Consider the following 288358-nt stretch of genomic DNA (forward strand, 5'->3'; position numbering starts at 1 on the left):
CTTTTTAAAAATATTTTTAGACATTTTCTTACTATCTTCCATGTTATGCATTTTTTTCTTTCTCGGCATTGACATGGGTGCTTGTCAAATTGCTAGATGTGATCCGTTTTCTTGCTCCTTTGACTTTTTAAGTATATTAAACAAAGTAGAACTGCACATTTCAGTTGTGTTTAGTTTGATCAGAATTATTCGCTAACAGAATGTGTTTCAAATGACTATTATCTGTACTATGTACAATGACATTAATCACAAGTTAAGAGCAACTTTTTTTCATTTGAACTAAACACAATATTACTTAAAACAAATAAAATAATGTCCATTGTTTAAAAAATGTTAGATCATCAAACGAAATTAAATTTGGAGTCCTCACCCGGATCAAACCTTTCGTAACTGACGTAGGTCAAACCTCCCTTAATTGCCATTTTAGAAAATATAATAAGAAGCGTATAAAAATAAATTGTGTATTTTAAAAGTAAGTAGGGGAAAAGGGGCACATGTGATCATGGTATGTTTTTATGTTTTACTAGGATAACGTCAAGCAAAAAATCTCAAAAAAGTCTCAAGTAATAGCAGTACCAGCCCTACTATTTAACCAAACTTTCAGAGCAAGGAGCCAGTTTATGTTCCTGTGGTGACAGATTCTTTGTTTTAGCAAATGCTGATGTAACTTCATCACTGTCTTCTTCATATGAAAACACATTTTAAAATAACTAATAAGCTAAATTTAATTATTGCAAACTATTGTAAGAACATTCACGTAAATTTATGCCAGTGTTTAAATTTTGTAATTAAACTAAAATTCTTTAATTTTGAAAATTAGTTCTGAATTAGATGCCGGGGCACTTGTGAAGGCACATATAGGGGCGGGCACAAGTGAACAGCTCCCATATCCTCTCCTAAAATATAAATATTAGTGTAGGCTTATTATATAAGTGTTAAAAAAGATGTAGAAATTTATAACTTTGTTTTGCTGAAATCAGTAAATTTATTGTCACTTATTGTTACATAAATACTAATTACTTATTTTATTATTTTATTTTTTTAATTCGTTAATTACTAAATAGTTGGCTAAAAGTTTAGTGGAAAATAGTATTTGCACGGAAAATAAAGACAAAATATTTTCCTTTAACTAAAAAATTAAGTTTAGAATTTTTTTTTAAATTCATCATCATATTATATGTGAAATTTATAAACGTACTATGTAAAAAGAATACGTATTACATAATAAAATATTCTTTGCATTTTTAGTAGACTTACAATATTTCTTCCTGTCGATCTATTGATTAGAACATGCTATGAAACTTTAAAATTTAACAGTGAGCAAAGTTCTGTAATTTAGAAAAAACTATTTTCTTAATAACAGCTACTGCGCAATTCAAACTGACAGTATCGGTTACAAATCCTTGAATGTAACTACTATATACGTATATGCTTCATTATAACGAGTTTTTCGTAAAAATTTGATGCTCGTCCTCCATTTTTCAATCGTGTTCACATGTGCCCCAAGATTGTTCTCATCCCCCCCCTATAGGGGCAAATGTGAAAATTTGAATACTTTTTTTCAAAAATTCAATGAAGTATAGAAATATTTTCTTTTTTAAATCTGAAAAAAAAAAAAAAAACTCATGGCACAAAGAAAAGACTATTCAGTCATGAAAACTCTTTTTCTGTGACAAATTGAAATTATTTTCTGAGAAATTAAGAAATGAAAAAAAAAATAATAATACATGTGCCCCCCCCCCCTTTTTCCCTATATAGGCTTATAGCACGTTAATCACAATATATGAAAAATGCAACTTACTTCTCTAAAAGTGAGGAGATGAACTTGCAATGAAAAACTTTACTTTTTTGCATGAAAAAGCTATTACACGTGATTTCTTCTTTGTTGTACTTTAAATTGTTGTCATTTGTTGTACTTTAAATTGTCTAAAAAATGGAAACAGTTTTCTATTTAACCTAATATCATGCTGCCCTGCGGTGCTCATCAGTTAAAAATGTGTTTAAATATGAAAATATGATGGGGTGGGTCAAACCTCCTGTGTGGTTAAACCTCCGCAGTCTCCCCTACATGCGGGGCAAAGTGAAATAGTTTGTGTCATTTAATCATTCAATCATTTGATATAAAGCACTTACGTTTTAATTTATTAATTCATTTACATTCCTTCAATTAGTTATTCACTTATATATTTATTCTTTCATTCACTTATTTTCTTATTTATTCATTATTTGACTCGCTCATTCATTTGTCTTCATATATTAATTGTTCATTCCATTTAATTATCCGTTTAATATTTTATAATATTTTCATTTATTCTTTTAATCTTAAATTTACTGATTCTTTTGATCAAAAATCTGTTTTATAATCGAATAGAAAATAGTTCATTCGAAAAATATTTTATTTTTCACTTTGCCTCATAAAAAAAAGTTAACTTTTTCCACTTTTTTTTTTAAAGTCTCAAAAAGCTGCCAAAACTAAAAAAATACTGTTTTAACGTAAGTTTTATTATAAAATACAATGTTCTTTCTTTGTGTACTGTAATCTTCAAAACTAACTTCTGATTTGTTCATTTTGAAAAAAACTCAGTCATCTTAACCATTTCACTTCGCGCCACACTCCCTACACATTTTTAAAGCTTACTTTAACCAAAAGAAATATCTTTTTTTTTAACTTAACTCTTTCTTAACATTAACTACTTCATTTAATAGAGATATTCAATAAAAAAAATGGTGTTATCTTGTTGAAAAAGGGTACTTTTTAGCGAATTAACACCAGTACTGTTTCATTAACTGTCATTAGGTTGTGTTTCAAACAATCTTTTTTTATCATTATAAACAAGTTCTTTCAGCTTAAAATGTTTTTTTACGCAAAGAAAACTTGTAAAATTATTGTTAAAACCGAATGTATAGTAATTTAATTTCTTAAAGCAAATAATCTTGTGCACGATATTTATGTTTAACTCCAAATACAAAGTTAATGTTAAATAAAAAGGGTTGATTTTATTTACTTTTTAAGACATATAAAAATGAAAATAGTTTTTATTGATAAGTTTTTAAAAGCCACATTTCTCTCAACATTTTTATATTGTTTTTTACTTGTCAAGGAAGCAATGCAAATATTGTTTCACAGAAATCAACCAAAATTTATTTTTTTATTGAATAGATGCAAAACATTGAACGCGTCAGTTAGAAAGACATTTCGAGTACTAGTTTGACTCTGATTTATTTTGGAAAAAATAAATTCCTAAGGAAGTTTCAATTCACAATAACTATAAAAAAACTGGGCTTTAAAAATATGGTATTTGCATCCGTCGATAGTGGGGCCACATGATAGTGGTTACCCCTCTCAGGGGACCACACAAGAGCTGTAAATGGTTAGTAGCCAATAAGCAACCTCATTTTAAAAGATACAAGTAAATTCTGTTACAACGAACTCTATTAAAATGAAATATCCATTTCAACGAAATAAATTTTCAGCATATGTCCAATTCCCGGTATATTACTTGAATTCCATTACGACGAAAGTCTCGTTACAAGAACAAAGTTTGAGGTTCCTTGAAGTTATTAAGCACTAAGTTACCGCCCCTGAGCCAGGACTAAGGCCCCCCAGAACTACATGCAATATACCAGAGAACCTGTTTATCACATCCAGAGGCTGCAGCTTCGTTCTTATTAGAACTACAAAGTCAGGAATAGTGAACAACCGAGCTGGAGGCAAATGTCATCTCATTGAAGTGGAGAGTGACAAGAAATGGGTAGATATTTTTTTTAAGTAAATTTCAATGAATGAATTTATTCGAAGATGAAAATTATCAAATTCGTTTTTTGTCGGACATAATTTGTCATCATGCGCCATTAATTAATTTATCCATTTTAAAGTTTGAACGAAAGAAATGGGCGAAAAAGTATTTATGAGATGGAATGCTGAATATCCTGGTCAAGGTAAATTAAAAATACTCTTAGCATAGGATGCGTGCCGATATGACAGAAACGACTTTTCTGGTAGACAACTCGGTGCACAATTCTTCACGTTCAAGAATTACGCATTAATTAACCAGTGCACGAAACTATATTCCTTAGCATTTTTTCTTCTTCGACTTCTTTCCTTTTTATAAAAGTAATACAAAATATATAACTGAAATTATGTAAAATGTGCATACTGTTTGGCATTTTATATTTACGTAAAAACTGTGTAATTAAAAATGCAATTATTAACACATGCAAATTAATTCTTGGAACTTATCTTCCTTCTAATTACGTTATATATTATTTAGTTTCCTCGAACGATGATGTAGCCTAAAGCTGGGGAAATCTCTTAGAATCTGAATAAAAGATGCATATGGCGCCTAATTAGATTGCAGATTGTCCTTAACATGATGCCTCCTGAGATCAAATTCAAAATTTAAGACTTCGCTTTGGGATGAAACAAATGCCTAAGGATAAAATTAGAAAGTATCCATAAATTTCAGTAGAATATTTAATTAACATTAATTACTGATTTTATTATTTACTTTAACTATTTTTTATAAATAAAAATATAATTAATAGGATTTTGATTTTTAATCTAAGCTTTACTTCTATAGCGAAGTTTGCATTGCTTGATTTTAATGCATTGATTTTTATAATTGTTTAATTTGAAGGATGGTGAAATTAAATAAACTATTCATATGCTCAAAAAAAAAAAAAAAAAAAAAAAAAAAAAATGTGCATCTCATGGATTTCTCCAACTTGCTTGGCTGTGATGGATATGTAAAGTTTCAGCAAAATATGCTAATTCCTAAAATGTCCCAAATCCCTGCAAGTTACAAAATTTAAACAGTTAAGAGATTATAAACTTTAGAATTAAAAAAATACATATATGCTTTAACTAATTTTCGAACTAGTTATCGAGATTGGACACACGTCTGGATCTGTTTAAACATATTCGTTACAAAATAACTGTTCATTACAGAAAAAGCTACTTTCACATGATTGGATTGTTTAGTTTTAGTATAGTTGAACTCGCTTATAACTAGTTCAAAGGGGCCGAAAAATGTGATGTCTACGAACAAGTGTTAGTAAAAAACAAGTTCGTGTAAAAATCATAAACATTCATACATACGTACTTGTTTTTTTTTCAAACTCATGTACAGCACCAAAAAGTTGGTAAACTTTTTAATCTGAAAAACATCGTCATTCAGATCGTTGTCTACCTTGAAATTATTCGCGTTTGCGGTTATCGTCGCGTTTTCATTATTTTTTTTTCACCTGAACAAGCTTAATTTAAGATACAGTAACCCTTATAAAACAAACACATCGGGATATTATTGGTGACGTCAGATGAATAATTTTCAAACTGTAATGCTTTCCTACTCTACAAATTAGTAAAAAAAAGTTCCGATATTACTTGTTCTCATCACTAATTTTTGATTGACTTCAGAATTTTTAAATTAATTTTTCAAATAAAGGAAAAATATGAGAAAAATATCCTTGCTATGAAAAATGTCAGGGAGGAATTTTTTTTCAAACTCCAACAAAATTCCCAATGTAGTGTTTTTTTTATCTTTCTTATAGAAAGGAAATAAATACTGGAATCGTAAAAGTTATAATCTGTAGTATAATATATCTCTATTATTACACGTTAACAGTGTTCTAATTAGAAACAATTTCTTTAGATGTAACTAATTGCAATAAGCTTAAATAACATAAATTATTCATGAGCATTTAAGTATTTAAGTATGTTGTTAATAGGAAATCCATGTTACGTAGAAAGACAAAATAAACAAGACAAGAACATATTCTTATTAAAGGAAATGTTTACTGCAATAAATCTAATACTCTCAAACACTTTTTTAGCCATTGATTACTTGTTTGCACCATTTAGAAATTTTATCATTGAATCTACGGCTTAAGGGATTAAAGATGGGAACACGAATGCAAGTTAAACTATTACAAGTGATCTGATAATAAAATACTTAGCTTAGAAGTAGATTTTTAAAGACTTTGTTGGATTAAATAACTATTTTTCATAAGTATGTTTATCTTTTATTGATTTATTTTACAAGCACAGGTACATGATTTGTCTTTCTCGGTCTAAGTCGAATGCGCAATTAATGTTTCCGCATAAAAATATCTGTATGGGTATGTGAATGTGTTATAAGGTGGGCCGAAAAAATTTAAATTGAGTGGTGTAATTCATAAATTTGGCAGAAATACCCATTTTTTAACACATTTTCAGTGTTTTAAATGTTTTTTAAAAGCTTTGTCAAATACTGTTTAACCCTTGGTTTCATCGATTTTTTTCAGAAATAAGTTAATAGTTTGTCAATTAGTATGTATTTTAGATGACCGGTGTGTTATAAATCTATACCATTGAAAAAATAATAATAATGTCGAAAAAAAAATGAAGACAGAACTGTGACAAGTGGTTTGCACCTTTTTTAGGAAGCAACTCCCACTATGACATCTAATGAATAAACTAAACAAATAAATAGGAAACATTTAAACCTTCTGACCCAATCGTAACCAAACTGATTAGATACGAAAAACCTCTTACGGTGTTTTTCTAGCATGTATGATATATTTGGAGCTGTAGGCACTTATCCACGTGTGGTCGAGCCGGAAAAAAAAACAACATTTATTCGGGGGTGAGTAAAATGGAAATTAAAGTCGGTTTTGGAGTGATTTTTTTTTTTTTTCGAATACAATAATTCCTTTTTTTGTAAAAGGGAGTAGTAGAAGCTAAACCGCTCTTCCGTTTTGATGCAAGAGATAGTACTAGTATCCGTAGTAAGTGCTGCTACACGTCATGATTTGGGAAAAAAAAATCAATAAAAGCTTACCTTAAACAGGATTTTTAAACACGTTTTACTGAAAACTTGGAAATGTCCACTTATATCCATTTGCTTCTCACTGCTTCAATTGATCTCTCATAATTATATCTTTGGTGCAATTTCTTAAGAAACAAACGAGAGCTATGTAGAAACTACTAGAATCAATTTAGCACAGACAACGAAGGATAGAGGTCAACATGTTTTAAAAAGTTTTGCATGGGAAAAATAAGAGCACATGTAAACAAATGATTTTAAAAATGTTTGCGTGCGTATTCAAAAGTCAGATTTTAAAAAAAATTGGTGAGATTCAAACTAGATGCCATGTTTTAATTCGTTTAAAGAAGCAGTTCCTAGTTATATTGTGAGGTTTAGAGTTATTTTCTACTGTATGAATAAAACATTTTAAATTGTGTTACGAAGACTATTTTTTATAGCGACTTGCAAAGTTTTGGGCAATTTTTTTGTTATGTGATTTTTTATGCGGTCCACTGTACAGAAACAAGCTTTAGTGTATATATTATCCGTCAGTCTGAAAGTTCCCAGCATGATGGATTTTCTGGGACCTTAATTATGGTTATCTAACTAATAACATTTAACAGCTAGTGTTAAAGTTTTTTTTTTTGCATAAGATATTTAATTTGATTATGCTTTAAAATAGTTACTTTATACATGGTTGACAGTATTATATGCAACTAATTTACGATGGAAACTTTTTGTTATGTCAGTTGCGCCAAATGTAGGGGAAGGTTTCTGTTAATGAACCACATAACATTTTTCGATTATTTTAGAAAGGAAATCCAACTCAAATTTCACGTTAATTATAGGTAATTTCTCAGTATATTTCTCTTTAAAAAATAATAATTACCTTCATGATAAATACGCACAATAAAAAAAAAATTAAAAACAAATATTTTAGCATGTGGTCCATTCATGGCTACCGGTTGCTATGGGTGGACCATCGAGTTTCCATCGATGTACAACATTCTCAAATTAAAAAATAATGCATAACTTAAAAATATTTATGACATGTGATCAGTAAACAATATAAATATCAATAAGTTATAGCAAAATAGATTTTTTTTTCTAAAATTTTTTATTTTCGGATAAGAGGAACATAAAAAAAAAAGAAATTTAGCACTCATACAACACGTAGCTGTTGTCATCTCAATTCGATTTACCGTTTGATATTTTCCCAACCTGTGCAATACTGTTCTTAGCTAATATATTTTCAACCTCTTTTGAACTGTTAAGAAATTTGTTAGATCGATTTTAAAAATTTTCGTTTGCCGCAAGATTGCACTTGCTTTCTAAAATGTCAGAAAACATTTTTGACCGTTTTATTACTGAAATCAGAAACTTAAGTCTCAAACTATCAGACACTATAGTATTAGCAGACTTCTTAATTAAATCTGTGGAACATGTTATTTTTCTCAACCTCTTGAAAGTCAAATTCACCCAATTTTTCGGAAGTAATTCCAAAAACTTCTTCTCTAGTTTCAAAATGTGATTCACTAATGCTATTCCTATTTCGGAGGGCTTATCTCCTAATTTTTTAATTAGTGACTAAGGTAACAACGAACCGGTTTTTATATTCCATGTGACTGTTTAAAGTTGCTTTTTGGATTCTATATTGTCGGCAGACTTCGTTAAGGTCCATACCACCATTTCTGGAAGCTACTGTAGTACGTTACATGCTCTCACATGTCCACTGGCCATATGGATTCCTCACTTGCTAAATCGATTAACTCCATAAAACAAAAAAGTAGAGAAAAGTTATGAAGAAGATGGTGTTTTCCATACGAGTGAATTGGCCATCGTGTTACATTTTCATGTCATGGTCAGAAATATAAAATTCTCCTGATAAGCAATGATAAAGAACTATCGAAACAGAAATGAGGATTTTTTAAACAGCAAAAGTATTTGAAACTGTATTATTATGTTTTGAATTTTTAATCTATGTTATAAAAAAAATGTGCCTTGAAGTTATAATAAAGTATAAGAGTTTTCATGAATTATTGAGATTATTTTTTTCATTGTCATATTTATTTTAAAACAATTGAGCAATTTTCATAGGTAATTGAGCTGAAGTTACAGTAATAATTGAGATTTTTCATGAAAGAAACATTTTGTCAGGTGTTCCATGCATGAAAACATCTAGTGGTCCAATGATAGTAAGTGCGTCATTTTGAATATTCTTATAGGTGTTACTGCGGTGACGAATCATGATGAAACATGAATTATGGGGAATTATATTTGAAATGACAATATTTTAAGTCAATGTTCACGTTTAGATGATCAGTGATATTCAAAGCATGTTATAACAAAATAAAAATCTCAATAATTAGTAAGATAATGGTAGAAATCTTTTCTGACCGATAAAAAATATGCTTAAGTAATTTCAGCTAGTTGACGACTCTGCAGTAGACTGTTTTCAGACAAAGGAAGGTACTAGAACTGATTACGCGTCTGCACAAACTCTGGGCCGGGAAATATCTTCGCGGTCTAGTCATGGAACCGGTTCATTGACGGCAATCTGCCCCTATGTTTCGAAATAATAAGGAAAAATAGGATATTTCAGCTCTGATTGCTCTTTTATTTTAATGATTAGAAAAAAAAATAGAAAATCTTTATAATTCAGGGGTTTTTTTTTTCTCCATAAAACCCTCGAAGCATGTCTGGATTCATTTGTAACAGAAATAACGTAACCATCGCTTTTAACATTTAATGATAAAGTCATTCCATCGAATAAATACATCTATAACTATAATTTTTGAAACTAAACATTTGAACAACTAACATTTGAAAGCATTAATATCTTATAAGTAAGCGAGAAAACTAAGAATAATTAATTAATTTGTTAAAAATATCTCCATTCTATGTAATTTATTGAATAACATAAACTAAGATTACCGCTCAGGAATATTATCTAGATCCAACTTTAAAACATAATTAGTTCTACAATTTTCACATTAATTCCAACTTTAAACACTTCATATTTTACGTTTATTTTGCATACATGATAGCATTCCTTCTGTTTTATGTTCTTTGTATTTTTTGAAAAAAATATATATGTTACCGTTAAAGTATAGAATGCACTTATATTAGAGAATACCTAGTTATTCCATTAAATAACTGATCGTGTCCGTTAAAGTGTGCATTAGATTATTAATTTGACACTTTAACTGGTTATTCTATGAAACAACTAGTTATTCTATAAATTAACTAATGAGAGACAGTTTAAGTGCGAAATAAACAATTTATCTAAATAACTATATATAAACTATAACTATATATATATATATATATATATATATATATACATATATATATATATATATATATATATACATATATATATATATATATATATATATATATATATATATATATATATATATATATATATGTATATGTATTCTATAAATAAATTAATGATAGACAATTAAAATGAAAAAGAAGCAATATATCTAAATTATGCAGCGTATAAATGGTATTTATGGAAACGTACCATAAAATCATTTGTTACAACAAGGATTACTAAAATGACACTTGGAATTACAAGGAACATTATTTCTGAAACAAAAACATTTTTTGGTGACACACTGGGTTGAAAGTTATGACTTGGAATAGTTCATAAATGCAGTAGAGGTGGAAGGTAAATGTATTTGTCATGTAAGATATATGATGTAGATTGTTTTACACTTTAACGGACACGATCAGTTATTCTATGAACTAGGTATTCTATAAAATAACGGATTTCATACTTTAACGTAACATATATATTTGAAATCTTTTATCTATTTATAACAAAACTACTGTAAAATGGTTCCCCTTAAACTATTTTTGAGAAGAATAAGTGAGAAAGCAAATAACATTTCAAAAATACCGCTAAAGCCAAAATGTCGACCTTATCATCTTTAAGAATATAATTAAGGCCATGAGCGAGAAAAAACCTTGGATGTGCTAACGGCAGCAGATTAACTACTGCAGGACTGACTTGATTACTTAACAATTTAATTCCGTTTTTTTGATACACACCAATGTTACCTAGTTAATGAGTTCCTCGCTCTGATTAATACGATCCCAAACATTTAATTAAGCTGAATTTTAATATCTGCAATATGTTTCCGAATACTTGATTGATTTAAACTTCAAAAGCTGTGTTTCTTGCTGAAAAATACATGCTTTTGATACTACCTTGCATATTTTTGTGGAGTATTTGTAATTTTTAATAAATTTGAAACTCTCTCATGTCTTCTTGCTGGTAGTTGATAATTAATCGACACTGAATGAGAGGCGAGATTTTATGCTGATATTTGGTTTAATAACGTATTTGACTGACATTTTAAATTTGTTCGATGTTTTGGATCTGTTAAGGATATTTTTTCTTTTAAAAATGTAAAATGCATTTTATACTTCAAAATATATTGAAAATACATAATACAGTCAAGCCTGCATATTAGAATATCGGTTAAACGAATATCCCGATTAATATAACTTATTTTCAATGTACCAATGTAATGTGTTATTTTGATCTGGTTAATGGAGTATTAAGCTTATTAGAATATTTTTTAGGTAAAATGGCTATTCCACTAAGCGGGTTTGACTTAATTCAATAAACAAAACTTTTTTAAGACGTAAGGTGAACCAAACAGGAAACATTAAGATGTAATTTTATTTTCAAAAATATGTAAGCATTTAAAAGCTGCTGTTTTTAGTGCAGGGTAGTAAAAACATTTCAATTGATGTAGGATAAATGAGTAGTTACTTGCATTTAACCAGTAATGAGCAAGTTTGTTTTGTATTGTCAATATCACGTTTGTAATCGATCTTTCAGTGGCACAATTGGTTAATTCTCAAATGGTATCTTGCAAGTACTACCCCTTTTCGAAAACCTACCCGCTTTGGTCCACCTTCCCCTATACATTTTTTCATTTTAATGCTGCTCGATTTGGTAAGTTGAAATTTAATTATATTGTAAGAAAAAAAATTTTTAAAATTGTTCTATACTTTTTGAGGATTGTCATAAAATATTTAAAATCGGCTCACTAAACCTTTAGTAGTCTTTAGTATAACGAACAACTAAGCGGGTGCATTCAAAACTGATCACATCAGTATGCTCTAATTTATGTGAAAAAAATTATGAATCAAAGTTGAAAATCATTAGTTTTCCCAGAACTACAACTGTAACATCATAAGTGAGCAAGAATCCAAATTAAAAAAAAAAAAAAAAAAAACCGTAACCATGCCCGTAATTTATCGTTTACTAAATGGAATTTTTTTTTAATTGGGAGTATTTTTAACGATTTTCCTTGTTTTCTAATAGGGGATGGAGTTAAAATGGAAACAACTGCAGTAGCCTAGTGAACAAGCGTCCGAAAACAAGAAACAAATACCACGTTTTAAATCTGGAAATAACAGTATTTTTTTCTCATGAATTAATAAAATGAAAATTATTCTATAAAGAAAGTCACAGTATTTAAAATGAATTCTAGCAATAAATAAATAATTTCCATTCTTCATAAGAAAGTATATAGTTTTTAAAACAAGAAGTAAAAATTTTAGTTCATGCCTCTGAACATTAATTCGTACTTTTCCAAGATGTACTCCGAACGTATAAGACTTTCTTATGAATATTCATCATTTTCCACAACAGGCAGATTGACCTTATGGTATCCGATCAATCTATGCGAAATTGTACATATCAGGTTGCTACAACCCTATTGTCTGTGTCACGAAGGATAGTTACATTTCAACCGGAAGTGTCTCGGTATACAACTCAGGACCGAGTTGGCATAATGTCAGAGTTATCACACTATCTCTTATCGGTACGCAATGGACGTTGAAATTTAGAATACTAATACTACAGATAATCACACAACAAATTATGGCATAACACAGATTTTTTGCATTAAAACACAAACTGAAAGTAGTTTAATGTATAATTGGAACATTAAAAATGCTCATAGTAGTTAACCTTTGTTCATTTCTTTATATTTGGATCATTTTTTCTTTGCAGTCAGTGGTGTAAAAAATGACTTAAATAAATTATTTTTCAAGATGATACAGGTTAATAACTTAATTTGTTGAATTGAAAAATGTGTTCCTCACTGACATATTGAAAATGTATGTACAACATGAAAGAAATGTTAAAAAGCGTAAAGATTTTTGACCGGTTCATAACATAGCCTGCTTAAGACAACTTAATTTTGATCACAAGTAGTATGTGTTGGTTTGAAGCTTAAATAATTCTTAAATTGAATATATACTTTTGAAGTGCGACAAATTTCAACAGACATTGAATGTAGGAAGATCAATCAATTTAAAAATATAAAAATGCAAGCTCCGGCAAATGAGCCTCCCCTGTGGATTGTGGTGGGCTGGCTCTGCGTGGCCTGTGGCGTTGATACGGAGATAAAAGAAAGGGGTAAAGTAAAATAACTGAACTTTTTCAAAATGAACAAATTGGAAATTTATTTTGAAAACTACAGTACATAGAAAAAGAACATTGTGTTTAAAAATAACGCTGGATTTTTTTTTTTGACAATAAAATAGTCCTTTCAAAGAAAAAAAAAAAAGAGGGATTTTTTTTCCTTTTTGACATAGAGCAAAATGAAAACGAAATGTTTTTCGAATGTTATATTGTCTATTCGAGAGTAAAAAATATTTTTTAAGCAAATGAATGAGCAAAAAATGACAAATGAATAAATGGAAAATAATAAAACTATAAACTAACAAATAAATAAATAAAGTAATTAACACGTGAGGAAAAATAGAGGAGTGAATAAAATAGTGAATGAATAAGAAAAATAAAGGAATGAATGAATTTATAAGATAATTGTTAAATGAAGAAGGGTAAGTGAATTATTAAATAATATTTTACGTCAGAGATTCAGTAAGTGATTGAATGAGTAAGAGAAACGAACTAATTTAACTTTGCCCCTACAAATAAGCTGACCCTGCACCGAATATTAGAAGGTCCTAATTATTATTTTAAGTCTTACATTTAAATAAGACATTTATTATTTAAAATCATAAACTATTAGTTGACTTACAAAACAAATATTACAATTGCGTATAAATTTTTGAAAATTGCTTGTATTATCACAGACTTTGATTTTCAGAGGTAATATTTTCTTGACTGGAATAGACTACGTATGTTAGTACGTAGTTAAAGTACTACTTGGTAAGTGGCGTGAAAAGCGGGGTAAATATTTTATCACTTCACTTTGTCCCGCTAGTTTACTTTGCTCCACATTCCCCAACGTTTCATTTGCAGTAGCATCAGCGACATGGTTCTTTGATCAACGCTATGCAGTTGTGAAAGAGTATATATTTGCCACAGGGATTTTTCAATTACTACTCAGCAAGTGTTTCACTTTTGGTTCCAGTTTTACAAACTTGATTCTGTTCCAGATAGAAAAGAAAAAAAAATACAGAATTTAAAGGCACGAGCACTAAAAATAAAACTGGCTGGCTTTAGGTGCCTCAGACTGTTAGAATCTTGACTCATGGGGCACATATCTCTCAGTCCTTTCAAAAACGTCGTATCTCAAAAGTTAGCGATTTTGAGTTGTGCCTTTCTTTGAAATGCCATGAATGAGGCAGTTCAAAGAAAGGCATAACTTCCTTCAAACTAGATTTCTTAGTCTGTTTGTCTTTTTTGATTCTTATTCTGATTCTCAAACTGAAATTCAGGCCATCAACTCTTCAAGCCCCCCCCCCCCCCCCCGCTTCCTTTTCAATTGAAATCTACAAGTGTCAACATTATTTACGTCAGTGGACCTTAAAAATGAAACGCGTGGTTCTCCAGTGGGTACCTAATGGCCACTATGGCATTTTTGGGAACGAACAGGCAGACAGCCTTGCAAAAATGAGCGGTCTATTAAACCAATCAGTTTCTTTAGCACTCGCGTTCCATTCCGTCAAGCTAAAAGCATTACTCTGCGAGACCTGCCCTTCTATAACTTAATATTTTACCGTTATTGAGAGAAAGGGTCATATTTGCATTTGAAATACTTTGGGAATATTCTTTTAAAAAACGTCATTTCTTGGGTTGTATTTTATCCATTAGGCATATGTCTATCATGTCTGCGTCGTTTAGTAAAAGATGATATAATTTATTTCGAAAATAGTATTGCAAGCAATAAAGGAGTATTTTGCATTCCTATATTTTAATTGAGAAAGCACTATTAGGAATTATTATGGTATCGTCGGTACTGAAAGGGTAACAATTAGTAACAATATCGGTGTAACGACTAACTACGTTTGCTGAAAAGTAAATGAATCAATCAACCTACGTTTTGAAGCACAAACAAATTACGTGCTTCAAAACATCGTTTAATCTATTCATTAATAATGGTATATTTTGATCCATTATAAACATCATCTTCGACATTTAGTTCAAGAACGTCTGAAATGAAACCCAACATTTTAAAACTTAAAATTTTTGCACTGCGCTTATTATTTATGAAATAGAAGAATTAAAGTTGAAGAATTGAAGAAATCCCAGATTTTCTTGAAAAAGACCTGATGCGTAGAAACAAGTTCAATCAGTGGTTTGAAATCTAGTTTTATTCTTGATATCCTGCTTTTGATTTTTAAAATCACTCTCTTGAAAAAGCCACAGTTTTTGAGATATGACGTTGTTGAAAGGAGTGAGCGATATGAGATCATCCATTAGGACTTAAACATACAGTTCACAGCATGGGAATGTAAGAGGAATCCTGCTTAGTGATCATTACAACGGGAACAACTTTTATAGCTGAATAGATAGATCATAATTGTAAAATTAGAGCTTAACTAGAGCAAAATAAGAGCTAAATTTGAGTTAAATTTAGAGCATTTGGAAAAAATTTCAGCTAGATGCAAAATAACTGATCGATAGTAATCTGAAAAACATCATAACAAACATCTTCCTACACCGCACACCCAGCACCTCGTCTGCGCCATCATTGCTACTATTGCAAACGTCAATCATTATGACGTCAGAGTTTCATATGACTTCATGATGATGCAATACATGCATGCGGAGAGGCGAGGCATCAGCTTAAGTTTAGCCATTTTGTATCGGATTTTTCATTGTTGCACTGTTAAGGTTGCCACAGCTAAGTTTCGGATTTCGCAAAACTGGCCAAAAATACTATTTTATTTAATGAACAATTCACGTGCCGCTAAGAATTGTTCACACAGAACAATCACCAAACGCGATAACTCCCCAAAAAAGACAACTACTCAAACACGCGCTCCGATCCAAAATGCCTAATTTTAAGCTGATGCACCGGCTCGTATATATAGGGGCCTTAAGGAAGGCGATCGTAGCTCCTCAAAGTTGGACTAATTATACACGCAACCCGCAAATCTATCGCAAAAACCGGAAGGTTGCTATACCGCAACCTGTATTTTGCATTTAAAAAAAAAAGGAAAAATAATATATTAAGTAATTTTGAGCATTTAATCTATAAAAAGTATAAAATATTGAACGGTATAAATACAATATTTTGAAAGAACAAATAAATTGCTAAATTAATTTTTACACAGTGTCAAAAGCTAAGGGGTATTTTTTTTATATTGTTCAATAAAATAACACAAAATGCTTTTTAAGCATACTTTTTGTACTGTACAATAATATCACAAAAACACGCGTTCTGAACATGTGTTTAAAAGTATCAGAAATTTTAGTATTAGCTACTGAAATACACAGCTGTATTTCTATTTACTGAGTTGCTTCTGTGGAAATATCATCGGTCATTTTAAATAAATTAGATTTGGCGTAGCTAGGGGGTTTGATTTCTGCAAACTTGTGCAGTTTCACTTAACTCATTAATTGGATTTTTGAGAGGCGGAAACTCTTCACTAAACTAATCTTTGTCATTTTAGTAACTTAGTTATTCTTTAAGTATGTTAACTGATTGCCGCAGTAGGTTCTGAGAAGTTATTTGGTTATTGAAACGGAGCTCGAATATTTCAACTTAGATTAAGATTTAATAGCATCAATTCAATGCTGTTACTTAGTATATTAATATCGTGCTTGATAATATTGCAGTCAATAAAAATTTCAAATATTCGTAACATGTTAAAGTGCACATATCTTTTATAATATCGTTGAAAATAATGTAATGAAATTTTAACTGAGCCTTTTGCTGGCATCAAATCCGTATTGATGCCAAGCATTTCAACATTAAAATCTGATTTTTAAATTGATTGTTCTTCGGATAACAAAAATAAATAAATAAATAAATAAAAGATTACAAACTACTCAGGACTGATTTTTTTTTTAATTTTACTTTTAATAAAGATTAAATATTCAGGTTTTGACATTGGGTGACACCGTGCGAAAGGTGTTCATGCGTCTTAAGTTGCAAATAAGCTCTGCTGCTATTAAAAAAAAAAAAAAAAAACTTATGTAACACATTCATGTCGAAACTATGTTCTAGACACGTTCGAAATAAAAATGATGGGTAACAGAAAAAATATAGAGTTTCGCATGTTATTTTATACATTTTTTATCAATTGCAGATTTAAAATAGGGACACTTATAAGATAAATACCTATTTTGACTCGGGTATAGTATAGTTTGGATAGACGTAATAGGCCATGCACTGTCATGAAAATGCATGACGCTTTAAGTAATTTATCTCGTTACACAGAGAAAAAAAATAAGGTTCCAAATTTAAACAATAAATGGTTTAAAAAAATAAACTCTACACGTTTCTTCGCGGAACTTATATTGATAATTATTGCTGTAATGGTATGATTTTTTAAAGAAAAATGAATATTTATAAAAAGATGTTTTATTCTCCCTGTAACCAAAGAGGTAGATTTTAGATGAAAAAGAAGACAGTGCATTAACACTTAAAAAATGTTCATGCAGTGGATAGGTGGACCACAAAGAAATAAATGCATTTTTTTTTTCAATGCATAAAAAATCGCCTTACTCGTTCATTCGAATTTATTCGAAGAACGTTTGAAAATGGTACGGAAAAATTTAATAAACGAATAAACTACGTTTCTTTTTGAGATTAAAGAATTAAAATCTTAACATTCATTAATTCAGTAGAAATGCTTTAATGCACGAAAAAGGAAGAAAGAAAATAACATAAGAGAAAATCCAGTGGAAAGAATACAACAAATGGTTCAGAAACTGACAATATACGATATTTTACCTTGAAAGAATTTATGTTTTCCAATGAAAAATTTCATTACTAAACATATTAATATCATTCCTAAGTGTATTAGATTTATTTTAACCCTACTATATGTTAAAGAATAAAAGAACACGTGTACTAAATCTTTTTATATTCAATTGCTTAATAATTTATGAGGAATGAATGTAAATCAGCTTCTTTCCCAGCAAGGAAAATTATAAAAAAAATCACTATTTGTTAGGTAAACCGACATGAAAAGTGAAACATTCGAAGCAATTACTTTTAATTTCATTGCTGTGTTTCTTTATCTTTTTTTTTTTTTTGAAAATGAGCGAGCTAGGAGGCGTACCTCTTCCTTTCAAACTATTTTTGTTTCTGAATCCTACAAACTTTTATAATTTGTAAAAAGAACACAATTTTGGAGAACATAATTATTAATACTTCCTTTAATTTAACCTTGGGAGGTTTATTATCTGAAGAAATTGAAAATGAAAAATAACATATTCAAATATCTAGATAGAAGTATTGAATATTACTAACGAAGACTACATCGTTTTGTATTTTTACAAATGAATAGAGCAGGGAAAAATTTTTGCCCCAAAGGCAATTCGATTTGAAATTTCAAGATCTCAAAAAGATTTCAATTAATTTTAGAAATGCAGTTTTTTCGTTACACAGCAAAAGCATTATTCTCCAATGCAATGTTTCTAGATATAGTCATGCACACTTGCCGCGGTAGTTTTAAATAACCTTTTTTTTTAATTGTTAATTATTTTAGCCCGACTTTTTATTTTAATTATCTGATCACTCTGATATCAACAATGTGAGTATATTCCTTACTAGAAAACGTTTCAATTTGACTGTTAAATACACGTTAAAATCAGTTTACTAGCAGAAACCTATGTCATAGTCATTTTCATTGCAGGTTTTAACAAACAATTAAAATTGATTTAACTTTAAAGATTTTTGCATCTGCTATCTAAATTCAGAATAAACTATCACTAAGCGAACCCTTGCAGAACTTCTGCATCCAGTTACACATCTCTACATAGTATAAAATGAAATTGACAAAAAGCGTCTGTGTGTTTGAACTCGCAAAACTCGAGAACTACCCGGCCGATTTTGCTGAAATTTTCACAGTTTGTTCCTTTAAGTCCTGAAAAGGTTTGCAGACCACTTTGAAAATAATTCAATGAATAGTTCTTATTTTATTCCAATTTAGGCCCAATTTTCACATAAATTCCCGAATATGGGGGTGAAAAATTACTTGCACATATTAATATTACGTATCGTTAGAAAGGGTAGAATGTTCTGCGTTCTACGCAATTTGGTTCAATGCTCTAATTTTATTATGGCGGGAGTTATTTGAATTTTTAGCTCGAATTTTTTTAGGCTTAACTGAAATTTAGGTACTACTTTCTTCATTAAATAAACCAAAAAAAAAGTGAAGGAATTGTCTCACAGCTTTCTTTTATTTCTTTTTAGCCATTTTAAAAAGCGACCTTTTTTACTCCAGATCTAACTCGACCTATGGTCGAAAAAATAGGCTTTTATCTCGAAAGGAAAAAGAGTTACAAGCCTTTTAAATCAAGTTTTAAGAAATCTCGATTCCATTCAAATTGCGAACCATTTTCTTTCGCGTTTTAATTCCTTAAACTTATTTTGTGTTTCCATGGTTACACATTTTAAATCCATCTTTCTGGATTTAATTTCTTAAAAGTATTTTAATATCTGTCGTCTTTGTTTGGGCGGGAAATCATGATTTTTTTTACTTTTTGTTACACCTGATTGTTAAATATACGTCACTTGACACAATTTTTATTTTCAAGGTGGACCGAGCAAAGCCGGGCAACTCAGCTAGTTTTCGGAATAACGATAGTAATATTTCAATAGACAAGATTTTCAAATACACAGGGAGAAATATATTTACGTTTGTATTTTTTTTCTTTTATTTTATATGTGAAATGCATATTTGGAAAAAAAAAAAGTACTCTGATTGAAATAAAATGAATTGAAATACGTAGGCAGGGCTTGATTCACGCCCTCTGCCTCTTATCTGATACCTTATGCTTCATTTGCTCGATCGTATATTTTTAGAAAAACTTTAAGAAAAAACAAATGATGTTCTTTAAGTTGTGTAACATATATGTAATGTATATGGAATGTACATTCTTTAATTTTAAGCATGGCTTCGTAACGATTGCAATAATATTTCTACAAAAAGTGATTATATATATATATATATATATATATATATATATATATATATATATATATATATATATAAGAGCTTAGATATGCTAATTATGACCAAGTGCGGAATAAAAATAATCACGTGGTATTTTTATTTTCTGATAATTCTTCAATAAGCTTTAAGGATCCAATGACATTTGGATTAGTTATTATGGATTACTTTTATTGGTTATTATGGTTTGGATTAGCAAAAAACGAGAAATACATTTTTTGATGGTTTTGTACTAAAATACCTACTAGGCTTATAACGGATGGATTCAGTGCAGACAATTTACAGGAGTTGCTGAAAAACAAAAAAAGTGATTATCCAATCATCGGTAATGGATAATAAATTAATATTTAGCGTAGGGAATATATATGCTTCTGAAAGTTTGTTTAGATCTCTACTACTGAGTAAGAGAGTCACTACTCAGGTCAGTAAAAGACTGCATATATATGTTACTTTTATTTTAGAGCAAGGCAAAAATTATCTTTTTTTTTCTCTCTCTCTTCTTCTTACGCAAAAAGCACTCTTCTTCATTTTTCGAATTTTCAATCCCTATCGAAAACCCACACTGCGTTGAAAATGGTTTTAAAAACAGTTTTATAGCTTAAGAAAACGAATTCTCAAAAGTTCCATCATTTGGTCACACTGAATGGTGGGAAAGGGTTTATTTATTTTAGCATTACTATCGAAAACTGGGAAAGCAATTTAGGAGTGCCGTCTTACGATTAAGAAACCTCAAGGGTCATTAAACATAAAGTTTTCGAGTTCTTGGCTGTATCCTCTTTTGCTGAGAGAAGACGATTTGTTTTATTGATATTTCACACGTTTCAGTCATTTTACTTTCTGGTTTTCTTTATTGGTAAGAATTTCGAGAACAAGAACTGGTAACAACCTCAAGATCAGTTTTATGTAGCGTGTGCTAAGTATCAGGAAAGATACCTATTTGTGTGTGTGTGTGTTTTTAGATAAATCTCATGATTCTAGAAAATAATCGTTTTGCTATACCTGAACCTTTACCGGTCTTTATTACTAAGCTTCTTACATTGACATAACATAACACGAATTTTGTTCAGAACTAAAAAAGGTTTGTTTACTCATTTAGTTCATAAAACTAACTATCTCTCTATCTCTTTCTTGCTTAGATTCGGTTCTAAATAGCTTCACATATAAATTCCTAATCGTTAAACATATATTGTCATAGAGTAAACAATTTCTTAACTATAAACTCAAAAACAAACTATTAGTTATTATATCAACAAGTAATTTTTAACTTAACTTTAACTTTTTAAGTTATTGAAAAAGGAAGCTTCCAAATAAAAGATTTTAAACTGAAGAAATTCAGTTTTACAATTTTCTGTAATACCAGTCTTAGTTCTTGTCTAAAATAAGAAAAATTAGTTTTGACAAATTAACGTCAATTAGCTGTTAACGTTAAGTTGAAAATAGCAAAAAGTCTCTTATTCCGCTAAATTCTTAAATTAAAATATATATATATATATATATATATATATATATATATATATATATGAGCCGCTCAGAAGCCAATGCGGTTAAGTCCAAAACACAAAAATTGAGAAAATTAATGTTTTTTGATACATTAGTTTTTAAAATTCTTGGTTTATTAATTTAATTAGAAAAGTGTATAAAATCTTTTTTCGAAATGTAAACTCTGCAAAAAAACAAGGTATGTACAGGATGTGTAAATAAAAACGTAAGTATTTGTTGAAATAATGACAGCATCTTAAAACTTTTAGGACTTATACCTTTTGGCAGATGAAAAATATAAGAAATTTATGTAAAAATAATAAAATAACATTTATGGTCATAAGTTTTATGTTTATTCATTATAACAAACATCATCTTCTTCCGAGTTATTCAAATGTAAATCTTGATCTCCATGTGTTGTCCTTAATGTCCTGTAAAAGTCGTATTTAATTGGAGGTGTATACTTTAATAAACATATGATGTCTTTTTTTGTTTCTCTTGAAATTGTTCTGAATATAGGTTGAATTATATTTTTTAAATTTACTGGCCTACCTTTTTCTTTTCTTTTTTTTAATCAATTACATGGAAGGTATCATCCTAGTCAAAATTATGTTTGAACTTAATGCTGCTTGGATTTGATCTTTCCAATTTTATCCATCCCATATTAAGCCAATTGACTGTTAGTCCACTTGTTGATTTTTTTCTGTTGGTAACAGCTTCTTCCAATGGTTTTGTGGAAAGAAATTCTTGTGGATTCATTTCAACAACTCTGAAAGGGTTCTTTCTTTTACTATTTTGTATTATATGATACCAGTCACTAGGGTCATAAATATGCGGAATTTTTTTGCATAAGCTTCTATAACTGCTAAATCAGCATCATTGAGCAAATAACTGTGCCCACTTAATAAAAATTTAAGTTGAATTGATTCAGCTTTTATATCTTCACTCTGAGCCAATTTCAGTAAACTTAACACAGTTTTTATATTTCGATTCTGTCCTGAACATGAATCTGAATACATTATAATTTTTTGAAAATCCTTTGCTTACAATTTAATGTGTTTAGTTAAACACGATGACACTTCTTGTGAACCCCGCGATGCTTAGGTTATAGGCCAAACATACATGTAGCCCTCGTTAGTCTCTTAATCATGGCACCAAGATTGTATACAAATAAGTTTATCTTGTAATAAGCCACTGATGTGGATAGTTTCGGAAATGGTAATGCTTTTCCTAAATCAAAACTAAACACGTGTATTTCGTCTGATGCTCTTAGTCGATCATTAGCCATACTATTTACGAGCAACTTCTGCATTTCGCAAGTGTTCGTCATGTTCAACTTCAGCTGCATTTTTTTTCTTCATATATTGTAGATTATTTTTTTAACCAAATAATCAGTGTTTGCACAAGTATCTTTTGAAGGTTGCTTAAAATGTAAGTTAAATTTTGTCGAAAATATATGGTAATAAAACTTTTCCTTTACTTGTAAAATGTGCTCTTCATTACATTGTTCGAAATACAGGTTATACATTTTTCTAAATTCTAAGTATCTAAATTCAAGTATCTGCTACTGGGATTGGGATGACTATGACTTCTTGTAGTATGAATTTCTTGTTTTTCAGTGTTGTTAACAAACATCGAAAGAAGAAGAATAATTTAATTTTTATTTTAAAGTTTATGTAAAAAAATATTAATAAAAGGTGGACTTATTCACAATGGCTTCTGAAATTATTATACAATATATTCAGAAGCTATTAAAAAAGGGCTATCTAACCTAGAAAAAAAATAACCAACGAGTAAATCCTTTAATAACTAAGAAAATTATTATTTATTTCATCAAAATTTCCAAAAATCAGAAAATATCCAAAAATGGACTTAACCGCATTGGCTTCTGAGCGGCTCATATATATATATATATTGCTAAAAAATTAAAAAGAAACAAGCGAAGTAAATTTTAGCGCTAAAACGATAAGGACGTGATTATTTGATTAAATCAATATTTTAATCAAAAAACGAAAAATAAACAAAAACATCTTTTGAGTTTTTATTTTTCTTTTAATTTTTGTGTTTTTTAAAATGATTACGAGTAACCTCCCGATCAATCAATCTCTTTTGTGACAGAGTCTAGTCTTAAGTACTAAGTCCAAATACTTATTTATTTTGACAGTTTTTGCAGCAAAGAAAAATACTCTAACCTTAGAGCAAACAATAAAACCGATTCTGCTCAACAACAACTTACATTTAAAAAAAAATGTCAGAATTATATCTCTTCCATGAAGAAAAAGGCTCTCAATTTTCTTTTAACTATTTAATTTTCGGTAGTTGATTGTACGTTTATGCAGTCAGAATAAGAAAAATACTTAAAAATGCAGGCTGAGAGTTACTGCTATTTTAGCCAGTTAAGTAAATAGCCATTTTTTTTATTTTTTTTTTTTTATAATTAAAAACATAAGTTGTTATGCTCACCCATTGTCCAACCTATTATATTCATTAACATGTTAACTACTAATATTTTAAGCAGAAAAGCACTCTTCTTTACCAAAAATGAACTAAATTTTGAAGCATTAAAAATCGTTATTGTCAGGGTTATTTTTTCACTAGAAAGTTTTTAAATGCCGCATGTAAATTAACATTATTTAGAATGTTAAATGAGTATAATTTACAGGAATTTTCTCTACTTTCATTTTACTAAACGAAAATAAAAGTGGATAAAACCACTTTAAACACACATTTGACAACAGTATTAACTACTTTAGTTTCCCGTCAAAGTTCGAAAAAGAAAACTTCTATAACTAATGGAATGAAGTAACAATAAGCATTTGATTTATTGATTTGGCATCATGTGGAAAACCAACGATAAAGATCAAAAGTTGCCATGAACACATGATGCAGTTTTTCATTCACTTACTGAAATAACTGAATCGGTAAAAATATCCGATGTTTTTATCTTTTTATTGTTATCGTTATCATCTTATGAGTTTTCAACGAGCAGCGGAAAGGACATTAAGCAGCTTTTAATAGGATAGTTTGAATACGTGGCTGTGAACGTATGCTTAAATTTCCAATCTGAGTTCGCTATTTTATCAACCGATTTTTTATTTAATGCCAAAAACTTCCGATTGTACTAACTTAATAATAATGATTTTCGATAATGCATTAAAACAAGTAGAGGACGTTTTTAAAACATTGTTAGCTTTTAATTTTTTTTCTATTTTTAATTCTCTTTACATAGTAAAGGAAAATAAGTATTGTATTCGAGGAAAAAACTTACCTCAAATTTCGGCCTAACTATACATTTTACTCATCCCGGGTTGAATCATAAGTGGTTTTTTTCGACCCGACCGCATATGCCTAAGAACGTATGGATGCCCGAAATATCCATTTTGACGATCCCCAAGTTAATTACCATGAGTTTTCTCGTAACGTCTGTATGTACATATGTATCTCAGATAACTCAAAAACGGTGTGCCGTAGAAAGTTTAAATTTGGTAAGTAGATTCCTAGTGGAATCTAGCTGTGCACCTAATCTTTTGTTTGTAACCGGATGTTCCAAAACTGGAAAAATGATCTCTTACACCTTTTTGATAGAAAATCAATGTAAATATCAATGCAAACTCAAGTGATGATATAATTCAGCGAAGACTTGCCTTATATCACTAAGGTTTTATTTTCCAAGTTTTGGCGAAAATAAATATTTTTCGAATTTGGTTCCAATTTGGCGCTATAAGCGATAATTAGAGTTATCCTTTGAATCACATTAACACTAGAACGACTGACATTTTCTGTATACCTAGAATGACTGAAGGGGCCAGTGTGGCCCCTACCCATTTTTGGGGTGAGTTATTTTAAAAATTCTTCTTGAGTGTGTCCACATGCCCAATGCACCTTCTTTCATGACTAAATAAAAACTTAGTATGCAATTATTTGTAGTGTTTATCTCTTTACTGGCCAAAAGTTTGGATCAGTTTTTCTTTTCAAGAGCAATGGCTATCGTTAGGCTGGTAAGCAGTCAGTACTGTTTATAGCATTTGGATATCCAACTGGATGTATAAAGCGGAAGTTACAGGTTTAACTAGAGAGAATGGCCTTTTTTTATGCTATATCAATTAGGAGAAAGAAAGAAAAAAAAATTTTAATTGTAAAAAAGCTTAGGGGCCACGGTGGCCCCTCCCGTCTTTCTAGGTATAAGGATCAATATTTACAGTACTATGAGGCGTATGATAAAATGATTAAACAAGCATTCACATAGTGTCATATAATGAAAAGTCAGGAAGTTACATTACGTTCCGTTAGACATTATCCGAGTTATTAAACAACAAACTATGCGAGGGGCCACACAGGCCCCTCCGTCTTTCTAGTGTTAAAATTGTCGATATTGGGATAATTAATCTCTGTAAAGTCCCTTTTTGCATCGGATCTTGTCAAACTAGGGGTGAAAATATATAAAGTGTTTCCTTGCTTACGTCAAGGCACTGTTATCATTAAATGGGTGTAAAAAGAAGTCACGTGATGCACACATCAGCTCGTTTTTGAAACGTTCAAAAAATGGTGATCTGACTAAACATTCAGTAAAACTAGGACCCTAGTATTGCATTTATTTAAAATTTGAAATTAAATTGTTTTTTCCCTTTTCAAATATATCAGATATTATCAAAAGCTGTCTCTTTGATTCAAATTTGCAAGTTAGAGTTTGAAATTAAAGTAAAAATTAAAAAAAAAAATGCATCAGTAAAAGTAGCATTTAGCGTACGAAGAAATGGAATGTAATGTATCTTTAACTATATCTGAACTAAAGGATTTGTGCACATTCAAATCTGAAATACGTCACACGTTCTTACAAGTTCTGCTATTAAAGCTGTTTTGCTTTTTTTTTTTTTTTTTCAAATGTGCGAAACAAAATGCTGTGATAATATTATATCAATGACAAGCATTAAATCAATCCGCTTTCATTAGTAATATTAATGACATATTGTATTCTTTTTTTTTGACAAAAGACCATTAAAATGATTGATTAAATAGATAACTTTACTGAAAAACAATACATAAACTCTTATACAATACTTTTGCGAAACGACTGTTAGTAATAAGCAAAGGGCACAAAAACGTCAATTAAGATGTTACTGAAATAAAAATCACACAGAAGAAATTAATAAGAAATTTCTATGAGAGCAGCGTGTAAAAAAAAATGTTGGAGATAATTGCTGATAATGAATAATGTCACTTAAATTACGTCATACATATTCTCGTTCAATTACTTATATGGAAGAGGGAATCTATGAAATGTCATTTAATCGATTGACTGAATACCATAATTCATAGATAAATCGACGGTAATATTTAGAATAATAAATGATGCATTTTCCCTGAATAACTGAATGATAATTATTTATGGTTGTGTCTGTAAATCCTGTTCTTAAAGCTTCTTTTTTGGTATAAACTGAACAAGAAATTGTCAGTGATAGTTAAAATGCACAGCAAATGATATTTCTTTTTACTTTCTTAAATAGTTTTCTAAAAATGCAAAATCATATATACTTATAAAACTATTAAATTATTTACATACCTAAGAAATCAGTGCAATATGTTCAAATTCTTTAAGCACGTGATGGTAAAAGCGCACTCGCGGGTCTAACCCAGAGCGGTAACTTGTATTGTCACCCGTTCTCCCGACAAAAAATGACTTTAAATTTAAATATGTAAAAGTATGTAAAAAATCTTACGATTTTCAGAAAAAAAACTACCTTTTGTGTTTGTGGCATAGCGAAAGTTTAAATTAAAAGGGGAGTATAATTATGATGTACCTTAGACGAATGTACAACATCTCTACCTGCAATATTTTGCTCTATTTTTGCTTAAAGTTTTATCAACTAAATTTATTTAAAATATTTTCGGGAATTTTTTCAGAACAACTGTATTCTAAGTTTTTGAACTATTAAATGCGCTGTGGGTGTCCCCCTTTGTACAATACATCTATATTATACCTCAAAACTAAACGGAAATTCAATATATATATATATATATATATATATATATATATATATATATATATATAGCATTCGATGTAATACATCAGTTAGAAAAAAAAAAGTGTTGAACATGATGTGAACATCTATTTTCTCGAGACTGGGTGAAGGGGAAATTTAGTTCAAAAATTGAATAACAAAAATTGAGTAAATCTGTTAAGCTTTACTAGCAGCAACGCATTTATTGTTGTTGTCGTGTCATAGTCACCCTAAAGTTATGGGTTACCATATCCTTGAAGTATAAGACACCACAAGAAATATTTTTAGCCCAAAGAGAAGAAACAACATCCAAAGATCTGGTGGGAATCGAACCCACAACTTCCGGCAGTCGAATAAAAGCTTCCGCTTCAGAGCTATGGAAGCCCCAACGTAGCAATTTTTAACAGCTACTCCGTGCTAAGCGCAAAAGATGTACCTGCAGCTGAGTTCAAAATGAGAAATTCCCATTTAAGTTTTGTGCATCCATGTATTTGATTCAGATGAGACTTTTTCAGAATGTTTAAAAAATATTTTCCACCGAAAAAACCCTCATAAAACAATGTATACAGGTTACGTAAAATATGTCACAAGGAAACAGCTGGTGACAAAAACTCAATTTTGATTTTTAAAAAAAGTGTAGATACGACTTTTGTGCTTAGCATGGCAGTGTGTATTCGTTTTCCTTTAAAATGTATTTTTTGTCATAAATATGAACATAACAGATTTTTTTATATAGTAAGCACTTTGCATAATATACTCAAAAGGATAAAATAACTTTTCTGGGTAAGAAAGGCCAATTTAAGTATTCCTGTAGTGTTCAATAATTCTTAGAAACGACAAACGAAAAAAAGTGCGGCTTAAGTCATGAAGAGAATTGCTTATCATTACCTAGCTTTCAATCATAACTTTGAGTGTTGAAACATGCATCTTTTTCTTATTTGGACAGTTTAGTTTGAAATAACTAGAACCGCACTTTTTTTCGTTTGTGGAGTCATTTTCATGCAATTTTTGAAAACTACAGTAGTATTTTAATTGTTCTTACTAACCCAGATTTTTTTTTTTTTATGAATGCATTATGAAAAGTGCTTAGTATATTTTTAAAAAATCTGGCATTTTATTCTTTTGAGTGCACTTCAGAAATAGTATGATATTACGAAACTTAACCTTATTTTTTCATATAAATGCTCCATACTAAAATTTAGAAATAACTACATACATGACTAAAGCTTTAAACAGTTGGCATTAAAAATGAATTATTGTTCCTCTCTGAGATTTATTTGTGTGCTTATTTAATTAGAACATTAAAATATTAAATTTTTCACAAACTACTTTATGCTTCACATCATACAAGTTTCCCAAGATAAAGATCCTATGTCTCTCTACTTAGCCCCATAAGACATGGATTGGCATAGATGAGGATAAAAATTGTATGAGATCAATGGGTAGCGAATAAATTTCATGCTTGCTCAAAAGAATCCTTCATTCAAATTTTTCGTTATGATTACTTTGTAAGCCAACAATTTTTTGCAACAATGGATTTCATATTTAATCATTCAATGGGGGGTCATTCCATACAGATCCAACGGATGAGTTCACTCGACCATTTCTAATTTTTTTGAAACTCATATCATAAAAAGATGCATATGAATGATGTTTAAAACCACTTTTATTTTTTCTCTAACCTTAACTCTTGATTTTTTAGAGGTCGTCGAAAGTGATTTTCGCAGTCAAAAATGGGACTTTTAGACCTTTGCATTTTGGCCAAAATCTATTTGAATTAACATTTATGGCAGTTAATTTTACGCTTTGATGTTGAAGTGCATAAGATGATAGTCTCACGTGCTGAGTTACGTGGCTGTAGCTTAATAATTAAAATAATAGCAGCAGGCCAAAGTTCAAGGTCAAATGTAAAATTTTTACTCATTTTAAAGGGTCATAACTCGCTTAGGGGATAAAAACACAAAGTGAAATATGGCAAAAACTAATCACTGGACTCACACTAATGAGAAAATATAGCTGCAATTGTGTGTTTGTTTACCCTTTATAAATTACAGGCCCTCAAAGTTTAGAAAATTCAGAAAAATGACATTTTTAGACCCCTGTAAACCAAAAGGGGATGGAATAAAAAATAAAATTTCTTAGAAAATTGAATATTCCATTCAAGTACTATACATGTTATATATATTGTTTTGTGTATTTGGTTTTTAAAAAAGATATAGGTAGGCACGTGAGACTATCATCTTATGCACTTTAACATCAAAGCGTAAAATTAACTGCCATAAATGTAATTCAGATAGATTTTGGCCAAAATGCAAAGGTCTAAAAGTCCCATTTTTTACTGCAAAAATCACTTTCGACGACCTCTAAAAAATCAAGGGTTAAGGTTAGAGAAAAAATAAAAGTGGTTTTAAACATCATTCATATGCATCTTTTTGGGATATGAGTTTCAAAAAAAATTAAAAATGGTCGAGCGAACTCATCCGTTGGATCTGTATGGAATGACCCTGGGGAAATTACATGAAATTTACTGTTTATCATCCTGATCGATAATTTTCCGGCGTTAACTTGTACCTAAAGATTCAACTAATCATCTAGTGAAATCCCAAAATGTCTAAGTAGTCTCGTTGCTGATATACAAGCAAACGCAGGTCTCAGAATTTCCGTGACAAACACGCCACGTATATGAAAAGTGCTTAAAAGAAGAAAGTACGACACAAACTTGAAAAAAACATCGAAATGAATCTTTAATTTAAGTTAATATCATCATGCTCAAATGTATGCTTACATTGTATTTAGACGCTTTTATGAAAATCTGCATAGTTTGATGCTTTTGTAGTAATTCATTGCACAAAGCGACCTCTATTTGGACTGGCACTGATAAAAGCGTTTCCAAATAATTTTCAAAAACAACTACATAGATTCGACAAAGTTTAATTCTTCTCCAAACTTCTTCTTCGGGTTCACCTTTCAAACAATTCCCACTACTCTAGAAGACATAAAATATTACCAAACTATTCACAAATACAAAAAATCATATTTTTGGTAGATCAAATTTTAGGAAAATAATGACAAAATTATACGGTTTCTTTGTTATGATAAAATAAATCGCTGGCTTCGAGTGTTTTTCTGGTAAGAAATGGTTTTTGGATGGCAGAAGTAATATCAAAAGCATCCTCTTCCCATAAAATTAATATTTATTTTCCTTATATCTCTGATAACACGAACAAAACTCGCTAACGTAATATTGCTCATGCATTTATCACTTGGAAAAGGCTTTCGGTCAAACTAATTTTTTTTCAAGAGAAATAAAATTATTAAACATGAGAACAACGGAGAATCTATCGAATATTTTAATATGTTGTCCAATTTTAGAGTTGGCTATCAGTAATTCAAAACGTAATTCTAATTTGCTTGATATTTAGCGCGCGGTGCTTAATGTTTTATTCAGTGGTAGTATTCAAGATATGGTTTTGTTATAGTAAAAAATATAATCATCAGTCAAACTTTTAGCAGTATCTACATGACACTACAATATTGTAAATATCAACTATATTAATGTTGATTATTCAACAATGCCGACTTAATTTCGCCCGTTTAGTTAAACTCAGAATCATTAGTGACAATTTTTAAGCTCCTGGAAAAAACTTGGCAAGTAAATCCTCAGTGCAGGTTATCCCAAGCACTTGCGGTTTTTTGCCAGCCTTAGGAGACTTAGGATTTTCTCACAGCACTTTTTACTTATATATATATATATATATATATATATATATATATACCATGGACACTTCGCGGTCGAATTCTTCTCATCCTGTGACAAAGTTTATGAATCCCATCCTTAGTCACAACAAACTATAAAATTCACCGTCATGTTTCCTCCAGTTCAAGAGGTTACTACAATTTCCATTACAATTAAGGGGGTCCGGGACACAAAAATCCTCAAATTTTGCAATTTTTTTTTTATAATTTGAAAAATTGCTCCGTTTTTTCTGCTTAAGAGGACGTTTGAATCTTGTTTCTACCTTAAATAGAACGAAAGTTATAGTTATTTTTGTTGCATGCATCTAACGAATGTGTACATAACTTTAAAACTTTAAACGCGTTTTTCTCCATGATGCAATTTTTCCCGATTTCTTGCATTCAAACTCTTATAAGTCAGGAACCGATAGAGATAAAGTAATGAAACTTGGAGCATATCTTTTTCAAGCAATTTACTTTAATTTTTATTCGGCGAATTTGAAAAAAACGTTTACTGCAAAAATTATGATTTTTTTAAAAAAAAGTATCTTCGAATTTTTCGAAATTTTTCTTCAAATATTTTTAATTTTTTATTGAATCAATATTTTTAAAATCGCCGAATAAAAATTAAAGCTTAGATATTTGTGCATACTTTTTTGAAAAAAAATTGAAAATTGACCAACAATATTTTGAGTTATAGCAATTTAAAGCAACCCCATTTTTTTGAAAAAAACTAATTAAATTTAAATAAAAAAATATTTTTTTTTCATATTTATGTTATGATTTTGCTTGTTAAATAAATGATGAATCAGTTCAAAAAATTTCAAAACTCTAAAGTACATAATAAAAAAATTTTCAAAATGTGTCCCGGACCCCCTTAACTATGATTTTCCGTTAAAAATGTGTACCAGGCCTTTTAGGATATCGCAACGAAACCAAACAGGCAAATAAACAAGTAGAGTCCAACAGACTCGGTAGACCTTATTCTTCGATGTAACGCATTTCTATTGTATTAGCTTCGTGTTTACTGCATAATTATTTTAAAATTGAAAATTATCCGGCAAAAAACGTAACAGATTTTATAGACATTTGTATTTATGAGGCAATATACCGTTAACAATGATTAGCCGAATAGCTAAAAAAAAATACGGCTAACTTTGATGTAATTAAACTATCAGGGAATCTGTTAGTTGATATCCCCACTTTTAAAAACTCATTTTTGACAGAATATTCATATTTGGTGAATATATTTTTCATGTTTTTAAACAACTTATTGGAGCAAAACGTTTTTATGCAAATAATTTAAAAATAAATGTTCCAGAGAGAATAAAATGATCTTTAAATATTTTTTTTTTTACTGAACTCGCTTGTAAAAACAATGTTATCTACTGAAATCCAATCTATCTTCCAAAATCTTTCTTTCTAATCTGATTTCAACAAACAAACTTTCATTCTTTTCCAATGATGTAAGAAGATTCTTGGAATAAAATACCACAGTGATTTCGGAAATGTTTACTAGAAAACCAAACAAAATTACTTCATTTTAAATGTGAAAGACAAAATAGGAAAAGAGAAAAAAAAATGTTTTAAGCGGGGGAAATAAGATTTTTTGTTTCAAATGAATCAGATAAAACTCTTTCAGGAAACATCAATCGCTTTCGGCGCAACTCAACTGTTCTGATAACCAACTGAAAATAATGATATTTGAATAAATGATTTTATTTCATTTCGCAGACTGTAATAGATTTTTTACATTTCAAACACGCCCTACAGTTAGAAACTAAATTAAAAATAATTGAATGGATTTTCATCAGAAAATTGCATTACTCATTTCGTTAACTACTAAAACTTTCTTACATTTTGCGAAATCCTTTTAAACTGCCATGATTCAATAGCAATACATTTTCACTGCTTTTTGAAAAGGTAAAATGCATTCAAAATGCATGTTAGTAAACCAGCCTTTGAGAGAAAAATGCCTATAAAAAGGAAGTCATACTTTGTTTTTGTGTTTTTTTCTTTTCATTTAATAGTTTTAATTCTTTTAAAGTGATTTACGCATCAAGAAAATGTAATTTCTTGTTCATTATAGATTTAAACATTTTTAATTTAACTTCGGGAAATCTTGTTCTGCATCTTTTTTAAAAAGTTTTAAAAAAATACATGTATTTAATATATCGCGGTGCACTGGGAAATACATGATGTTTCAATAAAAGGAATTCGTTAAAAAAATGAAAAATTAGCCGATGCAGTAAAAGATTCTCCAAATTTAGCAATTTTCCTTTCACTGATGTTGAGGATTTTGAAAGGGCGAAATTCTCCCACAATTGAAAAAAAAAAAAAATGTGAATTTTATTTTTATCGTAAAGGATGTGGTCTTAAGGGGGAGGGGGTGCATTCGTATGTGAAAAAACCATCGCACATTGAATAAAAAAAAAGAGCACCAGAACACATTAGGAAACAGGTGTACATTGTGTTTCAGTAAACTGTTTCAAAATTTTAGGAAGGGGTAGCGCTAACCATATCTACTCGGAATCGTAAAGCAAGACAGGGTCGGAAATGCTGTGGTTTACACAAAAACATCAGAAATAAATGGGCGTAATAAGATTACGAATTAGTAATTATTGATTTTAATGATAAATTTACACAAACAATAGTATGGGTTAAGCTTAGTGATCGGAGTTTCTCCAACCGTATGTGGTATAACCGTTTGGATTGGCTCTGAAGACAGTTCTGTTTTTATATCCAGACTAGGAGCCAATCTTAAATTAACCACCAACAAATGTATTGATTTGAAATGGGAAGTAAAAAGGTCTTTGTGACCACTACACATCACCATTAATGAACACGCAGAATGTTCGGCAGGCTGGCATCAAAGCCTGGACCCTCCACTAACCAATACGTTGCTTTTCCGATCAGGTCACCACGATCCAGATATTCACTACAGAAATACGTAACGAAGCAACAAAATTAATAAGAATACATGCAACTATTGTTTTAAATATATTTTAAAAAGTTATACTGCGATTTAATATGCTTAAAGTCATATCCTGTTTTCTGATTTCAACAACAACAGAACTGTTGCTACGAATCCTACAATTAGCTCAGATTTTATTTGTATGGTAATTCTGACCAGAATTCCATTAAAACAATATTCTTATGCATATGTGGATTCAAACTCGAGACATTTGCATTATTAGTACGACTTTTCAACCAACTGAGCTAATGGGAGCAATTTGAGAAGTAATGCAAAGAAGCAATGTGTAATAAAGAACAGGAATCATTTATTGTATAGACATTTAACCAAAATGCCAATCATCTCCTTATTTTATGCCAAAAACGGTGAAAAGCCTCTTTAAAATGGTGTCTTAATCATGAAGTTTGGTAAAGTATTAAAGAATTAATGGCATCACACAAAAACTCCCTTCAAAAATAATATATGTAATTATATATCCTGTTGTTTCAAAAAGAACACCCACACTTTGAAATGTTATAACAGTAAAACATTGAAAGATAGAAATGTAAAAGAAGTGGTATGTTCGAAAGACAAGACTGAAATGTTTTAGACTCCAGGTTTTAAAAACAGTTCAAGATTTGGCATTAGAAGCCGCCACTATGCTGATGGGAAAAGTGGTCATATTTAACCCATTGCAATGAAATTTTTACCCTATTTAATAAATAATTTCAGACACTACTTAAATGGCACTTAGCACTACAGCGCCCAAAAGCGCCATGCCGGGAGATCACGGGATGTCACTGTGACTTTCCAAAAAATTATTTATTTGTCAAATTTTGTATGACGATTCTGAAACATTTGGAGTTTCATTCGGAAAATTAAGAATTTCCGTCCTCCCAACAGTTTAAGTTCGGGATGTTCCTGACAACGCCTTTTAATGTCAAATCTTTGAACTATATTTGAAAGCTGGTGAATAAAAAATGCCAGTCTTGTCCACCCAACATACCACTTACTTAAAATACACCACCAGCTCAGTTAGTTTTATCAATATTTCAGTTGAACCGCACCATTGCTACGGTCAAACATCTGGTGTGCTAATTCTACATTAGCTACCAGTTTGGCTCTCTTGGCTCCCTTAAGAGGTTTTTCGCCTCCAGCTCATGTGATTCCTATTCCGGGCTGATGAGTGCTAAAAAGCACGAAACTGCAGTCCTCGAATGAATAACTGAGCTGGTGGTGTATTTTAAGTAATTATGCCTTAGCATTGGCTTAGGGCGGTAACTTACTACAAAATAACATACCAATTGTTTGATAATTCTATAGCTCACAGTTTTGCTGTTATGTCATTTCAAAGTGGGGGCGTCCTTTTAGAAACACCCTGTTTATATACTTAACAAAACAAAAAAAAAGTTAACGCCCATGATAGTGAAAATAGATATAAAAATACAATTTACGAGACAAATTTACCTTTGAAACTGTATTCAACTCGTTTACATATGCGAATTTCAAATATAATGAGCAGGCTCACTGGAACATACTGAATTCACTGTTATAAAATGATGCTCTTTTGAATTGTTGAAATGATAATTCAAATTCATTTTCTGCAGACATTTTGAAAATACTTCGAATAAATAAAGTACTTGTCAACATATTGAACGAACTCCCAATCCACTACTCTTAAACATGCTTTGGGGAAATAATTCTAACCTGTAATGATGCTTTCAATCGAGGAAGAGGCATGGGATCTGTTTTTCTAAAATTCGAGAACAAGGGAAACAGATTATTTGAATAAAAATGTTTCTTATGTATTGAACTTAAGTGATACGATCAAAGAACTTATGAATGACACATACATTTGCATTTAAAGAATTTTATATTTATGCTTTGAAATCTTAAATTAGGCTAACAACTTAAATTTCGAAAAAAATCAGTATTGAGACTTTGAGAAATTTGGAGAGCAACAGTGTTTTCTTTCTAAATCAGCATTTTTTAAATCGACAAATTATTGAGAAAACTAGAAGAAATTTACTAAACTCAAATGCACTGCTTATAACTGAAATTAATTTTTTCTTTCTTGATAATCTCATAACCACGTTTTCAAAGTTTTTATTTACGCCAACAGATCTAGCAAAAAAAAGTATTATCTCTATAGATATGAAACTTTGCAAAAATGGTAATTGAACATATTACTGTGACATAAACCTCGAAAAATTATTTACATGCAATATGTGGTTTTGAAATAACGATCACACAAACTTAGAGGGATAAAAGCACGTTTTTCAGGGAAATTTTTCCATCAAAACTGGTTTTAGTTACTTACATACAAATTAGAGGCTTATATCACTCTTTGGTACATGACGAAGAGATGAACGAAATAAGTTTTAAAAATTATGAAAAAATGAAGGCACAGGAGGTGTTAAAGAAATGATGTTTTTTTGCTAAAAATATGACTTTTTAATTTAAAAAAAACGTACTTTTTTTTCTTCAAAAAATAAGTTGTCAATATGTGTTATTTATGTCATATATAATAATCGTTTACAGTTTTAGAAAGGTGCAATGAATATCGAAGGAAAAAATACTTAGGATGTTCGCCTTCCTTAAAACAGCCTATTTACATTAAGTACACTGGTGGACAAAATCAAGAGATGGAACGCATTTTTCTAAATATCTCGAAAACTAACGGATGAAAATAACTGAAATTGGGTATGGATATAACATATAGTAAGACAATAGTGTGTGCAGAGCAAAAATTAAAGTGTCATGCATTGGCAAGAGTTATTGCCAAATATCCAATGTGGACTGAACTTCATCATGAATGATGGCGATGAAACTGAGGCTTGTAATGGAGTATTGCCGCTCTAGTATGCTGCGTGGTCACCTCCGACAGATAGACAGTATGCACAACGGGTATACATGCTGTTAATAAGAGAGTTAAGGAGTGCTTGTGGAAGACCCCCCCAACTCATCCACCAGAGCGGTTTTTAACTCCGGAATGGTTCTGGGTGAGGATTGGCGTTTCGCAATAGCCCTCCCAAGAGCATCCCAAGCATGTTCATTAGGGTTAAGGTCAGGAGACTTGGCTCGCCAATCCGTTCGATGAATATCTTCGCTTTCCAGATATTCCTCGACCAGGACAGCGCTATATGGTAGGCATTGTCGTCCATAAAAATGAATTCAGGGCCAACAGCAGCCCTGAAAAGACGCACATAGGATTGTAGGATCTCCTGCCTTTACCTCTGGGCATTCACGGAACCAGTGTCAAACCCGTGGAGTGGTGTGCGGGCATCTTGCATGATCCCTGCCCAAAGCAACAATCCTTCAACAGCATAATGGTCCCTTTACATGATGTTATTGGGATGGTATCGGATCCCATATAACGGATCCCATATCAATATTCGCCGAGAATTAGGTTGTAGACAGAACTTGGACTCATTTGTGAAAGGAGCATTAGCTTACTGGATCTGTGTCCAGTATTGATGCTGCCTGCATCATTGTACACACTCTCTTTTGTGGGAGTGAGTGAGTAGGATGCAAATGGTGGTTTTCCTGGCATACAACCCTCTTTCACCGAGCCTCCTGGCAACTGTCTTGTTTGAAACTAATGTTCATGTGGCGCCAGAGAGGTCCCTAGACAGTGGTGCCAGCTATAGACGTCCTCTGGTACTTGGCTATAAGTAAAATATACTAGTTTTTATTGGGCGTTGTTGCTCTCAGACAACCTTGTCCTGGTCTTCTGTGTGTGTGTGTGCGTGGACACTGCCCCACTGTTTTTTAACTGACTCTACAAATTTGAAAAAACGCTTGGACTTTCACCCGATTCCCGAGCAACCTGAGCTTGGGACTGTTCTGCCTCAAGTCTACCCACAATTCTCCACCTCACACCTTTGCCTAAACGATGATATTCACTCATTTCACCCAAACGTCAACAGAAACAACAAGATTTTCAAGAAACACCATACAAATCGTTACTGTGTTGTAGAGTGGATTGAGTTGAGATGCTGGCTGCAGACTTTTATACATCATGCTACCTTAGCAACGCTCACAAGAATACGTAAACCCATCTGAACGACACCAGCGCCATAGTGCTATTATATGGCAACCAACTATCCAGGTTTTATATGATATTTTCCGAGAAATGTGAAAATGCCCTTCCATCTCCATATTTTGTCTACCAGTGTAGTTGTATCTAAATTTCATAAGTATTAACTTTAGGAATATTATCTCTATTTATACTCATTTCTCAAAATAAACTTATACTTTTATATGGCATATTAAATTATTACAGGCATAAGGCACACGTTTTGTGCATTAGGGTGAAACAAAAATGGCTTTTTAAAAATATTTTTTTAAAAAATGCTTACGGATAGTGGGAAAAAGCTGCTTTGTAATTCAATAATAAGAATAAGAAGAAATGGTTGCGATGCTACTATATCTTCAGGTGCTGCAAAGAGCTTGAAGTTAGTTTTAAAAAAATTAAAAATTTGGTTATAGTTTTCTATGGTTATATTGTATCATAGCAAAATGTGGTAGTAAATGGATAGGTAAGCATAATAATTGGAAAAATGTACTTACTGCAGAGTAACAATATTTTTGTGCTTTTAAAAATACATCAAGTACAATATTGAAAACATAGATTTCCTTTTTTACTATTTAACAAATCCTTTTATGATTACAAATGCGTGATTACAGCAGCATAATTTTGGTTTCTACTTCATAACAAAGAAAAGTTGAATGAAATTTACTTTAAGAACAGAAATTATCTTAAATTTTGGATTTTATTCTCGAGCTTAATCATTTAGAATCGTTGAACCAGCCTTGAAGTTTTTTTTTTTTTTAAACGATTCCTGTAGCTCTCCAAATGATCGTAGAAATTTCAAAGAAACTGCAACTAATGCTAAGAAATTTTAAGCTTTCAAATGACTTAAAGCTTAAAAAAGTGAGTGACACGTCCTAATTCAAATTAATCTGAAAAACAGGCTTAAAATTGGAATTTAAAAAAAAATCAAATTTTCGAAAAATCGCTTGGAAGTTCACACTCACCATGCTGCCAATTAATTTTGTGCCAAACTTCATGAAAATCAGCCGAGCGATCTAAGCGTATGCGCGCAACAGAGATCCAGACAGAGAGACTTAGCTTTGTTATTGGTAGAGAAGAGAAAACGATCAATTTGTGCCTTATTTAATAAAGAACAATGCTGATCTTCAAAATTAGGATCTTTTTTTTTGCTCTTCTATTTTCTCTTCAGTGCTGTCTTTGTCGTCAGCATTTAGACTAGTGATTTTTTGTCCCGTTATTGATTAATTTGAATGTTATTTCTATTTTTTTCTTTCACATTTTCTTGTGTCTATTGTCTTCAAAGCGCTAATGGTGGATTACCAATTTTCTGGCAGAGTGCTGATCCTTTAGAAGAACTTGTACTAATATGGTACTTCTTTTGTTTATTTTTTACGACTGCAAATACAAAGCTTTGACCCTTGCTGGCAATAATATTGACCGAATGTGTTTTTTTTTTTTTTTTTTTGAGTTTTTCGAAGATTTAGTCAAACTAATTTAATCATTTTCTATTTTTAGACTTTTTTAAATTCATGTATTTAGTAGGAAAAAAAATTATCATTAGAGCAATCCTAATGTTTTAAACAGAAGAAATAGAAGTTTTTTGGCTATTTTCCAGTAGTGATTTTGAGATTGTGTCTAATAAACAATAATATTCGGTGGGTTATGGAAAATCTCCATAATAATCCTTAAGTATACCTGTACGCAAGAGGGTGCTTTTCGATATGAAAATTTCAGACCTGTCGGTTCAATTTAGTTAGCTGTTTTTCTGTTAGTATATCGGGAAACGTGGCATTCGATTGCTTGGTTTTTGTTGATGTTGTTTGTCTCGTGTCAGTTCGGATTGAAAGGGCAATTTGGAAGCTCTTTCCTTTGTAGAGTACACATAAAGTTAATTTATGTTTTTAGATAGTTGCCTTAGCATTTTCTTTAAGGGTAAAGCAACTACACAAAATCACTAGACCTTCGTTAATTAGAACATTCCGACACTTGTCGCATCTTCCCTTTTTTAGATTGAGTCCTTTTAACTTACAAGAATAAAGTAGCAGACAACACTAGCAGATTACATACATAACTATATTATACGATGGACGTCATTTCAAAGAACACGGCAAGAGAGTAAAACCTGAACTAAACTTCACTGAGGCTTCCCGACCTGTCTTTCTCTTCAGCATCGACTACGGCAATCGCTTACTTTCCAAAGTGCCAACGTAATAACTAAACTGTTTTTATATTTACATGCAGATAAAAATGCCTATTTGAAACTGGTCCAAAGGAACTGGATCAATATTTTTTTTTTTGCTATATGACTGTTTGAAATATACCAGACAGCCCAGTTATCACATCCTGAGAGTGCAGTTTCGTTCTTAGAATTAGAACTCCTCAGTCGGGAATAGTGTATAACCGAGTTGCAAGCAGATGTCATCTCATTAAAGCTGAAAGTGCCAACAAACTCTGGTATATTGCATATAGTTCTGATTTAGCCCTGGCTTAGTGGCAGTAACTTACTGATAAATGACATGCTTTTCCTTCTATTCACGAGTTGAGCCGCACTATGCTGCGGAGACTCGTTGGTGAGATAAATTCACTTTGTCTACCTGTTGGTTGGTACTGTGAGCTTCAATGACATGACATCTACCTCCAGCTCCGTTATTCACTATTCCTGATTGAGGGGTCCTAAATGAAAACGAAACTTCAGTCTCATGACATGATAACCCTGCTGCCTATATAGTGCATGTAGTTCTGACTTAGCGCTTAGCCTTGGCTTAAGGGCGGTAACTTACTGATAAATGCCCATGATTTTCCTTCTATTCACGAGTTGAACCGTACCATGCTGCAGAAACTCGCTGGTGAGATAAATTCACTTTTTCTACCTGTTTGTTGGTACTATCAGCTTCAATAATATAACATCTACCTCCAGCTCCGTTATTCACTATTCCTGACTGAAGAGTTCTAAATAAAAACGAAACTTTAGTCTCAGGACATGATAACCCTGCTGCCTGTGTAGTACATGTACTTCGGTCTTAACCCTGGCTTAGGGGCGGTGATTTACTGCAAAATATGAGTTTTTTTTGCCCTAATTACAGATTCAATTTTTCACGTACATATCTTGAAATGTTTGTTTTTAAGCTACTTAACGTGCTTAATTTTTTGTCAATTTACAACCAATGAAAACAAAACTGAAAAATTACCTAAATTCTCAAACCATTCTGCACTGTTCAGTGCCGATAAATTGGCAATAGATTTCTTTTTATTTGAAGGTAAACATATGTGAAAATAAGAAACTTCTGCATTTACTGTTAAGATTTCTTTGATTTCTGAACTAACAAAAACATGGGTTGATCATTATTTAATTTTTGCAGTTATGCCTTTTGAACGTTAAAATATAAAGTTCCACAGACTTATACTATACTACTAACGCATAAAATTATAATTTTCTTAACTCTGCAGTAGGTTTAGTTTATTAACAACTAAACATTAATTATTAGTTAATATGATTAGATGATTAGTGTTTCTCAGCGACTAACTTACGGTGATGGCAAAAGGGAAAAGTAACACCTCGCGAAATAACGCACAGTTAATACTGCTACTTCCAAAAAAAAAATTTAGTTTTTTAATTGGTTTATTTGCCATTACTTACATAAGACTGGTTAAAAACAAAATATTTTATTTTTTTACTACAATTAAAAATTCAATGTGCTTTTAATAAATATTGTTCCGGGTGAGAACTTCGCCTTAAAATATTCATTAAAATGATGGACAGTGTTATAAAAATGCATATGCATTAAAGTAAACACACATTTATGTGATGGTAGGCCGATTTCGATAATAAATCGATCTTAAAAAATGTTCACCACTATAATTTTACGTGCTGTGGATTTAAATCTCAACGAATGGCTGGTGATAACTTGACGCACTATCCTAAAAATCAATTCCATGAAAACAAAAATATTTGACAGGTTATTTGCAGCTTGTTAAGCTGTGGGAGAAAATGTATTTATTTAAGCGGAAGGAGTGGCGAAACTGGAGCTATTTTGAGGCGCCTGTTGGGTCAACAGTTTTGGCGGTTTCTGGGTCATTGAACATTGTTATTTTTTGTTCACCGCTTAAATAAAAGCATAAAAATCTATTGTTGCAGCTTTTCTGTTCACTGAATAAGTACTGTTACAAATCCTGTAAATAGTAATTATTGTAGTAACGTAACCTGTAAATAGTTTCCCGTAATGAATATACAACCCCTTTTTCATATGGCTAAAATATACGACCCCTATTCCCTTTTTGTTCATTGATAAAATTTGATAACGGTCAACGCATTTCGAGAAGCGTGTGGAATATTTGAGAAAATTCTTTTCGGTGTATTTAAGCCGTTAGCGATGGATAAACAGTTAGTTTCGATTCAGATTTCGAACTGAGTGTGTGTATTAGCTCTGTTTATAGCGAGGCATTTCGCTGTGTTGTTTTCGTATTTGGAAGTAAATACGTGTGTAAACGTTGAGTTTACGGTGTTGCGTGATAATTGCTTAATTGCTGATGAATAATTTTGCAGTTGTTGACGATCTTTCCTGTACATAGTGTAAATAAATTTCCTGTGCTTTTATCAAGAACTGTGTCTTCATTTCAAGAAAGTGGAAGTCGCACCGAATCCGTAACAATTTGGCGCCCAACGTGGGGCTACTTCAGGACTTTCTTGCAGTAAGTGTGACTTTGGACATTTTTTCATAAAGACTTTTTAAATTTGGACTTTATTTTTATGGTGATTACTCGCGCAATGGATGAACAATTAAAACAACTTCTTGATGCAATCAACTCTGTTAAAAATGAATTGGCGGCTAATCAAGACCAATTAAAAAGTGATTTGACTGCAAGTTTTACTGCAAATCAAGAACAATTAAAAAATGATATGGCGGCTAATCAAGAACAATTAAAAAATGATATGGCGGCTAATCAAGAACAATTAAAAAATGATATGGCGGCTAATCAAGAACAATTAAAAAGTGATCTGACTGCAAGTATGTTGGCAAATCAAGACCAGTTAAAAAGCGATTTAACGGTGCTGAAAAAGGACTTAGCGTCTAACCAAGAGGAAATTAAAAACGACCTTATTTCGGTAAAGACTGTGATGGAAAATAAATTTAATGACATAGAGCATCGAGTTGATGCTATTGAAGAAAAATTTGATACCGTTGAAAGCCGATTCAATGCTGTAGAAAATAAATTAGAAGAAGAAGATAGAAAATTTCATCAACTTAAAGAAAATATCTTTAAAGACCTGGAAAGGAGATTGGCGACCGCGGAAAGCAGCTCTGTACAGTTTGGCGCTCCCACATCAGTTGCTCGACCGTCCATTAAACTTGCCACATATGATGGGAAAACTTCGTGGCAGGTTTACAAAACTCAATTCATGATAGTGGCGGAAGCGAACGGATGGGACTCTGCTACCAAGGCCTGCCACCTTGCAGCATCCCTGAGAGGTGACGCAGCGGACATTCTTCAGACCCTTCCGGACAGCCAGCGCCTGGATTTCGCCGCCCTCACATCTGCGTTGGAGCTTCGCTTCGGTGAGAAGTGCCAGAAAGATTTCAGCCGACTCCAGTTGAAGTCCCGTTTCCAGAAAACCGGGGAAACCCTGCAAGAGCTAGCGGCGGACGTCGAGAGACTGTCTCATCTTGCTTTTTGCGACTGTCCTGCGGATGTTCGAGACAACCTGGCACTCAACTACTACATCGACGGGGTTCGAGATCCGGAAATCCAGAAAGCTCTACGGATGGCGGATGTCAAAGACCTGAGTTCTGCTGTTGTGTATGCGATGAAGTTGGAGGCCGCCCGGCAAGCAACCCGCAAGGATCGCCATTCAATCCGCGGCGTGAAAACTGATGAGCCTGATCCGGTTTCGTCACGCGTTGCTGAACTGGAAAAGCAAATAAAAGAAATTGCAGGAATCCTCAAAAGGACTTCGGCTCCCAAGTACCAAAATGGACAATCACTGGAAATGTGGCGGCTGGCATGCTGGAAATGTGGCGGCGAGGGTCACTTACGAAGAAACTGTGAAGCTCGCCAAGAAACCAGAGGGAAGAGCACCTCTCCCTCCCAGGTCCAGGAAAACTAAGCCATGGCAATCTCGCGGGGCGGAGGTCGCCAAATTGGAATGAGCCCCATCTTAAAGTTTTCCAGATTTCATCGACGAGTGGCGGCAGTAATGGACTGTTTGTTTACGCATATGTAAACGGGTTTCCCTGCGAACTGATTATTGACACTGGAGCCAATGTTACAATCATTAGAACAGATGTGGCTCGTCAATTTGGACTCAACATTCTATGGACGCCGCCCTGCGTTACCCTCCAAACTGTGACAGGTGACAAGATCGAGATTGAAGGTAAAGTAAACTTAGAAATTGTGTTTGGAAATGCCACTTACCATCATACGGCATTCGTTGCTGCTATCACAGACCCCTTCATTCTCGGATTGGACTTTTTAAAGAAGTATGACTTCAACCTCGACTTCAAGACAAATGAGCTGCACTCGATGAGAGAAGACATAGCCGTTTTCCCCGCAGAAAGTGATGTAAAATCCGCTCATCAAATAATAGCCCAAACAGATTTATCGATTCCCTCAAGGTCAGAATCATTAATACCTGGCTCCATTGAAGAAAGCAATAGTTTTCGATTTGGACTCATTGAATCCCCCAACCTAAACAATAATCTAAAAGGAGTAATGATAGCATTTACGCTTGTGGACCTTTCTAAAGATGTAATTCCTGTAAGAGTCGCCAACGTGAGTGAAAGGCCAAGGAATATTCGGAAAGGTGAAGTGTTAGCAACTTGTACTCCAGTAAACTGCATCATTAGAAGAATCAATTCCCCCGAGACTGTGTCTTCTGAGTCCTTGACATCGAAGTTACTTGGGAGTGCGCCATTATCGAAAGATAAAAGAACTGCTGCGGAACAATTGGTGGAGGACTTCAAGCATCTGTTTTCATCTACATCGGAGGATGTGGGCAGGACGAATTTAACGCAGCATAGGATCTACACTGGAGAACACCTCCCTATTAAACAGCATCCAAGACGACTACCGTTCGCCAAGAAGGAAGAGGTTGAGACCCTCCTGAAGGAGATGAAGGAGAACGATGTAATCGAACCCTCATCCAGTCCTTGGGCGTCTCCCATCGTCTTGGTCCGAAAGAAAGATGGCTCCACCAGATTTTGTGTCGATTACCGGCGGCTGAATGAAATCACCAAGAAAGACAGTTACCCTCTTCCACGGATAGACGACACCTTGGACACTCTTTCCGGACACAAGTGGTTTTCGACCCTGGACTTGAAGAGCGGCTACTGGCAGGTTGAGATACACCCTGATGACCGAGAGAAGACAGCGTTTACAACTGGACAAGGCTTATGGCAGTTTAAAGTGATGCCCTTCGGCCTCTGCAATGCACCAGCTACGTTCGAGCGTCTTATGGAGACAGTGTTAAGAGGACTCTCCTACGAATCCTGTCTGGTCTACTTAGACGATATCATCATCGTGGGACGCAGTTTCGAAGAACATCTGGCAAATCTTAGGAAGGTGCTGCAAAGGCTTAAGGAAGCTAATCTGAAGTTAAGCCCGTCCAAATGTAATTTGTTCCGCCGGGAAGTGAACTACCTTGGTCACATCATCTCTTCTGAAGGTGTACAAACCGATCCAGAAAAGGTATCTGCGGTCAGGAGTTGGAGTCGTCCCGAAAACATCCATCAGCTGCGAAGTTTCCTGGGGCTCTGCACGTACTACAGGAAGTTTGTAAAGGGTTTTTCCAACATTGCACGACCTTTGCATAAGCTGACGGAGAGCAAGCAAAAGTTTGAATGGTCCAAAGAATGCGAAGATGCATTTATACGACTGAAGGAGGCTTTAACATCAACGCCTATCCTCGCCTATCCTCAGCCTGAAAAATCCTTCATCCTGGACACTGATGCGAGCAACGAGGGCATCGGAGCTGTTTTATCCCAAGAAATTGACGGAAATGAACATGTCATCGCTTATTGGAGCAAATGCTTATCAAAGTCGGAGCGAAATTACTGCGTCACCAGAAAGGAGTTACTGGCCATAGTGAAAGCTGTAGAACACTTCCATCATTACCTCTACGGCCGAAAATTTCTGCTTCGGACAGATCATGCCTCATTAACTTGGCTTTTGAACTTCAAAAAGCCGGAAGGTCAGATAGCCAGATGGATACAGCGGCTCCAGGAATATGACATGGAGATCAAGCATCGAAAAGGGTTATCTCACGGTAATGCTGACGCTTTATCCAGGAGACCCTGTCCTGAGAACTGCCACTATTGTTCCCGAATCGAGAAACAGTATGGAACGACTAGCCCTACCGCCTATCAGGTGACAGTGACTCCAATATCATCAGAACCTGATCCATGGAGTGACGACCAAGTTCGAAAAGATCAACTTGAAGACCCCGACATTAAACCAATTTTAGAGTTCATGGAAAGTGACAGTCGACGCCCTAGCTGGCAGGACGTTTCCATCTTCAGTCCTGCAACAAAAAGATACTGGGCTTTATGGAACTCACTCCATTTACGGAACGGCGTGCTACACCGGAAATGGGAATCTGACGACGGCAAAACATCTAGGTGGCAGTTACTACTTCCCCGATCAAGGATTTCAGATGTTCTGAAAGAAATACATAGTAGTGCGACTGGAGGACATTTTGGTGTCTTGAAAACCCTCAATAAAGTTCGGGAGCGCTTCTTCTGGAGCAAGGCGAAGGATGACGTGGAGAAGTGGTGCCATTCTTGTGACGCCTGTGCTGCTCGTAAAGGACCGAAGAAGAGAAGCAGAGGGAAGCTACATCTGTACAACGTTGGAGCTCCTTTCGAACGAATTGGGATCGACATCCTGGGTCCTCTTCCAAGAACTGCTGATGGGAACAAATACATTCTTGTTTCCATCGACTACTTCACCAAATGGCCGGAAGCATATCCCATTCCAGATCAAGAGGCTACCACCGTAGCAGAGACTCTAGTCCAACACTGGATCTCGAGATATGGAACACCTTTGCAGATTCATTCCGATCAAGGGAGGAATTTCATCTCTGCTGTGTTTAAGGGCCTATGTCAAATTCTCGGAATTGAGAAAACTAGGACAACACCACTACACCCACAATCGGACGGCATGGTGGAGAGATTTAACCGCACAATCCTGAACAATCTCTCACTTATGGTATCCAGAAATCAACAGGATTGGGACAAGAAGCTACCTTTGTTCCTGCTGGCCTACCGCAGTGCTGTCCACGAGACTACCGGATATGCCCCATCTCAGATGCTCTTTGGACGAGAGCTTCGTCTACCTTGTGATCTCGTCTTCGGTCGTCCTCCGGATGCGCCTTCATCGCCTGAGGAGTACATCCAGGATCTCCAGGCCCGGTTGGAAGACGTTCATAACTTCGCACGAGAGCGAATCAACATCGCGGCAGAGAAGATGAAGACCCGATACGACACAAGGTCTACTGGACATGAATTCAACGAAGGCGACAAGGTTTGGTTATGGAATCCCATCCGACGGAAAGGTCTGTCACCCAAATTGCAGTCGCATTGGGATGGACCCTACAAAGTCGTTAACCGACTAAATGACGTCGTAGTGAGGATCCAAAAATCACCTAATGCAAAACCTAGGGTTGTACATTATGATCGGTTAGCCCCATACTATGGCCATAGTTCATGAGTATTACGTAAACAACCATGGTTGATAACATAAAAGTTGTCGATAATTTTTGCTTTTAATGTTTAGTAATATTTCTTGTTATTATTGTGTTTTCTGTATCTGTTAGTTATTAATTAATGTGTATATTTGTGAACATGTGATAGAAGTTTGGCACCCTTTCTGGGGATTGTACTGCCCGGGACGTGCAGTCCTTAGGAAGGGGGCAATGTTACAAATCCTGTAAATAGTAATTATTGTAGTAACGTAACCTGTAAATAGTTTCCCGTAATGAATATACAACCCCTTTTTCATATGGCTAAAATATACGACCCCTATTCCCTTTTTGTTCATTGATAAAATTTGATAACGGTCAACGCATTTCGAGAAGCGTGTGGAATATTTGAGAAAATTCTTTTCGGTGTATTTAAGCCGTTAGCGATGGATAAACAGTTAGTTTCGATTCAGATTTCGAACTGAGTGTGTGTATTAGCTCTGTTTATAGCGAGGCATTTCGCTGTGTTGTTTTCGTATTTGGAAGTAAATACGTGTGTAAACGTTGAGTTTACGGTGTTGCGTGATAATTGCTTAATTGCTGATGAATAATTTTGCAGTTGTTGACGATCTTTCCTGTACATAGTGTAAATAAATTTCCTGTGCTTTTATCAAGAACTGTGTCTTCATTTCAAGAAAGTGGAAGTCGCACCGAATCCGTAACAGTACGTACGATACTTCAAATTTTAAATTCAATTACTCAAATTGCAATTGATTTTAAGGGTAAACGGGGTCAATTTTTTAAGACTGCACATACACATATAAATACATAATGTAGTACCTTCAAAATTGATTTCTAACTCAAAATAAGTAAGTCTATGATGCAATACTCAATATGATTTTCCTCCTAATCGCTAAATGTTAACATTTTGCGTCACATGATTCTGAACTAAATAAGGGCATATATATATATATATATATATATATATATATTAAATGGCCTTAAATTACAGTTACGTGTCACAGTTAAAAGCTCTACAAGCTTTTTAATTGCATAAAGCGGTAAATATTTTTTATAGGTATAAATATTAAAATTTTGTATTACATTCATAATTGTGATTTAAAGCCTGTCCTTAAAAAATGTTTTTGTACTAGTTTTTCTTAAATTGATGTATAAGTCCTAGAATAGGTCCCGCAAAATATGTTTACAAGATTTCGAAAAAATAGAACAATTATATATATTTTTTGTTAATATGATGCAAGCGTTAAGAAATTTTACGTTTTGTGAAAAAAGTTTTTATAGTAAAAACTCACTTGTGATCACACTGTAAATATCCCCTACTATACTTTTTAAAGAACATTGGAAATATCTTGACGATCTTTAAAAATTTGGCTACCAACTGTTTAGAAAAGTAGGAACGATAATCTGTATTTACTTCAAAAAATAGGATTTTTAAGGTAGTCCTGAGAACCAGGAGTGTGCACAAAAGATTTGGGGCCCGTCACAAATGACTTTTACTGATCCCTCTCCATATTGTTTACACTACATCTCTTCATATATGGTCAACCTTCATTTTAAAAATAGGCTTGGGCCCCCCTAGATCCCACATCGCAATCGTATACTAATATTGAGGCACCAAGAAACAAAGGGGTAAAAGTGGACTGTTTTAAATTTTACAAAAAACGCGTATTAAGTTTAAACTCTGCGTAGACCTTTATTGATAAGGTATAGAAGCACCTACCAGAGCTACCAGTTTTATCTCTTACGCTAAAAAGTACACTAGGTTATTCTACCATTTGTTCCGGTTGTCTTAAAATTTTTATTTTTGGCACTTATACCCCTTTGCTATTAGATGCTTTAAGAATGAAACTTTAAAGAACTGGAAAATAAGAAGAAATAAGTATAGTCGATTCCACTTAAACTAATAGTCGATTCCGCTTAAATTAATAGCCTATTTGCCAGTAAAAAATATTCTAATATGCGGGATATCCCATTACCCGGTATCAAAATGACTAATTACAACGGTTTGGTAATTTCAAAATTATTAAAATAAGTAGGATATTATTTCATCCGATATTAGAATGAGTGGTCTTGACTGATTGACTAAATGCACGTCTTTAAAAGTAGGTTTTAAAACTAAACCATTATTCCAGGTGCAAAATGTGCAAGATCTATATAAGGCAGAAACGAAAGGTAGAATTTCACATGAACTACTAGTTATTTATTGCAAAATGTCGGCTCTCCGAAAAATATTTTTCTTAACCATATTTTAACTTTAAGCATATTTAACCCTAGATAAGTTGCGCTTCGTTCGATTCCCTGCCCGTTGTCAGATATTTTGCTCTATCCCACCACCCCTTATTCTAATAATGGGGCCCATCTGTGTAGCTGAAGGTCAGACTTCTTAACCATATTTTTACTTTAAGCATATTTAACCCTAGATAAGTCGCGCTTCGTTCGATTCCCTGCCCGTTGTCAGATATTTCGCTCTATCCCACCACCCCTTATTCTAATAATGGGGCCCATCTGTGTAGCTGAAGGTCAGACTCTCCTCAGCCCACACACACTTAGTTCTTAGAATTTTCTTCGGTATTTCATTCTGTTGCATAGCTTTTGGAAATGTATGTTGGTCATTTAGACCGATAGCGCGCCATCCTAGTCAGGTGTCATTTTCTCCCCGGCTCTGCTCTTGTCTCACGGATCGCTACGGCGGCGAAAAGACCGAAGCGCGAGCGCTAGCGTAACAAAAGGAAACGCGACTTCTCTAGGGTTAACAGTATTCCCTAATTGAAAGTTAGTTAACAACCAATACAAAGACGAGGTTGAAAATATGATATTTTGTAACTTAAAGTTGTGACATAATACGTATGGAGTTATTCAGCACAAATTTTGAAATCGTCATTAATTTTTAAAGTTATGAGCAGTAAAATTATTTTTAAATGGATATACAATTATATGTTATTTCTGTTTCGTACAATGTCCACGATGAAAAAACATATGTAGTTCTTTAAAAACGAATTGTTTTCAATCCTAGTAAATTCATTTAAATATTTCGTCATTTCAAGACTATTACTTGATATTCCGAATATTTAATAAAAACTTTCTTCTTCAATGATCTTTTGAACCGATGATATACCAAAAACAGTTTCATTAATACAAATCTTTTGAAATCTGCGACATGAAAGGTAAAGATTATACACGCGAAATCTGAATGCAATTCTTTCCAAGAGAGACCAATTACAGCTGTGATTACTTCTGAAGTTCACTTAAATTTGTTTTTAATGAAGGTGTTATCTGTTTGCTAAAGCTATCTTAACGAGAAATGTTCTCTTGCAGTGGAACAATTCGTCGGTTTCTTTATTACTGATGACGTAAACAAAATGAAAGCAGGAGCTATTTCAAGTATTCAGTGCGTTATTGTGAAGAGCAATAATAGTTTCAAAACAAATTTACTATTTTTCAAAACTAAGGCGAAGAGGGGGGCCAAATGATTGCAGATAAATGTATGTTCTCTTTTAACAGCAAGTTATTCTAAAAATACTTGAAACTGAAATTAGGGTTTAACATTTGAACGATTTTGTGATCATAAATAATTGTGTTGTTTGACGTTTATTTTGCTTTTTAAGAAATGGCTTCGAAGTGCACTTAATGACTAATGAACAGAAAAATATTCATTACATATTTCGCCATTAACCTATTCTTATGCTTAAAGAAGCATCTGTGTTTATCGCTTACATCTTTAACATTTCTATAAACACAAGGTTAAAATAAAATATTTATTATAGCAGTTTCATTATTGTTGTTTTAGTTCTTTTGGCAAAACGAGAGGATCAATTTAAAATTAAACATCTGAAATGCAACTGATGTATCGGTATCGGTGGAATTACGTCATAAATGGAAACTTAAAATATTAGAATTTTATGCAAATGCATATTTGAAAAAGTAAAAGGGTAGCTTTTAAACAGTTTTCTGTTACACGTTCCAAAACGCTTCATTTCTTTGAAAACTGTTTCTACAATAAATATGGTTTCGAAGAGAGAATTCCTTGTGTGAATTCAAATCTGAATAGGGTTGTTTCCTTCAGTCAAAAGTACTACTTTTATTCACTGAAGTTGATAAAATGAGCAAAAAAAAAAAAGAAAATCGGGCGAGGGAAATCTTTTATTTTCAAAACGCTAAATTTTTAAATATTTTTTCTCATTGCCCAATTTTTAAAACAAGGCTTTGACTTTATGACGTCACTACTGATGAACTTTGGTGCATACTCCACTAACGCGCTGAATGCTTACGCTTGCTGTTTACCACAGTTAAAGCTTATGATAATTCAGAAGCGAATTAAACACTGCTCTCTGCGCTTGCTATCAATCATATCGTTGCCAGATCATGCGAGTAAAGAAGCGAATTAAATATTGCGCTCTGCGCTAATGGTATCAGTGAATAGCATTTCATCTCTTGCGATGTCATGAGTAAAAGCGTAGGAAATGAAATTGAATCTGAACAGCAATTAACGCATTTTAAAAAAAAAATATTTTTTTTTCAAATTATTTAAAAAATGGTCAAATCCTATATTTTTAAGCATGCTCTTTCAGGAAAAAATACTTTTAAATTTTCGGAAATGACTCCATTGCTTACACACTTTGCGAGATTTGTAATAGCAACACTATAAAAATATGCCAAACGACAAGACAATCTGACCTCTTTTTCCTTTAACTTCTTTTCTTTTTTCATTTTTTTTCCTTTATTTAAAACAATATCAATAAATGTATGTCTAAAATTTTTGGCTCGATACTTAACTTTCGATTTTCGTTAACTAGTTGGAAAAATCTAGAAAACATATAACTAAATGGTTTCATACACAGCACGGATTACAACAATTTTTTGAATACTACTTTTTTGGATACTCGAATGAGTTACTAAAACTCCCGTTAGATTTACTTTCTTGCAAACTTTTGTGCGCATAAAAAACCAACGTAATATTTGGCTGGTCAATAATGCCTATAATTTACTACTTGGTTTTCACAGTAATTTCCCTAAAATGGAAATAATTTTTTCGTCGCAGTAAATATCAGTTTACTAAATGACTAAAACAAAACGATAAGTTTCCCACTTCAGTTTTAAATCGGGATTGTGTTTGGATCACAGTCATGAACACAGTTCTTTCTAAAGGAAGCAGGTGAAATATTTCTTTAAGTCGCTAAAAATATCCAATTTTGGCACTTCTGTGAACTATTACCTCTCTCTAAGATTCTTTTTCGCAACAGCAAGTTTCAGCTCCTGATAATTTCCCTTAGGGGAAATAACAACACCCCTCATAATATAACGCAATCTAAGAAGTTTTTGACTGCAATGAAGAAAACATATTCTTAAAATGCCCATTAAAATAGAAAAAACTTTTTCTAAAAATCTTTTTATATTCATTACAATTAAAGAACAATGATCAAAAGTGCTTTCTGCTAAAAAAATTCCAAAATGAAAAAAAAAATGTATAAGCTGCATTTAAAGGAAACCTGGTCAGTGCGTTAAGTTATGCATCTTCTATCAGTAGAGAGACTGACGCATGCGCAAGTTGCACAGTGACAGTGTGATTTCCCACCGAAGAGAATGTGGAAACGCAAGTTATCGTTCACAGCGGAACATGTCCTTGTTTTTTGCCACAAGGGCCCACTTCTTGTCGAGTTCCTGGAGTGGGGATTTACCATCGATGCGTAGTATTATCAAGCCACTTTACATAACATTAGACAGCCAGGCATGTTGTCCAAAGGTGCCCACACACGGCCAATGTGGTGAAGACGACATTGCAGCAGTTTCGGTGAGAAACGCCGGTACATCCACAGTATAGTCCAAGCCTATCACCGTGTGACTTTCATGGGCCAGATGTTTCGGAGGTCCAATGTTTTTGGAAATCTGAAAGAATCCATTAGCGGACATCGATAAACAACGGATGACGAAGCATGTGACAGGGTCCAGGCATGGATCCGACAGCAGCCTACAAGCTCCATTAAATATGGCATAGATCGACTAATGTCGCAAAGGGATGAATGTGCCAAAAGTTTTGGTAACTATTTTTGAGTTAATAAAATTGTTACCGTTACTTTACACTAAGGACCGAGTTTCATTTGAATGCCCCTTATATATTTCACTTTAATACGCAAGAAATGGGAGATTTTTCTTCTTTTTTTATTTTTTGCTTGTTAATCAAAGTAGCTCCGAAGCATAAACAATCTAAAAATCTCAATGTCTTTCTTTTTGTATTGCACTCTACGAAACATAATTGAAATACTATATGCAAATCAATTATATGCACATTCAATTAAAGTTGAAACAGCAAAATTATTTTCTCGTACATTATATAAAAATACTACTGTTTTCGCAACAGCCTGTGCTACGGTATAAAAACAAATGTACTGTTCACATTATTTTTATCGCATTTCACATTGTTAGAATGTTTAAGTATTCGATAACTGTGCTCTCCATACTTAATATACGCAATATGTGTTACATAAATAACTTTTCTGCCTGTAAAATTTATGAATTATTTGTTAAGCATGTACCATAATATTACATCAAAATTTGAATATAGAACGACGTATTTCGTAACATGTCTGAAAGGAAAAAGAGTATATGTTATAGGAACTGTACTAAAATAACATCTCACCTCAATTGAATGAAAAAAAAAATCTAATATATATTAAAAGTCCTCTAGTACCAAAAATGAAGTTATTTCTTTCAACATTCACGATAAAAGAGCATTTTCAATGAATCGAAACAGATATTACTTTAAAGATTGGTTTTCTAATAAATATATAAATGAAGACGGTTTTCTGATAAATATATAAATGAAAACCTATTCCAAGTATTTTAATGTAACTTCAAATTTTATTAATAAAAACTTTCGTTAATGTTGGCATTTCCCTTCCAAGTTTAATATTGCGCTACAATAAAATTAACTAAGAAAATATGAAACAGCAAATGTTGAAGGAAAAATAAAAGATTGAATTGAATTGAATTGATACTAAAATGAAATGAAATATGTTTAAAGGAATTCTGGATATTACTTTTTGAATCGGATAATGTATAGAAACCAACTAGTATGTTTTAAATTGTCGGCCCACAACCGTATTAAAAATGAATTCTTAAAGAATGCCTCTGACGTTAAATTTTAAAGAAGAATATACAAAAAAAGTACAATTTAAAAAAACTCATTTTTAATTATTGCGCTAGAAAGTAACTTGGCAATAAATAATTGATTAACAAATGTTCCGCTTTATTCCAAGACACACAAACATTTTATTGTTCCATTTTCGTTATTTAAAGCAAACATTACCTTAAAAAAAGGAAAAAAAACTTCTTAATGGTAAGTTGTATCAAATATAAAAACATTAATAGTTATTTTTTTGTGTACAAAAGAACAATTTAATGTTTTAAATTGTTAAGATGAATCTGAATGTGTAAACGGACACACCAAATTCTGATTAGCTAATCGTAATAAAGTTTCCCATCTTATATTCATACCTAAATGCATATTGACAGCTTCAGTTTTAAAAAAAATGATGTGTAAAGGGAGTTTCTTAGAAGTGGGAGACTTTTAATTGAAATAAAACAGAAAAATGCTTTTAATATCAGTTTTGTTTGTTTTATCTTACCCGTAATCAGTTTGACAAATATTACAGTCAGTTTGGAAGCTTAAGAAAATTAAAACAAACAACACTCAAAGTCTGTCCCGAAGGTCGCATATGACCCGCTGAACCGGTTATGGGTAACCTAACATCATTTGAAAACAAAAAATCATTAAAAAGTTTAAATATGCGCTAAATTCATGTAAAACACAAAGAAAGGTGTAATTTACCTCAAAATGTAATCTTCCAAAAAATGTTGCGTATGAATAACTTGGCTGTTTTGATTTGCCCAAGAGTAATAGTATAAATGAAATTACTTAATACCAAGTTGTCTTAAAAATTATCTCGGTAAGTTATGACTAAATGTTTTTAAGGACTATAACAAGTAAAACTTGTAGAAAACAGTTACTAATAATTTGTAGACTTACTGGAGAGAAAGAAAGAATACTAAAATTTAAAAGCCAATTTTTTTCAGTGTCATCTTTAAACAGTTATGACGCTTAAACAACTGTTTAAAAACACGCGGAAAACCCGGAATCTCCTCTATATGGCACGTAGTCATCATATTCACACAGTTTGGATTCAAAAATTATCACAAGCGTGGCAATAGAGTTTGTTTACATTTACCCCCATGCTTCACTCCACCCCAATCTCCTCTACACGTTACCTAGTCATTATATAAATCCGCAGTTCCACTTCAAAAATTAGCACAAGTGTGGTAATAGTGTTTGTTGGTATTTACCCCATGGTTCCTTTCCCCCAATGTCTTCTACGTGTTACCTAGTCATTACTAATCCACAGTTTTGATTCCAAATTTACCTCAAATGTGGTAATAGAGTTGATTTTCGTCTATCTCATGCTTTCTTTAAACTGACTGTCTTTCAAAGGTCACCTAGTCATTACTAATCCATAGTTTTGCTTCAAAAATAGCCACAAGTGTGGCAATAGTGTGAGCAATAGCGTTCAGAGCGCAACTGAACTAACGTATTTTTTTTTAAAAATCAAATATTACTTTTGACAGTAACATTTTGAAGCAAACCCGCCTGTCACACTAAGAGTAAGCATTGACATTAATTTATCCACTGAGCATATGAAAATACTTCACTCAAAATAACTTTAGAAATTAAAATTTAAGAAAATGTCTCCAAGGTGATAATTGGAAAACTCGTTCAGCGTTCCTCGGTGGCTAGTGAATAAGTGCCTGTTCCTAAATCCATAATAAACATTTTTACATATGTTCATAATTGAGCAAATTCTAGGAATATTTCTTATAGGGTACTGAAGTCAAGCATTTTTTTTTTCTTCATTAGCATTGCGTTTTATAATAAGCTTGAAACAAGTACAACAAAACTTTGCAAATGCATGTCTTAATAACATTGATTTTCCAATTTAGTATTTTAGCAAAATAATTTATTTAAGCAAGAAAGATACATACTACTGAAAATATCAAGACTTAAATGTTTTATTTCTTATTTATCAGTTCCAATCATCCAGAGAAAAAGTGCAAAAATTAACTCCTTTTTCAAGATCGAGGACAAAAATAGTTTATTTTTACGCATTGAGTGATTTTTTTTTCATACATAATCTAAACTAAGTATGAACAAAATATATCTTTCTATTCCAAATCGAATAACGGAGTAGCAATTGCAATATTTATAAGATGAAAGTAACATTCAAAAGGCAGTACCCACTTCCAATAATTCGCTAAAACTTGCTTTTCCAATCGCATTAAGCCAGCTTGTGTAAGGATATATTTTTACCTCTAGGGATTTTTTTTACCCAGAAAAAGCTTATTATGCTTGAAGATATAAATAAAATATAATCATATTTCTTTTAATGTTTCGAAACGGAGCAAAAATCAGCGATGATTTTTAAGGTTTGTCTCCACGAATCAACAGAGCTATCCCCAAAAGTACATCTAATTAATTGCAAATTAATCATATAAATAATATTGTAACGGATTCGGTGCGACTTCCACTTTCTTGAAATGAAGACACAGTTCTTGATAAAAACACAGGAGATTTATTTACACTATATACAGGAAAGATCTTCAACAACTGCTAAATTATTCATCAGCAATTAAGCAATTATCACACAACACCGTAAACTCACCGTTTACACACGTATTTACTTCCAAATACGAAAATAACACAGCGAAATGCCTCGCTATAAACAGAGCAAAAATGCACTCAGTTCGAAAATCTCAATCGAAACTAACTGTTTATCCATCGCTAACGGCTTAAATACACCGAAAAGAATTTTCTCAAATATTCCACACGCTTCTCGAAATGCGTTGTCCGTTATCAACTTTTATCAATGAACAAAAAAAGGGAATAGGGGTCGTATATTTTAGCCATATGAAAAAGGGGTTGTATATTCATTACGGGAAACTATTTACAGGTTACGTTCCTACAATAATTACTATTTACAGAATTTGTAACATTGCCCCCTTCCTAAGGACTGCACGTCCCGGGCAGTACAATCCCCAGAAAGGGTGCCAAACTTCTATCACAAGTTTACAAATATACCCATTAATTAATAACTAACAGATACAGAAAACACAATAATAACAAGAAATATTACTAAACATTAAAAGCAAAAATTATCTACAACTTTTATGTTATCAACCATGGTTGTTTACGTAATACTCATGAACTATGGCCATAGTATGGGGCTAACCGATCATAATGTACAACCCTAGGTTTTGCATTAGGTGATTTTTGGATCCTCACTACGACGTCATTCAGTCGGTTAACGACTTTGTAGGGTCCATCCCAATGCGACTGCAATTTGGGTGAAAGACCTTTCCGTCGGATGGGATTCCATAACCAAACCTTGTCGCCTTCGTTGAATTCATGTCCAGTAGACCTTGTGTCGTATTGGGTCTTCATCTTCTCCGCCGCGATGTTGATTCGCTCTCGTGCGAAGTTATGAACGTCTTCCAACCGGGCCTGGAGATCCTGGATGTACTCCTCAGGCGATGAAGGCGCATCCGGAGGACGACCGAAGACGAGATCACAAGGTAGCCGAAGCTCTCGTCCGAAGAGCATCTGAGATGGGGCAAATCCGGTAGTCTCGTGGACAGCACTTCGGTAGGCCAGCAGGAACAAAGGTAGCTTCTTGTCCCAATCCTGTTGATTTCTGGATACCATAAGCGAGAGATTGTTCAGGATTGTGCGGTTAAATCTCTCCACCATGCCGTCCGATTGTGGGTGTAGTGGTGTTGTCCTAGTTTTCTCAATTCCGAAAATTTGACATAGGTCCTTAAACACAGCAGAGATGAAATTCCTCCCTTGATCGGAATGAATCTGCAAAGGTGTTCCATATCTCGAGATCCAGTGTTGGACCAGAGTCTCTGCTACGGTGGTAGCCTCTTGATCTGGAATGGGATATGCTTCCGGCCATTTGGTGAAGTAGTCGATGGAAACAAGAATGTATTTGTTCCCATCAGCAGTTCTTGGTAGAGGACCCAGGATGTCAATCCCAAGGAGCTCCAACGTTGTACAGATGTAGCTTCCCTCTGCTTCTCTTCTTCGGTCCTTTACGAGCAGCACAGGCGTCACAAGAATGGCACCACTTCTCCACGTCATCCTTCGCCTTGCTCCAGAAGAAGCGCTCCCGAACTTTATTGAGGGTTTTCAAGACACCAAAATGTCCTCCAGTCGCACTACTATGTATTTCTTTCAGAACATCTGAAATCCTTGATCGGGGAAGTAGTAACTGCCACCTAGATGTTTTGCCGTCGTCAGATTCCCATTTCCGGTACAGTACGCCGTTCCGTAAATGGAGTGAGTTCCATAAAGCCCAGTATCTTTTTGTTGCAGGACTGAAGATGGAAACGTCCTGCCAGCTAGGGCGTCGACTGTCACTTTCCATGAACTCTAAAATTGGTTTAATGTCGGGGTCTTCAAGTTGATCTTTTCGAACTTGGTCGTCACTCCATGGATCAGGTTCTGATGATATTGGAGTCACTGTCACCTGATAGGCGGTAGGGCTAGTCGTTCCATACTGTTTCTCGATTCGGGAACAATAATTGCAGTTCTCAGGACAGGGTCTCCTTGATAAAGCGTCAGCATTACCGTGAGATAACCCTTTTCGATGCTTGATCTCCATGTCATATTCCTGGAGCCGCTGTATCCATCTGGCTATCTGGCCTTCCGGATTTTTGAAGTTCAAAAGCCAAGTTAATGAGGCATGATCTGTCCGAAGCAGAAATTTTCGGCCGTAGAGGTAATGATGGAAGTGTTCTACAGCTTTCACTATGGCCAGTAACTCCTTTCTGGTGACGCAGTAATTTCGCTCCGACTTTGATAAGCATTTGCTCCAGTAAGCGATGACATGTTCATTTCCGTCAATTTCTTGGGATAAAACAGCTCCGATGCCCTCGTTGCTCGCATCAGTGTCCAGGATGAAGGATTTTTCAGGCTGAGGATAGGCGAGGATAGGCGTTGATGTTAAAGCCTCCTTCAGTCGTAGAAATGCATCTTCGCATTCTTTGGACCATTCGAACTTTTGCTTGCTCTCCGTCAGCTTATGCAAAGGTCGTGCAATGTTGGAAAAACCCTTTACAAACTTCCTGTAGTAGGTGCAGAGCCCCAGAAAACTTCGCAGCTGATGGATGTTTTCGGGACGACTCCAACTCCTGACCGCAGATACCTTCTCTGGATCGGTTTGTACACCCTCAGAAGAGATGATGTGACCAAGGTAGTTCACTTCCCGGCGGAACAAATTACATTTGGACGGGCTTAACTTCAGATTGGCTTCCTTAAGCTTTTGCAGCACCTTCCTAAGATTTGCCAGATGTTCTTCGAAGCTGCGTCCCACGATGATGATATCGTCTAAGTAGACCAGACAGGATTCGTAGGAAAGTCCTCTTAACACTGTCTCCATAAGACGTTCGAACGTAGCTGGTGCATTGCAGAGGCCGAAGGGCATCACTTTAAACTGCCATAAGCCTTGTCCAGTTGTAAACGCTGTCTTCTCTCGGTCATCAGGGTGTATCTCAACCTGCCAGTAGCCGCTCTTCAAGTCCAGGGTCGAAAACCACTTGTGTCCGGAAAGAGTGTCTAAGGTGTCGTCTATCCGTGGAAGAGGGTAACTGTCTTTCTTGGTGATTTCATTCAGTCGTCGGTAATCGACACAAAATCTGGTGGAGCCATCTTTCTTTCGGACCAAGACGATGGGAGAGGCCCAAGGACTGGATAACGGTTCGATTACATCATTCTCCTTCATCTCTTTCAGGAGGGTCTCAACCTCTTCCTTCTTGGCGAACGGTAGTCGTCTTGGATGCTGTTTAATAGGGGGGTGTTCTCCAGTGTAGATCCTATGCTGCGTTAAATTCGTCCGGCCCACATCCTCCGATGTAGATGAAAACAGATGCTTGAAGTCGTCCACCAATTGTTCCGCAGCAGTTCTTTGATCCTTCGATAAGGGTGCACTCCCAATTAACTTCGATGTCAAGGACTCAGAAGACACAGTCTCGGGGGAATTGATTCTTCTAATGATGCAGTTTACGGGAGTACAAGTTGCTAACACTTCGCCTTTCCGGATATTCCTTGGCCTTTCACTCATGTTGGCGACTCTCACAGGAATTACATCCTTGGAAAGGTCCACAAGCGTAGATGCTACCAGTACTCCTTTTAGGCTATTGCTTAGGTTAGGGTATTCAATGAGTCCAAATCGAAAACTATTGCTTTCTTCAAGGGAGCCAGGTATTAATGATTCTGACCTTGAGGGAATCGATAAATCTGTTCGGGCTATTATTTGATGAGCGGATTTTACATCACTTTCTGCGGGGAAAACAGCTATGTCTTCTCTCATCGAGTGCAGCTCATTAGTCTTGAAGTCGAGAGTGAAGTCATATTTCTTTAAAAAGTCCAATCCGAGAATGAAGGGGTCCGTGATATTAGCGACGAATGCCGTATGATGGTAGGTGGCATTCCCAAACACTATTTCCAAGTCCACTTTACCGTCAATCTCAATTTTGTCACCTGTCACAGTCTGGAGACTTACGCGTGGCGAGGTCCACAGCAGTTTCAATCCAAATTCACGAGCCACATCTGTCCTAATGATTGTCACATTGGCTCCAGTGTCGACAATCAGTCTGCAGGGGTTCCCATTTACATGTGCGTAAATGAAAAGTCCATCACTGCCACTACTAGAAGAGGAAATCTGCAGAGCTCTAGTGGTGGTGATTTCCTTCCCTCGCGTAGCTTGGCGAGCCGGACAACTCCTTCGCAGGTGTCCTTCACTACCGCATTTCCAGCACTTCTGCTCTTGTTTCTTTTGGGCTGTTATGCTGCTCAGATGTCTTGTCAAGTCACCGAGTTGTCTCTCAAGTTCAGCGAGGTGGGACGACCTGGAATCAGACTCATCAGCTTCCTGAGTCCGGATTAGATGGCGATCCACACGGGTTGCTTCTTGGGCGGCCTCGTATCTCATCGCATACATCAAAGCGGATTTCAAGTCGTTTACATTCGCCATCCGGAGGGCCTTCTGGATCTCAGGATTCCGAACTCCGTCGATGAAGTAGTTGAGTGCCAGGTTGTCCCGAACATCCGCAGGACAGTCGCAAAAAGCAAGATGAGACAGTCTCTCGACGTCCGCCGCTAGCTCTTGCAGGGTTTCCCCGGTTTTCTGGAAACGGGACTTCAACTGGAGTCGGCTGAACTCTTTCTGGCATTTCTCACCGAAGCGAAGCTCCAACGCAGATGTGAGGGCGGCGAAATCCAGGCGCTGGCTGTCCGGAAGGGTCTGAAGAATGTCCGCTGCGTCACCTCTCAGGGATGCTGCAAGATGACAGGCCTTGGTAGCAGAGTCCCATCCGTTCGCTTCCGCCACTATCATGAATTGAGTTTTGTAAACCTGCCACGAAGTTTTCCCATCAAATGTGGCAAGTTTAATGGACGGTCGAGCAACCGATGTGGGAGCGCCAAACTGTACAGAGCTGCTTTCCGCGGTCGCCAATCTCCTTTCCACGTCCTTAAAGATCTCTTCTTTAAGTAGATGAAATCTTCTATCTTCATCTTCAAATTTATTTTCTACAGCATTGAATCGGCTTTCAACGGTATCAAATTTTTCTTCAATTGCATCAACTCGATGCTCTATGTCATTAAATTTATTTTCCATCACAGTCTTTACCGAAATAAGGTCATTTTTAATTTCTTCTTGGTTAGACGTTAAGTCCTTTTTCAGCACCGTTAAGTCCTTTTTCAGCACCGTTAAATCGCTTTTTAACTGGTCTTGATTTGCCAACATACTTGCAGTCAGATCACTTTTTAATTGTTCTTGATTAGCCGCCATATCATTTTTTAATTGTTCTTGATTTGCAGTAAAACTTGCAGTCAAGTCACTTTTTAATTGTTCTTGATTAGCCGCCATATCACTCTTCACAGAGTTGATTGCATCAAGCAGTTGTTTTAATTGTTCATCCATTGCGCGAGTAATCACCATACAAATAAAGTCCAAATTTAAAAAGTCTTTATGAAAAAATGTCCAAAGTCACACTTACTGCAAGAAAGTCCTGAAGTAGCCCCACGTTGGGCGCCAAATTGTAACGGATTCGGTGCGACTTCCACTTTCTTGAAATGAAGACACAGTTCTTGATAAAAACACAGGAGATTTATTTACACTATATACAGGAAAGATCTTCAACAACTGCTAAATTATTCATCAGCAATTAAGCAATTATCACACAACACCGTAAACTCACCGTTTACACACGTATTTACTTCCAAATACGAAAATAACACAGCGAAATGCCTCGCTATAAACAGAGCAAAAATGCACTCAGTTCGAAAATCTCAATCGAAACTAACTGTTTATCCATCGCTAACGGCTTAAATACACCGAAAAGAATTTTCTCAAATATTCCACACGCTTCTCGAAATGCGTTGTCCGTTATCAACTTTTATCAATGAACAAAAAAAAGGGAATAGGGGTCGTATATTTTAGCCATATGAAAAAGGGGTTGTATATTCATTACGGGAAACTATTTACAGGTTACGTTCCTACAATAATTACTATTTACAGAATTTGTAACAATATTGTAAAGAAAAAGATTACGTTTATTTTTGCAGTGTTTTCACTTATGGAAGAAAGATTTTAACAGTGTAATGCAAGACTTATGCAACGAACCAAATGATTTTATTTTAGCTGCTAACATTAAAGAAATAACGAAGTGTAACGGTAATTTGAAAAACATTTTAATATTTTTCGCTTATGTTTTATCGTCTGTTGGGGAAATAAAAAAGTGATGCTTTTTCACTTAAAATGCAATTTAAAAAGATAAAAACTAAATTTCAAATTTAGTCCAAATTTTAGGATTTTTGTTAGAATTGCATTAACTGTACTAAAAACAAAACATACACAAGCTGTCCATGTTATTCTTAGTGATAACTACGCAGATATTTAAAAAAAAATGTGATGCAAACTTAAAAGAACTTCTTAAAAATGAACACTACAGCATTCGATACGCCTCAAGGATTACGGTAAGATGTTCTACAGTTTAACAGTTGACAAAATACTCATTGGTGAAATGTGTTATTAAACAATTTTATAGGTTACATATGATTTCGATGTAATTTTGTAACTAGTATAGTTTTTTTGACGCAAAGAAAGTTACTTTAAAATGTAAACACTGCATTTATATTTAAATTCTAACGAATTGAAGGGGATAAGTGCGATTTTTAGCAAAAATATTGATAAGTAATTTTATTTTGATGATAAATGATAAGTTTCGACCCCCCCCCCCCCCCCCGCCCCGTTTTTTTTCTTGAAAGCAAATTTCTTGTCTCACCATAAAATTTATTGCACATTTAACTGTGTTGTATATTTAGATTGGTATTTGGCAAGGAATTCAAATCGTGAAGTAAATAGTAGGGGAGCGGGTCCCAAAGCGGATTGGGCTTCGCATGCCCCTTCCATGGTGTGTAAGCGGCGATGCATACGTACTGCGGGTTTGCATCAACACCCCCGAATTTTTATCAGTTCCAGCGAAGCTGCAGTGATGTGGCACGGCTCAACCAGGTTGAAAATTAAAAAAATTATACATCTCTAAACAAAAAATGAAGTTTCGTAACTTGTAATTAGTCGAAGACCAGCTTATGTTTGTTAAACTGTGAATATGATTACGTTATTATGACACCATTCACCTAAAAACTACGATAGTCATTTCGTTTGTTTCTTTTTAAAATTTCAGATTATAGTTATTGAATTAAAAAACGTGCCTTTGGGCAAAGCGAGGATAGGATTTAATCATATATTTATTTATAATTTCTTGATTTGTGTGCTGACTTAGATTTTCTATTTCAATTGGATAAGTATAAACTTTAAAAACTTATTTTTTAGGGTGGTAGTTAATTAGTCTATTTTTTTAATCAGTTATTTCTTTACGTTTTAAAAAAAAATATGCTGACTTTAAATTGGATAAGTATAACTGTTTTTTTTTTAATTTTTTTATATGATAACTGGTAGCTAGTCAATTATTTAAATCTTTTATAACTTCATATTTGATTGGCAAATGTAGCAAACCACAATTAGTTAAGCTTACCTGCTTTGGGCTCCCTGGTAGAGTATAGCGGGTTTTTCACATGTTTGTAAAAATTGATAATAAATAAATATTGGGTTTGAATACAAAAATCACTTTTTATTTTAAAGATCAAGAACCCTGCTAGGAAAATAAAACCGAAATTGTTACGATAAAAATCCAAGAACTACAGTTTTCGAGCTTTCTTCAAAAACCAACCCGCTTTAGGCCACCCTCTCCTATTTGTGCATATCGTTTTGTAACTCTGACCTAAGTCATGATCATTACACTTTCCTTTATCACTAAAATGTGAATAAAAATAGACATAACTTCCTACTATTCGAAAGTCATAAATGCACTGCCACTGAGGAGTCAGAGTCGGAAGGATTCTGGAAAAGGCGTCTGAGTTCAGAGTGGAAGGTTAACAATGCCAAGAGTCGGATTGTGTCACTTTCCCTTGAGCTCCGTAACAGTGCCAGTACTTGCGGAATCAGGAAACCATGGCACACGAACGAGGTGCGGTGCGTAATATCGCATCTCATGGTGAGCAAGGTTCACACACTAAGGGGTAAGTTCCCAGCTGGGCTGACGCCCTGCTTAGGGACCTTCCCCGGCGCAATAAGTACCATACCGTTCGCGGCAACTAAATGACTTCTGACCGCTGATCCCAGCCGTGCGAGGTGCCCGCTAAGCAGACCCCGGACTATAAAACCTAAGAGGAGGGGGGGGGGGGTACTGTGAGAAACGTACTTGCGGAGTCGGAGTCGGACTGATTTCGGAACAAGTGATTTGGAGTCGGAGTTACAGGTTCTAAAATTCGTAGATTCAAAGCCGGAGCAAGTGTCGATTATATTCCATCCCAGTCCGCAGACATACATGAAGATGATTATATTATGATGAAAAGAAAAAAACAAAAAACAAAAACGATATAAAACATAATTAAACCCCTCTTTTGCGAACGAAAATTTTGTCCCATTAGGGTCCACTCCAGAGGATGTTAACTATATACACAGGGTGGTTATAAAATAACGTGATGTGTTTAGAGCCCTCTAACAAGTGAAGTATTGGACAAAACATTGCAAATTTCATGGGCGTACTTAGCATGCCATGGGGTTTTGATTTCTACAATTAAAGAAACAGTACCAAAGTCACCACCAGGGGGAAGTTTGGCGCTGCAAAAGTATGTTACTTGCGAATACTAAAGAAATAAATGCCAAAAAATACAGCTTTTATCAAGTTTGTTCTTCAAATGTTCATTGCTTATAAATAAGTTTTAAAAAAACCCATAAAAATTTAAATTTGTAACTAGAGAAGAATACCAAAAGTCGTCAAGAAGAAATTTTGGCGCGGCAGCAAGGATTTCTTTCTTGGATAATATTTATTAAAAAAGATGCACCAACCCACGTTGGGCTTTAGGTACTAAGTGTATGACGGCAGCAATTATTTGATAGCAGTTTTATTTGTCACTAGCCGCCTGCGGCGACCAGCTGGTCCGCCTTTTTACGCCATTCGCCTTTTTACGCCAGGGGTGCCGCCTTCGGCGGCTGCTTAAACAATTTAGCGACGACATTAATCAATGTTTTTCTCTATAAATCAGTATTATCATTCGTTTTTTACGCCAATATTGCCGCCTTCGGCGGCTGCTTAAATAAATTTCGTGGCGGTATCAATCAATCTATATCTATCTATATCATTAATAATTTGAATAAAATATTTTCTAGATCTGTCTCCAGTTTCGTCGTTTGGAATATTTTTAAAGGAGGGGGTGGGGAGACACAAACGACGTACTCTTCATGCAAATTTTGTCGAAAAATAACAAAAAACACTTCCACATGTGGGGGAGGGAGGGGGGCATTGACATCCAATGTGCAAGCAGCCACCTACGGCGGCTGTTTGGCTAACTTGTCATTTACCTTTTTACTTCAAGTTTGCCGCCTTCGGCGGTTGTTTAAATAAATTTGGCAGCAGTATTAATCAATCCATCTCTATCTTTTTTTTGTGCCATTCACATTTTTACGCCAAGATTGCCGCCTCGGCGGCTATCTACCTTTACAATCTATCTCTACATTTTCTTATCCATCTCTATTTATTTTGACCTCCTCACCCATTTCCTAATAAAAACAAAGAACACTCAAAAAACCGCTTTTTTTATTTAAGTAGAGCAAAAAAAAAAAAAAAAAAAAGCTCAAATTCCCCGTAGTGTGCAAAAAGTAGCGTTTAACAAAGATAAAAAAAATCTCGCTGTTTTTATTGAATTAATGCGCACAACTATGAAATGTAACGTAATATAGATACAGCGAAAGGTCCAGCTTGGGGGGGGGGGATGGAAAAAGAAATAAATGCAATCCCTAAATAAAACAAAAAAAAGGAAAGGAAAAAAGCAAGCGCTGCCGAAAAAAACACGTGGTCATCACGTCAGAAAATGTAGAAGTAAGCTATATAGTAAAAAAAAAAAAAAGATTAACATTGCTTGCGATTAAGATTCCATCGTAAATATCGAATCGAAACCCAAGTAGTGACGTCACAGGCATAAAAGATTGAAGAACGCTTTTTTCGACTGATGCGTGAAAGAACATGATGTGTTCAGCATTAAAAAAATTGTAAAAAAAAAACTATTGCGTATTTTTAAGAACTTTTTTTTTCTGAAGAGGGCGAAATGTTTTTACTATTACCAACTTAAATTTCAGAAATGAGGCTTTGATACTTCTCGCAAGATGATATTAGAAAAAAAATAAAACCCAGAAAAACATGAAAATTAAAGGTTTTTTCAGAAATTCATAAAAAATACAAAAATTGCTCTATCTTCAAAATTTTTTTATTCATCATATTTAAAATTAAATTTCCGACACTAGTACCAAAAATATTTGTCTGGCGCGATTGGTTCGGGGTCTGTGAGGTTAAAAGTACTAAAAAGTGCTAAAAATCACATAAAACATTAAATAACTTTTTTTCTAATTAAAATATCAAAAATCGAAGCCCGAGGTGCACAACTTCAGCAAAATCTACACCTGTATACCAAATTTCATCTTTCTAGGCCTTACCGTTTTCCCGGGATGCGCGCCACACACGCACACACAAACATCTTATTTTATTATATGTATAGATTCATTTCCAACATTATGGCCACAGTGGTCGCCCAATCTTTCACCTTGTGTCGTTTGGCCATGGGGATTCCTTTACGGTGTTGTGTGTATCTACGACATGCTTCCTATATCTCAAATTTGAAAACTTGAATAACGTTACATTTCGGAGAAATTAATCCCTCCCCCCCCTTTCCCCAGATGTGTAGAAATTATTGTGCATTGAATACATTAACTGGAAAATCTGGATATTGGTCATATTGAACTTCATTTGCTAATAAAAATCATATTTTGTGAACAAAATTGATGCATATTTTGTCAGTTAGCATTTAACCTCTCAATATTAATAGTAATACACGTTTTCCACGCCAAAATTTCCCCTGGGGGCGATTTTTGGTACTATTTTTCTCTTATTTCAAAAATCGAAACCCCATAGTCTACTATGAATGACCATGAAATTTGGCAATGTTTCTTCCAGTAAGTAGAGAACCAATTATCCGGGGAGTTCGGGACCATAGCTATCCCGGATAGCTGAATTTCCCGGTTTTCTGGATCGCTAAAAAGAGCTTTTGGCCAATTGTTTATAAAACTTAAATTTTTATTATAAATAGTAATATATATTAAAATAAGAAGAAAACAGTTCAGAAATGCTTATCAATATTGAAACATTAAAAACTACTAGTGGGAGAATAAAATAAACACCAAAAACCTTAAGTTCTTTAATATGACCTGAGACCCTCACATTCATTTTGAAAAGGAAAGAAAAACATGAATTTTCCATGTTTTAAAATAAAAGAATAAAGGGAAGGGCCAAAAACAGGTTTTTGAACGTAAATGTGCGATTCTTCGCACATTTACGCATTTTCTTACACATTTTCTCATACACTATAGTGTATGAGAAAATTTGTTTTCATGAACGTGTTTTTTTTTTTTTCACTTTTTATAAAAGTTTTTCGTTAGCGATTATTGATAACTATTGCTTTTGCATAACGTTAATAACAATTGAAATTTAATTTATGAGTTCCTGCAGCCTTATTACAGTCTTGCGTTAACCAATTTCTAGATTCCACCATCAACTATCCGGAAAGTTCGAGAATCGCGGCGTTTCACGCGCTTTTGAGACGTCACTTCCGCTCAAAACTGTTTTAATTAAAGGCCATTCAATAAAATATTGCATTATAATGTGACAATATTCATTTCTTTAGTTAGAAGAAAACACAAAAATTTCAGACTTACGTGTGTCCTTTTTAGTTCAAGAAAATACTCCGGAAATTTTTCCCTGCGTTAAAGACAACCCTTTGAAATGCATTTTTGGTAACATTTTCCCCGAGTTATAGATGAGTTAATATAGTATTTATTAAAGAACCGCTCATTTTTTTTAGGTATTTCAAAAAAATGCTTAGTTTTTGAAAAATTGTCAAAATGCATATTTTTGAAAAATGGCGGGAAAATCGGCAAAAGGTTGCCGGTTTTCTGGTTTCCCCGGTTTCTCGGCTCCCGGATAAAAGGTTCTGCACTGTACTTCACTCGCTAAAGGGCTCTGAACACCTCACGTTATTTTATAACCACCCTGTGTGTATATGTGTATATATATATATATATATATATATATATATATATATATATATATATATATATATATATATATATATATATATATATATATATATATATATATATATATATATATATATATATGTGTGTGTGTGTGTGTGTGTGTGTCCTTTCGCAATAAAAACACTTTTCTTCATCACTAAAATGCTGACAAAATTCTTCATAACTTTTCACTATTCGGAATAGAACGAGAAGTTATATAAACTGACTATTATTAATTTTTATTTTATTTCTAGCACACAGTATTACGGAAATTAAAATGCATAAAAATTTCGAGAGGAAAAAAAAAATATATATATATATATATAAAAGGGTTCTCTGTTTTGAACTTTGATCCTTTGATTTTTTTTTTTTTCGATTTTGTTTGTGGGAGTTAGGTTACATGATTAAAAAAAAAAGCACTTTATAAGTTGAGAAGACCGTTAACTAAGTATGGAGGCACTAAAAAAACCACATTCCAAGAGTCACCAGACGAGCTGATCGGCCAACAGGCCACTAGGTTTTGGACCGGTTTAAAAGAACAGCCAACCTCTAATGTGGGCATGCAGTCTTTTTTTCTTCGCCATATGAACTGATTATTTACTAAAAAAGTCAACGCATAAAATCGACCTTGTTAAGCTTTAACAACACGTGTATTATTTTTTTTTCTTTAATTTGAAGTTCGAGAGTTAAACATTCAACCTTTTTCAAGTACCCTTTTTCATATATATATATATATATATATATATATATATATATATATATATATATATATATATATATATATATATATATATTTAACGCAAATATTTGTGGGTAAGATAGTAGAAAAAAGTTTGAAAATTAATCCCGAAGTAAAATTTGGTTAGTTCAAACAAAAATCGTACATGTAGCTAATTTACACCCTAAGTGCATTTTTTCTTCTTTATGGTTTTATTGCAGTGCTAACGTACTGGAATGTATATGTATTGAGTTAATGTTAAAAATCTGCAAATTATATGTAATATCATAATTTTTTATTTTGCTAACTTTATATTTTAAACTCAAACTGTGCTCTGTTAGGCAGAATTATCTATTCATTACAATATTTACGTTTAAAAGTAGCTTTATTTTCTTTCTTTGTTAGTAGTTTCACGATTAATGCATATCAAAACAACCGTGTTTAATGGAAAATTATGAAAGTTCAAGTATGAACTTTAGAAAAGCTTAATTCGCTCAAGTCACGTTTAAACCTCTCTGAAACAGTCGACAGTATAAGAAAATATGACAATTGAGATGTGACTTAGATGTTAATATAGAAAATGACGGCGAGTACTTAGCTTTTAGACGAATCACAGGGGCCATTAGGTCAACTTGCGGATACAATAAATGGAAAGAACGAATACGGGATTTGAGACATTTCCCATAAGCACTGAGCTGAACAGCTGAACAAATCATAGATCAAAACATCACAAACAAATGAAAAACAAAACTTAAAAATCTGAAGCAAATATATATATATATATATATATATATATATATATATATATATATATATATATATATATATATATATATATATATATATATATATGTGTGTGTGTGTGTGTGTGTGTGTGTGTGTATCTTAAAGGCAGTCTAGCGTAAGTTCAAGAATTGCGATTTTCTGTTTATTAGTTCATTGTATGAAAAAGCGTAATCCGCAAGAGCGCGCTTCTCATCCTTTGCATGCTTCGAAAAACAGTTCTTTCTCCTGTAAAATTACCGTATGGTGATTTACGTCCTTCTGACTCTGTGGTACAGATATGTGTAATACTTGAGTTGGCAAATCCTTGATAGAAATTTCCATTTCCTTACATTGCGCAATTATTGTTATTATGACTTCAGACACAAAACTAGCTTCAAAGTCTGTAAATAAAACCACAGATTACAGTTTTTTTTTTTTTTTTTTTGCTGCTTTGAGTACTATTACCAGTATTGAACATATTCCCAAATATAAATACTCAATTCGTTGTTTACAGAAACTGGGGTTTATCTTTCGATAACATTTTCATATCTTCCTATGGTAGGTAATTTCTCGGAACTAACACAGTCCGGATGAGATATTTCTTGTTAAGACGAAATATCCTAAGAGCTTTGTATATTAATGGATGATTTACTTTCTCGTAAAAAAAGATGTATGCTGAAGTTTATTCTGAATGATTCTATACTAATAGTCGTAGGGATATATTTATATTCTTATGCTAAGAATAAGTTCTATATGTTGCACAATAATCCTGTCAGTTATTTCTGCTCAAATTTATGTTTTATTTATTTATTTATTTATTGCATTATTTAAAAAAAATGTTTCTATGACAGATATAATGTGGAATTAAATGTGTATTAATATGATCTGAAATCAATAATAACTTTATCGAGTACGTATATACAATAGAATCAATATCAACTTATTGATACTTCATATCCCTACACATATTGGATATTTTACGCAGCAACTTATATATGTATATAATAATTAAAGAAAGTATTGTGGCAATAAAAAATCTCTCTAATTAAATCTTTAATTTATATTTACATAAGCTGCAAATAATTCTAGAGTTTTTTTGTAAATGCCTATACGTATTTTAGTACCTATAAACGTACAATAATTCCATTTACCCATTACAAGTAAAACCCATTTACCATTTACCCACTGCAAATAATTTAAATGCAAATAAAGCTGGACAAATATTTTAGTGACCGGTGATTTCGAATCGCGAAGCTTTCCTTAGGCTGAAGAGCGTAAGCGAGCAGGGACAACAAATCAATTTAAGTACAGTTAGTATAGTTAAATTAATTAATTCTACAAAATAATTAAGCATTATAGGCTGTTGTTATTCAAAAAAAAAAAAAAAAAAACACATAGCTTCTGTCAGTCAGTCTCGCGACTGCCATTTTTTATTTATTTATTATTTTTTCTTTTTTTTTTTCAAATTTTTAAACAATTTTTTTAAACAAAAGTAAGCACCATTTTAAATTTTAATACAAAACATTCTCCCGGGTGGGTGTAAAGCACCAACGTTTCGGTTAGCAATCGAACGCGCTAGCCGAATATGACACAGATGATGCGATAATGGAGAATTGTTACACGAGTTTAGTATAAAGAAAGCTCTATGCATGCGTTTTGAAGTTAGTAGGAAAGACTTTTTTTTCTTTTTTTTTTTTTTTTTTTTTTTGAGCAATCACGATTGCTTATTGTTCTCACTTGACTGTTGTGAGGTCCTATCATTTTATTTTCCCGCCAGCACCCTCTGCAGCATCACCGTCGACCGGCTCCTCACGATGCTGCTCCTCTAGCAAAAACCTTCTCCAGATTGCGTCACTTACTTGCCTACACTTACACCTACACAGACACATACATCTACACACACATACATCTACACATACATACATCTACACACACATACATCTACACACACATACACCTATACACACATATACCTACACACACAAAGACATACACACACGCATACATACACACACCTACACATACACACAACCACCCACATACACACACATGTTTACACACACATACACAAACCGCCCACACACAAACAAACATACCCCCCCCCCCCCCACACACACACGCCTACATACACACTCGTGATCGCGAAAAACATAATTTGAATTCAAGATGTCAAAGTTCAAATTATTATTATTTTTTTTTCCAGTTCACTCTGGCCGCAAACCTCCCATAAGAAGCATAGCTTCCATAGAACTGCATGGTCAGGGGCAAAATGTCCGATTTTCCGTGCAGTGGTCTGAATCAGCTGATAATGCTTTATAGAATATCTAGTACTATTTTAAGGGGGCATACGACTGTTAATCTCGAAAACTTTCAATTTTTTGAAAAGAAAAAATATACCTTGTTTTGCGGTCCATCCTGGACAATTTAAAGCAAACCGCTTTGAAAAAATCGTATGGTTCAGAAAGTGATGAGAGGAAACATATTAGATTTTTTTTTTTTTTTTTTTTGACAATTTACCGAAAAAAATAAACTTCGAAAGCCATTTTTCTTAAAATGTCATTTTTTTAATATTATGCGCATGATATCTCAATATCTAAGAAATATTTTTGCAAGAATTTTTTACTTAACAAGTATAAACAAGGGCGACCATATGCAAAATTGTAAGGGATAGCTCAGATATTTTAACCATGGTTTAGCATTATATTTTACCCATGAAAACCAATTTCAGAACAGATTAGAGTCATTAAAATTGGACATTTTAAATAACATATTCATTAATGGCTGGAGAAGAAATATTTTTACATTTTTGCAAAGAAAAAAGTACTAAAAGCAAGGAAGTTCTAATTTCTAAGGGGGGGGAGGGGATCGAGCCCCCACTTGCCCCCCTATATGGGCGCCCTTGCGTATAAAGTCTTGTTTTCCAAAATGAGCCACAATTTGTGTACAATTTCTTATCTGAAAAATTACCAATAATTTGACCATTTTTCGCCACTTTAAATTACTATATAAATTAAAAATCAAACTTAAATGTTTTTTAAGAAATATGTGATTTAACTTCTTAAACTGACAGTTTGAATTATTGACAGAAAAAATATTCCGTTTTGGCATATATTTTTTTTTCTTTAATCATGCGTGTCAGGTCATTTACACATTGTTTATCAAAATTATTTATTTTTAAGGATTACGAATTGAAATGCTTACCAATAATTGGAATAAAAGAGAGGTAAAAGTTAAATGAAAACCGTTAAAGAAAAAACATAATTTTCTGGAAAAATATTTTTATCTCATATGTTTTTTTTTTCTCCCCGAGATATAGTGTATCGAATAAAACTGTTTTCCACCAATTTTGGCACGGTTAAAAATCGTGTTTCCCCCCTTAACTGTGTGACACTTATTTTTGAATCAAATCTAAGCATCCTCCGCCCCACAATTTAATCAAAGAAAATTGAAAAAATGTATGTGTATTCCTAAATCAACACATGCATGCATCATTAGATATAGATTGCCCTATAAGATTAGCACTCTGTCCATGTTTGTTTTGTTTTTAGTCTCTAAGTATTACTCACATCTTTAACAAACCGGTTGCGCGCTAACGATAAACCTAAAGCTTGTCCAGTAGATCAGCATTAAAAACCGGTCATATTCTTCCTTGTAGAAAAGCTATTATCTTTGCCGTTCTCATTTTGAAGTTGTTCCGAAGGATTAACTGTTACATTTTGTAGTGAATATTTCTTTTTTCTTGTCTTAGAAACGAATTGTAACTGAAGAAGACGCGTCTAACACTAGGTGAAGGATAATGCATTTATTTTTCTCCTCGTTAGGGTTGTATTAGCAGATGTTTGGGTTGCGTGCTTAAGGAGGAATCGCTTGTTTTGTTTGAATTCTTAGAGAACCGTTTCATTTACATGTATTTAAGTACTTGGTCAGTTTGTAATGGCTTACTGCTTTTTGTTTTACTTTTGTGGGCATAGAGGTGACCCTTGTAATCTTCACCGGAAGCTTTACAGCAAGTTCAAACTGAAGTGCATCCCATGTTTTCTTTGTAAAGGGTCAAAAATAAATAAATCAGAGATAAATATAGAAATATTTTTGGAAATGCTTTATGTATTTACACCAAAGTTATAACTTCTGAAGTTTTTACAATGAAAAACTTTTCACGAAAAAAAAAAAAAACAAAAAACACAAGAAATATTTAAAAATTAAGATTAAAATTCAAAAGGTGGGAAGGTAAAATTTCAACGGTAAACTTTGACCTACTATGCACAAGAGGAGGAAAGAAAATAAAATCCACGTGTGTGTGTTTGTATAAAAAGTTTTGAAAAAAGAAATAATCACCAAATTAATGCCTGGATTAAGCCGTCAACCATGGATCCCCAACCCTTTCTAGCAGTTTAACTTCAATGCTAATAATACCTCTCCTTTCAGTATACTCTCAAAGAGGAAATACTACTTCACTATCAAAAATGTCATTATATCTCCTAATTACGAAGCAATGGCCAATGTAATAACGAAAGTTATATTTAACTTACTTTGAGATTCATATTTATTTTTTAAAATATAGCTTCTAGATTTTGTATCTCGTTTATTAATCATTTATTTTACACAAGCATACTAAAAATAATTTTCACAGGTTAAATTATATTTAACAACTACAAATTCATCTTAGAAAGAAATTGGTGACCTCCGTCTGGCTGAATCTCTAGAATATGCATAAATTAATTATTACCTATTTTTTCTTGGGCGAGAATTAAGGAGAAGCATTTAAAATGCTTAATGGGGGAAAATTGTAAGAAGTTTCACTAAATGTGCTTTGAGAAATGTATGAAAAGCGAAACTTTAAAAATGGAGAATATCACAGAAAAAAATGCTCAACCAAGGAGGTAGGAAATTAATCGTCAAATCTTTTAATAATTTACCTTTTCCTTCCATACCTAACATTCGCTTTTACAGTAGTTTGCAAAGTTTAACTTGTAGCATTTTTATCCGTATTTCTTCACGTCTTTATTTTTTACTGTTCTTAGTTTTAATAAATGGTTTTCTATATTCAAGACTAGTTGACATTTAGCATGATCCGAGATTTTATTCAAAAATTTAAAACATGATATTCTTGATTAGAATATTTTACGAAATTTCTTACTGTGTTTTGGTAAAAAACATCTTTTTTGTTTCCGTCGCTAGCATCTGCTACAATTTCATTTATAATTTTGAGAAATTTTTAAATAAAAATGAGTAAGGAATAAGCATCTAAAGAAATAAACAGGGCTTTTATTTTTAAACATTTTGTTTTTAATTTGAGTTACATTATTCTGACAAATTAACAGAACTGCTAACGTTCATCTCTCAGTTTGTATTTACTATCTTTATAAGTTTTTATAGTGTACGTTTAGTTCAAGAAGAAACGTGAAATTCCAAAATATAATAATAACAAAAAATAAAATATTTTTCTTATCAATCTGAACCACAGTGTGCCTTTAAAAATTCAATATTTTTCAGCTAGAGCATCTAAGACATTATTATGAAATTAAAAAATTGTAAATGGGTCATTCCATGTCAAGTGATCCAAAATTTGGGAAATTTTTTCCCTCACCCTTTTGTATTTCTTTGAAATTTGGCTCATCGATTGTACCCTTCGAGGTAATCAAAAGTCCAAATTTTTAGATTTTTATTTATATTATTTCTTTATTTATGACACTTTGATTTTTCGAAAAACCCTCTTTTTTTCATGGATGTTTGAACATAAAATGGACGATAACTCAGCACCAAATATAGATAGAAAGATTTGGTAAAAAGCGTTTTAAAGTACATTAGTTGCTGTTTAATTGGATATGCAACATGACTAATTTCAAAAAAATTTTAATTTTTGAAAAATGAAATTTAAATTTTAAATTTAAATTTCTCAGAAAAGGTATAATGAATTTTTTTTAAAATTTCTCAAAAATTTGTGTGTATTTTATCTTTATTTGTGCAAAGTTTCAAGTTGGGATCTCAATGGGATCATATTTTTATGAATTTTTAAATAAAATTTGACTTATGAAATAATGACATTTTTCAGATTCTAACTAGTTAAATATGGGGTTTTCTTACTGGCGATGGTCTAGTAAGTAGTAATTGATCATGATTATGCTTGAAATGAGCTAACATGAATTTGTAGATTGGTAAGCCCTCCCCCCCCCACACCATTTTTAATTTTTTTTTCAAAACATTTCGAAAATTAAAATTAAATAAATAAATAAATAAAACAAAATAAATAGTAAACTTATTAAAAAGTGGTAAATAATCTTCTTTAAAGCAAGAAAAAGCCCCCTCCCCCCAGCACCACACTTATTATTTTTTTCAAAACTATTTTCAAAACGCAAAAAATAAATAAATTAATAAAATAAAACAAAATAAATAGAAAGCATATAAAAAGCTGGTAAATGTTCTTCTTTAAAGCAAGACGAAGTACATTCCCCCCCCCCCACCCACACATACGATTAACACTATAATAGTATCACGCCTCACCTGACGCTTTTTTTTTTCGGACCAAGTGTTTCTTTTTCAATCCGAACTTCACAAAATTTACTTGATTAATTCACTATCTGATAAGGAAAGTTATGATTCATTTCATCCCCTACCCCTGCGCCAACTTTCAATTTTGGAGGAAGGAAAGAAATAGTTTGCCTCAAGATCATAGCAAAATAGGAGTGTTTCCCCCCCCCCCCCCCCACCCCCATTTTATTTCATTCTTTTCACACTAAACTAAAAATCAATCTAAATATCAGATCATACGTCTGTCCGCATAAAACTAAACGTCTTTCCACACATTTAGAGTACAGCTGTTTTTTTTTTCTTTGCTTTAATGCTAGCTTTCTTTTAATTTCAGTTGTAAAAGAGAGCATATATGTATCTCCGCATAAAACTGTCTTTCTACAACATTTGGAGTGCGGCGGTCTTCTTTCCTTTAATGCTAGTTTTCTTTTTAGTTTCAGTTGTAAAGGAGAGCAATGCAGCGAAATCTATTTATGCATATATTAAAAGCAGTTATAGATCAAACAAATTTTGCTAGTTTAAGCATAACCTTCCATGTTGTTAAGCTTCATTCCAGATTGCTCTTCCCCCTCTCTTTCCCCCTCCCCCTATCGTCCCACTTTTCGAAAGGAAAAAAAAAAGCTGCAAATGAGTGGCTCTATTTGTCTGTTAAAGTTTTTTTGACTTTAAGTTTTTATGACCCCCCCCCCCCCCCCATTCATAAGCCTTAGTCACTGCTGATGTTTAGCAGCGTGCATCCCAGTTTATTATGATTATAACTCTTACGTGCCAGCTTTTTTTTTAAATGCAGTTTTGAAAAAAAAAAAAGATAAAAAGTGGTTGTGTGGCAGGGGGGGGGGGTACCAATCTACAAATTCATGTCAGCTCATTTCAAGCATAGTCATGATCAATTACTACTTACTAGACCATCCTTAGTAAGAGAACCCTATATTTAACTAGTTAGAATCTGAAAAATGTCATTATTTTATAAGTCAAATTTTATTTAAAAATGCATAAAAATATGATCCCATTGAGATCCCAACTTGAAACTTTGCACAAATAAAGATAAAATACACACAAACTTTTGAGAATTTTTTTAAAAAAATTCATTATACCTTTTCTGAAAAATTAAAATTTAAATTTCATTTTTTAAAAACTAAAAATTTTCTGAAATTAGTCATGTTGCATATCCAATTAAGCAGCAATTAATGTACTTTAAAATGCTTTTTACCAAATCTTTCTATCTATATTTGGTGCTGAGTTATCGTCCATTTTGTGTTCAAACATCCATGAAAAAAAGCGGGTTTTTCGAAAAATCAAAGTGTCATAAATAAAAAAATAATAGAAATAAAAATCTAAAAATTTGGACTTTTGATTACCTCAAAGGGTACAATTGATGAGCCAAATTTCAAAGAAATACAAAAAGGTGAGGGAAAAAACTTTGGATCACTTGATACGGAATGACCCAAATACGTTGCACCTCAGTATAAATTCAGTCACTAGTTTTTGAAAAAAAATCAAAAAGCAATTTTTTTTCCTTATAAAAATGTAGTTTTGAATCATAAAAAAGTTTAAGTCTTAGTATTTAACAACTATGTTTTATTGATTGGAAAAATGTAGTTTTTGCAACTTTTGATTGAACTCAGAAACGTTTTTCAAAGAACGTAATTGATCATAATCCTAAACTTCCAAATAGGGAAAAATTAAAAATAATTTTAAATAACAGTTCCATAATTAAGCTAATTATTTAAAGAAACAGGCTATTTTAGCTTTATGACCTTGCAGTAGTCTATCTTAACTGTATCATGGCTTTAAAATAAAATCAGCAACCGTTTAAATTCGCAACGAATTAGTTTCTGAATTTTTCAACAAAAAAATGTTATAATATGATTTTCTCGATTATATTATTTAATAATTAAAATATAAATAAGTTTTTTCAAAACTCAAATGAGTTATGGATTTATTTAATAACCGTGCTCTCTTTTTACAATCATTTTGTCCCTGGTCCTAGTTAAAACCGCTCATTTTATTGCATCTCTGTGAGATTAAAGTGGATGTAACATTTAATTGGCTTCAAATGTTAAATATATTTTCCGTCCAACTTCAAAGTATATTAGTACAAAATTACTATGTACTTAAACGTAGATTAGTTGGAGAGGGGGAAGGGGAGTAGCTATTCAATTTCCGGGGCCCTCTCTAAAAGTTTTTTTGTATCCGCCTCTGAATTGAAATTCATATAGAAAATAGTCCAGTACTTTGTATTGCTACTTCTAATCTGAAATAATTTTGGGATTACAATTTATTCTAGCCCAAAATGCTCCTTATTTTATTTATACGTTTCACAAATTATTATTTTACCCTGATTGAACCTAAAAAAATGAATCTATGACTGTTTTCAATTATAGATTATTATAAAACGTCTATAATTGAGAAGGAAAAATTGATGACATATCCTTCTATTATTTCAGTATGATGATTTGAATCTGATTTATTAGGGGTGTAATGCTGCATCATAAACCTTAGTATTAACCTCAGTGCTGTTGATACACATAACCTGCCTGACAACTTCGTACATTGGGTGATTTCGTTTTCTGTTACCATGCTTCTTATATTTATATTACCTGTAATAAATTTAAAAGGGAATGCAGGGCTTACAAGCAAACATGTCATGTTTAAACATTATTGTTGAGGGCAAGAAACGAAGGAAAAAACGAGGAAACTTGTCGGCGCCAGCATCAATAGGGAGACGCATCGATTTCGAAATAAAACTGTATAAAGAAAAGAACACACAGGGGAGCAACGCACCCTCTTTACCCCCTGCATAGGTTAGGAGGGCGAGCCAACTCTTAAATTCAATGTCTATCTGTCTCGATCCGCCTTAGAGAACACGTTCTGCCCTGCTGAACTGACACTGCGCATGCTCGGAAAGGGGGGAGGTCGGCGGCTGAACCCACCGAGCTTTGCCTTTTCCCGTTCTGTGCTCATTCGGTGACCGGTTACGGTCGCAGTGAGTTCCTTCACGTCGAACGGTCTTTAAATGGTCTTCTATTTGTACCACGCTGGTATGACAGGCACTAATATTGCCTATGGTGTTGAGTGAAATTCAAAGTACTTTTTTTCCTTTTATTTTATATTTTTTAAATGCTTGTCACACGGCTCTGGTGAGAATTTTTTTGTAGTTAACAATCAATCGGTGAAACAATTTAACCTATATATGTGTATGAAGACATTTTGTACTATCTGACACTAAAAAAAGGGATTATATACTTCACCTAATAGTCATACGTCATAACAACGATATTTTTCATTTGTGATCAAGATGGCCAAACATTTGAGGATACTGATCTTGCTTGGAATAGCTGGAGCCTTTGCATCAATAGATGGTAAGTTCTTCAGATGAAATATTTTATTTTTAACCCATGTTTTTCTACAAACATAACTTTCGATAACCGATTAAAATAGTATGCTAAATTTCTGAGCTCTAAACATATATTGTTATTATATTATAAAAAAAAAAAAAAAAAAAAAAAAAAAAATCAGACATCGCACTGCTTTTGTTGTATCCTATCACATTCAGATATGTCATTTGGATCTTTAATGACCATGAATCATTATTTTTTTTAGCGATTTATTACTGCAATTAAAATTTTAGTGTAAAATCTTGGAAGACGAAATAAAGAGCTAAAAGTATGAAACAACACAACTGGAACTAAGTTTTCAGATGCATTTTTCGGCTCACAAAATATTTTGTCGTTATGATAAAAATAATTTCAGACATCACAGTGCTTTTGTATCCAGACATTTAAATTTATAATTAAGATCTTTAAGAACCATGAATCATCGAATTTTTAGAGATTCAGTACTGGGATTAAAGTTTTAGTATAAAATCTTGGAAAAAGAAAATGCTAAAAGTATGAAGAAAATGCAACTGGAACTTGGTTTTCAAATACTTATACACATTGCACTTACTACACTATATACTACTATGAGACTTTTAAATAAAAGAAATAAAGTAAAAATGCACAGACTGTTGCAATAGAAATATAAATACGGTTCAAATATACAGGTGACATTTGATTGTGGGCTGTTCATAAATAAATAAATTAATGAAATTAATAAAGACATAAGTAAAAAATAGAAAAATATAAACAAAACCGAAATATTATTTAAAATATCAATAAAATACTAGTATTGATAAAATATCAAGAAAGTAAAGATATGTTTTTAAAATATTCATTATTTTCTAGCAGCAGTAAAATATCTATAAAATGAACAGAACGGTAATCAGTAGTAAAAAGTTATTGAATCGGTTAAAAAGCATGTATAAATCTTGTATCACGTTATTTTAACTTAAAATTTCATCACAACATCAATTTTATAGTAGTGTGTAAATCGCATAAAATAACCGATGAATGATTGATTTTTCTTGCAAAAGTTTAAAAAAACTGAGCCTCACTAAGCACGTAACTGCTGTAGTAACAATTTCATATAATGAACAATACTGCGTCTCTTACTGCGAGTATTATCTAGTGCTGTAGAGTCGAAGGAAAAATGACCGACTCATTTACTCCAAAATCAGTCCGCCTCCACATCCACAGCCCTGGTATTTCCCATAATAGTAATGGCTGTTGATTGAATAGCATTGAAAAAAATCCTTTATTAAGAAAAAAAAAAAAAAAACAATGAAATAATTTCCGAAAGAAAAAAAATGACGATACACTTATTCATGAATTGAAGCAATAATTATTTGTTTCAAAATGTGATAAGTCTTTTTGTATTGTTGCTAAAAATAATAAATAAATAAATAAATAAATAAAACTCAAATATAAATTGAATACTGCCCTTGACATATGCGTCTAAACTCTGAACAATCGTCTGCAAGGCGATTTCAAAAAGAAGGATGGGTTGGGCCACCTGTGTATTCAATCAGAGGTTGTACTTCCTCCTTTTAAAATGATTATGTCCTTGAGTGATAGAGGAAATGAAACTCCTAGAAAAGATACTTAATTTTATTCGAATGGAAACAAATCACCTGCACGGCCAACTTGTACGAGTTCTTTCAGAATTCGTGAGAGACGAATTACAGTTTCGATCGTTTATGATGCATCATTTTTATTTTGAAGTGTTTTAATTAAAGTTTATAATATGATCAAATAAAAGAGCTTATCACATTATGAATATCGTATGTTTAAAAGCATATCATTTTTTTTTTTTTTTGGTCACATTTATTTCTAATTATTTTTTTCTGCTTTTCTAAATATATTTTTTAAAAAAATCGAACTAGATTATTTTGTGTGTTGTCAACACAAAATACTTAAAACCAGCGTCGTAATCATGGATTGGGTTTTCAGATCTCAAACCCCTCCGAAATGTGTTAAATTCATTCTGAAAACTGCTTTTTTTGAACTTTTTTTTATTGAAGAAATTATTATTTTTATCTTATTATTAATATTTTTCTCAATTTAATTTGAAACAAGAAAACTGGATCCTTAAAAATTTGTACTGACTCAGCGCAGTATCTGCTGTATGTATTTGTTTTCTCAGTTATTGCCAACATCATTTCTTTTAAAATACTTCAGCGTTTACCTACAGTTTTCCAAAATCTAACGCTAACAAAAACATCGAGATTCCTTATATTTGAAAGGAAAAAATATCTTTCTTCAACATATCTTTACTATTGTAAGAAAAGTATGAATTAAAAATTATTACTTCGAATGCGCGTATATAAGTGCGCGCATCAATTCTTTTGAGTTATCGAAAATATAATAATTGTTTAATAAGGGTACGAAGAAGCTATGCAGTGTACACATATTGTCTCCATCATTGAACAGATACGTCATTTCTACTTGCTTTAAATAACGTATTGTAAAAAAAAATCAACAAATCTATGAATGAAATAAATTTAATGGATCATTTAGATTTCACGTGAAATGAGCTTGGTAAAACTCTCCCCGGAAGAAACGTCTCGTTACGGCCCTGATTGAAACATATATGAATTCTTTTCTTTGCAAACTGATATTTCTTTACTTTCTTGAACAAAAAAAGAGTGCCGACTACATTTTTTGCTGATTCTCGAATAGTTATTAAAAGTATACACATCTATCAGGAATTACAGGTGATAAGTGACACGCTCATAGACCACAAAATCTACCAATGGCTAGGTTTACGGTTTTAAATGCTCAGAAAATCTGAGCAAGTTAGTCTTTGTAGAATATTATTTAGTTTCAAAAAAATGCATGCACACGAAAACTTACAATTTCGCTTCGGTAACAACAAAAACAAAATGTTTTGACAATACGCCTTTTTCTTTCTTCCTTTCTTTTTTTTTTTTTTTTTTGAATTTTTTACGAAGACAATCTAGACTAATGTTTCGAACAAAGAAAAATTATTACAATAAAAAAGTATGTGCAACATAACTCGATAAACATGTTAAAAACAATCATGATGAAACTTAAAAAAAATATTATTTTGTTCTTGAAAGGGTATCCATGAGAAATATATGGGACATTTTTATTCATCTTTTTAATACTAATTTTTACCGATTAAGCCGCTAAAGTATTGTGAGTAGTAGTTTGAATTTTCCTAAAGGCAGACAAATCAGTAATGTTTAGGAAAACCTAGTTATCCGCATGAGCAAGCAGTTGGTGGAATTCAATGAGTTGAATCAGAAAGGATCGGAGAGAAATGGATGAAGTCAAAAAATATAACAGTCTCAGAGTGAGCAGTAGTTTTTTGAATAGTGACTTACTTTAAAGAAGAACTCAAATACCCAACGACCTACTGATTCCAATGTTGCTGCCAATCATTAAGAACCAGAATTTTGGTTTGTCAAATAAAGTTTAATTTTGGGATGGTCAGGAAGACAACTGGACATAAGTTTTTCGCCTTCGCCACTAAATGCCTCTTGACCGAAAAAGAGAAATCAACTTATTATTAAGCAATATTTTTGGAATTGATGCGTCTAGCGGGTCAGGTGGAAGATGATTACGTAATGAATTAAGGGCTGACTGACTAACAGAAAAAAAAATGTATTTGTGTGTAGCAACAACACAATAAACATCTATAAATACGCTCAGAGCAACCAAAGTACATATATTTTGTTTTATTGTTTGTTATAAAGTATTATGAAAATTGTTTGCGATGTACGCAATGTTTACATCTTCATCTACCAGTTAAAAGGGCATTTAAGAAATCGTAAAATGTTACCCAGTTTCACTCAAATTCAAACAACATAACAGTTCACCCAGACATACCAGGCCTCGAGGCCTCCAGCATGGAAAGATTTAACCATTTTTCTGGTAATACGTGATCCCGCCTATTAATTCTAAAACTTTATACTAAAAAATAGAAAACTTCTGGTGAAAATTCATCCAAATACCATTCTGGAAGAAATAACAACAAATTTTGAGCGCTGAAAGATATTAGAATTTTTTTTTCTCCTAAAAATGAATAAATGATTCACTAACTACACTCATAAAAACAGATACGAGAAGAAAATTTAAAAAAAATAAATAAAACTAGTTGAAAAACTATTTACCTCCAGCAAGGTCACTTCATTACTCTGATAGTCTATCTATCTCTTTTTTTTTTTCGACAACATAAGGACAAAATTGTTAAAATTTAGCATGACAAATAAATCTTTTAGATGGTAATTTCCCTAACAGACTAGCCAAAAAAAATTTAAAAAAAGTGTTTTAGCATTGAATATAAAAAGAAAATTACTACTGCAGTCTTTATTACACTGTGGACTTTCGCAACCTTTCTCTTATAGTTTCAGAAAATCTATTTTAATTTAAAAAGCTTATTAAAAACGTTCTGTTGCTGTGTGATAAAAATTGGTTGTCCTCTTTAAATGTTTTCTTTGGGAATTATTTTGAATGTAACCACTGTACGTCCGATTACGTCGTTAAAGGCAAAAAACATTCGTGTCGTGTTTATTTTAAGCCGTATATTGCTTTTGGATGAGAAAATATAAACACAAACTTAAGTTTATTTATACTCAAAAAATGTTTGAACAGGAGAAAATGAGCATATGAGCATTTCTTCAATTTGTTTTCCATATTTACATTTCTTGTTTGTTGTTGCACTACTTTTTATTAAGTGTACCATACGCAAATTGAATATAGAAAAGCTTTGTTTTTTATTTTTGCTCTCTACCGCGAGGATACAAGTTTGCTTTTCGCGAGCTAATGGCCCTATTTTATGCTTTACTGAGTTTTTGAGTTGTAACTTTTTTTCTCCTTTTTTAAAGAAAAGCCATTTAATATTAAAGCGATGGACCACTACTTTTAATTGAAGAACTTAGCTTATGCATATACGTAAAAATGGTATATTTGACATTCAACGCTGAACGTTAAACTTTAGTTTTGGACTTGTTTTTATCTTTTGTTAATAAATGTGTGAATGATCTTCACGCAGAAGAACTTTTTTTTTTGCTCGAGGGGTAGCTTAAATGACTTATTACAAATGTGTACTGAGTTTGAGAAATTTTTTAAGAGTAGTATTCGTATTTCTTGAAGAAATAACGATCTTAATTCATGGAATCTGAGGTTGTCATTGTATTCTTATTTCACTTGTCTTTTGTTTTTCCTTTCTAACATTTGGAAAGTTTCTTTTCATTTAATAAAAGGTTGAGAATGAGTTTTCTCAGGGTTGTTTTGATGCAATGGTAAAGTTGTTTATCAGTTTAGCCTCTTTTAGCTGAATGCTATCCATAATGGTATTAAATTCTGTTACAACGAGCTTCAATGAACCGACAATTTTGTTTGTTACAATGAGAGTTTCGTTAAATGAAATGGCACTTAGTTTGGACTTGGTTTTCATTGAAAATGATATTTTGTTGAACTGATATTCACTGTAAAGCCCTGTAAAGGCTCAGTGGTAGCGCTGGCATGGTCGACTCACTCGTTGATCTCTTCAGTGGGTCAATAAAATGAGTAGCAAGCGTGCTTGTTAACTAAACCCTGGGGTTTCCGCGTTAGGCAGACCACCTAACCTAGTTAGGCAGACCATTTGCCTAGCACCCAAGAGCCCTTGGTCAGGAAGACTGATATGGTCACAGTAGACATTGGCCCCCATGGACTGCGGTGCTACTGGGTTTGGTTTGGCTATTCACTGTTGTGGGATTTTATTGTGTTATTGTGTACAATTAAATTTTATGACATGTTATTTTGATGTGAATATTTATAATGTTGGTTCATCCGAACTGTATGCTAAGAAATTATCTGGATTTTTTTTTCTATTTTGGGAACTTTTTATAAGCTTTCTACTCAAGTTAAAATTACTGAAGAATTAGGTTCCTTCGCAACTAATTGCTTGTAAAGTTTGGTAATTGCTAATACTTGATTATTTAATTTATTTATTTCCGTTTTAGGCAGGAAATAAAACTTATTTCATGTTTTTTTGGTTTTAAGTTATTTAGATTGATTTTGTCACGTTGAAAACTAGCAATGATGAACTCAAGTAATACTTTATTATTGTTAAATAGCGATAGATCTTTGAAAACTAACGAAATGAAAACGACAGTTCATTCATTTTAAAGTTACCTCTCAACGAAGTAGAAACAGTTTCGCAAAAACCCATAGCTTTACCTTCCATCGTGCAAGTCGATTTTCCAAATTATGTTTTTCATTTTCAAAATTTATGCGTTGCAGTTGCTTAGTTGAAAATTGAAAGTTGGCTCAACTTGAACTTAATTAAATATTTCCCTAGATGGATTGCATTTTAAGTGGATCACTATCACTTAAAAGGTGGAAGGGAGCATTAATTTTGGGCTGTCCCCCGCCCCACCATTTGGTTAAAATATATTAGGAAATGGGTTCTTAATTTACAGTCTACACAAAGTTAATTCCGGACGAACTTTTTATCGTTTTATGTAAAATATAAAACCGTATAAGAAAATATAATAATTTTACATATAGCATTCCAGAATGTGTTGCTATAGTGTGTGCGTTTCAATGGGAGCGATGTCGAAACAATGTTGTCGTTGTATATTTTACAAAACTTCTCGCTTAACTGCAAGCATAGACATCCGGTAAAATGCTTTTACCAGATGTCTTTAAATACAATAGCATACAACTTTGAATTGAAAAAGGGGTTTCAGGAAGCTCCAAGACACGCGTATTTAGTAATCTTCATTTGAAAATCTTTTAAAGGAGGGGGGATCCCTCCTCCAACGTGCTGTACGTTTTTTTTTTTTTTTTTTTTTTTTTTGAGTGTGAGATGGTGCTCATACTCATTGATTCCTCATGTACACCGTCCAACAAGTTATGAAACCCAACTAGGGGCCCCAGTCCGTCCCTGACTATAGATACCTAAAATGTTAACTTACTGATTTGACGTCTCTTATTTTTGAAGGCATATCTGGCAGACGTCTGAGCGGTCATAAAAGATTTTCTTTGAAGCTTTATGAAAATCATTAATACAAGCTTGTTTATGATCATTAAGTGCGTGAAATTAATTAAAATTACGAATAATATATACATTACAAATGAGATAATGAGGCTGAGTGATACAAATATTATATTTACAAATATAATATTTGTATCACTCAGCCTGACTGAGGCTGAGTGATTCAAATATTATATTTTCAAACGTTCTTATCTTACGGCTCGGGTAATATGCTTCTAAAAATATAGTTTAAAATGCAAAATTAAAAATAAAGTTAGAGGAATTTTCACGATATCTATCGGTTTTCATGGTCATTAAAAGTCACTTATAGGGAAAGAAAATGAGAAGATTACACCCAGAGAAAATTTCCATGTATCCACAGCGCATTTCTCGTATTAAAAATTGGCAATACTCATCAAAAATTTTGCCAAGGGCATTTTTAAGCTTTGTGTTTTAAATATAAATTTATGAACACGAAAAATGGTAAATAAAATGGTAATTTTAATTCCTTACAGTTAGTTGAATGTATTTTTACTTCTTTTACCACTTAACGCATTTTCTCGTGTCTGACGCGAGTGAAAGTTGCCGGCAAATATGCCCCTGTCATACTCGGTATCGTCTCTTGTGCCTCGCATTATTTAATGTTTTTAATGCATGCCTGAGATTCGTTTTAGTGAAAATATACAGATTAGAATATAATCTAACTTACTTGCCATAAACGGCATTACTTATGCAGCACTTTTCTTGTGCAAGGCACGTCGAGCATTTTGAGGATTTGCTTGTTAAGAATTCTCTATTTTAAGCAACTGCTTGGAGTAAAAAAGGTAATATATCAATTTTTATTTAATTATCGGCAATTTTTATGCTTGTAAGTAGGGTAGTTGGTTTTATTTGATTTTAATGTTTTGAAAGCAAAAAGAAGAAATAATAATAAAACCTGTCATCGAATCGTTCACATTTTCTTTGTATATTTCATTTCTCAAAAATAACTCCTACTTTATCCCCAGCTCCCTAGTCACCCTCCTTTCCCTATTATCTGTATATTTATTTTCCGTCAAAAAAAACTTTTTTGCCAGTTTTTCTGAAAAAAATTCGTTTCCGAGGAGTTATATTCAAAGTGTGCTAAATTTTCAAAATCAAATTTTACACGTCTTCTTTTCTGTTGTCTTCACTTTTATCCTTTAAAAATCACTGTTTTAAATTAAATTGACCACTATTATACTGTTATAGTCTACGTAAGTTTTCGTAGTTTTGCGATTACTATTTTAAAACAAGTGTGCGGATAATATTCAAATTATATATATTCTTGTATATAAATATATACAAACTTTTTAAATACGTCATTGATTCCATTTATTTATTTTTTATATTTTCGTTTTTTAAATTCTTGAAAGATAACTTTATTTTTGGAATGATTCATACATTCTTGCTCATTGAAAACAAATCCCATGTATGGTCACACCTGATTTCATTTAGCAAAGAGTTACATTTTACACATTATTATACTTAATATTTAACACGAAAGCTCATGCTTTCCTCTATAACCTTAACGATGCGTATTTCAATGTCTGAACTCTACTAAATGTCGTAACTTCAGAGTAGTTTGCCTGGCCCTTCACGTGACCTTTAACAATCCAAGAGCACTTTCCCTTATAATCCGATCAATAAGTGTTCTGGTGCCTCAGTGCCACTTCGGCTGGACGTTTGATGGAAGATACAACCCCTTATGAGATTAAGGTCCGACGAAGCCAAACGTATGCTGTAGTACATGATAATTTGTTAAGTAAATGAGGGAAGTTAGGTTGCTATCACCGTGCGTGTGCATACCGAGGGTGATTATGGCCACTACTTAAGTGATTGATGCGCAGAGTAAACTACCTTTAATTCGACGAGATTGTGGGTATAAAGTATATGCAGCGCAATTTTATAGAAGCTGCTTTTAAAACAGTGCCATGATTTTTATTTTTAAAAATTAGCAAACTAAAAGTGAAAAAAAAATATTAAAAAATATCTGTCTGTGAAGTGTTTAGTTAGTTCAAACGTAAAGTGTTACACGTATTTTCTAAAAAAAAGGTTTCATCTTCTTTTTCCTACGATAGAGTATGATATTGTATTTAAAAGCATTTGTAATGAATAAAAGATATTATCATGTCTATGGGGCAGTTATCAAGTAAAAAAAAAAAATAAATGCACTACATGCTTAGTGCGTTTGTACAGAATGTTAAAACAAAAAGAAATATATAGTAGAATAAATATACTGTTATCTAAAAATATTTCTGTAGTTTTCCTATTTGGTGTCTTAAAACTTTAAGGTAGCAAAAGAAACACTTTGAGTCTGATGAATTTTGGCTTCAAAATATTCTCAGTAATACTACAGTATAAAAAGGGGATATATATATATATATATATATATATATATATATATATATATATATATATATATATATATATATATATATATATATATATATATATATGGGGCATTCCAAGGTATTTTTGACATTTATGTAGAGTCCGTAACGTGACCTTTTTTGCCATAACTTTTTAATTTACTGTTTGATTAGCATATTAATTCATTTTGATTTTTTCCTACCAACACAACAGCTCAAATTAAAATAATTTGCAAATCAAATGGTAAATTAAAACGTTATGGCAAAAAAAGGTCACGTTACGGACTCTACATAATTTCCAAAATACCGTGGAATGCCCCTCATATATATATATATATATATATATATATATATATATATATATATATATATAAAGTAAAAAGTAAAAATGTGTTTACTTTTTGATACCAAATATATAATTACGTAATGAAAAACTTCTAATTGTTAATGCACGTTACATGCTTGAAACATATGTTAATGCCAATAGTCTGATAATAATTACGTAATGCTAAAAACGTGTTAAGTATTTCTTTATTTTAAATAAAACTTTCTTTATTTTATTCTAAAATAACGATGTCACTAAAAATAGTCCTTTTGGGATCAATTAGAAATGTGGTTTTAAAAATATATACATATAGTAGTACGAAAAGATATGTCAGAGAGTAATGTTTGCAACAATGCAAAAAAATATTTTATCATCACTTAAGTCATCGTTAAATAAGTTGTTAAGTTATGCCAGTATGGAAATAATGAATTCTTATCCTAAAATCCTGAAAAAAAAAATAAATAAATAAAAATCAATTAATAAAAAAACCCCACGAGAACATAAATTAAATTTAAAAGAAGTATCGATTAACTTTTAAATAAAACGGTAACCGTCGCGCAAAATGTTGTATTCGCACGAATAGCAGTTTAACGTTGTACTCAATATCTGCACGTTTTTTTCACCCTGCAGAAACATAACGTTTTTAAAATTGCGTGTTATTAATTTGGAAAAAAACATAACTTTTACTTTAAAAAGCATGGTTAATCGCCTGTTAAAATACGTTGCGTAGAAACTGCTCAAACTATCCTTTTCAAATAACATGACTAATGAAATTTCGACCTGATTTAATGGAATTCCGCAATGATTACTCCTCAAGTAAAAGTTTCTTGATATAAAGATTTTTCCAGTCATAACGCAGTCCTTTCACCGGCGAGTAATTATTAATGACAGTCTTTCATTAAGACACCGGCATCCAAGATATATTCCTAAGACATCAGGGAACTCACTCTTTTTGAAGGAAAATGAGAAAGATTAATGGGGAAATACTTTAGAAAAATACCACTTTCCCAAAAATCGGACAATCCAGAGGCATATATTTATCGTCAGTCGGAAATTCTCTGCATATGTCAAGTCCTTATTTATTTTTTCAATAAATTATCTCCAGACTCTTCTGTCATTACTTATGTATGCAATCGCAAATCCTTAGCGAATTCTTGAGAATACTACGTAAACAAGAGCTCTTGCTGTCCATTAGTTAAACAGGCAAACTGTAATTATTCGGTTTCTACATTTCGTATTAACTTCATAAATCAGATGAGATTCTTGGAGCGTGACAGATATTGATTCCCCGGTTTGTGACGAAAACTTAATGAATTCTTCCGTCTGAAGGACCTGGTTTAATTTAAAACGTCTCATCTATGACAGCGTGGAACATCTTACAATCCATTGTCGCATCACCCGATGTGATTGTCTTAATACGGATACAACGTTCGGCTGTTGTCTAATCGATGGAGCCGTATCGATGTTATGGAAAATTCATTTTAAAATATGTTCAACATTTTGAAAATGAGCCTTAGGGCTTAAGTTGCAGATTGTTTCCGAATCGTCGGCCAGTTTTCCAATACATTATGAGTATGATTATTGAAAGACGGGAGTCAGCTGTGTATGCAATTAAAAGGTTTATCTCCGTATTATATTATTTGCAAAATATTAGATGTCTGAATGATTTGAAAATATTACATAATATTTATACATATTATACATTAATATTTATACATTTATACAATGTTACATATATTACTATATTCTACCATTGGCGGATAAAAAAGATAAAACTGCAAATTTTTCCATTTTCCCGTTTTTTTTTCCATTAAAAAAATCTTTTGTATTTTGACTTTGCTGAACAAACTTAATTATTTGGTTTTCGTCGAAAAAAAAATGTGATAAAAATGCTAAATTAAAAAAGTCTGATTGAAACTGTTCCACATTGTTAGTATCATATCCCAAACCCGTTTCTTGAAATGTATCGAAACCTCATTTCTGAAGATACTTCCGTTTATCAGCTCAATGCTGTATTTTTCTCAAGGTGTGAAAATACACCTCGAAAGTTTTAGAGGAGTGAAATATGCCAAAAAGTAAAGATCTTAATAGTGATCATTTCCACAAAAATCAACCGTATTAGCCTAATTAAAAATATCTGAGAAATAATACTACTAAGACTACTTTTGATTTTATTATTTTACTGTTTTATTATTTTACTGACTTATCATTTTGTTTTCAGTTCTCTCATTTACAGTGATTTACATTTCCACAATAAGTAAACAATTAAATGAATAAATAAGCATTCATTTCAAGTATATGCAATTTGAAAAACCCTATTTCTCCCTCCTTTTTCCACAAAGCTAATTTTATATTACAAATACAAAGCGTAAAAATACGCGTGACAAACGTCTTGAAACGTATTTCCAACTTTCAATGCGATAAATACTCTGTTAGATCTGTTTAAAATATGTCTGGTAAGACCGAAATATTTTAATACAATGAGTTTTCGGAAGTCGTAAAAATGTTATAAACTTGTATAGTTTATTACGTTGTAAGATGACATTGTCTCTCTATCGTCCTTTGCTCATTTGTCCTTGTCACCGAAATTATTCATACATTAGTTTAAGGATTTCTCTGACATCAACTTTAATATTATAACGACCCTATTTTGCAAATGAAAGTGTCTGCGGTTTTAGATTGTTTTCAAATTACGCATCGTGTCGTTAAATATGATGTTAATAAATTAGTTTTAAATGTTGAAAAAAGTTATATGTTTATTTTGTCAACAAAACGTATCAGTGGTCGTAACGTTAATTTCCCTGCGTTTTTCTCCTAAAATGCGTTTTGGTTTATAGGAAGTCATGTTGAGTGGGTGAACATACGTGTTTGTTTTGATGAATTAAGTATTTTTATTTCCTTTTACAAAAAAGGACGTATTGTATTAGCGAAAAAAAATTCACTCAAAAATCGACCTTAATTTCCAATTTTACTCACCCCCGCATGAATATTGAGGTTTTTTTTTTTCAACTCGACCACACGCGGATAAGTGCCTAAAAACGTACAGACACGCGAACTATCCATAATGACGATTCCCGAGTTAATTACAACGTATTTTCTCGTGACGTCTGTATGTACGATGGTATGCATGTGCGTTTGTGCTATGTGCGTATGTGCGTATGTATGTCGCATAACTCAAGAACGGTGTCCAAGAAAGTTGAAACTTGGTACGTAGACTCCTAGTGAGGTCTAGTTGGGCACCTCGCCTTTTTGGTTGCATTCGGGTGTTTCTAAAGGGGTCTTTTGCCCCTTTTGGGGGAATCATTGTAAATTTCGAAGTAAACTCAAGTGGTGTTATAATTTGGCGGACACTTGGTGATATATATCGCCAGTCTTTTGGTCGCCAAGTTTTGTCGCCAACTTGGCGACAAATTTGGCGATTGTTTTCGGAAACCGTTTCAATTTTGCCATTGTTGGTAATATTTAGAGAGTAAACTATTGAATCACATTAAAATTGCCAGTAATGGGGAAATGGCATTACATTGGAGTAAAAGGAATTCATGTGATGCACACATCAGCTCGTTTAATATCTTGCTGTGTTTCCAATTCTAATGAATTTATATTCACACGTACTAAAGATAAAAAGAGCTTTTAACGGAACGTTACCAAATTTTAATATTCATTTTCTTTTTCCAACCAACAGTTGAACAAGCAATACATGCAACATACCGACAGCCTTGTTATCTAATCCAGAGACTGCAGTTCTGTCCCTGTTATGATGTCGTTAGTCTGGTATAGTGACTGGAAGCAAATGTCATCTCATTGAAGCTGATAGAGCCGATTTTACTTTAACTTCCAGTTTGTTGGCTCTCACAGCTTCAATGAGATGACAGCTACCTTGAAGCTGAGAATGCCAACAAACAGGTAAAGTAAATTCAGCTCAACTGCGAGCCTAATGAGCCCATATCAAAGACGAAACTGCAGTCTCTGAATGAGATAGCCGGGGTTTCGGAATATTGCGTGCAATTCTGCCTTCGCCCTACTGTAAGGGCGGTATTTTATTGCTTAACACCCAAGTTTGACTACCATTTACTTAATGAATCACATCGTGGCTGCGGATTCTCGCTGGGGAGCTAATTTTAATTTAGCTACTATTTTGTCGGTACTCTCAGCTTCAATATTACATCTGCCTCCAGCACGGGCATTCACTATTCAAGATAAGTCGATAACAAGAACGAAACTATCGAAATTAGCCCTGGTTTAAAGGGGGTAGCTTAATGCTTATTAGTAAATAAGTTTTATTCGTCAAACGACATTATGCAGCAATTTTTTCCCACAAACTTTATATTAAAAGAGAGAGAGAGAGAGAAAGACTAACACTTTAAAAATCAGTTATTTTAGAACATTAACTCTTATTTCTTGAGTTACCTAGAGTTACCTAATGTTTTTATTTCAATTTAATTTCATCCCACTGCAATTGAATTATTTCCTCTTTAACGAGATCTTTCTCCTTTTGATTTGTAGGATTATAGTTATTATTTTGATGAACAACATTAGTTTTTGTTGTAGAGGTTTTTTTTATAATAAGTTTTTTTTTTTCTCTTAATACATTGAACCATTTTGCATAGTTTCAAATTACACTGTGGCCCTTGTCCAAGTTTCCTAAGGATAGTAATGTCAAGTTGATTTTGATTTACTGTCAATGCAATTATTTTGAATGCATATGTAACTTGTATTTGTTTTTTAAATTTCGTATCAGATCCGTTGCATTTTCTTTAATAGCATTTCAACAAAAACATATTATTTTGATAAAAACCTTTATTCGTCTTGCAAAAATCTTCAAAATGAAACAAACTTAAAAGTTTAATTTCATAATGTATTAAACAAAAAATTGTTATTTTATTGAATACTATACATAATTTTAGTGAAAGGAGAGAAAATCAACTTTCATTTTTATGCCTAATAGACAAATCCGTTTATATATAAAAGATGAAGTGGGCAGAAAAATGTATCATAAGCATGATGAAGATGCAGCTTTGGACGGCGTCCAATTTATTTAAATCTATTCTTTATTAAGATTGATTTTCTCTTCTAAATAACCTTTGGAAAGAATGGGACTCATGTATTACACAGAAGTTCATTGACATTTTGAAGGTTCTACTAAGGACTAAAATCTGTAGAAATAAAGCGTGTTAAAACTGCATTTTTAATATACTTATATCGGATAATCATTACAAAATGACTTTTATGTTAAAATTTTTTGTCGGCTTTGAAACTTCCAAACCATTGCAGTGAAAAGACACGTAAAAAATTAGTCTGCCACATCAATCTTTTTGGTAGATTTTTCTTTTGTTAAAATGAAAAGTAAAGTCCGTTTTCTTTTTCGCACCAGAGCCCCTACCTTTATCATTTTGCAATGGTCATTTGTTGGAGTTTAGTTGTTTCTTTTCTTCCTACTACGTTTTTTTTTACTGAGTAAGAAAAAAGCGGAAATGTTCAGTCGATAGCTCGGAATGAAAAATGGATAAAACAAAAGAGTTCCTTCTTCGCATGAATGAAAAAAAATATATCTGAGATTATAAGACTTTAAAATTTTTTCTATCGTAGAACTTCTGCCATTAAATCAGTTCAAACGGAAGATTTGGTTGTTACATTGTTTCATAAATGTTACTTTCTTAATTTAGAGAGAAAAAAGAAATGTTTGCCAACGAAAATAATCTTGTCTTCAATTTTTATTACGTTCCTCTGAAAAATATTTTTTAAATTATTTTTTTTAGACTTAGTTTTGCTTATTTTGAACACACATTTGATATCCTCAGAGTATAATGACTTTAGTTTTTACAATATGACTGCAAAGGTATGCGACATACATTGAAAAAACATAAGAAATGCATTTTATGCAACCAACATAAAGTAATATGGATAACTGAAGAAAAAGCTTCAATTATATAGTACAGCGTATGTTAAAAGACACTATTTAAACTTAGATATTTACTGCTATTAATGATCACTGCAAAGAGTTAATTCTTTACCCTCAATACAGGGATAGAAAATAAGTAAATTATAATGACTTTAAAGTTACAGGTAGTTATCAAAATAATGGAAGCACTCTGTGTCAAGTGTGTTGGGAATCGCTACTCTGCCAAAAATGTTCTGTTGATAAAGGTACCTTCTGACTCCAATCACTCACACTGGTGAATCCAGATGGTGATTGAGTTCTCTGGTAATTTTTGCTGATATTGTTTGCTTTTTAGACATTACAATCCTCTTCAATATCGTCGGTTTCTTTCACTAAGCTTCTCTTTACGTTGACTGTTTTGCTTTGCCGAGCTTCTCTTCCGCGTTGTGTGTATGCTGTCATGGCTTTAGATACTGTACCTCTAGAAACACCAAAAAGTTGAGATGTTTCAGTTACACTTGCTTCAGCTAGACGCGCTGCAAAAATTTGGCTTCTTTTAAAATTTGAGAGGTCCGACATTTCACGCGCTTGAAAAAAAAATTCAAGACGTCCGGAACTTCAGTTAATCCACCATATACTACCAGAATATGTACATCGATATTTGTAAAAAAAAAAAAAAAACATATCTAGTTTTATTCTTTATTAGGTACGAAGCACATTCAAATATGTCACTTTTATTCACAGGTGTTTCCATTATTTTGATAACTACGTGTATCTCGTCCGCTCATTGCACAGACTGTACCATCTTTAAACAAAGTTAACGTCCGCCAGGAATTAAATAAAAAAAAATAAAACTATGAAAAAAAATACAATCGAGTAAATAAAAAAGCAAATAAAAGAGTGATTGTAATAAAATTTAAAAACAACAACTTAAACTGTTTTTGTTATAAAAAAGTAATTATCGTTCACATAACATCAGAAACCCATTTAGTATCTTCGGGGTCAGATGCAATGTTTTTTTAGGGGGGGGGGTTGTCTACTACAGAACCATGTAAAGCGTTTTTTGTGTTTATTTTTGAATCTTCCTTGAGACCTTTATGGTTACGGACGTCCCTCGAAATGGTAACATTCGCGAGATGGTAATGCACAACACTAACCAGTTTTTATTTCTTCTTGCTCTTTTTTTTAATTACTATTGGTTTGCTTACTTCTGCATTTTGCAAGATAGATTCCTTGTTCAATCTAAGAATATTCAACACTGCAAAAAACTGATATGTTTTTCAAAAGTATCAATACGAGATGAAACACTATGTTGTTGCGAAAAGTATCACTCTATGCAAGTTCTTCCGAGTTACTAGAGCTAAAATATTTGCATTCAGGTAAAAACTATTTTTTTACTAAACAATGCGAAGCCAAAAGTATCAAAACAACTTCAAAAATGTTGCAAGACATTACATTCATCATGTCATTATTTAAACTATTTCTGTTTTCTTTTTCTGTTATTTGTATTTGATGTGAAAGCTCTATTTTTAACCAAACAAATTTAACCGGAAAATTACAAATAACACTGAACTAATATGTACCACTATTTACTTGGATATAAACTGTACATATACTTTTGCAAAATATGTCAAACTTAAAGTGCCAATTTTTCATGAAAACGTTGCTGTCAAATGATCTCGAGAAATTTAAATGTTAAGTTGAAATGAAGGAAGAAGTAGCAGAAAGAAAACATTCAAATCATAGATTATTATTATCGTCTGCTCCTTTGAAGTACAATTTAAATCGTCTGCACCAATGAAAAGATCCTCAATTTACCTTGCAAATCTTATCTTTTCCCCGCCTCTATAAATTTACTGGAGCAGTCGTATGTCTTTTTTTTTTTTTTTTTCATCCCTGGTTCCAACAGAGCGCTTTTTGAAAAGCGCTGAAAATTCGTTAGACTTTGTAACGGTAAATTCTCCCTGGAGTGAAGATTTACTCTTGAACCCTCGGGATAAGGAAACTGAAAGCGAAAAAAAAGGAAGAAGAATGGCGATCGCATAAAGCAGAATAAAAAGGAAAAGCGCAGTTAAAGTAAAGAATTTTCTGTGTTTGAAATAAAATCTAAACTTGTAGCAGTGCCTTATGCTGCAGCGAAAGTCACACAGGAATTTCAACGAGCATTAGATTGTTCGCAGTTTGGAAGCGAACGGTGTTCAACGCCTTTTAGCAATTGCTTTCAATTAAACAACGAGTTATAAATGGAATATTTGTCGCCTGGAAACGGTTGCGTGGAACAAAGAATGTCGTAATAGTTTTAGTTAATGTACTCAAAGAGACGTTTTTAAAAGACACTAAAACACTAATGTAAGTACAAGTGTTTTCGATTTTAGCTTTTATTGCTTAGGTTGAAGCTAAAAATAATCAATAGACGCATGTAATTTAGCTCTTCTTCATACTTATTTGTTTTAGTGGGTATTTAAACTGGGGATCATTAAGCGCAGTTTATTGGGATAAAATACCGTACTATTGTACGTTTGAAAATGATTGCGATGAAAAAAATAATTGGAAAAGGGGATACAAACTGTTATAAATTCATTAAAGTTTTTATGTTTTAAAACGGTCGATAAGTTGAAATAAAGTACATTTTTTTCAATATAGCTTAGGTAGGTGGCTAATAAATTAGTAGGTGGCGCAAAAAGTGGGATTTCGGCTGTTAAACCCAGCAGAACCCTTGGTTTTACATATAATGCCACTGATTAATAATTAGTTTTATGCACACGTAAGGACTGTATGTCCCTCCACCCCCAGAAGGTAAACTAGAGCTAAGATAGTTCATTCTTCCAATTATAAAATTTTGCCAAGTTTGGGGCGAAGAAAAGGATTTTCTTTTAATGGTTAAGAAAAATAATTTTGAGCAAACTATATTTAAATGAGAAAACAATTACTAGTTTTTATAAGGAAAAGAGGAAAAAAAAAAAAGAAAACAGGCATTAAGATTAACATAAAATAATTGTAACTTGTATCTTCACTTCAGTCTGATGAATGACCTGTAATTATGTTTGAAAACGTTTATAATGAGCTTTTTTAACCTGTTATTTTCTTCAAAATCTGCATTTGATATCACCATTAATGTGACATTGTCGCAAACAAATTAAACGCACTGATTTTTTGCAACTTGTATTTTTTAATCGTCTAATCCCAGGCTTTTAAATTCTTCTCAATCTACATGGAAAAGTAATTTATTGTTTTAATTTTGTAAATGTACCTATACTCCTTTTTGTAGTTTTTATATTTCCTAGAAACATATTGTAAAAATATAAATGGTGTGTAACTATTTTTTTAAACATCAATACGATTTTCCTTTAAGTACATTTTCGTTTGCTAGACATACAAATTAAAGAATACGTGTTTTGTATAACTCTTTTATTTCTTACACTAAGGATTTGCTAAGTACTTACTGCATTATAATATTACTAGTAGATAACGGTTTTTATTGCTTAAAACATCCCCCCCCCCTTTTTTTTTTGCTGAATAACAAAAGTATTAATCTAAATGACATGAAAGGAATTACACAATTAAACTTCTAAGTTTCAAAAATATTAATCAAATTTATTTTTTGGAGAAAATTGTGCACTTACGTACCAAAGACTATTTTTTAAAAATATATTTTATTAATTAATAAAACTAAAGTTATTTACTTTGTTTTTACTACCATTGTTTTTCAATCAATTTACAATTTAATTTTCTTCAAGCTTAGGTTGACACATTTGTGACATTGTTTACTTTCTAAATTCGCGTCAGAGGGAAGACGAATGTCATTTGTTATTTTTGTTATTTCTTTCTTTGATCTGAGCATTTAGTTTTCTAAAAATTGCTATAATTTAAAAAGAAAACTTGAACAATAGATATTGATGTAAATTTTCCAATTGCGGTAGCGAAGAAAAGGTATTCGTAAACTTTCTGCGCAAATAGTCGATACTACTTACTTATTTTACCCACCCAAATACTCTCGATCACTGACTGTCTCATTGGCAACTGTTATGTGTGCTGTCATTCTAAACCAACTACTTTCACTCACAAGTCTAGAACTCGTTGGTTGCGCTGTGACGTCATTCGTTACAGATAAACCTTCGTGTAGTATTAAATCAAGTTACATGTGTACTACGTTTTATAAACAAAGTAGGATCAAATGTCCTTTACTTTTTAGCGTGTTAGGATTACCAATATGGCTTGAAATTAAGGGTTAGGGGAAGGAATTAAGCCCCTAAACGTGCTCTGAGTATTGAAGTATTACTTGTGTTTCAAATTGAACTGGAAGAATTGATCTTGATTGAAACTGGGGCAAAGTTTTAACTATCCCATAACAAGGAAGTTCCGAATGATTCCTCATAAGAATTTGAAAAGAATTATGCGTAAAGAAGCAATTCTAATACTTATAGTTACAGATATAATAAATCGTATAGTAAATCGTAAACATAACCATTTTTCTAATTTTGTGTTCATGTTTTTACTTCTTTTTACAACAAAAGGAAGTGTTGTATTCGCGAAAAAATTTTCACTCAAAATTCGGCCTTAATTTCCATTTTGCTCACCCCCGAATTAATGTATAGTTTTATGTTTCGACTCGACCACACGTGGATAAGTGCCTAAGAACGTATAGACACGCGAAATATCCATAATGACGATTCCCGAGTTAATTACAACGAACTTTCTCGGGACGTCTGTGTGTATGTATGTGCGTATGTTCGGATGTGTGTATGTATGTCGCATAACTCAAGAACAGTATGTCCTAGAAAGTTGAAATTTGGTATGTAGACTCCTAGTGGGGTCTAATTGTGCACTTCCTTTTTGGTTGCATTCTGGTGTTTCTAAAGGGGTCTTAATTTCGCTGTATACTCAAGTGGTGTTATAACTTGGCGGACACTTGGCAATTTACCGCCAGTCTTTTGGTCGCCAAGTTAACGCAAATTTGGCTTTTTTTTAAAATCTGGTTTCAATTTGGTCACTGGTGGTAATATTTAGAGCGTAAACTATTGAATCACTTTAAAATTGCTAATAATGGGAAAATGACATTAAAGTTGGAGTAAAAGGAAGTCATGTGGTGCACACACCAACTCGTTTCTTAGGAGATACTAGAGATGACACGGTATGCCTGGTGAACCCGTTTTCACATTTTCATAAATATTTAAAGTGATTACTGAAGAGGACGTAAAAATGAATATTCATATCGCAAAAATGTTTAAACAATGCATCTGACAAAAAAAAAAAAAAAACCTTCAAAACATATTTTATTAAGGTTCATGCTTTTTAGCAATAATATAATACAGGTGTAACACAATTTTGATTTTAAGACACTTCACAAGTATTCATATGCTAACTACACATATTTTCCACGGAAAACTGCGGATGAAACTACACCAGCGTAAGCCGAGCTTTTCCAAATAAACCTTGTTGCCAAAATTTCGATGGAATAAATTAAATATTAAAATGGAGAAATATTAAACCCAGTAGAAATACATCTTCGCGCAGTTGGAGTTTTTATGTGAAACAAATGACACTGCATTCAGGGGAAAAAAATCGTTCGCCTTTCCAATCCCATTTCTCCTTTTTTAAAATTCTCCTTTTTATTTAAACGTCAGCTGGAAATAAGATGAAAGAGTATTTCCATTTTTGAAGCGTATTTCAGAAGCGGATATATATTTCTTCGATTACCCAGCATTCCCTTTGCTGAGCTGGTTGGTAAAAGCGTTTTCGTATGAAGTGCACATTTGATGACGTCAGCAGAGAGCAGCCGGAGCTTTGGCTGCTTTTTATTATTTCACGTGTTTTTATATTCATTTTGTGAAATACTTATTCCTTTGTTCTGCTTTTCTTCAGTTCGAAAAGAATCAGTTGAAGTGTTTTAAAAGTATGGATAAACATAACGCTGAAAAATTTCTTTTGAGTTCGCAACTATTAAAAGAATTTAAAAATTCCAATATTTTTTTTCTTTCGAGGGATTGTACATAAATATGCGTCTTGAGTATACAATATAATGAGTGCTATTATTCTAGTTAGTCAAATAACAACAAAACAGGGATTGTTCTTTTTCCAAAGTTTGCTAAATGCTATTTTTTAGCATTATTTGATGTTATTTGTATGCATACACCAACAGCTGTAAGTTGAAAAATACAAAAGCCTTCCTTGAATTGTTGAAAAAAAGTAATTATATGGAGACAACTAGTACATTTGGTAGAGGGAACTTTCATCTGTTTTTTGGGCAAGACAAGGTACTATTAACTCTAGAAGCGTAACTAAACTTCATTAAATTTGAGGTGGTGTTGTCTATGTGCGAAGCAGTTAGAAGCAAAATAGTGTTTGTGCAAAAACGAAAACTGTGGGGACAACTAGTACATATGGTAGAAAAACCTTTCATCAGTTTTTGATCAAGATATGGTACTAGTAGTCCTGGTAGTCGTTGCTAATTTTCAATCTGTTGCCGGGCAATATATGGTACTAGTAGCCCAGGTAGTCGTTGCTAAACTTCAATCTGTTGCCGAGCAATATATGATATTAGTAGCCCTACTAGGCGTTACGATACAAGGCGATTTAGAAAACCTTTTTCACGACACCTTGGGTTTAAACATTGAACTTGTTTCTCCTATAGATGTAAAAAATCCACTCACATTCTTCTGCTTTGAACTACCTCATGTGTGGTAAATAAAAATACAATTTTAAATTAGTTTGGCATTGATTTCAAAATAAAAATACAATTTTAAATTAGTTTGGCACTGATTTCAAAACAAAGATACCTATTTCCTTGGCATAAATGAAAGTCTTGGGAAGAAGCATATTTCTGGGATTATTGGAAAGAAGTGAGGGAAAACTTTCTGCTCGTTTATGTAGGAAACCCGAGTAAGCGAAGATGTATCACGACTAGAATTCCCTAGAGATGTGGAAGTAAATAAATAGTCCCTCGTTAGGACCTCGATAATCGAATGGATTGAGTCGCTCCCCTTTCCCAATTTCTGTCCTCGAGGGACACGACATTTGGGACTCACGCAAAAGAACTTTTGGGGAAAAAGTGAAAAAGAAACTTATTGGCTTAGGGATTAATGTATATAAATAAATAGAGATATATTAAAAAACTTGACAAATGGTCAAACATGAGTGTGGCCTTTTTTTTTTTTTTTTTAAGTTTCTGTATCTGTTACATTTTTTAAGGAAGGTAAAAGATATTATTAAGTTTTATCTAACGAAGTAACAAGGTTAAATTTGTATTTTTAGAATTTTCGAACATCAACAATAATTGATGTTCGTTTTTCTTAGCTTTTTGTTAATAAACTTCCTTTTAAAATTTCTGTATCTGTTAGTTACCCTTTTCAAGTAAGGCATAAGATATTATTAAATTGACGTAACGGTAAAACAAATTTAATTTTAATTTGTTTCTTTTCAAAATTTTCAAACACTGACCAAAATTGCTATTTATTTTCCGTAACTTTTAACTGACATTGTATAAACAAATATTGTTTTTTCCTAACATTTTTTACGTCTTTTTCCTAAATTTTAGATACTTTTTAAAAATAACTTAATTAAAACATCGTTTTAATTTATAAACAGTTACTGTTTTTTTTTTAAAAAGCCTTAACACAGCACTTGTTTATTCAATAAAACCGTCTTGTATTGATTATGATAAATGTATGTATTAATTAAATCAATTCGACCAAAGAAAACTGAATAAAAATATTATATTTAAATATAAACAAGTGCTGTTTTTTAAAAATATGTGCACACATTTTTTTTCTAGTTTTTAGACTAAAAAACTAAAGGAAAAGATTTTTTAGAAAAAAAAAACATTGTTTTGAACGTGTTCAATAAGCGACAAAAACATGGCATATCACCATTAATTCTAGTTATCAGTTTGTTAATTTTCGATCCAACCTCAGTAATACTACTAGAAAATCTCCAAGAAACTGGGCATTGATAAAATTTTCAAGTTACGATACAGCGACTTCTTAAGTAACGTTGTCAACATTATCCCAAGAATAAATTGTATGTTTGCTATACACTTTTATAGAAGAACAGTTTCCAAGATATTTTCTAGCAGTTGTTCAGCTCGGTTGCCCCAATAACAGGTCAGTGTGACCTTCCAAAGATTTTCTTGTTCCGCAAATGCTGTCTGACGATTTGAAAAAATTATCATCATTTGGCAAAATTTGGAGCTCCATTCGGCAAAATTTGGAGTTCCATTCGGCAAATAGACAACTTCTGCCCTCCCAGAAATTTAAGCTCGGGACGCCTCTGTCCAGGACGGATACAGAAATTCATTTTCGGGGGGGGGAGGGGGATCATGCTGAAGATGACCCCCCCCCTCCTGATACGAAACATTTCTGAAACTGCTTGGGAATCAATAAAAAGCACCAAGTCATGCAGGAACAAAGCACCTAATTGGGGATAAACGCTGTAAATTAATTTCATAAGTAATAAAACGAAGAATTAGTTCAAACATATTTTTACAAAAATAACTAAGGACTTGAAAAGATACTGTAATCGTTTACATTTTATGCAAAAAGTATTTGACCACAATATGGACGGACACTGTTGCCGACGGTTTAGGAGGGGTCATGACCCCCATGACCCTCCTCTTGTATCCGCAACTGCCTCTGTCTATAATTTTTATTTACAATGCAGGAAATACTTGCCATATTGTTGCATAATTTACTGTTTGAAGGCATTATACCTTCAGTTTGTACTGACAGGTGATACAGCGAATGTAAATGCATGTTCTCCACTTTAAATAGGAGTAACGGGGTTTAGATTAGTAATTTCGGAAAAATAAATTCTTTTCGGATTGTTGATTTTCTATTGAACGTATCGCTGCCCATTGAATAAAAAACAAACACTTGTACCAAGTGAAATGCAAAAAAAAAAAAAAAAATCACTTAGCTGTTTTCTCTCTTAGTGTTTCAATGTGGGAATTCGAAAGATTATTGTTTTAACAACAATATTTAGGAGTTTTATTATTGGTTCCAGGAATCTGTCAAAAAAGTCTGAAGACAACCCAAAAAATCAAAGTACTAAACTCACCAGATACAAATTTTGTATACACAGTAAAAAAAAACTGAAAATATTCTAGGTATTGGAAAAAAAAGATCTATGTACATTTTTGAGAAAAATGTTTAATAATGCGAAAACAAAGTGCATCCTTCAAACAGATATCGTTCTAAATTTTCGGTCAGTTATCGGTTATTCTGTATCATTTAGCAATCGATACCATTTGAGCACCATATCAAAATCGGCACTATACTTCATCGATTTATATATCCTGTTTTGACACTTTTCGTGTTTGCAACATCAGAAAAGCGGCATTTTCTCTTTCCCTTACTGGTGTACTACTGTTTTTCTTTCCCTTATCTCTGCTCTTAGACATTTGTCGATTTTTAGAATCTCCAAAAATAAATACGTAGCAAAGGTATCTTCAATGAAAAAAGGCAAAAAATAAGAAACAGTCGAGAACTGCAATTGTGCGTACGACTCCATTCGAAAGTGGTAGAAAAGTCTTCTGCTTGACAAGATGGAAAACATATTTTGTTTCTTGACTTTTTTTTTAACATTTCAAAAAAGCAAATCCATATGAAATTCTTCACGAAATGTTGTGTTATTGACAAAGATTGAGTTTTTTCGTTACCTAGACGTGAGAAAAATGAAATAAAGATTTAATGATAGCAGGAAACATTTTTAGTTGTTATTTATTTATTTTTTCATGTTTTCAAAACTGGAAAAAAAAATGTGCGTGTTTACTTTCTTTGAAGGTATTTGTTCCAAAAGTTCTTCTTTGACTTGTCTAACATATTTTTAGGAGTAAATGATATTTCACATTACAGATTTTTATTACTTACAGACGGTGAAAGGAAAGATTAGAAAAATGGATTTAAACTCGTCCTTACTAAGCGAGATAATGTAGGTGCTGTATGATAATTCTGTTGAAAAATTTAATTTACCAAAAAAGTAATCTGAGCTTGGTTATTAGAAATCTAAATGAGATATTTATGTTTTAGATGTTGCATTGATTTTGAGTGGTTAATAAATGCGGTTTTGAAGACTACAGTCCGCTTAAAATGATACCATATGAAGTTGTGAGTATTGGAAGTAATAACATCAGCTTCGACTTCAGAGGGATTAATAGTTCCCGGATTGGATAAAATTTCGGAAGGAATGCATTGATCATTCATTCAGTATAATGTCCCACGTGATGTTGTTATATAATTCTTTAACCTTTAAACACAGCAGATATATCATGTGTGCTGTGAGCTAATTTTACAGTACATTAATGTAAATTGTTAGAATCTATTTTAAGTTCACACCTAACCTGGTGGTCCCCAACTTAGGCGTGGATCCAGCGTAAAGGTCATGGGTGTCATAACCCCATTTAAGAGAAAATATTGCCTAAGGTTTCCTTTTAGGGACTTACCCCCGATTTTAGCCCAATTATGCAATAAATTATGCCTAAAGTTTCATTTTAGGGACATAATTGGATAAAAACTCCCTAGACATCTGTTTAAGTCCCAATATTGTATTTTGGATCATCTTTTTTTGATAGTGATCCCTCGAGAATCACAATCTGGAACCGCCCTTGCCTCAAATAGTGTAGTATTTACACATTTGAACCATACTGCTGCTTTAGTATTGCATCTCAACAAATTGTCTCACAAATGAAAACTAAATCCAAATTCACGTAATTTCAATGCTTCTGTACTAACATTGTTAATTAAAAACGTAATGACCAGACGTTAGTCAGCTTTTACTGCTTTCTATCTTTTCATTTTCATATTTCAAATTGCAGCTCTAAATTCTTGAGTTGTTGTTTTTTCCCCGTTTTCAATGTGTAGTAGAAAATGTGAACTCCCTTTGAAAAATTCAGAAAGAATTGCAAAAACATTTTTACAAAAAAGGCTTTTGGAAATACTCAAAAAGGAGCTGCGGTTGGGTTTACTATTACCGTTACTGGAAAGAAAAGGAAAAGATGACTGTTCGCAACCGATTCCTTAATATTGACAGAAAAGAAATCTTTTGTATTCTCTGTCAATTCTGAATATTTATAAAAGCTAACATCTATATATATATATATATATATATATATATATAGAGAGAGAGAGAGAGAATAGTTCTGACTCCTAATGTTGACATTCATGTAACATTGCATGTTCAAATATTTAGCTTTCAAAAAGAATGCTTACTGAACTGCTGTTAATATTTGAGATGCGTTTCCTTTGTTTGTAACGGCAGTAGTAAAGCATGAACGAAGTCTTATTTAAAATGTGCGTAGTTCATATGAGATTTGCAATTACTTTAATTTGTTTTGCGCTAATTAACGTAGATTCTTCTTTTTAACTTTCTTGCTCAACAAGCCGTGTTCATATCTAATTCACAAAATATTATAAGACGGTTTTCTATTGCCATCGTATGTGTTTGCATAGCATCTATTTTTACTGTACATAAACGGTTTGTAGATGCAATGAATTATATTTTGGTGCAAATAAAGTTAAAACACTGAATATATAATTATATATTCAGTGTTATTGCATTAATGCAATATTATGGCATTTTATAACACATTGTCCTGAATAGTTATTTATTTTTTTATTTTATTTTATTTTTATATTTTTTTGAAGCAAAAAGAAAAAGAAGGTTAAAGAATGCATTTTTATTGTCTCTGTATGTTACGCATTTTCACTATGCAGTGACGTCATCTAACGTCACTCGTAGACACTATGAGCCATGTTTTGGTCTGAATAACCTTGGATTCGTAAATGGTCAACATTGAAGAAAAAATTGAATTTTGACAAGCCTTATTAAAATGTTGGTGTGAATTACGTTAGAAATCATAAAGATATAACGCAATTCATCGAACATTCAAGCACAACGAATAAGCACAACAAAACTAAACAACACTTCATTATTTGTTATGGTTCAGATAGTAAATGGATAACGCTTTTCACCAAAATCCAAATTAAGCAAAAAAAAAAAAAAAAAATCAAACTAGTTCTCTCTCAATTATTATATTTTGACTTCCAAAAAATGCTCCTTATAAAACTTAGATTTAAAGTTGAAATATTTCTTGATAACACACTAGTAAGAAATTCCATCAAGGTTAAAAAATTCCTTACGTCTTTGAAACATTTAAAACTATATTCTTACTATCCGTTTATCACCCGTTTCATTCTAATTTATAAAAGGAAGGGGGTAGAGAGATATCACAGTAGTTTGGAAAAAAATGTCTTCTTAATTTACACGATATTTGTGTCGATTTTACCCATGTGCGAGGCCACTCAGGAATTCGAGGAAATGAAAGAGCTGATGCTTTAGCAAAAGAGGCTACTCGTTTACCTTTTTCCTTAGCTGTAGCTAATCCTCCCTCGTTCTGGAAACTGTTCTACTCTAAGAAAGCTACTAAGGATTGGAATTCAGAGTATCTGTCTTCAAAGAAGGGAAAATGGACCAAGCGCTTCCTTCCCACTATTTTCTTTAGATTGAAACGGCAACATCTCAAAACTGATTTTTTTGTCACTCAGTTTCTTACTGAGCATGGTAATTTCAAAGAGTACTTGTACAAATTTAATATTTCTACTAGTAACGTGTGTAATTGTGGACAGGATATTGAAAATCCAGAACACTTGTTGTTTCGTTGCAATCGTTTTAACCCCCAGAGAGAAATTCTTATGCGGGAGCTGAGGAAGTTGTCTGTTTCTTGGCCTCCTGTTCCTTCTGCTCTGGTTCAGAGCGTCGAGACTTTTTCTCTTTTTAAACGTTTTATTTATTCAGTTGTTTGACCTTCTTGTTTGTGTGTGTGTGTGTGTTTTTTTTCTTCTCTATTCGTTGTATGTTGTGCTCATTTTATTTTGTGTATTTTGTACTGTTGTGCCTCTTACCTTCGGGCCCTATGTGATACTATGTGGTGCATAGGGAGTTTCTTTTTGTGTCTAATTAAAAAAAAATAACGTGAAACCAATAAGAAAAATAATTAAATAAATTTTCAAAAACTAACTACATTAAAGTACGTTTTGTGATGTGAAAAGTCCTTTCCATCTAGTCGGTCTGACGGTCAGTTTATCTATTCTACCTTCATTATTTTTGTAGAATAGTCGTATACAAACAAATTTTTTTGTTCGAAATTTCTCGGCCGTACATTTCATTCCTATACATACTTCATTTTTTTATAAGTGTTTGTTCAGTTTTGAAGATTTCAGAAAAAAAAAAAAAAAGATAATCTCGGCGCAAATAAAAATTTCGATCCGTGTTAAAATTCCGAATTGCATACAACAAACTACGTTAGGAAACAAGCAACATATAAGAAATAAATACATTAAAACTAATTTTGTATTTTTAAAATGTTTTTTTGAATAGTAAAAAAAAATCATTTGTAGTTTTACTACAGAAATATTTTTCACAATATTTAGATAAGACAATTTGTGCTTTGTTATTTATTGAAAAATTTTCAAAAATCCTATATTTTTAAGCATCTAAAATTGTAAACAAACATTAGTGTTTTCTCCATCATACTTTTTTCGGTTTAAAATATACTTGAAATTTGACCCATAGTTCAAATACGTTAAAACAAAATTTAAAAATACGTTAGTAAAACAAGAAAAAAAAATAGAGAACTACATATACATTTAAAAAGAAATCTTTTTTTTTAACCTAAACAATCCTTAGCAGCTAAGTTATATCTTTGTTTTGTTTTCTAGATTAGCAACTAGAAATGGTAATGTTTAATTTTGCGTATAAATACATTGTTTTCGAACGCATACTTTTTAATGCATGTTATTATTTTCTACCATTTTTTTAGAGTAAAAGTTAAATATTTTTTTATAAAATAATATCCTCGAGTTTACCAAACTTTAAAATATATTTATAAAACCAAACTAATGGAGGATTTTTATTCCTGAAATTCAATTGTTGTATCAACGATGCAAAATAAAATTCAATAAAGCCTAGATATAGAATAAAAGAACGGCTATTATCCAATAACAGCTTGATATCCTGCAAGAAAATTTTCTTTAACGCCGTCATAAAGGGAAGAAATTCAGTTTTGGGATCTTTATGTGCGGAACTGAAACGTTTGCATCTCAAGATATTTAGTGTAATGTAAATTTAAGTTTTTGTATGGAATGTTGCCAGATGCTTCTACGTGAATAGTAAGGAAAAACTTCACCCGCATGCATCGTTGATGATATGCAGCTATCGATAAATTTAGGAAAAAGACGCACCGTAAAAAAATTTACACATATACGTATAGTAATTTACGGGCATCTCAAAATCTCCAGAGAAATGATGAGATGAATAACTAGTTACTATCCGCGGTTTTTGTTTAAAGGAATAAGCACAAAATAAAAATTCATTAGTATCCCCCCCCCCATGATGGTTTATGAATCTGCTCGGTCGACAGTAAATTATTTTAAACAGATCTTTAAGTGTTTCGACAGTTTCGCTGGTTTTAAGCGATGCATCAAATTCAAATGGCAGCGAAAGAAGATATGTATCTAAAAATCGTTTTATCTTTGACAGATAGTATTATTTTTTATCTCAGCAAAACTGTTTTAAGAAAGAAAATTCTATAAATGTAATTTCTTCAAAGTCGACTCACAATTGCTTGTTTTCTTTTCCCAAAATGATTAAGCAACGAAGTGTAATTTTGTCATCATTTAAATGCTTTTTCCCACATTTCCTTCCACTTTTCCATATTAGTAAAATTACTAATTTTCGATTTTCCTCAAGTGTTAAAAATCATTGTTTCAAGACTCTTTGCAACATCCTATAGAAACACGTTGGTAAACTAAGTGCAAATGAGAAAAACCACAAATTCCTATTTTGTTTATTTTCTAAAACCTTATATACACCATTTTAGCAGGTAATCTTTGAAACAGTTTTGCCACAGCACATTTGCACTGTATCTTGAATTGTCTAATTCTTGAAAACAGCCATGTAATTTTTTTTTCTTGGAGCAACTTAGCAATTTGTAACATCTGTTCTGCAGCCACGAAATAAAAATAATAATAAATCAGTCTCTAATTTTGCATATCTTAGCGCTGGTACAAATTTTCCTTAACGCTGGTAAAGATTCATAGATTTAAGCATTGTTAAGTTGAACTATTCAAATTAAATTTAATATAACTCACCTTTATTTTTTGAAAAAATATCGTACATTTGCCAATTTCTTACAAGTTATTTCATTAGCTTCTTTCAAACATATACTTTATTTTACGACTGGGTAATTCCGAAGCAAAATAAACGTGGAAAAAGCCTAATGTATAAGTTAATCAACACCAAAATAGGAGGACAGCTGTAATTATAGCGACGTGCCACCAATGGTAGTTATAGACTATAACGCAGCCTCCAAGCCAGGCTTGCAAAAATAAATGATGGACACATTATACATTATGATTGTTATGAAACTGATTGTACAAAGTAACATTTTTTTAGACTGCTAATCTATAGACGAAATGCAAGCAGAAACGTAAAAGGATGGTAATGGTCATCGTTTTCTCATTGTCTTTCAAAACGGCTAAGGTAAAAACGGGTTTAAGAACCCCAAAGCAATTATAAATCATTCACGAAGTAAATGGAACCAACTTAGAGAATGACATAATACAAAGTTAAAATTTTAAAAGTAAACGGCTTGACTAAATATCCCTTTGAAAAAAAAAACTTATCACCGAAAGCTAATATTATTACTGTATGCTTCATACTTCCTTACTTGTTAAATATTTTAACTTACCTATCTCGGAGATTTGAACATCTCATAGCGAATTCAATTGAGGCAACAAAAAGCAAAGGGTTAACTGCGAAATTAAATGGAACTAACTAGTACAAATGATAAGGCAAATCTATTTTGAGGCCTGTTGTGGTTCTATTTGCCTATGTAGGCAATACACTAGAATGCAGTATTCTCCAGGGTCCCCGTACTTATCATTACACGATGTTTAACACGTTGATGGAGCCCTGAAGACAGCTCTTTTGTTTTTTGACCTAAACCAGGAACTGAGCAAACCTTGGACCTGCACTCCCAGATATAATAATTTCGAATGGTAATTCGAAGGACTTTGTGATCACGACATATATTTAACCTACTCCAGTCACCTTTAGCGAACAAGAAGGATCTTCTGTAGGCTGGGATTGAACTCAAGACTCCCAGTTAGGAGTCAAATTCAATATTGATCAGGACACCCGCTGTAAAACAACATGATTTGAAATCAATTTTCAATGGAAGCCTACCTAGGGATTTGTTGTACTTATTTTCGTAAAAACTAAAATAAGTCCACTTAGACCCTATCGCATCTTACTGCCCCAATTATCACGTGGCATAGTAGTTGCCCATGCTAATCATTCCTTTGCTTACTTACGCCTTGAATCAACTTCTTGTGCGTTCACAGTTTCCAAATTATATAGTCTCATACAATTTTAATCTATTCAATACAATAACATTAAATTGCACTCTCCATTTTTGTTCATGCATTTGTTTTCTTTTATCAAAGCCAATTTTCCCTAAAAAATGACTTTCCACAAAAGTAAATACGAAATTGATAATCAATATTCAGTTTCACCTATCCAAAGCAGAAAAATATAGATTTTTTCCTCTATTTTTGAAATCTTGAAATCTGTGTTCCCCCAAAGGAATACGTTTACATTTTTCTGAATCATAATGAACTGGGAAATCAGCAGTGGATCATGTTGAATAAATATTTTCGTTTTGATACAACTCAGCTCGTCTCTGCTTATGAATCTTTCAGAAGACATTCGGATAGAGAAAGCTTTAAATATTGAAAATCCATCCATTTGCTATGCTCAACAACTAAAGAAAAACAAATATTTACCCTAGATGGCAAGCGATATCCATAGAGATTTGAGTTTTGCTAAAAACAGGGTTAATGTTTTTCTTCAGTTAAAACACATTTGGTATTTCGTAAAGTTTCAAAATTTATGAGTTTATGCATATTTTATGTTTCGGTGTGAATAACCACGTCTGCTTGTTAAAGTAGTAAATGTGTTGATTTTGTTTTCAATATCTAGAATTGCCTAGATTTTAAAATTAGAAAAAACGTTAAGTTATTTTTTATTTATTATTATTATTATTATTTGTTCAGCTGTAAATTTTTATATGAATAGGACCATTGAAATTTTACGAAATACCAAATGTGTTTAAAGAAAAACATTAAACCTGTTTTTAAAAAAACTCAAATCTCAATGGATATCGCCTGCCATTATAAATATTTGCTTTTCCTTAGTTGTTCAGCACTGCAATTCATACTTATATATTTTATTGACATTATTGGTTATGTCATAGCATTTTTTCTTTACCCTTAAAATTTTATTTTTCTGCATTATTCAACTCTGAATGAGCAGATTATGTATGTTTTTAGCATTGTGCTCAAAGCATTACTGATCTAGAAAATAAGAGTTTTAATTCATTCAGATAAATTTTAAAAACTAATTTACTCAAAAAAAAATTTCCCGCTTACTTAACGGTTCTGATATAAATTAGTGTTTATGTTAGAGTCTATGTTTTTAAAATACGAAATATTTGGAACGCAATAATTTTTTCATTGCACTTTTCTAAAGACTTCCAATGAATGTAAGGTTGCATACGTTCTTTTAAATAATGTGTGTGATGCAGATGGAATTACTAAATGTAAACTGTGAGAACCATGGGATGTAAGTAGCAAAATTTAAAATTGGGAGATAACCAGTACAAACGAATTTCTCCTCTGTTTTCCTGCAAGATATAGTACTTGTAGCCTTGTTAGGTGCTGCTATACAGCATGATTTTGATAATATCTTCAACGGAAGATTACCTAGGGCCTCAATTTGAAACGTGTTTTACTTAAAACTTAAAAATGCCCACTTACATCCATTTTCTTCTTACTACCTGAATTTAAAAGGCTGTTAAGTTATTTTATTTGGGCTGCGAGGTATCCTGGATAAATTAACTACCTCATGATTTTGAGATTTTGTTTAAATGTTGTAAATTATCCGTACTGGAAAACAGCAAAAGATTTAATTTAAAATAACGTATTGCTGCAGATGGTAAATTTACAGAACACATTGCGACGAAAGCGTAAAATTATCATCGCTTTATTGTGTAAATCAGTATCAGGCAGCATTCATCGACACAAAGATATTTATTCCTTATTTAATCATGTCCTGTCTCAATATTTAGTGTTTAAACTACGTCGTTTAATTTGGTCAATACGTCCGTTCAGTCTAATATGCTGAGAAGAAGCAAGACCGAAAAGCTAATATAAGAGGAAAAAGAAAAAGTTTTTTTTAATGGTAAGCACTTATACACATACAGTTGACCACACCCTTCCGGACCTCTCTACATGACAAAATGCATCAAAACAGGGTAATGAATGTATGAATGTTGGTGACATCGCTAGTTCATGTAGTCGTTACTCTTACTTCTATTATATTTTCCATGTGAATTAACTGGTTTATGCCGACATAAGTCCTATCTGCTCTACCAATTCAACTTACGTCTGGTTATATGATAATACATCATTTGTTTATGTTATTTTACTCAAGCGTTCTCAGAAAACAAGTTAAAAAACGCTGAAAAGCGAATCAACTTTTTATGCATCTTACTGTTTAAGTAATAAATAATAAATAAACGACATCAGAAACATGCATGTTCAGAAACGAAGAAATAAATAGGCCTATTGCAAAATATTGCAGAAAAAAAAACTTATTTCATAAATTTTGTAAAGAAGAGATCAAGAATATAATTTTAAATGATAATTAATAAACCTAGTGCAACATTTTAAGCCATCATCTGAGACAGTATTAATGCTAAAAACTGTATAATGAATTTTACACATTTATACGTATAAGCTTCAAATATGAAGATCTTGGAAGACGTTTTTTGTCATTTTAGTTAACTAAAGTATTTGAAAAGAGCACTGCAGATATGTGTGACAGTGGATATAATAGAAAGCCTAAAAAACATTTCAATTTCGAAAATATTATTATAAATTATATCTCAAATTATGATAAAGTAATACTGTGGATTCAAGGAGGAAAATAAGGTTGTTTTTAAAAACTAACAGAACTGAAAAATAGAAAATAATTAAAAATAAATACATTCTGTAAGATATTAACATTATTGAAACAATTTTTAGACAAAACACATTAAAATGAAGTAATGTAAAGGTAAATTTATATTACCTTATTTTTTATTATCTTTTACATTACGCTTATGAATCACAATAATTAGTTTTTTTTTTTTTTTTTTTTGAGAAAATAAATCAACCCAACTTCAGATCTGGCGTCCGGTATACCGAACATAGACTTTAAATAGCTGCGAATAGCTTAATAATTGATTAAATTACTTGATTTTTTTAAAACTCTTTACATTATGCTTGTTATTATATGTGAAATGATGTTTCGTTTTGGATTAACAACACTAACATATAGGTATTGGGAGGTAGAGAGTGGCTCATTTTTTTAACCATGGATTTTCGTCTCAAAGGCAAGGTTTTTTTTCTAATTTCCTTAAAAAATATATAATATTTTATTGATTACTTCAAGCGCTCATATTATGTTTCATTATTGTTTATAGTTATGTTATTGACATTTCACCATTTTTTAATCTGAAATATTAATTTCAAAAATATAAGTCCGGAGTATTGGACGCATCATAACGCTCTTTATTTTTTGCGTACAAAATTGAAATTTTGTCGATAAGATACCTTTTATTAGTAGTCCACTGCGTACAAAATCTAAACGTTTAAGGTCAATTAATTCATAACTCCGACTGAAGGAGTTAAAAAAATGGAATTAAAAAAAAAGACATTGCTTCCATCTTCCACGCAATGAACCTATTTTAGAATTACGTAACCCAAATAATAAAATAAATAAATACGTAGTTAAAATAAAATTAAAACAGTTCAAATAAAAATAGTTTGATGTAACGAAAAAAAATTATTAAAAATGTTTTATCTAAAAAAAAAGAAAACAGACAAAGAAGATAAATGAAGAGCAGTTAACAGACTGATTAATTAAAAAACTTTTGAAAACAGTTCTTCAAAAGCTCGTTAACCACTCTCTTCTATTTCAAATAAATCCGAAAGTATAAACGAGTAAGAAATCAAGATAAAAAAATCAATCAAAATAACCCAACCATTACATAATTTGTTTCTCTTATTTTGCACACGATGCTCTCCGTGAATTGCTAAAACATATCATCCAAGTTCCCTTTTAACATCCAAGAGCCCATTCCAGTTTGTTTCGGATTGACTGCTTCTAAATTATTCAAAACAAATCTACTGCCCTAAATTTGGTTTCGCTTTCTTCTAGCAGGATAACTGCAACCATGCCCCGGTGCTCACTCATGCCACCATCAGTTTAACTCCTTTGGTAGCAATTAAGCAGAGGAAATCATCTACACAAACATTATCTTTTTTTTATACCTTATCTTTAAACGCTCGATTAAGCACTGAATACAAATCAGCGAAACTTCACACCACATTACCTTAGTGGAAAGAACGGCGACGGCTTCATTTTCCATTATTATAATTATGATCTCGGCTGAAACCCGAAAACGGTTAAGGACAAAAACGATTCAACAAATGAGTTATTACTTCCCCATCCGCCCGAAAAGAGGCGCACGCGATTAAAGAAACGAGCGCCACTTCAACTTCACTGTCAGCTTTTCACAAATGAAATATATAAATAGGTATAAAAGTTCACTCACAGAAAGTGATGGATCTAGATGAAGACCATGGCATAGCCAAAAACCTTGTGAGTATTGGAATTTTTGTACGAAAAAAAAGAAAGAAAATAAACAAATTGAAGTAACAAAAAATAACAAAATAAAAATAACAAAAACGAGGGAGTTTTACTTAAAACGAAATTTTGGTTTTAATTGCGAGAGAAATTACATCGCTATCATTTTAACATTATTTTTTTTCTCTAAAATGTTTCTCCCTCATTTACATCATATATTAATGCCAACTTTAGACACTCAGGCGATCATTTATGTATGCTGATCTCCTCTGAAAACACCTATTTATTCACGAGACAAAAGAGAGCCTAAACTTACGTTTTATCAATGCAACACTAAATATATGTTATGGCGTAAGGGCCGTGTTTTCTCACAATGTACATTCAGCAACATGCCACTTTTCACCATAACAATTGAGTTTAGTTCGATTACCATTTTTTTTTCTTTTTAATTTTTAAGTCCTACCAACATGCAAACTGAAAATAAAGCGTTGTGCTAATCAAACAATAAACTAAATATTTATGGCAAAAAAAGTGTCATGTTGCGGACTCTACATTTGGACAAAATAATGTGAAATGGCCCGTACAGAAAAATATTTAAAAAAAAAATTATTAATGAACACTATTTTTCTTCAGCAACTCAAATTATGATTTTGAAAATAAATAACGGTAGGAAATATAGCTGCCAAGAGCACTGCTGTTGTGTTTTAATAATTTTGTTACTTTTAACCATAAAAAGACTAAAATAAAAATCTGAAAAAGCTTGTTTAAAAGCAAAACTTTTCAAGAAAAATTCTTTCATCGAAAGATATTTATTTTCCTGTCTCTTCAGGCTATTACCGAAAAAATTGTGCTCAGCATTGCTCTTATCCCTGGTACGACAAGTCTTGAAAGATGAAAAAGTCGACTTTCATAAAGCTCTGCGATAAAGCCCTGAATTTATTTGACTTTTTCTTTTCGATGGCGATCTAAATTAAATGATCAGGGTTGTGGAAGTTTATAATTCAAAAGCAAACCATTTTTCAAAGTCACTTACTAAATAGATAAATAAAAAACACCACAGTATAAAATGCTTAACTTTGAGAAGGATTTTTTTTCAGTTACTTCTGCATTTTGAAGAGCTTGATGCGAGTGATCATAGGGCGCTGAAAAGAAAAATAAAGATGTTTTGATGAATATTTTTGTGGGAGAAGTGCTTAAGGGTGTATGTGGGTCGTACATCATTGAGGAGACTGAAATGACAGCTAAATTTTGCTTTATAGTGCAGATATGTTTAATGTTTTTCTCAGGGCATGACAAGATAAGGCACATAAGATTTACGAAACACTCGAAACTATCTTTGTATTTATACTTTACACTTTATTTACACTGCAAAAATGAAGTTTTCAAAAATGAGTACGTTCACGCTTTCAAATTTTCTTGAAGCTTCGTTTTTCAAATATAAGTATCAATGTTTTCAAATAGTAAATTATTTTATACTCAAAAATGAGTACATAACTCGGTCAATACTAATTTTTGAAATTATATATATATATATATATATATATATATATATATATATATATATATATATATATATATATATATATATATATATATATTGGCATGCTTGGCAGTTTAGTATTTTTTGTCTTTGTTAGTAAAATGTTCTAAAAAAACTAGTGCATTAGTTTTTAATGAACATACACATTAATGCTATTAAAATGTAAATTTAAAACATTTTAAGGTTTTATTTTTTATTGTCAAGCAAATATTTGTCCCAGTTTTGTTTATTTTTGTCCTTTTTTTCTGTTTTATTTATTGTTATTTTTAGTAGTTATTTTGGAAAATCATTTTACTAAAATTTTTGATCAACAGAAAAATGATCATTCATTTATATTAGTAGGGTTACCTATCTCTATAGTCACACCACGGGAAAAATTTGACTTCAGTGTGAAATTGAAGTAGAACACTGTATATTAAATTTTTATATGTTAGGCATTTTAATATACTTTTGTAAACTACAAGCTGTTTTATTGCTACTTCAGCATTCACAGTTCAAACCGCTTTCAAATATAAAGGGGGCCTCTTTATAACTCGAAAAACTTCCAAGCAATATTTTTGTAGCCTTTGTTTTTACAACGTTGCATTGTGTATAAAAAACACTATGATTTCTAATATTTATTCAGCAATTGAGTGATTATTCATAAGATAATATATTACTCGAAGGTTTTTTCAATAATATAGCGATAGTCTTTTTTTTTTCTTTTTTTTTCTTGGAGCAGTTTTGATAGGTATTGAAACTGCATTGAAGAACATTTCTTTTTTGAACATTAGAACATGGCTAAAATTTGTCAATATGTGTATGATTAATAGTTCATATTTGCTATTACGTTTTTAAGTTTCAAATGCAATTTTCAAACGTTCCAATCATAATATACCTATTATGTCGAAAAGACTGGTTCATGTTGTGTACCACTATAATGTTTTCAAACTTGTTCGTAAAAATCAGTTGTGAAAAAATAAAGTTAGATATATTATAAAAACTTAATTTAATGAAATATGTGCCTATATTGGCGGTTAAAAAAAACTACACCTCATGTGAAAATGTGGCAAAAGGGAAAATAATGTTTTTCATGTAATTGCTTTATGCAATGATGGTATCGTCTCCATAAAATACAGTTGTGGAATTAATCTCGAACACATTTTGTTAAGAATAATAAATTATTTACTCTTAATAATTTCGAAAAATGAAAAAAATGTAACAGATAAAAGAATTAGGAAAACGTGGAACAAAGGAAAACATATACAATGTGTAGTTAATAAAATTAGATCCTTCAGAATTTGTTTTTGTCCGCCACTGTATTTATTAACAGTAAATAAAATTCAGAAAGAAGTACGGTGACATTTATGCCGACGTTTAAGCGATACGTAATACTATTGTTTTTTCAAGCGTAATATAAGTATTTTTCCATTGCGCATTAATAATGAACTTTGCATTTAACATTTTACAACGGAAGTTTAATACAATACATATTAAAAATACACAAAGTACCCATTAGTACACATTTTGGACACAGATCAAGGGAAGTATTAACCTAATTTTATTTTACAAGGCAGATTATCTCGCAATGATTTTTCCGTTATGATTATATTGCTTCACTCTCTACAAACCCCCATTTAGCCAGAAAATGCATATTTTTCATTAAAACAGCTAATGTTTTCAAAACACAACATTTGCATTCTGTTTACAGCTCGTGTATTAACTGTTATTTCCGTTCAGACGCGTAGAAAGCGTGTAACAATCACCCACACATTTTTACGAATAGTGGTTGATTGCTATCTCGTGTACCTAAGAAGTATTATTTGAGATAAAAGATTTCGCTACGTTGTAACCTTCAAATCCCAGGAAACAGAAAACGAAACATCTAGATCATATCCAATCCTAGAAGCATGTAATGGTCGCGAATAAACAAGACAGAAAAGAGAGAAAACGTTCTCGAAAGTGCATAGAAGCTCAAGAGCATCGCATGCTAAGGGTAAGGAAGATATGCCTCTTATCCTTCAACCGAGCGGATAAGAACGGAAAGGGGCGACAGTTATGAGACGAAAAGATCGTTGACTCAAATAACAGTCCGAGGTTCTGAGAATAGCACGTGGACATTTTGGTTCTCAACGTCGTTGAGCAGTATTTTTTCCCTGAAGCTTCCTCGCTTTAACTATTATTTGCAAAAAATCTTAGATGCTTCATAAGAGAGGAATATAGTTTACACCGTGCATCTGTATGGAAAAAAAAGCATATATTTAAGAAATACACTATTTAAAAACCGCTTTTACAACCCAAATACTAAATGTATCGCAATATAAATCTTTCCTAAGTTAGTATTTTGAAAATAGATTTAAGTAAAAGTTTTAAGTTTTAAGTTTTAAATAAAATAACTTTAAATAAAATTTCCGCTAAAATATACACTTTCACTTTATATTGAGATGAATGTATACATTTCAGTAGAAAAGATTTTGTACTCTTTTATAAGCGACGAAAGTTTACAAAGGAGCGGATAAGGGTGCTTTCCCGTTGTAGGTATTTTCTCGGCTTTTTTTCTATAATTTTTACCTTACAGGTAAACAAAATGCACTTAGTGGCGCACCAAACTCTGCCGAATTTCAATGCTGCTGAAATTTGATGTTAGTTATTTAATTTTTAATTAAATTATTACGTTAATTTTATTAGGGATAAATAGTTACATTAAAATTAAAAAAAAGGTTCAAAAAAAAAAAGCAATTAAATACGTAAAATTTGGATCTGTCAGAAGATGTATGCAACTGTTGGATCTAGTTTAGCTGTAATTGAAATTCATTTCCATTCGGACATGAACTATCCCTATGAGCTAAAAGCAAGACCATCATAACTAATAAGAATTAATCAGTAAAGCTCAAAAGTTCATTGTTTGGCATGTTCATATTTACACGTGCAAAAACAAAAAAAAAACTAAATTGTAATGATAGTTAAACATTAAAGAAACACTGCAAATTCCCAGTACGCATTGGAATCATTTCCGGGAAACTTTAGAAAAAAATAATTTAGCTACCTGAATGCACACTAAAATGTGCTTCGAATCTGTTACGTATGTGTCACGCTAAGAGCATTTGTTAAACCTAAACTTGGGAACACACAAAAACATTTCCAGGGGCACATTTGATAACATTTTCGAGGCACATTTGAGAACATATTCCAGAACAAATTTGGGAACGCCAGTGATATCATTGCTTTTGTTCGCACAAATAATTCTTCTGCAGCATCCTTTAACTAACAATCAATCTCTCAATATGATACTATTAGAGGTTTTGTTCATAGAATTGCTGTCGGGAAGTCAAGAAAGCCATAAAGGATAGTCTTCAATGGTCGAAGAACGTCCCTCTCTCCGAGTGTTATAAAAATAACAGAAAACTCTATTGGTGTAATAAAAAGGAGATTTGTATTAGTGCTGTAAAAAGTGAACAACAAAGTATTTTAAAAAAACGGACCAACGTCAGTATTCAAAAGGTGCTCTCAAATGGGATCCCTAAGGAGTTAAAACGTGGAAAGAATCAAATAAGTGTTCTCAGAAATGTTTCGAAAACTCTTTCAAAACGCGTGTTTAAAGTGTTTTAAAAGACGGGACATGCGTCAGTGTTCAAAAATTGTTCGCAAATGGATTCCCTAAACAGTTTTTAAAAAAAGACGAAACAAATACGCAGACATTCTCAGAAGTGTTTTGATAATTGTTTAAAAACGTTTTCTTCAAAGAATTCTAAAAAAAAGAAGGTAGGTGTATGTAAAAAAAACGTGTAGTTCGTTCTAAAAAGAATGCACTGTTTTATTGATTTATTTATTTTTTTCCAATCCGACATTTGGTAATATATTTTCTCATTTAAGAAACTAGTCTTACACTCATTTTCCTAAACAAAGAAAAAATTAATAATCAAGCTATTTTGATCCATTTTGTCAAGCTTTTATGCACTGATGAAGAGGCATGCTTCGTTAGCCTTGAGATTGATGTTTGCTAGTTTCAGCTTTTTATTTAATACTTTTACTTCATTTTACGTCTCCTACTTTTGTTTAAAGTTTTTGACGTTTAAAGTTTGACTGAAGTAAAAAAATAAATAAATAAATAAATAAAACCCTGTTGTTTTTAAAAGGCTTGTGCTCTTTTCTTTTTTTTTTTACCTTTGCGGTATCAGAATACTTTTATAAACATTAACAGTAGATTATTTAAACTTATACTAATTTTATTCTTATCGTTCATCGCAACAATAAAAAAATTGCACTGTCTCAGAAATAGGAAGTAAGTGCAGTGAGATCAGCATTGTGCCTGTGTGTGTTTTTTTAATAAGTAAGTTCTATCAGTAGCTCGTTAAAAAAAAAGGCAAAGAAATATAGCTTGAAGTTACATTCAAGTCCTTACATTTACAGTGCTTTAGGAACTAAGAAAACTACTATTATGAATATAAAACGTGCATACATCATGGTAAATTATAACTCATTTTATATTGGTCTTAGCAACGAAGGCGGGAAAATATTGCTATAAAAGTGTGGTTTTCTTTCACCTTCTCATTACAATTCCTCTCCCCCTCGTCTCAGGTTCATAAAAATCTACCCCTTCTCATAGCATCATGACATTTAAGAACGACCCCTAGTCATCTAGAAATCCAATTGCATTTAAGTAGATAAAATAAATGAAGAAAAATCAATAGACATCTAAATGCTGGGCAGTACGTTAATTAAACATAGCCTATGTAATTAAATATAGCCTAATAGTATAGCCTATGATCGTGCAGAAAGTCTTAAAAGATCTTTTTAAAAATTCCTAAAATGAATAGGAAGCTTACGATGTATATAACCTTCAAAAAAACGGAAGGCAAGGAAAATGAAGGAAAGAAAACAAAACCAGTGAAAAACTCAAATCATCTGCGTGCTTACTTCCAGCAAAAATACAGGAATCATGGCTAGCTAAGTTTTCCAATAGTCTTTCGAGTTTAAAAGTAAAGTATCAAGAAGTTTTATTTTCGTCACATAACCACAAACACCGCACGCAGTTCGCGACCTATAAGTCACGCATTATTTCAGCGATTCTGCACACGATTGGGTCAGGTCAAAAGAGGCTTCTGTGCATTGTCTGTAACCTTCTTAGAGATATTTACGACCAATCAAGAACTGAAGTGAAGAAACAATTCTTTTATTTTGTTGGCGTTGAACAATGTCTCGTTCAAAAAGTTGGAGATGGCGTTTGTTGCAAAGTTTTATACAAGTTTTTAAGTCTCTACAGAAAAAAATATTTTTAATAGCTATTCGTGCTAAAAAATAGTCTTGTTTTTTCTTCTAAAAAAGTCATTAATACAATTAGCAGGTTAGTTGGTGAGGAAGTTCATGACATAGAATTCGACGTAAAAGTATTGAGGCAAATGTTTGAAGGGGTATTTTGGTCTGTTGTTATTGTTTTTGAGGTGCGGCAACATACTGTGAAGAGGAGAGGGGGTGCCATCGTACTGAAACAAAGTATATACCTCCTAAACAAGTGGGAAAAGAAAAAGAAAGTGAGTAAACTGCTATATTGTATCTCTTGTAGGCTAAAAAAATGGGGGCGGGGAGTGTTCTTTTGCTTCAGAAAAGTAAATGTCTTAGAAGTGTTTTTGTGTGGTAAGACAACATAAATAAGTAGCTCAAACAAGCAAAACTAACTGTTCAAGATATCCAATAAGCCATTAGTTTTACAAATATTTGTTTTCCGGTGACAGTAATAGTTTAAGGCCCTAGGTAAAACTAAAATCATTGCAAGTTAAATCTTTTACAAATCGCAGTTTTATAATCATAAATATAACTAGTTTTCGAACATTGTACAATACATCCGTACTTATGTTCTTACGCTGCAAACGCAAAATAAATACTGTTTCACGAAATTAAGAGTACATACCTTTTTTCTTATTCTATTCACGATTCATTTTGTGTGTTTATGTCTTCTTTGATAAGGATGTCTTGTTTATCAATCTAACGTTTTGGCTGAACGGAAATAGCTTTAAAAATTGGAATACTCGATTAAAAAATTTCCTTGCAGAAATGCAACAAAAATGCCATCCTACCTACAGCAAAATGTTTATATTTCATCCGGTTCTTTTTAGATAGAGTGTATGTTTGTTCATTAAAATGATGTTTGAATTATAACCTCTGATGTTCATTTGTTTTATAAAATTCGTTTTTTCCCCTTCATCAGACTATTCTTACGTTTTTAATATCCTTTGTTATTATTTGCTCATATTTTCTTAATTATTATCATAATTATTGTTATTAATTTATTATTGTTATTATTATTATTATTATTATTATTTACAATCATTGCTTAAAAGATTAGAGAACAAAGTTTGCTTGGATTCAAAATGCATGGTTAAATCAAAATCAGTAATGGATTTCTTACTAAAATATTTCTTATAAATGCTAAGTTATCAACTAAAAGATTTTTTTTTTTTTTTTGAAATTTCAAAAGCCTTTCCCCCCTATTTACCAGACAAGGTCAAAATGATTTTTTTTAAATATAATTCAAACCTAATGCAACACAGCTCATAAAAACCAATGTTAATTAAATACTGTATTTTTCAAAGATTATTTGAAGTTTTATCAATTAAAGTTGTTACTTAATTTATTAGGTGCTTTCTAAAGCCTTAAACAGCGTAATGAAACTAAGATATCGCTTTATTCGTATTACTTCATGTGTTACATTAATTAATAATTTGCGCAAAGCTATTTTAACTTAAATCTGTAGTACATAGAAAATTGATTAGATTTATATGTTGTACATTTATTTCCGTAACGTAACTTACATTTGTTGTTCACTCGTAATTAAATGTAGATTAGTTGTAATGAGAACATGAGAAGATAATTAATACTTTTAACGAAATATTTACAAACACTAGACTTGGTTTTCACAAAAAAATGCTAATAATTACAAGATCAAAGGAATAAATGATTGTTCAATTATGCAACAGTACATATTGAATTGCGTGGGTTTTAATAAGCTTAAATTGAAAATTATTAGTTGTATTTTTGTTTTTTTGCTTTCTCAATTTTGTTTGGATGTATCAGAAGTAAAGGAACTAAATTATTTTCCGTTTAATGCAGAACAAAAAAAAATCGGGCATAGTAAATCGGGCCTATTAAAACAATAACCGAAGAAACAAAACTAACACAGTTCAAAGTAAATTAGCTAATTTCTTTAGTACTGAACGTAAAAACAAAAAATAAAAGGGAAGTAAGTATGAATTTTGATGATGTATTAAAAAGAGATCTTCTGAACATTATTATTTTTTTTAATTATTTAATTTGAAATCAAAATTAACGATTGAAACTAAGTAGTATCCATTCTCGTTAATAAATAACTCCTACTCCTATCAGCCTTTGAGAATCGTACATGCCTGAGTCACTTATACTTGCAAATTTCCAATGAAAATATGTAATAGTGCATCAAATTTTTAGATACGTAATTAGCAAAAACGTTACTTGTAGTGCTGAAAAATATTCATAAGTTTTTAAATCACTGTATTAGCACTTTATTGACGAAATTGACTGATGCTCGAAACAAAATATGGACAGCGAAGATACGCAATTTGATTATTAACTTTTGTCTGCAACGCATTATTATTATTATTATTGACTTATTCTATGCCTACAGGAAAACTAAATTTTGTTAAATATTTAATCTCATTGCTTAAAAAGAGAGAGCACTACATTTGCTGTTAAAAATTGTTTTAATTTTATTTAATTTCAAAATAGTTTTAGGAACTTTTTATGTGTATTGTGTTTATGTACATTTTGTAGATAATATTTATTGCTATAAAACAGTTCAGACCAATATTTGTGTAATTTCCAATTACTGATGTCCAATTACTGATACTTTGTTTCGTTGGGAGGGAGGGAGGAGCGAAACCCGAGAGCGAGTTTTTGCTTTGAGTTCAAGTGGTTTTTCTTTTTCCATGATTACCTCCATGACTTTTTCTTTCCTTTTTTAGTCCAACATATTGTTCGAAAGTTTTTTAAACTAACTTATTGGTCTTGTTTGGTTGATCCAAGTAAAGATTATCTCAGGTTTAAGGCAAAATGAGTTTTATACCACCATGTTGGATATTAATAATTCAAGGGTCGGTCATGGTCACTTGGCCCAAAGAAGGTTGGGATTGGGTGCAATAAAAGCTTAAATTGCCAGTTAATATGTCAGTTTTTTTTTTTTTTTGTAAAAATTGGATAACTCTCTAAATTTGTTAACGGAAGATGCAGACAAATACACCATTTAAAAACTTCTTTCTTCCGTATTTCAAAAGCTTACTTGCATGTTAGTTTGGGTATAGTGATTTAATTTATTTATTTTAATTTCATTAATTCATTCATTTTTTCGTCAATATTTTGGTATATTTGTCTATGGGTACTGTATTTGTCAACCTTTTCCTGTTAAATATTACATTTTGACGGGAAAATGAGAAGAAAAAAAAACATTGAGTAAAATGCGGTGAATGCTGAAATTCTAAGACTATAAGATTTATTACGTACTTTATACGTTACGATATTACTTTGTTTCTTGTGGTCAAACATGCCGGCCAGTGGACAGTCCTGTCAACAGTCCTGTATGTCCTTTCTGTCGCGTCAGAACTAAGAACCAAATAATACTCCCAAGAAAAATAGAGCGTTGCCAGAAGCTATAGAGGATCAACAACGCATCAAGAACATGGAGAAATGGAAATGCACTTTTGGCTATCGTCCTGTTGGCAAGAAAAAAATAAGAAAAAAAGCGAAAAATAAACGAAAAAATGATACGTATTTTTTTATCGTTCTGTGAGGAATGCATATGTATATTTCTGTTATCTGTCATCTTTGTCAACAGATGTGTTGATAAGACATGCTTGTATATTTTTTTAATATGCACTTCATATGTAGATAGTTTCTAACATATTTCCCAATGCATGTAAAAAGGAAGATGTGTGCTGAGGAATCGTAACATTTCCACACATCATTTTGATTTCGATGTATGTGGATAATGATTGTGTTTTAAAACATCTTTTATTGTTTTAAAGGAATATCTTACTATGAGTCGTATTTTCAATATTAAATATTAGAACGTAAACCCCTGTACATTAAATACCCATTTTCTTTGCGTTGTAGTTAAGACAATAATCAGCAAGCATATATTTTTCTACCCTCATATAAGGTCAAATTATTATTTTTCGTGAAACTACCTTTTAGTGGCAACACTATTTTGTTAAAAAATAAGAAATGTATGCTAGGAATGTACATTTCGATGACATACTTGTACCGGTAAATGCTCCATTTTATAATCACGAGCATTTAATCAAATCTTGCACTTTATATCGCTGCTCAGTTTTACCCATTAACAAATAGAAAAAAATTAAAACCAAAACTGGTGAAAAAAATAAAAATATTAATGAACTTAAAGTCAAACTATATTGTTTACGCTGGCAAATAAATCGGTTTTTGCCATTTCATTGAGCTAGGTACCAAGTAACATCAGAGTTACCCGTACCTCGTTTCACGAAAGGTTTACATTCAAGGCTATTTTCGTTGACTAATTACGAAAGAACGGAAATATGTTTTCTGTTAAGTTTACCTCTCGCTATTCCTGTAATAAAAAACAAGTTTAACTACCAAGTTTAATTGAATAAAAATACGTTATTAAGAAGTTTCTGTAACTCTTCAAGGTGCAATGTTTATCTAGTACAGCTGAACCCAAAACATAAACATGATTTTTAAGAAAATTTAAAAAACTAAAAAATGTGAATTTGTTGTTAATATGCAAAAAGTGTTCAGAACTCTCCTTCTTGGCTAGGTGGCTCGGAAGGACAAGATGAGTGCAGCCACTTGGTGAATTCTGCGTTGTTAATGTAATGAAATATTATTGTCTTTCCTGGAAAGAACTGCCTAATGAACATTTCCTAAAAAAGAATGTAAAACTGGACTGAAGAATAAAAAAAACTGCTATGTCTGGAACATGCTAAAATAGTCAAACTTTAATCAGTATGAAGAAACTTTATGACTTAGTTGCGAGCTGAAAACTAAATGAATGCAATTAATTAGTAAATATATAAAAAGATGCATTTTACTGTTATAAAACTTAAAAAAAATAAAATTTTGTATTTTCAAAGTTTTTTTTTTTTTCAAGTTTTGAAACTTATGCTAAACACGTAACATTTATTTATGTTCCAAAACTGTTTTCCCCGTATCTAGGATACTGAAACACAATGTGTTTTGCTACCAGATGTCGCTTATTGAAAATATCAGTTTTTAGGCCCTCTCGAATGGGCATCCATCCGAAAAGAATTATATTGTGTAGTTTTATGAAGGGAGCGATGAGAATTATGATTGAAAATTTGGTTGCGATAGCTTAAAGGTTGAGAAACGCTGCGTTGCCGAAAACTGATTACTAAAATCAATATTACATTAAAAAATATATATATATATATAAATAGCAAGGAACGTGTTGCAGCTTTAGATTAACACGATGTAACAAGTTTTAGAAACATAAGAACTCGTTTTATTTTTAAAAATTAAACTATCTTTATATTTTTTAAGATTTCAATGGCTTGCTTTGAGAATATTAAAAAAAAAAAATATATATATATATATATATATATATATATATATATATATATATATATATATATATATATATATATATATATATATATATATATATATATATATATATACACCCACATAAAAGTTGTTCAGAAAAATAATTGCTATTTTCCCCATTTGGTTTAAAATAAAAATCAATCTGATGTATGTAAAGGTTAAATGTAAGGTATTGCTTTCCTTACCTTTAAACCTTAAGAAAAAAGAAAACGCAAAAGGTATCATGTTTTTGTGTCTTGTTAGTTTTAACTAGCGGCAAAAATCAATAGCTAAAAAACAGCTTTAAAGAATTGCTCCTTTGTAAAAGAAATTCGAAACGCGTGGATTTGATTGGACTTTATTTTTTTACTCCTTTGAAGCAAGCGATTTTTCCGTGGGGACTGAATGTTAGAAGTTCTTTTGAAGTATGTTTCTTTCTCTTAAAAAGTGACTGCCATGTTTGAGTTGCAATTAAATCTACTTTAGATTAAAAAGTAAAATTCAAAGTCGTGTTCGTTAAAAATTGCATTTTTTCCCCTTTTTTTGCGTAAAAGATATTAGCAAGAGGATTACTTTTGAGAAATATCAATTCATCACAAGTTCTTTGCGTTATTTAAATTGTAAAGTAGCTGCGTAAGCTCATTTTTTATCATATATTTAATAGTTTGTTTTTGAAATGAATTTTGAGAATTCCTAGCAGTAATATTGTAACATTAATTATAAGTTCATAAGAGTATCTCTATCATGAACTTGTTTTGGTTTAATAGCTTCAAAAAAAATAAATAAAATAAAATAAAATAAATAAATAAATAAAACACTTAATCCAAAATAAATAAGTAAATAAATGAAAAAAACATTTTGTGGATTTCACATGACATCTTTGTAGCCACGTTAAAACAGCACATATACATTTATTATAATTGCTTGGAAGAAATGAACATTGAGAGAACGATTTTCGTACTTATTAACATATTTACTTTAATATTTTAGACATTAATAATCATTAACTACTTAAACTACATTGATCACATAGAGTTAAAATATTCCTTGCTATACGCTGTATCTAGATATAAGAGAAAGTCAAGTTGACTTACCTTTCATTCTAAGTCTTTATTTAACACTAGCGGAACCACCCGCACGGCTTTGCCCGTAGTAGAAATTTAAAAGGTCATTCGGTTCGCCTATATATATATATATATATATATATATATACAAATAATGGATGGTGAATTTCTCCTAAAATTGCTATGTTTATTTGTTCGCCCATGGTCAAAAATGGTAGTTTGCTCGTCCAAGTTATGGTAATTTGCTAGTCCACGTTATGATAATTTGCTCGGTAAAATGTTCATAAAATTTAAATGGAGAAAAAACTAAATCGAACTTTCGAAAAATCCCTTCAAGGTGTTCGCCCCTATGCTATGAACTAATTGTTTGCCAAATTTCATGAAAATCGGCAGAATGGCCTAGGCGGTATGCGAATAACAGTCATCCAGACGTACAGATATCCAGAAATAAAGCTTTATTATTCGTAATATGTATTCGTAAATAGGTATGCAGCATGTACATTACTTTTCAATTAAGATTCCATCTTAAGCTATGCATTTGGTCCAGTGAACCACACACGCTTGTTTGCCTTCCTGTTTTAGTTGGTTGTGAAACGACTTTTTTGCGCTGCGTCTCGACTGTCCATTTTGTGGCTAATTTAAAGGCAGAACCATGAATGATGTTTAAATAAGATGCGATTTTATCTACGGCAACTAAGCTTACGTTTGACGAACTCAACCGGTAGAGACCGGTCGATTAAACACGTGACAGCTAGTGGCGTCAGCTAATGCTAGATCATTGGAGATGACGTCATTATTTCAACCGGTGAGCTACCGGTCGCTCATCGAACACAACCTTAATCGTCCCTGACATGAGCTTGCTGTAGGTTGTTGTCAGTGGATAAAGCAGATAGTCACTCAACTTACGCTCTGGGATCACACTGAAACATTTCACACCCAAAAAAGGGATGGGTCGAGATAAAGCAGTGCCTGCTTTCACACCCTCTGACCACAAAATTGTGATTGCTTCTCGTTGCTCCTCTTTGGTACAATCTAATTATGAAGCCGACATACTGGCTGCTGCTGAAAATTGTGTTGTGAGTAGTGTCTTATTCTTTTATTCCAATTACCATTGAATATGAGCTAATTTGATCAATATTTTACGAAATTCTAAATAAAACTACGTTTTATTGAAGAGCACTTGACGGATATTCTGAATAACATATTTTAGAAGTAAAAACTACGTGCAGAACATATCAATAAAGTATACGACGCCACAAAAAAGGTAATCCATGCATTTTTTTTATCAGCAAGCACATACAACAATAGCAATGTTCTCAATTTGTTCCGATGTTTGTTATTGTCTTGTCCATGATGTGCAAAGAAAAGCACTAGATTACTCCGAAGCTGTCGAATACATCCTCGGCGACCCCCACAGCCTTTTCCGAAAAAAAATCAAGTCATTTGGGTCATCCAGGCCGATCTAGAGAAGCCTGGCCTGAATATTTGGGCAGCACAAGATATGCTGAGGAGACAGTTGAAAGTCAGGGCAGTGTGAGCAGTGAAATGAGTAATTTTTACTCCGACACTTGATATTTGCATGCCCTTTACAAGTTTTGTTTGAAGCCTAGTTATTATCGATGCTAATATGCGATTACAGTTTAGGACTGGAATAGAGGATTTTAAATTATTGCTGATAAATCTACGGCTGGCCACAGCATTGGCATAAAAAAAAGTGAGGTTCGATGATTGTGGTAGGGTTTAATCTCATTGACAAGCTCATCGACTTTCTCATTACCAAGGATATTTACATGGGCTGATATCCATTGTAACGTGCAAGATATATTTCTTGGTTTTAATGACTTTGTTGATGGATTGGATGATTTCTTGACTTAAGTGGCACTTGCCCTGCAACCAATGGCTGCAACCAATTCACATGTGTAATTGAAAGCTATTTTCCATACTGGATTTTTTAGACATTGTGTTTATCTTTTAGACCTGTTATAAATACTCCTGAACCTCCACTATCAAGATTAGAGTCTGAGGCAGTGTAGGCGATAACCAATTCTTGAGTTTAGGTGGTAATTGTATTGATGGTATTGTCACCTTTTTCTTTTCAAACCGAGACAGGTTCTTTCTCAGTGCAGGGTCTTAGAAGGTTTAGATTTACATTTGTATGCTGGTGAAGGTTCAAACTATGTGAAAGTTCTTTCATAATTTCAAGTGTATCATGCTGAAGGTTGATGTAATTCCTAATTTCTTGGTCTTGTTGCAAGGATGATTATCTTTCATGCCTAGAATTGTTTCTCCATGCTCTGAAAATTCTGCTGGAAATGTGGTTTTCAGGTAAGCCATGTATCTTATTCGTAAATTTAACAACGGGGAGTTTTCTTCTGTTATCCAAAGAGACGAAACCACATTCCTTTTCAGCTTTGATGTTATTTGTAGATGAGACAGCTCCTGTAATGATTTTCAAGGCCTTGTAGTGAATCAAGTCCATCTTTACTTTTGAAGTAGGCATGACTGGTGCCCAAATGGGCGCAGCGTACTCCAGAATGGATCTGATATATGGATGTATATATAAATAGGAGGGTCTTTGGATTTGATCCCCACGAAGCACCGTAAAGTTTCTTTAAAGTGTTAAGCTTTTTTTAGCGCTTTGTTGAAATATGAACGAGATGTTACGATAATCTCAGCTGTGCGTCAAGAATAAGACCGAGATACCTTGGATTAGACGTTTGTTTGATTTCCGAACCAAAGAGTTTGATGATGGGATGAATGAGTTAATTTTTTCCTATCAGTTGAAAAAATGGAAAAGTTGGTTTTATCTAGATTAATAGTGAGCTTAAGCTCCTTTTCCTCAAAATACCTTGCGTGCAGGCCTTTAGTGCATTTACCGGTAGTATACTAAATTGCACTTATAATTTTTTTAACACTACTCACATTCATACATGAGAAAAGTAGTTTATATGCAACTAGCTGTTAGTTAAACCTCATTAGGTAACTGCAACCAAAGAAATCTCACATTAATCAATTCATGTAATATTTAAGGAATTAGTTTAGATGAAAATATTATATGCTTAATATTTTGTGAAAGTATAAAATGATCAAGATTATACTATAAAGAGAACTCGATTGCCTTATAAGAACAATATTGAAAAATTGACCGGCGAATAATGTCCCAATGCAGAGTTTATTTTAACTATACCGCGTAACTACTAGCTCAATAGTTAATGTCCAATACTTCTACCTAAACCTTTAGAGCTAACGTGCTCTTTTGTTACGTCTTCATTCATGTCAATGTGACCATTCTTTATTTATCTCCGTCGGAAAATATAGTGTCTTTCTTCCAAAGGAAATTTTAGAATTCTATGTTTTGGTCCCATTACGTGTGAGAAAAGAATTCATTTTGTTAAATTGTTCACTGAATGTTTTTTTATAAATCTTCGTATGTTTAAAAAAATCGATAAATGCTTAGAGCGGAAACAAATCTTTGCAATTTTTGGAGGTAAAGATACTATCCACCTAAATTTTGCAACAAGTCCTTAAAAAAAGAGTGCATCGTTAATTTCTTTGTGTTGGTAGTTTATATTTCTTTGGGATGTAGTGAAGATTTTTCATGTGCCAAGTTTAACCAGTGCCTCAGCATTACTAATTGCCAATTGCTTTCTAATTTTTAGCAAATAAGAGAAACTAACTCAAAAACTTACGATTAGTACAGCCATCTAACGGAAATCCTTAAAATTAATGAATTAATAGCAGAACGTTTAGAAATGAACAAAAAATAACATTTTAATTTGAATTATTTGCTTTGAAATTGCTGAAGTAAGTACAATGATTTTGTTTTGTGTAGTATATAGTTTGCATATTTTTAGTACACTGTTAAACACAATTTTTTTTTATTTTGAAACTGTTTTCAAATTTAATGCAAAAGCAGAAGTTAATTAAACTATAAAAAATATCGCCAGAACAACACCATCGTTGGATGGCCGCTGGGTGGCGCTGCCCACCTGGATATTACCTAGTATGAACACTTTTTTAGCAAATGTTATAGGTATTCAATATTAAGGGGGTGTTGGTTCAACACGCGTGCAATGTAATTGGTACCCTTAGTATTAATCATGATTCTTCAAAAAATGTTTTAAGATATAGCGTATGCAGAAGTTGTGGGTTTTTTGGTTCTTTACTTTTTATAAAACTCCTGTTTTCATACATGTACGGCAAGGAATAAATTATTTTGCCTTTCCAGCTGTAGAAATTTTCAGATCGCATTTTACAAAACAAATTCCCATTCTGAAATAACTCAGAACATTGAATCCACCAACGAGAAAAAATGTAGTCAAGACAAATCTTTTAATAATATTACATTCTGATATTATTCCGAATGGAATAGGAGATTGGTAGAAAGAAACAAAAGACATTTCCCTTGCATAGAGGGCCGGATTCTGTTCGAAATGAAAAATCTTCCACAGGAGTAATGTATTCATGAAATAAATTTTATTTTAGGACTTTTCCTAAAAATTTTTCTTTTGCGGTTTGAAAGAGAATAAGATGTCATTTCGGTTTGTTGCACTTTCTGTTGAATTTTTTTGGTGCCTTCGTACATCGTTTTTACAGTCATCTTTCAACAAATATATGTCCTTCCTTTTGAGACAATAATATTTATAAAGAATTCAAATGCTTCCGAAGTTTTGCGCTTACATAGTGTGATAAGAATGAATTGTTTTTGGAAAACAATTGCATCTTGTGAAGTTTAATATCAAATGAAATATATTTTGTTTTTAAACTAGAAAGTGATATTTTTACGTCTATTGAATTTTGCACCAAATGTAGTCTCTTCGATGATTTTTCACACTGTAAAAAGATATTATTTATAATATATATATATATATATATATATATATATATATATATATATATATATATATATATACTGGTGACATACCAACGCTTTTTAAAAGAAGTAGCTGAAGTGGATACAACGAATTTGTTTAGTATGGGGGAGGGTGCCCCAAAGCGGTTAGGCCTACGTATACCCCCTACCCCATGGTGTGTAAACGGCGATGCATACGTATGACGTGGTTAAATGAACACCCCCGACTTTTAATCAGTCCCAGCGAAGTAGGAAGCAGCAGTGACCAGCATGTCGCAGGCAGATCTAAAATAAAAAACATGATACATTTTTAAAAGAAAAATGACGTTTTGTAACTTGTGATTAGTCGTCGAAGGCTAGCTAATTTTTTTTGATTGTTGATAATATTATGTTACTCTGAGGCCATCCACCTACGTACCTGCCATGTAAAAAGATCTTTCAATAAGTTATAAGTTGTGGGTGATAAGTTATTGTAGCAAATGATATAATTCTAATAGTTGAGTATTTCAGTAGCACTTTCACATTACGTAATGTAAAGACATTAATGATGAATAAGACTTACTTCATTTTCAGTGTTACATTCCGATGTTGCTCTAACTTTAAGAAGAGAAATTTAATTAATGCTATAAAACCCTTGACAATGACAATCGCAAAATCAACAATTTCAAAACATTATAAGAAATTATCGTAACAGCAAGTTTTCGAATAAAACTTTAACTAAAATGATATCTAACGCAGTTCCTAGTATGTTTTTTTTTTTTTTTTTGGAAATAGTTGTAATCAGTTAGCAGAAACTTTTTCCATCTTCCTATCAGTTACTAATGGCCATCATTCCATTACGGCAACTCAATTATCAAGACGAAAAGTTTCTGTAAGACTGGTTCATGTCTTGTTATTATCAGTTCTTGATTTATTGCACTTAGTATTGTTTTTTTTTTAATATTCAGAACCCATTGATGATGAGTTGTTTCTCGATTAAACGCGTGATGATAGCGTATGGAAAATTTACAAAAGCCTGTATTAATTTCCATCTGTTAATTCATTATCGATAGCTGAATGTAAGGAATAACGTTAGGATTTGATGCACGACTCTGTGTTTTCTCTCGCTTTCTCTTTCTTACTTGTTTAAAACAAACTTTACTAGGTATTTACGAATTGTTTTATAAGTACGAGTAAATGACAAGTTTTTTTTCTTTTTTTCTTAAATTATGAATTACATAAAATAATGTTTTGGTGGAGAGCATATATTGTTTTTGTGATGATTATTGTACATTAGTTAAATATTACCATACGTAACAGTATTATAAGTAAGTTTTGAAGATTTTTGATTATTATCTATCAATAGACATTACAAAAATATTATACGTGAGTAAAAAAACGGTTTAAGAAACTCTCACAAAAAGATGAGAAGTGAAGTAAAATTCATGAAATACTGTACAAAAGCTACTATAGTCCAACCACGGATTGCATGGAATTTTCAAACGTTTAGATAAGACAAATCTATATGAATAAGGCGGAAAAGTAAAAATTTGATGCGCATATTCCACTTATTTGAATGAGACTCTGCTTTGCAAAAACTGACATCCGTAAAAAATAATAGATTCGTCCATTTCCGGCTGTAAAACGGATGTTTGTTTTTCCATACAATCCGTGGTCAGACAGAACTATTATTATTTAAACAATGGAATTTTGCTAAAGGCAAACAGGTAAAAACCATAAGGACTGCGCAAATTTATGATCCGCTTCACCAGTTGTAAAAACTTTCTAAATGTTAATAAGAGAGATTTGTGATACCTACGTGATACTTTTTGTTTTGATAGTTATTACCTAAGCAAAATTAATTTCAAAAAATGAATTTATGGAAGCGAACATAGATGCATGCGAGAGAAATGCAAAATAAATTTTACGATACTCATTGCATTGCGCAGCAAAAAATACTTGAAAACGCTTCTGACACTATTATGGCTTATTCTTATGTAAAATGATCGTCTGACTCCAAATATGACCATCATTTTTCTTCATCACTTCTCACTAATTGCGCCCCACATTTTGTTTCAGTTTTCGGCCGTTTCGAAACCATTATTTTTATTTGGAAGTGAACAAATTATTCTACTAAAACTATTAGGATTTTTCTTAAGTGCTAGAGAGGTGAAAATTTTCACAAGCACGAACATTTGTTGCAAGTAGAGAAACCTCCTGAGGGTATTGACACAGTCATGAGCAATGGGGGTGGTGAAGTTACATAATTATAAATGTACATGATATCTGTTTTCTGAGCAAATTTAATTTCATTTTAATTGTGAATGTAACATGAATAAATATAAATAATGCCGGAACTTTCTTTACTAAAGAGCTGTGGTGCGACTCGTATTCAATATGCGGTTTCTTTAAGTACTTTTTGTTTTATTTCTCATTTTGATTTTTTTTTATTAATACCGTTTTTTTTTCAGAATGGCGTCTATATGAGTAAGTTTGATACTCTGGTTTTCCAGCAAAACATAAATGAGAATTTGTAAAACAAATCCCAACGTGCTACACATTTCCATGTTTCTGACCTTTTCATCTCTCTGGCGCCTCAGAAAAATGTGACTAGTTAATGTAATAAATTATTCCTCTTAAAATAAAAAAAAGAGCTATGAAACCACCAAAAACCGAAAAAGGGGGGATGGCACCATTTACAAAAATTTGGTGATAATGGAATAAAACGGTTGTCATATTTTATTCAAGGAGTCATAATCATAAGAATCAGCAAGAATGATGTCAGAAGCAATTCTAACTTTTATTTATTTATTTATTGTTTCTCGTATTCAGCATAACTAATTGAAGTACTAAATAAAATATTGAAATTCGTTATTTTTTTTAAAAATTTCATCACACCCTTGAAATAAACATGATGCAAATTATTATCATGTGTTTTGTTTTCTATAATAAGAAAGTATTGCTTTGAATTATCTTCATTATATTTAACACACAATTTTTTTCTAACTTCTTAAAACTTCACTTAAAACTCACTTACAAAACTTGCATCTTTCAGCCATGGTTTCTTTTACACAGGACAAATAATTACCTTTGTAGTGCTCGGGTGTTGAGTGCGCTTTCAAAACAAAAAGGTAAAGAGAAACACCAAAACCACCCGTTTCCAAACTTTTTTCTCGGGTTACATGTTAATTGCTTCTATTTCTAGCGAGTTACAACACTAAGTTCAAGATTGTATCAGAGTACGTTGCAAACAAATTGTTTTTTATTTAGCCAAATGTCATTTTCATGCAGTTGCTAAATAGTGTCCTTAAAGACCTTAAGTTCCAGTTAACGTTATCACTGCTGTCAGTATTTGTTGATTAAGTTTATATTTTCAGGTTAAATAACATTATCTACAATATATTTAGTGAGCATTTACAGATTACAGGTTAATAGATTTCAGGTTAGGTGTCCTATGCACAGTGCGATTCAAGTCGAGTTTGGGCGTCAATTTCATTTCGTTATAAACAAGTACTCAATGTGCTCTCGAGTCGTAAATATTATCCTTACACTAGGGTTGTTAGCAGGGGTGTGCAAGGTAATTTTGGGGCCCGTCACAAACGACTTTTCCGGGCCCCCCTCCATAACGTTTTTTCTTATATTTCATCGCTAGTTTCAAAGCAGTTAAACCCCCTTCAGGCTCGGGCCCGGGACAACAGGTGTACCTCCCCCCCCCCCCAGTGCACGCCCGTAGTTGTTCGCATTAATGTTATATTACTTAAGAAATTGTAAAAAGAAAAAGTAATTTTTGGTGGAGGTAACTTGTGGTGGAGGGTTTTAATAATCAGCTAACCTACATTTAGTGCTTGAGCTCCTCAGGTTTTTTGATCGACGCCCTTTTCAATGATTATGACTAATGTTTTTCATCGGCACTTTTTTGCGAGTAAGATAATTTTCTATTTGAAATTATTTTCGTGATTCACTTGCCGTTTAATTGTTGCTATATATGTATACAGGGTGAGTCTGAACTCATGGTTAAAGCTTTAAGGGGTATTAGAGGAGACAATAAGAATCAAGAATCAATGTGAAACACATGACGCAGTGAGAAACAAGGGAATATAAGTGGATATTTTCAAGTTTTGAGTAAAATGCGTTCAAAAATAATGGTCTAGGTAGGCTTTTATTGAAAAGCTTGTCTAGAACATGCTGTATAACAGCATCTGACTACTAGTATTGTCTCTTTCTCCAAGACAGATGAGAGATTCAACTACCATTTTTACTAGTTATCTCCAAATTTTAATTCTTCCACTTACATCCCTTGCCTTCTCCTTGCCTAATGATTCTCCTTGCTTCATATGGTCTCAAACGCATTGCTTACGCGCTGCATGGAAAATTGTTTTGCACCCACTAACAGATGAATGCAATACACGTAACAAATTTACTACACAAAGATGATTTTACTCAGCTATTTAGTTTTTAGGAAAGATCTAGAGCACCTGTTAAAAGTTACTGTCTGCAGAAGATCTATTGCAAGCGTTACAACAAAGGCGCAGCGATCGATGAAAATGGCTCGTCTTTGCGACAGTCAATGCTTTGTCATTGCGAAGCATGTTACAGCTGCAGGCCTGTAAAATTAAAATGTTGTCTAAATTGGGCTTTGTGTAGTAAATTTGTGACAGGTTTTACATATATCATTTTCTGGCTTCGTGTGCAAATAGCGCGACAACTTTGCGTTGGCGACCCTATATTCCTGCCATATACTTGCTTCTTCCTCTTCCTTCTAGCATCCTTAAATTTTCCCAATGCTTTTGACTTACTCTGTATAAAAGTACAAACCTTATCCTACAGCGAATGTATAGTCTGACCACGGATTGCATGGAAAGACAAATATCCGTTTTACAGACGGAAATGGACGAATCTTATTTTTTATTGATTTCAGCTTTTGCAGAAGCAGAGTCTCATTCAAATGAGCGGAATACGAGCATCAAACTTTTACTTTCCCCCCTTATTCTGGACGTTTTACTGGACATTTGAAAATTCCATGCAATCCGTGGTTGGACAGTACCTTTTTAAGCAAATGAAATAACGAAAAAAAGTACACTACAGGTTCCCTACCGTATAATGAGAGAGCTTTTGCTAACAGCTAAAAAGACAGCATGTTCTGCCAATGATATGCAATTACCCTTAGAAGAAAATTGCTAATGCCATTTCGTTTCGAGGAAAATATAAGGTTCGCAAATAACTTTGCCATAATGAAATTAACGAGTGCGCACAAGAAAATGTAATAAATTTTTGAAAATAATGCGTGCAAAACGCTAGTTACATGGAAATAATTGACACAAAGCAGGAAAGGATCATTTTTTTTTCGGTTTAAGCGACCCTCTAAACACTTCTTATTGCATTTACACTCCATGCTTTAAGCTGAATGCCAAACGCAAAACGCCGCTATTAGCAAAGGCACGTGAAAGGTGCAAAGGAAAAACCCCGTCAGGCAAAAAAACAAAAAACAGCTAATTTTGAGAAAACCGCATTTGAATGTTTTCCATTTCATGGAGGTCCTCCGTAACACCTATTTTCAAATTAGCATTTTGCTGTATTACGTGTTTTTTGTGAAAAGATGCTGGACTATTCGAAAATTATTCTCTAACAACCTCTAGCAAAATTACTCCGACTTCATGAAAAAACTGCATAACTGGGTTTTCCCTATATCTAGCACATTCTTAATTAAGTATTATTTCTACTACTAATTTATTTTTACTTTATTTATTATTTTATTTGTATATTATTTTTTCAATAGAAAATAGGTTCAAGCATCAAAAAGTTTTCATAAAATTTTCAGGCATTGACATTTTGACGTATCTGTTATCAAGTAAAAGTAAATCCAACCGACATTTTTATGGGAAGAAAATGAAGATTTTTTTTTTTTTTTTTTAATATTAATAATTTTCTCATTAAATAAGAAACGAAGAAAAGAGTTGTGTACTAATAGAGTAAAATTCAGTGTTTTAATTGCTATAAAACATTTACGTAATGTGTAATACTATCATTTAGGGTAATTTTTAACCATGTTGGTTAACTTTACGCCACTCCAATTTTTTTAGTATATTTAGCTTTTGTTTTTTTTAAATTAAGGCCCCATTCTGCGCTGTACCAGAATGGTTGTGAACTATTGCATTATTTATGGATACTAAAGTTACTGTTTGTAAGTTATTTCCGAAGTTGCTGAAATTGTTCTTCCTGAATTACAATTTTATTTGCAATATTATAAATTATTTTTAAAAAATCGTGTGATGTTGTGACGTACGCAATTTCTAAACATTTGGAAAATTTATTTTTCTGCAAAAAAAAAGCACTGTTAAAGTTACCCTAAATAGCAGGATAGCTTTTAACTACGTCAAGTTTTTGCTTTAAAGGGATTAAAAAAATACTCTTTCTTAAATTTGGACAAATATACAACAGTTTTGGAGGGTTTGTTATGTGTTGAGTCAACAATATAATGTAGCTATTCAAATATGAGTGTGGAAGTTTAAAAAAGTAAAATTGTGACTCAAAGTTACATTAAATTGCTACTCCTTTAATGCTCCTTCTGTTTGAAAATTTACTCTGCATTTGCTGTGAACTCTGAATCATGCTATGCTGCTTTAATTGTTCGTTGTGAATCTTTTGTATTTCTTTAAACCATTTTCTTAACAATGGGCATTTCAAATTGTTGAGAAATTCATTAAGGGAACTAACTAAAAACAGAGACTATTTAGTGGTCCAATAGTATGAAAGATATGCGTAGATCATGCAGTTTTCTTCAAATTTTACGCATGTTCAAGAAGGGAGGTTTAACGGGTATGGTAGGAATTTATTATGGTAATCTATTATGGTAGGAAGATGAATTCTACCGTAATGTGTTCTTAAAATATCTATATTCATATCTGTATCTGTTTTCGCTCCGACACTCAAAATGAAGTAGTTGTACAAAAAATATCACATTCGATTAAAACTAAGAACTTTGTCTTTTTTTTTTCTTTTTATTTCAATTATTTCACATCATGACTATGTAAACAAATAATCTCAACATTCAACTACTAATTATCACCAAGGAATGAAAGTTGAGTCCCTACTTCGATCGTTATCATATTTAATGTCTGTAATGCACATTTATTCAAATTTTAATATCCCTCACCATTAACGAAATCACGCAAATACCTCCAGACGCCAGACTACGTTATTACATTTCAGCGGCAGGTTTTAACTACGGGAAATTACTGTTTTCAAACATGCTGAGTCCCCAAAGGCCAACGATACGGAGAACGAATAAAAAGACAGGAAAAGTGATAAAAGGATAGCGCGGACACTGAAGGTTCATTGGCATATCCTCGTACCTTGTTTAAACTCCTTTTCAAACTCCCACGCAAGTGCAAATACGGAAGCCACGTGATACACCACGATTTCAACAAAGCGTAAAAGCTGCATATTATTAAGACTGTCAAGGGTGAAACGCGTTTGTGTGGAAATGAAGTTTCCTTTCGTTTTCAAAAAACTCGGAATTTAAAATTCAAAGATGCTTACTGGACGTATTTGCTGGTGAATTCTATGAAAGTCAACTTGGTGATTTAGAGATGAAATTCACTAGACATTCTACAAGATTTTGTTTAAGGTTTTGGTGAAGGAAGAAAAACTCGTTGGTTAGTTCTGAATTATTCAAAGGAAATTAAAAATTCCAAAGTGTCCCTCATTTTATTGTCCCGCTATAAGAATATTGTTTTCTTTTCATTTTGGACTCAGTAATTTGAAATTCACGAGTTCAAATATGATTAAATATACTTTTCCCTCCAGGGTCCACCATACTGTCAATACTTTTGTTCCGTGGAAAAGAAATATCTTATACAATGTTAAAAATTTTAGGTTACCTAAAAGTAAATTTTAGGTAAATATTACTGTAAAATGAAGTGTTCGCAGTTCGGGGGGAAAAAAGCACAAATTGTACTGGAAATATTTTGCATTGTGAACTTGAGATTGTGATACTATTGTTACTGATGTTTTATTCAAACTGTCTTCTAATACATTTCATCATTTTTCATGCTTATGCAATTATTCAGTTATTTTAACTTAAAAATGTCTATATATGAATGCTTTCTAACGTGTCTTTTTTTTATATTTTAGGTAAGTAAAGTCTATAAATTACTGAAAATCAATGGTATCAAAGTGGACTGATTTTGAAAACTGTTTATTTCTCCGAATATTAGTGAGTCTTTTCCCTTTTATTGCTTAAATAAGAATTTTTAAAATAGCAAATACATTTCAATACATAATTAAAATTTTAATTTTACTGATTTACGCTAGATTAAACTTCTACCTTTTTTATTTTTAATAATGGATTGACCTATGTAGGATAGTTGAATATTTATATATAGCAAAGATAAAGCAACTTTTATTTGCTTCGTATAATAAACACGGTTATCACCAATATTTTTTTTTTTTTCAAATCAAACAGAATCACTGAGCAGAGCTTAATTTTCATTAAAGATTGCTCCCCTATTTAAAAAAAACGAGACTGAACAAATTCAAATGGAAGCATATTTTCTATACAAGTTCGTGAGTTTTATTTTAATTTAGATTGAAATATCCCTAATAATACTTTTTTTTTAACTTTTAGCGCAGTTTTTTGTTTTTATTTTTTTTTTCTAAAAGCATTTCTTTTTATCTGTGGGGTTTAGTACTATGCGCTTAAATTGTTAAATAGGTATTAATAGGTAAAATTTAAAGTACAAAAAGTGCGACAAAGTTTATGTAACACACATTATGGCATCATCGGTGCAGCTGCTTCGTTGTCAAACGCAGCTGAAAATAACTGGGTTCTACTGTAAACTTATAATTTTGCTAAAATGAAGCTTATTCAATATCTCATAATGTCTACATTTTATTCTTTTTGATGAATCTTGATGGCAAAATTTAAAGATTTGTTTTTTTTTTAAAAACTGTCGATTTCCCCTCCAAGTTATTTCCCAAATAAAAGACTAGACGTTTCCCGATTGTTTCTTGAATTTCTAGCTTGACTTGACGCGGATAAAATTATTCGCAATAAATACTTCGCTCATAAAAATAAACTATGTGTGACTTAATCTCAGCAAAAATCGATTCCAACACCTCCTCAAATAGGCAAAAATTGAGCTCATATCTTTTTTTTTCTTCTCCATCAATGTAGACGTTCAATTCCGCGCACCACGCTCTGAATTTGCAAGAATCCCTTAACGTCATTGCAGTGAATAAAGTAGCAGGTTTTATGGCGCATTTCAATAAAGATAGCGCCAAGAGAAAACGCTAAAAAGTAGGCTCTATTGCTTTTTCCATGAAATACGTCCATCCCCTATCGAAAGCATATTAGAAACTTCCCTAACGTTGGAGGAATACGTAAAATATCAGCGAAAGAAGGAAAAAGAAAGTGTCTTGGGCGATTTCTCCAGGAAAACTTCGATATATTAGGTCATTTTACATTCAATTTTTATAGCTTCTTTCCCGTCGGAGATTTTACAGAGATCTTCCTAAGTGTCGTGTGTCAGCATTTTTTAGACACGCCATAAAATTCAAATTTGTTTCCGTCCTTTTTCGGAAATATTTGAGTGGACTGTTAGTGGTTAGAATATTTTGGTTTTTATTGGTTTTCGAAGAAACCGATGAAATGGTTATTGAAGCTTTATAGAAGTTGACAGTCTCTTTCTTAAGTGTTTCGTCCTTTGATGTCGATTATCTTTTTCGTCGGCTGCGCCAAGGTGTACCTTGAAACATTTTTGCTTTAGTTTGATCTTCTGAATATTTTGTATCTAGAGAAATTTTATTAACTGTTAGCATATATTGCTAAAAATGTGCATTATAAGATACATTAAAAACTACAATTGTTGACACCGGGTACGATGCGACTCTTTATTTATGAATGTTGCATTTATTTATTAAAAAATAATGTAGATGTTTTTTATCAGCTTTTTTTTAGGCAGGGACGCGAAGAGAATTTTCTCCTCGGAGAGAACTCACATTTATTAAAGTTTCACAAAATGGACATTCACTCTTTCTTCAGTGTTTCTTATTATAAAATCGAGTCGTTTTCAACCACTTTCCCGTAAAAAAAAAATGGTTAAGACAGTCTAAAAATATCGCCTAAGATTCAAAAGAAATAGAAAGAGAAATGACATAAATCGCGAAAAATTAAAAATCGGAAAGTAAGGTTTTTACACGGAGGAAATGTGCATCAGTTGGTTTGTCTGTCTATCTCTCTGCCTGTCGTGCCAATGCTGAGGATATAATAAACGTATGCTAGTGTTTTCTAAAATTTTGTCAAATTACCGAAGTATGTTATGAATGTAAGATTATAAAAATGAATGATCAACTGGAATAAAAGTAAAACACTCATAAAACAACAACGACGACTAAGGAAACTAGTGCAGTAAACAGCTACTAAAGTTTCCGTGGATTTTCTACCTCAGTGCAGTAAAGCTTGCCGCAGAAGAACAAATATTGAATGATTCATTTTTACGTTCATTGAGTAAACACGAAACTGTTCTCACAATCCTTGCCTTTTTGTTTTGACTGGTATCAAATTCAAGCTGATGAATTGCTCCAATGATTGAAATAGCTATTCTCCGTAGTATTCAACCTACATCTGATTTATATATATGTATATATATATATGTGTGTGTGTGTGTTAACATTAAACTGGTATTTTATACATATTGGCCAAAAATAAATGTCGATTGTTTTGTCGATAAATAATGTTTCTGTGCTTCAAAGATTAAAATAACAGATTTATCGTTACATTCATTAAAATAACTGAATAAAATAATTGAAGTTAAGATCGAAACAGAAATCATCTTCGCTTAGCCAGCCCAAAAAAATATTATTTTTTTTTTTCCAAAATGATCTTTGAAAGCAAATATTTGATGCTGAGTTGAAATGCAATTAATCATTTTTTCATTCATCATTTCAAATTTAATCACAGAAAAGTGATTAAATTTAATTGTAATATTATTTTCCCTAAAGAACTTGCTTATTGTTGGGCAGGCACTGAAAATTATATTGTGTTTATAAGTTCTTTTTTTTTTAAATTTGTCATGTATCAAAATTGATACAAAATAATACTCAAGATAAATATATCAATTAATTTTATTTACCAGTTTTGTTTAAATGCGTCTTGAGATATGCATCTTTGAGAAAAAAAATATTGCTTATGCTCAGGACATTCCAAAACTAATCTGAGTTGCTCTCTACAACAGCGTAATTGCTTTTTAAGAACCAAATGTATTTACAATTTCAATTAAGCTTGGAAAATGTAAAAACTTAAGTAAATATAAGGTACAGTAGTTTTAGATTGTTGAATTTTGAAAAATAAACTGCGCAGCTTTACCCTAAGGAAAAAATTAGTTTTCCGGTTTTAGAATTTTCCCATTCAAGAAAAATGCTTGTAGATTGCAAGCATGCCTTTTTACGCAAACTGTAGCATGGCAGAGAAAAACGCAATAACGATTTTGTGTTTGCAACAAGAAATTCTTATATTACCGGATGAAACTCGTAATTTACCGAATAATTTTAAGTAATAGTTGTGAGTCAATAAATAAGTAAGTTAAAAGTACGTCCATAATATTCCTACATGTGTGACGTACATTAAAAATCATTAAATTTGACCAAAAAAAAAAAAAAAAAAAACAGTTGCATCATTTCAATACTGTCTAAAAAAATTCTATATCGCCAATCCAAATTTTCAGAAATTGAAAAAGTTTTAAGCGGTCATAGTGACCTATTCTGATTTCCCATCGGGACAACCCTTACCATATACAGTATAATAATATATGAATTATTCCTACTGAAAATATTAGAACACTCATGCATTCTTCTATTTAAAACTGAGAAAGAAGCAAGAATCATTTCATTTAGTTTTAGAAATGTCTGAAAATATAGCACTAAACTCGGTAGGTATTTAATAGGCAGAATCTGTTTCAAACATTTCTTTCGAAAACATCTAAGGCAGCAGAATGCTTTGCGCTTAGATTCTTCGATTGAATTTAAAATCCACTTAAATGCAAGAGGATCTATTTGTAAAAAGTTTTTGAAAATTTAAATACGTTTTATTTATATAGTATTTATATGTCGCATCATATCACGATTCTATATTGACACTGTCAATACAGAAGATATATTGAAATGCAATGTTTCATAAATATTTCAAACGATTTTGAGATATTTATTCCCAAGTAAAGCAAGTTACTGTTTGTATGTTTCTTGAAGAAATGTTTCCATTGCAAGCAAACAGGGTTGTACATTTTCTCCTATGTAATATTTCCTTTTTCTATAAAATGAAATATGTTATTCAGTTTGCTTTTAAACTGGTTTTCGTCATGTTCATAAAGCTTACAGTCTTGCTCCTAATGCGATAAGCAAGGTAGTATAAATGATAATTTTGAATTATATTTTTCAGTTTATGTGCTGAACTAATTATCTGATAATATTGGCTATATTTTGTGCTATTTTAATTCTTCTTCGTGCCGTCTGGTGGCGTGATGGTAAGGCGCTGGCCTTTTACGCCTTGGGCCCTGGTTCTGACCTAAGTGGATTTTCGAGGTGCAGAAAAGCATCAGCACCCATGTCGTCACATTATGCGGCACGTAAAAGATCCAATTGGTATTCATTTGGCTTTGAATTTTCTCGTCGCAATCAAATTCTTAGTGTAGTTTCGCATCAAATAGAGCCCAAGTGCTTCCATCTGGTGGAAACTGGGCGTCAAAAACTGTGTCATGCATCAGCGCCATAATGGTGTCACATAAAAGACTGATGCCTTGTCGGGGAGCTCACTAGGTCTGGTTAAGGCCAAATGGCTTCTCTGCCCGATTGGGAAGAAAAATTCTTCTGCGTAGGAACTTTAATAAAAAAAATCGAAGTATGTTTAAAGATAACAATATTTTTCTAACTATCCCAGTATTTATTTTCGGAACTTGCCTGTAGTCATGTTCTTTCGGGTGGGGGGAAAGGTCCATTTCAGACTAAAAATTCTAGAAGTTTTCAGATAAATTTATGATTCTCTCCCCCCCCCCTCCCCTAAGTACAAAAGGTTACCATGAATTTATTTACAAAAGCTATATAATTTTTAGCGCTTCAGATTTTAACACATATGCCTTAGCATGTAATGTGTAATAACTTTAAATTATTAGTCATTAGGCAGTTGCTTCTATTTATTATCTTCCTGAATTTTAATAAGTATTTTTTAATGTCTCTTTGTAATTGTGTCAGAGTAAGAATTTTATACTATCATGTTTTTTATGTAAGAACGAAAACAAATATTTTCTACTCTTCAAAAATTGGAAAAAAAATGATTTGCGCATTTAAAGTACTTTAATTTATACAGTAAACTATTATTACAAAACATATACTTTCATCGTGGTCTCTGCAAAGAAAATTCTCGAAACGAAGCTGCAAAGAGCATGCACATGTGTACGTAAGTGAGTTCTGCAATAATTAGTTTTGCACATACTCTGAGTGATGGTTAAAAGCAAATAGACAACGCAATAGAAATCAAAATACAAATGTATTTTGCATGTTGCGCTATGAAGGATGAATTCAAGTTATGTTATCCCACACTCGATAATTTCTGTGCATGTGAGAGAACTTGTATTTGATTAATCCATGTAATGGAGTTTAGTTTACCTGACTGTCAAAGTTCATTAAGTTTTAAATTGAAACTGACATTACGTCTGATTGTTAGTTGAACAAATTGACACGCTGCGGATAGCTGGGGAGATATAATTTGATAAATTATGGCAATGTCATCGCAGCGGAATGTAACAATGATAAACTAAGTGAGTGACGGATTATTCGGATACAATTGGTTCATTATACTTTATTCTTTAACGATTTCTTCATCTCTCTCTGTCGCACAGATATGAAAAAATTGCGCCGAATAAAGTCAACCTAAGGTTCTTGGACTAGTATTTTTCTGATTTGATGACTCAATTTGTACCAAAGTTTGCTTGTTCATCCCATAAGTCGTAAAAAATAAGAAACAGCATTAGTTTCGCATGAAAGTTTAAGTTTCAGTTACGTTTTCCAGCAGTTTTTAAGAGTAAAGGTGATGTGGCCCAAAACGGAAAGGCCCCAAGAGGGCACACTATAAAAAAAGTGCCGGAATGTAATATCAAACTAAAAAAATAATATTTTTATTGCTAGTATAAAGATGCTTTTCTATCTCAACGCATTTGACTAACTCAAAAACACTGTCGAAAATTCCATATTTACTTCAATTGGAAACAGAAGGATCAATCTTCACATTGGTAGCGCATATTGGTCGCTATTTAATGTTTTTTCGTCACTCTTGCGCACACTTTGTGCTCATATGTGCAGTATATGCAGCAGAGGAGCATATCCTCCTCCCGATCCTATGAAATCATAATGAGGCCACGTAATAAAGAAAATCATTGCCTTATTGGCTGCAATATACTTTTCTAGGGTAACCGAACTATAGGATAAATGTTAGGTACGCAACACAGGTTTTCTTCTTAAACTCATCAACTACATAAATTAGGTTTTCTACAGCAATTAACTTTTTTTATCGTCGTAAAGTGCATTGAATAATGAAGAAACACAATTTAATATGAAATAAGATAGTGCAATTTCGACAAGACTCTTTTGTGTGAACTGTTGCTACACTTTCGACTGTTGATAAAATACTGCTTGTCGATAAAGCTTTATCATCAGTTAGGCTTTTTGATGACGATTAAATTACGATAAAGCAAATGTTTTTGTCCTACACAGAAAAAAGGTGGTGTTGGACTTAATAACATTTGATGAACCCACCCTATATACGAGAACAGTTGGCTGAAGATTTATTTCGTTTCGAATTGTGCATTGGTCATAAGAGTTATGGATCAGGTTACTTGTATTTATTTAGGACAAATGCCGTATCTCTTTTACATTTCAGTTTCTTTCTTTTACTTTATTTTACAGTTTATAGATACGATTACAAACTACTTTAAATGAAGCAACAAAATATTAGTTTTTCTTAAGTTCTCTCAGGACATTTCTGTGTTTTGAATGATTTTAAAAATGATTAAAGTTAAAAGTTTTTTTGGTATTTTTCAGGAGATTTTTTTTCTTCTCTGAATGTTATCATGGTGAATTTTTACGTTTGCATTTGTTTAAATTAAAATAGTATGAACTATCCCTGGAGAATCAAAAACGCTTTTTCTGATTATTTTTTAATAAGAGATTTTTCCGCAACATTATATAGCAATAATTGTAGTAGCTTTTCTTTCCCTCTGTTTTCTGAAAACATCTACCAAACATTTAAACTATGATATTGGTGATTGGTTAAAAAAAATGTTTCAATTAATAAAAACATATTTTTTGGTACATTGGCAGATTTTTTTCTTTTTTTCAGTTCACCAAACTCTTTTCATAGAAACACGGTGCCGCTGTGTCTTAATGTATTAAAAAAGGAAACTATGTTTAAAAGTTTTAAGATAATTTTTTTTACACAAAAAGGAAAATCATATATAAATAACTATACAAAATACAGATTGATTTTAAAAATAGGTTAAAATACTGTATGTAATAGTATACAAAACAAGTTCGCAATACATTTTCTTCTTTTCAAATCGTTAACAAAATTACCTTCACAAGGTGTACAATTTGTAAATGAAACAGTTTCAGTAATCAAAGGTGTAAAAAACCTTTTCGAAAAAATTATGCAATGTTTCATATGCATGATCTAGTTGAAATTAATAAAAACGAATGCGAAAACTTGTTTAGCAGCTTGCTTAAACCCGAGAAACGACATGTATGGCCTTGGCCAAGTTTGGTGAGAACTAAGGCTGTTTGAACGGCAAAACAGGGAAAATCAAAAGGTTCTTACACATCTGACACCTACGAGTTTTGCATTTCAGGCAGTGAATGCGTTATTTTTTTAAAGAATCAGCAAGACAAATAGCTGCATAATTTTGACACGACACAATTCATTTATGATCCAATGAATTATAAACGTTTATGGATATTATCGCACAATCATAACTGTCTCTCGTAACCTTTTCGAGCCAGGAATCGTCATTTTAAAAACTTCTCGTCAGAAAAAAGCAGTTACTACACTGTTAAAAATTTTCCGGAAAATTTACGGTAATTGTTACTGGCATCCATGTTGCAAGTAACTATTACCGTTAAAATCAAATGTTACTGTAAAATTTTACGGTTTCCTCGGTAGGCCACAGCAACTAGTTGGCGCTGGGATCGCTTATTTCTCCGGTATAAATTACCGTAAAAATCAGCGATGCGTCGGCGATGCAATTTTACAGTAACAATTACCAGAAAATCTTCCTGAATTTTTAACAGTGTATAAAGTTCGTATCTGCTAACTTTCTTAAGTTAATCTATTAAATAGCTGTGAAAATCATTCATGGATATGTTGTTGTTAACATTCAATAAAAACAACACTGAATGTGCTGTTGAATCAATTTTAACACTATGAGAATTAAAATAAAATACTTGGTTTCTTACTTCCTAAGGTACGTATTTTAAAATACTATGAAAACCATGTGAAGCTATGCTGTTGTTAACAAAAAACAGTAATGAATAGTATTAAATCAGTTTTAAATCTGTTAATTGCATCATGGTAATGTAATAGCTCACGGCAGTTTTTAAAAAAATATTTTTTTTTCACCGTTTTCAACATGCACGTTTTGTTTGGCCTCATACATTTGAGAATGCCCAATTATCGTTGTTCATCGACAAATAACTTATATCTATTAATACAGTACGATCTATTTTTGGTAATTATCAGTGTTTTAATATATTTGAATACACATTTTTTTTTTTCATTTAAATGATTATTATTTTTTGCTGCGATTTTAATTCTTGCCCATTCGCTGTGCTAAAATGAACCGATTTTCAAAGCATTTTCTCTATGATTTAAATCAGAAATAAAAGCCGAGTATAATGTTTAGAATTGATTTTCTTAAATATCAGGCACTTGAGGGATAAATTTAGCATCATATAAATAACCCTTATAGGTAACTAGGCATTTGGAAATTAATCAAGATGCAGCAAAGACTTGCAAAGTTGTTCTGGTACACATACCGAAATCCTTTCTATTACATGAACGGTAAATAAGAATAAATGAACAAGAACATGACAAGTGAAGAAGACCTAATGAAAAAAGACACTAAAAATGGAATATAAACAACATTCAAACAATACATGTTGCAATAAGTTAATTTATTTCGCTTTTAAAGAAAATGCCATTTTATAATTTTAAATCGTCTCTTGGTTATAGACAATCGCTAAAACTCTCTTTTAAGCTGCCTCTATTTTGAAATATAAAAGTATTAATAGTTTCACAAACTATTATGTAGGAATACTAGCGTAGAATTTTCATGATTTACATTTTCTTTTATATGTGTATCCTCTTCACTAATTACTTCGGAAACGCAGATACAAACTGTTAGCAGTCTACTTTCGTGCGTCGCCATCTTGACTTCGACATTGCTCTCATAAAATCGGTATCTTGACCATATAGGTTACTTACCTTTAACTAGTGCTAATAACCTTTTACTTTCCAGCAGTGAAAAAAAAATACAATTTACACTTAGTGTCTTAGACTTAGTTATAGACTGAGTTTAAAAACAGCTTTGCTTACGAAGAAAGTCTGCGGATCGCTCAAGCAGACATCCGGTCAAGATGCCAGACAAAGACTACATAAATAAAACGAAGAGGCAACTAAAACACAAAACATTTGATCAGACTAACATAAACTTGACATTGTTACTCCATTGCCATTGAAATTACAAAAAAAAAAAAAAAAAAAAAAAAAAACAGAGAGAGAGAGAGAGAGAGAGATAAGACAACACGGTAATCCTTGAACGATAAATTACTAGTAATTTTCAATGTAACGAATGACGCTTTTTTAAAGCTATATTGGAAATTTAATTCTAAGAATAAAAGTTCAAGTTTTTAAAGTCATGTTGATCTTTTTCTTAATTTACTAAAAGATTTAAAAACTTGAAGCGATTTAATGCTAATAAAGTACTTGTTTTGAATATTGCAAACTTTACGCAAGTGTTTTTTTAAATATCAGTTATAGAGACTAAAAGTTAAAAGCAATTCAACTTCTGATCATTTGTCAAATGTCATCTGTTTTTTGAGACACACTTTAAAATAAAACTGAAATTTTTGCTTTCGGTTCTTAAAAAGCAAAAAGAAAAAAAAAATCAATTACAAACACATGTATGGGATACTGAGGTAACGGCGGTCACTATGACTTCTCGTAACGTGAATAACTCAGATTCAAACTGATTGGTGCTGCCATTTCACGTCTGTTTATAGATGTAGGGAAACATAGGGCAAAGTGAAATGTTGAAATATTTACTCTGCTTTTAGGTCCACCAATCTGGTATTATTTTAACTATGTAGTATCGTATGTAGTGTATTCCAGCCAGGAAAAAAATATCGCTGAAGATTAAAAGATTTGGTAAAACAGGCAATTTTAAAAAATGGATACACATATTGTAATATTTTGCGGTAGGTCAAAAATTATTTTTGTTGCTATAAAATGATAAAGTTATTGTTATTAACATTTTAAATATTAATTGAGACCTCCTAACATTTAATGAAGTATTAATTTAGTTAATATTAAGCGCATTTTCGTATTTTAAATTAATTATACAATTAGTCAAGTACATACGGGGCAAAGTGGATGAATCAAAGTGAACTAGTTTTTTTCATTCACTCACTCAATCATTTAATATAAATCACTTACGTTTTCATTTATTTATTAGTTCATGTACATTCCTTCATTTAGTGATTCACTGATATTTATTCATTCATCAACTTCTTTCTTACTTGTTCATTCTTTTACTCGCTCATTTATTTTTGTTCATATATTAATTGAGTTATTCATTTAAGTAATCGTTTATATTGTTTCATTATATTTTCATTTATTCATTCACTTTTTATTTATTGATACTTTTAATCAAAAATTTGTTTTATAATCAAATAGAAAATATTTCATTAGAAAATTATTTTATTTTTCACTTCGCCCCATGAAAAAAAAGTGAAAATTTCCCACCTTTTTTGAAGACTCAAATTTACTGCCAGAAATAAAAAATACTGTTTCAACGCCAGTTTTATCATAAAATACAGCGTTATTTCTTTAGGTACTTTAATTTTAAAAACGAATTTCCGATTTGTCATCTTAACCATTTTACTTTGCTCCGTATTTCCATAACTACTGAAGCGCTATCCATCTTGATAGTTGTCATTTGCCTCTTATGTAAGAAATACTATTTTGACGTTTCGCCTTATAAGAAAGATAATAGTTTCATTCCCTATCAGCTCTTAATGTTTACATTTCTTGGAACGAGACTGATATCACAAGAACAAGGTAAGCCATACTGTTGTATCACGTAAGTTTTATTAACGTTTTAAGCATTTGTAAATTTTTTTTAGCCGTTGAATGAAAACATGCGGTTGGGTGTAATGAGCGTGATTGCGGAGCCCCCTGAGATCTAACATGTTCTCTCGAAAGTAAAATTAACTTGAGCTTCAAAAAGCTCATAAACTTGTGTAAACATATTGGCATTGCCCATATATTTGCAATCCTTTTTTTACCATAGAAAGATTTTTATTTAAATTATCGACTTCATAATAGGTTTATACTTTCTTTTTTTTGTAATATTTAAAAGCGGTGTTATGTAATAAAATAAAGATTTCAGTTTAACGTGATGTCATTGAAAATCCTCATATTTGCTATTTTACAACCATTAAGTAGTATATTAAATTTCTGACTGCCATTACCCAAGAGTAAGGGAAATATCGGTCAAAGCTGATTTTGCAATATTTTATATTTTTACAATAGGTAAGATTTATATTAAAGCTCAATTTCAGTCTGCAATGGGTAAAACATACGAAACACAATCAATTTCATTGTATTGAAAAGCAGGATCCTTGGAACAAACTCGAACCTTGTTCTGCAATTATTATTGCAATTTATGCAATTTTAAGGCTGTTGAAATCGTTTAAACTAAGGTAATTAAACAAGAATATGTAATTCTTGGAGGTTCTAATTTTGCTATGCATTTCCTCCTAACTTCTTACACGCAGTAAAACATTTGATCAACTTAATATTATTGAATAAGATATTTGTTTCCTTTTTTACAAAAAAATTTTACAAACAAAAAAAATAAAATCACAAATTAGACATACAATCAACTCGCAAGAACTCGAAGTAAATAACTTAAATATTACTATAACTCGAAGTTGTAAATCAAGTTTCGATCCTTTTGTCTTTAACTTCATGCTAATTATTCTCAATATTTCAAAGTTAACTTCCTATAACTCGAAGTTACTTTAAAGATGACTTGAAATTTATTTCGAAGAAACGAAAAAGAAAGAAAGTAAGAAAAAAGTAATTCAATGACAGAAAAAATCCTTCACCTTCGCTTGCAATTCCTGCACAATAGACCTCTAAAGAAAGGAGAACACATATAGAGCCAATGTGCGATAAAGGAGTTAAACGTGCGGAAGCGAGTATAGCTTGTTTCCTTTTGTTGTACTGTACTGTTTACACTTAGACACATTGCAGGACTACGAATCTGCTCTTAAGCTGTCAAGTAGTCAAGTCATCTGATTGTAATTTTATTCAAAGGCTGACCTATGTTAAGATGCGTTCCCCTTCATTTTTTAGTTCGATCATTTGCTAAAAAGTTCTCGAGAGGCAGCACGAAAGAGTGTTCTTTACTGTAAAAGACGTCTAAGCGAAAGATAAAAATCTTGAATTTAGAAAGTAAAGAAAATCTTCTTTATGACTTTGAAAGGAATCCCTCAATGAAAAAGAAAGATATTGCACTGAAATATGGAATGCCTCCAAATTACGCTATCTACGATATTAAAAGAAAAAGAGGAGATTCAAAAAATGATATTAATCCATGAATCCGACTTTGAAATGAATAAAGTTGTGCAGCTTTCCTGTTGTAGAATCAGCTCTTTTTAAGTGGTTCCAGCAGTATCGAAATAAAGACCATGCCATTCTTGTAAGTAGGTCTTTGGTGCGTGTGAAAGTAACGAAATTAGCTATATTACAGATCATAGAAAATTTCCAAGTCAGGTGCTGGATTTCTGGAGAAGTTCGAGACCAGACACAACCTCGTCTTCACAACTCTTAACGGGGAAACTGTGTATATTATGCTTAAAAGCTTTTAAGTTCTGTAATTTTGTCTGTTACGTGTACATATAAATTAAAATATTCGATGGTTTTATTTGAAATGTCGAAAACCGAAACTAGCGGTAAGTCGAACTTCCGAATAAGTCGAAGTTTTTAGTAGGTCCTTTTAGATTTTAGTAATCGTGAATTGTCTGTATTTAGTTTTGTGACGGTACTTATGTATACTCTAATTTCGTTGCTAAACGTCTATATTAGTCTGACAACTAACTCAGCCCAATCAAATATTTACGGGGCATTTTGATTAGTCAAAATGAATGGACCTCGACTGTTGATCCTTCTATCCTGCTTTTGAATTTGTGATTTGTCTTATGTAGGTATCAATTATAAACTATTTCAATGGTTTAGTTATTCAGTAGTAAAATGTTCAAAACTACTAGACTTTTTTTTTCTTTTTGGTTCTTTTGGTTTTTATGCAGTCGGGTTTTTTTTATTTTATTCAATAACTATTTTTATATTAACATTCAGAAATTCATTCATTGCCCCTAGAACTTCGGTTATATTTAGGATCGTGCACAGGTAGGAGAAGAGACATGTGTTGACCCCCAATTCTGAGCCTGAAGGTGGCCCGAAATTTTTTAAATGAAGAATAAAATATATGTAGGGACGTAAGGGTGAACAATATGGAGGGGCCCGCTACAAATCATTTGTGACGGGCTCCAAAATTTCTATGCGCACCCCTGGTCATAGTCCTAGAAGGTACACAAAAATATGTTACGGCTACTGAAATTAGCTTTCATTTGTTTCTAAAGCACTTTCCTTCTTTTTCTGGACAAAGCTCTAGCGATTAAATTAAAATAATGAATAACTCATTGAACAATAACATATCCTGCAAATTTGTTTCTGCATAAAATCATGTAAATTGCAAATCACTCATAATTTTTATGTCTACTATTTTGCTAAACTAACGGAGTCAGACATCACTACGCATTTTAACGTATGCCAACGAAAGGGGAAAAATAAGTCCCGTAACTTGGTACAAATTTGGCCGTACATAATCACATGCATTAATCTATTGCGTGCATAAACTTGCAACCCCGATATTCTTCAGTGTTCCGGAAACGACTTATTGCTAATGGAAAAGGTAAATGCGGTTAATGCGTTTTAAATAATATGCTGCGGAATGTATTCTTTTGTTCCAAAGACTGGTCATCTATTATGAAGCAGTTCAAATAACTCTGATGACAGTTGTTTAACCCACACTTGAGAACAATAATCATTGACTGTAGCCTTTCAAGTAGGTGAATAGAGTTGTATTCCTCAGTTGTATTTCTTTATTTGGGGTTGTTCGAAATTATGCTGATCAGATTTTGTTTTCGTGTTCCGAGAATTAAGACCTGGTGCTCTTAGTTTTGCGATTCGTGGTATTTGCTGTTATAGTGAATTGATTTAAAGGCATGTTAGGGGAAGATGCTGTAATGGACGATTGTACCTACGGACGTTGGTCGGGAAATTCCGGGTATCGTCGAGAGAGATCCTAATTGGGGTTCAACATGTGTGTCACAGTCCTCTCCAGTACCCCCTGGAAGTTTTAACGCCTTCAAACGAATATTTGCGATTCTATCACATTTTTTGTGGTTTTAGTAGGGTCTAAGTAAAAAAAAAAAAAGAAAAGAAAAACATGAGCAATTTCTTTTTTTCCGTTCGTCGTGAACTGTATTATTTATTTTTGTTGTTTGTATCATGATTCCCTACATTTTGAAGGTTTTGTTTCTGATTTTTAATGTTGTAAAACTGTGGTCCTGTTGATGTGACTTCCTTGCAATACCAAAATGGCATACCTTTGTACCCACGGACAGCAATTTTTAGTCTCCTTGGGACACACATGAGTCATCTTACAATAAGAAATACCTGAAAATAGTGCCTTGTCATCAACGTCCGAAATTTGCTCAACAATGATGACTGTAAGGCTTGAAGTTAAAGTGTTGAAGCAACTCCCACCTGTTTTAGGATCTTTAGACCGTTAATCTCACCTGCTTTCGTTTGAAGTCGACTTTTCGAGATTTTTGTTGATTTAATCTAAACTGAGCTTTTTGTGATGAGTTAATTTTATTTAAAGGTTTCAATTTGCATATAAATTGAAGTTATTATGTAGGTACGTAGAGAGCCATACTATCATGAATCTAGTTTTTTTTCCTTCTTTTTTTTGTTTTAAAACATATTTATTTTATTAATAATATCATTAACTCTCTTAAGACTATTTTTTTAAAGAGTTTACTGATGTTAAGAATTAAGGAAAATTTTAAAGAAAAAGGAAAAAAAAAACTTTGATTCGTTTTCAAAGTTCAATTTATCTTGCATATTTTTTTAAGGTTATTTTCAATGGACGTTTGATGTATTTAAACATAAAATGGCTTATGAAAATGTATTTAGTATAATTGAGTTCCTCAGACCTAGTTATATATTATTTTTTTATATGTCCATGGGTACAAAGGCACCTGTGCGCGGGGTGAACGGAATTTGTATCCACGGACAAAAAAGATTGTTTTTAAGAAAATCTTTTTGAGGTTGAAAACTTTGAGATTTTGACCTGACAAAAATTGCCATATTAGATGATAAGTTGTAGATTCTGCCAGAAGTTTTTTCCGATCGATTATCCATTCCCAGAGATCAGCAAAAATTGAAAAGTAAAATTTGTCTGTGAGTAAAGCAGCTTCCGCTACAAGTTTGAACTGAATTGCTTTATTTTTTACTCCTTAAAATCTATTTGTTTCCCATCATTAATAGTCTTAATTTGTGCACACGTTTGACTCTGATCTGTCATGATTCTTCAAAAGTTCGTATAATAGTGTGTGATGATTTGACAGCGCTATTAAAAATCTTGCGTAAAATGTTTTCGAAATTTTATAGGATAGATACTAAATATTCAGTTTTAATTACAAGTTTGCTATTTTTGTGAAGCGATTTCTAACCATCTAACTTTTGATTAAAATCTTTTATTTAGTTTCTTTTGTTAACATCTTGACAAGGACAAAAAGAAAAGCGTTTAAACAACGATTTCTATAAACATATACAAATTTAATTTTTTGTAATTGTTGCTAATTTGCTTGTAAACGAAGAATAATTTTTAATAGAAAATTTAATACTTACGAGTTTTCTAAATACGTACTTTTTTATTAGAACTACACAAAAATTTGTGATTGGGTAATAGTTTAATTTTTTATAACAGTGTAGGAAAATAAATTCTTAATTTATCATCGGATTTTGAAATGTGTTGGGACAAACGGAAATTAGATTGAACAAAAAGTTTTATAAGCTATAAGTTTCACATAGTTTAGTTTCTCTATTTAACTCATCATAAATAAACTACCGTCTTTACCGAAATGGAGATTTTTTAACTTAAGCTACATAACATTTTTTTTTAATGAATTGATATAAAATTTAAATTTTAGAGGTGGTGATATTCTAATTAAATATTACTATGCATCAAATATGTATTTGTACTTTCTACTCATGTTATTATCTAGTTAGCAGAAATTCCTCAAAATTTTAAATATTCGTTGAAAAATTCAGCTTTTAAAATAGCTTTATCTCTGATTCATTATTAAAATATATATTTACATACATATATTTAAATAGAACAAGTAAGATTTCATTATATCAGCATTATTCCAAGGTATGTATAATAAATGCGATATTTACAGTAGTTGATATGTATCTTTAAAGTTAGTGTAAAACTATGACGTACTATATTCCTTTAGTTTCCTCTTGTGTAGATGCTTTCAAGACTACAAACATTAATATGAAAACACAGCGAAAAAAAAAACTTCCTTTTATGCCTAGCAATTACAATTCATACAATAAATGTACAAATTAAGTGAACACATAAACGTTTATTTTGATTAATTTCAAGAACAGTATAACTAAATTCTTAGCTTGTTGGGTGTCTAACTCCACATTTTATTGCACAAGAATCACTAATATATCATAGTTACCATTTAGGAGTAACTATTATTTACAAAACAAACAACGAGAAAACACACAAAGCTTTGGGATTTTGACATTTTCTTTAACAAAGCAGAAAAGAAACGTCATTTGTTTACTTTCTTAATTAAATTTTACTGCAGTATTTCCAGTTCTTGAAACATATAAATTAGTAATTACCTTCACTCTCTTCCTCGGAATGGTTTCAAGAGTAACTAAGTAAAAGGAACATTGAGAAACATGCACTAAATTTCCGAGCATTATTTATTACGCGAAGACATTCTTTTAACAGATATGCCTCGTTCCTTTGTTTACTTGGCAACCTTAACTAACGTATGTTACTTTATTCAAAATATGGCCTTTGGCATTTTAAGCTGGCTGGAAAGATATTTATTTTTTTAATAGCCGCATAAATAGTTGATGAAGATATTTTTTTCCCTTGAAAGTTTAGCTATTTTTGTCCGAATACGAGAAAAATTGCAGATTATTTAAGCAGTTAAATGTTATAAAAGTGATTTACTTATGATTGATGCAATTAAAAATAATATGGTACAAAATTTAATTTGTTTATGAAGGAAAAATTAAGAAATTTTTACGTACCGTAAACCAAGGTTACTTTGATACAGGTTTCGCATATTTTGTATTGTAGCACCCTCATTTTTCAAGATATTTCAACAATTCGTGAACCAAACGAGAGCTTAACATCTCAGCTTTAAATTGCCGTTTGAAATTCTTCGATACATTTAATAGGGAGGGATGGGGTCCTTTTTTTTATTAATGTTACCCCATCATCCGGGGTTACTTTGTAACAACATGTTTTCTCCATCTAAAACGACTGTTTCGGTGGTTTGTAACAAAGTTACCCCATCCAAAAGATGGCCTGAGTTTTTTTTAATAACAAAATTCAATTTTTCCATTTTTTTGGGTTTAAAAAGCTGGTTTTAAATGAAAAATTGTTCTTAAGTCACGTAGAATGGTTCCTACAACTCTAAGCATGCTCATCTAGCAGGAATCAGGTTTGAATCAATCTACACTATAAAAACTATACTTTATAAAGTTACCCCGTCTGTCTAAAGTAACCCCGGTTTACGGGATACGATATCTTAAAAACAACTAAAGGCCTAATTAAACTCATGTTAGCATCTAGGTGGCAGAAAATCCACAAAATTTTAAATATTTGTTGAAAAATATTAATAGCTTTTTATTTTATTAAATACATCGAAAACGGTACCGTAAGAGGCATACATATAAAACATGCATATAATCCATACATAACATTTGAATAGGGTTTTTCTGGGTTGTAAAGCATCTTGATACATATTTTTCATATAGAGGCTCATTTGTACATATATAGATTGGGTGCATTGTTAATAATATCATCCTGACTTACGGTGTAACCTGATTTACGATAAAATTACCCTGATTTACGACTTCACGATCAAATCAAAGTGGTAAAGAAGAAGGAATATTAAAGATGAGTTTTGCTTATTTATTTACGGGTTTGACATATCAACGAACTATACCACTAAACAATTTGTTAACTACTATATTGTATGATAAGTAATATCTAGTGTGCTTAGGAAATCTATCACATTAATCTCAACCATTCGTCTGAAAGTCAATGTTGCATTTGCAGTGCGTAGTCATTTTAAACCATGCTGTTCTTCATGGGTTCCTGAAAGCTATTCCAATTCTTTTACGTCCAATCTCCATAAATGACTAAGCAATGAGATGTCCCATCACATCCAAGATTGCTCCGTTTTCCACTTATCTGCGTGCTTAAAAATTTATTACTTGAATTTTTCTTCTTTTAAAGAAAAGAAATAGTATTAAGTGTCTTTGAAATACTCAGACTCAAGGGCTTAAATCTTTTGTGTTTTTCTCTTTGATACTCTATGTCGCTGGCTTTTGTGTTGGAAAAAAAAACACGGAAATATCAGCATTTTTTTAAATAAAGAATGGATATCAAATTCAAATTTTAGAGATGGTGATATTCTAATTAAATATTACTATGCTTCGAACATGTATTTGTACCTTCTACATTTCTTAAGTCGTAGAAAGATGATACAACAAATAATACTACTACTTTCTATGGCATTTCTACATTTGGCGACATTTGGGGAGAAATTGTTTCTGCAGAACCTAATGCTGAACCAACGGTGCCACTTCCGATAGACACATACTACTTCAAGAGTTCTTATCCATGAAGTTCGCTTATATCTAATTGACAATTGGAATCAGAAGCCGCATAGCCTTTACATGTTCCTGTAGACGTCAATGTCATAATTTTTCACCTATGTAAAAATACTGTTGAAATTACCACATCAAAAATATCTCTTTTGCTGAACGTTTATGTCAAAAGTTCTTTTTAGAAAAAAATTTTCATGTTTACACATATTTCAATTCAGGAATTATGCGTTTTTAAATTATCTCGTACGAATCTTTTAACCTTTTTTGAACTTTTTAAAACATTGATTTTATTCACCAACATCAATGTGTTTTTTTTTACACACACATGTAGTTAAATTTTTTAAACTTTAGTTCTTGTTTGAATCAAATCCACCTTTTAGTTTGGTCACTAAGCCTGATTTTAAATTTCTCATTGTTGATAATGTTGATTATTATTTTCTTACTATCTTCAGTATCTGATATAATATCGACTACAATTATATAATGAGGAACGGCAAGAGGAAACCCCAGAACATTCTTATGCAACCGAATGAAAGGCACATAATCTGATTTGTTGCAAATTGCAATTTCTGAGGTGCTTTGTGCTCGAAATGGCTTTCAGCATAGACTGTCAATTATTCCATATTTTTATACGTTTTCGAGTTTTATTAGGTCATTTGTATTACAACAATGGTGTTGTAAAATATCGTTTTCTTTAAATATCGATGAATTACATATCCTTGTGAAAAGAAAATAAATAAACGTAGAACTAATGTGTTATTGACAAACAATGCCATAATTTGTTGTCTTTTAGCTGTAATCTCCACTATGTTTGTTAACGTGCTACTGGGAAGTAACTGAGAGTATAATTAGATAGCGAATTTTAGACTTTTATTATATCATAATATCGAATTACATATTTGGCCTTAATTATTAAACATGATAAGTAAGCATAAAGTAAAGTGTATTTGTCTACTTTTTTATATTATTCAAGTAACAGCGCGGAGAAAATGTAGTTTTATCGATTGGATGATTTTATTCGTTTAAAATTTATTGGAGTATCACTTACGCTAATTAACTACAATTCAGGAAAATTCTTCAAAACGAGCTGATGTGTGCATCACATGACTTCCCTTTGCTCCAATTTAATATCATCTCCCCATCACTGGCAATTTTAATGTGGTTCAATAGTTTACTTTCTAAATATCACCAACAGTGCCCAAATTGCAAACAGATTTTTTTTTTTAAATCGCCAAATTTGTCGCCAAGTTGGCGACCAAAAGACTGGCGATATATCGACAAGTGTCCGCCAAATTATAACACCACTTGAGTTTGCATTGAAATTAACAATGATTTCCCCCTAAAAAGGGGCAAAATATCCCTTTAGAAACACCCGAATTCAACCAAAAGGAGAGGTGCAGAACCAGATCCCACTAGGAGTCTACGTACTAAATTTCAACTTTCTAGGACATACCGTTCCTGAGTTATGCGACATACATCCGCACATAATACATATAGACACTCGAAATATGCACTTTGACGATTCTCGAGTTAATTACAACGAGTTTTCTCGTGATGTCTGTACGTTTTTAGGCACTTATCCACGTGTGGTCGAGTCGAAAAAAAAACTCAACATTCATTCGGGGGTGAGTAAAATGGAAATTAAGGTCCATTTTTGAGTGAAAATTTTTTCGCGAATACAATACTTCCTTTTTTGTAAAAGGAAGTAAAAAACTATAAATATATATAAGTGGAAAAACAACGTCCCTCTTAATCTGATTAATTTCAGTGATTTACGTCTTAATAAGTTTAAACCATACAAACATTTTTTAGCAAAAAATAACTAAAATATGTTTACAGAAGAACACTCTTTTTGTAAATAACAAATTTAGTATCTATAACATTTTTGAGACTGAGCAGTATCGAGAACGTTAACAATAAACAACACCACTGATAACACGGTTTTTTCAATTTATTTTTATTGCCATTAACAAAAATAATTCAGACAAAACATATGTTTGTTATAAATACACATTTTTTGTTTCTCTCAAAAATTAACTCAAACGTGTAGGCTTGACTGAATCGAAATCTATTTATCTTAAATTCGAAAGAACTTAAGATATTTATTTTACAAATGATAAGAGTCCACCCTCTGAATATTAAGTTGCAGATGAGAAACCTCCAACTCAGTTAAAAATTATATTTACTTGTTTTTACAAAATGTGGTCTTACTATTTAAATTATCAAAGCATAATTAGCATTATAAACATTGAAAGAAATATCATTTACCGCTAGAAAAAATATCTTTAAACACAGCTTACAATTTTTCGTCCATAAGTTTAAAAGTATCGTCGGAAAAATACTTAAACAATCAAGACGCAGAAAATTGCTTTAGATTTTTTTTCCCGTAATCATTAACGATAATTCACTTTCTTCAATTATATTAGTTTATTTTCTGAAGTGTTAGATCCTATTCAACTAAAGAATCTTGGATAAGAAAAATAAGTAAAACATCTAAACATTGAGATGCAAGAGAAATGAGAAAGAAAATTTTCTTTCCCGCAGATCCTCGTATTCGAAAAGTCATTCTAAGTTTTGGATATGTGCCTAATAGTGAAACAACTTTTCCAGTTCCATTTACGTTTTTGCTTTGGAGATATTCCAGAATTCGGTTCCTGAAAAATTCGCCTGACCCTGAAGCCCTAATGCATTTTTACATCGTTGTATGAAAGCTGGCTTATGGGGCAGCTTTACTGTTAGACTAACAGTAGCTTTGCTGAATTTAATTCAAATGCAAACCAATAAAATGCGTTTGATTTAAATATTTATAGTTGCTTTTATTTAAGGCAAGAAATGTTTCATATGTTTCAGACGCATTCAATGTTAAATTTTTAATATGCATATATGTATAAGCTTAGCTCAAACTTTCGAAAGCAATTTTTATTCATTTAACAGCGAATGCTTGAGAAAATTCATTCAGTTAAGAAAATTTTTTCTTTTGAATATGAATCTAATCAGTGTAACTAATATTTGTTTCATCAACTGATCTTTAGATCATATGATTCATTCTGTATATGAGACAATTTTTGCAATTTTTGTGATATTATTTTACTGTAAACTTTAATCATAATTATAAAAAAAAAGCATTAGAATACACCCACCTACATCCAACTAATGTATTCTAAATAGAAGGCAAAAACCACGACATCTTTAAAAAAAATCGTTAAAAAATCCGATGTATATCAAAAACATCGATAGATCACATCGAAAATATATTTTAACTTACAAATTATTCAAGATAATTTACTGGCAGAGTTTAGCGATAAAAATATTTGTTAAAAAGTTGAATAAAATAGATGGATATTTCAGTAGCATACGTAGGAAAATTACAGGACGGCTGAACAATTAAAAAAAAAAAACTTTGACTTAAACCATGATATCGCAAATCATGAAGAAAAAACGGCAATATCACAAAAGAAGTTCTACTGTAACTTTTAAGTAGCTATTTCTATATTACGCATTCATTTGTCCTTGTTTAAGAATGATTATGCATTTCATTTGTATTTTAGCACGCATAAAGACATGTCTATCACTTTTGATAAAATTCCTTGATTTTAAGTTTGTCTTTCGCGAAATTTGAACTCACTATACACTGCTCTTCAAAACTTCGATGATATAGTTTCGATTGCGATACAAAGCAATATCGATATCAGCTAAATTGCCAACAAATCTCTTATATGGCCTTTTTTTTATATATATAAATCCTTTAAATGTCCTAGCCTAGCATGAGTATATTGTTGTATTTGTCCTATTATGGATAGTACAAACTACGATATAATCCTTATGACAGGGATTACACAGAAAAATCCATTATTACGCTCTATTTTTCCAAAATCAAATGCAAACACCCAACGGAAGTATTCAGGTCACGTTCCTTACTGCGAATGTTAACACTATCAGCATTCAACCTGGCGAGACCTACTAATGGGATAAAAAGAATAAAACCAAAAGACCTGAAGAACTGCCATTGTTGCTCAGGCTTAAAGAAAGGTCTGCATTGTACGGGGACGTTCCTTTTGATGGTAAAATGATAACAAAAGCTGGGACTCGTAGGATTTCAGAATGGGTAGGTACCAATCGAAGATAAGTAGATTTGAATTACTGGGGTATGAATCACCGAAGAAGGTACTAATGTTCGGTTTCCATGAAAACAAGACGGCGGGAATTGATTTTTTGTTTTTAATTTAAGGAACAAAATGCGAGTGAACGTTGAAAATTTAAGAATAGGAAATAAGCATTCCCTCTTTGCACAGAAAAAAATAATGGGAAGAAGATGTGCACAACACTCACAAGTAGCAATAATGGCAAGCAAATGAATACGAGCTGTAAATTTTTTTATAAATAGGTATATACGTAAAGCATTGCAACATTAAAAGTTTTTTTCGGTGATTTCATGCATAAACATTTGTATAGAAACACTTTTTAATTAAAAGGTGTCATTTCTTTTTCTAATACACTTTACAAGCACACAAATCGCCTTTGAGAAACATAATTAATAAAACAAATTTCGTATTCAACACAGAAACAAAAAAAAAAGTATGGTAAATGTATTTAACATTTAAATGGGAAACGTAAGCATCGCAAAATGAAGAACATTTTAATATATGTCTGTATTTTTTGTTGCGATATATAGTTTCATTTTCCTTCTCTTAAAATGCAATTTATTCTGAAAATGTAATTTGAATGAATCACAACTTACGCTGTTTTGCATTGTAAAAATAATGTAACAGGTAAAAATAAAAAGTATCTAGTGCAAGTTAATTACGACACTTCATGTTTACGGTTAGTGGTAAAACACGTTTTGAATTAGTAAATTTATTATCTTGAGACAGTAAATACAATTTTAAAGTCATTTCTTCATTGTTTTTACTTTTAAAAGTAATTTAACTGTTTGAAAGCGAAACCTTTGTGTTTTTAGTACTTTTAGGTTTATTTGAGCACAACTGCTCAGAAAATAAGAAAACAACTGAGCATAAATTGTCAATATACGTTAAAAGAAGAAATTAATCATGTCAGTGTGTTTCTTAAAAAAAAAAAAAAGAACATATAAAAATAATGTATGATGTTCATTCATGTTGAGAAAAAAAATTCCTCATGCATAGTACAAAAGAAGTGAATAATTATTTCTTCTCTTGTTATGGCACGCATGACTGCCATGCATGTTTGAACTGGTCATTCACGTGTGAAAGGCGTAATGAATGATGTGCTATTCAGAGATAAAGAAGAAGGCATGAACGTTTAATGAGCATTAAATTAGTTTTTAATTATTATAGCAGCTAAGTAGCGTAGCACATTCTATTTGTTATTTTGTTCCTTTGCTTTCTTTTTGATTTATTTATGTATGCATTAAATTCCTTTTTTTTTCTTCAGACGTAATGCGTAGTAGCCAAAACTTGGTTTTTGTCTAACGTCTCGAAAAAATATCCAACATAACAGGCTTTTAATAATAAAAGAAAATCTTAAAAAATGGTGGTTATCTTTGATTTGTGCTCAATATATGGAAAACTATCCTTCTTGTTGAGTTATTTAAAAATGTATCGTTTCATGAAGATAAAAAAAATACTTTAAAACAATTTTGTAATGTATCGATAGACATGTTTTGTTAATAAATAGTACGCAGTCAAACTGTTTAAATTCTTTCTCGACTGCGGTTTAAAATAAATAAATAAATAATACAATAAATAAATAAATAGGTGTTTGGAAGCATAACTGTAAATTTAGAAGATTTGTTATTGTTTACTTCGTAGGCAATTTTTTATTCCCTACACCCTGAACACTACCAAATATTGGCTGGTTTGTAGGGAGGCTTGAATTAATTACCTCACTTTTTCAACATACGGTCTCAAAAATGAATTTTTTTCATATAGGGAATACCGAAGAACAATTGATACTGGTTAAGACAAGAGTTTGAAAAATTTAGGTTTATTTTTGTTTTACGGAAATGCTTAGAAATTACTAAAAAACTCCATGGAACGAAATTCCTCTTAAAATATTCAAAAGAACTGATTTCCAAAATAAAAGCCATAGTTATATTTTATTAATTATTAATAAGGCTGACGTTTAATATCTAACTCGGATTTAAATTTCATACATTTGGAAGCATTTAAAGAAAATAAAAGCCATACTCTCAGTGAATACAGAAGTATTTTCTCTTTTACAACTGGAACCGACCTTTGATGCTCGAAAAAAGAGAAATAATGTTTGTATCATAATGCAATTCCAATACGTTTTTAATGGATTTTTTTCTTATATTTTTTATGCGTTTGATTTTAATTTCGTTTTTGTTTTATTAATTTATTATTATGTTTTTAAATTTATTTATTTGCTTCCTCCATTTTTTGGCTTAAATATCATCATTTCCAAAGATGGTTAAATCCCGAAGTGTATGTATATGTCTCAAAATCATATGTGATTTTAAGAACAAACATACGAGTAACTTTAAGTGCCAAACATACGTTGAAGGACTATCACAAATTCAAATTACATGCTAATAATTTCCCTTTTTTTCAATAAAAATAAAGATGCAGCTTTTCGTTACACTAGTTTCGAAATTTCTGTCTCCTTCAGAACAACCATACCATCGCATAAATCAGATATAAAGTGAAAGTTAACTACTGAGGCTTAAAATTAAACGTCACTCTTTGGTGGAAAAAATATGCAAGAGCAACGAACTATGACCATTGAAAAACGTGTCCTTCAAAAGTCTGAAACTCTTTTTGCAACCATTCATTGATGTAATAAAACGAAGTTTTTTCCCTTAAAATATTTTAATTTCGACTTAACTTGATCGCTGTAAGAGAATATAAAGTCTTTTCTCGTATTTGAATATTTTCATTTCTTAACTTTTTTATTTTAGTACTCTAGACACTATCAGCTTGAGAAAATTTTAATGGAATTTGAAGCAAAATTGTGTATGTTTCTACTTGCTTAGCATTTGGAAATAATTGAATCAACGGGGTTTTTCATTTATTTTACACTTCTTCATTGGAACATTTATTAAGCATAAATTGTTTAAACAAATGTTAATGCTTAGCTGTGTCTTGTTAACAAACGAAATACATATTGCTAGTGATGTGACTAAGTTATTACGAATATTGCATTTCTTCATTCTAGCAAATATATATAATGTATACTATAGTAACATTATATAAAAACTAAAATTTAGACTACTCTGTCCTTAAAAAAATCAGGGTATATAATTTTACATTTACACACACACGCTCACACAATACAATAGTAGACTAGTTATAAATCTGATTAAGCTGAAACTTTGCAAATCATGTTTTCTAGTCCATTGGCACATTTTAAGGGGGTGCCGCGGAAGAAATTCGAAAATCGATTTTTTGTGACCACCCTAGTGCGTATGTGTGTGCAGACATGAGTGTGTGTGTGCGTATGTGTGTGCAGGCATGAATGTGTGTGTAGGTGTGCGTATGTGTGTAGGATACGGGCGCAACCTGGAGACGGTTTTCGCTAGAGAAGCCGCATGGTGAGGCCGGTCAACGGTGGGGCTGCAGAGGAAGGCAGGGGGGAGGGGAAATAAAATCATAGGAACATCAAAATCATCAAGTGAGAACAATAAGCAATGTGATTGCTCGAAAAGAAATTTAAAAAATGCTTATTGTAGCACTTTTCTTCCAAACGATAATTACCTACTACGAGGTGCTCTCAATATTAACTTTTTTGCTTTGTTTTACGTGTACACATGAACATGTATATTTTTTCAATAAGATCGACAAATATCTGGTATCTACTTCGGTGAACAATAGGGTGGGTCGAAAAACAGAAAAAGGTAATAAAATTGGTTAGTTACTCGATAGATCGGTATATAGGGAGGAGGCAAGATTTGGATTGTAAGCGACACTTTATGCTCTTAATCATCAATGCGAAAACAGAGTCATTTGTCCAACTTCAAATCTTGATTTAAAAGTAGATACCTGTTTAAGATCATAAAGCTATAAAATAACATGAGTTATTGTGGATACGAATGTATTTAAATATGTAAAAACGGAACTGGATGGATGGGAAGGGCAGAATGGAACACGACTTGCTGCCACCCTCTTCGTAACCGGGTCCTGAATTGTTAGTGTAATAAAATGCAATTGGAATTCAATTTAAAATCTGCAATGTAATCCCAATGCCAAACAATATAGTGAAATCTAGGGTTTGGCTCTTAAAAAACACGAGTTCTAAACATGTGTTTTACTATAAAAATCACTCAATCCCTCGAAAGAATTTCGTGAAGAATTCATCTGAGAAAATTAAAACAGCCATTTTGTTTTCTCAAAATATTCTTTAGCGATACTATTTTGCCTTGTTATAATGTAAACTGTTTTGGTTACTTTTCTCCGGATAAAAAGAAATCTGCTTCAACCAGTCGTATGGTTCAACAGAAAATTTGTTTTTTGTGTCTCCAGTAGACTTAAGCCCTTTTCGAAATATGCAATTCATTTTATCACTTAATATTTAAAAGTCATCATTCAAAGGTTCGTTCAGGTTTAAAGTATACTAAAAGCAAGAAGTACAGAAAATGACTTCAGAATTTTTTCATTTCAGAACAAAAAACTCTCTTTATCATTTATATTGTTGAGCAAAAAAGGAAGCTATTGCTCAACAGTTTGGCCAAAGATATATGAGTTGCTGATGAGAAACCTAGCACAAACATAAATTTTAGTCCAGGAAAAACGGAGATACGCAAAAAATTTGCATTTATATGAAAGGCATTTATATCTTTCAACAAAACAGTGGAAACTCAGTTTAAAGCCGCATGTTTCCTGACATTGACTAAGCATCTTTAAAATTCACTTGGCGCTTGTCTGAATTTTCTCACAACAATGGTTTTAAAATTTTGAAAATATGTTTAAAGCATCCTTTTACAACCAAATTTTTATTGAAGTTTAATTAGATATATTCGCTATTTACTGTTTTATAAAAATAATATCAGGTTGCATGGGCTCTTTGAAAAATTTTAAACATTTACATACCCGACTCCGATCATTCTAGGGAAAATATCAAAGTAATGTACAAACATTCATGAGGCAGTGGGAATTAAAGGGATGTAAGTGAACCATTTGAAGTTTCAAAGTTGATCGCGTTTAAAATTCGGAGCTTAGGTAGGTTTTCGTTGGTTTTTTACTTCCTTTTACAAAGAAAGAAGTATTGTATTCGCGAAACATTTTTCACTCAAAAATCGACCTTAATTTCCATCTTACTCACCCCCGAATGAATGTTGAGTTTTTTTTTCGACTTGACCACACGTGGATAAGTGCCTAAGAACGTATAGACACGAAAAATATCCACTTTGACGATTCTCGAGTTAATTACAACGAGTTTTATCGCGAAGTCTTTATGTACGTATGTATTATGTGCGGATGTATGTCGCATAATTCAAGAACGGTATGGCCTAGAAAGTTGAAATTTGGTACGTATACTCCTAGTGGGGTCTGGTTTTGCACCTCTCCTTTTGGTTGGATTCGGGTGTTTCTAAAGGGGTTTTTTGGCCCTTTTTGGGGGGGAAATCATTGTTAATTTTTATGTAAACACAAGTGGTGTTACAATTTAGCGGACACTTGGCGATATATCGTTAGTCTTTTGGTCGCAAGTCTTGTCGCCAACTTGGCGACAAATTTGGCGGGGGGTTTTTTAAATCTGGTTTCAATTTGGCCTCTGTTGGTGGTATTTAGAGAGTAAACAATTGAATCACATTAAAATTACCAATAATGGGAAAATGACATTAAACTGGAGTAAAACGAAGTTATGTGAGGCACACATGAACTCGTTTTCTAAACATGCTGTAAAGCAGTACCTACCAGAGCTACTAGTACCATCTCTTGCCCCAACGTATACGAGAGGTTTATCTACTATTTCTACTGGCTATATCCATCTTTTTACTTTTGGCACTTACATCCTTTTGTTTTTTTACTGACTCACATGTCCTTCCGTTTTTTCCAGGTAGCACACGCGTTATGTGTGTACGTATGTATGCGCGTATGTGTTTACGTACGTATGTATCTCGCATAACTCAAAAACGGTATTTCCTAGAAAGTTGAAACGTTTCATACACTTTAAAAATATTTTACCCTTTAGTTAAATAGTTTAAATAAAGGATTTTTAAACCCCCCGGAATCTGCTTCTTCTGAGCGGTGACGTCCATGTCCTACACATACGCACGCTTACACACATACACGCCTTTACACACATACACACTCACACAAGCACGCCTTTACACACTTACTTACACGCCTACGTGCATACAAACAGGTCTACGCACACATACGAGCCAACACAACACACACGCGCGCCTACACACACGCACAACTGTACACACGTAACTGCCTAAGAGGAGGGGCGGGCTACGGTGGACAGGAGCCGTTTTTAGAAACAATAACTCCAATGAGTAGGATCCTGCCTCAACTCGTGATTGCGAAAAACATAATTTAAATTTAAAGTGTCAGAATTCAAATTAATTAAACTTTTTTTTCAGTAGTTTAAATAGACTTTAAAATTAAAATTTTAATTAGTAACCAGAGAATATCAGACACTTTTAATTTAGTAGCCACTTCTTTATTACAGTAAAACCTCGTTTTACACAGTTTACGATTTGACACCTTTATTTTTTTTTAACATTAATACACTTCAACGTGGGCAACTTTCGTAGCTCTGAAAGGATTTACACGATTTTCAACTTTGTTCAAATACCAAAGCAGCCAAATTTTTTGTTCTGGGAAGTGAAGATTTGGTCCTTACAGTCCTCATCTAGATGTTGTCATTTTAGAATTGGCAATATGTGTTGAAACCAAAGGTTCTGGAGCGTATATCCCACAAAACCTTCGTCATGTCAAGATATTTTCAGTTTTTAATGTCAGCACCACCTACATGTCCTTGTCTAACTTGAACCAATGTTGGGGGGCGGGGGGTGCTTGATGATAAAATGACCATAAATAAGTATAAAAAGATAGATTTTGCATATAACTTTCCAAAATTAGTTCCTGGACACTATTAAAAAAATCCTAAAATATTGTGGTAAAATTTTTTGTCATCCATGCTGTCAGTAACTTTTGTAAAATCATATTTTACTGTAAAATTAATTTTACGGTAGAATAAATGAGTTAAAAACGCATCATTCGAACAGCAATTTAAATCTCGGGGCCTTCGTATTGGTAGGCGGCTTTCCTAACCACTGTACCAGTTAGGACACATCGAGTGTTAGAAATATGGCGTTATGTTCTTCACACTAAGTCACGTGATGTTTCAGGTGGCGCTGCAATCGTTTAATTTTTTCGGTGCAATTTACTGATTTTTTTTTTCTTTACCATAAACACTCCATTGTACAGTAATATTTACCACAAAAGTTTCCTGAATTTTTAACAGTGTATGTATAATATGTATCACTATATGACACAAAAGTTAACTAACTTCAAAATAGCTACAAACATCAATGTAATCCGATCGATATGCATATATGCCAACCACTCATATAATTAGTAACACTAGTGTCTTGACCTTCGTCCTTTGCAACGCATCAAAGAAAGTATTTTTTACTGATGCACGTAATTTATCGCCGCAATTGTATTATAATCCTTAGAATGAATTCTGAAGCGTGACTAAGATTAATACATATTCATTGGAAGTGTCTAATTCCCTTCCTGTGGTTGTGATTTTAAAAAGAAGAATGTGTTGTTTTATCGGCTGTCAACCACGAGAATTTAAAATTGAGCGTACCATCTCAGCCTCATAATTTTTTCATGAGCTCATCGAAGATTATGGCGAGTTGTATCGTAAATTAGTATTTATTTATTGAAATTTCAAATACTTGTTACCGAAATGTTTTTGATTCCTAATTACATTTAAAATATTTCGTTTAACCTTGCAGGTCGGATTATTTTTCACTGTGTTGCATAAAATATTTTTCGAATGAATGGATTTTAATAAACTATTTTATAAAGCATACATTTAAAAGTAAAAAACAAAAAGGGTAACGATGTTTTTGCTCTATCTGCTCTAAAGTTTGCAGTAAAAATAATAGTTTCCTTAAATTGTCATCCAAAACGTCAATTTGTTACTTTTGCTTGAAATAATAGTGCCTTTAAAACAATTAAAAGAATCGAATGTTATTGGGTTCAAAATAACAGTATGACACATTTTTGGGAAACAGTACAAGTTTATTCAGTAAGTTACCGCCCTATAGCCAGGGCTAAAGCAGAAATATATGAAATACACCGTCAGCTCAGTCAGTTCCAGCCGAGGACTTCAGTTTCGTGCTGATTAGCACTCATCAGCCCGGCATAGGAGTGACAGAGCTGGAGGTGGAAAACCTCTTAAGGAAGCCTAGAGTGCCAAACAAACTGGTAGCTAATACAGAATTAGCCCTGACCAGACGAGTGACCGAAACTTACGGTTCAACGCGAATTTTGAAGGCAAGGCAGGTATATTCAGTAAGTTACCGCCCTATAGCCAGGGCTAAGGCAGATATACATGAAATACCCCCGCCAGCTCAGTCAATTCCAGCCGAGGACTGCAGTTTCGTGCTTATGCTCCTATGCCGGGCTGATGAGTGCTAATAAGCACGAAACTGCAGTCCTCGGCTGGAATTGACGGAGCTGGCGGTGTATTTCATGCAGTACAAGTTTGTTTCATTACTAACGTTCGATGAGCTCAACCGGTAGCGACCGGTTGGTTGATCACGTGACAGTTAGTGACGTCAGCTAATACTAATTCATTGGAGGTGACGTCATTGTTTGGCGTCATTATTTTAACCGGTTAGCTACCGGTCGCTCATCGAACACAACCATTAAATTGCTTCTGCAATCTTGAAAAAAATCACCGCAAATATTTTTATTGATTAAAATAGCCCCTGTTAGATTTTTAAACATTTTATCACCTATAATGATTTCTTTAATCATTAATTTGATTTCCTGCGCATCGCAAACATTTAATTTAAGTTTACTGCTCTCTCAAATTTATGTAAATAAAAATAAAGTAATTGCAAATGAAATTTCAGAACAGTTTTTCAACGTTTTTCATAAAATAAATTATGTTAATCATTCTATGACGCAATTGTATCGTAATAAATTTCAAAGAACCAGTGGTGTAAAGATTTGAAAAAAGAAAACATTCACCATTAAGAAAAATCATGATTCATACCACCGTAACTGCAGCGGTACTCAACCCTGAGGTTCAAGACACGTAGGATTAAGCAGTGAGTTACCGCCCTTGGTATATTTATTGCATGTTATCCTACTTGTAGGATTTCTTTCGAGTTTGGAAGGGTAGCTCAGTAAAATCAATCTAAAAACTAGATCAAGACTTTTTGTGCAGAAACACACTAAAGTTAACGTTATTATTATTGTTTATTTATTTTTTGAAAAAATGACATTTCAGTTTTTGCCCTCAATTACACTGTTTATTAGATCAATTCAATCACTTTTAAACGAATGCATATTTGTTTCCTTTATTTTTTTAAGTAAATAGCAGTGTTCCCTTCATTGTGTTGTTATTTTTAGTAGTGCAGCTGGAATGAAATTTTAAGTATGTGAAATTTTTAAAAATTTGTAATTCATTTGGTACACATTCCGAAGTATCTTTATTTTATTTCCCCAGACTTACATCCTTTACTGTCTCATAAGAAAGCGAACTTAATATTGAAATCTCGCATCAAGATCTATTTATAATAAGAATCATCTTATAAAAAAATTTTCAAACTGACAGGAAAAAATTATTATTTTCAATGATATAACAAAAATGTGGGGAGTTCAATTATGTTATACTTGTATTTTAGGATACAGTAAAATGATGCGTACTGTTTGGTCAGAGCTAAATTTCAAAAATAGGGTAAACTTTTTTCAAAAAGTTTTTGAGCAAGTGTAATGAAATATTCTGAGAATATTGCTTTTTAAGCATGCGTTTTTTTTCATCAGCGTTCGCATTATCATAATTTAGTTTATAACTGCCCATCTTTGCGGTTTGGAAGATCGTTATTGAAAGTGTTAAAAATTGTACATTAAAATGTTTCAGTTTTGATGCAGTAAAGTAATTTTATAAAATCTGCTGAGATGCCAAGTAAGAAGACATTCGTTAAGTCTTCAAACGTTCCTCCGACAAGCACCATTCCAAAGAACGATGGGGTATTCCTTAAAATGTCAAGAAACGAGCACAGAATTCAAAATAAAGTTCGTTCCAACAGAAAGAATAAAACAAAGGAAGTTGGCTGGAAGTCCGTTCGACATCTGAAAGAATAAATAAAAGGGTACAAAGAAAAGGCTCGAAAGGAGGGAGAGAAGAATAGAGAGAGAAAAAATCTACACGTGAGGGACAGTTCCGATTTTGAATTCAGGCCCCGTACGCGATCGGTGCCTTTCAGATCACGAAGACCCGGAGCACTTGGGGGAAAATGTCGCTGGAAATGACACCGTAAGATTTAGGAACGTCTTATTTTCCAGCATCAATCAAAGCTTGATTGGTTAAGAAGCCAGAAGTCGACGCTGCTCTGCTGAATAAAAGTTGGAGGGAAAAGTTAAATAAGGGATGAGAGGGTATGGGAATATATAGAGAGTTAGGAGGAGTCAGAGTTATGAGATAACTTTATTGCTTCACACGAAAAGGGTTTCAGAACATCTAGTGGTAAGAAATTAATGTAACGGAATTCAGTTTCAGTTTGGAAATAATGTATTTACATTGTTCTAAAATTTTCTATGAAAGTTTCTAAGTTGCAACTATGTCCTCACAGGCTAAGAGTTTCGTTTTTACAGATATCGGTAAGCTATAGTCAACGATAAATGTAAATGGTTTAATAGATCATGAGAAGAATATACACAGTCATCTTGTAGATCACTAGTAGATAAAGGCTTACTAGTCGATCTAAATATGGTTTAAGCCGAGTTGCGGACAGAAAAAATAGCCGTCTTATCCAACTCTTAACTCCCGGCTCTGACTTTTACTCCTTTACTACAAAATCAGCCCAACACAAATTCCGAAGTCCGAACAGAAATATAATGCTAAGGCTATAAATAGAGGTACATAAAAATGGGTTTATATATAAATAAGTATCTTACCGCATTAACTTTGCATGCATTATCAAAATACAGGAAAACCTCTCAAATGCGGACACTAACGGGACAACATTTTTTGTCCACAATAGAGGGGTATCCGTAGGACAGGGGTTAAATAATGTTATTTGACTTGGAACCGGGTAATTGAAAATTGTCCGCATGAGAGGGGTGACCGCACTTGAGAAGTATCCGTTAAGAGGGGTTTTACTGTATGTATAGAGTGATGAAATGTCAGAAAAATGAGGTAATCTTATTTTTTCAGCTGAAATGTATATATATTTTTTCTTTTTTAGTGACATTTATAAAATAAAAGTTGTAAGTTTGTCGACATTTATGACATACACAGAAAATGGCAGATCCTTAAATTCCTGGTAAATATCTGAAACGGTGTTACTAACAGTAAAAATATATCTTTAAGAACTTACGGTACTCTCACTGAGGGAAATTGAAATTCTCTGAAAGAAGGGGCGAAATACAACATTCTAGTAAGCCAAGATATAATTTCAAAGCTGTTTGCAATCAAGAGTAACAATTTTACGAAATTATTAAAATTTTAGAATTATGAAAATGTTTAACTTTTTTTCTAGATTGCTTAGAATTTACTTCTTAGTTTCTTCATATTTTTTTCATTCTTTCTCTCTTTTTTTGTATCAGGTTCATGCTTATATTAATTTTAAAAGAGGAAAATGTAAGTTGTATTTTTACAGCAACTATTTTCACGCAACAACATTTTAATTTACTATATTATACTAATTCTCCTCACACTTGATGGAATAACCCCTAATAATCAAAACATTTGTTGTTTTAAAATGACAAAAATGTTTAATTGCTTAAACTCCTTTTCTAAGCCTTGTTGCAAGGGTATCATATATCATACCAAACATGCGTACATAAAAGAACGTATGTATGTACGTAAATGCATGGGTTTGTGTGTTAGTACTACACGCATGTTGTCCTTTCCAGACCTTAATTTATGTGCAATAATTAAGCATTCTAAATACGATAACATTTTCGTAAAACCAATTAGCAAATTTGACTCAGCGTTATTGTACACAATTTAACGCAAACAAATTAAAAATAAGCTAAAGAAAACAGCAGATAGTAAAGATTTTCTAATTAAACTTGTACTCCTCCCTCTTGTTTTTCATGTTTTTTTTTTCGTATTTTAAACAAATGCTTTAGAATTATAGAAAAAAAATACGTTTATCAAATAAGCTGAAACAAGCGTAAGTTAAAACTTTGACAAATAAACTTCTTTCAGAAGACAAGATAAAATTTACTACGAATTTGCCATCTATCGGTTTTCTGCTATATTTCCCTTTTTACTTGTTCTTTGTTTCAGTTACTTTACTGGGAAAATTTTATCTTACCAATGAACAATAATCCAAACTTTCTTTTTTTTCTCGTTTCTAGCGAACAATACTTTAGAAACATTATAAATATGAATTTACGGAATTTCATTTTTTTCCCTATTGTAAGTATTCCCGTTTTCTAAAAGTTTTGTTTTTACTTTAAAATGCGGGATCAGTTTTATAGTTTTTGTTCTCGTTTTACTACAATTTTATAGTCTTTGAAATAACTTTTTTTATTTAGTGTTTCCTGCTTTTTTTTCGGTTTAGTAACCTAAGTTTGTTTGATTTGTGGATTTAGTTTTACTGCGAAAGACAGTCAGTGCAACTTATTTTTTATTTTTTAAGTTATTATTATTATTATTATTATTATCTTTAATATTATTATTAGTTTGCATGTTCAGGTGTTTATTCAGAAAAAGTTTGATTTGAATTCAATAACACTTCAGAGCAAAAATTTAAATTTTTAAAAACTGTATCAATTTTTAATATAGTGAATTTAATTTTTAACAATGTAAATGGTGTATCTGTATATATTTTAATTTGTCTGTGAATATTGAATGGCTGATAAATTATTGCGAAGTATCACCTCAAAACATTCAAACTGCTTAACAGAATTCTGAATTTGGAAAAAAAATTTATCATTACTTATGACTGAAACATTAAAACAAACAAAAACACATTTTAGCATGATGTATAATAACTGTCCTAATGATGTAACACATGCTTTTTTTTTTTTTTTTCAACTTTGTTCAATAGCATTGGATTTTTCGGTGTAAGTGATTTATAATGATTATTCTTGTTATAGATGAGAAATTTAATTAGTTTGTATGCTTATCTCTTTTGAACATTCATTGCACTTATCTTGCCGTTGATAAAACTTTAAGCTTTTAAACGATTAATTAAACGGATTTTCGGAAAGAAAATGTATCGTTAGTTTTCGATAGAGTAAATGTGGGATAGCTACTTTTCTGCAGGAAAGATAATCGAAAAAAATTCCTAGATTCATGACAGAAAGAACTCAAACGAAACCGCTTTTGCAGTTGTTTAATAAACTTTAATTTTTAATCAAATTTAGTTAATGGTTAAAGATTTTAAATTCGCAATGCTTTTTTTAGCTTCAAATATTTTCAGTAAACATAAAATAAACCAAAGGATCAACATTTCAGTGGAAGAACTTCATTAACTGCATCCCTCCAAATTTATTTAAATTGATTCCCATGTACCTTTAAGTGGTTTTCTTTTTCTAAAAGCCCTTAATAATGTAATGCTAACGTTAAACTGATAGTGTTCTCGAGTTACTATGCAATAGATAGTGTTACTAGAGAGTTTTAACATTATTAAACGTTTCCGAAAAAGGAAATGTTAAAACGCTTGAAAAATAGAGGAATAAATAGGGTTCATTGGTTATGTCGAATTTAACGGACTCGTTTTCCAAAGCAATTTTGTAGTGAGTTGAGGCATTTTATTTCCTTTCACACACACTGTGCACATGAAACGATAAAAACTGTGTCCTGTGAAAAACAATCGTTGTGCAACCTTGGATTTCATAGTGCGTAGGAACAAAGTTTGCCATTCTCCAAACAATAGAATTTAGTTAATGTTTCAAAATATTTGGGATAAGTTTATTCCTTAAATTATTATACTTTTTGCTTTTCAGCATAGTTTTGTGTATAGAAACATAAAAAGCATAATAATATGTGTTACCAGAGCTGCGGAGTTGCAGGGAAAATGACCGACTCTGGCCCGCAGCACTAGATTCCACTTTAAAAGCAAAAATTAATGGTTTCTAATTATTTTAAGTAAATTAACAATTTAGAAAGAAAGGTAATTTTTTTCTTTTAGAACGTAATACGTGTACTATTTAACCACGGATTGCAATGGAATTGGCAAACGTCCAGTTAAGACGAGTCTATCTCAATGAGGGCAGAAAATAAAAATTCGATTCGCTTTCTTCGTCAATTTAATGTAACCCCGCTTAATTTAAAGGCTAAAATACATCTGCAAAAGCTGACATTCCTGAAAACTAATAGATGCGTCCATTTCCGCTTGTAAAACGGACGTTGTCTTTATACAATCCTACAGTACAAAGCCCACATTGTCCAATCATAAGTCATTTACAATAATCAACGAAAAGTTGCATTTTAAACAAAGTTTTAATATTAAGAAAAACATCTCATGTTAAATGTATACTTTATCCCCGTTCAGTTGGCATTATCGTACATGTTCTTGTTCCACTTATGATGCAAATGTTATTTCGCATTACAATGCAATTACATTATTTTCAGATTCCTTTGAATGTCATGAAAATCATTTAATATCTATCACACACAAAAAAAAAAGAAAAAAGATTTTCCCTCGGGGTGTTATTTGTCTTTTGTTGTAATTGTTACTTATTAGAATTCATGAATTTAATGCGGAAAGAAATTGATATAAATTATGTTTGCTTAAAATGCTTGTCAAAATGATTCTTTTAAAATAAAAATTTTCTATCAAAAATACTTATTGCTTTAAAAATGTAGATAATTTTTACAAGTAATGTACCTCCAATTTCAAAATTTTCTGTCAGCAATTGGGACTTTGATGTTCGCTAAATCATACTCTGATGTCAAATTCAAAAAATCAACGCATGTGACAAAACCAACTCACCTACCTGCAAACCGTTCCTAAGCGAGCTGATGTGTGCATCACATGACTTCCTTTTACGCCAATTTAATGGTGATAGCGCCTTGGAGTAAGCAAGGAAACACTAAATATTTTCGCCACTAGTTTCTTGCGAACCGAAGTAAAAAAAAAAAAAAAAAAAAAAACGTTTTGCACAGATTTATTTCCCCATTATTGGCAATTTTAATGTGATTCAGTGGTTAACTGTTTAAATATCACCAACATTGACCAAATTAAAACCAGACTTAAAAGTAGAGAAAAATGCCAAATTTTTCGCAAAGTTGGCTACAAAACTTGGTGGCCAAAAACTTGGCGATATATCGCCAAGTTTTTGACAAATTACAACACCACTTGAGTTAGCATTGAAATTTACAATGAGTTATCCCAAAAAAGGTGTAACAGACCCCCTTAGGAATCATCCGAATGCAACCAAAAGAAAAGGTGCACAACTAGACCTTACTAGGAGTCTACGTACCAAATTTCAACTTTCTAGGGCATATCATTTTTGAGTTATGCGAGGTACATCCACACATATGCACATACATACGTACATACAGACGTCACGAGAAAACTCGTTGTAATAAAATTGGAGATCGTCAAAATGGATATTTCGTGTGTCCTGTACGTTCCTAGGCATATATCCATGTGTGGTCGGGTCGAAAAAAAAAAACTCAACATTCAGTGGGGGAGAGCAAAATTCAAATCAAGGCCGGTTTTTTAGTGAAAATTTTTTTGCGAATGCAATACTTCCTTTTTGGTAAAGGGAAGTAAAAACAAAGGAGTTTCCTTTTCGAAAAAAAGGAGATTTGACTGGTCTTTAAAAGGAATATTGTTTCGCATGAATTCAGTGATAGTTTCAAATGATGATTCATTTCTAGCACTGTATCCCTTTAATAAACAAATGAATACAAAAAGGCATATTTATAATTACGTATCGTACAGTGTAACCTTTATAACTTAACCACTGGCGATGTACTTTAGTAAACTTCTGAGAGAGGTGGTGACTTTTTTGAGGTTGGTACATACGATACAAGACTAATATTGTACATGCCAAAAGCTGTCAACATAGAGAGGTGGACAAAGTACAAGGGCAGGGTTTACTTTGCAGGTTTTATTGCACTCTAATTATTAAAATTCAAACAAAATACTTAACTAATCCTTAAATAGCATGTAAGGATTTTTTTGGCATTGATGTGTGCAATAATTAAAACATTAAACTAATCTTTATTAGTAATATAGTTAAGAATTGGTTTCGACCTAAGGTGTGCTGGGGTAATAACTACTTGCTATGGTTCTGCTGTTTTTACGATTTAGTTTTGGACTTCGTTACATATAAAATGTAGTGACACAACTCAAAAAATATCGAAAATGAAATTTTAATTTATAATATTTTTAAAAATTTATCTTTTGTATGGAATAAAAACACAAGACGTAGATAGCAAAGTTTCCGGAAAATGGCATTTTTTATTAAAACCTAATTCGACCTAAATTCAATAAAAATTTCTAGGAACCCTAAAAGGCTAGCACAAAAACTGCGTGGAATAAACAAAAATAATAGTAAAAACCGTTTTTTGTGTGGCATTAAAACTATTAATAATTGTTATGAATACAACAATAATAAAATACAAAGAGCAACAATCTAAAAAAAAAGGTCTCTTCTGAAGAAGTTGCTTTTGTGAGTTATGATACAAATCCTTTCAAGCTGTGACTTAATTTGCAAAACAAAAAATATAGTAAGATAAATAAATACCTTTGTGCTGGACAATAAAGTAAGAAAAAAACAACGTTAAAAAAGCACAAATTTGCCAATTACAGCAGACACATGTTTCGGCGTTACAGGGTACGCGTGTCTGCTGTAATTGGCAAATTTGTACTTTTTTATCGTTGTTTTTTCTTACTTTAAAATATATAGTATTTGATAAAGAAACTTATTGACTTATGTATAAGAAAGCAACTTTTAGCAGATACGTATTCATAAACTGTAGTTATTTCTCGGCTATTGTGTTTTGGTGATATTTCCCGACTATTTTACAAATATCACCACATAAGAAAACTATAACATGGTAAAGAATAATGGCATGTAAATTGTCAATTTCTAAAAGTTTGAATTCAGGCTAAGTGTAACTACGTACCAGTATTTGATACGTATCAGTATTCCTCACTTTCTGTTAAAACCACCGCATTTTTTCTCTTCTTTTTTTCAGCTTGTGCTTAAAAAAGAGAGAAAGAATGTATATTGAAACATCTCTGCTGTGCCTCTGTTATTTCTTTCTGGTTTTTCTCTTCGGATTTTAATTTTTGGTTTCTTTTATTCTTTTATGAGAAAAGCAAGGGAAAAAAAATACAATTTCTGTTTTAGACGCCAAAATATCCCGAAGAAATGCAGCTTGCAGGGTATTTATGTATAAAACATTCAAACTCAGACTCCTCGTACGATCTAAAAATAATTTAAAAAAAAGTTCATTAAAAATTAGTTTAAGTTCTCAAAATGAAATGCTAAAAGTGTTGAAGTACCAAGAAATGCAGCTTTTGGATTACTAGTGAGGATCATTCTATGTTGTCTTTTAATCGGATTATTATCTCCTTCGATATTAACCCGCGTGTAGTCGCATAATGAAGATTAATATTTGCAGCGTACGCTGAAAGAAAATTACTGTCGGGGACCTGACTGGATTGTCGCGCTACTAGTCTATATGATCGACATATATTTCCGAATGCTATGGAATCTTGAAATACCGAATGAAAATTTCAGAATTCTGTGTGAGGGTTGGGTTGCTACTAAAAGTCAGCTACACAGATGGGCCCATTATTAATATGAAGGTAGTAGAACAGAGCAAAATACATAACGAGCAGGGAAAAGACCACAGCGCGACAATTTAAGGGTTCAAAACACATATAGAGAGTCAAACTGTATGCCATTCACTTCCGACTTAGTAGAATACTAGTTTTGGCCCTTTATTTTAAGGGGAGTTGATACCGCTTATACCGTCAATTTTAATTTGCACAGGTACACGTACCTTTTTTTCTGAAATTCTATTCAAGATACGAATATAAATTTTTTTCTGTACCTTAAGTAGACTCTTTTCTCAATACAGAACACGTACCTTTTTCTGAAGATCTATTAAAGATACAATTATGAATTTCTTTCTGTACCTTAATTAGACTCTTTTCTCCATTCTGAAGTAAAATTTTATATAAAGAAAGCATAGTTTTTTTTTTTTTTTTAATATGATGTGTAAAGGCTATGTATTATGTTTTTCAAAAAAATGCCATTTTACAACACGAAATCAGCTTTATAAAAATATTTTTTAATATGATAAAAATTTTACTTCAATATATTCAATTAGATGCACGGAAATGGTGGCACCAATTTCATAGCCTAACACAATTTAGTTTCTGAGAAAAAGAAACATTTAGTTCCAAAAATACCATTTCAAGATATTTCAATTTAAAGGGGAAAATTATACCTCATCAAAATATGTTTACATTTTTTAAAGCTTTTTTTAACTTACTTGTAATATGCGCACGATCAAGAAGTTTGTATCATTAAAAAGGTATTGAAATAGAGTTTAAAAATATAACGAAATAAAAAAAAACGAAATTCGGAAAATATTTAGGGTCCCCTTAAATGATTGCTGTGTTAATTAGCTTCAATTTTTGTAGTAGTGGTATTCTAACTGAATTGCACATTCATGATTTATTTAATTTTTATGAAAAAAAAGCAGCATATTAAAATTTCAAAAGTTCAATAAATATCAAAATCAGAAATACTAAAGTTTGCTATTGTGATTGACAATAAAAAAAAGTTTGATTACTTATCATTCCGCCTCTCCTCTTTAAAATATATAAATGTCAGTATAATGTTTAAATTTTTAGTGCATTTTGTATAAAACATTCAACCGTTGAGCAAAAAAAAAAAAAAAAAAATAAATAAAATAATAAAAAACGATTATTTGGGTACGTTGTAAAAACTGAATTATTTCTCCTGATAGTACAGACTATTTTGTGCGGAAACATATTCAGTGAAAAGTTTTTGATAAGAGATATATAAAAAAAATGCTTTATTATCAATGCTACTGAATCGATTTCTCCATTAAAACTTTGCAGCACAAAATTTAGCAGTAAATTTAACAGCTTTTGTAACACATAAACGTTTTTATTTAGTACTCAAACTCGCTAAAAATTGAATGTGTTCATCAAAAAGTTTTGCAATAAATGATGGGAAGTCGATTTGCAATCGGTTTTCTAAATGTTATGTTATTAAAATAAATAGTACAGACATTGTAAAAACAAGAATAATTTCTTCGCGGACCATGCATTAGATCATCAGAACACAAGTAGTGAATTGCTTCTCCGGGTAGAAAGAAAAGGAACAATACAAATTTAGCACATCTATGTTTATTGTATACAAAAGGAATTTAAAGGAACCTTTTTTCTTAATAGCATTAAAGCTGATATAAAATGTTTTTCTTCCCAAAATGTGATACTATTTGTTTTCTTTGCTTCGCAGCAATCAAAAGGTGAAATTTTATTTTTCAATAGTAGAGGGCTCTGCCCTCTGCTCACTAACGCTCATCAACCCCCGAAGATTGCTTCGAATCTTATTTGATTCGCAAAAATTTAAATCTTTCATCAGAAAAAAACAGATTAAAAACGCATTATGAGCTCTCTTTGGATCAAAAAGACCCCTTCTCCGGGTTTCAAAATAACTTGTGCCAACGTGCAGAGCCGTAAGGGTAAAGGGGCTCATGAGCATAGCAAAATTGCAGTTTTGTATGTTTGAAAAGTAGCTTTCATATTCGCGATCTCTAGTAGTCTTTTGCTCTTTAGCTCGAGGCTTGAATTGAGTTGAGCCTAAGATTTTCCGTTAAAATTGAAAACCTTAAAGTTTGTGACTTATAAAGAAAAAACATGCGAATCAAAAAGGCGTAATTATGGCAACGCCAAATAAAACATTAATAATTTTAATGGAGGTGAGATTATTCGAACTTGATTTTTAACGGCTAGTAACTTTTTCTTTTGAAGATAGAAGCTAATTTTTTCGACCATTTGTCGAGTTAAGTCTCGAGTAAAAAAAGCTGTTCTTTCCAGTGGTGTCAAAAAGAAAACTGTGGGATAATTCCTTTACTCTTTACTGATAGATTAAATGAAGAAAGTAGTGCCTAAATTTTAGCTAAGCCTAAAAAAAGTTTGAGCTAAAAACGCAAGTAACTCCCACCGTATTTAAGTTGGAGCATTGAAACAAATTGCGTAGAACGCGAAAAATTCTACCCTCTCCAACGATACACAATATTAATATATGCAAGTACATTTTCATCCCTTTAATAGGTAACACTAGACAATTTACGCACTATTTGAGCTTAAAAATTAATAACAAAAAAACTAACCCGAATTTAAAAAATAAAACCCCAGGTGGACGCCCCGGGACTCGAAGTAATTTTGTACAGAATTTCAAGGCTGTAGGTGCTATGGGGTCTCCTGGACGCAGGTCCGCCACAGAGTTCCTTCCAGAATTTCTCTGAAACCTTACTTTTATTTACTATAAAGAGATAAGTAACGGCTTTTTCATTATATAATAGAGTAACACTTATGATCTAAAGCAGCGATTCTCAACCGATAGACATGCGGATAGGCACTATGGTCCACGAAAAACTTTGTCCAATCATCAGATTTGTACCAGTCCACCCTTTTTTTAATTATTTTTTATCTTTAATAAAAAAAAGTAATATAAATCGTATATAAATTCTGTTGAGAACATCTTATTTAATGTCATACGTATAGAATCGAGAATCTATAATTTTGTCTTTAAAGGTTTTCCTTATTGAAGACTACTCACACCTGCCACCCCTCCCCTTTTTTAAGTAATATTGGATACTGTAATTGTTTGACCTTGATTTATTCTTGAAAGGTTCAATTAGTCTTTGATAGTAAAAAAAAATCCTTGTTGCATTTGTAATTACATAATTTTGAAAGATAATGAAGCCTCCGCTGTGCGAAATGTTTTCACCCAATTTACCGGTCCATAGGCCAAATAAAGTTGAGAAACACCGGTCTAAAAGTAAGAACTAATTTTTTATTTCATATTTCTGTTTGAGATGATCTTAGGAGTCATTTTTTTAGCAAGGTACACTTCGACAGTTTAGTTTCAATTTTTTTAAATATGTACCAAATGTTACGTAACTGTCATAGCAATACGTAAATCAGAATTTTCGAGGATTTTTTTTTTTTAGATAAATCATCCACGGAATGTCATCTCATTAAAAAAAAAAAAAAAAGCCTCCATAATTGTTATTTCTGTATTAGTTATATTGCATTATAGAATCTATGCTTTTTACAATAGCAAACTTTTTTAAGTAATGTTTGTCTTGCTTACGAGTACACTTACCGTACATCAGAAAGCCTAAAATGTAAATGTATGTAGTTATTAATAAATTGTACATCCGTAAGTTTAAATATAAAATTTTTTTTTCTTCTTTTCTTACAGATAATACGACGTTAGAGCCATCTTCTGTAGCAGGTAAATATGTCTATATTTTAATGTTTAAATCTTGTCTGCGATTAATGAGTGCTATCATATATCCGTTAAGTGTTCTACATAATTGAATCAAAACTTGAACCAGAAAAGTGATGCAAAAGTATTGGTATAAAAAATAACTGATGACCATGCGGACTGAAAAAAATATCAGCAGTGTCTTACGCCTTCTTCTTTCAGATTAAAAACATAATGAGACGAAAATTGGCCAGAATTTTATTTTCTTTTAAGTGATTTAAGCACTAAAGTATAAAATATTTTACCTTAAATCGTAAAATCCATTTGAAATTTATCACCCTCTATACATTTGATATTTGACTATTCTGCTGGGATTATCTTCTGAATTCTAAGTTACCACGTGAAATTAAAATTATTCGTCCTTTAAATTAACGAAAGGAGTTTTTTTCTTTTTTTTTTAACGAAAGGTATGGCCTTTTCAGTTTTTATGGTATAGCGTCATGTTTATGCGTTTCAGTAAAAATGAAAAAAAAAAAAAAAAAGAACCTTACAGACAGCCAACGACGTTCCCATAATATGTATTATTACTTATCTTCACATGCTTGTTTCGTCTCCTTAATTAATATATAAAGAGCTTCCAAAAGTCAACTTTTATTAGATCAAAAAAAAAAAAAAAAGGCTGTAGAATATACTGCGAAAGAATTTGGCGACGTGACATAGATAAATTTAAAGAAAGAGAAGCGTGCAAAAGATCTCCGAGTGATAGTGAATGATAGTTACGAACAGGGTGGTCCAGAAAAACCTCCCTTAAGTATAAAGTCATAGTTTTATATTCACTGATGCAAAATTTAAGTCATGGTTGTTTTATGGTATGCAATTTAGATAGTGATTATTTTTAATAACGCATGGTTCATAGTTCCGGTTACAGTGAAATAGTTTTGAACTCTATTAGCTTCTATTTTCTTCTCTCTCAAATCTATTGGCGTGAGACGCCAATTGCTCGTTGGTATATTCAAACATCTGACTTAAGAAACACTCCTTACACACTAAGTAATAAAGGATTTTCCTAAAGTAATGCTTTACCAGTTTTGTTCAGTAATTGCTGATTCTACTACTGCCCAGCTCCGTTAGTTATGTTAAGTTAGCTACCACTCCTTCTCTCTTGCCTCTTGTGATGTCGTTATCCATTTACAATGTTCTCTTTGCAAATTCTTTGGATTGGAATCTTTTGTAACACGCCAAACGGTCAAACGACATATACGTTATTATTTTTTTTTTTTTTTCAATTCACTTAAAAATACTTGAAAATAAAAGTGGGTTTATTATTTGAACATTCAAAATTACACATAATTTTAAACAACCATGTGTAAAATGTTGGTTACTTTCTTCAGCAAGTAACCCGCTAGAGCTTCATATGTAGGGTAAGCTGGTCTCAGTTCTACTAAACTGCTGAGATTTTTCAATTTGCATTTCTCGGAACATGTTTTGTTTTGTTTCTCTTCACACAAATGTGTCGTAATTTAATTTTCATTTAAGCTTCATTTTATCATACGATTTAGTGTTAAAATGAATCACTTCTCTCAGACTCTAGTGGCTCAGGCAAGAGCATACGAATTCTCCATCTTCCGTCGGCTTCAAAAGAGGACGTTAATACATGGATTGACTCTAGTTTGTGTGGAAGAGGGAAATCTGTCAACTTCAGTTTTTATTGAAAAATTCCGTCAAAATTGCAAGTGCAACATTCAGAAATGAAGCAATCAATCTTTAGCGCTAAAATAGTTAGTTAACAGCCAAATTAAATTAGAACATATATCTGTGTTCCTTGGGGTGAGATAGAGTTTGAGAGAAATGCATTACAATTAAAATACAATCATAATTTCTTCAAACAATCATTTCAAATAAAAGCAAATCCATCATAAGTAAAATGAATTAAATCATCATTCACTAAAAGGGCTTCAATGGTACCATTTAAAAAAAAACATGGGCGTTCTTTATCTGTATTTGTTGCTATTAGTTCTGGAGAGAAACACATAAGCATGCCAACCCAGAACCCACACCACGTCATATTTCAAAGAATACTTAATGTTATGATTCACATCAGCTAATTGGCCCAACTAAGGACTGGCAAGTTCCGTTCGCTGGGAAAAGAACAGCTGATCGCAATTGCGCGTATCGTTTACCCCAAGTCAACGCACCAACTGTTTCGGTTGACGAGAGAGCGACGCCACCTGTTGGCCTTGCACGTCATCTGCAAAGGATTCCGAGCAATTGACTCGACCTACTCCTGGTCGACAATGACCTCTTTCGACAGGGACAGCAACCGAGTGGGCGTGGCGCGGGCGGTGAAAGGCGCGGAAATCGCCGTGGGAAGAAGCCGAGGAGGTTTAGTACCATAATTGGAAATGATCAGGTAGAGTGATTGGTGTTGCGAATAGGTGTAACTTGTAGGTGAACTGGTCTGGAATGTGACGGTGGTTTTTACAGGCAGTTATTTATTTATTTTTTGAATATAATTAGCATTTTGCATTGTCTATCAAATTTACTGAAATTAAAATTCATATTACAAAGAGATAGACTTTTTTTTTAATTTTTTGTTTTGTGTTTTGTTTTTCTGAGCAAACACAAATTCTTTTCTACCTCCTTTGACCACAGTTGATGTTCCTTTGATTTTTCAGATTACTATGGCGATGGAAAAGAGTCAATCTTGTTGTTTTAATATTTATTCAGATGCTTATTTCCGTCGTCTTCGGTTTGAGTTTATTCTCTCTTTTTTTTTTTTTTTTTTTTTCCAAGGCGAAATTCATTCGGAATTTGCATTCAAAATTTCAATAAACATCATTTAAAATTTATAAGAAATAAGAAGGCTATAACGGCATACGCTGTAAATATAATTGTTATGATAAGTGTACGAGTGAAAATCGGCCACAATAACCATATATTTATTTCCGCATCCTAATTGTCATTTTTTTTCTATGGATATGATTCGTATTATCTAGTCTAGAAAATCACCAGTCATAATATGCCGGATGAGAATAATCTTCAATTCCATTTGTGAAAACAAGGCACTTAAGAGTAAAGTTTTATTGCTATTCGTGATTGTGAAAACATATTTTTAATTCAAGACGTCAAAATTTAAATGAATGCCAATTGCTGGGTACTGAAAGTTTTTTTTTTTTTGGGGGGGGGGGCAGTTAACGATGGAACCCCTACTTTGAAATTTAAAATTTTTCTTTATTTCTTGAACCTTTGCGTTTAAAAAAAACAAATCTGATGTCTTTACGAAATCAGCCCGAGATGGAACAAAAAAGTTCACCATTTTTCTTGAGTTCGCTAAAGGCACTAGAAAAAAGAAAAACAAATGCGCGCTTTCAATTCTTCAATCGTAAGCTTTTTTTATGTTAGAGTGATCATGTATTTTTTTATGACTGTTTAGAAACTTTTCCACACATGTACAGAAAGAAAAATAATGATAGTTGCATTTTCAAATGGAATTTCTTCTAAATTTCTAAAATCCAGAAATTAAGCTGTCAATAACTGAACTGAATTGCTTAACAAATCAAAGGGAAGTTAACAAAGAGCAAAAGAAAAATTCAAATAAAAGTGCCAAAGATTGAAGAGGAAAACGGCAAAGGTCGCGCAGGCATGAGAAATAAGCTGCTGCTTCTCCCTCGCTATGTAACAGGCCTAAAACTTTACACTGAGAGGTAGGGCTTTTATAGCAGAAAGTCGAGATAGTGTGAATTATATCTGATAAAAATCGAAAAACCTGCGATTGTTGCATAAACAGGTCTAAACAACGCATGAAAAATAGCACGCATTGTAATTTCAATGTCTAATTTCAATGACATAAAATGAAAACTTACAAAAGAAAAAGAAAAAAGTCAATTTCCGTTACCGAACTACTCATTAACATTTTTTTCCGGAATTTTTACAAATAAAAAGTTGTAATTATTAATTTCTTCCAGGAATAAGATGGATGCGCCAATTAAGGCCAAATACGACCAATAAGGCTAGGTCGGGATTTTATCGTCATCAGAAACTGTAGCTGAAGTTAAAGCTTGTCAATAAGCAGTTTGCTACCGACTGGCAAAAGCATAGCAATAGTTATTTCTAGAGCTGGTCTTGGGATCGAAACCTCTGTTCCGAATAAGGCCAATTCACTTTTTTTTTTTTTTTTTTGTAAAACTACTGACAAACATAATTTGCACATGAGTTTTAACATAGAAAGATTTTTTTCATAATTTTTATGAGTCACTTAATGCCTGTACAAAACTTGAACCCAAATGAATCACAAATTCGTTTGGGACATTCAGACTTTAACCTTTGACTAGTCCCATTTTTTACCCCTTACAATTTTGCGTCACTGACAATTTCTACATGCATATAGATTTAGTGTAAGTTACATGCATTTTATTAGTTAGATACACATATTTTGTCAGTAATTAAAAAAAAAAAAACACTTATAATCACCAATAAAAGATTACTATCGCTGCTATATAAACTGAGAATGTGCAAGCAAATGCATTAAAAAAAAATAGCTATTAAATTATGTTTCTGAAACAAAACCGTTTTTCGTATAATTATTTGAAAGAAATTAATCTTGAGTAAAAAACATTTTTATCGGTTTTCGTATAATTTATCATGATGAACGATACATAACCTTTTTTTTCTCTCTTTTAGTTAGTATTATACTTAAAAGTAGCAAAACTATTTTTTTAAAAAGCATTTTTTATCTGGATTAATGAAATGCATTTATAGGAGAATTAATGGCTGCATTTTCCTGCATGATAAATTGCTAGAGAGAAATAATATGATTAATAAGGTGATTTAAAAACAAACTGTTCATTATACTGAGTTTATAATCAAGAGTATAACCTTTGTAAAAAAATCTAAATTAACTGTAATTATGTGAGCTTTTTTTCTTAAAAGTTGATTACTTTTTTATTTGATGTTGAAAAACAAAAAGGAATGCCGTAATGAATTAGAAAACGGGCCTAAATGCTCATGTTTCCATATGAAAAAAATATTTCCCATGTTAGGACAGCGATGTCGAACCTACACTCTGTGGACCAGACACTGACTCCCGCCCCCCTCCAATGGTTTTTAACTGACCCAAACCTTAAACCGTAAACGTTTTCTTATGATATGACAATTTAAGCAAAATAAATTTATAAAAGTGTTTACCAAAAAAAAGAAAAGGTTAGTTGTCTATATTCAGTAAGTTACCGACCTACAGCCAGGGCTAAGGCAGAAATACGTGAAATACACCGCTAGCTCAGTCAATTCCAGCCGAGGACTGCAGTTTCGTACTTATTAGCACTCATCAGGCCGGCATAGGAAGTGAATGAGCTTTAGGTGGAAAAGCTCTTAAGGAAGCCTAGAGTGCCAAACAAACTGGTAACTAATACAGAATTAGCACTGACCAGACGAGTGATCGAAGCAATGGTTCGGTTCAACTTGAATATTGAAGGCAAGGCATGGTATATTCAGTAAGTTACTGCCCTAATAACTGTCTAGTTTTTCTCCCAATGTATTTTCGGTGTGTGGTGTCTCCGAATTATTATACCCCACCCTTCTTCTTCTCCTCCCTCCGACAAACGGCACCACTGACTTGGCGACATACCAGATAGTATTTAAAATGGTCAATAAACTTTCTAAAAAGGTTCGGCGTCGTCATTTAGGTGGAAGAATATCGGGCACCTTAGTTTATTTTGGGTCGTAAAAAAAAATTACGGCTCGATTGGAACATATTGCATTATATACAAAAAATCGCCTCTGAAATCAGACATTTTTATGGTATGAATATCAATTGCTTTTTTTCAGTTTTTAATGTCATTTTACCTTAGATTAATTTTATTTGAGTACGGCTGTATTGGACGCAAAGCGAATACTAATAAGATATCTTTGATCATTTAAGCAGCCTTTAATTATTAAACGTACACTTTTGGGAAGTTGTATGAAAAAGAAGTAGACAAATTTTAATTACAGATCCTGAAACTTTGGGTAAGAGTACTTAAAATAATCTCTCTTAATAGCAAAACTTGTGAAAAATAGCCTAACTGTTCAATTCTAACTTTGGCGATTTGATAGTTTTTGTATACTATAATTTCCATTGATAACATTATCTTAATAATATTTTGAATTCTAATTATGTAATTAAAATAGATGTTATAAAAAAGGTCAAATTACTACCCTAATAAGTAGATTATAGAAAGCTGAAATAAATGGAAAAAAATATATTGTCAGTTTTTGAAAATATTGCTACCCGTTTAATAAACAAATACATTTTGAGTTTACTTTTTGTTGGTAAACTAAACATCACATTCACAAAACATATTATATGGAGATTGATATAATTTTATTTAGTCCAACCTTAACAGCTCCTAAACTGAAACTGGTCATCTTTTAAATTTTTAGTGCAGATGCTGCAATGAGTCTTTTGGCCTAATTATCTTTATTCCTTCAGACTTTAGTCTGAATGTCTGAGAGAGTTTGTTGCATTCATCACTTCATTTGAATTACATATATTTTTTCTTAAATCTCTTTTGTCTTTATTTGGAATAGTTTCCTCTATCAGCTTCTTCATAGCCTTTCTTTTTCTTCTTTCTCATCTTCGAATTCGGTTTTGTGTATTGTCTGTTAAAAAACCAGACTGTTCTGACCATACTTTTGACTTGAAATGATTTTTTATTTTTAATTGCAAAAAAATTAGGCTATTTCAGCTAAAATATTTATAGATACAGAGAGTAACAGCATGAGCATGTACAGTACTATTCTGCAGAGCGTTATGCACAAAATCACTTTCACTAGTTTCAATATTTGTCAAATTCGTCGATCTAGCTTAACTACATTTTTTTTGTAGATTTTTATGTCTACACTTGTGACATAGTTTGTCCATATCATCTTGTAAAACCCCAAAAAAATTGAGAAAATAAATTTCATAACATATTAACCTTTGATGCAACTGGCAATCACATATCTCCGACACTCTTTTGTTGGTTTAGTACGAAGCTTATGCGTTCGTATGTCATTTCGGTACCTTTATACTTCGTATACAGTCTGATATGAAGTCTGGTCTTTGATATGTGGATGTCTCCATATATCGAACATCTACATATCAAAATTTTCTACATATCGAAAAAATCTCTATATATCGAAAAAAATTTCGAGACATTCGTAGATTGTTTTTTCCACTTTAGACTGTCTCATGAAACATGAAGGTTACGGGAGAAAATTATGTTCACTAAAGGTTGCTATGAAACTCACAAGGAATCTGGTGTTGTGGGGTGTGTAAATAGGTCCCTGTTCCGTTCTTAAATTCCCTCAAGTTTATTTCAAATCTGAGTTATAACCAGCAATACAATAAAACCAGTTTCAAGTCAGAACTATTGTCTGTTGATTACCACTCCTATAGTCTTTTTAGCTTCAGTGAAAAATCATTCAAGTTAAGTAGATTGATTTTTTACTTTTTTCTCGATTACATTGTTGAAACGAAAATCACCTAATGTTCCGGATCAAGCTGAATTGCTGAAGAATGAAGATGTATGAAGGCGCAAAAATTTCATTTCTGGTAAATTTAGTATTTCCGCAAGGATCGTTCCTGCTATTATGAGAAATTGGAAAACCATAATCAAAGTACTGAAACTTACAGAAAACTCACTCAAAAACATGAAACTATTACGATTGGCGAAAATTAGCTTTAATTTTATTGTTTTAGGAGATTTTATAATAAACTAAGATTGTTTCTATGTATTAAAATTTCTATACAGTCGAATCCCGACTTACGCGAGGGATGCGTTCCAAGACTCCTCGCGTAAGTCGAAATTTCGCGTTATGGAAAAGTGTTGTGTCATATGACTTTTTTATTAACATACCTAATCATTTTAGACATTTAAACACTTTTTAAACTGTTTGACCATTTTTTAACAAAATATATTACCGTTTCTTAGATAAAGAGCTGAATTTTTACCGTATTTTTTTTAAAAGTTGCATTATTCAACATAACATACTGTTACGATGCACAAAATCAATGATCAATGGGAGAGAGATACATAAAAATAAAACAGTACGGATCGTACAGTATGTAGTAATAATAACGCACTGCACTGTAATAGTACTGTACAGTAGATACAATAAGTTACATTTATGGCTTAAAAATTAAAAATTATGGTTTATCCTGCGGAATTTGATCGTCATTCTAATATATTTTTAAATACAGTAACTTCGCAATTGCTTTTATAACATTTACACTTATGATAATACCCTTCTGGGACTCCTTGGACTTATACAGATTGCATTCTCTTGACTTTTAACTATACCTATGAAATATTCACCCATTCTACCTAACTGTCGTGCTACCTTCGACCCACTTTTAGTTGTTCAAGCTTATCAAGAATCTTTACCTATTCTTAAATTGTCGCAAACTGGATGATGCAAGGATGAAAGTACATTCACGAATTAGTGTTTAGTAGTCAATAACAAAACCGAAACTTAGAATCACAATTTCTTTCCAAATATTTTCGAGTTGAGAGCGAAAAATTCGCTTTAGCTCTAAAGTTCGTTGTTCTGGAAAAACTCGCGTTATAGCCATTTCGCGTAAGTCGGATCGCGTTGTAGAGGGAGTCGACTGTATATCGAATTTCTTTCCGACAATTTACTACTTCGATGTATGGAGGTCCGTCTGTATTTTCAAAAAACGTAAGTTTTTAAATATTTGAGATTGCTTTATTTTGGTTCCTTCTCAACAAATACATCCGCATTTCCTTTCAACAATGTAATTCATTTTACTTCTATGTAAAATGAATTGTATGTTTTCTTCTTAACGTGCAACCATGAGTACATATTTCAATTTAAAACATGTCTTAAAATTACTTCAGAATTTCGTCTAGACATACAGTTGAAAAGTAGATATTCAGTAAAATCTAATCAGTTGTACAACTTTTATTTTCATCCAGAGACAAACAGTAATAAAAAGCACCAGGCACAACTGAATAATCTCTTTTTAATATGAAGACGTTCCAATGACAGTCTAAAAATAGTTGTAGCGTCTGGAAAAATATGAAAATGATAATATTCAGTGGTCATATAAATGCTAATGTATTTATGATAAAACTCGGCTTTCCAGTATTGTTAGTGGAAAACGAAAGATCTGTTAGATAAACAGTTACATACTAAATCTTTATTTCAAAGTAGCACTGTTGGAGAACGAAGTCGAATAAACAAAATCTTATCTTACTGAGTTTTTACCCCGCGGTCATTTTAAAGATCAACTGCATTCCAAGTTCGTTAATGGTTTGCGAGGAAACATCGTTTTAGTTCTAAGATCTGAATAACGGAGGTCTTTAAATCTGGTATAATAATCATAAATCCTAAAGATGGCACCTTAGGGACCATGTTATAACAACGGAAGCAAAGAAAAATCGAGACGTAAAACAGGAAAAACAAAAGAACGATTTTATATTGTGTGGCTGTTATGAGACTTTTCTGGGAAAAGAGTTTGCAGGAACCCCATTTAAAGAACAATTTTCATAGCAGCCTGAGGGTGGAAATAGAGCTATCAAACTTTTCTTTGTCCCGTATAATTGGCTCGCTTTCTGGTAAGGATATGTAAACTTAAAAAGTATAACAATTATTAAATGTTCCATATTATTCATTAACAACTTCATAGAATAATATTTGTTTAAACTGTGCGTTGGGTGTTTAATACTGTTATGCTAAAAGATAGCTTGAAAAGTTAAAAGAATGATAATCAAAAACTATGAAATAAATTTGGATTTAGAACAGTAGAAGGCTCGTTGCTTCACTTATCTGGAAAAGTTATGGAATATGTTTTTCACTCTTTATCGTGCGAAGAGAGAGTAGGGAATATTGTGCAGAGCTACTTGGACCATTCAATACTTCTGACAGTACTGTTTGTAAGCTATTATTCCAGTTGTTGAAAGTGCATTCAGTATTATATCTCTACATAGCATAAAATGAAATCTCCAAAAAGCGTCTGTTTGTTTGAACCCACAAAAGTCGGGAACTACCCAGCCGATTTCTCTAAAATTTTCACAGTATCTTTCTTCTATCCCCGGAAAGGTTTGCAGACCAGTTCGAAAAAAAAATTGACGAATAGTTCTTTTTTTATTCCAATTAAGGTCCAATTTTCACATAAACTTCCGAATACGGTGGTTAAAAAGTACTTGCACATGCATTAATATTACATATCATTAGAAAGAGTAGAAGTTTTCGCGTTCTACGCAATTTGTTTCAATGATCTAACTTAATTATGGCGGGAATTAATTGCGTTTTTAGCTCGGATTTTTTTAGGCTTATCTGAAATTTAGGCACTACTTTCTTCATTAAATCCATTAATAAAAAGTGAAGAAATTGTCCCACAGTTTTCTTTTTGACAACATTAGAAAAAGCGACTTATTTTACTTTAGATCAATTTTGAACTTTGGTCACAAAACTAAGCTTCTATCTCGAAAAGACAAAACAAGTTACAAGCAATTTTAAATCAAGTTCAAAAAATATCATTTCCATTCAAATTGTTAACCATTTTCTTTCGCATTTTTATGTCTTAAACTTTTTCTATTTTGTGTTTCCATGGTTATGCTTTTTAAATCCATCTTAAAATTATGCTTTTTAAATCCATCTCCTCTCTTAAAATTAATATCTGTCGTCATTTTTGGGAGGGAAATTTTGCATGATATTTTTTATTTATTTAAGCCCGAGTGTTGAATATACATCACTTGACACAATTTTATTTTTCAAGGTAAACCGGGCAAATCCGGGCTAGTTTTTATATAATATTATAAATAATGGCTTATGGGGTAGTGAAATATGAGGGGGGGGGGTAAATCTTTAAGAATTTTGTTTTTCTACATTAAAGCTCCAATAATTTTATTGGAAAAAAAATCTTGCATCCTATATATGAGATGACTCAAATTTAACCTAAATGACAATATATCTAAAACTCTAGGTTATGCAGTCTTATCTCGATAACTTGAAGCTCAAAACTCAAATAGTCTTTTATCTCGAAGCTTTTATTGGGTATACCTTATGAGCAAATAGTGGAGTACAAAGGGGAATTTTTCTAATATTTAAGTTTTTTTCTGCAATAACGTTACAATACTTCCATTGAAAATATTTATCTTGCACCCTATTTCTGAGAACTCAAAGTTAACCTAAATGACAAGAGAGCAAAAACCCAAGCTCATATAAAATAAATACCATTAGTATCTAAATAACATCTTATCGATTACTGAAGTACAAATGGGGTGTTTTGAAATATTTAAGAATTTTGTTTTTCTGCATTCAAGTTTCAGTGTTTTCATTGAAATACTTTACCGTGCACCCCATTTCTGAGCTGATTCAATGTTAACCCAATTAACAAGATAGCTAAAACCAAAGCATATATATAACAAATGATGTCATTATTATAAACAATACCTTATGGATTTGTGAAGAACAAAGGAGACGTTAAAAAAAAGTAAGAGTTGCGCTATTAAAGTTGCAATACTTCCATTGAAATAATTCATCTTGCACACCGTTTCTGAGATCACTCAAAGTTAACCTTAATGCTAATTCAAGCTAATAATTCATTAAAAGTCAGCTTTATAATTGTTTAGTAATTTTGGAAAACTGCACCTTAGTTGGAAGTGCTTCTTTCCTTCTGTACCAAACAATAGAATAAGCTTCACATATGAGTGGGACAATTTTATATAGAAAAAATGAAATCCAACCTCTCAATTAAATGAATAAAATACAACATCAACATAGATTTCTAGAATGCGCTACAATAAATAACACAAAAGTAAATAATAAGAATATAAGAATTGGAAGTTTCACTCAATGGAATTCGAATGCATAAATGTCAGTAGGTAATATTTTTGAGCAATATCAACCTCGTACTTTTCCCAAATAGATATCTATTCTCGCTTATGTCACATAACACAGACAATCTAGACTCAAAGATTGAAAAGATTCACAAAACAAAATATACGTAACACTTTTATAATTAATGTTTAGTAATTTTGGATAACTACACCTTAGTTGGAAGTGCTTCTTTCCTTCTGTATCAAACAATAGAATAAGCTTCAAATATAAGTGGGACAGTATTATATGGAAAAATTGAAATCCACCCTCTCAATTAATTCAATAAAATACAACATCAACGTAGATTTATAAAATGCGCTACAATAAATAACACAAAAGTAAATAATAAGCACATAAGAATCGAAAGTTTCACTGAATGGAATTCGAATACATAAGTGTCAGTAGGTAGTATTTTTGATCAATATCAACCTCGTACTTTTCTCAAATAGATATCTATTCTCGCTTATGTCACATAACACAGACATTCTAGACTCAAAGATTGAATAGATTCACAAAACAAAATATATGTAACACAAACAGACCGAGAAATAACTTTCACCTGCAGCACTTTACATCTTTTCTGTTTCTGCTTGAGCAGAAACTTTGAATTGACAAAACACAATTCACAGGGAATCGGAGCAGAGATGCGCATTGAATCAAATCAGTGGCATCACTAACTTCATAAGTTACTTCTCACAATGCTGCTGAAGTTTCTTCTCCTCCCTTCATCGGATCACAAACAAATCTTAGCTAAAACAAACTTGTCTTGTTACTTGTTTGCGCTTCGTAGACTTACGATACAATTCTTCCTCCATGTCTGAATAATAGATTTTGCAACATTTGTTGAAGAAGTGTTGGTAAACGGATACAAGAAAGATAATACTTAAGCGTGACAGGGAGGAATTTAGTTTAGCAACGTTCGTTTATTTTCATTGTTCTATAAAGAGCTTTTCTCGCAATCTTTTCCAATTCCATTCAAGCAGCTGTAGAGAGATATGTGATACTTTTCTCAGTTTTTAGTTGGGTTTGTATGTTCCATTTGTATAAAATATGCACTAAAATGTAAGCCGGTAAACAGTTACGTATTGTGAAAGAATTCTTTTGCTGAATAATTCAATGATATATTTTATGTGGAATCTGTTTTCGATGTTATGATGGAAGACATTTTCATCTTAGGTTTGTAACTTGAGTTTGACTAACTTATTGCATCTGAGTACAGAAATGACCTCATTCTTAGTATTCTACGTCACGTTTTCCAGCTACAAGGAGATCAATATGACCAATTTCCAAAATATAGATCATCGTGAAAAAAATATAGGCCAAACAAACAAAAGATATTTTTAGACAAACAGCAATCATGTAACTTTGCACACAAAAAACTCTGTGTTACTGATGCACACGGAATTATTGTAAATTAATTGTTGATTCTTCAAGTTTTAGCCGTTACAGAGTGAGCAAAATTTTTTCAAAAATATTGACAGCAATATTTTTCCATATAAATTTGATTTTAATTTAAAATGTCAGTCAATAAGAGAGTGGTCGGAGTTTCTGTGATACACACTATTCCAGGAAAAGTGGTCACACTCATTTAAATTGTAGAGATAAACCTGACGTGGTATAAAAAAAACAATTACTTACTTAAAAATAACATTTTTAATTACTAATGAATACGAAATCGTTCTAAATGAATTATTGACTGTTCAAATTTTGCTGGTGACATCTACTGTCACGCCTGTCACTGACACACGTGTGATCTACGTGTGTTAAAATTTGTGCGAAACATTAACAATAATATTTAGCCATAGAAATTTCACTTTATGTTAAAAATGTTTGTGACAGTCAAAGTAATCAGTTTTTCTGTGAGATAGATTTGAAATGCAGAGATAATCGAGATATAATGTAGAGATAGTGAATTGTAGAGATAAAACTTGACGCAGTAGAAGAAACTAATCATTTTGTAAAAAAAATACATTTTATGTAAGTGATGAACATGAAATTATTATAAATGAATTATTGATTCTTTAGCTTTTTGCCGTGACAGTAAAGTTTTAAAAAATGATCGAAATATTGAAAATAATAGACATAATTTTAATTTAAAAAGGTTTGCGTCAGTCAATAAAAGTGTGGTCAGGATTTCTGTGATACGCGCTCTTTCGCAAAAAGTGGGTCACATTTACGTAAGGTGTAAATAGAAAACCTGACGTGGTAGAAAAAACAAATATTCAATTAAAAAGTATATTTTGCATTACTAATGAACACGGAATTAATATAAATGAATTATTGATTCTTCAAGATTTTGCCTTGACAGTAGAGTGCATTAAAATTTTTCCTAATTGTTAACAATATTATTTTGTCGTATAAACTTTATTTTAGTTTAAAAAGATTTGTGTCAGTGAATAAGGGAGAGGTCCGGCTGTGGCACGCACTCTTCCACGAAAAAAGGTCACTCTCACGTAAGTTGCACTTAGCATGGTAGAAGAAAGCGGAATCAAACTACGGTTACCTACAATTTTGAAATTAGCTGGCTTTTTTAACTTTAAATTACTTCAAAAATCAAACTCAATAGAAATTTTCTTACAGATTATTCCTTAGTGCTTTCATAATCGTCTGCATTTCAGCAGCACCCATTAAAAGCCGTTAATTCTAGTACTTAAACTTATTATTATTGTTTTACTACGCTTCATTAATTGAGAGGTTAATTAAGCATACACGGCAAAACACTTTTAAATGCATCAGTAGGTGAAACAGCAGTTTATAACATCTAATCTATCTAAAGTTTTAGCTTTGTCATTGCGAGTTTTTTTTTTTTTTTTTTTTTGCATCCAGAGAGAGAGGAAGAGAGAGAATTTTTGCAAAAGTTTGCAAATAAATAAAGTGAAAAAGATTATTGATAACAATATCCGTACAAACGAAGTTGAATAAATGCAATTATCGAAACGAGACGCTAGCAGAAAAACACATAAAAACACCTTTCAAAGCTGCATAATAAAAACTTTGTAAAGTGGAAAGAATTAGGAGAGAAGTACAAACAAGAACATAATTAAAAAAAAAAAAACGCTACAAAGTGTAGTAAAGTCTAAATTTATTTTATTTATTTTTTTTTTTCAAAATATAAAAATTTTATAAAACAAGATAAGAAAAAGTTTTTTTTTTTTTTTTTTATAATTAATATTACTAAATGAATATAAAATATGTGATTTTACCACATTAAAACTTTTCTCGTTCTTCGATTAAAACTTATTTGGTGGTCAATTACTTTCAATAGTGCTTGATTTTACTAAATATCGGACACAACTTAAAAATAAAAGCTTATTGTGAATAATTTTATTTTTTACATAGCCTGAAAGAAAATAGTTCATATGTGCGATAAATAAAGCTGTAGTTCAGTATTTTCTTTTATCATTTTTTCTTCTTGCCGTCTTTAATCCACATGTAAATAAATAATAATTGTTAAACATATTCTGCAATGATTTCAGTTTTTCACTTTGTTACATATGATAACGGGACTAAACATTCAGAACTAATTAATAATTCATAGATAGTTTATTAAGAGTCACAAATAATAAGTATGCTGATTTATATAAACATCATCGAGATAAGATAAAAATACTTGGAAAATCTAAATCAATAATTAATAATATTATTCAATGGGTTAAGCGGCGATAATATGTGCGATTATTATATGCGTTACATTTTTTTATCGGATAGTCATCGAATATAAAACTTCTCCTCATATAAACCCCGAATAAATCATAAAAATGCTTCTTGAATGATGCGTTCTTTGAAGTAAATGATTTCAAAATACTTTTTGATCTTGCATGGAATTACCATTTTTTTTATGAATAACTAATCGAATAGCAAATAAATAGTGAAATTTTGTTTCATATTGCATTAAAAAAAACACTTTCTCTTAAATTAAATTTAAAGCAAAATAAATTTTATACCTTTCTAGTGCTATAATATAAGAATAAGTGAAAACACTCATTTTTTTTTTTTTTTTAAATTTGTGTGAACTAACAAATTTTTGCAAAGAGAAGGTTCGAACTATAAAACGTATTTGTTTTTTGAGAACATGTTTGGAAAAATAGTATATGTGAGGGAGTGAGAAGCAAAGGGATGTAAGTGGATATTTTCAAGTTTTGGGTAAAACGCATACAAAGATAACGTCCTAGGTAGGTTTTCATTGATTCCTCTTTCTAAATCATGCTGTACAGCAGCCCCTACCAGAGCTACTATCACTATCTCTTGCCCCAAGACAGAGGAGAGGTTCACCTACCATATGTACTGGTTATCTCACAATTTTTAATTTTGCCACTTGCATCCCTTTGCTCCTCACTACCTCATATGCTTTAAAAACCTGGATTTAATAGGGAAGTTTTCGATTTTTCAATATTATTTTGATATGATAGAGTAACATGTATGAACATCATAGGTGAAAAAATTTTTGCGATACGACAAGTAGTTTTTTTTAATTAATTTTTAAAGTTCAAGCTCTTGTGACGTCAAATGGCATAGGAAGTGACGTCATCCCCTCTTCTGATAGGGGAAAAGCGAAGGTCACGCATTCGACTTCGAAGACGAAACGTAAAAAGCTTTCTTCTCGCATTTAACTCCTCGCGTTTCTGGAATATTAAACCTCTCATCCTCTCGAAAATATTCGAATATCTCATTGGTGTTACTTGAGGAAGATTATTTAGATTGTGCTTTAACGAATCCGTCCTCCATAGTGTGTTCAAAAGGATTATTGAATTTCTAAGAAATAAAAATATCAGCGCGCTCAAAATGTTCCTAGCGAAAACAAGGAATCTTCGGCGGAAGGCTGCCCATTCGCGCCCTGTGACGTAGCCTCGTGACGTTTCAGAAGCGCGCACTTTTGCGCGTGGATTTTTAAAAATTCATTAAAAATCAACCACGGTGTTTTAAAATTCGGCGATGGTGAATTTTTTAGTTTTGAGGGTCAATTAACAATATCAAATAGCCAAAATATGAACATTTAATAGGTTGCAACTTCCCTATTTCAGAAGATAATTAACTTAAATGTAATCTTTAAATAATAGTAGTAGCTCTTTTATAGTATTAAAACACGCGCCTCCAATATACAATAAAAATTATTTCTTCATCAATATTTGAAACGTCAATCTAGTGAAATTTTGAAATTTTTTTAAAAAGAAATATTTCGTTATTTGAATGTGATTATTTATTAATAGTTATGAATCGTTAATACGATACGAAATGAAAGCATTTGTGGCAGGGTTTTCATTATTCAATAGCTACTGCAATCTCGGTTAAAATATTATAATATTGGTAGGAAATAGCGATATTATTTGAATCTGTTGTTGTTGAAATTTTACATGCACTGCTTGAAAAGGATATTTAATAAAATATTGGTTGCATTTTTGAGTCATAGTTTTATCGTTAAAATACTGTTTTAAAAGATAAAATTAGCAATTGTCTATTGAATGTTTTCTGTAAATAGTTAGTCATAATTTATTGTATGAAGTTGGTCAATTTTTTTAAGGGTCATTCTCCAGAAAACGTAACTTTTGAACACAAATATTTTTCAATTTCGAAACCATTTGTTCTTTTTTTTTTCCCCATTCTTACATGAAAGTGTTACCTACTAGAAGTAACCATAAATAATGGCAAAGCTAAGTTCCAAATATTTTACTCATAAATTAAAAAAATAAAATAAAAATGTCTGGCTCACGGAAATTTAAAAAAAAAAAAAAACACTTTTAATTCTTAAAAATCAGGCCAATTTAATTTCAAAGTAGTAATTTTGGTTACTGTGCTATTTTAATGATTAGTGGGAATATAATATTAAGCTCTCTTAATTAAAGTAAGGCTTAATAAGTAGTTTCAAATGTGTGTTAAAAAATAGTATTTAGTAAATTTGAGGATATACTGGCAATTTATAATTTTAGTGGAATGCCTATAATTGATGTATTTCCCCTCCATCATTTATTTTTACCTCAGAAATAATGACATTGATAAGGTCTGTTACGGAGGCGAGGAATATAGGCCTAATAGATACATTTTTCTGCGAAAATCATTTTTTCTTCGTTGCTACAATCTGCACATGTTAAGCATATGAAAACATGTTCACTTCCTTTTTTACATAATTTACAAATCTGAAATTCAAGTTCACGGAGGTGAGAAGTAAAAATAACCACTAAGTTTTTAAAGCAAAATTATCTTTTTATTTTTCGACAAAATTCTCACAACTTCAACTAGGGCTGAAAATAAACTAGGGGGCTACATTGTATCATGGAAAATAAAATTCGATGTCATTACTGCTACGTTTTAATGAGAAATGGCATTTTGTGTTTAGGTAACGGGGGTGCGAATTTATTGTGTGATATGACTCCTTGTCCTAAAAAAACGATCAAAAACACAATATTAAAAAAATTAATATACTTAAACAATTAGTATTTGAGACACTTGTGAAAGGATTAATAAATAAATAAGTACATACTTTTAACTAAACAAGTAAATAATCAACATAAACAGTCACGCAAGGTGTGTGACATGCCACGGAGGTGAGAATTCACATGTTGTGAATCAAAAATATACTAAAATAAAAAACGTTATTAAAAAGTTTATGGCAGGTTTAAATAGATATATTTTTGATGAAATTAAAAAAAAGTTTTCACTGTAAAAGGAGTGTGACAGAAAAATTACTTTAGGAAAAATGACCCTTAAAAGCAAAAATTGAAAAAATGGCGCCACTCCTTGATGTTTCCAAAGGTCTAAAGTGATCTAAAGTGATGCCAAGGGCATTAGTTCTTCACCGTAAAAACGATTAAACGTTTCTGAAAAACAATGGGCAGCTAATGTGCCCAATTTCTGCCCGTAACATATCTTGCAAAAACCTGGAACGTTTTCCGTTAAAAAAAACAATAACCTTCCTAAAATTATCCTTAAATCTTTCTCGAGAGTCTGGAACCTTGAAAGCAAATGAAGCTCGTTTAACGTAAATAATCAGAACCTTCCTGATTTACTAAGAAAGCTCCAGAAGCATCAACGCAACCATGGTCACAGATAAGGCAGAATTGCAAGCAAGTACCAAGGCATCTCTTGTGCCAGCAATTCTTGCCTTGCAAAGCTGCAGCTATCCAGAGATTTATTAGCTCGCATTGAGCTTAGTCAATCTTGACTGGCCGTAATTGAACTAAAGCCGATATACTTATTAAACACGCTGAATCAATCGTTAAACCGGTAACTAAAAATAGTTTTCACAACAGTGAACATCCTGCATTCGTGCAATTTTTAGCAATTCAAGAAACTTTTTGTGCAAGGATACTTGATTTTACGGGAAAATAGACGAAAATCCAAGAAATTTCGAAACGTTACAAGGACAAAATCAGTGACGTTTCGGAATTTTTTTAGTGTTTACATACAAATAACACTGTAAATAATGCTATATAATAAATTGTCTCTAAACTGAGCTTAAAAGTAATACTCCTTCATATTCGTAGTAAAATTGTGACATTTCTGACCCATGCTTTACGCATTTCGCAATGTCGCTTCTTGTCACCAAAATCTGTCTGAAATGTTCTCCAAACTAAAAGCTCGTAATTGCGAACATATTGAAAGACATACCTGAAAGGTTATTTGATAATACACATTAATATCTTAAATGGTGCTGTATAGGTATTTTGATCATCTTGTCTTGCTCACATCCATTAGAATATCAGATTACGCAACTGTTTCTGCCGTCAAAATTTGTACGCATGACTTAATAAGTATGTCTAAGGTTAAATAGGGATTTTCGGGATTCCCTAGACTAACTGAACGTTGTCAGTTAATTCGTTTATAAGTCTGCATTTGTGTGTTTTTCTTTTTAAATTTATTAAAGTTGTGTGTTTATTTATTTATTTATTTATTTTTCAGTAGAATACAATGTTACGTGTTCACCAAAATGGATGATTGTAACAGTGAACGTAAATTCCACATCTGCAACAGTGTACTTAGAAAAGCTCAAACTATATCCAGGTAAGAAAAGTTTTAAGAAAAAATTCAGTTTATTAATAATGAGAGCAAGTGTGAAGAAATAAATTTGAAAAAAACAAACAAAACAATTACATTTGCTTTAACACTAGACCTGCGGCGATCTTTGCATATTTAGGGGGTCATTTTGAAGCCTGAGAAAAAAAAACCTGCATATTTTTCTACATAATGTTGTATCTTGGTAAACATTAGTTAAATATAAACATAGTTAGAATAAATGAAATTTATTAAAAGGATGCGGAGATTTTAAAGATGTATATTGAAGCATTTAAAGAATTTTAAAAACCCTTAAAATTACCAACGCTGTTTCATTTGCATTTCAGAAACTAGCGACTAATGCTCTCCTTTATGTACAAAAACATTATAAATGCTTCAAGTTCTTGCAATGCTATATTATAAAAGGCTTTTTTTAGGATATGCTATGTTTCAGTTCAATATTCTTGAAAGTCAAGGAAGGATTAAACTTTTTCTGAAAATACAGAGGATTAGTTAACAAAAAAGAAGTTTGCTTTGATTCAAAATGACCCCTCCTGTAATTCAAATCAATTAATAGTGTCAAAAAGAGCTAACATTTTACTTTACTAAAAAAGCGTATTAGTAAATCGCAAAACTCATAAAGGTCTTTAATCGTTGTTTGTTGACACAAAATAAACATTATATACTTATTGTGTAGTACGTTTTTTTTTTCTTCCAAACATTTAAAACATTCATAAATATGTATTAAAATTTTAGTTTTACGATCGCAAATTTATTTACATAAAGTTTCACCATTTTTAAAACTATGTAGTTTATTTTGTAAAAATTTTATATTGTTTTACTACATTTTAATGAAAATAGTTTTGAAACTGATAAAGCAAACTGAAGAAAGAACTAAAAATATATTTTAAACTGAGGCGAACTATTCAAGTTCAAATGTCTTATTTTTTATTATGGAGAAAACCTAGAAACAAATAGGTGCAAAGGGAAAAAATTAAGCTTCATATATAGGTAGTTCTAATAGGAGGATAAATTATCATCAGTTTTATAGCATGTGGTGGTAATACGAGTAAAAGTTAGTGTCAGGTGTAGCCACGCAGCATGACTTAGAAAAACTTTTCAATAAAATTCGCTCAACTTTGCATGGCTTCATTTTGTCGATCATAGTTTTTTGCTTAATGTTGTTTCATATGTACTATAATTTTAAAACACGTTTTAGATTTTTCGTATCTAGTATTACTTAGCTTTTTTAGTTATTCATTAATCTACACGCAATCGTCGTAAGAAACCGTCTTAATTTGAGTAAAAATTTTTCGATGAAACAAAACCAGTGTTTCTCATCATTTGTTCACCGGCATGAGGACCGGCATGAACTTTTGCAAGAAAAAAATCGCGGAACGGCAATGTTTTCTTTTTTTTTGAAAACAAGAAAAAAAGAAGCCGTGCATTTGCTGATCGTTAAACCATATGACTTTATTGAGATTTCTTTCTTTTTTTTTCCATTTTTCTTATTTTTTCAGAAAAAAATAGCCTCTGGGACCATTAAAAACTAGTAAAAAGATATTTGCAAACGAATTGTTTTTCCAGATTCTTTATAAAATAATAATAATAAATGAAACTTTACTTGATGTTTAAGATTTATTACAAAAATTTAAATGTTAAAAATAAGATAAATATTTCTTGTACAAATTATGCGTAAGTAATAAACCATTGTTGAAAAATCGTAGAAACGAACGAAAAGTGCTCACGTGAAAGATGTCGTATAGGATGATATTATTATAGTACGTTCTTTTTTTTCTATCTCTCTCTCTCTGTTTTTTTTTTTTTTTTTTTTTTTTTTTTTAAGTAAAGATTTTTTTTTTAAACCTAAACGAACAAAAACCACCTTGAACCGGTCAAAATTTTCTGCGGACCTCTGCCGGTCTGCCAGGCGACAGGTTGAGAATCGTTGATCTAAACCTATCCACAAACTGTTATTCCATAATTAGTTCGCAGAAGTAGTAGATTCTTTCCCGAATTCTGCAATCAAAACAGTTTTTTAGGAAACTTCCAACTGGAAATTTATGCTGATTGCAAAGACTCGGGGAACATATTTCGTATATTTAGTGGGTTTTGCTTAAAAGTCTTAGAGATAAAACTGCTTTTCAATGTTACTAAAAAGTAACCATTTAGTGTTTTTTTTTGTTAAATCAACCACAAATACCTGGTTTGAAAGGCTAACATCTATTTCAATTCCATATAGACATGTAGCTTAGAGTTTAAATTGTGTACAATTTCTTTGGAAAGCTCTTTTTAGAGAATATTAGATTTTATATTAACTCTTATTATTAAAAAAGTTGGTCAATTTTAGGAAACATGGTAATTTCAAATACAATTTTTGGTGTAATATAACTGGTTTAATAATGTAGTTTACTACTATTAATTCATATGTAAATAAATTTGTATTTATTCATAAATTGTACTTTGTATTCAACCTTACAAAGTGGAAAGTACTTCAATTTACTAAGTTTATATCTTGTATTACATATTAATTTACTATTAAATAAACCTGGAATAACATTTTTGACTATTTATAAAAGATGTACTTGGTTTACAAAACATGTTGTAAAAGTTATTTTCTGAGAGCTTTAGGAATTTTTTGTACAGGCCTACGTTATTGAGGTGCTTAAGAGCCAGTGTTGGAGAGATGTTGATTTGAAAAAAAAAAAAAAAAATACGAACCAACTCACCTAGTAAATGTTTCGTCATTTCAAACTACGGCTCTTTTTACAAAATGGCTTTCCATAAATAATTGTTTCAGTACCTTGTCACGAAGTGTCATACATTACCTCCCCCCTCGTTTGGCACGTGTCACTTTATCTGGCATAACATATCCCTGTAAAATTGCGTGATGTCACTCTTTTAATTACCCCCTCTCTCCCCCTTGTCACAAACGGACAATTTCACGAGCGCCTCTCAGCCGCAAAGCGTGACATCACTTGTAGACAGCCCTAAACAACCGATGCTAAACGGCAGCTCCCTAACTAGAAACTCCTTGCGTAATATTTTGCTTTTTTCCTTTTTATATCGAACGCTGATGATGTTACTCATTCCTATTTTGTGCTTAGGAACAGAAAAGGATAAGAAATTTGCATGCCTCTTCACTCATACCTTTATGAAGATTTGACTTTTCGTGTATTCCCTTTTTTGGATGAGCATTTTTTACTGTTATTAGTGCATTTAAATCTGCCTAGTTAAAGAATTTTTAAAAGTATTTCTCGGGTAGCAATGAAATATAAGTAAAAAATAATTAAATTTATTGCGTTTAAGACTAAATAAATCATGTGTTTCAATGTCTTAGCATACAATACAACTTTGTTTTGTGCGGTGCATAGGTGTGCACGACAAATGCTCAAAACTTCACGAGTAACTATAGAAAATAGATTTCGTCGCCCAATTAGCAAAATTATTATTTTTTAAATCTCGTGCGAAATATGTTTCAAAACCTCACAAAACGAATAGGACTTACTTTTTTAGACGAAATCAATGCAATTTATCGACTTGGAATTTCGCCCAATCTTTTATTATCTGGTTTATAAAATACACATGCGAATATTTTTTGCCATTTTGTGAGCATGTGTACTTATTTTACGCTTACAAAACCTTAAAAAAACGTAACCATTACCTTTCGTAGTCAGACAATGCACGAAGTTTCTAGAGGTAAATTAATTCAAAATAACTCTCCTCGAACTGAATATACCCGTTTTAATATATAACTTCGACAACTGTCTTCTAATTTAATTAAAATTTTCATATGCGACTCAAAAAAGAAAACGCGCACAAAAACAATTGCTCAAATTAAGTGGCAAAAAAAAAAAAGTTTTGAGCAATATATCCAAACTGAACTCGAGTACACTTAGATAAGAATGTGTAGTGCATTCTTGCTAAAATTGTGCATGTATGCTAAAATTTTCATTTTTTTTCTTTTAGGTTGTCAGCCTGAACAACTGGAAGGAACTACTTTTTTATTTAGGTTGCCTTTAGATAACATTTATTCATGTGGTACGACAAAAATGCTCAATAAGCTTACGGTAAGTCGATTTTGTTAACCGTCACAGGTATTAAAGAAGAAAAAAAAAAATCAGTATATTTAAAGAGTTTTAGCTTCTTTAAAATGCGTATTAAAACGGCGATATTTAGCTGCAAATAACGCTTTTGTAGCGGTAAGCCTTTTACAAATACGCATTAATATACAGGGTGTTCCGTTTTAACCTGAAACCGCGAAAATAACCTCCTTTATTTTCGCATCCGTTAGTCCTAGATGTATACTTCTAATTGCAAAAATGTTCAAACTCAGATGCAGATTTACGATATTGAAAGTCTGATGCAAAAATAAAACTGAGTCAAAAAATACGAAATTTAATTTTTTATAAGGACCCTAGGTCCCCTAACTAATATTTAGAGAAATAATCTCCTTTGAAAACTAGTATTAACACAAAAAAAATGACATTTGTTCGACTAAAACTCAAGGAGATATTCCAGTTTAAAGTTTTAAGGGACCATACATTAGGATGAGATTGGAACTTATCGCTCTTTCAGAAGAATGATAGGTCGTCAAAGTAAGAAAAACAAGTATTTATATTTCTCATTTTTATTCAAAAATAATTGCAAATGTTATGCCATGAAACGTAAAAACACGCTACAAAACCTCGAACAATTTGAAAAACCACTCTATGCACACGTATAATTTTAAACACTTGGTTAACCGCTATATTTTCCCCAAAAAGGTGTTATTGACGGTGAGTGAAAAATGGTGTAAGTCACAAAATGCTCAGTTTCATATCGCGGTGAATATTGGTCGTACTGATTTCAAACTTTTTGTGTTGAAATTATTTTTCAATTGAGATTATTTGCCTAAATATGTTAGGGGACCTGGAGCCCGTATAAAAAGTTAAATTTTGTATTTTTTGACTCATTTTTATTTTTTCTTCAAAACATTCAATATCTTAACCCTGCATCTGATTTTGAACATTTTTGCAATTGGAAGTACACATCTAGGACTAACGGTTGCGCAAATAAAGATCTTGGAGGTTAAAACTGAACACCCTGTATAACTGCGTTGGGTAATGTTGTTTATACATACGCTGTAGCCTATCTACACAATACAAAAATAATAGTAGTACCTAATGTTAACATTTAACTAAATGAAAAATCAAACACAGTTAAGGGGAAGAAAAAATGCAGTTTGTATGAAACTCCGAGCCATTTGCATTATTACACTTATAGTTCAATTGAAAGGGAAAAAAAAAAAACCTCGACTACTTAGATATTCAATGTATTTTTTTAACTCTTTCGGTATACTTAGTTGAGCAATAAGTGTGATAAAGCAAATGGCTCGGAGCTTCATACAAACTACACTTCGTTTTTCTTCCCCTTAACTGTGTTTGATTTCTCATTTAGTTAAATGTTAACATTAGGTATTACTATTATTTTTGTATATTGCGTACAACATAGGTATAAACAACATCACCCAACGCAGGTATATCTCTAAATATTTCTTCTCATTTTACTGAAATTTTAAATGATTAACTCAAAGTTAAATGGACCTGTTTCCCATTTTACACTTGCTCAAACTGCTTCATCGACTTCTTACGAACCGTTTAAGCAACTGCCTTAGTTCCTATTTTAATAGTTCTCAATATACTATTATGAAATTTTAAGTCAGGGCTAGGTTTGTTGAGTTACTGAACTACATTTTCAGGACATCCTAGAATTACACAACATCATCATTTGAATTTGAAGATGTTTCATAACTATCAACTGTCTTAAACAGTCCTAAAATTTAAAGGAATTACTTATTGATACTTCTTTTTGATTAATGTAATGCATTGCAAATTGATAGAAAATCCCTTGAAAAGGCACGTAAATTAACAAAAATAAATACATCGTTAAAGAAAGACAAAGCAATATTTTTCTCGTTTTTCAAAAAGTAGTTAAGTAGAATTTTGATTTACTTGTTATATCATTGTAACAAACAAAGACCCTGTTCTGCGAGCTTGAATTTTAGTAAAATACACATGATGAGTTGTTCCATTAAACATAAATTGTTTATCATATCAGTAAACCACTTGCTGTTATTTAATGGACATCAGATTAATATTTATTGTTTGGTATCTTTTGAGTTTTGATTAATATGATTAACGAGTTTTCAAGCCCTAAATATCAGCCTTTAAATCGCTGGGTTTTTTTTTTTTTTTTGAAATTGTAAAGTATTTGACCTAATGAATAAATCAGCAATAATGGCGTTTTGTATAAATAACGCAAACAATTATAATTTTAAAGGATAAAACAAAGAAAGAAATTAATAGCGAAAATCGCAATAAAGTTTATTATTATTTAATTGACTAATTTAAGGCATATTATCTGTTTATTACAGTTTAACATTTTTATACGACTAAATAACTCAAAAGAAAAAAAAAAACGCTTCCCTGTCTACAAAAAAATTTAAGCACTCTGAAATAAATATTTTTTGTGGTGAAAATACTGAAACTTAACCACAAATCAAGACTTATCAACAAACCTAACAGTAAGGATTTTTAATCAGCATTTATCAGATTTAAAGGGACGAAAAGAAAGCACATCTCTAAACTTAGTTATAAATTTGTTTTAAGATAGTTATCTAAGTTTCTATAGATGTTATTTGCGCTACCTGCAAGCGACACGAGAAATATTTATGCGGTACTTTAATTCTTGCCACCATCGTCACCCAGTTATCTGCTGTTTTGGAGTGATGAATTTACCAAGAAACCCTGAAAAAATGGAATCACGCACACTTTGTCTTTATCAAAATCCTGTAGATCCCCCCCCCCCAAAAAAAATGGATTTAGTAACTTATTTTCATAGATTTTGATAATATTTGGTGTACCTAATATTTATATGGCGGTTAAAAACAATATGATTTTTTCCACATGCGATCTAGTTTTGGTTTTAAAGATTCCCGAACTTTTTAACAAAAAAAAAATCAGTTTCCTTCTACTGCCAAGCCTAATGTACGAGGGGGGCCCCTCCAAAGGAACGGATTTTTGCTCTGAAATATTTATTTATCAATTTAATGACACATTTTTCTCTAGACCCCTTCAGAGTGTTCACCATTAGAAGCAATACACTTGTCAGTTCTTTTTTCCACCATTCGAAGCTCCTCTGGAGATCTTCAACTTTGATCACATTCAGTGCCTTCTAAGAAGCAGTTTTGACAGCCTCTACACCATCAAAAACGCTTCACTTTCAGAATGTGTTTCATCCTCGGGAACAGAAAAATATCACAGGGGGCTGGGTCTGGACAATACGGGGGTCGAGGAACGACTAGCCACCCCTGAGAGTGCCAAGTAGCGGTTAATAGTTGAAGGGCGAATAATTCCTTATTCGACAATTTTTGTCCTGAGCGTGCGGGAGCGTTATCATGGTGAAGGAACCATTCACCTGATTGCCCGCACGAGTTTCCACTCACTCCTGTTTCTTCTGAAATTTTGTCAATTGTAAAACGACGATTCTCGTTTTTTTTTTTTTTTTTTTTTTGAGAATTTCCTCAACTTTTTCATCATTACGAGACGCTGAAGGGCCCCCAGAACGAGCATGACCTTCAGTGCTCATCTCACCACATTTAAATCACCCAAACACTCGAAAACTTGTGTAGGGCTCAAAGCATCGTTCTTAAAAGCTTGTTAAAGCATTGGGTAAGCTATTCCGTTGCCGAGTTTTCAAGCATGATGCAAAATTTCAAGCGAACACTTTGTTCTTTTAAATCTGCCATAAAGAGTTCGCAGGTGGAAAGCAATAGCACTTGAGAAAACCAACACTATGATCAGACGTTATTAACTACACTGATGCCACTTGCACAGCTGTTTTATGAAGGTCTCTACTTGAGCCATGTAGCTGGAGAACATTCCAATACATCTGGGATCTGCTGCGTACCATTAGTCCGGTTTCTTTTGGGTCCCCCCCTCGTACATGTATGTTTGTTTGTTTTTTTCAGTAAAATATCATCTTTGATTTAATAAAATTCTTTCAGTGAAATGATTTTAATTATATATCTTGTTTTAGGGCGTTCGCATTTACTATCACAGAATCATGGTTGAACATCCGAAAGAAGAACTGCAGATGATTTTGGTATCATGCAGTTTGCCTCCTACCCACAACACATCTAATCCAGAGGTGATGCTGGCCAGATACCGTAGAAATATCCTCCCAGAGAATTTTGTAGAGCCTGAGTGAGTTCACCATTTCTCAAAAAATATGTTACCGTGTGTTACATAAGGGCCATTCCACCGTCACGTGCGGGACAAAAATACGCTCAAATTTCAGTAACATTTCATCATATTTCTTAATATTTTAATGAAACAGGGGTAAGCAATTTTTTTAATCTTTACATTTGATACAAAGATACTCCTGACACAATTATATTTTTTTGTTATTCAAAATAAAACTTACTTACATGAGTCACGTGCTCTATTGATACAGCAATGACGAAACATATTGCAGATTTTGAAAGCTATGGTTCCAATGTAGAGGAAACATTTCTCATTAGTTTATAAATAATTATTTAAACCATAGAAAAAAATATGTATATGCCCACTCCATTGAAAATGGTCGTTTTGTCCCGCATGTGACGGTTGCTATATTTCATAAAAAAGAAGTAATTTTTGAAGACAGTTTTTACTTAAGAAGTCACACATGCGTTTGTAATGTCTTTAGCAAAAAAATTTTGTTCATCATCCTTTTAAATTATTATATTTTATGAAATATATGAAGCGTCACGTCCGGGAAAAAAATACCGTTTTTCGTGGAATGCCCCGTAAACAGAATCTGTTATAAAAGTATCTGAATTTTGGTGACGAAAAAAAAATTGAAAACCTGGAGTGTTGAAATTTTAATCATCTTCAATGTGATCTGCTTGCAATACTTCTTTCAGCGGTAATGCTATTGCTGGAAGCATTCCAAAAAGGCCTGTTTTTGGAATATAAAATTTTTTTTTCTGGACCGCGAAATTTAAAATGTGTCCGGACATTAGTTAAAGATATTTATCGAGCCCTGAATATTTCGAAAAAGACTACTTTTGGAAACGTTCTATATCGGTGAAAAAATGTTTAAAACGTAAACAGAATTCTATATCCTTTGTTTAAATAAACATTCTGTTAATAATGCCATGAAATTAGCAACTAATCAAACGTTTTAAATTTTTAAGGATCTCGCTTTCGAGATCATAATCAGTATAAGGCTATTTTCAGCTCCGCAACATTGACAGAAAATATTGCTAAATTGTATTATCGCGATTGCAGTAGAAAAAAAAAATTTACAGCTTTTTTAATTTTGAGTTTTTCTGCTGAAAATAGAAATGAATTTGAAATATATGCAATCAATAAGCATGAAGATATATTTTAATTCACATCAGCATTAGAAGCGATCTTTCTACGTTGACAGCAGAATGTATTAATGAAGTAAATTCTGAAAAATTCAGAAAATCATCAAAAAACGTAGATTAAAAGTAATTTTAGAATTAACGTACATCAAAGATTTTGCCAATTTACTAATCTATCGTGTTCCACAAAAATTAAGAAATCTGGCAATCTAGCGCAGAATATAATTTTAAAAAAAGAAGAACTAAACCCTTCATTATTTTTGAACATATAAAAAATCTTCCATTAATTTTTTTATTAAAAACTATGATTACGAAACAAACGATATTTTATTAAGATAGAGATAGCATTTTTTCATTTCATCTTTTTCTTTCAGAATCTACATAATTTTACAATTTCAAAGCAGACTGTAATTAAAACTGTTAAAGACGTCAGAAGCGTTACTCGATCAGTTTAGGCTATTGTACATATATGAAAATGATCCCCAATACAATTCCAGAATTATCATTACTGAACCTGCCAAAAAAAGATAAAAATATGCAAATAATTATCTAATAATGCACATTTATTCCAGTTACTGTTTAAGCTAAGTCAAATGCTTCAAAGGTTTTTGGCTGCAAAAACAATAACCAAAAGTTTAAACTTTACACAATAATACCTCTTAATACCAGCAGTAAATCTAGTGAATGAGCAAACACTTTCAAATGACACTTTTTAGGAAATGATGTGGGCCATCAAATAGTTGAGGGTGATTTATCTTACAGGATTTACAAAATTGCCGTAGATTCCCTTTATCGAGGAAAAAGAGTATTTATAACAATTCCTTCCAATCCATAAAATACTTTAAGACCGTTTATGTCAGGAGAGGCTAGTGGCTCTCACTTCATTGTAGAAATCCTACTTTGCTTAAAAACCCATTTAAGACTATATTTTGATTATTTTTATTAGTTTCTTCAGGCCAAATAATTTTAATATTAATAGGGAAAATACATAAATTGCTTGAAAGGTTTTGGGCATGAAGAAAATTGGAAAAGTGATTGGAGTAAAACAATTTGGGATGCTAAATTTTTATTTGGTAATACTTTTTTCTTTTCATTTCGCTTTACACATTCGCTTAATGAGAAATTATGTTTCCTCAAAATTCTCATCTTTTTCCCTTCGCAGGGAAGACAAGTGAAAAGGCGAGTAACTGAAAAAAATATTATTATTTTTCATTATTTTATTAGCATCATTTAAAATATTTGAATATTTATCACTGACATTTGCAATGTGTAGGTTGAAATACTTCTCTTATAATTTAAGAATCGTCTAATATAATTATATCTTCGAATTTAAGCATGTAACCATCATGTCTCACTTTATCCCATTACTATAAAAAAATCTTGCACGATAATTAATCAATGCACAAAATTAATCTTCAGTTAATTAAATATTTATGAATATTTTCCAGCCATGTGAACATCACGGATTACATTGTTGCGCAGGCACCAGTGCCATACCTTAACATCGCCGTCCGGCAACATGGCCGTATTTTAGACACGACGCTGAATGTTCAACCTGGAACACCACTGGAAATGCTTATTTATCTGGACAAAAAAAGTGCTGGTAAGCTTTTTTTCTATTAGATCACAAGTATATAATTAAGAAAAGAGCAATCAGGTTTGATTTTGTTCGTGTAGGGGCTAACAAAATAAAGTAGAAACAGTGTTGTGTTTATAATCTTTTAAAAACATCGTTGTGCCACGGATATCTGACGGACAAACTTGAAGCACAAACAGAATGCTTTATTTTGAAGTAAGTACGATCAGCAAAAACTCATGAGCAGTAAAATTTTGCGCGTTCTCGCTGATCCTACCTATTACAAAATAAAGTCGTCGGTTAAGGCTGGATTAATATTGCATATCATAAGTGCCACAGATTTGAAACGCCACACAATAATGACGCTGTGGCGCATTTATAAGATTTGTGACATGACTTGACTACTTACTCAACGACGTCATTGCACCACTTTATTTGTGAATTTTAAAGTCGCCACTGTGGAGTCGCTTTGTGACCTTACCATAGACTGTCATTCCTAAGTTTTTGCAATGTGTTGACTAACTTAGCGTCGTTTATTGAATGTTCCATGACTTTTTTTGACCACCGCACGTGCTTCACATAAGGATCCCTTTTTAGTCACTATGCTATTAGAGTATTTACGTAGACAAAGGGATACTTGGAAATTGCTGAGGGCCGTTAATTAGGACAATGTGAACGCTAAGTCACAACCTTAAAAAAACTTCTAAAATCATATATATATATATATATATATATATATTAATTTGTTCAAAGCAAGGTGGTTAGTACCGTAAAACAGGAAAAAAAACAGTTTTTTTTTTTTTCAAAATATTTAATTTTAGAGCACATGATCTTAAATTCCTGTTTCTAGGTAGATTAAAAGTAACCCATATTAATTTTAATAGGGCAGGAATGAAGTAAAATGTCCGTACTTTTAAATGCGATTTTTTCAAAATTTCAATTTAAAAAATGTATGCTCCGTTTCCTAGACAACTTGTTTGCATATTGCTTTGAATTGTTCACCATATTTTAGTTAAATGTTCGTAATTACACTAAAGCGAAATTTTTGCTTTGAGAGTCACGCTTTTTTTTTCTCCTAAATAACTGTTTTAAACAACGTTGGATATTTCCTGTTATTTCTCGGCACAAAGGTATTTATTTATTGCTTAACTGTTTTTATGGTTTAAAACAATTTACTTTTAAAATTTAAAAAGTGACTATTTGTAACAGTTACCTTAAAATATCCCTTTAGTAGACTTTTATATATCTCGTGGAAACACTGGAAATTGTAAGCTTCTATCGTTTAAACTCTTTAAGGAAAAGGTACGTGAAAGTTAGCAATTCAGTATTTCGCGAATACAATATACCGATTTTCCTAAAATCGAACAATTTTTCAAGCAATAACTTCGTTAATGTTAAAATGTTATAGATGAATACATGATGTACGGAGTTTGTAAGAATTAATATTTATAAAAAATTCAATTGCTATTTTCTGTGAAAGACAACAGAGTCTATTTAACATTTGTGCAGTGTCCTCTCTTCTTCTCAGTGTCCTCCGGAGCCATAAAAGAGCTATATGGAGGTTGTTGCTAGTCGTAATGTCTATAAAATTTTTACATTTTTGATTCCATAAAGCATTTTTCATCGTCAGAGGCATGCAACTTATGATTTGCGACTGTTAAAACCGTACATAGTAAACAACTAAAAAACGTTTGTTTTTGAAATATCTTGAAAATAAAATGTCAAAGGTGGACCAAGACATTCTTAAAACACTAAGTTTTCCTTTACGACTTCAGTCTTTACTGCAGTTAGGGAAACTTTGTAGGGTTAAAAATTCTGGAATGTTTCAATAACTTGATAGCAGTTTTTGACATACTGTCAAATAAACTGAAAGGTAAACGTAAGGATAGTATCAGACAAAACGATGTTTTTTTTTTTTTCATTATTATAACCGATATAATAGCATAACATGTTGTTTTATAGATACTTATGGGTTGCTGACCAGTTTTCTAAAGGTAACAGACAGTTCACCAGAACAGGAAGAAGTGATAATAATGAACGGGTAAACCTTATATGTATACTTAAAACATTATTTTGTATTATTTCAGGATTTGAAAAGTTTTTTATAAAAATATTTGAATACGAACCTAAAAAACATCTGTTATAGTTTGTGTTTCTTTTGTTCAAGATTATAAAAGTGAAGACACATTTATTGCTCTTAAAATCACAAACTCTTGTTTCATTTCACAATTTTTTCATTTTGCTTTTTCGATAAAGTAATTATATCGTGATAGTTTTGGCAAGTTATTAGATAAGAAAATTGCTAGAGACTTAGTTTATAATGTCAAAGTTCTTTTAATTTTGTTGTGTTTTAAAATTGAAGCTCTGACAATTGTTGAATTAAGAGATTATTTTATAATTGTGAAATCAAAATGAATGTCATCATTCTTCAGATTGTTTTTTAAATATAATATTTTTTCCGGTATGATAAATGTAGGGGAGACCGGGGCAAGATGACTACGTTAACAATTTTTGTTGTTTATTAATTCATTTTTAAGGATAGTAAAATTAATTTCACATGAACTATTAGAGTAGTCCTTTGTAGTACAAAATATATTACCATTTAATTTTTCAAATAAAAATAACGAAGGATATTTTTTTTTTCATGACCTTAACAAATCGTCATCTTGCCCCAGTACTTTGACCTTGGGGCAAGATGACAACGTTGAAAAAGGTTGAACACATTTTATGTTTTAAAAATGATAACTATGTTTCTACATCTTACAAAAATCAAATTAAGCGTAACCCATTGGAGCGTATTGTAGAAGTGTTAAGTTGTGCAGCGAACAATAGACACAAGTAAAACTGCCATTTTAATAACTGGAACATGCCTTATGCCACCACTCTTGACTTTTAAAGCACTGGGTCCGTTCTGGAGGGTCACAATATTCCTCTTTACAAGCAGGGCATCTTATAACACCATTTTTTGAAGTTGATGCAACTGAATTGCTTGGCATGAATTGGACCTAATAGACTTGAAACTAAAGGAATTTAGCTTCAGTTTTTTTATTCCCTTTTTAGCTTTACGAGCTAATTTTCCTTGTTTTTTAAAATAATCCGTTTTGTCCTTCCGCTTTGCTTCTTGTTATGACATTTCTTTGATGGGTGTGCTTGTAAGAATGTTTGAGCTCAGTTCTCTGCTTTTTTTTTTTACTTCCTTTTACAAAAGAGGAAGTATTATATTCGCGAAAAAAATTTCACTCAAAAATTGGCCTTAATTTCCATTTTGATCACCCCCGAAAGAATGTTCAGTTTATTTTTCAACCCGACCACACGTGGATACATGCCTAGAAACGTACAGATACTCGAAATATCCATTTTGACGATCCCCGAGTTAACTACAACGAGTTTTCTCGTGACGTCTGTATGTACGTGCGTATGTGTGTATTTATGTCGCATAACTCAAGAACGGAATGTCCTTGAAAGTTGAAATTTGGTACTTAGACTCCTAGTGGAGTCTAGTTGTGCACCTCCCTTTTTGGTTGCATTCGGATGCTCCAAAGGGGGTCTTTTGCCCATTTTTGGGGAAAATCATTGTTAATTTTGATGTAAACTCAAGTGGTGTTATAATTTGGCGGACACTTGGCGATATATCGCCAGTCTTTTGGTCGCCCAGTTTTTCGCCAACTTGGAGACAAATTTGGGGATTTTTTTTTTAATCTGGTTTTAATTTGGCCACTGTTGGTGATATTTAGAGAGTAAACTACTGAATCACATCAAAACTACCAATAATGAGAAAATGACATTAAATTGGAGTAAAAGGAAGTCATGTGATACACACATCAGCTCGTTTTTTTTTTCTCACATTGAGTTGCTTTATGCAATGCATTGAAATCAAAAACACTAACAGGCTTCTTTGGTGCATCGGAATCGGCATTTGCCATAACTTCTGCTTCGTCTGGAGGGTTTTTATTCTGCATTTCCACTCCCAAGGTCTGAGGATTAGCACTATTATTCTCAGTTTAATCGCCAACAACATCATAGTACGCTAAAAACAAGAGAATTATGAGTTTTGATCTCTCATTTTTTAAACCCTTTATCGACATTTCCAACTGTAGCTGGTTTGAAGTAAGCGGTGCTCAAAAGCCCACCAATATTTTTGTCTGTGATAGTTTGTCCTACATGAATGATCATAAAGTTGTCACATGCTTGGCTATAGTAGGTTTTCAATGGGCAGAAAAATGACACATCTCAGGAGCTAGAAACGATGCGATGTGTGGGGTGGCAATCCAACAGCATGATAATGTTTCTTTCACTGCAATATAAGATGGCCTGCAAAGTTGTGCGAGATTTATGATTGTCAATAATCAACAGAGCAGGAGATTCTTTGCTTGGTTTAATTCAGTCAACTAGTCATTTGGTCAACTAGTTTATAAGTAGCCTCTGGTCACCGGCTTTTGAACGATACCTCCCTTGATTCAATGCATCCTTTAACCTCAGAGGAGATAGCGCAAAGGTCGCGTGGTAAAACACGCAAACAAATATGCGTTTACAAGATTTAATAAAGTGGACAGCATAGTTAATTTAATAATTTCTGAAACACGGGGTAAGATGACGAGCCCGTCATCTTGCTCCTGACTGCCTGTTTGAACGAATTCTTCTCCAATGCCATAAAAGAAGGCGATTAATTGACATTTATTCATGGTAATAGGTAGTATTTAAACTTAGTTACTCATAAATACTAAAGAGACACGATATAACTTATCTGTATGTGTAGCAGAACTTATTTACAAATGCATAAAAGTTAGATCGTGGCAACGGTGAACAAACAGAGTTTCAGAACTAACACAAATATGGTGATTGATTTCAGAGTCTATATACTATTGCTGAAAGAGCAGCGGATAAGAAACCTTATAGTATGCAGTGGATTCTGTTAACTGGGGGGAAACGGAAAAAAATATGGAATTCGTCATCTTGCCCGGCTCGTCATCTTGCCCCGGTCTCCCCTATATTAAATTACAACTTTTGTTGTAGTTTTGGTCAGATAACATGGCTTAACTAAATCCAACAAACAAGGTTCAACATATTTGTGAATAGATCAATGCAAAAGAGGAATTTGTAATCTACTATGTGCTGTACTTAGACGGTGGCATACGGGAATATTAATACTGTCACCTCATGAAAGCAGTTAATGTTGTGAAAAAAGTCATTTACGTGTTAAGCATAGATTAATTGCAAATTATTGAAAAAAAATTCTAATTGTGTAAATCAAACATCATCAAATTGCTTCACTATTTACCAAGTATCATAATCATATCGTAAATAAATTATATAAATAAGCAAGAAATTAGCGACTATATATACTATCGAAGGAAAGTCAATGCATTCTTTTATCAAAGTTGCTCCGCCTCTGTCTGTCTGTACCACTGGTTTATACATAGATTTGGTGTCTGATACACTTACACAGGTTAATGGCGATCATTTTGATTTTGGTACAATTACTAGTAAATAAGTACAGATCTCACCAAATGTATTTTCGGGAAAATGTAGTTTTTTTATTTTATGTTGGTTGTTAAAATGCACAAAAAAAAATGTTTATTAAAAATGTTTAAGCTTGTGTCGTTTAAAATTTGATTTGCTTTCAAAAATCCCGAAAAATTTATATTTTTAAAATTTAATAAATTACTCGCTTTCTATGTTCCTTACAAATAAAAATCATTGCGCACGGAAATAAAACACATTTGTTCGAAAAAAAAACACAAACAAACAAGCGACAAAAAAGGCCACATCAGGGTCAAACACATAATGCCGACCTTTTGTGAAACATCCTGCAAATAATAAAGCTGTCCTTAGTAGCTTACAAGTTTTCCATTTTTATCGTTTTGGGAATTCCCATAATTAACCTTGTGTTGGTGAGCTTTGAAGCGTGTTGTTCACATGAATGTAAGTTACATTTGATTTTTAAAAGTTATGTCGCATCATTTCAAATTTTAGCAAGTATGTGTTTGAATGAGAGTTGTATTGCGGATAAGCTTTGACTACAATTTCAGAAATTTCGCTTTTTATACAATTAACGGTTTAAATGACGACTAAAGCGTTGGGGTATTGGGATTATGATTTTGCATTTGATATTTAGAAATTATCATTGTTTAGATTTTTTAATGATGGCATTTGATGACTTTTATAAAAAAAATTATCATTATTATTATTTTTAAACATACAAGACTTTTTTTTTTTTGCTTTTAGATTTCCTAAATTTTCTGGGTAACAGAATGAAAGACATAATATTATATGAAACTCGTATTCGTAGGTGACTGTAACGTGTTATATTTTGAAAATACAATCAAATTACTTCATTGCTGACTAAATCCATTTAGTGTTTAGCTTCATAGTAGTTGGTACATTGCTGTCTGTTGATGCTATCAAATCACATGAAATAGTGCTTCGCATTTTTTCTCAAAACATTTTTTTTTTTTTAATATTTTCTTCGACACTCGTATCGTTTGCATATTTCGCATAACAACAGCAAACAGACGCTTACGTTTGGTACGTGTCATAACATTTTCAATATGTTTTCAGGAATGGGTTTTGTCGAAATTTTACTGAAAGTAAATGAAAAACTCGTGATTTAATATTTCTTTTTAGTGTAAAATGCAGCGTTCAACTTTTAGTATAGCTGGTCTTAGCATTAATAGCATTTTCCCACTTTTTTTTCTTTTTGCTTTTTAAGTGCAAATAATTTAGAAAAGTTGTTGTTTTGGTGATACATATATTTATTATGTTGCCCGTGTCGGTTAAAGATCGCCTTACATTTCAACTTATTTTTAGCCCTTACATGCAATCAAAAGTTTAATTGTTATAACCTTTTTCTTTCTACAGATGTTCCATTGATCCATACATTTTTGGCAACTTCCAGTCTCTAGAAAATGGCGATGCTCTTTCTGCCAAATTCCGGGCTTTCAAATTTCCTGATGCCAACTATGTCCTCTTTGTTGGCACTGTCAGCGTATGCCTTCAGCAATGCAAAGGCGTAAGGCTATATATATATATAAATATTTTATTTTTTCAATACATTGTAATTTTGGTTCACCTTAAGCGAAAAAGATAAACAATTAGAAGTTAATGGTTAGCAATTAATCACTTATTTTTTTTTAGAAAATATTAATATATTGTTATGATTGTTAATTTTTTATTTCGAAGGGAACATAAATCATATAAATCAGCCTATTTCAACTTGCGTAGCAAGCCACCTAGGGGGAAACTATATCCATAAAGGCAGAGCATGAGCATGATGCGAAAAATGATGATGTAAATTTGATTGTCTTTATGAAAGATAAACGATTTAGACTAATAGACAAAATTATGAACGGAATTTTTTAAAGGTTTGTTTTAATCAGAATTTAATTAAGTTTCGTTTTACTTTGAGGGAATAAAAAATAAGTCCTCAATTCAATCTAAATCTCCTTAGCATGGCATTAAGAAATAAATTAAACGAAAACTTTATTTTTAACAATATATAATTTATATATATAATTATCACATTAAATATGTACAAAAGTATGAACTCGAAGGTAAAACACACTTAAAACATTAAAATACTGTTTAAATAGGTCCATTCAAAACCTTAACATAAATTAATTTAAAGTTGCTATTACGGACTGGTTTTTTGTTTTTAAATTAAAACTATAAAACAAACAATTAAAACATTGATTAAAATAAAAACTCGGATGCATGACATTCTACAATACGGGTACTAACTTCTTCACAAATGCAACTTATAATCACCTTATATTTATCAGGTTACGTTATTCCACTTAACAATCAAGTACTGAATTAAGAAAATATTATAGAAAAACTCAAGTAAATAATAATCCAGTTTATACTTAGTCCATTTGCAGGGAAGTGACACTATTAGGCATATATTTGCACTCTATTCCCAGAAATTTTAAGCTTTGACTGTTAATTGGGTATTCGAATATGATGACTACAAGGTCTGTTCTGAAAGTAGGACTCATTTTTATAAAACAAAATTATTCATGGAAATAGTACAAACGCTAAGAATTTTTCAAAGTAGCATCTATCTGTATCTACACATAGTTGCCAATGAAATTTCTAGCTTTTGTATGCCTCCAGGGACACCTGTATCGGAATGATGCTTAGTTTCCTCGTCGCGGTCTGCTGAACAGCTTCTACCGAGCCGTGATGCTTCCCCCTGATCGTGAATTTTAATCTGGGAAACAGAAAAAAGTCTGGTGGGGCCAAATCAGGGCTGTAAGGCGTATTACCACGTTGTACTGGGCCAAATAATCCGATACACAGAACGCACACTTTCCTCGTTGGTAAGTTTTTCTCATGATTTGAAAAACTTGGGTTTGAGGGATTGCTAAAGTAATTAGAAATCATTCTGATACTTAACCTACGATAACTATTCAGTAAAATTTTCACTCTCGTCACATTTGCGTCAGTTTTACTGGTTGAAGGATGTCCGGAGTGGTTGTCGTCTTCCACTTTTCCCTACCGTCTTGAAATTACTTGTGCCAATCAAAAACACTCGAGCTACCCATGGCAGCATCCCCAAAGGCCCCCTATGCATTTCTAAATCTCTTTGCCCGTTTTACTAAACTTCACACAAAATCTGATCGTGTATCGCTGTGCTCCTATAAACGCTCCATGATTCTATGAGACGAGGCGTTTCGACAGGGGTTCACAGTACAAGCGACTTGCTCTCTTCAATGTCCGACAGCAGACTGTTGATTTTTACCAGCATTCCCAATACTCCCTCTACTGATCCTGCGCGCGCAGATCATTTCACCTCTGCCTGTTCGCCCAGGAAACTATCAGTCTTACTACTTTCAGAACAGACCTTGTATAATACGCGGGAACATATAGTCACGCCAACAACACGTACGAAACATTATTCTTCAAATACAAGAAAACGTTTTAGAAAATTGATACTCCATATTATGATACACAATGGCTCCGTGTATTCAAATACATAAAAATAAAAACCAAAGTTTAAAATTTTTAGATTAAAATACATATATATAAGTAAAAATGTCTCATTTATAGAAATGGATTGAGCAAATAATTTCAATAAAAATATGATTTTAAATTGTATAAGTTAGATGCCTTTTTGATCTCTATACTGTACTTGCAGGTGCCATGTGGCAATGGTCAGTTGGGCTACGGCAGGAGAAAGCGTTCCATACCTACAGATATACCTCTTGATCCAAACAAAGTGTTTGAAGTTGAGATGACCACATTTCTCAGGGTGGATTATGCCCCAGAACATTTCACACTTAATAAAGGTAAGTTATCCTTAAAGATTTTACACGGAAAAAATTTAAAGACGATTTTCTAGCAATTGTTACAGCGAATGCGAATAACATACACTGTATATTTAAAATATGATAAACTGATTTTAAAATAATTAATGCATTTAAGATTGTATGAAATATATCGAGATGCTTAATATCGTTGGGAATTTTCGCAAAAGCAACTTTTTATTTATTTTCTAAACATTTTGCTTAGAAACAGGTGTTACCCTTTCTATTGGAACATAAAATATGCATTTGTTTTTCCCGTTAAAACTTGTATATTCGTTTCACTTCATGTTCATCATCACTTTCACATTCGTTCATTTTTCGTTTTCTGGGAAAAAAAAAAAAAAGAAATTTGCTAATTTACTATGAAATACAGTAGACCCTCGTTTTACGCGGGTTTATTTTACACGGTTTCGATTATACACGGTTTAAGATTTGACACCTTTATTTTATTTTACGCGGATGAGTTTCGGTTTTACGCGGATGCAGCAATGCAAACAGATACAATTGTCCCCTCTTTCAAAATCCAAACTCCTAAAAATTGCAGATTACTCGTAATCAACTGCATTTTGGCGTGCTAATAATCGAGCTTGTACCACTGGAGACATTTTATCTGACTGGTTCCAGAACTCTTTCCAGAAGTAAAGTCATTAAATTCACATAGTTCAGAACTCACTGGAAGAAGAGCTTTTAGGAGTGACAAAAGAGGCTAAAAGCAACGAGGATAATGATGTCGGTGACGCACAACCAAAAACGTTCACATTAAAAATTTTGAGTAATTCCTAGACAATAGAAATGATCTTTCTGATTTGTTAGTGAAGTAAGATGCTATCATGGAAATGACGCAAATTATCATGGATGCGTTAATGCTCTGCAAAGATTTATAGAGAAAAATTCTTAATGACTGCCAAAAGACTATCATAGCCAGCTCCTCTTTATGAACAGGACACGAAATTAATTTATGTCTTCTTTATGCATGTTGTTCATAAAAGTCAATATAAATACACATTTAACTTATTATACAATTAATCTTCACTAGAATGAAGTATTTTGTTATCTACGGAACCAAACCCCTATTTTAACACTAGTTTTAGTTCTCAATTTACGCGGTTTCGATCTTCGCGGCGTTTCCGTGGAACGTAGCCCCAGCGTAAAACGAGGGTCTACGGTATTCTACAAATTTTCCCATTTTTTTTTTTTATATATATGATCAGATTATATGATTAAATGGTCAGATTTGAATTAAATATTCACACTACATCAGTGACTATTCGAATTTTGAGTATTTAAGATTTTCGCTTCGAGCATAAATCTTTGTTCACCGTGAAGGCACCGGATTCACAAAGTCAAAGGTCTTTGCATTGTTAATTATTTCGTCGTGATTATTTTATGATTTCTTTCCCTAAGTAAAACTACTTTTCAATTACTTTATCTTATTTCGTTTCGTAAAACTAATTAACCAGACGTGACAAGTTAGCTTCTTTCGGTGAAAATATGTAGTTGAAGATAAAAATTTCATTCCTTAGATTAAAAAAAAAAAAAAAAAAAAGAAATTTTCAAATACTGACACAGATTATTATAACAAAAACGGGGGAAAAGCTTATATAATTGGACTTTTCCCACAAGGGTTATTAGAGAAGACAGACAAGATATATTTTTTACTTTATTTAATTGGGGACAAATACAAATTTCATTTAGGCATGCAAAATTAGCACGATAAAATTATTATAACAAATATTGTTTTTGACTGCACACAATTGATTGAAACCAATTTATCTGAGTACTGAAACAAATTAATATGTTTTTGCTTGATATATATATATTAAACAATTCCAAATACGGGGCATTGAGAAGCAAATGAATGGAAGTGGCAAAATTAAAAATATAGAGATAACCAGTACAAATGGTAGATGAACCTCTCTTCTGTTTTGGGACAAGAAATAGTACTATTAGCCCTGGTAGGTGCGGTAATACAGTATAATTTAGAAAAAAAATTCTCCTACCTAGGACTTTATCTTTAAACGTATTTTACTCAAAACTTGAAAATGTCCACTTACATCCCTTTGCTTCTCACTGCCTAATATGTAAAGCAATTTTAATGCTGAAACCAAATTTCCTTTATCTTGTTTTCCCCAAACTTTACGATAAAGGAGCTGTCGAATACAGTTAAATCGCTAAATATAGTGTATTTTAAGCACCTAAACCCAATACTCTGACCAAATTATTAGTTTAGATCGATTTACCTTGCAAAGTAAACAGGGCCTGATTAACGCACAGGCATACTAGGCCTGAGCCTGGGGACTCATCTTCCTAAGAGGCATCAATTTAAAAAATATATATATGCATTGTATTAAAAAAATCATGTTTTTTTGTGAAAAAATACAAAATTCTCTTTTAAATAAATGTTAAACGTTATTTTCACATTATTTTACTTTTACTTAAAGTGATAGAATACAGAAGGCGGCCTCCAAAGCGTTGTGGGCCTTGGGTCTCACTGTTAGATAGTCGAGCCCTAAAAGTATATATTTCTTCAGTCAGCAGGTCCATAGAGTACTACATATTGCCTATATGCGTCACAATAAAGTTTTAATTGCAGCGTATTACATTGCATATACGCTGCTTTATTGCGTATTACATTTAACAACGTTCGCTTGGATTCCTTGGTATATCTAGCTGTTTTTTTCTTCGTATATAACAAGCTCCTCTACCTTGAAAACATATCCCGTTAATTCGTCTGAAGAAGCTTCCAAATAAAACGTGCATCTCATTCAGTTTTTTCTGAGGGTTTATTTCATGTCTTTAAGAAATGATTCTATTTTTGTATTTGTATTGATGATTTAACTAATAACAATGAATATCTTTTTGGATTTAACAGAAAATGAATAATAACGCCTATACACTGAAATGCAGTAGGATCATTAGGGTGGTTAAAAAAAAAAAAAAAAAAAAAAAAAAACTTTTTTTCAGCTAGAGACCAGGACACCTACTACTTTTTTTAGACCTGCTAATAGTATTATGCTGTAAAATGTTTAGCTTGTTACTCAAATTTTAAGAGGTTGCTCAACGACCCCTTAATTTAACATTAGCAGTTGCATAGAAATTGCCACAAATTTAGAACAAGTAATTTCCCCAGCTGTATTTTCGTAAATAATTATTATATTGCAATGTATATGCATATTGCTGGTGTATTTTATAATATGTAGCATTGTTTTTTTCATTTCAATGTATTTTTTAATCCCCCTCCCCGTACGTATGAAGTTTGGGGGAGGCGGTTGCGCACCCTCTTTGAGTTGAAATAGAAAGCTAAAATTAATTCTTCCAGTATATTACTAGCCACAAGTCTAAAAATATTGAGGGGTGTCCAGTTATCTAGAAGAAACTTTTTTTTTACATGTATTTTTGAACCACCCTAAGGATCATCCATAATAAAAAAATGCTTCTATATGCTGTTTTAATAATCTAGTTTTAACATTAATTATGTCTAAATATATAATAATTTTAGCTTAAAAAAACACTAGACATGCATCATCTAATCTTTCTTTTTTTTCGAATTGAATAGGTGCGCTGAAAGGTGATTTTGTTTCACAACAGAAGAAAACGTCTCAAGTAACTAACATCACTACTTATAGCACAACAAACGAGATGGCAGCGCCTCTTGTCAACAGTGCCATATGTTCAATAAGTTGTCCAGTCTCTCTCCTTGCTGTACTTATGATTATACAGTTACACAGTCACATTTGTTGGATGAACTGGAAGTGAACTGTAATGCATCACGTGTGATTTAAAGCCTAATATCGCCAAGTTTTACATCATTACCCCAACAGGGTGGTTCATGAACTACTTGAATAACTCATTAACTATGGACTCGTGCATTGTGTTTGTCCTGAAAGCTGTTTCAAGAGGTGTAGCTTTTTGTTTTCAATGTGTATTTCTTATAGTTGATTATTGACAATTTAATTTGTGTTAAACTGTGTTTCTTTCTTTTAATTTATTTTGTTGTTTCAGAACTACTGATTAAAAACTTTTTTTACATACCAACTAAGTTGCCCGGCTTTGCACGGTCTACCTCGAAAATAAAAGATCAATCAGACTGGAACGAAAAATAAATCTGTAAAATTTCCCGACAGATCGTGAAAAAATAACCCAAAAGGAAAATGTTTAAATCTCCCAAATACCCCAATAAGCCGCGAAGCAAAAGTAAACACTTTATTTGGTTATAATAGAGAAAAAAATGATCACAAATCTTTCTTTTCGATGCATTAATTCACGTTAATTAAAACTGAACTTGCCACAGGCGATAAATTTGAGATTTAATATTGTCACAAACCTTTCTTGATTTAAAAATGATTATTCCCTTTTTCCCGGTGACTTTACAGCGTTGGTGGTTTTAAAGCGTTGGTGGGTTTTTTTTTTTGGTGGTGGGGGGAGGAAGTAAATCTGCTTCAAAGGGGTATTTTTCACTGGCTTTTGAATTAGACTGAAATCAAACAGTTGGATGATTATTTCGAGTGGGAAAAGCCATTTTCGGGTCCTAAAATTAAAATCTATACGGTTCATTACTTTTTTGGCTTTTGAAAACCCCCTACGTTCTTTCTAGGTTGTCCAAGTACATCCCTGCCAAATATTGCCGAGATCCGACGTAAGCTGTCGATTTGTATGAGGAACATACTATCATATATACATATATAATAAATGTTTTATTTTTACAGAGTAGGTAAAAAGACTAATTTCAAACCATGGAGATTTTTTCACTATGATAATGCATTCCAAGAAGTAGAAAAATTGTGCATTTTTATGCATGTGCGCATGCGTGTGTGCATAAGACATATATGTTGCATTCTATTCGGTTGTATATAGAAACCATGAAATATAAAAATACACGGAATAAATTGAGATAAATTTGAATATTTGCTATTCAAGAAGTAAACAAATAAAAACGGGAAAAATACTAAACATTACTAGAATTTATACCAGAAGTTTAACGTGTTTGATGTTATGCTCCACAGCCTAAATGTAAAAATGCAAATAAATGTGAAATTTAAAAAAAATCGAAAAGGAAGAATTATTTCCCCTGAGCGGATTTGTACTTAATTATTCATGAAGCATTGATAAGAAAAATATCTTTTAAATATGGCCGTAAGTTCAAATAAATGAATCCTGCGGTTCATTAGGTTTTAAGATTGAGAGCAAATTCGTTCGAAATAGTAGTTTCTAATCTTTTTATTTAATTGCATGTGTTATATTTTCGAATGTTAATTCATTTCAGTGTGAAGAGCTTCAATTTTCGTTAATTTAGTGGAGCAAAGTAATGAATGAATCGAAATGCAAGTGCCAACAATTTGACTTGTAAATTGTTTAAATTAAGTTATACTTGATACAACAAAATAACTATTTAAAAGTAGTACATTTATTTTTGTACATTATTGCATCTTTGCAATCAGTTTCAACAAATCCAAATCAGTTTGCACTATCCCAAATTTATGGTTTGCATGCTTCATCAAAAGTATAAAGATTTTTTAAATGGAAAAATTACCTTAAAAAAACTAAATTAAGGGGGGGGGGAGTTAAGTAACAGTCGGATTTAGTCTTAATTAAACGACTTAAGAAAAAAAATATTTCAAAAAAAAAATCCCTCTTTTTTGTTAAGCTCATTTATTTATTTCGAATACTTTGCTGTTGTTAAGAAAGGTATTTTATTACTTCTGAAAATTTCTGAATTATATGTCAGCTTCGCGAGGCAAAAGTAAACCTTAATTCGTTTCTATTTTACAAAAAACGTTTCGGACATTTAAAACTCGTATGTCTTATTTTTACGGATAATACACTGAAAATAAATCATTTCTTAAAATTGACTTATTTTGGAGGATAGTGTACTAGTGTAGCGTGATATGTTTTTAAATTACAATAAAATTATTTAAATGTAGAGTTATATTTTTATATTGTTAAAAAACAGGTATAATACTTGATTCAAATGATGTTAAAAGTATTGTGTAATTAAATCAAAACTCTAAGAAAGTACGCTTTACAGAGTTAAAAAAAAAAAAATGCGTTCATTTCAAAGTTAATATGATAAATATTTACAGTTGATGTTATTTCCAGGTTTTTAGGTTATTTTCTTGAAAAATGTATTTTAGTTCTACTTATTTGTGATATGCTTTCATATTCAACATTTTTATAAAGTTTATCAAAGAATTTAATTTATATTTCTATTAGTAACGAAATGGAAAGGCTCCCTTTGTATATGATATTGACTTTCAGTATCTATGGATGAAACTCTTTTTATGCAATGTAAACAGAGCGCAGATAGCTCAAATAAATCCAAAAGTATCTTTTGATAAGAAGTCAACGCAGTTAATGCATTTTGATTTTGTGTTAACATTTGTCATATTCTTAGGACAGAAATGAATTTTTTTTATCTTGATGAGATATTCTTCACCTCATGATAGAAATAAATCATTTTTAGTAGCCTTTTTTAGTGTTTTTTTTTCCTTCTATTTTAATTTTCTACTTTTTCTCATTCGTTAAAGTTTTTTTCTGAAACTGTTAGATTTTATGATATCCTATTTATTTCTCAACGTGACAAAACTACAAATATTGATCAAATATTACAAATAGGAGAAGTTTAGACGTTTGGTGAAAAATGAGAGTTTACCTTTTTTATGATCATATTAAAGTTCTACCCCATTCATGCATTCTAAATAGGAAAGTTTTAAAGAACCACGGGACTCGAAGTGAAATTCAAAACTCATTTCCAATGTCGGAATGTTTCAAAATGTAAATTATAAACCTGGGGAAAAAAAACAGGTACTAAAAATTGCATTACAGATGCAGTTTTCAATGACTACAGCGTCACCAAAAAAAACTACGATCACTAAGTTATCTATAGTGACAAAATTTCTTAATGGGCTCATAATGAGTGTCATGAGCTAGTATCCAGGAGTTTAAGCTATTTGGCACACAAGTACGGCATTGCAACATTTATTTCAGTTGAGATGTCAAAAGATTTTACACTCTCAGAAAACCATCTAGTGTATAAACTGTACATGTATTATTTACAAAGCTACAGGGAGTCCTGTAAAAGATTGACTGTTTTCAAAAATTTATAACGGGTAAACGGTTAATGGTAAAAAAATATTTTTTGCAGAAAATTCACATGGTTGGTCATAAATTTCATCTTCCAGAGTTCCAAATTTTTGCTCAAATATTTTTCAATGGAAGACTCTGCAGATAGTAAGCCTCCAAGCCGAAGCGACATGTGATTGCAGCCGGTGGCAGGCATTATGAAAACATCGTTGTGTAATTATATTTGTTTAAAACATTTTTCGAAAAACTATGATGTAATTTGCTGTGTTACTTTGATTTATGGTCTTACAATCTGCAGCGCCATCTATAGGAAAGTTATTGAACTAAAACTTGGAACTTCGGGGAACGAAACTTACAGCCCACCACATGAATTTTCTGCAAAAAAAATATCATTAACCATTTTTCTGTTATAATTTTTTGAAAACAGTCAGTATTTTTCAGGACACCCTGTAAGATTGAACACAAGTAGCAATTATGTCACATTACTCATAAATAATTTGCTTGATATACTCCTCAAACTTGACAACATGATATCGCATAAGTTTTATTATTTTTTCTTAATTTGAGGTTTGACTTCCCTAGTAAATAAAATATTAATTTTTTTTTTCACATACTTAAATTAACCAGTGTATTTTCATTCGTTACTTTTTCTCTTAGTTGAAATGTCTATTGGTTTAGAATATGGAGCTAGTCCGGAGTGGATAGGAAGTAAAAGTACTCGTTAGTCAAAACGAAGCTTAAGACAGAATAAAAATATTTTTATGTTAACATTATGTGTTTGTTTTATGTAAAACACCTTTTGAAACATGCTTTATAGCGTATCATACTTACAAAACTAAAAATGTAACTCATCGTAAACTATGGAGTCGCTCTTTGTGCGATAACGCAACATTTTCACTGCGCCACTTGAAAATGGACAAAATGGTGGTGGACTCATTTTCTAAAGGTAAAAAATGCTGTACAATGGAACAGTTCGACAGTAACGTGTCAATGATTCATTGATTTAGAGCAGGAATTCGGTGAATTGTTTTGTCCACAGTGATCTGCTTATAAGAACAATGGTTTTAATTTAACTTATGTACTTTTTAATGTAAGTAATTTTGTGTTTGTGCTTAATAAAGTTATTAATTTTTTCTACTGGTCTCCATTTACTTATTTACAAGGTTACCAACATTTCAAATTTTCATTTAAATATCCATATATAATAGCTAAGGCCCCTATACATATGAGCCGGCGCATCACCTTAAGATCAGCCATTTTGGATCGGAGCGCGTGTTTGAGTTGTTGTCTTTTTAGACAAATTATCGCGTTTGGTGATTGTTCACTGCGAACCATTATTAGTAGCACATGAATTCTCCGTTAAGTAAAATATTAGTTTAGGAAAATTTGATAGAGCCCCAAACGTTGCTGTGGGAACCCTAGCAGCGCAACAATGAAAAATCTGATCCAAAATGGTTGAACTTAAGTTGATGTGACGGTCTATTTATATGGAGGCTCTAATAAAAGCCAATGATCGAGTAACGTTTCTGACTTCAACCATGAAACTAAGGGACACGACATTATAGTTTAAAAATATATTTTGGTAATGTTTAACATGCAGGGCAAGGCTATATCGTGACAAGGCTGAACTGAGTCCGGTAACTTAACTGTTTTACTGGTGAAACTGTGACATTTTAGGGAAATGAAGAAATGAAAAAGTGGTCAACAATGAACGCTGTCTACTGGAGTTGAGGGATAATCTACTGGAGTTAGGGTCAAAGTTTCAATTATCAAGCTATTACCAACCAGGCAATTGCTTCGTTCAAATGTGGAAGCCGTTTTCAGCCGTCATACCTTGACAGGCGATTTTTTAATTATTTATGAAAGTTTTTTTTTTTTTTTTTTGGCTCAATTGGAAATGTCTGACTAGATCATATGGGGTTTTGGTGTTACGTAAAAAATTAGGAGGTGGGGGGGGGGGGTAAAATAAAGTGGAGAAACATTTAAGCGCCACCTATGTAGCAATGTTTTAACAATGTTATTGAAATGTAGCTGAATCCAGTCAAAGAAGAGATGATTTTATTTGTCATTTTTAAAAATTGAATATTCATACAGTCGAGCCCGCTTAATGAATAGGCAATTTTACAGGAAAAATTATGCTAATAAGCGGGATATTCCATTATTCGGGATAAAAATAACACACATCAACGGTGTAGTACATTGGAATTTTATTACATTAAGCGGGATATTCTATTATCCAATGTTATATTAAGCGGGCTCGACTGTATTGTCAAGTTTTTGATTTAACAAAAATAAATGCATTTTATTCACATTAAGTTATATTAAGTTAGTGTTTGCGTTTTGGTCTTTTCCCCCCTAAAGCAATCTATGAGACGAAAAAGAATTATGGATAATTTCTTTTAAGGTTTTCTTCAGCTAGAATACATAATATTTACTATACAAAAGTATATAATGAAGAACAATATTTATAGCGTATGCTGAAAGAAAATTACTATCGGTTGGGCCTGACTAGATTGTCGTGTTTTTGGTCCAAATGACCAACATTTATTTCCGAAAGCTATGCAACCTTGAAATACAAAAAAAAAAAAACTTGAAAATTCTGTTTGAGGGTTACTAAAGATCAGCTACACAGATGGGTCCCATAATCAATATAGGGGATGGTGAGATAGAACAAAGTACATACTACTTAAGGTGTTTAATGATTAATGTATCTTTTTTTTTTAATTTCAATCTATTTATTTATTTATTTTTGACATTATTTTAAAGGAAAATACTTTTTTTATAATTAAATGAAAAATATTATCTTAAAGAGATATTTCAGTTATCATTTTTAGCCTACTTTCCCAGTAAAAATCAGAGAAAGAAGAAAAAAGCATGAAAGAAGGCTTAATACATCTTAAAAATATCCCGAAAAACAAAAAAAAAGTCAAAAATAAATAAAATAGTTAGATAAATATTGAAAAATTAAAAATTGGAAAGTAGGGTATTGAGATTTGGAAAAATGTCTGTCGGTCTGTCTGTCTGTCTGTCGGTCTGTCTGTCTGTCTGTCGGTCTGTCTGTCTGTCGGTCTGTCTGTCGGTCTGTCTGTCTGTCCCCCCCTAATAACTTTTGAATGAATAGTCCGATTCGAACAAATTTTTTTTTGTTAGAAAGATCTCGGCGAGGACATCTCATTCCCATAATTCATTTTTTGATTTGAACAATTTTTTGTTCAATTTTGAACAGTTCAAAAAAACTTAACATTAGCGCCTACGGGGAAATTCAAATCAAAAATAAATCTTGAACTTAAAAGCGAAGTGGCTTCAAACAAACTTTGTAGGGAAAAACTTTTGATAAAAAACATGTATCGAAAATATCTTTTTGATTTGAACAAGTTTTCGTTCAATTTTGAACAGTTCAAATCTCTTAACATTAGCGCCTAAGGGGAAACTGAAAGTCAATATAGATTCCGAACTTAAAGGCGGATTTACTTCAAACAAACTTTGTTGGAAATAGCTCTTGACGACCTACTCCCGACTCCGACTCCGAGAATTTAGGGGCACCTGACACCGACTCTGACTCCTGTTCCCGACAATTAATCGGACTCCGACTCCCCGACTTCGACTCTGACTTCGTAGCTTTGGCAAACATTTATACACGGAGGACAAATGACTGACTCCGATTCTTGGATATTCGACTCCGACTCTTTTATCCCAAAATGAGATTGACTCCGACTCCGACTCCGCTGCTGTGGTTTTAACTGTGAAATAATTATTGTTGATATGATTTGTTTTTATTTTCACGCTAAAGTTTTAATTTAGGTATTTAGTTTTCGGTGAATAAACTCGAAAAATATGCGCAGACGATTTTTTTTTTTTTTTTTTTTTTTGACAATGAAAATTATTTCTTTATGTTGACATTTTATTGTTTTTTTTTTTATTTTGGTAAGTGCATTAATTCGTTTAAAAAATTATTTTTGGCAACAGGGGAAAAAGAAACGATTTTTTTATATGATGTATTTATTTTAATGAACTTATTATTATTTTTTCGTTTTGAAAGCTGTTAAAAAAAATTTTTAATGGAAAGAAGTGTATTAGCTGCTTTGTTTAAAAGGTGCTGCTATTTTATTTGTTCGTTTTTTTGAAGAAAAGTAAGGAATATTTTATTCCTAGAAATCAGCTTAAAATATTTTTAAAAATATGTTTGAAAAAATTTTCGATTTTAGCTATTTTTGAGAATTCTGATCAGGTACTAGAAAGTAGTATGGGTATACGGGAAAGTAGGCTCGTCTAGTTCTAGACGGAACTTCTTGTTATTTGCAATAGCGCTTATTGTTGGTCAACAATAAACGCTACTAAGATGAGTTTGGAGTTAATCCACTGGAGTTAGGGTTAAAATTTTAGCTATCAAAAGATCACCAAAAAGGCAAATGCTTCATTCAAATGTAGTAGCAATTTTCACCCGTCATATCTTGACGGGCGGTTTTCTAGTGTTTTAATATTCTTAAAATATGCAGCGTAATGGTTCTATAATTAAACACATTCGTAAATTCTGTCGATCATTCAAAAGGTTAAATTTTATGCATTTGTTGTGTATGTTTCATATTTCTGAGTAAAAATATTTTAAATTTTACTTTCAACTAACTTTTCTAATATTGTACTGATTCATGAATTAGTATCTATATCAAGTTTTTATCAAATTATCAAATTTAATATTTAAATTATAAAAAGGGTTCTAAACTAAAATTGTGTTCTATGCAATCATGTGAATAATCTTCACAACAAATGTGGTTCAAAACACAAGATTATGTTTCAATCTTTGCTAGTAGTTGCTCTTATAATAGTTTATGAAGTTTATATCATCAATTACAAGAACTATCATCAGCTGATGCATATCGCAGTTTTCGCGCATCGTAATCTAAAAACTGTAGATGTATTTTAAAGTTTTGTTTCAATTCTGAAATATATTCTAATAATATATTTCCCTCCACCTTAAAAAGAAACAATGTTTAAAGAAGTAAATAAAATTAAAACAAATGCACAAAATATACAAATACAAATGTGACGACCAGCAACAGGCTCTTGGCCCAGCTAAGCTGGTCCTAGTCAATTTATTAGCCCTTAATGAAGATCAATGGCCCTCTTAAAGCTATCCACCCCCCTTGCTCGTTTCCACCTCTTCCGGTAAGCGGTTCCAAGTGACCACAACCCTACTAAAGTAGTAATTTTTCCTTATTTCCAGGTTAGCCAGCGATTTGAATAGCTTAAAACAATGGCCCCTTGTCCTGCTTTCGGTGCAACAATTTAATCCATTAACATGATTCGTTTTGATAAATTTAAACAACTGGATCATGCCCCCCCCCCCTTATCCTCCTTTGCTCCATGTTATACATATTAAGCCTATTTAAGTCTGCTATCATAGTCTAAATCTAAAAGTCCCCTTACTAGTCTAGTTACCCTTCTTTGAACCCTTTCCAATACACAAATATCTTTCCTCAGATAAAGCGACCAAAACTGCACAGCATACTTCAAATGGGTCTTACTAAACTCCTATATAAAGACAGAAGAACCTTCTTAGATTTGTTTGAAATAGATCTATTGATAAACCCAAGCATTATGTTGGCTTTGTTACCTGCAACGCTGAACTGTTGACTAAACTTGAAGTCTTGATTCATTAAGATACCCAGATCAATAACATTTTCTGCCTGACTAGTGATTGAACCCTGTAAACGATAACTCGTACGCTTATTTCCATGAAATAATTTCCATATGGAAAACTTTGTTTTTAAATCGGATGGCGTAACTTAATATAAGTCTCTTAAATATTCTTCAAATTTTAAAAAGGACAATTTAAAAATTGATCTGGAAGATCGGTAAGAAAGAAAAAAACGCTTACTTTCAAATTAGCAATGTCTTACGTTAAATAAATTATCTCGAAACAGCCCTTTTACGTGTATGGTATAAAAAGATACCAATACTAACTGTAAAAATAATATCAAGTTTATCTGTTTTACAATCACACGCTGTGTTTCGGTAAGTTCAAATTAACAACAGTTTTTAAAAGTAAAGTACGTTGTTCAAACGTAAGGTTTGAAAAAAAAATCTATGAAAAAAAGTTTTTTCAAAAGAAATCTCAATATTATCTACGAAGAATATGCAAGAAACAGGAATTTAATTTTTGAAAAGTTTAAAATATTTACAACAAAAAAATTAATTAAAAAGGGCAAAAATAGTTAGATTTATTTTATCTAAATCAACTTAGCTTATTTTAATGTAACTGCATCAGTTCAAGCGCAGCACTCATTTTAGTGCAGTTCAACCATATGTTTAAGATCGAAAATACTTTAGCTATGCGGGGAAAAATTTAATGGGTAAATAAATACCTCATTAAACTTGATTGTTATACATTTTGAATAAATTGAAGATGTCAGAAGTAAAGAGATGCAAATGGAAGTTTCAAAGTTAAAAAAAAAAAGCGAATTAAAAGTTCAGATCCTAAATACGTAAGTTTTATTGATTACTAGTGTTACCCGCACGGCTTTGCCCGTAATAGAAAAAATAAAAGGTCTTTTGGTTCGCCTGTATATTTACAAATAATGTGTGGTGAATGTTCTCGCCAACTGACTTGTACCCATGTTGCGGTTCCACGCTATGATAATTTCGTATCTCGCCAATTGGCTTGTGCATATGTTACGGTTCCACGTTATGACAATGTCGCAATTTTCCATCTTATATTTTTGTTCTTAAAATTGGAATAGAAAAAGAACCACATCGAATTTTCAGAAAAATAGCTTCGAGGTGCACACCTCCGTCCTACAAACTAACTTTGTGCCAAATTTCATGAAAATCGGCTGAACGGTCTAAGCGCTATGCGCGTCACAGACATCCTACAGACATCCAGACATCCTCCGGACAGAGACTTTCAGCTTTATTATTAGTAAAGAAAAAAACTAAATTATTTGAATTAGTGTCTTAACAATCATTTGAATTATAAAAAAAATCCGTCAGATTGTTTATTGATACTTTTTTTTGTGCTGTGTGTAAAATTATTTTATATAATGCACAAAAGTTTTAAAACTCTCAAGTTGAGATTACACTGTGAATCTAGATAAAAAGCATTTGTTTTATTACCATATACTTTTTTTTGTTTATTAGAGTGGAAATAAAAAGACTGAGAACATGTTCAACATCTGTAGTTTTTCTGCCGTTTTCTCCTTTTTTTTAAAAAAACTTTTTTCCCCAAGCGTTATTGGTTTTTAGAGAATAGGTTAAGACATTTACACAATAAGTTATAAATATTTTAAATGTGTAAGATAAGAAAAAATAGTCTATGTCGTGTTCTGCATTAAGACTTTTTTTAGATGAAATATGCCCAAAGTAAACCCGCGTGCCTATCAGAAGCTACAAAAGTTCAAGTTTTTTATGAATGCCTGCATTTTCGATTCAAAACTAACTAAAAACAGTTTAAATCTTTAAAACATGTTCCTAAACACTATCACCAACGAGTAGTTTGCTTAATTAATGTTAATCATGCTGTTTTGTCACTTGTTGTTAAACAGAATCATTTCAATCAATATTTTATAGGTATTGCTATCGATTTTTTTCTATATTAATGTTTTCTTAGTTGTTATTGAGAGAGAAAAAATAATGATTGCAATGCAATACGCAAGAGTATATCTTTATCATTTGTAGTTTTTTTTTTTCTCTATGTCATCTCATCTTTTTCACTTATTTTTTAAATCGCATACAAAAAAGAACAAACATATGTTTATGAATGTACACATGCAAAGAAAAAGTCTAAATGAAGGGATAATAGGACTTACGAAAGTCTTTTAGAATATTGTATACGATCGTCTTTTTTTTTTTTTTTAATTATAAAATCCTCGTTGCGAGGTAGCGTTTCTCAGTCCTAAACAAAATGTTAAACAGTAATTAGGTTTAAAAACACTGTTCTGCTTCTCAGTGGGGTCTAAAATAAATAAATAAATGAGTAAATAAATATTGACCTACATTGAATAATCTAAATATTCTAACAAGATCAAGTATTCTTGAATTGCTCAGTTTGTTTCAGATAAATTTTATTCAACTATTTAAGCACTGAAGTTACAAAACAAAACCACTTGAAGTTGATCAAAATGCAAAGCTTTAAACCCTTGGAACACCTAAAAATTTACGATTGAATAAATCCAGACTTTAAGGCTGAAATTACAAATTCTTTTCACGAATATTTTGTTGTGTTTAAGAGGCAGAAAGTCATGGTAATTACTTAATTGTATTCGCTAAAAGGTCCTCACTAAAAGTCTCCATTTTGCTTGCTATGACTGCAAATGAGATCGAAGAAATGCGTTTTACCCTCCTTGAGTAAATTCGATTTATCCTTGATTTAAGTAGAAAAAAACACAGTGCTTAATTTTAAAATAAAAGTTTTAATTAAAAAATTTAAACATTTTTTTTCTGCCCAATCGTATTCAATGCGTTTGTTTGTCTGTAGTTTATAGTTCAAATTTAATCCAGAAAATTTGCAATGAAATAGTTTCTGAAATTTTGAAGGGTTTTTTTTTTTACCTGAAAAACCATGTTTAGAAACATAGAATTTGAATTTGTTTTTTTAATAACACTGGTCTGCATGAAAATCGGCCCTGACATGATTCCTGCTGATTCTTATGTAAAATGACCTGCCGATTCCGAATATGGCCTTCGTTTTCTCCCATCACTCACCATTTCTGGGGGAGCTGCCCCGCCAATTTATACCGCTTTACGATGAAATTTTTATGAATTGGAGAGATGAAAAAGGATTATTCAGCCGTTAAATTTCTTATGAAGGTCTAAAGAGGTGAAAAGTACTAAAACGTGAACATTGTAACCAGAAGGTAGATTTTTTTTTTGGGGGGGGGGGGGAGGGGGGATGATTCGCCATATTAAATTGCAACAAAATCATCAAAAATTATTTGTTTTTCTATTTTTTCGCAAATATTTCATTTATATTCTACACATTTCAGCTTCCAATTAAATTTTAAAACGTAAGCACTTAAAATAAAGTATGGATTTTTACGTTTCTGCACATGACATCATAAGTGATGAAATACCATTCACTGATGCCATTAGCACAGAGCGTAATATTTAATTCGCATCTTTACTCACATGTACTGGCAACGAGATAGTCGATATCAAGCGTAAAGCGCAATATATAATTCGCTTCTGAATCATCAAAAGATGCAAATGCGGCAGACAGCAAGCGTAAGCACTCAGTGCACCTGTAGAGTACGCGTCAAAGTTCATCACCTGTGGCGTCATAAAGACCCCGCCTGTTTAAAAATCGAACACTTTAAAAAAATTAAACAAAAATTAAACGCTTGGAGAATAAACGATTTTCTTCGCTCCATGTTTTTTTTTTTTTACTCATTCTATCAACTTCAGTAACCTAAAAGTAGTACTTTTGACTGATGGAAACAATCCCATTATGTGTTTTTTTCTGCTGCCATAAAAAATACTAGTAAGATAGAGTTTTGCCACAAATTGGGACAGGTGTCACACAGCTATGTAGTTTTTTTATCATCATCAGTAGATAGCAGTCACGGGAACAACTTATATATGCAATGAGATCTCTTCAGCCCATTCAATTAATCCTTTCAGCTGTGTGATCGCCGTCCGCCCTGTTAGTGGGCAGAGGAGTCTGACTGCGATGGGGAGGTCCCGGGTTAAATCCCGGTTCGGGCATGGATTTACTTTCTCTCTCCTGTCCTTGTCCTTTCTTTGTGCGAATCTGTTGTTGTGTTGTGAATGGTTGCCTACCCTATAAACAGGTCCTTATGGCATATGCGTACTGCAGAAGTTGGACTTCACACCAAATGACGGTACACTTGGAAAAGTGAAGGAGCGCGTCCCAAATTGCCAGCCCCACTGGGGCACGACAATAACAACAGCTGCGTGAACGTTATTTTACAGTAGAATCAACGTTTTAATATTGATAATTCAACTGTAAAATGCCAAAGTATTTTTTACGCACATTACAGCATGAACATATGATTTCAAGCAAAATCTAAGTGTAGCATATGTATAGAGTACTGTGCGTACGGTATTCGCGCTTATTTGCCTTGCGAGGGCACGCAACTATGAAAAAAAATGGGATACACACTGCACTTCAACCTGATGAACATGTCGTAGTTTTGAATAGAAAACTTCTTTAGGCGCGTTGAGCATTTTTGATGTGGGAGAAACCATTCATTTCGTGACATCGTCATCTCACCGACATTCGGAATGCCCTGGAGTTCGTAGTAAAGGAACTTCTCTGAGTTCCTTTAATACGATTAACTGCGAATTTCACCTGCGCTGTCAGCTGCGCGTTAGTCTCATAATCCGATTCCTCAGTAAGTAATCTCAATGAGCATGAGTTCAATCCTCGCCCGAGTCAGTGCGATTCATCTCCAAAAGAAAACATTTAACGAGATAATATTTTTGAAGGGAAAACTTCTTTAGAAGCTTGGGACATTTTTTAAGATGGGAAAAACACAAATGTTTCTGATATCGGTGATACATGTGTCTGTCTTTGCAACTCTGCAAATGTACAGCTAATTGTTGTGGTCGTTGTTTATATTTCACAGGCTAAGTCTAGAACAGGCTAAGTCTTTTTGAAAGAAAATGTATTCTTTTTTTCTTAAAGACGCTTAATCATTACTTCAAAATAAAATTTGAAAGAGCTTTGATGAGTTGCCAATGGTTTTAAGAGGGGATTTCAACATCAACTTTGCAGATGATAAAAATCTATCACTATTAAATAGAGATTTTAATAAAGCGATGTCCAATGATCCTAATCTTAGCACAACGTGAAGTCAAACTACAACTGATGCAGTCTTTATAAGATATTTAAATTAATTCGAATCAAAAATCTTTATTTCTTATTTTAGCTATTATGAACCTATTGTATCAGCTTTGGAATATAATAATCGTAATAATAATGATCAGGGTGCAAAATAATCATGTTTTGTTTTTTGGAAAAAAAAATAGAAAAACTTTTTTTTCATTTAAATCATGTTTTTATTATTTAAATCGGACTATTTTATTTTTTAAAAATTCTTTGAAACTTTTGTTATTAATTAACTAATACTTTTCAATATAGTTAAACGTAAAATTGATGTTTTTGAAAATGTAAAAACAATTAAATTTCCAATAACACATCACCGTTTTCATATCATCAGGCAAAACCAGTTCAATACAGCTTCATACTACTCAAATCAAACTTAAAATAGAGTGCATAGTTGTACATATAAATACATAAGAACAGGGCAAACAAATTGGCCAGATGTCGTTTCATCCATAAAATCACTTTTTTTCTTTTTCCAAAAAATCCCCAAATTAGCTGGCATGCCTTAAAATTCGAATTTTCCGGCATGCTGGTCCGGCAAGCATGTCGACTCTTTTCGGCATTTCGGTGAAAGAGGGGTAATACAGTAAATTAATTACGTGGAAAGTTCAGTATGTGTATTAAATAATATTTTTGTACATCGGAAACTGAATAACACGAACTAAGAACTAATTATCAAATACTTCATACATTTGCATCAATATTTACTCTCAAAGCGAATTGAAATAAAACATACCAAAATGTATATAACTGATGGTCGGATTGCTGATAAACGTAAAAACTAGACTGTTGCTGATATTTTGAATTTACAAATTATAAAATTTTAATCTTTGAAACCAGAATTAACTTTAATGCAAATGAAACATATATCACACGCACACACGCATGCGCGGACAAACACATCAAATGTATTTTGTAGTTTTAAGTTTTTAATTTTTTCGGCAGTTCCATGACTGCCTTTTTTTCCTCAATGATTTCAATGATTTTGGTATGCATATTTGAAGAGTTTTTATGGATATTTCGAGCATATTCATAGTTTCCTTAGATATACACTGTCTTCAGAAAATTTTGCATGAGTCGACTATTACCTATGGTTCAAAGTTAGACGCGCTATAGAGTGAGCTATCTGGTTCTCCTTTTCGAAGACTCAAGCAGAATACTCATTTTAACCAAACAAGTTCACCCCACTTTTTAACTGTGTTGTTTTGAAAAGATTTGCAGTGTGTGTGTGAGTGGTTTTTCTACTCGCCAAAAGCGGGAAGAAAAATCCTTAAAATGATACCTTATTTATAAAGTCTGACAATGTAATAAGGAAGTAATGTCGTAATTATTAAAACGAATTTTGATTTATGATTATTAAAAAGAATGTTAATTTATTACAATCTGCCTTGTTTGCTCAATACGTTTTTTTTTTTTTGTGATTTGCTTTTTTACATCAGAACTACCCTTTCGGCCACTGCTTGAATAAATTTTGTAACAGTATGAAACTTATTCCAATCAATGTTTATGTATTTGGGAAAAGCATAGCTAGAGTTCGAAATATATTTTTAATTTAAACTTTCAAAAATATCGCTTTTCAAACCTTAGAAATTAATTTCAATTCCAACCTAATAATAAAGTCTAAACATATGCTCACATAAAACAAGAAGCCCATTCATCCGATTATATATTCCCCGTTCTACATTGTCTACATTTCTGTTACCCCCTTTGTAATATAATTGCTTTATGCATTGTTTTGCAAGCTCGGATGTTCTGTAAAATTTGAGACTTCCTCACAAACAAAGAGGGAGAGACGGAACGCGATTATCATTCGGCATGAACATTGCTTGCCGACAGCGTGTTTAACAATCTTCCTGAGTTTTGAGACATAATGCGATTAAGTGCGAGAATTCTTGTGTAAACGTTAATGGTTTCTTGTCTGCGTTGTCATTCCTTTTATGGAGACCTGCAAATAAGAGAAAATTTTACATTGATTCAATGCGTTTTTGGTTCTCTGTAGGATTCCTCACCAACATTTTAATTATCGCTGAAATTCAATACGCTTATTGTTGCCAGGACTGGAATGGAATTATCAGCAGTTCTTGTAATTTAATATTAAAATGGCTGATTCTGAATACGTCAAATTAGAAACAAATATTTTACGGTTAATATCGTAAAGATTGGCATTGGAGAAAATATCAGTTATTCTTTAAAAATGCAGTTTTTTTTTTTTTTTTTCAAGTATTATGTTTAACCTTTGCATTGCTGCATCGGAAAAGAGCATTAGATGTTACCAAATTTAATAGACATAAACCGTAAGAAACATCAATAGTAAATTTATGAATGCAATGTAAGCTCTAAGAAACATAAAATATGAACACCTGGTTTTCAATTATTGCCATACAATTATTGAACTAAGGCATTTATAACTAACTACTAAGAACGAATTGAAGAAGCGAATGGGGTCGCTTCCAAAATTTTAAAAGTATTTTTTTTCTAAAAAAGCATGCTTAAAAACATAGGATCTGACCATTTTTTGATAAATTTGTTTAAATTTAATATTTAAAAAAAATTACTTAAATCGGAGCGCTTTCATGGTTTACGGCTTCTGCCGATGACATCAGAAATGATGAAATGCCATACAGTGTTGCCATTCACAGTGCAAAATATTTGATTCGCATCTTTACTCACGTGTATTGGCAACGATATGGTTGATAGCAAGAGCAGAGAGGAATATTTAATTCTCTACTTGATTCTCATAATGTGGAAACGTAGTAGAAAGATGCGGCAAAGTGCATCATTTGTAACGTCACGCTTTGTTTGAAAAATCGGACATTTTAAAAAATTAATTAAAAAAAAAAATGTTGGGGAAAATGAAAGTATTTTCTGGGTCCATGTTATTTTTCTTGTTCATTCTATTCATTTCAATGACTAAAAGAAGTACTTTTGACTAAAGGAAACCACCCCATTATAAGTTATTACAAATAACATTATCATTGCAGTTAATGCGTTCATCGACGGCTGTGAGATTAATAATGTTTATAAAAATAATAATTGAAAAACAATAATGATAATAAAAGTGTGTTTTACATGCTGTAAATAAAATATTTTAAAACCCGATTTGACATTTACGTTAAAGAATTACGTTACTTGGGCATTTTTAAAACTAGATGAGTATTTTGCTTCTCACTAAGAATATTACATCACCAATGAATGATACTTACACATTGATACTCCTACTTTCGGAATATAAAACACAGAAACGACTTCGCCTATATATATGTATTTCAAATATATTCATAAATGTATTTTTAAAAAACTCATATCAATTTTTTATTGAGTAAAATTTGAAAAGCTTAAAACTTTCAGCTATCAATCGATGGGAAGAATGTGATTTACATTGCAATTTTTTTCTAATTGGAAAATTGCAAATCCACGGCCCTTTTTCCAAATTCCCCTTTTTCAGTATTTGATTTTAAACTATTGCTTCAGAAAGCAGCAAACCGAAACGTGTTCGGAATTGAAAGCATGAATTTTAATCTAAACATATTTTATACATTCCGTTTATTGAAATACATTAATTCAGAAACAGTCAAAAGGACCGAATTTTTCCTATTTCTCTGACGAATAAAAAAAGATAAAATAGATATTCTTTTACAGTCAAACCAAGTAGCACGCAACTATCCGTTTTCTTTGAACATTTCGTGCTGCATTAAAATTCCCTATTTTATAGAATAGCTGAGTTATTCTGAATAATAGAATGTTTACTTATTACAATGTTTTACTTGGTCCTCATTTTTAAGGCTTTTCTTTTTTCTAGTTTAAAGTACAAACGAGACTTTATCACGATTTACATTACACATAACTTGTTGAGATTCTATTATCATTCTATTATGGTAAAAATGTTTAACTAACTGTCTTATATTCAGATTTCAAAGAAAAATGGCACATAATCATGACAACGTATAATTGAACTCGATGTATTTCAGTCAATTTTCGGAAGATAAATCATTTTAAAGATACAAGAGTTAAACTACAACTAGTACGTCAAGAACCTTTTTCAACGTAATACTTAGAACAACCAACACTCGCTTGGTACTAATAGCACCTGCGTAAACTCTTGTGCATTATATCATTATATGAAAATATTATTAAATCAAATGAAATGATCTATGCAACTGTTTGAATATTGCTTTACAAAGACAGAAACGGAAAACAAATAAAATCAGTTAATGAGATTGATTATTTCTTACGGATTAAGAACGCATCTTCGTTCTAGTTCATCAGTGACCATCCTCATATATTTGATTTAAGCTGTGTTAAAGCATTAATTTCAGAAAAATTTTACACTGCTTTTCATTTCAAACATCCTTAATGTTTAAACATTATAACTTGGATTTTAAAAAAAATTCATTTTCATGCAAATAATTCAAATCATTCTGTTAGGTTATTTGCGTTGTTTTCCGATCCCTTAAGGTAAGTAAGTTTCCTTAAAAAAAGGATTTGTTTTTTATCACTCTGCACTAAAATCAGTTACGCTATTTCTTTTTACCAAATTAACGTTATAAGGAATTAGAAAATGTGTTAAAGATGTTTAACTATTTTTTTTCGATTCAAAATGTGCCATTATTTTTAGAATTTAAGAAAAAACATCGCGCCTTAGCAGATTCAGATTTGAACTTGAATTTATCGGTAGGATCTTTTTAGGATATAAAGAGGAAACGCATGAAAAGCTGGAGGTAATTAACCTCTTCATTGAACACACATTTTTTTACTTAAAGCAAAAATTATACGAAATTTTTAATTCAATTTTATGCAGAAAAACATGTTTTACATTGTTTTGAAGTAGTTTACATTGTAAATGTTTCGAATATGCTGAAGTCCATTACTATTGCTAATCGTTTAACCTCCGGAGTGCGTTTTAGAGTAACTAAAATCAAATCTTTATCTTTACTATTACTTATAAAGCTGAAAGTCTGTGTTTCTGAACATCTGAATGTATAGATCTCTGCTACGCGCATAGCGCCTAGATTGTTCAGCAGATTTTCATGAAATTTGGCACAAAATTAGTTCGTAGCATAAGAGTCACCTGGGAGCAATTTTTCGAAAATTCGATTTTGTAATTTTTTAATGATTTTATTTTACCACCATTGTTGGGTTCAATTCCACTGCACCGATCGAATTACCACAACATATACGAGTAAATTACCGTAACATGAACGAGAAAATTACCATACCATAGACGCGCAAATCAACATAGCATATTGGCGAGAAATTAATCATCCATTATTAGTAAATATACGGACGAAGTAAATTACCTTTTTATTTTCTACTACGGGCAAAGCCGAGCGTTTACTTCTAGTGAATAAATTCACAGATTTGATAGGAAAGCATCAAAATTTACATTTTTTAAAACTATACATCGATAAATAATGTTACTGCATTCTTCCAGACTTCTGATATCTCTACAAAGTTGCTTCTTTTTATACACTGAGAGCCTTCCATACTCGTTAAAAGTCAATGTTAAAAATTGATGACGCAAGCTGAATCATTGTTTAAACTCTCTCTATACGTTAACTGACAGTTTCTGTTAAATTATTCTTTAATTTTCCTGAACGAGAAAAAAAAAAAAAGCACAAAACTGCTCAACAATGAATTGTTAAGAAGAAAAATAACGTTCATACTTCTGGGAAAACGTAACGTTTCAACGTATTTTAAAGATGATTTCTTATTCATTTTTAAACCCTTATTTCGATACAAATTTTAAAATAAAGACAAAATTAGCCATCAAACTATAATCTGCGGTAAATATCCAAGCTTGAAACGTGACAAGAAATAAAAAGTTGAAGCAGCAAGCATAATTTGACGTGAAATATTAATTGTAAAACATTTTCAGAATAAGGGGTGAAAAAAAATAAAATGTATTTATTCGAGAGATGATTTATTTAAACGTGAAAAACATTATTTTCTTGTCTTCATTATTTCTGAATATTTATCCATAACATTCTACTTTAAAATTTCGTCCGATATATGAGTATGTGAAATTTTACTGCCTTAATTTCAATTTTGGCTCAAGAGGTTCACACTATGTATTTTTAAATCACTGCCTGAAAAAATATTTAAACCAAAGTAAATATTAATGTAAAACGAACGTTTCGAAAAATATTTTTGAGAAACTTGACACGTTTGGAAGTCTAATACTTGTGGAAAATATCTGGGGGAAGGATATTTTTCTTGAGCCATAAAAATAATATTTCGATACTGAAATGTTTTAGAAAGTCTTTAAAATTTCGTTTCGATTTAAAAGGTCGTAAACGATTTTTATTTCGTTCACGTTTCATTCAGTAAACACTGTATTAAAAAATTAAACATGCATTTATTGTTATAATCATAGAGTACTGTCCTTAAATTGCATTCCGAACTCTAAATTAATCGTACTTTTTTATTTAAATATGTTTCAAATTATTCAAGAGTGACGAACCTTTATATTTATTATCTCTAAAAGATAAATACGAAAAAATAAAATAAAATATATATTTCTAGAAGTAGCAATACTATTGAAGAATTCTGTTTATTTTGAAATATCCTACTGACTACCATAGCCCCGCAACAAACGCAAGGGGTTCTGTTTAAGTAACGAAAGAAAAACACTTAAAAAACGATCAAAAATACCTGTAACAAATAAGGCAGGGAGAAGCAAAGGGATGTAAGTGGCAAAATTAAAAATTTGGAAATAACCAGTAGAAATAGAAGAGGAACCTCTCCGTTGTCTTGGGGTATAGTACTAGTAGCCCTCGTAGATGCTGCTGTACAACATGATTTAAAAAAAAAAACAATGAAAGCCTACCTAGGCTGTTATTTTTAAACGCGTTTTACTCTTGAAAATGTACACTTACTGTCTGACCATCGATTACATATAAAGGCTAATATCCGGTTTATAGGCAGAAATGGACGTATCTATTAGTTTATAGGGGTGTTAATTGGTTTGTTTTAGATGTGCACTTTTGCATCTCTATTATTTAGCCTTAGTTTTGTGAAAGTGAAAATTTGCTCACAGCAACATTTTTTAAATCTAAAGTATATTCGATCAATATTCTCATGGCAAAAGTTAATTGATTTATTTATTCACAACAAATTTTTGAGCTTACTGTTTTGCTTTTACGTTTCTGAACGAAATGAAAATATTTTATTTTCTTTTTGTTGTTTCCATGGTAACTACTTTTGTTTCCCCTTATTTTATTTCTGAAAATGTAATAAATGAATAAGGCACTAGTGACATTATAAATCGCGTGTATCAATATTCCATCGCTATTTTCCCATCTTCCCTGCTAGATTCATTCAGATGGAATCGTCTTTACTTGGCAGATTGCCAGATTACATACAATCCGTGGTCAAACAGTACATCCCTTTGCTTCTCACTGTCTCATATGAGCAACATATTGTTTTATTACTAAGTAACCCAAAATGTTAATCGTTTTAAAGTTCGATATGTGACCAAATATTTTTATTTTAAATATCAGATATAAAATTAATAAAAGAAAGTCAACTTCTCTAATGAACAGTTCTTATCACTTAAAGAATTTCATTTTCCATAACTATTCATTTCACCCAACCACGTCTTGAGACTTGATCAAATTTTGTGTTCCTTAGAACTTAGATTGAAGACGTGTTCTGAATTCGAAAATGGTAATGTGGTTTAAACATAGTTTATATATTCTTTTTCTGTTCGAGCACATATTTTTTGCGGAAGGAGTGAACAACTGTATTTTTTCCTGCCATAAGAAAAAAATACTTATTCTTTGAAATTCAAAGACAGTTCCACGTAGTCTTCCTTACTTCAAAAATAAATCTTGATACCACGAAAGAACTTTATTTCGTGGTATGTGAATGATAAGCTATACTGTAGAACTTTCAACTTAAGCAATTTTGTTAAAATATTTCAGCTTTAAATTCTGCAAAACGATATTTTTCTTTTTTTTTTTTTTTTGGGAGGGGATATTTTATTTGGTACGAATTACATCTTGTTTAAAAGAAGTCGCCAAAATGATGAACGTTTATTATTAAATCATTAAATGCAATTATTTTAAGTTAAAATTGGGGATTAACTAATTTTAATAAAGAGATATCTCGGATACATAAAGCATAAATATTTATACGTATATAACAATAAAATCCACTAATGTGTCAAATTACGCGATTGTACGTATTATTGAAAACGAAACAATATTTTTAAAAAAATTAATATATATATATATATATATAATTAATTATATATATATATATATATATATATATATATATATATATATATATATATATATATATATATATATATATATATATATATATATATATAGGGTGCTTCAAAAAATACTCTCCTTTTTTTGCAATGACATAGCAGTAAAACCGCATGCGATAGAAAAGTTAAACAAGTTGCATATTGTACAAGGACTCTAAATTTTTGCTCACCAGTTTTAAAACTAGTTTAAAAATTCAGTGAGCGCTGTAGTCCAATGTTTATTAATAAGTGTATGAAAGTGCTTATTGAACAGCGGTCAAATCTCATTGCAACCTGTTCGATATGGCTACCTTTCACGGCAATAATATGACCAATCGATTGCATAACGTTAGAGCTATTAGAGGTAGCCATATCTAATCAATGGGTTCGATGTGGACAATGAGGTTTGACCTCTGTTCAAAAAACCCAATTTAATGCAACAATTGAAAAACACTTGATTACTGCGCTCTGACTTTTTGAACATTTTTTTAAAACCTATGTAAAACAAAAAAAAAAAGTTTATAAAAATGAATTTTGCTGTCGTGTCCTTTCAAATAGGGGAGTTATTTTTCAAAAACCCTGTGTTTTTAATTATTCTATTGCATTAACTTCTTGTGAACAATTCTCATCAGATTATATATTATATGATTAGTGTGAAAGATAGTTTTACGAAGTTAAATACAGTCGAACCCGCTTAATGGAATAGGTATTTTGGCACGAAAATATATTTTAATAAGCGGGATATTCCATTAACCGGGATTAAAACAACACATTACATTGATTTAGTACATTAAAAAGTTATTACATTAAGCGGGATATTCTTTTAACCAATATTCTAATAAGCGGGCTTGATTGTATCTCAATGCGAAATAAGTTATTTTTTGTCAACACCTATAATATTGGAAAACATAGCTTTTTTGCATTAATATAATCTGCTGATAAATGGTTAAAACGAGGATGTATAAACATTAGCAAAAATTTCAACCCCAAAAAAGTTGATTTAAAGAACTGTGATGGAATCTTCTACCTATCTGATTAGTCACTAAGAAATTTGACTAGGACAAGAGTATACCGTAAAGTGGGACTACTTGAGCCTTCATGAGCTATTTGAACCCATGAGAAAAAAAATGTTTTAAATCCATCCTGGTCCTATGTTGCTCAATGTAAAGACTGAAAAAAATTTCACCATACAGGTAGCAGTACTAGGTTGAGGCTGGAGCATGAAACAAAGTTTCTGCTGTTCCCGCCTTTTTCTGATTGAGGTTGTGATTGCAAGTTGTCTAAACAGTTGTTTTTTGTGTCTGCAAACTTTCATATGTAAGTTAATGGAAATAGCTGATATCATCAAGGTTAATATAGTTTTATGTTTGCATTCTTTTTTCTTTATAAAATAACAGTATTTTTAGGTTATAGCTATATAATTAACACAGCAACTAATATAAGTTAGTAAAAGTGCACTGGTTGCCTTAAAATGGGACTATTTGAACCCAGCGTTCAAACAGCCTCAAACCAAATTTCATTACTAAATCATTTTAAGTAAGGTTAGAAATATTTTTAAATAAAGAGTTGAGTTCTATTTCTACCCGTTGTCCAGATTCAACTAATTCCGGAAAAATGTATGATAGTTGCATCAGCCCATTTTGACTTAAGTATATCAACACTAAAGAGGAAATTAAAAAATCGTTCACAAAACAAGCCTGGACATCCTGTAGCATTTAATAGCTGGGAAGAGCAGGTATTAAATAATATCAGAGGGAAAAATCCACCCAATCTATTAAATTGAGTGGTTTTGATTCTTTCTAATGTTTAAACAATGAGCATTTCAATTGATTTTTGCCTGTAGTTAGAGTATGTTTCCTATTTCAGAAATGTTTGCCTATAAGTATGCTTTTATGTATACATTAATTTTATATTGATTTTTATAAATAATTTGCAATTTATATAAATAGTTTTCTCTCTAGAATGTACGTTTTGAGTTTATTTTTCAAAATCATTGGTCCTTCTTGATACCAATACCTGTTTTATAGCTTTTTCTAATGGATTTGCTGAGTGGGATCAAGTAGACCCAGCACGAAGCTACTTGAACCCAATTTTTAGAAATAGAGAAAATAAAATATAAAGAGTTAAAATTGTTATAAGGGCAAAAAGCTCACCAACACAACCGAAAGTAGCGAGAGAACTGACAACAACCACTTGCACACCGGTATTTACACCAAAAAGAGCCATCCATTGGGAATTCGGGACACAAGACAACAGCCAATCAGCAAAGTACATGTCAACCCCGGGCTCAGAGCAAGGGGGAGATAACCAGTCAGAAGCCAGGAGACAAAAAGAGTGAGAGACAACGAAGAAAACCGAAAAAGAAATTATAGAAATTGCTTCCAAATATCATGAGAAAATTGAGTGTTGGAAAAATCATTGAAAAGAGAAAGATAATTTTTTCAACTATAGTAAGTTTATCAGAAATCGAGGTCTTAATCCGAAGAACATTTGCAAATAATCTCTGCAGGAGAAAAATCAAAACAGTGACCAGAAGTCCAACAGTGCAGAACGATGGAAGAACGAACAAGTTCTTTATGTTTAACATAACTTTCGTGCTCTTTCAGACGGTGCTTGAGAGCACGTTTAGTCTGTCCAACGTAACCGTAAAGTGCAGACTTGAAGGAGATGCTATAAATACCCCAGTTGCTGTGACAATCAACAGGATAAGGTAATGCACTAGTATTGGCCACAGTTAAGCATATTTTATATATTTTTTAAACTGTGGGTCTACAATATTAATTCCAATTTTTCAGCTTAATGAACGTATTATAACCCAACTATTCCTGAATCGTCCCATTTTCCAAAAATGCCAGAATTTCAATTTTTTTTTAAAATTTTTTATCCATTTTTTCCCAAACTTCAAATTTGATCCAATAGTGACCACTCCAAAATCTGAGATTATCAGTAATAGTCACATGCATGAGTCAGTAGTGGTCATGTGACATCATTTCCTTAGAATTCCCATTACTCACTTTAAATTAAAATAACTGATGGATAAAATTGATTCAATATGATAGTTACATTAAGTACCAATACATTAATCACGTTTTTATTGTACATTTCTTTCTTCAAAGCACATACGTACTTAGGATAAAATAAAAAGTTTTTAGTAGAAAAATTTGTATTTTTTTTACGCTGATGTAAAAATAAAGCAAAAGAAAATGAATGTACTTACATAAGTATTCTACATACGAACTTTGGTAAGTATGAATTGAATAATTATTATCACTACGAAATCATCTTCTTTACTAATAATAAAGTTGAAAGTCTTTCTCTCCGGAGGATGTTTGTAGGATGTCTGTGACGCGCATAGCGCCTAGACCGCTCGGTCGATTTTCATGAAATTTGGCACAAAGTTAGTATGTAGCATGGGGGTGTGCACCTCGAAGCGATTTTTCGAAAATTCGTTGTGGTTCTTTTTCTATTCCAATTTTAAGAAAAAAAAATATAAGATGGACGAATAAACTACGAAATTATCATAACGTGGAACCGTAACATAAGCACAAGCCAATTGGCGAGATACGAAATTATCATAACGTTGAACCATAACATGGGTACAAGCCAATTGGCGAGAAAGTCACGATGCATAATTTGTAAATACATAGGCGATTCAAAAGACCTTTTAATTTTTCTACTACGGGCAAAGCCGTGCGGGTACCACTAGTTGATAAGAAAATAGTAAGTACACAATTCAATGTAATTCTAGGACAATTTGTTTCCTACAACTTACCAAGGGTATATCAATGGATATACGAAATTGGTAGCATAAGTTTTCAATACTACTAAAGGCAGGGTGTCCGTGCACCTAGAAAGTCATGGATTTCGGCTATGATCAAAAATGGTCATGGAAAGTTTTGATTTTCGGGAAAAAGTGCTCAAAAATCATGGTAACAGACAATTGGTCATGGATTTTGAGTTCAAGAATATGCATATTTATCGAATTCTACACATTAGCTTAAACTTACGCATCTTGGCCATTTTTTAGGCTATTACGTGTTAATCCCAATTTTTCACACATTTCTAAATCCGATTGCATCCGCTTCTTTAATACTCGCTCATTTTTCTTTTCCTTGTGATTTTACCTTTTGGATATTTATAATTATGTATTTAGCATTATTTTTAACTCTCCTTATATGTCTTATTTTGTAGTTGAGGACTTTTAGACTTCTAATTTTGCCGATCGCATTCGATTCAAAAATTTTAAGTCATCCATCCGTGTTGATTCAAGAGACTCATAAAAATTATCATTTATTCTCAGCTATGTCTTAAGTTAATAAAGATTTTATAAAATGAAATTAGTCCGAAGAATTAATTACGGACGTTTTGCTAATCGATTAAATACAGAAATCAGGGAATTTTCCAAGGTAAAATTTTTAAAAAGTCCGTAAATGTTACATATTTCAAAAATTTAGAAATTTTACAACATTTGTAACCTATCATAAAAATTTGGCGGTAAATATCTGGTATTGTCTGGTAAATTATTTTTTAAGTACTTTAATATTTTATTTTTTTCTGATTATTTATGCTATTTATTGTAAACATAATTTTAGTAACTACTAAATTATTGCTAGTCACAGATAATTTAGAAAACTACTAGTAGTACCATGCTCCTATTTTTTATTCCGTAATTTTTGAAGTTTTATCCGGTAAACTAATAATTTCCCCTTTTCCAAAAAATTGAATTTTGGGCGTCCCTGGCTATTAGCAGTCATAAATAAATATGAATCAATATATTATAAATAGCAAAACACATACTTACTGACATGATTTAGACTACCAAAGAGAAAAATTGTTCCATAAAGTGCTATAACTGGGAATTTTATATATCATGGCTTTTCCTAATTTTACTGCGTGTGACTTACTTCTAAGTGTTTTACCTTAAAAAAATTTGTATTTTCAAGAAATGATTGCTTAAATCTAAGAAATTAAAAAATATCTGCTTTGCTTAGGAAAGGGATAACTTCAGTCAAGCATTATGCCCTTCCCCCTTCATTTTTTTACCTGCTCAGCAAGCAGGTTGAAATCTCTCTCTCGGTTCTAGTAGAATGTTTCTCCTCTTTTTGTACTAGCGCGCCAAATTCCGGTTTTTTTTTTTTTTTTTACGAACAAGCTATTTAATAATCCCCCCCCCCGTGATATGCGCCCCCTAGGCCAGGGTGTATGGGCCTAGGGGATGGCCTGCTGAGTAATCCGGGCCTGTCCATAGAAGAGGTAAACGAACTAGCAGTCGCCACAGTAAAGCATATTTTTGTGGCTTTTTTAAATTGTGGGCCTACACTATCAATTACCATATTTGAAACTCAATGAGCATATTATAGCTCTTCTCTTCCTGAATCGTCTAATTTTTTAAAAATGCCAGAATGTCAATTGGTTCAATTTTTTTTCAAACCTCAAATTTGATCCATCAGTGGCCATTATATAATGTACACGAGTCAGTAGTGGCCATATTGCTGTTTAGAAGTGGCCACCGGTGGCCACTACTAGATAACGCAATAATATTATGTCAAAAATGAGGCAGGTTTTTACGTAAAGAGATTACAACCTATTAAAAGGAAAATTGAGTTAATTTATGAAAAACCTTCCTGATTCATTAGAGGTCACTTGGTGGCCACTTTTGAATTTCCCAACATTTTTGGTACCAGTAGTGGCCAGGTAAACTGTCAACCAAAAAAGCAACTATTTCGAGTTGAAAACGTTCCAAACATGATCTTTCACATTTCATGACATGGTTACAGCTCTAAAAATATTATATTTGAGCATTGTTCTATTCATAATGCAACACAATGTTTTTATACCTCGTTATGGAAAAGCGTTAGAAGACAGCTGAAAAAACATGGACAATCCAGACGACTGTATTCAATGGTTTATAACAATTTTCTATGATGCTCTACCTACTTCTCCTTGAACTGCCCACTACACTATAGCCTGAGGTCTACCTCCTGCAAGTTTGAATCCACTGGGAGCCCTAGAATCCTTATTTTTAAAATATAAACCTTAAAGTGGCTAATACTTAAGCAGTGGCCACTACTGGTGCATTTACCTTACTTCAAGTTTGTAATCTTTATCTTATTTACAGGAGAAAAAGCTTTATCAAAACCAAACTTCTTCATAATCTTTGCAATTTGATGACTGACGTTATGATAATAAGGCAAAACAATAGTATAGGAAGCATTGGAAGCAGAAACCTTGTCGGAATGAGAGGGCTTAATTCGCTTATCATAAATTGAATCAATAATGCTAGGAGAATAGCCACGATCGAAAGCCACTGTTTTAAAATAAGAAAGCTCAGCATTTAAAAAATTGGAGGAAGAACATATGTTCAAAGCACGAAGCACAAAAGCCTTGAATGATGACAGCTTTTGGTTTGAAGGAGAAGAAGAGCATTTTATGAGGAGTTAGTGTGACAGCAAAAGGCTTACGAAACATCGAAGTAATAAATTCATCATTAGTTTTAGTAATAAAGACGTCGAAAAAAGAAAGAGAACTATCAGTTTAAATTTCAATAGTGAATTAAATACAAGGATCAAAAGAATTTATAGTAGAAAGTAAGAAGATCACTTTCAACGTGGTTTTGGCCAATAAAAATAAAGCAATCATCAACAAAACGAACATAGAACGGAAACATTATGGTTTCAAAACGTTTAGCCTCAAAATAGTGCGCACCACATTTTAGTTTTACTTAAGTTGCACATTTGGGGATAAGAGAGTAACGATTCAGTTGTCGTTTATTTCCTCAATTAGTTAAAATTTTTGCATAACAAATACAGATGATACACGTTGTTCAAATACTTTGCTAAAATATTACACACATTTTATTTGAGAATGTATATATTTTCGTAATTCTGTCACTTAGAAAATAATACTTCTTAGAACCCTTTTTTTATCAGACAATGGCGTTTCTTTCATATAAATATTTCAAATATTGCATCTAAAGTTCGCCACCCCCAAGCGAAAAAGTTCTTATATATCTTGGAAAGTTTTCTCTGAGTTCAGTTAAGAATTGTATCAACCATTTTTCACGACACTTGTAAACATGACAGCATATTTATCTTGAATATCAAGAAAAAGGTTTCTCTCTGGAATGTTGCTACATTGTTTATTCGCACAATTTTAGACTTATTTTATTTTTAGGGTAAAAATGCTTTCCGACGTGACTTCTGTTAAAAATAAGGCGCACGATTATATATATTTTTTTTAAATCCAAACCTAAGAATACTAAAATAAATGTCAACAAACTTATTTAAAACTATTTTCGTATGTTAAAATGCCTTTGCAGGTTTACCGTACAAGTAATATAAAGGTTAAAATATAAAACTAAACTAGTTCTTTGGTCACTTTCCCTAATTTGAGCATAATTTTCACTTCCATAGGATTCCAATTCGCTGTTCTGCTTTTACTTTAGGAACACAACTTAAATTTTCAAACGATACAAAAGTATCATTTTGACGAAACGTGGACCGTTATTAGTTTTTACTGAGATTTCGTTTAACAAAGACGATATTTTGACTATGAGCGATTTTTTAATTTAATGTGATGATGAATTATCTAACGCGTTTTTAATGAAATGTGATTACAATTTGAAGTTTATGATGCAAAGTAGGGAAATGTGAAGCAAAGTGAAGTAGCGGGGCAAAGTGAAATGGTGAAATATTTTACTCTACTTTTAGCACCACTTTTCTGGCAACACTTTAACTATGCAGTAACTTATGCAGTCTACTCCAGTCAGGTAAAAATTACTGCTAAATATCGAATCAAATAACACAAGCAATTTTCCAAAATTGATACTCAAATTGTACTATTTTGATGTAAGTAAAAAATTATTTTTGCTATTGTCAAATGATAAAGTTATTATTGTTAACTTTTAAATATTAATTAAGAACTAATAATATTTGGTGTGTATTTATTAAAATTAAGCTTATTTGTATATTAAATATTTTTCTCGATTAGTGAAGTACATGCGGGGCAAAGTGGATGGGGGAATGCGAAAAACTATTTTTGTTAACTCATTCAAAAAGTTGCTATATAAATAATTCATTTGTTTTTTTAACTATATTTTAGCTTCTTGTTCATTCACTAATTTATTACACCATTTATTTTTTCTATTATACTTATTTATTTAGTAAATTATTCTTTATCCTATTTTCATTTCTTCATTCTCCTTTTTATTTAGTCAATATTTTGATTAAAAATATTTTTCACAAACGAATAGAATATATTTCATTTGCAAAATATTTTAATTTTCACTTTGCTCAATGAAAAAAAGGGGCACCATTTAGACGTTTCTATGGCACAAATTGAAAGCCAAAAATAAACAAATACTGTTTCAATGCAAGTTAAAATAAAATGTTCTTTCTTCATGCACTGTAATTTTCAAACACATTTCTGATTTTCTTTTGAAAATGGTAAGTCATCTTAACTATTTCACTTTGCCCCATATTTCCCTACTTGGATTATGATGTTTAGTGTGCAATGAATTAGTTTACGTGCATAGAGAATTTTCAGTTGCAACAGCGTCGTATTTTGATACATTCCTACTATATTTGTATTACAACTCTAATATAATATTGTTATCACACCCTCAAAATTAGAACATGATACGAAAATTAGGTGTTCAAGCTTTTTAACTTTAAGTTTAACTGTAGGTGGCGTAGTTGGGACACCGATATATATTCCATGTCTGTTTGATTGTCTGATTTGTTATTTTGTTTCTTCTGAGCTCTTGTACTTAGTTTATTTAGCCTTGTTTGAACTTTATCTCTTGACTCTTGAAATCTTGAATTGATATAATTAACTTTAGTTTCATTAGTATTATTTACAAAAGTTTTAGTTGCTTTTAATGTTTTAAGTAAAATAAATTACGTTTTTATGAACTTTTTTGAGTTGTGGACTGAATTGCAAATTATCGGGAGATATCACATGTAGTTACGATACATGTTTTTGGTGACCCGGACGTGATATTGATGCAAGAAAAACCTGTACAGCGAAGGTAAGCTGTTGAAATATATTCGTACTAAAAACAACGAAGTCTTTTGAGAATGGAATCAGTTGACAAATTGAAAGCTAAGCGACAATACGTGCGTGCAAGTTGCACTAAATTACTTACAAAATTAGAGACTGCTTTAACTAGTGGTATTGAAGAAACTGATGTGGAAGAACTTTTGGAACTTAATGAACATTTTCTTGATAAAGAAGACTTGTTGAAAACATTAAATTCGGAAATTGAAAAGCAATGGACTAAAGCCGAGGGCTTTGAAAAAGAACTTGAAACTTGCGAAAAATATTCCGAGCAAATTTTGTCTGCCAAGTTTAAAATTAAACAGCGGATTAAGAAGTTAAATAAGGACAATAGTTGCAACAAAAGTGCTTTGTTGAACTCGACTGTTTCTGAAACAGGTGCTTCTAACATGAAATTGCCTAAGTTACGAATTGATAAATTTTCTGGTGATCCTAGTTCATGGTTAGAATTCTTTAACAGTTTCCAGACATCAATTCATCAAAACAAATCGCTGAGTAAAATTGAAAAATTTTCCTACTTGAAATCACTGTTAACTGGACAAGCTTACAATGTTGTAATAGGATTTCAACTTTCTGAAGAAAATTACGAGTCGTGTCTTGAGCTTTTGAAGCAGCGTTTCAGTGAAACCGATCTTATTATAAACACTTACATGAATAATCTACTGAACCTTCAACCCGTTAAAAATTCTTCAAATTTAAGCGGTCTACGGGAATTACACGACCAGTGCGAAGTTAACATTAGAAGTTTGCAAAATCTTGGAGTCACATCTGGTTCATACGGTCATTTATTGAATCCAATTCTTATGAAATTACTACCTCAAGATATGATGTTGGATTTTCATCGTAAGTGTAAACCCGAAAGCGGTAAGGACGTTTCTGAATTGCTTAATTTTTTGAGAAAGGAAATTAAGTGTCGTGAAGTAATGTCGACTGTTTATAACTCTTGTAGTTCCAGTAAAGTATGTAGTGATTCTAGGGCTAAACCTGATAATGGTCAAAAACAGAATCCACGTTTTGGGAAGGGAAACATTTCAACAATGACTTTAAATACATCTCAAAATGTACTACCAGAAAAATTGTTTTGTATATTTTGTAAATCACATAATAATCATTTTTCTAATAACTGTGACGTCGTAGCAGATAATGTTAAAAGACAAATACTTAAGAAAGAAGGTCGTTGTTATAAATGTTTTCGTAAAAACCATCTTTCTGCTGAATGCAGAAGTAAAATTGATAAATGTAACTTTTGTAATGAATTTAGTCATAACAAATTGTTTTGCAAATTAAGTCAAACTTCTAGCAACAATCCTAATACAAATACTCTAGTGTCTCTAACGCAATCTAAAACATCTAAGGAATTTAAAGCGACACTTTTGCAGACTTGCATTGTTGCTATACCAGCAAATAGCGGTAAAGAACTAGTAAATTGTTTTATTGACCCTGGAAGTGAAAGGACATTTTTAACGAGAAAACTTGTAAACTCTTTAAAATTAAAACCAATTAGGAAAGAAAAACTAATGACCTATTCTTTTGGTCAGCCTAAACCCCAAGAAATTATTTATGATGTTGTGTCAGTGGAGTTACGCAGCATATTTAATTCTAGTTCCCTGAAAATTGAAGCTCTAGTTACAGATGTTATTACTTGCGCAAAATTGAAACAAGCTCCTCGCGACCTTCATAGACTTCTTTCCTCACAAGGGTATAAATTGTGTGATCCTAAAAGGGAAGATGAAATAGGAATCCTGTTAGGCTCTGATTATGCTTGGCAAACTATGAGGGGTGAAGTTAAACAGTTACCGGGTGGGTTGTTTATTAGTGAAACTATATTCGGACATACTGTTCAGGGCCCATTGGAATCGGAAAACTTTAACTCAACAGCGGGAGTGCATTTTATGAGCACAGCTGATGCAGAATTAAACGATGAAATAAAGAAATTTTGGAGTTTGGAATCGCTAGGCATAATAGCTAACGAGGCAAATAATTCAGATTTGGCTATCGTGAAAGATTTCGAAGAAAATCTAAAATTCGTCGATGGTAGGTATGAAACGAAGCTTTTGTGGAAACCCCATGAACTTACGTTAAGCAATAATTTTAAGATTGCAGAGTACCGTTTCGAAAATTTAAAACCTAAATTTTATAAAAACGAATGGTTGCTGCAAAATTACAATGCTATTATGCTAGAACAGTTAAGAGACGGTGTAATTGAATCATGTAAAAATGAAACGCGTGATACGAAAAGTTATTATATGCCGCACAGACCTGTAGTAAGAAAAGAAAAATCAACGACAAAGGTTAGGATTGTTTATGATGCCTCATCAAAATCAACAAATTGTAACTCTCTTAATGAATGTCTTGATTCGGGACCGAATTTGAATCCAAACATTTTAAATGTCATATTAAAATTTCGAAAAAATAAAATAGGATTTTCCGCTGATATCGAGAAAGCTTTTCTCCAAATTAAAATTGCAGAAGAAGATAGGGATTACTTGATATTCTTATATTTTGAAGATTGCGACAGTAGCAAAGAAACCAAATCTTATCGAATGACTCGTGTCCCCTTTGGTGTGACGAGTAGCCCCTTTATTTTAGCTTCCACTATTAAGTATCATATAAAAAATTACGAAAAAAGTAATTTTGAAACATACAACATGCTTAACACTTCACTTTACGTGGATGATTTATTTTTTGGTTCTGAAACTGTTGAATCTGCTGTTAAATTGTCCACTGAAGCTGTTACGATCTTAAAAGAAGCGGGTATGAATCTTAGAAAATTTCAGACCAATTCAGTTGAATTAAAAAATGAATGGCATAAATCTGACTTTTGTGTAAGTACGGAGGAAAATACAAAAAAGCCTTTTCAAGTATTAGGTATAAATTGGGACACTGATAATGATGTTTTAGGACTGGAGCTAATGCCTCTATTAGACATGTTACAAAAACCCTTAAAATATAGCAAACGAGTTGTGTTACAGACAGCGGCTAAATGCTTTGATCCTGCTGGATTTATTTCTCCTTTCCTAATTCGAATCAAGTGTATTGTACAAGAACTGTGGGAAATGGGACTTGATTGGGACGAAACATTCAATGCAGAAATTAGGAAGAAGTGGTCTGAATGGTGTTCTGAGCTAAATGTATTAAGACATTTTTCAATTCCAAGATATTATTTTACACATTCTTCCGAAGTAGTGGAAGAAACACTACAGTTGCATATTTTTTCTGATGCTACCACAAAGGCGTACGGGGCAGTAGCCTATTTTAGATTTATTTCTAAAAATAATGTAATTGAAACAAATTTTGTTATGTCAAAATTGAGAGTAGCACCTCTGAAAAAATAACTCTTCCAAGACTTGAATTGATGGGTGCTGTAATTGCAGCACGCCTAGGAAAATATCTTGAGAATTTATTTAGTGTTCACACTATTTTCTTTTGGGCTGACAGTACTATTACTTTGTGCTGGATTAAAGGATCTGCTTCAAAGTGGAAACCGTTTGTTTCCAATAGAACTGTTGAAATTCAAGATTTAACATGTCCCCAAGCTTGGCGATTTTGTGATAGCAAGAGCAATGCAGCAGATTTTATTTCCAGGGGCTGCAAAGCTGAAGAGTTAATTGATAACAGAAAATGGTTACACGGTCCTGCTTGGTTATCAGAAAACGAAGAATTATGGCCCAAACTTTATTTTAAAGAAAGTAAAATTGATCTAGAAGCTGAACGAAAGAATGTTAAAAATTGTACAGCAATTAATCTAGTTCATTCTGGACAAGAAAAATTTAACCTCTTGACCAAATTTTCTTCATGGTCGAAGCTTTTGCGAGTTACCGCATGGTGCCTACGGTTTTTTTTCTAACTTGAAATTGAAATCAGTTTCTGTCACAAAACGTGATTATTTGACGTGCGAAGAATTGAAAAAGGCATCGGAAGTAATTATAAGAATTATTCAAGAAGAATTTTCGGAAGAAATAAAATGCTTGAAACAAGGAAAACCGATTACTTCTAATAGTAAAATTAGTTCACTAAATCCATTCATAGATAAAAGTGGAATACTACGAGTCGGGGGAAGATTAAAAAATGCAGAAATAGCTGAATCACAAAAATATCCTATTCTTCTACCGAAAGGAAATTTTATCACTAATTTGATAATCAAGTATTATCACGAAAAACATCTTCATTGCGGAGTTCAACTGCTGTTATTCGTACTAAGAGAAGAATTTTGGATCATCAATGCTAGAATTGAAATTAAAAAATGCGTTTAGAAATGTGTGAAATGTTGTCGATTCAGGGCAAAGACGCAATCGCAACTAATGGGTGATCTACCTACCAACAGAGTTATTCGTAGTAGAATTTTTTCTTGAACTGGAGCTGATTTCACTGGACCATTCCTTGTGAAAATAAAGAAAGGAAGAGGAGTTAGACCAACTAAATGTTATGTTTGCATTTTTATTTGCTTCGCTACTAAAGCTAAACACTTGGAATTAGTGGGAGATCTGTCCAGTGAATCGTTTATTGCAGCTTTAAAAAGATTTACAGCAAGAAGGGGAAAACCCGAAGAAATAAGTACGGATTGCGGTACCAATTTTGTAGGCGCTGATAGAATTTTGAAGAAAGAAATTTCGATTCTAAATTCAAGTCCTGAATTCCGTAACTGGATTTTGGCGGAAAATATAAAGTGGAATTTCAACCCCCCATCAGCACCACATCATGGAGGACTTTGGGAAGCGGCCGTTAAGTCCATGAAATATCACTTACGCCGAATGATCGGTTGTCAAATCCTCACCTATGAGGAATTCCTCACGCTGATCACTCAAGTTGAAGGGTGTTTAAATTCAAGACCGATTACCCCAATTTCTAATGATCCTAATGAGTTGGGCGCCCTCACACCGGGACATTTTCTTATTGGGGCACCTTTGACAGCAGTACCAGAACGGGACTTGACTTCGAAAAAAGTAACCCCTCTGCAAAGGTGGTTGTTAACGCAGCAAATATTACAGGGATTTTGGAAACGTTGGTCAAGTGAGTATTTATGTCAGTTACAGCAACGGGGGAAGTGGAGAAATCCCTGTGAGAATCTTCATATTCATGACTTAATGTTGATAAAGGAGGATAATCAACCACCATTGACTTGGAAATTAGGTCGCATCATTAATCTTTTTCCTGGAGCAGATGCGAAAGTTCGTGTTGTTTCAATAAAGACATTAAATGGTGAATTGAAACGTCCAATTACGAAATTGTGCAAATTACGTATTGATAATATTGAAACTTGGGAAAAAAAAAACTGTTGATTATTGTATATGAATTTATTATGATTATTAATTTTATAGGCTAAGCTAGTTGATTGCTTTGAAATATTGATTTAATTGTGATTATTTTGATATGAATGTTTAATTTGCTTAATTTTAAGTTAGCAGCTAAAGGAATTATTGCTTTAAATATTAAAATTTTAGGTTTCAGTTTTTTGGAATATTAAGAATGATATTCATCCGGGGGGAGGATGTTCAAGCTTTTTAACTTTAAGTTTAACTGTAGGTGGCGCAGTTGGGACACCGATATATATTCCATGTCTGTTTGATTGTCTGATTTGTTATTTTGTTTCTTCTGAGCTCTTGTACTTAGTTTATTTAGCCTTGTTTGAACTTTATCTCTTGACTCTTGAAATCTTGAATTGATATAATTAACTTTAGTTTCATTAGTATTATTTACAAAACTTTTAGTTGCTTTTAATGTTTTAAGTAAAATAAATTACGTTTTTATGAACTTTTTTGAGTTGTGGACTGAATTGCAAATTATCGGGAGATATCACATGTAGTTACGATACATTAGATTTTGTACAAAACTAACCACAGTACATTAACTTTGAAAATATATTGTATGTTTTTAAAGTAAAATAATTGCTCAAAACCAAACAATTAACTACTTAAGTGCCCCAAAAATGTATGTAGAATTAACCAGCAGCACAAATATTCTATTTAGGTTTTATATGCATGGAATGTATGAGTTTTTAAAGAAATTCGAGCCCACGTTTCGTGTTCAAGAAAAAAAAAATCTATTAGGACTAATTAATTTTAATATAAAATAATAATTAAGAACAGATCTTGTTTGAGGAAATTTCTTTCCACTAAAAAGGTTGATCTTTACATTTCTGTAAATTAAGGTTTGCTGTAACTAATTCCTGGTTATATTTGAATCGGTCATTTTGAAAACAGGTCAACTCCATATGTTTTCAAAAGTCACTTTATGGCGGCTTCCCACCCTTTTAACTCTAACACATCGGTTCCACGTGAAAACGGATGAAATCTATTTTTCTGAGGTAGTTAGGTTTAAGATCTCCACCTGCGTTCATTTTGAAAAGGAGTCATCTTTGGGAGATGACCCTTTTTCATAATGAACTCCTCCACGTTTCGCCGTGAGGACCGGGTTTACACACCACAACAGCACGAAGATTTTATCGTATCTTCCTTAAATCTTAAAAAGTTCAATGTAAAGCACGTGACACATAAGGATGTAGCAGATTTTTAAATTAGTGGCCAGATTATTTTAAAAAGAAAGTCCAGTCGATAAAGCTTACGGAAAAGGGGTTTCAAAGGAGCAAATATTTTTTTTTTTGCTGTAAACAACTTTTACATGTTTGTGTTCACAAATCTTTAACCTGGTGTTGCAAGGGCTAAATAATTCATTGACTGCTTCGCAGAAAAAAGGCTTTGCCTATTAAAAATACAGAAACACCAAACTTTTTATCCCACACTCAGCATACAATCCCGCTTATCAAAACACATTTCCAATAAATGGAAAAAAAAATGGATCTTAAAAAGTTACATCAATTTAAACCAGATGCTCATAAACATTTCTACTAATAAATTTACGATTGGCTCGCTACATCGACCGAAGAAGCAGCTGAAGAATTTAATTATATTTTATCGTCATTAAAACTCCTATTTTCAGTTTTCACATTAAAGTTCAATAATTTCTAAAAATAAACAATGTTTATTTTTCAGTAACATTTATTTTGAAAAATCTATGTTCATTTTGAAAACTGGTCATCTCCCGCTAAAAAAATACATGTTTTTCGACAATTATTACAGCAAAATTTCAGGATCGTGTCGATTTCAAATGCGATTCATCACACCTTAAAAGAAAAAAAGAAAAATCAAATAAAATTTAAGAAATATGATGAATATACGTTTTTTCTTTCCCCTGAAAATTTTGAAAAAGTGGAGTTGACCTATTTTCAGGCTGACCGATTCAATTATTATTTTGGTCAAATTATATCCACACTTTAAGACTTTAGTATTATTTAGTCAAAAAATTATTCAAGTTATCAAATATACGCGTTCAAAGAAACTATTTCTCTCTCTTTTGAAACATTCAATAACGGTGCTATATCTAATGACTATAACGGCTGTATTTCTACAAAAAACATTTCATCTAATAAATATGTATACATTTTTGTGCATCCCAGAATTTGCATTTCAACCAGTTCGTAAAAGGAGCCTTAGTCATCGTACGTTCAGTTTAAGATGTACACTTTATGGGTAAAATTTTAGGTAATAGGACAAGAAAACGTTTTCAAATACGTATATTTCAACGTACAAAATCACAGTAGATTTGATCACGAATAATACCTCTTGTTTAAAAGAAGATTGTATCGTTACTATCCTCTCTAATTAATATTTTCACTAAGTTTTAATATTAACGCAAATTGCATCACTTCATGATTTTAAAAATTCACTACATGACGTAGTTTTACGGTACAGTACCCGCCACTAATAAAATCACTGGATTATAAAATCAGCCGCTTTTTAAAATCAAATCTGGAAGAACAGAATCATTGCAATACCAAAACATGTTAAAACCATCCTTTAATAAAATCACTATCGCCGTTTTATAAAATCAAACTTTTGGACATCATGCGCAAAAAAGTGTTTAAGAAGCACTAAGAAGTGAAGGAATCGGTCTCAGAAGATGAGAAAATCTCAGAGTCAAATTTGCCTCTTCAATAGATGTCAGAAAAGCGCTTGGTAATGTACGATGCACTTTAGAACAAAGAGGAAAATATAATGTTGAACGTCACAAAACACTTTGTTAACTCTCAAACGATATTGAATCTTTGTTCTCCCAATTATGTTAACAATACGCCTATATTTTAAGATCCTTATGCAAATAATTAAAAATAATGTACCTAATGTTTAGTTAAAATGATAACTGTATTCTGAAATACTTAAACAGAAGTAAATGAAGTAATTCAATTCATTTTTAGAGTATTTAAACTTCAAAACCTTTCTTTTTTTTTTGAATGCCGGTTAACAAAATCAGCCGTTTTATAAAATCAAATGTCCACAGAACGAATGTGATTTTAATAAGCGGCGGGCACTGTATTATGTATACGTAATGTTTTTTAATATGTTATTTGATTTAGATTGTGTTTCTCATAAGCACTAATTCGTATCTTTAATTATTTATTTATTTTATTTCTATTTTTGTGGTCAAAAATGTTTTTAGCAGATAATTTATACTCTTAAGCTAATGCCAAAGCCAACAATAAATGATTTTAATTATTTCTGGTAATTTACGTCAAAGATTTAGTTTCCTCCAAAATCTCAAATCCTAAGAGGAACGGAACCGAGATCCAAAACACAACTTTTAATTTGATTACGAAGAAGTGATTACTGATTCTACTCAAGTATTGAGATCTTGTTTTGTCTTGGAAGAAAACACAAGGGAAAGAGATTGTTTAACCTTTCTCACGAAAACTTCTTTGACTATTTATTTAGCTCGTGTGACTAAAATCTGAAATTAAAAAAAAAAAAAAAAAAACTAAAAAAAAATCAATTGTTTCACCTAATTATCACTTTGTGTATTTACTTTTGAAAGATATCGTTTTCAATTCAAATGAACATTGATAAACTACTAAAAAAATGTTTAAGCCAAAGCGAAATATCTTTAATTTATCAAAACTGGAAAATATTTATCAAAGTTATATTTCTCATTTGGTTAAGAGAATTAGCTCAATGGTAACCGAACTGGAGCTTGATTGCTTGATGAAGGGTTATTTCTTCCTGTCAATAAATTAAAGTATCATATTAGAGGATTCAGTGCTGGTTACTTGTCAAAATTATATTTATTCTTCCTCAACGGTTCCCAAACCGGAACTTGGTTTCCTGGTCTGGGGGTCTTTGTTTGGGACTGAATTACCATGATTTTGATGATTCTGGACTAGTAAATCAATTTAAAGCATTATCCTGTGAAATAGTATTAAATAAAGATGGACTGCTTCCACTGTGGTCTTTATTGCTTGTAATCCAGTTTCTTTCCACTCTATTTCAGAAATATTCAAAAAAGCTTATCTGATTTCTTTTTTCTAGGCATACTAAAATTTTGAATTGTAGCCATGTAACATATTGTATTTGGCATATTGCAATAAAACAATCAAAAAATAATTTAAAGTGAACAAGTAAAAATATATAAATATATTTATGTGATATGATACTTGTATATACATAATAGCCAATGATCAAGTAACGCTCCTGACGTCATCAACAATGAAACTCGCGCCACGACATGCTAATTTGATTATGTGTTTTGGTAATGTTTATCATGCGAGGAAAGGCTTTATTGAGACTAGCTTGAATTGGATCCGGTAACTTCAACTGTGTTACTGGTAAGACTGTCATTTCAGGGGAATGAAGAAACGAAAAAGAGGTTAACAGTTAACACTATCTACTGGAGTTTAGGGTTAATCCACTTAAATAAATCGCACCAATATGCTAAACAAAATGAGTTAAGAAAACCTGGAAAGGTATCTAAGATCTCTGAAAATTTTACAGTCAAAAATCCTGTGAAGCAGCGTAGCAAGTTTTAGTGTAAAAACCAGAAAAAATGGCTTAGCAGAACATTTATTTAAAATAGGCGTAGTTCTTCCAATTATGTTAACTTACAGAATTAGTGCTATAAGTTCGAAACATGTCTTTGAATGGATTTGTAAGAAGCTCACGAAAAAAAAAAAAATTTGAATTTTGTCATTTTGAATTCAAATTATGTTTTTCGCAATCACGAGTGTGTGTGTATGTGTAAGCGTGTGTGTTTGTGTGGGGAGGGTATGTGTGTGTGTTCAGGCATGTGTGTTTGTGTCTGTGTGCAGGCATGAGTGTGTAGGTAGTTGTGTGTATGTGAGTGTGTGTGTGTGTGTATGTGTTTGTGTATGTGTGTAGGTGTATATATGTATACGTGTGTAGGTGCATGTATGTATGCGTGTAAGTGCAGGATATTGACGAAACCTGGAGACGGCTTTCGCTAGAGGTGCAGCATCGTGAGGACCCGGTCGACAGTGATGCTGTGGAGGGTGGCGGTGAGAAAAATGATAGGACATCAAAAACAGTCAAATGAAAGCAATAAGTAATCGTGATTGCTCAAAAAAAATAAATAAATAAATAAAAAAAATAAAAATAAAAATAATTTGAATTTTGACACCTTGAATTCAAATTATGTTTTTCGCAATCACGAGTGTGTGTATGTAGGCGTGTGTGTTTGTGTGTGGGGGTATGTGTGTTTGTGTGTGGGGGTATGTGTGTTTGTGTGTAGGGGGTATGTGTGTGTAGGCATGTGTGTTTGTGTCTGTGTGCAGGCATGAGTGTGTGTGTATGTGTAGGTGTCTGTATGTATGCGTGTGTATGTGTTTGTGTGTGCGTGTAGTTGTGTATGTATGCGCGTGTGTGTAGGACATGGATGCAATCTGGAGACGGCTTTCGCTATAGGAGCAGCATCGTGAGGAGCCGGTCGATGGTGATGGGGCGGAGGGTGGCGGTGGGAAAATAAAATGATAGGACGCCAAAAACAGTCAAATGAAAGCAGTAAGCAATCGTGATTGCTCAAAAAAAAAAAAAAAAACAGAGACATTAACAGATCATAATTGGTTGCCAGGAACATCATGTACTTTTTATGCTAATCCTTTTTTTCTCTTGCTTTAAATTGAAATGATATTCTTTTAATTTTCATTTGTTTTGTCTTTTCGGATTTTTGGCAATTGGTAAAGATGCATACTGTCACATTTACATCTTTCGGATTGGATTTCAAGTCATATGAAACATATTTTTTTTTATTTTAACAAGTAAGCAGTTTATTCCGATTTTAAATTAAATAAGATTTCGTTTTCTTACAAAAGAAGTCCCTGTTATGTTTCAAAATAAGATGAAATATTGCTTTGTATTTAAAATATCAATTAGGTTTTTGCGATAGAAACTGCATATAAGCTTTTGCACTTGACTTTTACTTCCTTAATACGTCTTTAATAACTTAACGCAAAATTACGCATCACTAAGCTTTAAAATACGGAAAGGAGTGAAGGAAATTCAATTAATTTTAATTTGAAGAGGGATAACATTAAGCTTATCAGTATTCCTAAGCTTACGTTGATCAGTTGAGTTATTCTCGCTGCATGATTAATTCAGCAGCTGATTATGATTAACTTTCCCTGAATTTAAGACGCATTGGAGTGAAAACTGACCGCTTTGTGACAAAACTTTAATCTATGGGTAAAACGCAACCTAAATATTACATCTAGTTTTCTACATCTTTAAGACGCATTGATATTTTTAGCTTAGTGTTGCCTCAAGTTTAGGAAATAAAACAAATTTGCATAAATTATAGTTTAAAACACAGTGCTTGCGATGAAAGTTGTTTAATACTAGCTTATAGTTCAGAGCATTAATTTTGCTAGTTAAAATATTTATTCCAAGAGTAAAACTTATGCAATATAATGTCGTTTTGTAACTATATGCAGTAATAAAAATAAAACTTATTGCAATCACCTAATACACTTTTATTTAAAAAAATATTTTATGCTGCATTTTGAAGGAAAAGCTTGCATTATTTTGCCTATATTTTTATTTGTGATATCAATAATCAGTTTCGTAAAATGGGGGGGGGGGGTAAGGTTCATACCTTAGGGGAAAGGTATGAAGCAGTTTGCGTATACTTATGACAGATATTACAGTTTTCTCATTAAAAGATCTTAATGGAGAACAAATACAAGACATATCTCAAAAGCGAAATGCATAATATAAATATTTCTACGTTGTACATTCAGACCAATAAAAAAATGGAGTTCCCCGCTTTGCGTTGATATAGATGAAAAAAGGTAATTGAGTGTTACAACTTATCCTAATAATGGATATACACTGAAGGACAAAATTAGGAGATAGAATGCATTTTCTCAAATATCTCAAGAAATCCTGGATAAAAATAAAGGAAATTTGGTATAGATATAACTTGTAGTAAGACAATTGTGTGTGCAAAGCAAAAATGAAAGTGTCATTCATTGGCAAGAGTTATTGTCAAATGCCCACTGTGGTCTAAAATTCAGGAAGAAAGATGGCAATGAAAAGTGAGGCTTATATGGAGAGTGGCCGTCTCTAGTACGGTGTGTGGTCCCCTCTAAAAGATGGATAGCATGCACAACGACTATGCATGCTGTTAACAAGAGAGTAAATTAGTTCTTCTAGAAAATCCACCCACTCTTCCACCAGAGCGGTTTTTAATTCCAGAATGCTTCTGGGTAAGGATTGCTGTATCGCAATAACCCTCCCAAGACCATCCCAATCATTAGAATTAAGGTCAGGAGATTTGGCTGGCCGATCCCTTTGATGAATATCCTCGTTGTCCGGATGCTCCTCAACAAGGACAGTCCTATATGGTCGGTATTGTCATCCATAAAAACGAATTCATAGCCCAGAGAACCCCTGATAAGACGCACATAGGATTATAGGATCTCCTGACTTTACTTCTGGGCATTCAAGGAAATCAGTGTCAAACACATGGAGTGGTGTGCGGGCATCTTTCATAATCCCTATCCAAAGCAACAATTCCACAACAGCATAATGGTCCCTTTCCATGATGTTACTGCAATGGTATCAAATTTCAGGTTTCCTCCTTATAAATATTCGCCGAGAATTAAATTGTAGACAGAATTCGGACCCATTAGTGAAAAGAACATTAGCTCATTGGAGCTGTGTCCAGTGTTGGTGCTGTGTGCACCATTGTACACGCTCTCTTTTGTGGGAGGGAGTGAGTAGGATGCAAATGGGGGGTTTCCTGGCATACAACCCTCTTTCACCGAGCCTTCTGTCCACTGTTTTGCTTGAAACTAATGTTCTTGCGGCAGCAGCGAGGTCCCTAGACAGTTGTGTCGCTGTAGACATCCTCTGATGCTTGGCTATACGTAACGAATACTGGTCTTCATTGGGCGTTGTCGCTCTCAGACAAGCTTGACCTATTCTTCTGGACACTGTCCCACTGTTTTTAAACTGACGACTACAACGAACAACGTTTGAACTTTCACCCGATTCCGTAGCAACCTGAGCTTAAGGACTGTCCTGTCTCAAGTCTACCCACAATTCTTCACCTCGTACCTTCGCCTAAACGACGATGTTTACTCATTTCACCCAAAAATCAACAAGATTATTCAAGAAACACCATACAAATCGTCACTGTGTCGTAGAGTGGAATGAGCTCAGAAGCTTGTTGCAGACTCTTATGCCTCATGCTTTCTTAGCAACGCTCTCAAGAATACGTAAACCCATCTCAGCGCCATAGCGCTATTATATGACAAGCAACTATCCAGGTTTTATGTGATATTTTCCGATTAATGTGTAAAAATGCGCTCCATCTCTTAATTTTGTCCACCAATGTAGTTGTAAGAAAGCTCGGAGTAAAATATAACAAATGTAAAATATAAAAAAACGTTTAGCTTGGGACTTAGAAAGTTGGTTAAAATGGCTAAAGACTAATTTAATGAAAAATTTGAAATTTTTTAATTATAAATTTATTAGCTTAAATTTTATTTGTTATTCGTTTCGCTTTAACAATTTATGCAACTATGTCGCTGCTTTGTAGTCCCTTGAACATGCTTCATATTCCTATCTTTTGCTACCCAAGTGCCCTGGTACTGCAATCAACTTTATTTGTGAAAACTATTTTCTTTTGGTCAGAAATTTTTGCAGCTAACACATAAAACAAGATAACTGCAATAAGCTTGAATCCATATGAAATGTAAATTAACATAACTGGATAATACAATGATCCTGACTGCCGCAATTAAATAAAAAAATTCTGCCTATGATCCATTTGCATTCATGACTCATTGAATAGGCTATATTAAGAAAAAAAGTTATAAAACAATGTTTCAAGCTAGATATTTACCTAATGATTTGCATTTACTACATTTAAAAAGAAGAACATACTGTCTTTCTTAAAGACGGTCACATTCTTTTTGACACCATTCCCTCTTTATTCCTAAAGTGTCACACTTCATCACACCTCATATTCCTATGTTACGTGTCAGCGATATTACAAATACGTTTTCATGCAGTTCAGAATCTACGTACAACGTTGAAGACCTCATTTCGAATTTTAATATTAAACTTCACGCTTTGCCAGTGGCGAATCCAGCGAGTCAGCTTTGAGACTGTAGCCGCCTCTTCACCAAAACTAAACTTTCTTTACTTTGTTTTTATCAGAGGCAATTACACAAAATAATAATAATAATAATAATGATAAAAACAGAAAAAAATTTAACTGATAAATTTGTATTCTCTTTTAAATATCTGTCCGTATTTAAAATATTAAATGCATACAAATTGTACAAAATGCAATGATAAAGAATTGAAAAAGAAAATGACAGTAAAAATATTCCATCACTCACAGATTTTTGAAAAATCCCAAATCTTTGAAATATCCATTTAATTACATTTATTCAACGCATGTACAATATTTTTGTCATTCACCCTTTTATATTAACAATTCAAAGCATAAAACAAATACCCCTCCATCCAAAAAAAAAATAAATGGCTTAAAAAGCTATAAAAGAATAAAAAATGTTTTTGATGAAAAAAACCCTAATACTTCTAAAACATTTCCTAAATTTTATATTTTATGTAGTTGTAAATGCCTTAACTGCAGATGTTTTTTCGTAGGCACTATTGCAAACTTCTCTAATAAGATTCTAGTAGTAACCGCCAAGCATATTTGGAGTCCACTGTCCTTGATATCGTGCTTCCGTAACAGAAATATTCTGGTGAAAGCGCTCCCCATGCTTTTCGCTCATTTAAATGAAAGGCCAAAAAATGTTCAGTGACATTGAACATCTCAACTTTTTGTAACTTTTTAACATGTCCTTAATTAATTTTTCATCTTCAGGACTTCTATTATTTCTTAAGAATCGTATTACAACATTTTTAAAGTCAACCCATGCTGTTTTTACTTTACTAAATCACTTAAATTAGCTTTAAATCTTTGGTCCTTCATAAGTTTTTTTTTTTGTCAATGGAAACACTTTTCTTAATTTTTGCATAAGGGAGTAGTGAGTACTATTTCTGCAAATATTGAACTCCACAAACTTTTATATCCATTTATTTAACGATATTCTTCACTAATCCTAACTCTGTGTGTAACGGTGGGAGATAATATATATAATAAATTCTAAACAAATTTTATGTGAAAAGTGTGTCTAGAAAGGTATGTCTAAACTTAAACAGAAAAAAATAACAGTACAGACGTGCCGAAATACAGCACTTGAGGAGCCGTGACCTTGTGTAAAACCGAAATGATACGGACCGCCTAGAACTATTTGCTCGAAAGTCGCAAACATACAACTTATTAAACTGCAATATGTTTCCACTCCGTTGTGCATGTTCTATCGCTGTAATAATTAAAAAGTATGTATCGATGGATCAAATGCATCTAAACAAAAAATGTAAAAAACTTATAACTGCTATAAGAGTGTCTACATAATACGAAACGTATTAGTGGAATTTCTTAAATTGGAGGATGATAAAACTTTTTGAAAACATATTCTTTTTCAGCACCTTGAAATCTATAGGAAACACCCAAAGTACATTGGGGAACAGAAAATTCGTTAAAATTTGCTTTTCAGTGTAATCTTCAGTTACGTTTTTGAAATTTAAATTTCTAAAACTAGCTAGGATCCAAAAATAGCTGATCCCACACTTATTTCCCCTAACATTAGCAAATGTTGTCTAGAATGCCTCAAATTAGAAAAAAATTAAGGGGGTCGCTTAACATCACCCCCTCTCTTTTTCTTAACATCACCGAAAATCAACTGGAACAGCGGTTTCAGAGCAACAATTTTGAAAAGTTTCCGGCAGAAAGCCCTCTTCTTAACAAAATTGAAAACAACCATTTCGTTTTTGAATTTTATTTTGTAGAAGTTTCGACCCGAACTAAATGAGCCTACTTTAACGTTTAGCACAATCGACTTTCCCTAATATCCAATTAATATACCATAATCTTTCTAATACTGACTGTAAATTATAACAGAATATATATATATATATATATATATATATATATATATATATATATATATATATATATATATATATATATATATATATATATACACACACACACATATATATATATATATATATATATATATATATATATATATATATATATATATATATATATATACACACATATATATATATTTTCCTCGCTAGAGTGTTGAAACAGATGCGTAAAAAATTAATGAGCGAAAAATTAAAGTAGTAGCACCTTTTAAACAATGCAAATAATTTATATTTTTCCATAAAAAATTGAACAGTTTCCACAAAGGAAAAAAAAATAGCAACAACGGGTTCATCATTAAAAAAAAAAAAAAATACAGCATACAGTAGGGCATTCATTTGAATTTTGACAGCTTGAATTCAAATTATGTTTTCCGAAATCACGAATTGCAATAGGGCCCCAACTCATTGTGTTTCTTCTTCCTACAAATGGAATGGAAAAGAGCTTCGCACCCGTCATTTTATGATTGGTACTTTTCTAGATTAAGTATTACAAGGCATAACCATTTTTTTTTTAAATTGGTAATAAGGATGCGGTAATAAAGATGTCATGATTATAATAGCCACTTTCTACACAAACATTTATCCCAAAAATTGTATTTACAGTGCATACCATTATGGTATTCTTACGTTTTATCAACGGTGGGAATTAGTAATCGTTAAATTTTGTATTTAAATAAAGTTTTGCTATAAAGTTCATCTGTAAAAGTGTTTTTCCTATTGAAAAAAAACTTCATTTTGCACAAGAAATCCCATTTTTAAAATCTAAAATATGCTTGAGTTGAGCCCTTAATGAACGTAGACGATATTTAACCATGACGACGAAATAAATAAATACACTTTAGAAAATAAATAAAATAAGAATAAAATGTAACTATAATTATCATCATCCAAAAAAAAAAAAAAAAATCTTCTGCTCAGCTCTTTCTGTTTAAAAAAAAAAGTACTCTGAATTTTTCTTTATTCCTTCCCTTCCAAGTCTTGATTTATTTAAGTAAATAAATAAAAACTTTGGAATGAAAATAAAAACAAATAATATTAGCATTCATTATTTTATAGTAAAAAAACAGGACTTCGGATGTGGAGATGGTCATTTTCCCTTTAAATCCGCCACTCTGCCAGAGCTTGGGGAATCATAGTCAGAGGCCATAAAATTCCTCAAGTCGGAGTCAGGGGCAGGAGTCGGTCATTTTTCCTCTGGAGTTGGAATCGGACTGATTTTAAGCTAAAGGAATCGGGGTCGGTCATTTGCCCTCCGAGCCTGTATTTGCGCCAACGCTGCGTGGTCAAAGCCGGACTGATTTTGGGTGCAGATGTCGAAGATTCTAAAATTCTAAGTGTCGGAGTCGGGAGTTGGTCATTACTTTAAAACTGAGAACAAATCTCCGGTAATAACATTTGCGATTTGAATTCATTCTATTTTGATTCAGTCGTATTTACGCCTCACTTATTGTGAATGTTAAGTTCAAAAAAGATTGGACTTTGATTTTTACTCATTACCTTTTTATTTGCATTTCTTGAAACTAAAAATTGAGAATGTAGTTAGAACATGCACAATATTTTTCACTTTTGGGTGAAAAAAGTAACTTTTGGCGTTATTGTTAAAGTTTTAAAAAAATTGCTTAAAAATACGATTATAATAGCTAAATCGAAAAAAAAAGAGAAGAAGAAAGCTTCATACATGTTCCAACATCAAGAGTTTTTTCCAACGAAGTTTGTTTTAATCTACATTCACTTTTAGTTTCCCAGTATCCGCTGATATTGTATATGTATTTGAACATATACAATATGTATATTTGAACTGAACTGCTCAAAACTGAACGAAAAATTTGTAAAACAAAAAAAAAATATTTTCAGTACATGATCTCCCATTAAGAGTTTTCAATCAACAAAATATGTTTGAGATGAACTCCCCATGATGTTCAGGATTTATACTTACCTTAAATTTCCTCGTAGGCGCTAAAGTAAAATTTCTTGAACTGTTCCAAATTGAACGGAAAACTGTTAAAATCAAAGAAGGTAATTTCTATACATGTTCTTTATCAAGAGCATTTTCGAACAAAGTTTGTTTGAAGAAAATTTGCCTTTTTGTTCGTGATTTATATTTGCCTTAAATTCACCAGTAGGCGCTAATGTTGAGTATGTTTGAACTGTTCAAAATTGAACGAAAAAGTGTTAAAATTAAAAAGTGAAACATAGAAACAAGGTGTCCTCGCTGAGGTCTTTCGAAATTTTATTTAATGTATGCAAGGATATTTTTATCTGTGGGAACGGTAGTGCTTGCTGCCAAGTCGGACATCAAAAACAAGAATCAAACAAAAGCACTGCCGTAAAGTCCTTCTCTAGAAGAAACTCATAGCACTTTTAACCGCCTTCGTTGTGGATAAAGCTAGAAGTCTGAATTTTTAGTAACTAAGAGAATATGCGATAGGGAACTAACTATATTAGAAAATTTCGTTCGATCACTAATAGTAAACGAATCAACAAATCATTGCTGTTGAAGTTCTTGAATTTTGTCACGGAAAGGATCATCAAAAATCTAAGGCAGTTGTTCAAGGAGGGGGCGGTTGCCTTTTTAGCTTATCTCTACTACGTACTCAATGAGACTACGTAGCTCTGACCCACTACCTCTACTACATATGTAGTTTACACATGATTGGTGGGGGAGGTGACGTCACATAAAATTTATCTGACAAAACTAAAATATAGAGATTTGTCGAAGAAGGTCCCCGAATCTATTTCTTTCCTTTTTCGTTTAAAAAAAGTTGTTTCAAAATTTCGTTTTAAAACTTCAATTTCGTAATAATTCCGGGGAAATGTTTCGGAACCCCCCCCCCCCCCCCCCCCCCCTAACATGATCGGAGGTCGTTTAAATTTGCACTTTTGTTGGAACTTAAGTTTAGAAAAATTACTGGAGGAAAATCACTGAACACATTTCATTCCTTAACATTGCCTGAAACGTCTATAATCGAGTCAATAAGACTTAAGTAGCTCGTATCTTTGCAAAATACCAGGAGGAATTCCTTCAAATTTGTCGTCCTTACATCAGCAAAGACGCTCTAAAATTACCTTTTTGAAACTTCCATTTCAAAAGGTTGCCTTAATGTCATCAAAGATTCCCTACACTTGCGTTTTTGGACTTCAATTTGGAAAAATCGCTGATGCAGGATTTCTCAAGGGAGGAGGGGAGATGGCCCCCATCGCCTTTCCCTTGTATCTGTCCTTCCTCCTAGCATTCATACAAGGTGAAACTTCTAATACAGTTAGTATTTATCGCGTAATGGGAGGAAAAACTAAAACAATCTGAGATTAAACTCACGTGATGTGAATAAAGAACAGCTTTCCGTTATTGTATATTAGTTATCCAATAGATGGTGCTCTCTCAAATATTCTTCTCTATTAAATAGGAAGATCCTCTTTAGTCAGTCAGCATTATAGCATTTAATTAAAAATAAAAAATATTCAAAAAATGACGATGTCGCAAAATTTCTCGAATGCACCGATGTTTAAGTTATCGAAATAGACTGCTTTGAAGTGAGCATGAAGATTGAAAATATTTTGACTTTCCCAAGTTGCGCAAACATTTCGATCACAATTCTTAAAATTTATTTTAAAATGATTCCCTACTAAAACCTCTGCTAGTATTAGGCTTCAAAAAAAAAAAACTAACAGTTTACATTAGCTACTGTATGCATTGGAGCAACACATTCAAAGCAACACATTGTAACACTAAGTATTGTTGAAGGACTACATATATTGCACTAGTGGCAATTTATTTTATTCCATTCATTATTCAGAACACATTACTTTTAACTTGTCTGACTTAACATAAAAAAATACCTGAAGTAAAAAAGTTTCGTAATTATTTAAAATATTTTTGTTAGAGAAATATTTAGTTTACCAATAAGAAAATAATTTTCTTCCATGAGGCAGTCCTAATTTTTGAGCAATGGATTTCACTTTAATATGATTCCATACTAAAAACTCTGCTAGTGCACATTGTTTAATTGATATTTCAGGAAACAATGAAATGGCAATGAGTAAAACAGAAGTAACACATTCTAGAAGTCTTGAAGCTACAGAAATTGTAATAGCACGTGACTGCCGGCAGGAAAGTCGATAATATTTATTTGAGAAACACGAAGTATAATTAATTGTGTAAACAACTTGCTACACAGTTTATTATACACACGTTTTATGCAGCTTCATCTTCCTCATGTAATTTTGAGTGAGAAAACAGATATTGCCTATATCAAGTTCTACGCTTAAAGCAGAAACACGTCTCACAAAGGATTGCTAGTCAATTTTCGCATGCTTACCGACCGACATATAAGCCCTCGTTTAAGGCTACGTTCTTAGCATAAGAGATTAACTATTTTTTTTTATTTAATTTATTTCGAAATATAACATTTTAAACATGTTTTGCATTAGACGAACAATAAACTGCAAAACTTTTATTAAGCTAAGAGCTTACAATTTATAAACCAAAAGAAGGAAAAAAAAGGAGATTTATTTTAATGATTTCAAAACAATTCAGAATAATATTTAGTTAAGCGAAAAGAGCTTCATGGTTTTCCTTGAGGCAGACGTAAATTATGAGCAATTGTTCTTACTTTAGTAGGGTTCCCTACCAAAAACTTTGCTAGTATATATTCTTCAATTGATATTTCATGAAACCATGACCTATCAATGAGTACAACACACGCAATACATTCGGGAAATTTTGAAGTTACATAATTTGGAATAACACGACTGCCGGCAGGAAAAACGATATATATATATATATATATATATATATATATATATATAGAGAGAGAGAGAGAGAGAGAGAGAGAAACGAAGTATAATTCATTATGCAAACAACTTACTACACAGTTTGGGATACACATGGCAATGCAGATGATGATTGGATACAAAATTAGGACACACCTATCAATGCAATTTTAAACAATAATGATGCGGCCTCATATTTCTCATTTGACTCTGAGTGGGAGAACATACATTACCTATCCCAAGTTCCACGCTTAACGCAGTAAGACGTCTCACAAGGGATTGCTAGGCAAGTTTGGTGTTCTCACCGAACGAAATGTAAGTCCTTTTTGAAGGCTACATTCGCATCAAAATAGATTAGTTTAACTTTTTTTTCACTCTTTCAGTATGTAATATTTTCAACTAAATTTACATTACATAGACCATAAATAGCACTTCTTTTTTTAAGCCAATAGCTTTAAAATTTAAAAGAAAAAAAAGAAAGAAAAATAGTCTTTTTTTTTTGTGATCTAAAAGCATTTCGGAAGAATATCTAGTTACCCGGAAAGATTACACTGGTTTTCCATATGGCAGTCGTTAACTTTGAGCAATGTTTTTTACTTGAATAGGAATCCCTAGTAAAAACCCTGCTAGTGCATATTATTCAATTGATATTTCAGGAAACCATGAACTATCAATGAGTACAACAGAAGCAACATATTCGGGAAGTTTTGAAGCTACATAATTTGGAATAGCACATGACTGCCGGCAGGAAAGATGATATTTTTATTTATTTATTTATTTATTTATTTATTTTTTTATTTATTTATTTTTTTTTTTTGAGAAAAACGAAGTATAACTCATTATGCAAACAACTTACTGCACAGTTTAGGATGCACATGGATATAGATGATGATTGGATACAAAATTAGGATACACCTGTCAGTGCAATTTTAAACGATAATAATGCAGCCTCATATTTTTTGTTTGATTCTGAGTCGGAGAACAGACTTTACCTATCCCAAGTTCGACGCTTAACGCAGTAAGACGTCTCACAAGGGTTTCCTAGGCAAATTTCGTGTTCTCAACGAAGGAAATGTAAGCCTTTTTTGAAGGCTTCATTCGTATCAAAAAAAATCAGTTTTTTCACTCTTTCAGTATGTAATATATTCAACTAGTTTTACATTACATAGACCATAAATTGCACTTCTTTTTTAAGCCAATAGCTTTAAAATTTAAAAGAAAAGGAAGGACAGAAAAATAGTCTTTTTTTTGTGATCTAAAAGCATTTCAGAAGAATATCTAGTTACCCGGAAAGAGTATAGTGGTTTTCCATATGGCAGTCGTAAACTTTGAGCAATGTTTTTTACTTTAATAGGAATCCCTAGTAAAAACTCTGCTGGTGCATATTATTCAATTGATATTTCAGGAAACCATGAACTATCAATGAATACAACAGAAGCAACATATTCGGGAAATTTTGAAGCTACATAATTTGGAATAGCACATGACTGCCGGCAAGAAAAATGATATTCTTATTTATTTATCTTATTTTTATTTTATTATTATTATTTTTATTTTTTTTTATTTATTTTTTTTTTTTGAGAAAAACGAAGTATAACTCATTACGCAAACAACTTACTACACAGTTTAGGATAGACATGGCAATGCAGATCATGGTTGGATACAAAATTAGGACACACCTATCATTGCAATTTTAAACGATAACGATGTGGTATCATAATTATCATTTGACTCTGAGTGGAATAAAAGACTTTACCTATCCCAAGCTCCACGCTTAACGCAGTAAGACGTCTCACAAGGGATTGCTAGGCAAGTTTCGTGTTCTCACCGAACGAAATGTAAGCCCTTTTTGAAGGCTGCATTCGTATCAAAATAGATAAGTTTAACATTTTTTCACTCTTTCAGTATGTAATATTTTCAACTAAATTTACATTACATAGACCATAAATAGCACTTCTTTTTTAAGCCAATAGCTTTAAAATTTAAAAGAAAAAAAAAGAAAGAATAATAGTCTTTTTTTTTTTGTGATCTAAAAGCATTTCGGAAGAATATCTAGTTACCCGGAAAGATTACACTGGTTTTCCATATGGCAGTCGTAAACTTTGAGCAATGTTTTTTACTTTAACAGGAATCCCTAGTAAAAATTCTGCTAGTGCATATTATTCTATTGATATTTTAGGAAACCATGAACTATCAATGAGTACAACAGAAGCAACATATTCGGGAAATTTTGAAGCTACATAATTTGGAATAGAACATGACTGCCAGAAGGAAATTGAATAATTTTTATTTGAAATTATTTATTGCTCTAATCAAGCAAAAACCTTACTATACACTATCGGATTCACTTGTCTTATGCAGCCTCATTTTTGTCATTAATTTACGCTTAATTCTGATTGAGAAATATTACCTATCCCAAGTTTCACGCTTAACGCAGTAAGACGTCTCACAAGGGATTGCTAGGCAAGTTTCGTGTTATCACCGAAAGAAATGTAAGCCCTTTTTGAAGGCTACATTCGTATCAAAATAGATTAGTTTAACTTATTTTCACTCTTTCAGTATGTAATATTTTCAACTAAATTTACATTACATAGACGATAAATAGCACTTCTTTTTTAAGCTAATAGCTTTAAAATTTAAAAGAAAAAAAAAGGAAAGAAAAATAGTCTTTTTTGTGTGTTTTAAAAGCATTTCGGAAGAATATGTAGTTATCCGGAAAGAGTATACTGGTTTTCCATATGGCAGTCGTAAACTTTCAGCAATGTGTTTTAGTTTAATAGGAATCCCTAGTAAAAACTCTGCTAGTGCATATTATTCAATTGATATTTCAGGAAACCATGAACTATCAATGAGTACAACAGAAGCAACATATTCGGGAAATTTTGAAGCTACATAATTTGGAATAGCACATGACTGCCGGCAGGAAAGATGATATTTTTATTTATTTATTTTATTTTTATTTTATTATTATTATTATTATTATTTTTTTTTTTTTTTTGCGAAAAACCAAGTATAACTCATTATGCAAAAAACGTACTACACAGTTTAGGATACACATGGCAATGCAAATGATGGTTGGATACACAAATAGGACACATCTATCAATGTAATTTTAAACGATAACAATGTGGTATCATAATTATCATTTGACTCTGAGTGGAATAAAGACTTTACCTATCCCAAGTTCCACGCTTAACGCAGTAAGACGTCTCACAAGGGATTGCTAGGGAAGTTTCGTGTTCTCACCGAACGAAATGTAAGCCCTTTTTGAAGGCTGCATTCGTATCAAAATAGATTAGTTTAACTTTTTT

General features: G+C 32.0%; 1 protein-coding gene across 2 annotated transcripts; it reads left to right on the forward strand.

The window, feature by feature from the left end:
- Positions 1–80912: 80912 nt before the first annotated feature.
- Positions 80913–234697, forward strand: LOC129220384 (uncharacterized). 2 transcript variants are annotated; one of them, XM_054854797.1, is made up of 10 exons: positions 80913–81288; positions 188557–188589; positions 208321–208419; positions 212380–212480; positions 216490–216656; positions 219253–219407; positions 221343–221421; positions 226239–226389; positions 228517–228667; positions 232242–234697. In XM_054854797.1, exons 1-10 carry the CDS (start codon positions 81225–81227, stop codon positions 232439–232441), a joined length of 1200 nt encoding a protein of 399 aa, XP_054710772.1. In that variant the 5' UTR covers positions 80913–81224; the 3' UTR covers positions 232442–234697. The 2 variants fall into 2 exon arrangements, with proteins under 2 accessions (XP_054710772.1, XP_054710771.1); XM_054854796.1 differs by having other exon boundaries at positions 80919–81288; positions 208318–208419; positions 232242–232529.
- The last annotated feature ends 53661 nt before the right edge of the window (positions 234698–288358 follow it).

Source organism: Uloborus diversus, chromosome 4 (genome assembly GCF_026930045.1).
Source record: "Uloborus diversus isolate 005 chromosome 4, Udiv.v.3.1, whole genome shotgun sequence".
Lineage (NCBI taxonomy): Eukaryota > Metazoa > Arthropoda > Arachnida > Araneae > Uloboridae > Uloborus > Uloborus diversus.

Coding starts and splice junctions, on each gene's coding strand:
- LOC129220384 (XM_054854796.1), top strand. CDS start 81,225: ATGGCCAAACATTTGAGGATACTGATCTTGCTTGGAATAGCTGGAGCC. Junction 226,390..228,516: donor GCCTTCAGCAATGCAAAGGC/GTAAGGCTATAT, acceptor CTGTACTTGCAG/GTGCCATGTGGCAATGGTCA. Junction 228,668..232,241: donor ACATTTCACACTTAATAAAG/GTAAGTTATCCT, acceptor CGAATTGAATAG/GTGCGCTGAAAGGTGATTTT.